Genomic DNA, 288,358 nt, shown 5'->3' on the forward strand with positions numbered 1-288,358 from the left:
GTCCTAGTTCATCTTGCGTCAAAGGATCAGATGCTCCCATCTTCCAATAAGGGTCTTAGAATACTCAAATGTTTTAGGAAAAGGGAAAATCTCCACCTTTCTTTATGACTGATTGATGATGATGAACTTTGGGGTGTATTCTTTTTACTGCTATTCTGATGTAACCTATAAAAGTAAGAACACACTGTCATCTTGTGTGGTTCCCCTGATGCTGTTTGCCCATTTGTTGGAGTGAATAAAATATAAATTTTATTTCTTTGTTGGCTTAAGCTTTTTGGCTTAAATATTTTGAACCCGTTACCCTGCTGTAACACTTCCTTGGTGCTACTAGGAGCTCTGTCAGTTTGAATAAAAATTATTAATTAATTTGAGCCTCTTGTCTCCTGGTATTTTCCTTTGCCTCCCACTGGGAGTTGGGTAGACCACACTGTTACTTTCTACAGTAACAAGACCAGCAAGGAGAACACGCCAAATAAAACACTACAATGTCACATTCTGTCACACCTTTACCTTGCCTTTTCTGCAAGCAATTCAGGCTGGATCCAGTGTAGGGTAGTAGTTAGAGTGTTAATGTAACCCATGCCAATTTGACATTTGTATTTTTTAAAAGACCTTTGGGTCTAGGAAACAGAAGCTCACTAAGCATTAGTAGTTGGTAAGTTTGTCATATATTACCATCTAAAAGAGCCCTGCTCCCCTCAATCAATCCAGCCTGCAACAGGAGAGGGAAGACCCAGAGCTTGAGGGAATTATTTCCTTATAGGCCCAAGCTGGAAAAAGACTGGCAGCAGCCGCAGCTGCCACAGAAGAGCAGATGGGGAAGAAGCAGCCCTGCACTCCTAATTAATATTTTGGATTCCTCCACTTTCCTTTATTATTGGGTACTGCTGGTATTTGTTTTTGTTCTGAGTACTTTTCCTGAAGGGCACTGAACATCCTGCATACCTCAGTTATGCTTGTGGAGGAGCCATTTCTCCACAGTGCTATATTCATAGCCACTAAGATTTAGTTTTAATTGTAGTTGTAAAGTTGTTGCATTCATATTAAATGCTTGCTACTGTAAACATTGTTATTTTGTTGAGGCAATTTCACATTTTTAGCAAGCTACAAGGGTGTTGTCATTTTATTGATTTTATCCATTTATCCATCCATCCATCCATCCATCCATCCATCCATCCATCCATCCATCCATCCATCCATCCATCCATCCATCCATCCATCCATCCATCCATCCATCCATCCACCCACCCATCCATCCAGAACATAAGAAAGAGCCTGCTGGATCAGACCAGAGTCCATCTAGCCCAGCACTCTGCTACTCGCAGTGGCCCACCAGGTGCCTTTGGGAGCTCACATGCCGGATGTGAAAGCAATGGCCTGCTGCTGCTGCTGTTCTCGAGTACCTGGTCTGCTAAGGCATTTGTAATCTCAGATCAAGGAGGATCAAGATTCGTATGCATTCTCATTCATTTTAATCTCCTGCTCATTGAGTCATTTTTTGTGTATTTTTGGATCAAGATTCGTAGCCATAGATCGACTGCTTCTCCATAAATCTGTCCAAGCCCCTTTTAAAGCTATCCAGGTTAGTGGTCATCACCACCTCCTGTGGCAGCATATTCCAAACACCAATCACACATTGCGTGAAGAAGTGTTTCCTTTTATTAGTCCTAATTCTTCCCGCCAGCATTTTCAATGAATGCCCCCTGGTTCTAGTATTGTGAGAAAGAGAGAAAAAATTCTCTCGACAGTTTCTACCCTGTGCATAATTTTATAGACTTCAATCATATCCCCTCTCAGCCATCTCCTCTCCAAACTAAAGAGTCCCAAACACTGCAGCCTCTCCTCATAAGGAAGGTGCTCTAGTCCCTCAATCGTCCTTGTTGCCCTTCTCTGCACTTTTTCTATCTCTTCGATATCCTTTTTGAGATGTGGCGGCCAGAACACAGTACTCCAAGTGCGGTCGCACTACTGCTTTATATAATGGCAAGACAATCTTTGCAGTTTTATTATCAATTCCTTTCCTAATTATTCCCAGCATAGAGCTTGCCTTTTTCACAGCTGCCATGCATTGAGTTGACATTCCCATGGAACTATCAACTAAGATGCCCAAATCCCTTTCCTGGTCTGTGACTGATAGCACTGACCCCTGTAGAGTGTATGTGAAGTTTGGATTTTTTGCCCCTATGTGCATCACTTTACATTTTGTTACATTGAACTGCATTTGCCATTGCTTAGTCCACTCACCTAATTTATAAAGGTCCACTTGGAGCTCTTTGCAATCTTTTGCGGTTCTCACCACCCTACATAATTTGGTATCATCCACAAACTTGGCCACCACGTTACCCACCCCTACTTCCCCTACTTCCAGGTCATTTATGAATAGGTTAAAGAGCACTTGTCCCAAAACGGATCCTTGGGGGACACCACTCCCTTTATCTCTCCATTGTGAGAATTTTCCATTTACGCCCACCCTTTGCTTCCTGTTTCTCAACCAGTTTTTAATCCATAGGAGGACTTCCCCTCTTATTACTTGATTGCTGAGTTTTCTCAATAGTCTCTGGTGAGGACCTTTGTCAAAAAGCCTTTTGGAAATCCAAGTAGACAATGTCCACTGGTTCCCCCTTATCCACATGCCTGTTTACACCCTCAAAGAACTCTAGCAAGTAAGGCAGGACTTGCCCCGCAAAAGCCATTCTGACTCTTCCTCAGCACATCTTGCTTTTCTACATGTTTTGTAATTTAATCTTTAATGATAGATTCTACTAATTTACCAGGAACAGATGTCAAACTGACTGGCCTGTAATTTCCTGGGTCTCCCCTAGATCCTTTCTTAAAGATTGGTGTGACATTGGCCATCTTCCAGTCTTCAGGGATGGAGCCTGATTTCAGGGATAAGTTGCATATTAAAGTGAGAAGATCAGCAATTTCATGCTTGAGCTCTTTAAGAACTCTTGGGTGAATGCAATCTGGGCTAGGGGATTTGGTAGCATTTAGTTTATCAATGGCTGCCAGAACTTCTTCCTTGTCTACCTCTGTCTTTGCTAGTTTCTTGGATTCGCTTCCTAAGAAACTTGGTTCAGGTGCAGGAATTTTCCTCACCTCCTCTTGGGTGAAGACAGATGCAAAGAATTCATTCAGCTTCTCTGCAATCTCTCTGTCCTCCTTTACCACACCTTTTGTTCCTTCATCAACTAACGGGCCTACTGCTTCCCTAGCTGGCTCCCTACTTTTGATGTACTTGAAGAACTGTTTGTTGCTGATCTTGATGTTAGCAGCCATGCATTCCTCATAATCCTTTTTTGCCTCCCTTACAACTAACTTGCTTCTCTTTTGCCACCATTTGTGTTCCTTCTCGTTCCTTCTCATCAGTTGAGCTGGAGTTCCATTTTCTAAAAGACATCTTTTTTCTAATAATTTCCTCAACCTCCCTTGTTAACCATGGTGGCTTTCCTTTGGACTGGGTGCTGCCTTTCCTAACCTGCGGAACACATTCCAGCTGAGCTTTTATGACTGTGTTTTTAAATAACCTCCCAGCATCTTGGACAGTTTTGACTCTCTTGATTTTCCCTTTCAGCTTCCTGTGCACTATCCCCCTCATCTTTGAGAAATTTCCCCTTCTGAAGGCGAACGCAACTACATTAGTAGTTGTCACTTCCTTGCATGCAGAGATACTGAATCTGACAGCATTGTGGTCACTGTTCCCTATCGGCTCAACAGCACTGACTTCCTGTACCAGGTCCCGGATCGCACGTAGAATTGGATCTAGGATCACCTCTCCCCTGGTTGGTTCCACAACCATCTGCTCTCTCACTTAGCATATCCAGGGATGCTCTCTCCTTACTATGACCTGAACATGCATTTTTCCAGTTTATGTGGGATAGTTGAAATCACTCATTACCACTCCGTTTTTGCTTTTGTTGGCCTCTCTAATTTCTTTTTCCATCTCAGAATCCTCTTGTGCACTTTGATCAGGGGGACGATAATATATTCCTAATATTAGGCTATCCTTCACACCTGGTATTGATATCCATGGTATCGATAAAATGGAGGAGAGTACAATGTTTTAAGGCCCTTTGGGTCCCCTTTAAGGAGACAGGTGGTAAGTAAGTAAATAAATAAAAAGATCACATCTCTCATATTAATTTCTCAGCTCAGTAATATAGAGATGATAACAGGTCCCAGGTAACCAAGTATGCTTTATGGCTGAGCAGGAACTTGAACCTGGGATTCTTCAGTCCTAGTCTAACATTCTTTAACTTTTACACCACAGTGACAATATTCTCCCAATTGCTAGATAAACTGTTACTCGTTGCCTCATTGCTACAGGGTCACTCCAATTTTTCAAAAGCAGTAGCAGCAACAGAGTTTTCACATTTGCATTAATATTTCCAAACTGGCAGAATCTATGAAAACAAAGTCTGACCCTTCAGCCTCACACATATCACCAGTCACAATGTGTGTGTATGTTCATGGCCCAATTCCATTTTTCTAAATGAGAAGGAGGAGGAATGGAATAGTTTGCTGGGATTTGCTCGTCACTTGGTTGTCTGCAAAATCCGTGATGCATTTTCATATTAAGCAACCCATCTCTGATTTGGGGTGCATCATTGTGCAATTGCAGTACAATTAAACAACATTTGTTGTACCTCAGGAAGCAGGAATGGAATAAAACTCCTGATCTATACTCTATTGTTCACTCTCTCACCAAAGTTATTTATATCAGTGTGGTCTATAAATAAGCTCCCTTGGGGACTTCTGGATTCAATTTAATGCAGGATTAAATTATTGCTGAATCATTACTAATGCATTAAAATTAAATTATAAAACATTTCTGATAGTATCATCTATCTGAATGGGGAAAGCTTTGTTATCTCCATTTTGTAATTGCCTTGGCCTACAGTACTGAAGAACTGTATATCATAAAACCGATGGAGGAAAATAGAGAATAGTTGTTCTGGGTTTATCTTTTGCAGATTTTAAGCCTTAACTGATTACTTCACAGTGCCATCAAATCAAATGCTCTTGCATAGAAAGAAGTTAACAGCCGTACACACTCTTGCATCTCAAAACACTGAGTACCAGACCTGCCCTTGACGAAAAAAGCTTCGGGTTTTCAGGCAAGTGGCGCTGCAGCCAGGAGGAGACTGGGGCGGGAGCAGATGCTCTTTTGCTAGCCTCCTGTCTCCTCCCAGCCACAACACAGTTTGCCTGAAACCGAGTTAATCTTAATTTTAAAGCAACCAGAGGCTTTCTTTTTGTGGTGGTGGCGGGGAGGGGGGCGGTGTAGGTGACCTCCCTCTCTTCCTCTTCCCCCTTTCCAGCTTCTCTCTCTTCCCCCTTTCTCTCCCTCATTTCTCTCTTCTCCCTTTTCTCCCTTTTTCTTCTTTCACTTTCTTCCTTTTCTCTTTTACCCCTTTTTCTCCCTTTGCTCTTTCTCTCTTTTCTCTCTCCCTTTTTTCTCTCCCCCCTTTCCCTCAGTATGGAGGATACACTACTGAGTAGCTGTATGTGAGGACAAGATCTTGGGATACAGGTGGACAATAAGTTAAATATGAGCAGTTAGAGTGATGCAGTGACAAAAAAGACTAATGTGATCTTTGGGTGTATCAACAGGGCATAAGATCACAATAGGTTGGGGGTGCAGTTTGAACCCTTGCCCCAGGTGCCATTTTTTGTAGATATGACCCTGCCGGCCACAATTCCTGAAATTAATTCTGTAGACTGAATGTCCAAAGATGATTTTAAATGGAGTATATAGCTTAAATGGATGGTTCCCATAAAAACACATTCTACAGTTACTCCAGTCCCCACCCTAAAGAGCTGAGAGATGCTGATCAAACTTTCTAACTGGGGCAATGTGTAAAGCAACCCTTGCACCCGTGACAAACATACAATTTCCCATCAAAATGCAAAAGGCTCCTAACTGGATTGGAACTTAGTCTAACAACTTTTACTTTGACATTAGTTTCATTGACCTCAATGTATTTTCCAGGAAGTACACTTGAATTGCTGGCCTAGTTCTATATTGGAATACAAATTCATATGACCATATAATCATGACAAAGCTACAGCTACTTGAAATTTGCATGTTGGTAAATGAATACATAATCCTAAAAACACGTCAGAAAGAACATAAAGGACACCGTGTCAGTTCTGGGTTTTTATTTTAAAAATGCTTATATGCTGATAAATAAAGGCTGATTGACATCACCTTATGGTGGGTTTATTTTTAGTACATGTGACCTTATTGCTAATCCTGATTCAGTGTGGCTACAGATTGCTCCTGGATTCAGGTTTGCCAGGCAATGACAATTGGAGAAAGAAGGCGACAGGTTAAATGCAGCAACATCTACTTACCAGATATTCTTATTGGAAGTGACAAAGGGTAATTCTAGGAAATGCCAGAAACTCCATGGTAAAACCATGCAGTTTCTGATGATTCCTAGAGCTATCCGTTGTCATTTTTGGTAATAAGTTCCACTAAGTAAATTGTGTCGGACAGGTTAGATTCTGCCTCATCCTAAGAGTGACCAAAAGAAGCTGACAATTTAGAAGAACAGTTAGAAAACAACAGTTAGCAGAGCTGGAGAGAGCAGCTGGAAAGTTGTTTGGCAAAGAACAGCTTAAAGCTGACTGAAAACAATCAGTTTGTAACAAAGAATCCCAAAGACTGCAATAGAGAAACAGTTCAAAAGTTCAGCTGAAAAGAAACTTTGTACTTTCTACCTAACTTTCTTGAGCGTGTTCAGTTCTGGTCGCCAAATCTCAAAAAGGATATCGAAGAGATAGAAAAAAGGATATCGAAGATAGAAAAAAGGATATTGAAGAGATAGAAAAAGTGCAGAGAAGGGCAACGAGGATAATTGAGGGATTGGAGCACCTTCCTTATGAGGAGAGGCTGCAGTGTTTGGGACTCTTTAGTTTGGAGAGGAGACGTCTGAGGGAGGATATGATTGAAGTCTATAAAATTATGCATGGGGTAGAAAATGTTGACAGAGAGAATTTTTTCTCTCTTTCTCACAATACTAGAACCAGGGGGCATTCATTGAAAATGCTGGGGGAAAGAATTAGGACTAATAAAAGGAAACACTTCTTCATGCAACGTGTGATTGGTATTTGGAATATGCTGCCAGAGGAGGTGGTGATGGCAACTAACCTGGATAGCTTTAAAAAGGGCTTGGACAGATTTATGGAGGAGAAGTCGATCTATGGCTACGAATCTTGATCCTCCTTGATCTGAGATTGCAAATGCCTTAGCAGACCACGTGCTCAGGAGCAGCAGCAGCAGCAGCAGGCCATTGCTTTCACACATGCACATGAGCTCCCAAAGGTACCTGGTGGGCCACTGCAAGTAGCAGAGTGCTGGACTAGATGGACTCTGGTCTGATCCAGCAGGCTAGTTCTTATGTTCTTATGAGTGTTAAGCTCTAATAATAATAAGTAAATAAAAGTTAATTCCTTGTTTATTCAGCCCTGTGAGCTGGTTGCCTCATGGAAAGAAACCCTCACACACAAACGGAAGATCTCAGTCTACATATATTTTAGGATAATAAACAGTTGAACAATCTGTCAGAGTTTTGATTATGCCACTTTTTTGTTGAGGAGTTTTCTGGACCATCTTAACAGCATCCACGCAAACAGAAACTGAAAAAGAAGGTCTTTTTAGATGTCTTGGTCTTTTGCAGACCCAACCACCAATTGGGCCATACAGTATACAGAAAACCAACACACAGAGAGAATGGTATCTACATAAAAATTCCAACCACCATCCACAACAAAAAAGGGGCATAATCAAAACTCTGACAGATTGTGCAAAAAGAATTTGTGAACCTTACCATCTCCCTGATGAAATCAATCATTTAGACTGGGCTCTACAGGCCAATGGCTACTCCACAACAGAAATCAGAAGAGCTTTAAGACCAAGAGAAACCCAGAGGTCTGAGGAGAAACAGCCCACCACAGGAAAAATATTTCTACCATACATCAAGGGAATCACAGATCAAATAGGGAAACTGATGAAAAAACACAACCTACAAACCATCTTCAAGCCTACTAGGAAAATACAGCAGATGCTACGTTCAGCACAAGGACAAGAGAGACCCCCTCACTTCTCCAGGAGTCTATCGCATACCCTGCAGCTGTGGAAAGGTCTACATAGGAACTACAAAATGTAGCATTCAGTCTTGTATTGTCTCGAAAGACATTGTCGGCTTAACCATCCTGAAAAATCTGCAGTTACAGAACATGTGTTAAACAAAACTGGACATAACATTTTATTTGAGAACACTGAAATTCTGGACAATTCAGAAGGTTACTATGTCAGACTGCACAGGGAGGCCATTGAAATTTACAAACACTAAGACAATTTCAACAAGAAGGAAGAGACTCTGAAAATTAGCAAAGCTTGGCTACCAGTACTTAAAAAATGGACTGATAACCCCACCCGCAATACAGTGCACTCAACCACACCTTTGCATAACAAGTTCCACCCAGACACTTACTGATTGTTCCCCACCCTGGGACATGGACAATATATACCCCACTAAACTTTCCCTCCTCACTTGACACAGTGTAAAACAGACTTTTCTCTGAAGATGCCAGCCACAGAAATAGGCAAAATGTTAGAAACAAGATACTACCAGACCACGGCCACACAGCCCGGAAAACCCACTACAACCAATGGTAGGAATCCTTTGTGAGTAAGAAAAAGTTTGGCACAAAACTTGATTTTTTTAAAAAAAATTCTCCCACAGCTGTTCTAAGTAGTTCTGGGCAACAGGATCTGGTGTCAGGGGATGTAAGAGAAGCCTGATCTGGATTGCTGTACCACATGTCCTAATGCTTATTTATTGTACCAGTACACAGAGTATATGAGGCATATGCACTTATGCACTAAATCAAAACATGGGTGTTGATACCCAGGGAAGCCATAGTCAGACCAAGTAGTCATTTCTGTGTGACCTACCAGCCATAATCTTGATATCACAGACAGTCTGGACTCCTTGAGCAGAACAAGGGTAAGATAAATGCCAATTTGAATTCAAGGGCTTTGATATCAACAGGATTTACCTGACAGATGACATCAGTGTTTCCCCTCCTGCATTAAATATGCATAACTTCAGACAGTGCCTTTCCTGAGGGCACAGTCACTTGAATCTGGTTAACAGCCCAACCTTGAAATTGTGCACCTAGGGTCTGGCTTCACTTGCAAATGCCACACCCTGATTTCATCAACAAACCTGCTAGATTGCCCTGCACCTTTTTCTCTCAAATGTTAACTTAATCTTAAACCTCCTTTCCAGTTATTAAGGGTCATCAACCTTCCAGAGTTTCTTTGTTTTTAACAGTCCGAGCTCATCAGGACTTGCAATGCTCCTGTTTTAATTTCATCAATACTCTCCCAGGTTTTAATCTCATCAGATTCTTTCCCACAGCATTGTCTGTTCCTGGGAATGGAGCTTTGCTTTGTTCCAGGAAGATTGCTCCTCTAATCATTGCCAATGGGTCAACTTTTCTTATATCTAGACCTCCAAAATCAATGGCAAATCACACTTGGATATCCTTGTGTCTGTGAGAAGTGCAGGCCAGTTTTGATGCTCTCCTTGGACCTTTTCACTTCTGGAATGGTAGTTATCATTTTCCCGGTAGCCTACTCTCCCCTTGTTATTGCTTATCTCTGTATTTTCCTAGGATTCTTAAAATTATGTGTGTGTGACTGCCAGTTTGAGAGTGTATTTTTATTATTTTAATCCTTTAATAAAATTGTAATCCTTCTCCTTTTAATTCTGATTTTGAGTGAATTCCTTTGGGGCATGGACCTTTGTAGAAATTGGTGGAGATTCCCTATCCACTTCTACCATAGCAGGCCAGTTTTCAGCTAATTCCCCCAACCAAAAAAGAGAACAGACCAATCTAATTTGGGTATCATGTATGGTTTACTCCAATAAATTTGCTGCCATTTTTTCATTTCAATTTAAACTTTTTTTTTAAAAAAAGCACAACACCTCATTGCAAATAAATACAAAAAGGGCCATATAAGTAGACCCATAATCCTTTTCTAACTTCAGGGGTACATATTCTATTATCAGCCTATAAGGTAGATTTGTTCAGTGCAGCAATGTCTTTTGGTCATTCTAGCACCTGCAACAGTATTCAGTGCTGCCAGTTTGTGGGATTTTTCTATGGTTGCTTCAATGTTACACAACAGCCGTCCAGAGCTAATTAGAAGATGTATATTTTTCCTACAGTATTTGAGGTATTGTAAAGCAGAATTTAAGATGGGGTTATCAAAATGATTGTTCATACATGCCTTGAATGTTATTTTTTAATGGTTGTTTTAATTTTGTTCTTTTTAGAATTATGGTTTGAGTACTGTTTCTATTGTTGTTATCAGAATTGGGCCCCAGTTATTCAGGAAAAAGGCAGACTTATAAGTTCCCTAAATAATTAAATAAACAAATTTCTTAGTGTGTTTCTTCTATAGCAGAGGTCACCAATTTTTTTCAGCCCGCACCTCTGAAATTCAGATACAGGGTGCTGTGTATAAGCACAAAATGGCTGCCACAGGAGGCAAAATCAACCACAAAAAAGTCATGCATAACTCTAATAGTAACTTCAACAATTCAGGCAGAAGCTTTGCTTCACAGGATGTTTTGAAAATGAGTTTATTATTTTAAAATATTTTCTTGCATACACACAGCTTATCTTTAGTCATGCAGTGGTGATCCTTGCACTAAGGTGGCAGCTGCTGCCAAAGAACCTTTTTTAAAAATCTGCACAATCAATTTTATATCCAAGAAGCAGTCAGAAGCCCTGCTGAGCAAAAAACAAAACAAAAAACAATTGGCAGGCACCATGGAAAGTGTTGGTGGGAAGTATGACACCCACAGGTGCTACACTGAGGATGCCTGTTCTTAAGTAAACAAACAAGATTTTACCATGGTTCCAAGTTCAGAAAGAGTAAATTCAGCAGAATTCTGTAAAAATTCAAGTTTCATTCTTCATTCCTTATTTGATATGCACTGATTCATTTCTTCCTAAATTAGCACTGTGGTAAGGGAGAAGTGTGGGTAAGTAAAGAAAAGTGATTTGTCATGATATGGAAAAAGCACCCTGACCTAAACAACAATGACTTTTGCAAACAGTTTTTGTTTTTCAGACACACTGTCCAACACCAAAGGATCGAAAATCATTCCTTTAACAAAATGAAAGCTGGGGTGATTGGACTACTGTGCCAAGTATCAGTCAGACAAATTTTCATGTGACAAACTATCAGTCCATGTATCCTGCCATTTATGTGAAGAGGCTCTGGTTGTGCCTGCAGCAATTTACTTCATGCTAATCAAGTTATCCTTTGCTGGGTCTTGTGCTGGGAACTACATGACCTTCCTTTGGAACCATAGGTAAGTTTACTCATTCATTCATTTCCAAGAAAGGTAAAAACCTGTGTGTTAGATTTTAAGTTGGACAATTATTTTCAAGGAAATTCAACATATTCAGGTACATGAAAATTGTTTTAAACATGAAATATTTGTTCTTGGCAAATGCTGTAATAGGCTTAATAGACAAACATAGGGCAGCTTCGCAAGTGAACATTTTATTTTCTTGAATCCATATGTAGATTTCCCTTGCTGGCTGAGAATGTTTGGGATTTTTAAGTGAATATCTGATCAGGAAGATAAACACTGCCATTTTTAAAAACTTTTGGATCATCATTAATGAGTGCTTTTGCAGTCAGTGACTTTAACACCAACTCTATACAATAAATTATATTTATAAGTCAGTAATTTTAGGTGAAACATTAGTTGAAATTAGACTACATTGTTTTTCAATTTGTTGTATGTTAATAGGTTTCCAGATTATTAGTAGATAAATTAAGTGGGTGAAAATCCAAAGGGATCCCGTGAACCAGCACCCTGTCATATAGCTAGGCTTGTATTGTATGGAAAATATACAGTACCAATCAAGATAATATCATGAACCTGCGCATGCAGAGAGAGAACACCAATACTTTGTGCATATTTTAACACACCAGCAGGGAACACTATGAGATAAGAGCCAACAATAGTTCTGTGAGTCAAACAGTTCAATTGACAAGTAAATATAAGTAATGCAGAATTAGTGGAATATTTTCTCAGTCTGATCCAAGGATGTTTTTAATTATTTTAAGTTTCCATTGTTGTTTAGGTTCATTTTCTAGTTCAGTTGCTATTTTGCCAAGTTTATCTCCAGCATCCTATCTCTCAATATACAGAGAACAGTCAGAATCATGACGTTTTTGATTTAGTACGCTGTAGTCTTATTGAAAGTGATTTGTAGTAATAGCACAGATCCTTACACAGAACATTTAAGATTGGAAGCAGATTTATTGTCTTTTAACATTTCAATTTACTGTGATAATGATTTTACAATTATTAGGACTCAGTCAAAACTTTTTTTGCTAATATCTAAAAGCATCACTACTTGCAAGAATGTGCTTGTTTCTTTACATTGTCCTTTATCTCTCCATTTTAACACAGTGATGACATCATATGATTGGTTACTTATACTAAAGAGGTCATCCTGTTTACTAGAAGATCCTGGTTTGCTAGGTAAATAAAATATTTGTTATTCTTGATTTAATTTGCTTTCAATAATGTTAGTTATGTCCTATTGTACAGGTTGTTGTGTAGTGGTTGTAGTTCTGGTCAAGGACTTGAGAATACAGATTTGAATCCCCATTGTGCCATGGAAACTTATTAGGTGGGTCAGTCCTTCTGTTATCCTAATTTACTTCAAAGAGTTGCTGCAGTGAAGATTGAATCAAGCAGGGAAAAATTATTGCTATAAACTTTTGACAACAAAAAATGTAAAAGTAGTCCCCTGTGCAAGCACTGGATCCTTATTGACCCAGTGATGAAGTCACATGATGACATTTACCAGGCAGATTTTGTTTGTGGGGTGATTTGCCATTGCATTTCCCACTTGTTTACACTTTACCCAAGCAAGCTGGGCACTCATTTTACCAACCTCAAAAGGGTAGATGGCTGAGTCAACCTTGAACCAGTTACTTGAAACTGACCTCCATTGGGATAAAACTCAGGTCCCGAACAGAGCTTTTGACTGCAGTACTGCAGGTCACCACTCTGTGCAACAGGGCTCTTATCTACAAAAGCTGGAGCAGCAGTGGTGTAGGAGGTTAAGAGCTCATGTATCTAATCTGGAGGAACCGGGTTTGATTCCCAGCTCTGCCGCCTGAGCTGTGGAGACTTATCTGGGGAATTCAGATTAGCCTGTACACTCCCACACACGCCTGCTGGGTGACCTTGGGCTAGTCACAACTTCTCGGAGCTCTCTCAGCCCCACCTACCTCACAGGGTGTTTGTTGTGAGGGGGGAAGGGCAAGGAGATTGTAAGCCCCTTTGAGTCTCCTGCAGGAGAGAAAGGGGGGATATAAATCCAAGCTCTTCTATAAATGAATAAACAAGCTATGGAATCACTGATTGGCTCAGAGATCGTTCACATTATCAATTCAGAAAGGAGAAAGATGCAGGAAGAAAATGGCACTGAAGTAATAGCAATCATGGGATATAACAGCATGAAACAGGATTAAAAGGTACATATTCAAACAATCAAAGCATTTTCTGAAAACAGTAGCCTTCCTGAAACACCTGTTTTCTGTCCAAGAATCAAAACAGCAGAATACTCAGCACAGCCTTATGGAAATTATGTTTGGTTTCTGTCACTGTCTTCTTAGGCTACTTGCTATTTCTATTGCGAGGGTGCAATTCAAAATTTTATTTTTTATTGTTATCCTTCACTTTTCTCCCCTCCTCTATTTTATCCTTACAATAGCAACCCTGTGAGATGGGCCAGTCAGGCGTATTCCGCACGGGCCACTACAGGAGCTTCCCACTGGCATATATGATGTTGATGGAGCCCCAAGGCAATTCGTATACTGCGGTGCGAATGGCCCCAGAGTGGCTGCAGCCTGCAGAGGTGCCTCCACACAGAGGTGCCTCCGTTTTGTTTCCCCCACTTACCTTCTCTCCATGTGGAGCTCCACAGGAAAAGGGAGGCATGCCTACACTGCCCTCCTACCCCCAGGGGTCGAAGGGCAGTGTAGGCGTGCCTCCCTGTGCCTGTGGAGCTCTGCATGGAGAGAAGGTAAGTGTGGGGGGAAATGGAGGCCCTGAAAAGTGGCGCCTCCAACCCAGTGCCATTTGCACGGCGCCAGCAGGGAAATGTTGTTTCCCAAAAGGCAGAAAAGATGTTTCCTGGGTGGGGAAAGCACAGAGCTGCCGCATTGGTGAATGTAACTACATTAGTCTGCATATTGTCATCTGCATATTGATGACACCACAGTCCAAAGCTCCAGACCAACTTGGCCAGAGGGTGCATATAGATGTTAAACAGCATTGGAAATGACGGACCCCTGCAGCACCCCACATTCAATGGCATATCACCTGGAACTCTCCTCCCCAACATCACCCGCTGTCCCCAATCTTGGAGAAACAAGTTCATCCAGCGCAAGGCTGTCCCCTGTATCCCAATGTCGGTGAGGCGATGGACGAGAAGGTCATGATCTACCATGTCAAATGCTGCGGTGAGATCTAGTGACACCAGCAGCACCAAACCGCCTCTGTCTAATTGGCATCGGAGCTCGTCCACAACAGCAATCAGAACTTTCTCAGTCCCATGACCAGGGCAGAAGCCAGACTGGAGAGGGACCAACACCAAAGTTCTGAAGCTGATTCGTCACCGCCCTCTCAATTACCTTACCCAAGAACGTAAGGTTTGATACTGGGTTGTAACTGGCCAGATCCTGAGGATCGAAAATATTTTTTATTTATTTATTTATTTATTTATTTATTCATTCATTCATTCATTCATTCATTCATTCATTCATTCATTCATTCATTTAATTTAGGAACCGCCCACTCCCAAAGGGCTCTGGGCGGTGTACATCAACTGATAAATCAACAGCGATACACAATAAATAATTTAAAATATACTAAATACTCTATAAAAGCATAAAAACGTAGCAGCATTATACATACAATGCATTATGGTGGTGCCCGGTCCCAAGGTCTTTTAAGAAGGGAGCGAACCACTGCCTGTTTCAGGTGACCTGAAAAGGCTCCTTGCTCAAGAGAGCCTTTGATGACATCCAACAGGTGGCTCGGTAGCTCCTCCCTACAAGCTTTCACTTGCCAGGAGGGGCATGGGTCAAAAGGACACATAGTAGATCTTACAGCTGACAGAAGTCTGTCCACATCAGAGGGATGTAGCAGGTTGAAATGGTCAAAACTGGGACCAAAAGATGGGCAAGGGACCTCCAGTTCCCTTATTGTATCAATAGTGGCTGGAAGAGCCTGGTGGAGAGACAAGATCTTGTCTGCAGAAAAGCTCGCAAATGCCTCACAGAGGAATTCCAATTCATGATTTTTAGGATTGATAGATGCGGTTGTCAGTGTCCGAATTACATTAAACAATTGTGCTGGGCGTGAGCCACTGGATTGAGTACGCACATCACTCCAAACCCACACCACATCCATAACTCCATTTATACACACCCTCCCAGATTGGGATGTAAAGCTAACAAGTCTTGTAATGAAAGACTTGTTGTGATAGAGCATGATAGACTTGGCTAGCTTTCTTGATTTTATATTCCTCCAACCAGTGTTTCTTTTCCTGAACAAATGCTCTCCTTTGTGTTGTTTCTGAATTCTGTTGTTATCAGGCATCATGCTTGCCAGCTAAATATAGTTAAATGATGCTGACATAGCTAAGCTACCCTTCTAGAGAACATCTCTGTTCAGCCTGTTATATTGGCCTCTTATATTGACCTGTACAACCTAACTCACTTTCTCCCCCACAAGCTTTAAAACTATTTTTGAAAATGGCTTGAAGCCACTGATGCCTGTCAACAGTCAGCTAAATAAGAGATGACATGTTAGACATCCACAAAAGAAAGGGGGGTATTCTTGATCCTTTTGGCTACTGCTTCCTAAAAAGCAAAAAGGAATTTCTGTCACCCAGATTTAAATTATTGTTGCTACAGATGACTTGCTGCATGGTATTTCATATACATTATAAAAACTGATAACATTAACACACTTAGTTTCAATCTTTCTGGCCACAATTTCAGTTCCTAAATTTCTGGACCATGGATACTTCCTAACCAACCTGTCTCCCACAAAAGTCCATGTCACCAAAAACATATAAAAATTGCTAGTCCAAGATATGCCATTGATTTTTCTGTTTTGCTTGAACAGTTTGATTAATTTAATCCCTGCGAAGTCCAGGCTACAATATGGCAAGAACAACACAATCTTATGCATGCTAACACAAGAGTGCAGTAGAATGGGACTTACCACTTGGATAAAAATTTATAGAATTAAAACCCAATCCTATGTACTCTAATTTGAAAGAGTACCCACCAAATTCAATTTAACTTACTCCTAGATAAGCATAGGCTTCAACTTTGTCTCTTAAAATGTAATCCCATTCCTTACCATAAACTTATCAACGTTTTTTAAAATATATATATTTATTTTTATTAAAATATTTATCTCACATTTTTTCTCAGTTCAAGGAGGCTAACAATAATAGTCAAAACATCTCCAGCTAAAACCAAAGATAAAACAACAAGCCTCAAATCCCTCCCCTTTAAAATATGTCTGCTGTTCTAATTCCCTCAAAAGTCCAGGCAAACAGGCAGGCCTTGCAGCGCCTCCTGAAGATCTCCAGGGAGTGAACCCCTCTCATCTGTTCAGGTAGCTCATTCCACAGAGTCAGAGGTTTATGCCAGGTGAGCTTCCTTAAGTGGTGGAATAGGCAATAGATGGCTGCCTGATAACTGTAGTTAACATACAGGACCTGAGGGAAGGGGATGTTCCTTCAAATATGTGGGTCTCAGGTTATGAAGGACTTTAAAGGTCATAACTAGTGCCTTGAATTGAACATGGAAACAGACTGGCAGTCAGTGAAGCTGTTTCAGAATGGGCAACATATGTTTCTGGTGGTTAGTTGGCTGCTGCATTCTTGACCAGATGTAAATTCCAGGTTGCCTCCAAAGGCAGCCCCACATAGTGCACATTGCAGTAATCTAACCATGAGGTTACAGAAGCAGAAGTGGCTAGATCAGCTGGTAATGAGAAAGTTGGCGAATCAGATGCAGCCAAGGACGTAGGTATAGGTTTTTCATGGGGGGGAGTTTCGGGGTTCGGGACCACGCCCCCATCCGCCCCTGGGGTGTGTGGCCATGTCTCCCCAAGCCCCACCCCAGCTACTGTACTTTTTTAAATTTATATTTTACATTTCTACCCCGCCAATTTCCCAAGGGACTCAAGGCGGCTTACATACTTATAAAAATACAATAATATAAAACGTTACAAAGTGGAAACATTAAAACATTACAAAAATGTAAACATTTGGAGGATATAAACATATATTAACAGAAATATAAACATTTGGAGAAGCTTAGTAGAGAAGAAAAAGAAGGGAGCGCTCTAACACATTTGGGAATTCCATTCTTCTTCCCAGAGCTCTCCACTGTCATCCTTACAACAGCCCTCCAAGGTAGCAGAGTCTAAGAACACATGACTGGGCCGAGGACATCCAGCTAGCTTCTGCAGCAGACTGGGGATTCGAACTTGAGGCTCCCGAATCTCAGCATGACACGCTACCCACCACACCCCGCTGCTCAGTCAGAGACGGGCCGAGAGGCTCCTGGGAGGCCCAGCGGAGCAGCTCTCCGAGGCCAGAGACGGCAGACTTCCCGGCCCCCCCACTGGCTGGGCTCCCAGCTGGCCGTCCATTCTGCCCTGTCCTCAGGGCAGAGGTGTAGCTAGGAAAAATGGAACCCAGTGCAAAATCTGAGTTTTGCATGCATGCCCCCCCCCCCCCCGGGCAGTCGCTGTGATGCTGGAATTCACCCCCAAACAGCATCACGTTCAATGGTGTTTAAACTAGGGAACCCAGATTCTCCTTTTAAATCCACCTTAAAGGGAGAATCTGGGGTCCCCAGTTAAAACAACATTGAAAGTGATGCTGTTTGGGGTGGATTATCCCCCACCCTTAAACATCATCATTTTCAATGTTTAAACTGGGGACCTCAGATTCTCCCTTTAAATCCATGCTGAAGGGGGTGGATTTAAAAGGAGAATCTGGGGAAATTTGGGGGGGGGTGCCTCCTGTCAGGGGTGCAGTTGTTAAGCTAGCTGCACCAAACTTTTAGAGTACATTTAGGAGACCATCCTGATGATACCACCCAGGTTTGGTGAAGTTTGGTTCAGGGGAGCCAAAGTTATGGACCCTCAAATGTGTAGCCCCCCTCTCCTATTAGCGCCCATTGGAAACAATGGGGGATGGGGCGCCCCCTTTGGGAGTCCATAGATTTGGACCCCCTAGAACAAACTTCACAAAACCTGGGTGGTATCAGTAGGAGACTCTCCTGATGATATCACCCAGGTTTGGAGAAATTTGGTTCATGGGGGCCAAAGTTATGGACCCTCAAATGTGTAGCCCCCATCTCCTATAAGATTCCATTGGAAACAATGAGGGATAGGCCACCCCCTTTGGAAGTCCATAACTTTGGACCCCATGAACCAAACTTCACCAAATCCGGGTGGTATCATCAGGAGGGGCTCCTAAAGATACCCTGAAAGTTTGGTGCTGCTAGCTTAAAAACTGCGCCCCCTGCAAATCCATAATAAAAACACTTTAAAATAGAAAAAACCCACAAATGGGGGGTGGAGCTTCAGACATGTAATGCGGGGGTTGAACCTGAGAACCCCCCCTTACCTACATCCTTTGATGCAGTCATCGACCAAGCTGCTTTTCAAACAGCAAGGCAGAATTTATTAAGCACACTGAAGCATTTACCTGCCCTGAAAATGTCAGCGCTACTCCATCTAGGACAAGTGGATTCATTTCCTCTAGAATAGTAGTCTTCCTCACCAGCATTATCTTTGTCTTGTCTGGATTCAGCTTTTTGATGAGGATGTATGGATTGCATCCAAAAGGTCACTTGAGGAGCTCTGCTTGCAGAACTAATTCTTCCTGCTTCCATTCCTTCTTCAGGCCGCTGCATTCCATGAAATGCAGAACCTTGGGGGGTGGGAAATCCTCAGAAACAATGTCAAATGGGACAAAAATGAGTGACAGCAGCAAAAATCACTTGCAGTCTTACAAGCACTTAAGTGCCCTTCCACTTATGAAACAAGATTTTGGATCCAATCTATTGTCAAAAGTATACTGACAATCAATAACAGAAAGTTGACTCCCAAATTCAAAACTGTCAAATGTACATCAATGTAGGCAGGCATTATTGCAAGCATCAATATTTTCATCAGGTTTTCAGTTTGTATACAAAATAGTTCAATGGACAAATGCTGGGCAGGATAGCTTGCAGCCAGTGATCCTTCTTTAGACACCATTTTCAACACAGGTAGCTTAACTGCATATACAGATTTACTCTTAAGAAATCTTCCTAATTATGTGAATTATTGTTAGCAATTCCACCTATATGTTAATTAATTTGCAAGCATCCTCTAGTAAGTGTCAAGGCACAAGTAAATATGTTAAATGCGGAAACACATTTTTTAACCTCCTGTTTGTTTGTGATAGGCAGGGCAGTCAATTGCTACTGTAAGTCCATTTATCTGAATAATAATAATAGCTGTCAACAAGTTACATCATCTTACAGTTACAACTAAAGGGGTTTTCAAGGCAACAGATCAGCAGAGGTGGTTTGCTATTGCCTTGCTTTGCATAGCAATACTAGTTTTTCTTGGTGGTGTCCCATCCAAGTTCTAATCACATCTGATCTTGCTTAGCCATCAAGCTCTAATGAGTTTGGCCTTTCTGGGCTATTCAGGCCACTATTTGTCTGAACACAGCTTGTTAAATAGAAAGGAAATAGCTTGAACTACCAATTGCTGCTATTTTTCTTTGGACAACAGGAGATGGCTTTGCTGGCAGAATCGAAAATGATTTCAGTTGAATCAGGACTGATAAGAAAATATTCAAGGCTGAGAATTCTGCTCTTGGTCCAAACAGCTTGTGGAGAAAACAGCAGATTCCCACAAAGCATAAAGACAACATAATAGACAAGTGTGTACCTTTGAAAACCAATGTGAGGTGCACTATTTTTTATATAACAAAATCTCAGTTGATGAAAATACCTTGTTTGAAGTGGCCTCTCCCTTTTCTTCCCTTGTCTCTATTATCTCCTTCACTGGGGAATGGTTGATTATAGGCTACTGAGGCAAGAGCCTGCCTTTTTGTCTCTGCCAAGAGCCCTGTATATTGATGGCCAACTAAGCAAGCAAATAAAATGGCAGACAAATTAGTACTTATAAATTTCTAGCCTCCAGACTTTTCTGTCATATTTAAAATAGAGCTTTCTTCTTACCCTTCTTGAGATGAGATCCACAAGCTGTTCCTGTATATTGCTGTGGTGAACTTGTGTGTACCTCCATGTGGTTGGGAAACCGTGTAGATGTTCAGGCAATAAAAAGAATTGTGGGGAACAGGAAAGAAAAAAGCCCAAGTTCTTCTTGTTTTTGCCCTGGGTTTATTTACTTCAGATTGGCTCTCCATGCATTGTTGCCCAACACCCAGCTATAATTTGCAGAAACAATACATGGTGAAGACCTTCTTGGTTGCCTGGAATGGGGTCCAGTCAAGATTGAACCACTTTGCACTACTTATGAGGGAATCTTAGGTTCTAACCTTGCTTTCTGAAAGAAAACAAAAACAAATAACCTTTCACGTAGTAAGGAAATCTACCATATCAGAGAGGTAGCCATTTCCCAGGCCCCCTCTGCACATGCAGAATAATACACTTTCAATCCACTTTCAATGCATTCAAGCTGGAATTTACTGTGCGGAATAGCAAAATCCACTTGCAAACAATTGTGAAAGTGGATTGAAAGTGCATTATTCTTCATGTGTGGAAGGGTCCCCAGACTTTCTAGTCTATCAAGGATGGGGAAACTTTTACTTGGGGAAGAATTCTCCAAACTCAATAGTATGGGAAAGGGCTACATTGCAAGCCTATGCAGCAGGTCTGAATCAGGATGAGTCACTGTGCAGACCCAGATGGAAGATTTGTAACCCCTAGAATATTTTTGAATTACTGTCATAGGCAGAATTAATTTACATTCATTGAACTGGTTCAAGCAAAGATGCCATGAGTCATATCAGTTCATGCACCTTGAAGAAGTGGTTCATGACAGCTCAAATTAATACTTTTCAAAGGGTTGTGATATTTAATAACCCATTTGACATTTTAATGCTGTATTAAGAGTGAAAATGTTAACTTGCTTACATGAGAGAATGATAGCAATAACCAAAAGGTCCATTGAGATAAAACGATTGTATTACCAATTTTCTTTAACTCTGAAAAGTTTAGTGTGTTATGTCACTCATTTTTTCTCTTGTATTTCAATGAAGTACAGTGTTCACAGAAACACTCGGGGTTCCCATTTAAATAATAGAGATGCAAATATAATTATGGGTCCTTTCCTCACAAAAGACTGAAAAGTTTCTAAAATGTTTTCAATCCCTGCCTTTACCATGAAGTCTGTCCACACCCACCCCCTCAAAATGATCCATGGCTGCTATTAATCCCCCCCCCAATCTTTTGAGTTTTGTTTTATTTATTTATTTATTTATTTATTTATTTATTTAAATTTATAGACCGCCCAATCCCCAAGGGGCTCTGGGTGGTGCACAACATAATCTATGTACAGTATATTATAAGGGTCGCAATAGTGACTGTATATACTAAAAGTCGTTAAAACCATTAAAACCATGTAAACAGCGGTCAAAACAGTAACAATAAAAATGGCGTCCCGCAATCCAATTCCTTTAAAAACCACCCCAAAAAGAAGGGAGCAACCAAACTCCTCCCTAAAAATAGCAATAAATATGCAAAAACAGATTATAAAATAAGGAGCAAGAGAACCAGAGTTCATCGTCGAATTGTTTCATTGCTTCACAGCCTTGTGCTACAATTCTCTGTGCCATGTATACTTGATGCATAGAAAATTACCTCCCCACCATCAAAAAAATTCACAGAAATTATCTAATAAACAGGTGAGGGGAAACGGAGATTGAGCTCAGAAAATAGTGCTGGGGAGGAAGTTCAGGGACAGCAGATAGGTATGGTTAACATCTTAAAGAGATCACACAGCAAGTGAAGCCATTTTGAAAACGTTTCAGCCTAAAATAATAGTTTTTAAAGGGGATTCACTGAAAATATTTGAGGCTACAAATAAAACATTTTGGAAACCCAAGGGGGTAAAAACAGTGCAAAACTACTTGGAGAAAATATTTTATTTCCTGCCTCAAAACATTTTTAAAAGTTGTGCAGAAAGGGCCATGGTCTTGTTGTTAATTAACAGGTAATTTGGGTTTTTAGAATGTAAAATTAGGCACATAAATAACTGCATTGATACCGGTGGTGTATTTACAGAAAATGGAGCTTGGTGCAAGAACTGATTTTGCCCTCCACCCTAGCAGGAATCCAGCTGGCAGGGGGGTGGGGTCTATGCCCTTTTCCCTACCTCCACACGGAGGAGAATCAAAGTCTCCCCACTTCCCCAGCACTCACTCTCCAGTGTTGCTCTTGCCCAGGAGAGACAGAAAGAGAGAGAGAAGGGGGGGGGGGGAGAAAGAGAGACAGAAAAAGAGGGGGAGAGAGGGAGAAAGAGAGAGAAAAAGAAGGGACAGAGGGTAGCGTGCCTCTTGAGTTTGGTGTGGATGAAGGAAGAGCCCGCAGTGTTGTGTCTCCCTCGGGCGCCCTGTCCCCTTTTCGCCCTGCATGCACATGGGAGCTGTTCCATCTGGCCAAGCACAGGTGAGAAGCACCTCCAAGAGTGGCAATGGAAGACCTGCCGTTGCCCAGAGCAGAAGAAAGAGGAAAGGGCAAGTGGGCTCTGGAGCAGCCATTGTGCAATGCTCACTCACCCGCCAACTGAACAGGCAGGCAAGTAGGCAGTGGGGTCTACTCCCAAGCTCACATTCTCCAGTGGCAGCAGGGCCTACACAGCCTAGCCCCCACTAACCCTTCTGGTCTGCCAGGGGGAGTAGGCAACCAAATGTGTCCCCATGTGACCTAGATGTGTGGAGCCTGGGTTGTGAGACACCCCCCTGCCCCTCAAGATATGCTCTTGACTGATACAGATGACTAGTGTGCTCATTTTGGTATAAAACTGAATGTCTGGTATATATTTCTGCATTCTCACGGGGGGGGGGGGGTAAGTTGCCTCTCATTATTATAAACTTTAATTGAATATCTGGCATATGTTTCTGTCTTCTCATGGGGTGTGCTAATCTGCCTCTCACTGCTATAAACATCTTGGGGAAATACATAACTTGGAATGAAGTGTAAAGGGCCAGGAAGTCCCAGCTGCTGGAAGTGCTGCAACTTTCCTTGACCAGTCAGCTCGACTGGCTGGGATACATTGGAATGGGGATTGCTTAGTATTGGTCCCTCTCCAATACATAAACTGGAGAGGGATGAAACCCCAAGACTATTCATAATCTTTTTGTTATAGAGAGCTTGATGCAAAAAATTACTCCGGAAACTACCCCAACTACCCAATTTGTTTTCTTTACGTTTTTCTCTGTGCTATTCCAGCTCGCCCTCTTTACTACATAGCTCTTTAAATTGTTTCTTCTTTCATGTTGAGTTGACTACTTTGGTAACCTCATCCAACTGCTCTACATAGCCCTTTGGATCTTACCCTCTCTTGATTACTGGCAGTGCTCTTCCCTGCTAGTCTCTCTCTCTTGTCCACCACAACCAACCCATCTTTCTTCTGGCTCCATCCCTATTGCATTCAACTGCTTCATGATTTTTTTAAAAAACATTTCATGAGCCTGCCCCCCCTGCCCCAGCAACTTTCAGTTTCTCTTCTACTCATTTCCTCAACTCTCCTAAAACATGTGGCTTGATCAATTTTCTTTTCTCTCTTGATATCCTATAACCCTACAATACTTTAAACTGAAACTTCCCTCACCAAAATCATTCACAATATCCTTAGCTCAAATCAAAAGTTCATCCTTATACTCCTTGATCTCTCTGCAGCCTTTGATACAGTTGATCTCTCCTGCTTGAGTCTCTTATAGCTTAGGCTTCCATGATTTTGCTTTCAATTGGTTCGATGTATGTTTATTTGCTCATTCAATGTTTCAGTGTTGTTGCTTTGCTTTCAGCATCTCTGTTGTAAACTATCCTTGGCCCTCTTCAGTTCTCTCTGTACAATGTCCTTGTGTAACCACATAAAATCTCATGGCTCTCAGCACATATACACTGACAACATCCATCTCTACTAATCTTTCAATGCCCATCTCTACTAATCTTTAACTGCTTGATATTTATGCTTTCATATTACCATCTCTTTGTATACTCTATATATCCATTGATGCCACAATCCATCTTGTACAGGCTTTGCTTTATTGTATATTTTTCTCACTTACACTAGCTTCCCAGATTCATTTGGTAGCAAGCTGGTGTCGTTTCTCCTTTGATAGCATTGCAAAAATACTCCTATACTGTGCTTCATATTCTGGCCATCTACCACCTCAGCTATTACTCTTTGGTCTTTTGTTATTACTAGGGCTAGGCACAAGTCCTCCCCCATCATATTTTTAGGAACTGGCTTTAAAAATCCAGAAATTTTCAGAAAAATATATAAAAAGCTGAATCTCCATGCCAGCTTTTCAGCTTCTTTGAAAATTTTCAGCTTTTTTGAAAAATTCCAAGCCACAGACTGTGTGCCGGGACCTGCTGATATGACACCTCCATGCAGCTGTGCTGGCTGCCCTGTGGAAGAGAGCTGGGTGCAGGGATCAGCTGAACTGACACCTGTACTCCACTCTGCTGGCTGCCCCGCCACCTTGGAAGACCACTTGGGTTTCTGAGATGGCAGAGGAGAGCTAGGTGCACGGATCAGCAGAGCTGATGCTTGCACTCATCTCTGCTGGCTTCCATGCTGCCAAAAGTCAAACTGCTTCTTGCTTCTAGTCACACCTGCTTAACTTTCCATGTGACAGGTGGATTGTGCCAGTTTCATGAAAAGCCTGGGTTTTAAAGAATTTGAAGGAAATAAGACAGATCATATTACATAATGTTCGGGAAGGTAGTTCTATTAATAAGGAACAGCAAAAGAGAAAAGGTAGAGCTGTTCAAGAGAGCAAGGATCTTCGAAAGGCTGAAAATCTTTTGTTGCTTTTGCCACACCTAACTCTGAGCCTCTAATGTCCTCCAGCTCTTGAGTCCATGGCTTCCCAACTGAGGTACTAACAGTGTTTGAATTAAGAACCTTCTCAGAACGTAGGTCTAATTCATAATCATTCAACGGGTCAGATCAGTATGCATGGATAGATAGTGTATGGTAGTTGTCGTTAGGTTTGGAGGGATTAGATGGGAAAAGAATTAGGTCTTGATTCTGGTGAACATCTTCAGAGTCAGCCTGGGTTCTTTTTGGAGATGCAACAGAAAACTGACAGATAGTCTGTAGAACCTTTGACACATAGTGGGATTATGAATTTGGAATTAGTGTCACCTCCTGGAGAGTCTTCCTGGAGTGAGGAATTCAAATCCATGCTAGCCAATAAAGTGTCCTTGAGTAAATTTAATCTTCCAATGATCTGCCTTTGTTCCTATCTTGCAAGATGGGAAAAAAGAGGTTTTCAGGTTATCTTCAAGGATTTCACCTCCATACCAAATGTCAGAACTGCCAGATGTACCCAACCTTGTGTTCATCATTTCAGTAACAGTGCCTTCAACATTCAGTGCTTAACAATAGGCACCTCAGATGGCAAACAATGGTGATATTGACAGCTTTTTCAAAAAACAGGTAGGGTGAACACCCTTCTGGATCCATCTTTCAGCTCTACTCAAAAGGCACTTTGGGATGGCTAGGAAGTCAAAAGAAAGTATTAGTCTCTGAGGATTGCATGCAGGATTTGTGCTGGACAAATATTCTATAGAAATGAAAGCAATCTGGTTTGCCCATTTCTTCAGCAATACACTCAAACGGCGTTTGACCAAGCTCATAGTATTCCATGTAGGACGGATGTCACGAAAGTTAAAAATCATTAAATAGATTTTATTACACTCTAATATCAACTGTTGGGAGCTTGGCATGGGAGTTTCTGATGAAATTGCTGGCTGAGCAGCCTGAAAGGGTGAAATTCTAATCCCGTTACAGAACTGCTAGCATGATGCATCTCTTATTGGAGTTTTCCTGCAAATCCCTGATTGAACCCAGTACAAGTCTGGAATTAGTGTCATTAAGTTCGTTGTAAATATTATCAACAGTTGTAAATATTATCAACAGTCACGGCAATAAGACTGCAAATTATTGAGGTGTCCTGATTAATTTCTCTCCTCTCTTGAGTCTTCCCACAGCTGTTTCCAATCAGAGACTCTGATATATGGCATAGTTTGAAAGGGTTCTCTGTTCTTAAAGGTGCAGCAGTGCTAGTTGGTTGAGGTTCTGCAGGAATATTTTTATTATCATCAGCACTAGATACTGAAGGCACAGTTAGAAAAGTTCTCTTGCATTAGAGGAACAAAACAATTAGAGGTGGGTATCTGTAAATTGACTGTTTGGGGTCCTGTAGCGCTGGCTACAGGACCAGTGCTACAGGACAAGTAATCTCCAATTTTTGACTGTTTACTTGCAGGGGGTGGGCTGTGTTCTTTTCTATCTCTTTGCCGTTTCCCCAAAGCAATAAATAAAGTCAAAATAAGCAAGTGGCAGCAAGTAAACAGCTAAGGACAAAATTAGAAAAAAAAAGTCAGAAGATGAGGGGTTTGAATTAGGTGTAACCTTGAGCCATCTGCGTTCTGCGTTTGTTTAAATAACAGTCACTAAGTCCTAAAAAAAAAGATAACCTCCGTTAGCAAGTGCCTTGCTGTTGAAAACCAATTGTGCCAGTTTGTTGCATGAAAAAGCTCAGTAATAAAAGGAATAGAGGAAAAAGAAAGAGAACCCCCCACCCCCCAAAAAATATTTACAAAGTTGCTCAGCTGGTCTCCTTTGTCACCATTATCTCTTCCCCACCGGGAGTGAAGTAGCAACTAAATATCTAACATGTGAAACTTCAGCACCAGATTTGAGCATGAAGTTCAACACAATAAAAGGGAATTCTGGTTTAATGTAAAATCTCCAGTGATAGAAACAACACCTTGTAGAGAACAGAGGTTTATTCATACATCCAGAGAGCAGCTTGGAAAAGCCAGAATGGACTTTTCCGGTTGCAAACATTAGTAATAAGAAGTGAGGAGACACCCTGCCCCCATGTGAACAGACAGACAGACAGACAGACAGACAGACAGAGAGTGAAATATGCAGTCAGTTTGATAAGAGCAAAAGTCCGTTGGAGCTGACCTTGGCCAGCACCTGGTGGTAACAGCTGCAAGAAACACAGATCATCATTCCCATCCCCCCATAAGCCCAAAGTGCTAAGCAGCCCCAGCACCCCTAAAGCATCCTGACACCAGGCTATTTGGTAAGAACGTGGATTCTTCCCATTAGCTGTACTTCTCCACCTCTCTTTGTTCTCTCTTCTACCAAACTTTACATTGTAAGCTTTAAGGTGAAGGGACCTTTCTCCCTGCATTTTGTAAAAGCATTATAAACACTGATGGTGAAAAATAGGTACTTTACACTGCTACACAGAATATGGGGCATGTTTTCCAAAATGTTAACTTAACTAGCCCTTCCATTGTAAATCTTTGGGGCTATTCCAGGTTTACTTCCTTTTATCTAAAAACAGCCTTACTTGTTTCCTGTTTTCTGTGAAACTGTGTGCATCAATACATCTAATTTTGAACTGCACCACAGAGGATATGATTAATAGAACTGCAAAATGGAGCTAGGGTGGACTATGGGGATTTCTCTGCAAACCTGACAAAAGTACTAGTTTTGAAAACCAGTCTGAGATCCTAAAAACAGCCACCAGGGGATTAAAACCTCCAAAATAATAAAACAAAACCTTCAGTTTTAAGAAAAGAAAGCCTACTGAACTTTCAGCAGCCATTGGGGGTTGTTAGGCAACCAAAACTATATAGCCAAGGCTTCCAACCTTGGAAGAAGGAGGTCAAAACATTCCTGGGAAAACACTCCCCCCACACTGTCATACCTCCTGTTGGAGAAAGAATTTTTGTGGACATCCAGTGGCAACCATCAGAAACTCATTACCCACACAGCTTGGACTGGAAACAGCCATTTCACAACGATGTGGCCTGGTACTAGTTGTTGCAAAGCTTTTCCAGACTTTTCCCTGGGAAAGGTTGTCAGAGGTAGAAAGCTGGAAAAGCTGAATACACTGGGTCTGGTGGCAGCCACGACACCACTAGGTCAGACTTTTTCCAGGGAGAGGTTGCTGTGGGAAGAAAGGTCAGTTCTGGTTTGATCCTGCCATGTCTCCCAGCTGGGACATGGAATCCTTTTCCCTTCTCCCTCCCTCGTGTCTGCTGTTTTAGTTTCCTTTCCCAACCAAAGCCTGATCTGCTCGTTAGATACCCACAGGCTGTTGCCCTCCACAGCCCTGGAGAGCGTGGGTTGTTTTGACCTAATTGAAGGCTGCACGGTCTCTGGACCGTGGTACTGGAGGAGGTCCAAACCCCATTGGGAACTGGTGTTCACAGGTGGTGCTGTGTGACGTGGTGGGGCATGATGTGTGTGGGGGTATAATGGAAGGTGTTTTGGCATTTAACTTTTAGTTCTGGCAACAGAAGTATAAATGCTTTTCCCTGATGCTGTTTCACAATAAAGAAATTCTCTGAATACAGAGTCTCATTATTGAACAGTCCATGGGCACGACAGATGGGGGCTGATTACGATGGCTGATGGGTGGGAAAGAGAAAAGGGAGAGACTATGGGGGCTGCCAATGAAGAGACTGGGAAAACAGTTGGGATATGAGGGAGTCTTTGAGGGGTCACCCAGTTTTCCACTCTAAGTTGAGAAGAGAGGCAGCACCTCATATGCTGCAAATGATGGTTACCAAGGACTCCTTCCTTCCTTCCTTCCTTCCTTCCTTCCTTCCTTCCTTCCTTCCCTCCCTCCCTCCCTCCCTCCCTCCCTCCCCCCCTCCCCTCCCCTCCTAAAATATGAGCTATTTTTCTTTGGTGGATTAATCTAGCACAATAGGCAACTGAAACCCTACTGATTAAATTAGAAACTGATGGTATGTTTTGGAACAGACCACTCATCACTTATAGGCACAGCAGTACCACTATACAAAATAACTTCTAAATAAATTTTGTTGAAATAATCTATAGCATTCTCTATCCTCACATACTGTATACCATTATTCCTCATTTTAATTGTTCAAGCCATTAATTTGCTTTTCAACACTGAATTGGAAATGTGCTTCAATGTGCAGCATTATCCAAAAATAGTATACTTAATATTTAATATTTCTAGGAAAATATTTAACACAGTTTGCTGTTTTCTAGATGATCCTTCTTTTAAATAAAATTATTTGAGGCAAGATACTTCAATTTATTATTTCATGATATATATAATGAAAACTAGGGAAAGCAGATTTTTAAAAAGTGAAAAACATTTTCATTATTATTCTTCATATATCTTAAGTTGAAGCAAATACATTTAATTTGAAGCAAAGTTGAAGCAAATACATTTAATTTGAAAAATATAGTATGGGACAATGATTTATCCATTACTTATGTAAGTATTTGTGAATATAGTGAAAAGATGACCAATTGTACACAGCTGAGATAACCATAATTTTACTCATAATTTAGTCTGCCCAGTTAAATATTTTCTTACCATGATGCAAGATGTATCTAACTGAAACCTCAAGTTCTTAAAATGGTTTATTCTATCATGAGATGTTCTGTGTTTAGCATTCAGTTTAATTAGATATAAAAAGTACCACTAAAATAAGAGTAGCTTTTTTACTGTTTTTTTTTAAATTCTACCATCTCTGTGTCATTATCATCTTGAACAGTAAATGTTATAAAGACATGGCAAAATAGAAAAATCAAAATTCACAATTTGATAGCTCCTCTTAGCTTTGCTGAGCGCCCTCTTGGATTTTCACAATTATCTTTAGCCTGGGGAGTAAGGACTTTCTTTCGTATAGCAGTCCATCTTGAGTTAACATTGTAAGTGGCCAAGTCATTATTCACCTCTTCAGAAGAATTCTTTCCCACTTGCCTTATCTTCTGTCTTACACTGAGGTTAAATTTTTCTGAAATGTCTATTCCATAAAGAAATCGCTTGATGATACGATCCTCTAACGAATGGAAAGAAAGTGTTACAAGTCGACCTCCAGGTTTTAGCAACTTCTCAGCTACCTTTAATCCTGCAAGGAGTTCATGCAGTTCATTATTCACAAATATGCGCAATGCTTGGAAAGTTTTGGTAGCAATGTGTGTTGGTCTTTGAAGTAAGTCTTTTCGAGCATATAAAGCTGCTTCAGGGAAAGCACCTGTTTTGAAAAAGGTAAAGAAGAAAATATGTACTTTGTTGTCCATACTATTCACGAAGCATGCCAAGAATCGTAATGACTGCTATCTCATTTTTAACATTTTAGAATGCTAACAGTCAGAAAGTGGTGATTTGTCTCTGAAACTTAAATCCAACCAATTGTCTATAACCACTGACAAAATTTCTTGCACATTTCCATCATTCCTCACATATGTTAAATTTGAAACTTAGCTACAACTGTGAAGAAATGAACTGCTTTTGCACTTTTCTCTGCAGGCTTGGTATGTATCTATGTTAATTAACACAATTACAAACAGATTTACACCCTTCTCAATCACTGGACTTATAAGGATGCAACTCTGTTTAGGATTGCACTAACATTTAGTGTAACATATGCTGATTTTGCACTTTCAAAATTCCCTGTGGTGTATCTGCTGTGGGGCTTCTCAACCTGCTTGTAGATCCCCACAACTCCCCAGCTCTTTCTTCACTCCAGCCAGACACACTGCGGGAAACCCCAAGAGATTCCCCATAAGCCTGGGGCTTTCCCTTAAGCACAGCTTAAGCACTACAAGCTCTTCCGGGATCTCTTCCACGCATGTGTGGGCAGCCTCTGTTTCTGTCTTTCTGATTGACCAAATCTTGCTCCGTTTCCTGCCTTATGATTGGCTGAATCTCACTCCATTTCCTGCCTTCTGATTGGCTGAATCTCATTCCATTCCCCCCACTCTATGGCAGTATTTTTTTTGTTAATTTTTTTTTTAACCTGGAGTTTGCTGGCAGGAAAGCCAGTGATTCTCTTGCACGCGTGAGAAAATCACCGCCCCCCCCTCACTGCAAACTGCTTGTGTGTGCAGGAGAACTGCCAGCCGGCTTCCCCCCACAAACTGCTCGCATGGAGAACTGCCAATAGAAGAAAAACAAAACTTTTGAAGCAAAGTTAGGGAGACAGAGAGTTGCTTGCCAACAAATTATTCAGCTTTTCCCCTTTAAACTTCTTGCGCATGCAAGAGAATGGCCGTTCACACCCCTGCAAACTCCTTGTGCTTGGCGAGGGGAGGGCAAAGGGGGGGACGCTGATTGATGGCGCAAGCCAGAGTGCCAAGGTGGGAAAAGTGGGCCCGATTCTGCTGCTGAGAAGTTCTGCACTCCAGCGGAAGCCATCAGCGTAACAAAGGGGCTTTTCAAAAGGACCTCCATCTTTGCGGTTCAGGAAATTTGGGGAGCAGGGCATTGTTGGGGCAAAAACATGACAAATACGCTGCAGGGCCGGGGGCTGTGCAAAATTCACGACTATATCGGGGCAATTTTGGCATGCAAAAACAGCCATACATTCAAAAAGTCCAGGCTTTGTTTTTCAACTTCTTAGTTTTATAATGTGTTTAATATTTTCAGTCTTAAGTACCATGTATTATTTATGAATTTGCGAACAAAAATTGCTTGCCTTTTGCTAGAGATCTTTGGGGACAGCCTCTCTCAATTCATTTATCAAAATTCAAACATAGATATTAAAAAGCATAAAGTGTTATGGCACAGGTAGCACATGAAGAACAATTTGATGATACACCTTTATCCCACAAATGTGAGATATGGAATAAACTCCATTAGTGACTTTGCTGCAACCTACTAATATCTGCATTTTTTCTACCGCCCCGTGCAAATCAAGGAGCAACTTTGGTTATTTTCCCCAAGGAATTTGTCAACCAATGACCCAGATTTCCAACCCAATAATTGTTTTTTTTATCTAAATGACCAATTCCAGCCTTACTTCAATTATGGCAATCACTTAGCCCTTAGGTGCAAACATATCTGACTTCCAGATCTCCACACAGAAAGACTTTTAATATTCTAAATGCAAAAGGGAAACACCCTTCTACTATAGGGGCAAAGTTTTCTCACAGTTGCATGCCCAAAAAGATTGTGCTTTTGTTCTTATGTTCCAGTGCCACAACATCACTTCCCCCCAATTTTCCTGGCAAAGAGCATAAAGTGTTGCTGCTCAGCCCTAACTTCTTGTAGCCATTTTGGAAATACCAGTTACCCCATCCTTCTTCCTGGATTCTGAACCTCTGCTCCATTGACCTGGCACCAAACCTTTTGCCTTCTCTTGGGCAGTTTCAACTCCCAACGCTGCTTCTTTGCCACTGTGGACAATCTTTTCCCTTCCTCCAGGTCAGTCTTGTTTTCTCTTGAAGATTAATTTTCTTAGGCAGTTTCCGTGTGGCACAGTTATACTGGGTTACAATCAGTATCTTACAATCTGGGTCTATTTTCCCCCGGTATCTCCCTTTGCATGGGTGTCCATTTCTGTGAAGGAGTTGAGTTAAGACCGGGAGGAAATACTCCAATTTCTTTTGCATGAGCCTGGCTTTTTTTGTTTTTACAACATAGATACAGCAAGCATGCTCAAGCATCCCCAGTGTGCTGCATTCTGATTGGCTCTTCCCCGCTCCCAAAGGTAATGCTTCTGATTGAAAGATCCACAGCAACCGCAGGAAAACCAAGCAGGACACACACACACACACACACACACACACACCTTTTCTCTAGCCTTGGAAAGGAGCTGGTGCAGAGAGCAACATGGCAAGCACGATGTGCTATACAAAGTAAAAACTTTTGACCAATACTGGGCAAAGCACTATGTCCCATCTACATTTAAAGATGGGCAGGAAACCACAGCACGAGACACTCCCCCCTCCCCCCCTGGATATACCAAATAACATTTGACTGGTCTTGGAGGGTCCCCCCTCCCCCCCTGGATATACCAAATAACATTTGACTGGTCTTTTGAGGGAGCCGGCCGCTGAGTCCGCCCCTCGTACTGTCCTGCACACTGGCTATCTGTTGGACCATCTGCCAATCCCCTCCCATCCCAGGGTTTGACCACTGGGGTTGGGTGCCAGACGTCTTCTATTATTAATTCAATTATTTATTGCAAGTATTACTGCTGCTGTAGTTTATAGTTTTATAGTTTTATGGCTTTGTATTTTGACTGGGGTTATTCGATTTGTTTTATTGTATTGTTGTTGTTGTGCACCGCCCTGAGCCCTTTGGGGGTAGGGCGGTTTACCAAATCGAATAAATAAATAAATAAATAAATTGGGGGCTGTCAAGGAATGAGAGCATCCTGCCAGGCAGGTGGTTCTCCCCTCCTCCCCTCCCAGGCTGCCGTTGGGAACGTGAGCCAGGAGCTGCAGGACTGGGCTGGCTGCAGCTCAGCTATCGACCAGTGCTTGGCGAGAGTGAGTTGGAACAGGGTAAGCATGATGTAAGGAAAATCAGGTGGTGGGGTGGGAAAAATAAATTGGTTTTGCTCCTGTGGCCTTCGCACAGAAGCGATTCAACGCAGGATTTTGGAAAAAGATCAGAGTTGGCTATTATGCAAACATGGACAGACTATCGCACCATCTCTGCCATCTGATATTTATGCTGAAAAGTGGCAACCCTGGTTTCAATACTTGTCTAGAATGAATGAAACTGAAATACAACCAGTAGAATATTGATAAAAAGAAGAGAACCAGAGACCAAATTGTGTCCAGGGTCTCTATATTTTAATTAGTATTTTTAGATGCTCTTTTTTTGTTATTATCTTCTTTCCATGTTAATAAAGCTTTGTGTATCATTATGTAGATTAAGACAATGTGAGAGATTCTGTAGGGGAAGTCCACAGAGGGGGTGGAAGGATTGGTGGGGGGAGGGGAGGGAGATGGATAACAATATTAATTTTAACTTTATAGGGTTAGCTCTTCTCTCTTGTTTTACTATTAGTCGGTTTGATAGATCAGTAGGAGAATTTACTGCTATCATCATTAAACATAACTGCTTCATTTATTTTTTCTCTCTTGTTTGAAGATAATAATGAATTATATAAAGAAATAATGATAGAGTTATAGAAGGTTATTAGATAAAAAGTATGGTCTTTCTAGAATTAATTTCTGTATTTTCTGAGCTATCAAATCATATTGGGAGGGAAATATTGTGGGACAAACCTGCTTTAGGATTGGGAACCATGAAAACTTCTTGGCCAAACCAGGATATTTCTCTTGCTCAACCCGGGATATTTGGACCGTGCAGAAATGGCCTTAGGTATGCAGCCATTCCATGGAAATATTTTGTATTGTTATTGCTGGTCTATCAAACTGTATTCCTGTTGTCATTCATTAATGATTTCCATAATAATGTGTGAATTTTTCTATTGTCTTGTTAGTAAAATAAAAACCCTTTTTGTTGAAGATCCCCCCGCCCCCCACTTTCTCTGAGTGTTGATCTGAAGCTGTACTTCCATATACATAGGTAATAAGGTGCCAAGTGTTTAAGTGAACAAAATACACGTTTGGCAGGGGAACGCCTCTGCATATCATTGACCTATATCCGTGGTGGCGAACCTTTGGCACTCCAGATGTTATGGACTACAATTCCCATCAGTCCCTGCCAGCCTGGCCAATTGGCCATGCTGGCAGGGGCTGATGGGAATTGCAGTCCATAACATCTGGAGTGCCAAAGGTTCGCCACCACTGCCCTATATATACCAATTTGGTAACAGGCTGCTAAAAATCACTTCCACATGGCTGAAGTTCCACACAGTTGAAGTAAACTTTGAATATGTTTCCAATGTAGGTTGCTAACATCACATGTTAAGCATTTACATGTTAAGTACTATTAATCTTTAGGATTACCTATTCCATGCAGTAGTACTTCAAAGAGATGTAGCTGGCCCATTTGGGATGTACATTCAAATCTTACTGCACCTGTGATGAGCCCCAAATACACACATGCATCACGACAGTGATGTAATGTTTGAATGGGTGAAGTGAGGTATCAAATCTTGTTCCAAAACACCGTTAATATGTATCTATCAAAAGTTATGGCTGCTGATCAGCAGAGAACACAGGTCACATCTGCAAAGGCAGTGGGATTTTTTTTTTTTGGTAAAGCAAGCCACCGTATAAACACATTACTAAACACTTGGAAACTGTAATCATCAGTCATCTTCCTTTTCATCTCCCTTCTTTCTCACCACCCAAAGAACAAACACTAGGCATTTATGTTAATGTATGCATAGTTTTCCACTTGCATACAAATTAAAACCAAATGAAAGAATCAGCTAGGAACTTTTTATTAATGTACTGTCTGTGTTGGATATATTTGTGGTGTTCAGTCACTTATATACTTAGGTGGAATAAAGACATGGACAAAAGAAAATTTTAGCACACTGAGAGTAGAAGGCTATAGTTTAAATGAAGAAAGGGAATAAAATGTCACATAGCAAGATGAGCTTCTCTTTACATTTAATGAAACTAAAAATATTTTTTCATTTAAAAACTAAGTCCCTGAGCTGACTGAACTTTTTACTTGGGGGAAAAAATATCCCACATATATAATGTAAAAACCACTATGGGAACAAAAATGAACAGGTTTCACTTAAATGAGCAAGTAAAACTACAAAGAGTATTACTGTGGTCATTGTTCTTTGTGCATTATCAGATGAAACCAGCATGCTTAAACCCTGAACATGGAAAAAGACCTTCAATTTTAAATAGAATTTTGAGTGTGTCTCCTTTCCTCACCTCTTCTTTTTTTAAACAAAAGAATTGCCACAGTTCTTAGTTTGTCCTTATGGAGAAGTTACATGAATTGCTCAGTCACTTAAGCTGGTCTTCTAACTTTATTATGGTCTTTTTGAGATGGGGGGGGGGGGGATGACAACTGTACACTGAACTCTATACATGGCCAAATACATCTGATATATAAAAATGTACACATCCAATAATTCTTGTGAGATTAGTAATAGAACTGGCCTTTCCCTGCTGTCAAAACATTTGGTTTACAGACAGGTAAAAAATCTTAGCCAAGCAATTTCAATGCATTTGTTTCCTACACCATTTTCAGGGGTGCTATGTTTGCAATAACACAGTTATTTATACTAATACTAAAAAAAAATTATAAGCTCACCAGTGGGAAATATTTGTCTCAGATCTTTGCCTATGACAGTGCACATCCAGGAATGTAAGAAACCATTAAGAATGGTTGCATCCTCAAGTGGCACTAGAGCATGACTTAACTACAAGAAGCGCACAACCTAACAATTGGTAGATGTTTTAAAGATAACTGATGAGAATCCACTACGAACCTGGCCAGGTGCATTTGCTATGTGATCATAGCATATCGGTAATATCATTAATGTCCCTCAATTTATTTTAAATAGTGGAATGAGTCACAGAGGTGGATGCAACTTGCAAGATATATTGAATTTGAGCTTTGGGGCTTCACAGGACAAAATGCCTATGAGATAATAGGAAGCCTGTGACAGACCGGAAGCTGACCTATCCCTGAAGGGAAAAACAACCACTCAGCTAAGCCTATGGGAGTACTGTTCCAGAATCCTTTCACCTTTCAGAAGGGGGATGGAATAGTGAAGGGAAGCACAGGAGGAGGGAGATTAGGTCAGTCTCAGGGAGAGTGCAGGGGGAGTTAAGTTCCACTTCAAGGAGAGAGCAGTGATAGCTCAGGTGTAGCTCAGAAAAAAACAGACCAAATGAAGGGTAGCCCCTTCCTGGTAGTGTGACAGAGTGGTTTAGCTCCACCTCTGGTTCCCTAGAATACTAGGATGCTATGTGAGTCCCCTCAGTTTGTAGAAAAGACGTGTCACAGAACCAATGCATGCAGCAGTTCTATCCAATAATTTCACATTACAGATCTGCTGATGATTCCATTTTCTCAACAACAGCAGTTTCACATACAATACAATGCTCTTCTTGCACATAAAAGCTATGAAAGAATGACTGATGCTAACTAGAACTCTATCTGATAGAAAATGGAGCAGCCTTTTCAACAAGAGGATCTGCAATTACGTTAGTTGCCTAACTTACTAAATCTGGCAATTCTGCTGTCAGGTAGTTGAATGGATTCTGGTGCAATGACATCTATACTATATTTCAATATTTCTAGGGAATGTTCATTTGGATGAGTCTAGGAGGCAGAGATGAGTATTATTTCATTCTTAAACTTAAACAAGGAATCTTTGTGTTGATCCAGGGAGAAAAATCTTGTTTTGACCTTCCATAAAAAGAAACCCATAGTGGCAGAATAAAAACCTTGTTTAGTAACAGGCTCCACTAGAGATACTAATAGAACATAATTTACATGGGAAGCATGCAGAATAGATTTCATTCATAAAAATACCATGCTTCTGGCAAGATGAATGATTTAAAATCCAAGGAGAGAAATTATCCTTTATAATTTTGGGATGCCCTGATGTTGCTTACGCTATTTAAAACCTAATAGATTCACATATTATAGTGCACTAAAATTTTTAAGCTTAGGAGTGAAATTAGAAACGTGCTGTGCTTGACAATGGGCAGCATTCAAGTCCCCTGAGTATGAGAGAATGATGGACTTTAAAAATTAATTCTGATCGGGCACCTGTTTACAAGAATTTTCTGTTGAATTTGCATCACAATTTAATAACTTTTAGTGACGCAATGTATGTCCTTTTGTCTAGGATCATGATAATTTATATCCATCTGAAACTCAATATATATTAAAAATCTCATATTGTTAATTAAAAGTCTGTGAATTTGGATAGATCTGGATAAAACTAGCTTTATCCACAAAGATGCTTTAAAATTCTTTTTGCCCTTAAACTTCAGTTCACATCAACATGTTCAAATAATCTCTTAAATCAGAACTCTGTAAGAAAGCTGAAAAAAATTAGTAATCTATCAGGGAACAAGAAATATCAGGCACATGCTTAAGAGAGATGATGGAAATATAGTGAAGTATACTACAGGAATTTTGAGGTTCAAGAGCTTGGGTCCATTAAACAAAAGTCCACTGATATATGACTGCTGAAATACTTACAGAGGTTTCAGAGTTCAGGTCTGAAGACCACTAAATATGTTATAAGGACCGTCTGTCCCCATATGACCTTTTTCGCTGGTGGTCCCTGGCCCCTCCATGATATGGCTGGCCTCCACCTGGGCCAGGGCCTTTAGTGCCCTGGTCCCAACCTGGTGGAACACTCTCCCTCCAGTCATCCGGGCCCTGTGGGACCTAGAACAGTTCCTCAGGGCCTGCAAGACAGAGTTGTTCTGCTGGGGCTTTGGGGAGGTTGGCCGTTGAAAGTGCCATCCCCTGCGCCCCATATTCTATCTTGGGGGCTTGTCCATATTATGCCGACTGTCTGATGAGTTTGTCATTGTTTATGTCATCATCTCATTTTAATATGGAAGTTGAAGCTGATTGTTAATTGCATTTAACTGAAAATGTTGTTTTAGTGATCATGATTTAATGTGATGGTTTTATTGGTTGTACACCGGTTGGAGCCCTTTGGGGATGGAGCAGTATATTAAATCTGACAGACAGACAGACAGACAGACAGACAGACAGACAGACAGACAGACAGACAGACAGACAGACAGACAGCTCCCCCCTCCCAACCCACACACAAACAGAATTTAATTGACTGACAGTAGAATTAAAAGATGCTGGCATCTTTTAGAGGCCAGGCATTATTTGGGGTTTCATTTTCTATGTTTTAAGCTGCAATGCTTCAGTAAGTTATGATTTGTAATCTTCCTTTAGCCGTGAGGTAAGATAGGTAATGTGCCCATATGCACATATGTCATTTATACACATGTGGTCTGCTTTGAGCATACCTTCCTTTTGGGTTTGATTCTCAGTTATGCACACATTTTTTCCTTTTCGACACTCATCCTGCTCTCAGATGAGAGAATCCCAGTGGTTTCTAAAACCACTTTAAGTGTGACCTTTTTTCTCCCCTTTGCAGGGAAAGCAAAGGAAGCCCCAATGCATTACCAGAAATCAGAAACCTTTAATGGCATTTCTTAATATAAAAAGGGATCACTTCTCATCACGTTCCATTTAAAAGATATGTTCAATTTATAATTACAATTTTATAACAATCTCACAATTCAGAGAGCAGTTGACCGGACAGTTAGTCTGCATATTATTGGTCATTTGTTATTTCCAAAGTATTCTTGGTGGGATCGTTCCATCAGGATAGTAGCCAGAAAGGGTGCCACCATTACAGTGACCTCCTCATTCTTACCAGCTAGGAGAAACTGTATAAATTATTTGTCCGTATTCTACTTCGTTTTGGCAATTAGGGGGCCAAGAATGTGCGCATGGCCTTCTTTATGTAAAGAACAATGTAAAATGATATGTGGTATTGTGTCAGGTAGCGTTGAGCCACAAGGGCAAATCTGATCAGAGAATGGAATATGGCAGAATCGTCCAGTCATTGCTGCTGAAGGAAAGGAGTTCAGTCTGGCTAAGGAGAATGATTTGCAATGCAATGGGGATGGTTAATGTGGAAAGATATTTTGCACACTTGCCACATTGCACTGATATGTCAAGAGCTCCTGGTAAATTAACCCTTGGTGTGTGAGGCATAATCACGTGTCTATCATGATCTTTAAAAATTGTTTAATCACCCAGAGGATGTACTTTTCATGAAAGGTTAGCAAGTCGTCCAAAGATATTCCAAGTCTTCCAATTTTATTACAAATTGATTCTGACCAACTCATAAATTTTGGGTCTTCTAACATAAATAAGATTGCCCCCATTCAATCTGAAGTAAATTGTTAGCCAGTATTGAACAGATGTAATCCACACTTTAGTTTCCAGAGGTTGTTGCCCAGTTTCTGCACAAAGAGTCCTATAACTGACACATTTTGGGGTGCCCATAACTGATCTTATAAAACTGGTTTGGATACATTCTGTACATTTGTGAGTTAAGTTTACCAGAACAGGAATGCCATAGAACAGGGGTAGGGAACCTGCGGCTCTCCAGATGTTCAGGAACTACAATTCCCATCAGCCTCTGTCAGCATGGCCAATTGGCCATGCTGGTGGTAAACTGATAGAATATGAACATCTGGAGAGAAACATGGGATTCACCATAGAAATAGTGAGGGACAACAGCATTGAACGCACCAGACTTCTGGAACAAGTTGGTTCCCTTTGTAAAGAAAGAAATGAGTAATTGCAACTGCAGTACATTTAACCCGTGGATCTGCAACGTGCGGCTCTCCAGATGTTCATGGACTACAATTCCCATCAGCCCCTGCCACCATGGCCAATTGGTGAAACAGCTTTTCTCCATTGGATAGTCCATTTAAGGCTGGCTTGAAAGTTTAGCCCAATATATTTAAAGGACATAACTTGTTCTAATAGAGCATTGCCCAATTTCCAGGTGAACGTTTCATTATGTTTAGAAAACCTCATGACTTTGGACTTTTTAAATTGAAAAGGTGGTTGTTTGGCAATATTGATGGAAAGGTTGTTTGGCAATATTGATGAAAAAGTTGAAGCCTTTGGATTAGATCAGGGGTCTGCAACCTGCGGCTCTCCAGATGTTCATGGACTACAAATCCCATCAGCCCCTTCCAGCATGGCCAATTGGCCATGCAGACCCCTGGATTAGATAGAGTGAACGTGGGTCCAACTCCATTTCTTTTAATTTCTCCCAGAGAAGATGTCTTGATCAAAGGTTCCTTTCAGGTTTAGGAAAGCAACATAAAGTTCCTTCCTGCCTGTATTTGTATATTTCTTGGCTAAGAAGTCTAACGTTATGCAGTGGTCAATTGTAGACTGACCCTGTCTGAAGCCAATTTATTCTCCTCAGGTTTTCTGACTCCTCCCTGTCTTCCCCTGTCCAACCCACAATAGTTCCTCTCACTCTACCAGTCATTATTTCAATATGATCAAAAGGTTTGAGGAGGTCCCCCAGTTGGCTTCTTCTTTTTACAATTTTTTCATGTTTAAAGTCTATTGCTGGACTGATAGCCAGGAGCAGTGAACCCAGTGAAATGGACAAGGCTGTTTCACTGATTTATCTCTAGGCCTAAGACGCCCCCTTCCACCAAAAAAGTGGCAGGGAGCCTCCCCTATTAAGATTGCATGGCAATAATGAAGAGGCTGGGGGCAGGGGCAAAACGGTGGATTGGCTAGGCAAAAAACTGTGGGGAATAAAGGAATGGTATAAACAGGAAAAGCAACTGTGAAGCAAAGCTAGAAAATTCACTGTTTCTCAGCTGCTGAGTAAATAGTGCATGCATAATTGGTTTAAGAGTCTAGATTATAGTGAAAAAAACAAAAAACACACACTAAGGAATGCTCAGCTTCCCAGAGTCTACTATAAAGAAGTATGAAGTTTATTTTACTACTATCCATATACTTCAAAAAAATAAACTGCCCCAGGTGGGTCAAGGTGAAAGCTATTCACACAGGTGAAGTCTTCAGTCATTTGTTTAAAAAAACTGGGATTCCCTAGAAATGGGACTTTATTATGACAATCATTCATTCACTATGAATCATTCATTCATTTATTATGACAATCATTCATTCACTTTATTATGACAATCATTCATTCAGACCTTAGGGCTCAGGGTCAGTCGTACATATGCGTTGAAGGCAGAAGATCCTAGGTGTAATCTCTTTGGTGTGGCACTTGGATAGCGGTCAGTTAGTCAAGGTGGGACAATTCATGGGCTGGGAACATGATTTTGCTGGGCTGTAGTGAAGCTGAGGTCAGGCTATGCTTCTCCAGCTGACACAGTAGACTCATGCTGATTTGGGTGGGAATAGATCAGTTGGTGGTTACTAGACTTTGAACATTTCTGTAGAAGCCGTGTTTGCTGCATCTGGTGGTCATGGGCTACAGGGTGGTCAGCTTAACTGCAGACTTCATGTGACTATTAAGCTAATGGGACAGAATCAAGTTGACACAAATGTAATATGGCCCATGGGTTGCCATGAGATAAATGGGTTGCCATTTCAGTGTTGGTGGCATCAAACAAATGCATATGAGACAGACTCATGTGCATTCAGTGAGCTATGTGATGTTTGTGTCTTATCTTGTTTTAAAATGGTGCCAAATGGGATTCATCATGTAATCAGCATTCGATAAAGAATGGCCATCAGGCAGGATGGTGGGATTGGATCACCATGGTTTCATTTCAAATGAGTCCCTCTGGGACTTTGTGGTTAATGTTTCTCTCACTGGGAGTGCCAAGATGTGCAACAATGCACAGGTTGGTGGTAGAACATTTTCAGACTGTCATGTTCTTTGTCTACATATATTTAGGATGGGGCATGGCTGTGATCATCATGGTGGGCATGGTCTCCATTAGAACAAATTGGTTCTGTCAAAACTTAGTGACAGGGTGACTGCATTGAACATAAGTCATGCCTTCCACTGCATACAAGTGCTGGGGCAGAATCATGCCATTTCTACAATCTGGCTGTGGTGTGCTGGGGCTCCTCCCTTACTACAACTCCACATGCATGTTCCATACAGAATGGGTTGATGTGTTTGTAATCATGGTTTCACATTGAAGAAATGATTTAAAACAAGTGTCAAGACCAAATGCACTGGTGCTGTGCAGGACATAGGACTTCATTTGGGCAGGGTGACTTGGTCACGACAGCATCAACACAGGTCAAGAAGAGACCTCAGGTTCCAGTGCTTTCAAAATAGAACAGTTGTTGAAGATCTTTGAGAGAAAATCTGGGAACAGTGGTGGTCATAGGTCTCATAGACTGAAATGGTTTTGAAAAGGAATCATTGGTCTCGTCCTGGTCTTGTTCCCAGGTGCCAGCAGAGATAATTATTTCTTTCATCTTTGGTTGGGTGGTTTGGGGTTTGAGTGCCACAGCTGGATCAAACCTCTGTGCTCATGCAGAATAAAGAGTGGTCCATTTAAAGCCTTAGAATACTGACTTGATTCAGCCAGTCACAATTTTGTAGGTTCTGTGGGACAGGGGTTTCTTTCCATCATCCCACTGGTATAGCTAGATTACACTGGGGCTGAAACTCAGATGCTGTTGTCTTTCTCAACAAGTTCCTCTCCCAGCAGATGGACAGAGATCTCCATGTGTGAGCTTATTCAAATCGCTATGGGATCTATCTCATTTGGTATCTTCAGCCTCTGGGACTGAGTCAGGTCAAGACAACCTTGTTGGCATATGGCATAGAATGAATGGGAAAAAGTCCTAGAATGCTGGGGTTTAGGGTAACACAGTGCCTGGAACTTCTCTATAGGCATCAATGAGACATAGAATGTTGCTATTGTGGATTATTAGCAACTCATTCTTCAGCAGGTATGATTTTTTACTGGACTAGTGCTGGGAGCCTATTTTGGAGTTAATCTGGTTGTCCTAACAGGAGACATTCAAAAGCACGTGATGACAATTCTATTTGTTCTGAGTCATGAAACTCTATGGGAATTTTAGCTATCCCTTGAAATGGTGGGGTATTGAATGAGCAGCTGGGACAGGGATCCTATTAGTTGCATTAATCTTTTCCTTTGACTTCTGGTTAGAGTGGGAACAGATCTGTGAGCTTCCTCAGTTCGTTCTAATTTTTCCATTAATCCAAACCTCATAGGGATTCCATTGGCTAGCATTGCCAGGCATGGTGACAAACCCCTAAATGCGTGACACAGCTACTTGCAGAAGCCCTTCAGATCTTTGGAGGCAGACAAAACTGGCATTAGGCTAGGATGGGATGACACCGCACAGGCAGATTCCTGACAGCACTCTGGTTTCAAGAAGATATTGACCAGCAGCATATGGCACACAATCGGAGATAGACTAGGGGTATCTTGCTGTAACAAGATTGAATAAATCAAGCAGAGTGGTTCCAAGCTCTAAGCCAAGTGGAAAATTTTTATAAAGCAGATGTTGGTACACCTTGGCATTGAAAACTTTGATAAACTTGGGACTGGGACAAATTCAAGCCCTTGGTGCAAAAGAAATGTATAATAGCCATGATGCTGTTTTTACTCCCAGCAATCACTAGATTTCTCATGTATTTGGAAGCATCCAGAGTTCCAGAAAAGCATCAGGACCTTGTTGGATATTTCTCCTCCAAGATTGGCATTCAGGGATTTAGACTCACTCAAGACCTTTTATTCTTACTAGTTTACTGTTTTTATTAACATAGTTATACCTAGCTGTTTTTCAACACACTTGGTTTATTCCTATGAGACTTCCATTTAGAAAGCCTGTGGCAGGTTTGTACAGGGTCCGGGTTTAGAAAGAAAAGATGGATCTCTTTGGTTGCTGCACAGACTACTGGAGCACTTAACGCCATTTGCTTCCGAACAAATAATTCCCTCTGACAACTCATCAAAGACTTTTATTGTCCAATCTTGGGCAGGGGTAGAATTTTCACCAAGTTAAGTTTACATGGACACCCATTTGTGCAGTTAGATTAGCGAGGGATTTGAACATTTAACCTGACTGGCTCTAATAGTAAATATGGCCAATTTGAATTACAAGTTATGCCCTTCAGGTTCAGTGGAGCCCAGTGTTTTCATGAGCAGTGTTAATGATGTTTGACAAGATCTGCTGTTTTAGGAGTGGTGGTGTATTTGGGACAGCCTGATCTACCCTCCCAGGATGAGAGAATCACTATGGTTTGATTAGGAGGGCTGGTTAGCAACTTATCTTTTGAACAACCTCCCTGCCATCTTGAGAATTATCTAAATGTGCCTTCCATCAATCTAAGTTGGACTTTCTGGGCTATTGGGTCTCAGCTGAGGGGGTGGAAATGGATCCAGCCAAAGTCCAGGATGTGCTACATTGACCTCCTCTTTCCAATTGTGAACAGCTTCAGTCTTTTCTGGGTTTTGCAAACTTCTACCGGGATTTTACTCCTAATTTTGCTGAGCTGGCCTTACCACTCACATACTTGTTGTGAACAAAAGGGAGGGAGCCCTTTGCCTCACGCCTCAGTGCCCCTTTGGGATGGTCTGACTCCTGCGTTCAATGCCCTTAAACAAGCCTTCACTTTGGAGCTCATTTCAAAACATGCGGATCCTGCTTTGCCCTTTGTAATTCATGTAGATGCCTTGGACATAGGTGCCTGAGCACCTATGGATGTCTTTCTGCCAAACAGCTTGGCTGGGCAGATTTCTTTTCCCGCTTTAATTTCACCATTCATTTCTTCCCGGGCAAATCTAACTGTTTGGCTGATGCTCTCTCCTGCCTCCCAGAGGCCCGATTGAGGGGTGAGTTAATGTCGCCTCAGACTATTTCTTGTCTTCCCACCTTGGTCTAAACCCATGCTTTAGTGTTGATGACTTGGTCCCAAACACGCTTCCAGAGTGTTCCTGTTGCGGCCCGAGCGTTTCTCCACCTAGCAAGCTGCTCTCCTCCTTCTTGGAGGCAGGTAAGCTGCCAGTCTCCCAGGAGACTGCTATTACAGCTGCTTCCGAGTAGCAGGACATCCTGTACTGTTGAGGGGTCCATTTCCAGTTCCTCTCTAGAGATTTTATAGTCTAAAAAATTCATTTTTTCTGGTGAAAGGCACATTTAGACAGTTTGAAAAATAGAGAGTTATCCAACAACTGTTTCAGCACTTTTCAAACTAGTTGTACATGGGATTCCTCATCCTGCAAGTACATCAGGACATCATCCTTGGACATCATCCAAGTACTCTACCACACCTTTAAACAACAGATCTTGGAGTACATCATTTATGAGGCTCATGAAGACTCCAGGGGCTCCACTTAACCCAAAGGGCATTACTTGATATTCAAATTGACCATAACTAGTATTAAATGTTCAAATCCTTTGCCTATTCGTACTCAATAGTAAGCTTCTCTTAAATCCAGTTTGGTAAAAATTCGTCCCTTACCCAGGCTTGCTAGCAGGTTGAAATGGCATTTAATCCACGATAATCTGTATACAACTGGAGGGAACCATCCTTTTTTTTGACAAACAAAACTGGTGCTGCATAGTTACTAGTGGTAGATCGGATGCATTTCCAAGCTAGATTCTTGTCCAAGAACTCTCAGAAAGTGGGAGCTTGGCACTGGGAACTAGCTCAATCTTACAATCAGTTTTTCGATGTGGGGCTAAGGCATCACATTCTTTTTCTTCAAATACTCGGCTTAGGTCCAAGTAGGGGTAGGAATTCCATCCGTTTCCTCAGGGCAAAATCCAAGAGAAGAGCCGCAGAATTCCAGTCAATTTATATTTGCCACCAGATCAAGTTAGAACTGAACATGATTCCCAATGGGAGCAGTTTGTGGAATACTTTGAGATGTTGAAACAGAAATTCCTAGTCACTGACATAATAGTGGGTGATTTCAACACAAGTGTGGGCAGGGATAAGCCAAATATGCAGGATGTGGTAGAGATAGATTTGACCAATTATGCAGGCACAAATTTCATCAAATTTTGTATCAGCTGGAGTATGATCTACCTTAATGGCCTAACTCAATTCAACAACTCTGGTGAGTACATGTTTGTCTCTGCAAGAGGGAATAGTGTCCTAGGCTATGTATCGGTATTTCATGCATGCTTAGAGCAAGTGACAGACTTTTGAATTGAACATCACCACTTGAGCAGCCATTTGCTGCTATCACTATCATTTATATGTAAAACCTCTAACTTGCTTCCAGTTAGATTAAGTGATATATCTCTGATGGCTAGGCCAAAAATTGTATGGTCTGATAAAATGGAAGTAAGGGTGCGGGATCTACTGCACTCGCCTGCTGGCATAAAAATTCGACAAGAAATAATTCAGACTACATCCCCCTCAGAACTCCATAAGGAACTGGAAGACTTAATATCGATGATCAATGAAGTCACCACCACCCTTGATGGTGAGCACTCCCAGGGGCAGGCTAGACAATTTAGTACTGGATTTGATGGGGAATGTGTAGCACTGAAGCACCAGATATGGGAGATCTACTTTTCCTTTAGAAAGATGAAAGGGGTCAAGCTGCCTGGTGAATATTTTGTACTTAGGAAACAGCTGTGGGGTTTGAAAAGCATTGGGAGGTGATATATCAACCAGATCCTGCATGAGAGGCTGAGCTAGCTGAGTCCCACATTCAGGATTTACTCTCTTTCAGTGCTTTTTAAGCCCTGCAGGCAGATAGACCAGATGCTCCATGCTCAGCCAAGCATGCAGAAACTATCCCCTGAGGATGCTTTCTAAACACTCTGGGGCTTGGAAAGTGCCAGAGGGAGCAGTTCTTTCCGGCAACATCGTTTCCCAAGCCTCCGAGGTCTTGGGAAATGGGCGGGGGGGAAAGAACTGTAAAATTTCAGGACCCCCCCCCCATTTCAGTTATAGACGAATAAAGACAATGGGTATTGGCTTTATTTGGCTTTACCAATAATTTCTGGGTTAAAAAACCCAAGCCCAAAATTTACTGATATATTATTGGTGCTAAAACCTACTTGTAACCATTACTTAGTTCAGGGCAACTGTACATACATATGCTAACATTAGAAACAGACAATAACCTCTTTCCCAATTTCTTAGATGCTATTCTTCTGTAAAAATACAAACAATTCTGTAATATATTTGTTTCCCACTATACTCCAGAAGGCAATAGGAGAATGTTTTAAAAACACTAACAGCCATTTCAGAGTAGAAGGCAGAGGTGTCAAAAGATACCCATTGACATTGCTTTTTAGTGTAGGGCTGTTTCCGCTTACTTGTTGAGAAGTTATCGGCTGGGTCGGCTTCTCGCCGACCCGAATTGACGCTAAGGACCCGTCCGCTGGCACAGCGGTCCGGAAGGCCGGGCAGCCCGAGCTTTCGCGGGCGCCAGCGCCCGCGCGTAACCAACTTGTCCCTGGGCCTCCGGCGTGTCGCCGAGGCCTGGGGACAGCTCCCTAACCCTGCTTGGCAGCTTCTGCTCGGCGGCGCGGGGCAGAGATGTCCCCAGGCCTCAGCGGCCGCGCCCGAAGGCCAAGGGGTACAAGAGTAGTCTGGTCGTTTGGAGGCGCCCGATGAAGCTGCTGCCGTTTGCACCGGCAGCAGCTTCTGATGGCATGTTCTCAAAGGAACGCTGGCGTTCACCGAAATCGCCCGATACTTGGCAGACCCAGCGGAAGCGGCGAGAGGCGGCTCGGCTGCGCTGCAGCTGCGCGCCGCCCGTCTGTAATCTCAGCAGCCTAGAGACGGTGGTATTTTACGCCGCAGGCGAGCGCTAAGCTGCAGCGCCAACAGCGCCGCCCAGCGCCGCCAGGCTTCAGCCCGGCGCTGGTCTGGCAGTAAGCTATTCGAAGATGCGCTAGAAAGCGTTCTTTTTGGAATACAGCCGCCGATGAGCTCCAGCTGTCGAGCAAGCGGCAAGCGGCTTCACAGGCGCTCTCCCCGACCTCGGGCACTTACCTTGTCCCTACCCCATCCCTGAGGCCTCGGTACACGCCTCGCTGAGGAGCCCTGGCGGACCGCCACCCCTCGAGCAGGCGCAGCAGGAGCCAGGGGCGGTTCCCCAGAAACCTATGGCGACATTACCGAAGGCAAGGGACAAGCCGAATTCGATGCGGGCGCCGGTGCTCCGCGGCGCCGGCTGCCCGCCTCTTCCCGGGACCGTCTGTGCGGACGGTCCCAGCGCCGACCCAGCCGTTTCCGCCGCCGTGCAGAAACTGCCTAAGTAAAATCCCATTGCAAAGTACATTATTCAGCGTATGAGCAATTGTCTCAAGTCTTAAATATCTTTTTGTTTGGGGGAAAGTTCACTTAATTCATTGGCAGTTTGGTTTAATAATTAATTATCTTTAGTGTGAACTCTGTATATGTAGTCTTTAAATTCCATTCATGGAGCCCTTGGTTTAGGGTGTAACATTCTTGGTTGTATTAACTAAAAAGTATAATACCATACATTCTCTGTCCAAGGTAATATTTAGAAAATTCTACACAATATGTTGCATCCAATTATCACTGGGATTTTGTTTTCATTCATTCACTTTTTTCATGGCATTCATATATTGTTTAAATCTAGATCAACTATTGTTTAAATGTAGATCAACAGCACTAGATCAGCGTTAATCCTGCCAGCCTTAGATATTATGTATACTCGTTTGCTACCATTATCAACAGTAGTAGCTGCAATTGGTGTATTTGCTATGATATTGACTATTTTTAAAACAGTGTTTACAACTTGCTATTTATTGTTACACATACTTGTTACACATATTGTTACATATGCCAAACTGAGAAAGATATTCAACAAAAGGCAGTGTTAATATTAGCACATAATATAACATTCTGATTTTCTTCACAGAAAACACAGTGTTTGCCAGAGACGTTAACTGCTGTCTGTGTAGGCATCTGTAAATACCTTGAAAACAATTTTTAAATGTGAATTGCTCAGAGGTTTATTATAGTTTCTTAAAACAGCACAAAAAGCCATCATCCATATAATTTCAGCAATAAGCAATATGTTCCTATAGGCAGTGGCATACCACTGCAAAAAGGGACCCGGGACTTTCCCTGGCACCACGTCCCCCCCCCCCAATGCTGATATCCCACTGCTGGTGAGTGGGGGGAGTTTGGAAGCAGGGGGCAGGGGAGTTCAGCTGGGGACTGGGCACTGGGTGAAGAGAGAGGGAGGGGGCAGACTGTGCGAGACGATTGGCTGGGGAGCTGGTGCTGGGCAAGCGCAGCAGTGGGGAGGGAGGTGGAGGATCAGGCAAGCCAGGGCTGGGCAAGGTAGCAGCCGGGGGAGACGGCAAGCTGGGGCCATTCAAGTGTGGTGGGGGTGGGAAAAGATGGAAGTGGCAGGCCAGGGCAAGCTGGGGTGGGCAAGGCAATGGGTGGGCAAACTGGGGCCTTGTGAGTGTGGTGATAGGGAGAGAGTAGTGGCAGGCTGGGTAAGCTGGGGCTTTGTGACTATGGCTGGGGGAGAGATGGAGATGGCGGACCATGCAAGCTGGGGCCCTGCAAGGTGGCTGGCAAGCAGAGGTTGATAGATGGGGGCATGGGGGAAGGGGCAGTCATCTGTTTCCCCCCATGTCCAAAGTGAGTGGTGTCTGGGTCATGAGACACAACCCCCTCTCTGCTCGCAAGATATGCCACTGCCTATAGGAACAATCTCATTGGTTATACTTTTGCATATCTTTTGTGAACATTCAATTTCTCTGACTCTCATTTACAAATTGTTCACAATCCTCTGCTGTTTTAAGTATAAATGCTACCAGCAGAATCCATGCCACTAATAACATCTGTAACAGCACAGTAGGTCTCAGTCCACAGCATAAAGAAAAGTATTTTGCCAAAGGTAATAAAAGCTGATTTATTATGTATATACAGAGGTAGACGTGGGGGTGTGATCAGAGTTTTGCAGCTTCAAAAGGAAATTAAATTCAGTGTGTTATTGAGAAATAGATTTCCTGTTGGAAAGAAGAAATGTTTCATCAATATATACCTGCCACCATCCATCCTCATGTCCAATGGGCCATCTTTTCTCAAGGAAAAACCTCTTTCTGGAGTATCCAGTTGCATAGAAGAGCAACCAGCATCCAAAAGAACTCGATCAAGACTCCCTGGCTGTACACCAACAGAGGTTAACAAGGCTTCTGCTTGACTAAACTGTCCTAAAAGAGCTTGGATTTGTTGCCTGTAAGAAGAATCAGAGAGAAAAAAAAAACAATCTCTCAGAATCAAAATGATAATGTTTTTTATTTCTGTTAGGATCCTATTGATATAATAAACAGTACATTAATCAGATGCCAGCAATCAGAAAACACTATACAAAAGTATCCTTATCTCCTAACTATTCTTATTCCTAGTGCTGTTGCAATATACACCAGCTAACTTTGGAAAAACCCTCTGAAAATGGAAGTTTAGTCTCCTTTGCTTTACATGTACATTCTGTTCAGGTTTGTTTATTGTTTTCACATGTTTTCTCCTCTTCAGTATCACTCTGCTTTCAGACCAGAGAATCCCTGCAGTGCCTGAAAGCATTTTAAGTGTGTCTTCTTTTCTTCCTTCACAGGAAAACCAAAGGAGATCCATATGTGTTAGCATTTCCTCAGGTTTCCCACCTTCCCTTACCTATACCACACTACCTCCCACTCTACTGGCTACCTTTTCAGGATGATCAGTTTCCTCCACTGGCGGCTTCTTCTGCTTCTTCTTTTCATGTTTAAAGTCTATTGCAGGAGCAGGGGAATTCTTAGCATTTGCCTGCGGTGTTTTGCAAGGTTTCTTATCCTCCACACTACTTAACATCTATGTAAAAATGCTGGGCCTGATCATAAGTAGGTTTGGGCTACAGGCTCTATCTTGCTTCCACCCTAATTCTGAGGATGCTGGTGATGTACTGAACCAGAGTTTGGAATCAGTAATGGGTTGGATGCAGGTAATGAAGTCATACTCAGTTTTTTAAAAAATATATTAAAAGAACTAATGAAAACCTCTATAAGAAATAACAGAGTACATTAAAGTGGAATAATGTACATTAGTACATTAAAGGCCAATTAATTTACTGTGACATAAGCTGTGAATCTAAAACCATTTCATTGGACATTTTCATCACAAAGTTTACCAAACTTGATCAGACAAAAGAACTGCTCAAAATTGGAGACATGCAAAATGCAAGCTCAAAGGTGAAATTTAAATCACTTTAGCCAAAATGAAAATACACCTCAAACTTTACAAAAGCAGGAAGCTGTTTCCCCTCTGCCCCTTAAAGTTTAAAAATTTAACACCAACCCTTGGAATATTTCTCATTAATTGAGAATAAAGTTGCTGAGTAAACCTAGTAGAGTTTAACTGACTAGAATAAAGTCAGGAGATCAAATTTATTTTTTAAAATAATAATTTTTTTCATAAAACATAAAAATGAAAGAAAAAAGATACAGGAGAAAAGATAATAAGGATACAAACACACAAAATCTGCACTGATACTAAAGGAACATAAAATACAAACTAAAATAAAATATTAATATATAAATTTACCAAATCTTTTCTGCAATCATGTAATTACTGAATTTGAAATTATCAGTATCTGTATATATTAAAGATATGCTTAAATTTAGGCTCTTGTACTTTAAAGTCATAATAACAACTTTTAAACATGGACAGAACTTTACATTTTATAATACTCAGAATATGTTCACAAAATTAGTTAGTTTTGCCATGCAGTAATACTCTCTTGTTTTATCCTCTCAATTATCTTCAGTGGGAGCCATCTCTTCTGCACTGTTGGGGTCTGCATGGGTGTGGTGGGGTGGTGTTCTTGAGGGCAGTGTAATTTCAGTCCAAGAATGCCCCCTTTTCTCCAAAATGGGCTTCCTCAGGAGTGAAAATTATTTTCTCCATCTCCAGTGTCCATGCTGCCAATTGCCTCCTTGGAGGTGACACAGCTGTACCATCTCTGGCCACTGCTCTAAACTGTCCCCACACCCCAGATTAGGCTGCCTATGAGCACATAAAGAAATAAAGCCTTGTCAGAAAGAATCAGGATGGCTTCTTCAAAAGGAAGCCCTGTATCACCAAACTTTTGGAATTCTTTGAGAAGTTTATCAAGCATATAGATAAAGGGTGATCTGGTAGACATTACTCACTTGAATTTCTGTCAAGATTTTGAAGATGCACCTCTTCTAAGGCTCTTGAGTAAACCTAGCAGTCATGGAATAAGAGGACTGGTCTTTTAACAGATTAAAAACGAGGTAAACCACAGGAAACAGAAAGGAGGAAAATAGGGACAGTTTTTCCAATGGACAGAAATGAAAAAATTGTTGCAGGAACATGTACAATTTAATTTGAAAGAACTTCAGTAGAAACCATACTTGGTGAAAAGAAAACAACGTGGTAAGTGAAGTTCAAGTGCAAGATGATGGGCATAGGAATGACAAATCCATATGCTAATGGAGTCTGAACTGGGTAAGACTGAGACAATAAGAGATCTTGAGGTTGCAGTGGAGAATAAATGGCTAATATTCTAATGTTCTTCTACAAAGCTATAGTACTACCTTATCTTTATAGTTCTGGTCATCCTCTCTCAAAAAGGATACTGAAAAGCTGGGAAAAGTACAGAAGAGAGGAAGAAAGGTTAGAACACATCTGCTATGAGGAAAGGCTCAATAGTCTGTTAAATTTTCATTCTAGAAGAAACAGGGGTAAGACAGGATACGGTAGAATTTTATAGTTAACCATGGGATGGAGAAAGTACAGATAACTTTTTCTCCCTCTCCCCTTAATACTAGAACTAAAGGCACACAATGAAGTTGGCAGATTACAAGTTCAGGACAGACAAAACAAGTAAGTAATTCACTATTAAAAATGGTATAATATAGTTATTTTAAAAAAAACAGTGGTTTTAGTGATAGCCATGAACACAGGTAGGTTTATAAGGGGGTTTCCTCCAACAAGACAAACAGATTTCCCCAGTGGTGGGATCCAAAAAATTTAGTAACAGGTTCCGATGGTGGTGGGATTCAAACACTGGTGCCACAGCACGCACACACCTCTAGTCCCTATTGGGCAGGGAGGTTGCTTTAGTAACCCCTTCTCGGCACTCAGAAAAAATTAGTAACCACTTCTCTAGAAGTGGTTGGATCCCACCTCTGGATTTCCCCCAACAAGACAAATAGTGTCCTTTGGCAATTTCAGGCTGGGAAAATGGTGTGTGTGAAGGAGGCCAAGGTCCAAATCAAAACTGGTCTATGTGTACTTGTCAATTAATTTCCTAGCATGTAACTCTCAACACATCTGATTGTGATGATGTGAATGAAACAAAATTAAGTAAAGTTATTTATTTAAAACATTTTTATTTTGCCTTTCCACCCAGTTAGGTCCATATGGTGGCAACATTTAAAAAAAATGGAAAACATAACGTCCCACAAGTAGCAGGCCCACAGAAGGCTGCATGTTGCATATCTGTATGAAATCGCATTGAAGGAAGTGGTACACAAAGATAATAGTTTCATTTAGTTTATGAAACACCTTCACATAGCACTGCAATGGTTTTAGCATGCTTTGTAAAAGGAATATTTCCTTTTCTGTATTTGCTTGAGAGGATGCTGCTAATACAGTATCTTCTTCCATAATTTTGCTCACAAAATAAGAGTGTGTTGGCAGTTCTTTCGGAAGCAAATGGAAAAACACTTCCAAATTATATTCCCCTAATGAGGAGCTAAATGCACCAAATGCATTCTGTGAGACTGTTATTGTGCTCAATAACTGTCTGTGCCCACTAGAATCAATGTTTGTATCTCTGTATGAGTCACTTTTTCAATCAGGAGGCGTGGATAGATGAACAGTGACTCACACAGAAACACAAGGAGGTCCTCTGAGGGCAATTTTCTTTCATATTTTAAAAGTAATACTATTTTCTGAGTGTATGAATGAAGTGTGCACCCAGTTTTAATTCAGATAAAATGTATGCCTCAGTAATTGGAAGTTAAGTGAGGATACACGTATCTATACGTATACCATGTAACTTAGGGCTGCCCTAACACAGTTGGGATGGACTAGGAAAATATTGGAAGAATGTTTTTGTAGTAGGCCTTGTGAGGCAAAGAATGCATTGCTGTTTGCATCTTATTGATCTTAAAAACAGCAAAACCCTTCAGTGATGAGGCTTTCATTCCTGACAACTGCAATCTACTTTACTAAGGTACTATAGTCTCTAATATAATTAATTTTAAATGACATGAAACCTACAACCTTTTGCTTTTCTATCCTGTAACAATAGCAAAAGAATAAAATAAAATAAATTCATGAAATGTCTTATTTTTCTACATACTCTGAAATAGTGACACTCTGTGGATTACAATTACTATCAATTGAAAGAGCCATATGATTACCCAAACCTGCGCCCAACCTCACCGAACACATGTACAATAAGATACATCTATTTATATTAAAATATGCACACATATATAATCATTTAACTTCCCAGGTCACTTTTCAGAATATAGGTTTGTGTGCTTCCACTACTGTTGTATTTTAGCTAACCCTTGTGCATCCAGAATGAAGAGAAGGTCTTCATTCTCTCCTTTCTCACTTTCTCCTTACCATGAGGATCAGTAGGTCAAATTGGGGACTTAGACTGCCCAAGCTGCCTGATAAAAGCAAGTTGGTTCTGGATAAAAAGGAATAAAACTACTTGCTGCAGTGAGCTAACTCTTCTTCGGAAGCCACAGTTCTGGTGGTGGTTGCACTCTCTCTTCTCTGCAATCACTTTTCTCTTCTCCAAGGAACTGCTATGGAGAAGGATGGGTCTTTTACTCCTATACTGGTCCATAACACAGGAAACCTCGCAGTTTACCGGTTCTCTAGTTTCTGTGGCGGTCAGAGGCCTAACGAGGCAAACTGTCGCCCTGGGCAAAACCTGAGTTGGATGCCCCCCCCATGGGTGGCCACTCCACCACGACCAATTTTTTTTTTGCACCAGGACATTGGTGCCTGCAGGGGTGCATTTTTAGACATATCAGCACCACAATTTCAGTGTATTATTAGGAGACTGTCCTTATGCTACACCAAATTTGGTGAGGTTTGGTTCAAGGAGTCCAAAGTTATGGACTCCAAAAGGGGGTGCCCCATCCCCCATTGTTTCCAATGGGAGCTAATAGGAGATGTGGGCTACAGTTTTGAGGGTTCATAACTTTGGTCCCCCTGAACCAAACTGCACCAAACCTGGGGGTATCATCAGAGCAGTCTCCTGATGAGACCCTGAAAGTTTTGAGACTGTACCTTCAGAAATGTGCCCCCCCCCCAGCCTGCAACCCCCATTGACGTAGTCTGGAAGGAAGCTGCAAGGACTACAAGTTCCAGCATGCACTTGAAAGCTGGGCTGGGAGGATGACGGGAATTGTAGTTCGCCCTGTGACAAACGTCTACACATCCTTTTAAACTTTATTTTTGTAAATGTTAGTTTTTAAGTCAGTCGTCCAAGCAGTTTACAAGATATGGATTAAAAACTGGTTGAGGAACAGGAAACAAAGGGTGGGTATAAATGGGAAGTTCTCACAATGGAGAGATGTAAGGAGTGGTGTCCCCCAAGGATCCGTATTGGGACCAGTGCTCTTTTATTCATAAATGACCTGGAAGTAGGGGTGAGTAGCGTGGTGGCCAAGTTTGCAGATGATACCAAATTATGTAGGGTGGGGAGAACCACAAAGGATTGCGAAGAGCTCCAAGCGGTACTTGATAAATTAGGTGAGTGGGCTAAGAAATGGCAAATGCAGTTCAATGTAGCAAAATGCAAAGTGATGCACATAGGGGCAAAAAATCCAAACTTCATATACACGCTACAAGGGTCAGTTCTATCAGTCACAGACCAGGAAAGGGATTTGGGCGTCTTAGTTGATAGTTCCATGGGTATGTCAACTCAGTACATGGCAGCTGTGAAAAAGGAACTGTTTATATGCCTTTACTGCTTATACGCCTTTATTGAATTGTATATATACTTTTTACAGTTCTGTTTTCAAATGTAAATGTTTTATATTTTGATATTTGCCATTTTAGGGACCTATTTGGTGGGAAAGTGGCATGTAAATGTTCAAAATTAATTAATGAATTAAATTACAAATATAGAAAATCCCACATCGAAGTGTATATAGTAATTTATACAGGGAGTGATAATACTATAATTGTATATAGACAATAGATTTATTAATCCCTAATTAGTGTAGGAAGAAATCATGAAAAATTGGTCAGTTTACTTGGATAAGTATCTTAAATTAGATAGACATGAGTGTGCATTTTAACATTCCACCAAAATAAGAAACACTTAAATTCAGAGTATTGTTGGATTGTTAAAGCCTACTAATTTGGATTTCTGCTGGAATAAGTGCATGTTTGCCAGCAGGAACATGTGCATGGTCTACATACCGCAACTAGGAAAGCCAGCAGCCTGCAGGTAACCCTAACCACAACTTTAATAGCAAGCTATATTCACAACCCTGCTCCTCCTGTGAGATAAACACCTCAATGAGGCGGTCTGAAGGCATTCTTCATTTAATTGACTGAGATGGTTAACAGAGTGAGAAAGATACAGAAAATGAATGATGTGGAGTTCATGAAGCTGAGAAGAAGTGCAAGTAAGCCGTCCTGAGTCCTCTAGGAGATTTGGTGGGGTAAAAATGTAACAAATAAAATAAATAAATACACAAATTCATAAATAAGTATCAGCTTCCCAAGGAGGAGTAACTCTGGATTAGCATGCAAGGAATTGCAATGCAAGGTTTGCTAACTCAAAACTTGATTATCATTGCTAGCATGCCTCTTTTTTCTTGTTTAGTGATCACTACCATTTCTATTTATAAATGTTTCTAAATGTTTATCCTATCCCTCCTCCAAGGACCTCAGGCTGGCATATATTGCACTCCCTTTTAGCATTTTATCTCCATAAAACTCCAGTGAGTTAGGTCACGCTAGGAGAGAGTGACTGGCTCAAAGTCATCCACTTAGGTTCATGAGTGAATAGAGATTTGTGCAGATAGCTCACAGATCTTCTACCACACAAATGCCCTTTTTTCATTTTGAAAAGCAGCTCGTATTTGAATGTCATGATGTGGTCTGTCTTTATTTTTCTTTAGGACTTCAGTACAATTCATTTAAATCTGTTCTAAAACTTTTGAAACAAATACTATGGCTTGCATCTGTGGACAGAAGAGGGAGAAGGAGCTATCTTGCTTGATTCTCCTCTTCACTGCAGTCCCCTACGCCATGTAGTTTTTTGTCTTCAGTGGGGCTTTACTGAGGGAAGGAGAAGGCAGAAGAACATCAGATTCTACCAGTGGAATATCCTCAGGGTACATCCTTTTCTAAAATATTTACACTGAATTTCAAATTCAGTCTTCTGTTGGTATACAAAATTCACAATGAAAGCAATGGATAAAAAAATGTAACTGTAAAAATAAATCTTTTTTTAAAAAACTATATTCTCCCTGACACGTGGCATTTCATAACAACAGATAATTGCCAAACACCAACATGCTCTTAATGCCATTTTTTAAACAAATGTCCAAGGTAATTAAACTAGAGATTTTTTTTGCTGTCAAGTCACATCTAATTTATGGCAAGTGCTGGTGTAGTTTTTCAAGGCAAGAGATGTTCAGAGTTGGTTTGCCAAAGCCTACTGTTGGATGAGCAGGTAGCAGCTGTGGGTAGGAGTGTCTTTTACCAGCTTCAACTAGTTAGTCAGCTGTGGCCTTTCCTGGGCAGAAAACATCTGACCACTGTGGTGCATGCCCTGATTACATCTAGTTTAGATTATTGAAATATGCTCTGCATGAAGCTGCCCTTGAGAAGTGTTCAGAAACTTCAGCTGGTGCAGAATGCTTAGGTCAGTATGTTGACTGGAGTGGGTCATAGGAACCATATCATTCCAGTCTTGACCCAATCCTCCCTTCTATCCATCTGTTAGATATATGGCCATTCTCTACCAGTCTCCTACAACTATACTACATCCAATGTTCATTGATCTGTATCTATAAATGATACATGAAAAACATAAAGCCTAGAACATATACTTTTGCATATGTAAGCTGTCTTATACTCAGCCACTGTGAAATAAATTCATTCGCACAAGAAAATATTCACATATTTCAGAGTACACAAAATAGGAGATTAATCCACAAATTATATGAACTAAAAATGTCAGGTGTTGTGCCTCTGGACTGTTTAATAATGAGATTTTGTGTGCAAATTATTTCCATATATTGAAAACAGCACCAGATTAAAGCATTTACATGTCCATTGCCAGAATTAAGGATTAAATGCCAAAACAACTTCCATTATATCCCCTCTCCATGCCCCCTTCCACATCACATATCACCACCCCTTGGTTCCAGTTCCCAAGGGGGAAACAGTCTTATGGGAAGGACACAGTGCAGCCTTCACTAGACCAATACTCCCTAACACAGTGGTTCTCAACCTTCCTAATGCCGCGACCCTTTAATATAGTTTCTCATGTTGTGGTGACTTCCAACTCTAACATTTATCCATTTTACAGATGGAGGATAACTGATGCAGAGAGTCTTAGGCGACCCTTGTGAAAGGGTCGTTCAATCCCCAAAGGGGTCACAACCCCCAGGTTAAGAACCACTGCCTTAACACTTTGAAGTGCAAAAAGTCAGAAGGTGTCTAATGAGCAGATTAGCCTGTGCCTGAAAGCTAAATTAATAAGCAAACCAGAGGAAGCCGTCTCAGAGAGAGGTTCGCACATTCTGGCTGGGAGACATGCCAGGATCAGGCCAGAACCTGACACTCAGGATACTTTGCAATTCAGGCAAAAATAGCATGCTTCATGAGTGGCCAGGTTATGTTTTGTGTGTGTGTGGCGGGGGGGGGGGGTCAGTTTCTGACAATGCTCACAAATAAAAAATAGTAGTATGGGGGGGAAACAATCTTTTTAAATACATGGTGCAAAGGAAGCTCATATTTTGAAATTTAACAATTGCCATTCACGAGTTCATACCACAAATGAAAAACCAAAGGAAACTTAACTTTGAGTTCCTATAGACTATACTGTGCAATTTAATCATACTGTTACTTTCAAGACAAGTCACATTCAAGAGTCCAGATATTTGAAATTTATGACCAGCCCTATTACAGAAAAAAGCCTCCATTCTTATATGCTCACACTTAAGACAGGAAAGATTAGGGACAACGATTGATATTATTGCTTTCCATGTGACCAATTTATTTCCAACAGATGTATATTTTTGTACTACTTCAACCACAACCAGCTGAATTCCCATACTCAGAAATCCTAGCCTCCTGGTTGTCCATGTCCATTCTGTAACACTTTAAATTCTTTCATTCCAAACAACAGACCACAGGGATATCATTAGCCAGACGTGTGGATAATAAATGACATTTTGAATTACAAATGATTAAAAATAGGTCAGAATTTCAAGTACAATAACAGCAGCTAGTACCAATAGCACCAGCTAGTTCCTCAACTCGAGACCATTATGGTGGCTCAAGCAAGCAGCTCTTAATCAATTTACTAAAAAAGAAGTCACCAGGAACTTTGACTGTTTAATGGGATCAAGGTTTCACGCAAAATCTCGGAACTAAGGGGTACTTTGGAATCATAGAACTAGAAAAGTGGTTAGAATTGCTAGATTCTTGTGGAGAATATAGCACTTTTATAAAGTGTTGCGTGGAACAACAATTTTAATTGTACTTAAAGCTGATTACTGAAAAGGAATGATTAAGCACTGCAAAAAAGTTACAGTATGGAAGGCAGTCCAACTCCTCTTTGAATGATATGCACTGCAGTCCTGTAACCCTGCCCTGTATACCCTGCCTTATGAAATATTGGATTTCATATTGTTTCTCATACTGTGTGCTGCAAAATGCCAGTTTCCATGTTTGTACGGGTGGATAGCAGAATGTCCAAGCTGAAAGCAAGCCTAAGGCAAAACAATCTGTGTGCAAATCTATGAGTTACTCCAGGCAACTATCTGGACGTCTCATAGCAAGGACATGCATCTTTGATTATCTCACCCTGCCAGTGTACTCCGTTAGCATAATGGAGTCTGTAGAACTCCTGAGCACCACACCTCGCTAAGCTGTTTCTTTGGAAGTCCCTGACACTGTGCCTTTGAGAAAACATTTCTCAAGCAATTGCTGCTTCCTTTCATTTCCCCCACCTTTCAGATTCGATCTCCCTAACAACAAGATCCCGTCCTAAATCACTCAAGCCTCAGCTAAATTTAAATACTTAAGGCAGAGAAGTAACTCTGCATAAAGCCTTTCAGAGCTACTGATGTAATCTAGGATCAATTGGCCCCATTGTCCTGGGAAGTAGATCAATAGATAGAGCTGCTAATTAGCTCAGCCCTGCAACCAGCATAGAGGCAAGAAACAAAACCCAATGCAAAAGGTCTCTTTTCTTGGCAAACCAGTGATCCACCCTATAAAAGTCCTGCACACCTTAAGCTCATTGCTCATTGCTAACCTGAACCTCCCTTGGTCTTGTTGGTGTGAGACACGAATTCGTCCTTCGCCTGGATTCAGATGCTGGTCATTTGAATCCTTGCCTTCTTCTAGACTTCCTTCAGCTGATTTAGGTAACGTATAAGTCCCCTGCCTCCCCAAAACTCCTACTCTATCATCCCACCTATCTTTTCCTCCCTATCTATATATTTAGGAACTGTATGCATGTGCCTTTACCTCTTACTGTATGATTGCTTGCAAACAAAATTTACATAAAAATATTTAAAACTGCAATTTGGTCTTTTGTGAATTCTCTGCAGATACGTTTCAAACCGTTTCTAGTATACATAGTCTAAAAAGATCCCTACCCAACCTGCCACTAGCATTGCCAAGCCGAGTTATTTTCCCCATTGCTACTTTAAGATATTTGTGTGCTGTTACACTCTTAGCAGCTGGTGGAGATTCCTTAGAAATAAGTTCACAACCTGTGAAAGCTGGGTAATGGTCCTGACATACTTTCACTCTTCTAAGCCCACTGACTTCAATGGATTTAGAAGGGTTCAAGTGAGAACCTGAAAAGACTTGTAGGAGGCATCTCATTTTCCCCTCCCTCACTATTTCCCTTCCCTGAAAGCCCCCATAGCCTCTCTCCTTTTCCTGTTTCCTTCTAGAATTGCCAACCTTTAGATGGGGCCCGGAGAGCTCCTGGAATTATAATAGATCTCCCAGCTACAGAGATCAGTTTGCCCATAAGGTTGCCAGCTCCAGGTTGGGAAATTCCTGGAGATTTGGGTGTGAAACTTGGGAGTGTGAGGTTTCAGGAGAGAAGTGACCACAGCATGGTATAATGCTATTGAGTCCACCTCCACAGCAGCCACTTTCTCCTTGGGAACTAATGGATGTTATTTGGACTGAAGCTAGCAACCATAGTTGCCTTGGAGAAAATAACTGCTGTGGAGAGTGCAGTCTATGGCATTATATCCCTTGGAGGTAACACACCTTCTTTAACCCCACCTTTCCCAGGCTCCAGCCCCAAACTCTCAAAAAATTCCCTATGTGGAGTTGGCAACCTTATCTCCTTCCCATTCAACAGCTAACCTACCTTTATCTGCTCCTCTGTCTTAAGCTTTTCCTCTCTCCTTCCCCCAGCACCCTCTACCTGAGAAAATTGAGACCTAGCTGTGTGGTATTGGCCACTGAGCCAGGCCCACTTGCATGGAAAGGAAGGACTTGTGAGGGACACTTCACTATCCCCTCTATCTCCTTCCTTACACTATTTCATCTTTGTCTCCTCCTAGAAACCCCCATATCCTCTCCACTTTTCTGCCTAATTCTTTCCTACTTAGCCATTCAGTTATATGCATTATTTATTTTGTATATACCCCACTTTTCTCCACAATGGGGATCAGAGCAGCTTACATTATTCTCCTTTCATCCTTTTTATCCACAAAACTACTCTGTGAGGTAGCTTACGCTGAAAATATGTGACTGGTCCAAAATCACCAAGTGAGCTTCCACAGAAATATGGGGATTCAAACCTGGGACTCCCAGGCTGTACTCTGAAGCACTCGCTTTCATAGCAAGTAGCCAGGCCTAGTTGAGTCATGCAAGTCAGGTAGTATCAAATTGCTGAGAAATTGCTGCCAGGGCTAGGTTTGCTAACCTCCAGGTGGGACCTAGAGACATCTCAGAATTACAGCTGAATTCCAGATGACAAAGATCTGTCCCACTGGAGAAAATGGCTGCTTTGAGGATGGAGTCTATGGCATTACAGTGGAACGTCGGTTTTCGTTGACAGCAGTTATTGTCGGTTTTGGTTTTCATCGATTTTTTCCGTGAACATTTTGTCTCGGTTTTCGTTGGTTGCCTCAGATTTTGTCGGATTTCGCCACTTTCGTCATTGTAGATTGCTACTAATTTCCTATGGAAATCATTGCCTAGGTTTTTGTCAGTTTCGGATTTCACCAATTGTTTTCGGATAGATTATCAACAAAAACCGAGGTTCCACTGTATAACTTGTTGAGACTTGTTCCCTCCTAAGGCTGCTAATCTTCAGGTCAGGGCTGAAGAACCCCCAGAATTACAACTGATCTCTGGACTACATAAATTACTTATTAATTAATTTAGAACATATATTCTTCTCCAGAAGAAAATGGCTACTTTGGAAGTGGTTCCTCCCTTCTCTAAACCCCACTCTCCCAGGTTCCCTCCTCAAATCTCCAGGTATTTCAGAATGCAGTATTGACAAACACATTTCCTCTCTAAATTCTGTTCTCCTCAGACTCTGTGACACAACCTCTAGAAATTTCCCAACCTGGAGGTGGCAACTCTAGACCTGGCTCCAATGAGCCCTACAAGGATAAGGCGGGGTATAAATTTGAATGAAGAAATGAATGAATGAATAAATACAGGACAAAATAAGCCTGGAAAGGACCCTATCACCTCTCCATGCCTTTCGCTCATTAAAAACTAAACTTTGGAATCTGTGATTGCCTAGTAACAACCACTGAGGGAATCTGTTGCTTAAAACTACAGGTTTTCCTTTTATCGGTTTCAGATGTATTAAATCCCCTAATGTTTTTTTTTAAAGATTTTACATTTTTCTGGAAGTCTGGGACCCTTTCCAGGTTTGTAGAAAGATCTGTCTTGCCTATTCACAGCTCCAATCACCAGATTTTAAAATACACACATTTGGATGACTTTGCTATTCGAATGTAAGATAACTTTGTTTAGGATTGCACTAGCAGTTATATAGTGTTCTTTTCACATAGGTAAACTAACTTTGGTTTAAAAAGAATTCACTTATTTTATAGCTCTCAGACACCCACTGTTTTGCAGGCAAGGGTTTGCACAACAGTGACAGAATTTAAATCTACACGCTGTTCCAGAAACACTTTGACCATGAATTGGAAGCCTCACGAAGAGTTAAGTTCCATCTGTATTTAACCACAAAATTCAATTGAAGATTACTAAATTATTGCTATCACCTAAAATTTATTTCCTCTTTCACCTCATTCTTAAAAATATTAGAATTTAGGAAGTACCGTATATACGCGTGTATAAGCCGAGTTTTTCAGCCCTGTTTTCAGGCTGAAACATGCCCCCTTGGCTTATACACGAGTCACTGCTTACCAACCGGCTCTTCAGGCCTCTGCCGAGGCTGGGGGCGTGGCCGGGGCGACCTACCTGCGGCTGCACAAGCTGCAGGCGCTTGCTGCTGCCCTCCTTGGAGGGTGAAGGGGAACCCTGGCTGGCTGGGCTTCCTCAAACCCCGGGAGGCAGATGGAGCTCCTTATTTGGGCAGTGACTCCCCCTGATGTCATTGCCCAAATAAGGAGCTCCCTCCACCTCCGGGCTGGGTTTGAGGAAGCCCAGCCTGCCGGGAGGTGGAGGGAGCTCCTTATTTGGGCAATGACATCAGGGGGAGTCACTGCCCAAATAAGGAGCTCCCTCTGCCTCCCGGCTTCCCACCTTCGGCTTATAAGCGAGTAATATGTTTTCCCAGGTTTTGGTAGTAAAATTAGGTGCTTCAGCTTATACACAAGTCGGCTTGTACACGAGTTTATACGGTAGCTGAAAAGAAACTATCAAAACATATTACTCCTTCCTATAACTACACATTCAGTTTTGTATATTTTGTAACCCTTAAAAACATGGGCTTGGATCCAGCATTAAATTACTGCTTGTACTACAGCACTAGGCCAAGTAGAAACTCAAGAAAAAAACATCAGTAGCCACTTGAACAGACAAATATACTATATTTCTGCTTGTATTTCTTCTTGCATAAGATCTTCTGCAACCAATTTCGAGGTTGTATATATTATACAGGAGGAGGTACTTGTGGTTTTTATATATTATACAAGGTTGTATATATTATACAGGGGGAGGTACATTTGTTTACGTTTTGGCTTGAGCTTTGCTGGGCCCAACCCACACAGAATAGTATATATGGCTCTCTACTATTACCTCTCCCAAGCAGCTAACAAATATTACCACTGTAAACAGGGGAAGGGAGGCCTGGATGCAGCACTGCAGCTGCACTGGCCAGCCACTCCCAAGAGGGTTTATTAGTAGTATGGGGAGACCAAAAATGCAAACAAGCCTCCCCAATGTCGGGAAGCCCCCACTGAGCTTAATGGAAGTCTGAAGCCCTGGATGCAAGAGAAACAGGGGCAATGACTGGGAGGAAGTCAACTAGTGTCAGCTCCTCTCCTGGCTTTGCCCCTGGCTTGCCACTGCTATGCTGACGACAGGAATACAGGGGTGCTGGCATGGTGTTCAGTGCTGCATCCCATCACTGCCACGGCAGCTGCACTCAGGTGGATTCACCCCTCTGCTGGGGCAAGTGACCCAGGGAGGGTAAATCTGCTGGCATGTCCCCACGCTGCTACTAAGGGTGATTTGGCCCCTCCTTTGGATGGAAACGAATGTCTGCAATTTTTTTCAGGCAACGTACATTTGGATTTGCCAAATAAATCTGTTCACATTGAAAGATTCTATAAAATTGTGCCTAATTATTGTTTTGACAGTTTATTGCTATCCTTATTCAAAGTTTAACCTTTCCATTGTTAATCAAATGCATGAAATCACAACTGTAAGTGGTAGTTCTGCATAAATCAATTAATATAAAAGAAATCTGTCTCTCATGCTAGTTCCTTATTAATTGCTAGTGGTGCTGAAACTGCTGTGGAAAATCCAGGAGACTTTTTAGTACTCATAACAGTTATATCTAGTCTTTATAAGTATCAACGACAAAAAACAAAAAAACCCACCCATACAATAAGCTACTGCATATATATACATATATGTTTGATTGTGTGTGTGTGTGTGTGTGTGTGTGTGTATAAAAGAGGGAAAATATATATCCAAAACAAGGGCACAATGGAAAGCAAAAGCAATGTAATAACAGCATCCAGACCACAAAATGGCATGAACTGAAATGCACAGGAAGCTGCAGGAGAACAGGTAAGTCCAGTAAGTCCAAATGAGCAACACTGCAAGGTGAATGTGCAGAGATTAAAGATTCTCCACTGAAAGGATTCTTCAATGGTGGAATCTTTTGTGGTAGACTTCAAGCCATTGAGTGTTTCAAAGGAAACAGAATAAATGTAGGATCGGACCATCTGGTTTTTCTCCTTGTTTTGCAGTTCCCCCTCTGCAACCGAGAATCTCTCCCCAATCAAGAATCTCCCCCATCTGAACATGGTGGTCACCATTTGAGTGGATTTTCTGGAGAATTCACTCAGATGGTAGACAGAAGGGGGGAAATTGGATGTTTCCTGCTGCCGTAGGAAACAGAATAAATGTAGGATCGGACCATCTGGTTTTTCTCCTTGTTTTGCAGTTCCCCCTCTGCAACCGAGAATCTCTCCCCAATCAAGAATCTCCCCCATCTGAACATGGTGGTCACCATTTGAGTGGATTTTCTGGAGAATTCACTCAGATGGTAGACAGAAGGGGGGAAATTGGATGTTTCCTGCTGCCGTAGGTTGTCCAGGCAAGTGGGAAGAGTTTGATACCCAGATTACAGGAAAAAGATTGCTTGTTTAGCAATCTTCATTTAACCCAGGTTGGGCTCTCTAAAACGGATCTGACTCATTTTGGGGGAGTATTCGTTGTTGGTTTGTTTGCCTCCTTATCCTGTTTTAGATTGGCTGTGTGGAATCTCCCATTGTTTTGCAAATAGAGACTTTTAAGTCAGCTAGCTTTAACCTGAACTTTACCTCAGCTTCATTCAGTCAGACCTCTTTTTTTCATCTCAACAGCCTAGATGCCTATTCCCAACTGTTCATTTAACCTCTGTTTGCCTACTCTGTCTCCCCAACATTCTTTCAGCTCTTACTGGTCATTCTTAGGAAAAAGCAGAACCTGTCAGTCACACAACCCCTTATGTGCATAAATATTATAAGGGTAGCTTTTTTGAAGGTTTTTTTTTGTGGTACAAAGTGATTCAATCTCATTCTGTAGGAAGCACTGGATTATGTAAGCTACTGGCCACATGCTGATTGCACCACAGTGATGTGAAATGGTAATGGTATTACACCTTTGTATCTGGCCAGACAATGTTTTGTATGCATAAAGCAATACCATGGAGTTGTTATGCCATCATTATACATGGATATACTACATCAGCATACCATACTGACTGGTGCGCATCAGAGATGTTGCCATAGACACTGGGGATGTTCCTGGTAATATTACTAAATTATCTCTCATTTAAAGGGGAGTTTTGCTGCCTTCTGGGAATATGCAACTACACCAACATTAGCAGCCAATGGCACTGTAGGATCAAAGGACTGCCCTGTTAATCACTTACACATTAGCCCCCCCAATGAATGCAATAACAATATAAATTGGAACAAACATATCCCAAATATGAATTGTGACCTTCAAATCGTTGTTTTAAAAATAACCAGCCAGTCAGAATAATTTTAAACGATATCAGTAAAACTTTAAATAAAGGCCAGACAGAGGATTTAAGCACCATGCATGGATGTAGCGTGCATATTTCAAAACTCCCACAAGAGACTTACTGAAAACCAGGCAGCAAAAAATCTGTCTATTGCAGATGATGTTACTTTTGGATGCAATGGTATTACCCTTCATTTACAAAACACAAACAGACTGCCAGTGGTAAACAAACACAGGAGCAATATCTGTTCGCTTAACACCCTTGTAAGCAGATGGCATTCTCACTTTACTCTGGATGGGATTCATATACCATTTAAAGCACCCAATTATCCCTTTTCTGGTGTATATTTAAATAAAATATGTATAAACATGAAAGTTTATTTTTAACACAACTTGCAATTTGCTGTATGGCAGACAATAGGAAAAGCTAGTTTCTTTCTTCTATTTTACAAAATCCTAAAATCCTATAGCAGGAATTGGAGGTTTTCTGCAATCCATGGGTACATCCATGATCAGTTTCAGGGGTCAGCACGATTTGGTGCCCATGGCCTGATCTGCCAGATAACCTATCATCAACCAGAGACTCCTGGTTCATCTGTTCTCACCAAGAAATGGAAGATTGTCCCACGGATCTTTGGAATGATCTTCCATTTCTTGGTGAGTGAGACACCCTGGGAGAGGCAGTGGAAAATTACTTTGTTATGGAAGAAATCATCCCAGAGGTTCCTTCAACATTGCAGAAGCCTCCAGGGTACCATGTCCCAATTTTCAGATCTGTACCTGATACTAGCAACAAGGGATAGAATAGAGATTCCATTGGTGTATCTCCTACTCCACTGACCAAGTATCCCTACCTGAGCTGACCAAGGTTCTGAGGAACCAGAGATTTGTTGTCTTTGGGGACTCAAAGTTCATGTTAAGGGAAATTTTACAGGAGTAGCTCAAGAGTTCATGGCTGCCATGACAACTATGGGGCTGTCCCAGAACATTCTGGTCCCTATGTACACAGAAGCACATACACTTGGTTTCCACTATACTCTTGTCATGGTCCATCCATTACCTGATGTGGTTAAGAGTCACAGACACTCAGAACTTCTGAAAGAGGGGAATAGTTAAGATGGTCTGCCTCCAGAGGGTTTTTGTGATGTCTCTTGGGAATTTTCTAGTCAGTAAAGTTTGTGCTCCTGACAGTCCTGGTCTACCTGTGGAATGCAGAGATGACTGGGACTGTGGACATAGTTCCCAAATGCAGAATGTATCTTGGTTTATTTGGGATGATGAAATGGATGGGCAGGCAAGTGGGAGCACATTATCATGCTTACTTCATGATGATGATGATGATGATGATGATGATGATGATGATGATGATGAAGTGAGCTCATTTCTCCATCATCAGTTTAAAGAAAAAGACAAGTCCCTGGACAGCCAGCAGACAGATTTTCTAAATAAAATAAACAAAATTCTTTATGGGAAGAAACTGGAGAGACAGCACAGACAACTCTTCCAAGCTACTAAGAGGGGTGGAAAAGTCTCATGGTGGCACTCCTTATACTGATCCTATTAACAGAGGAGGAGACATCATCCCAGAGCCCCTAAAATGTCACAAGTCACAGTGGTGATCTCTCATTTCCTTGTCAGAAACCACTGACAAATCTCTCTCTCTCTCTCTCTCTCTCTCTCTCTCTCTCTCTCTCTGTGTGTGTGTGTGTGTGTGTGTGTGTGTGTGTGTGTGTGTGTGGTGAAGAGAAGATTGGAAAATAATGAAATAGTGGTGGCATATTTAGTGGTGTTCATTGCATAGCATCTAGTAAGGCATCCCACAACCAGGAACCAATCCTGAGTGAACACCATTGTACTGCCAAACAATATTTAGGAAGATATAAGGTTCTATTACACTTTTGTATAATATTTTAAGATCCTCTGAAGATGCTAGCCACAGATCCTCTGAAGATGCCAGCCACAGATGCAGGCGAAATGTCAGGAGAAAATGCTGCTAGAACACGGCCATACAGCCTGGAAACCACACAGAACCCCAGTGATTCCGGCCATGAAAGCCTTCAACGATACAATATTTTAAGAATTTGTTCAGACTCAATATTTAGAAACATACATGTGATGAGTATATATATATAGAAAAGCAGTGTAATAAATGAACCAATGTGAAGTATAATAAACCCTGAATTAATTCTACAATGACACAATTTACAGTGAGTCTATTGCAGAACAGACACATCTTTAAAACTCTACAGAAAACCCTTCTCTTCTTTTCTATATTGAGAAAAAAATTCTAATTGGCCAAAACCAGTCATAAAAATTTAACAGTGTTTCTGAAAACACGAGTGCCAAGGGGTAATGCATCACTAATGGCTTCCAGTGGAATAAATAGCAGTTCTGACGTCAAAACTTTGTTACACTCCAATAACTGTCTCACTTGGGGTTTCAGGTACAGCAAGTTACATGTCAGTTTTAAATAAAGATATAAAAATAGAATGCATGGCAAACCACACTATCATTATACCAACCAACACAATACAATTTGTGCCCAATAAATGGTTAGGAAAAGTTAGAGATAATATAAAAAACAGTGCTATCAGGCTCTGTCTTTCTGTCACTCATCCCTGGTTGGTTTGGGATTTTTTAGGTTTATAAACCTCCCAAAGCAAATAACATTATATTTTATGTCTTTAGAATAATAGGAAAAACCAAGTAAGCTGATGAGAGTCCTATTCATGAAACATTTATGTTGATATAAGTTGTAAGATAACTTTGTTCACTCCATTCCCCAAGTTGAAAATTATACTGTGGTGGATCCAGAGATCTGAAGGTGGATTTTTGTTTGAGGGGTAGGATTTTATTGCTTCTTCTGGCCTGTTGTAAACCTCATGCACACCTAAATGCTGCTTCTGTGAGTTAGAGAACATGGAAATGGTGTGGGATATCATATACTACATAGGGAGCTGTAACTGAATAGAGGAATTAAAAAATATTATTGCCATCCCCCCATGCAACAGCCTTGCAATTGTACAAACAACTGCTGGAATCAAACATTCATCTAATTTCTTCACTAATATAAGTGAAGAATTAAGTGAGTATCCATAATTACTTGATGTGCATCAAGGAAGAAGGGCAGAAAGGAGAAGATTGTTCATTATTTTCTTTCTCCTCACTTGGAACTGGAAAAATTCTTAATCAAGTTTAGTAACGAGTTGGTTTCCAAATTTCTCATGGTTTCAGGTCTTAATTTTTAAAGGGAAACTGAAAATTACTGATAAGTTAATTCTAATGTGCACAATCTATTAATAATGATGCCTTCTTATAGCATTTCATATAACAATTATAGCAAAACCAAGTGTATGAGCCCAGGCCCTCTATTCTAGCATTCTTGCCGACTGATAATGCTGCTTTGAGCTACAATGCAACCCTTGCATACACCAAGGCTGACTCAGAAATGGGTCCAGAATGCAGCCTCTAGACACCTCACTGGTAAATCAGTGAAGCAGCATATAACACCAGTGCTTTAACAGTGGCACTGGTTGCCAGTGGAATTCCAAATCAGGTTCAATATCTTGGGGTTAACCTTGAAGGCCCTGAGCGGTCTGGGTCGATTGCATTAGCAGACCCACCTTACCCCATACTGCCCACAGAGGGTGCTCTGGTCCTCGGATAAAAACCTTCTAGTAGTCCTCAGTCCCAGGGACATTAATTGTCCTTGATCAGAGCCAGGGCTTTCTCTGCCTTGGCTCTGGCTTGATGTAACTCTCTGTCAGCTGACACAAGGGCCCTGCGGGACTTTAAACAGTTCTGCAAGGATTGCAAGATGGAGATGTTCCTCCAGGCTTTTGGTTGAGACCACTCAGGCATCCCACTATTATCTGCTGGCCTCCGTACAACAACAAACCAGCAAACCATAAAAACTATAAAGAGATTGCTTGGTTATTTTGCATTGTCCTCCTTCTATGCTTGGATAGACGATGCTTGGATAGACGATGTACTTGAGTTGGACCAAGGGATTTCATAGGTTCAGATTGGTTTTCACCATCTTGGGCTTTAGAGTTTGTTTGCTTTAAAAATGGGTAATTAGAAATTTTATGTATTAGTGAATGTTTTAAAAATGTTTTGCATGCCACCCTGAGCCCAATGTTGTCAAGGAAGGTTAGATATAAATCTAATAAATAAATAAATGTTCTATGCAAGTCTGCAATCTTAGGAATAAAGTTCCCCAATGTCAATAATGGCTCGGGGGGGTGGGGGGTGGGGAAGATAACTGACTATCAGTACCTTCCACTGACAGATCATGACATACATTCCATAGTCTCAATCCATTTTACATCCAATTAACTTTAATCCTTATGAATGAATGTCTTATTTTTATTTTACAAAAAGAGCTCTAAATCAGTTGACATGATAAACTGTGATCACCACAATGCCAATGGTTTTAACTGACCAAGGCATTTATCATAAGTTTACAAAATATTGCAGAAGCACACTGACATATAGCAAAGTCCCACAGAACATTAATTAAAAAGAATTTGCACAGTAGAAGGTGATTCATACGACCAGATCAAGATGAACGATCCTGTCAGCTGATGGTAAATATTCAAATAAGTGATGTTATTCTTGTTCAATTTTTGGTACAATCTGATTTCAGCATCTAAATATGTTGTCCTAAAATCTGATCATATGCTGTATCATTCACAAGGCAGAAACATGTTCTCATGGTGGGAAACATTTTGATCCTTTACTGCAACCCACTGAATATTCCGGTGTAGTCCCATAGATATTAATGGAAGTTTAGTAAAATATAACTGTTGAGGCAACCTAATTCTTCAGGTGTTTTTTTAATGGAAAGGAATTGTCCTTTCTATTGTGATGTACTAAGGAAATATACACTGGATACAAGCCTCTAAAAGTTTGCTGTAATCTTTTATGTCTATATAAGACACTTGCACTCCTAAATTTCTGCATGGGAAAACTACAAAAACTGTTCAGAAGAATGAGCAGTGCCCTAATGATTTTTAAGAGGATACTGCTTTGCAAACACATAAACCTCAACTTTTGAAACTGTATTCTCTTATAAATATTTGCATTTCAGTCCAAGGAGTGACCCTACATATTCAATTATATTGTGCAAGTAGTAACTGTTCATTCATAGCATAAATGGATATCCTAGTAAACATATTTTAAAGTTTACTTTGCTTTATAATTTTTTTTTAATTTAAAGATGAAATACGCTCACATGCATACTGGTTAGTCTTCCTGCTCACTTACTAACTCTCCTTACTGCTAATCAGATTAATTTATTTTACAAAATGTTAACATCTATTCTTTTAGATTTTTTAACTGGCTGTATTCCCAAGAGGTTGAAGGTAACTATTAGAACTAGGTAATCAAAATGCTGAAATATCTTTTCTTTTAAATTATGTAGTGCTTTTTATATATGATTCAGTAATAAAATGCAAGTTAGTCTTATGTACAACATATTATGTGCAACTGATTATAAGTAGGCCTACTCAAAAGTAGGATCCAATAAGTTGGGTGTATCAACAATCAAGTAGAATTCTGAAAAGACATCTCATAGGATTTATCCAAATAAGGTGAAATATGATTACCTTGACTTAAATGGGTTTTGCAATGGGCTTCAGCATGATCATCATTAATCAAACTTGACACAAGGTGGTGCTAATTCTTCCCTGAACTAAACATCATCCATCTGGTAAAAAAAGCCACCACCAGAGTCAGTAGAGGTTGTATCTAATAGAGGCCTTTCATCAAAATATAAAAGCTGTGCATCCACTGAGGGGGCATTGCTTGAACCAGAGCACCTAAAGTATCAATTTAGCTGTGGTATATACAGCTGTAACCTTCTTAGATATGCTTTCACTCCTGAAAAACCTAAACATTTCCTACTATACTATGTGGAACATTATACAGGATACTTCTTTTAGACAGAGAATTTAAACTTTAATGCAACTGAATGAGAATCTACAAAGCCTCTATTATTTATGGGCATGCAGACTTTATCACAAAATATATAACATCTAGACATGTATCCACAACAGATAATATCCCGTTTTTGAAATGGTAGGATTTTCTGAATTAATAATTTGTATGTTAGCTCACATCCCAGAATAGTTTGCTTCACCACCCATTCCAATTGCTGACTAGCTTGCTATTGCATATGTTGTGGAGCTTACCAAAGTGCTTCTTCTTGATGGTATAAAATGTGATTGGCATAGTAAACTTAGGAAACGGTTCATTGGATACTCACCATGAAGGGGTCTTCTGATAGGCTAGGAGGACATCTTGCAGTTGGTGTTTCCTCACCCTTCCTCTAGGGAGGCAGGAAAAAGTTTTTAGTCACTTCCCGTTCGGTGACTGGACTCCATTTCTCCAATATACGACTGACAAAGCACCAAACATTGGTAATACAATAACAAGAAATTACATATAACAAGACAATAACATGTAACCTAAGCACATCCGAGACCAACGATGAACCAAGGAGGGCCAAGATACCCTCCTAGCCTATCAGGAGAAGGCCCCTTCACAGTGAGTATCCAATGGACCATTCTCTTGGAGGTGGAGGATATTTTGCAGTGGGACCTCATAGAGCAGTGTCTTGAATGATGGGTGAGCCATCATTAGTTATCCAGGATGTGCTCTAGAACTCTTCTGCCAAACACTGATTCCACAACTACCCAGTAGTGTAGCTTGTAATGTTTGACTAATGACGAGGGGGTCGACCAGATGGCCGACCAACAGATGTTTTCTACCCAAACCTGTTTTCTGAGGGCCGTGTTTGTAGTGGCACTGCAGATAGAGTGAGCTGCGATTCCTGAAGGAATTGGTAGGTTGGTGATTTTATGAAAGCCTTCGATGATGAAAGCCTTCAGGTTAGAGCTGATCGCTGCCATGGACATTTGGCAACCAAGGTTTGGCTGTGTCACACTGATGAACAGTCTTTCTGTTTTGTGGATGTGCTCCGTCAGTATGATGAATGCCTTGAGGGTACATTGGGCATCCAGATTATGCCAACACCTCTCTCTAGGATGTGATGGATGGGGACACAAGTTGGGTATCACAATTTCTTGTCTTTGGTGAAAAGATGAGTTCACCTTTGGTCTAAATATAGGGTCGGTCCTCAGAATTACCCTGTCTTTATGAAAAATGCAAAGGTTCAAATTCACTGATAGAGCCCTGAGTTCTGACACCCTTCTGGTTGAAGTAATCGCTATCAGGAATAGCAGCTCTATCCTTAACCAGTAAAGATGTATAGATTTAACTGGTTCGAATAGTGGCCGTGTTAAGGCTGAGAGTACTGAATGTAGTCTCCACGAAGGGAAACAATGTATCTGTGGAGGTTGGGTTTGGCGAACTCCTCTGAGGAATTGCATAATGTCTTGGTGTCGTGACGCCAGGGTGCCTTGAAAGGTTGGCCAAGCCATGGTAAGCGCTGCTATTTGCCTTTAAAGAGTGGAATATCTAAGGCCCGCCTCAACCCCACCTTGTAGGAATTCGAGGACCTCATATAGGGATGGTGCTCAGGATCGACCTGTTTTCTCCTGCTCCAGCGAACAAATGTCTTCCAGGAGGAATTATATGATGGTAGCTGGGCGATGGGATGCCAGTAGGCTAGAGGTGACTCTGTCCGAAAAACCTATTTCTTTTAGTTATTTCAGCTCAAGAGCTACGTGGTCAAATGAAACCACTCTGGATTGGGATGTCGGAGTGGGCCTTGAGACAATAGATCTGGGGACTGCGGTAGGATGAGTGGATGCTCCGTGGAGAGTTCCTGAATGGCCGAAAACCATGGGCGTTTGTGCCAGCAAGGTGCCACCAGGATGACCCATGCTTTGTCTACTGTGATCTTCTGCAGCAATCTCGGGACTAGTGGGATATGAGGGAAGGCATAAAGCAGGGGTTGCGGCCATGTTACACAGAGGGTATCCACTGCATACGCTTTCAGTTGGAAGTACCTCAACAAGAACTGTGGTAGTTGGGCATTCTCAGCTGTCGTGAAGAGGTCCACCTGTGGATTTTTGAATTGGTTGCATATTGTTAGGAAAACCAATCTGTTGAGGGACCATTCTGCCTCCTTCTGCGCAGCCAATTTGTTTGGACATTCAGGTTTCCCTGAATTTGTTCCGCCTGGATGAAAAGATATTCCTCAGCCCAGGTAAGAATCTTGGCTGCTTCCTGGTGTAGTTGCGAAGGCCTTGACCCCCACTGGATGTTCAGGAACATCTTAGAGGCAACACTGTTTATACGCACTAGGACATGCCAATTGCTGAACTGTGATTAGAAGTACTGGAGAGCCGGTAGGATGGCTCTAGTCTCCAGCACGTTGATTGGTGGTTGTGGCTGGTCTGTGGACCATTTGTCTTACACAAAGTTGTTTTCCAGGGTTGCTCATCACCCCTGCAGACTGGCATCCATGAAGATTTGGACCTGGTTTTGAAGAAAATAGACTTTGCTTTGGCTCAGATTCCTGTGGGACATCCACCACCTGGTTAGCAAAGTTTTGGTCAACTGCAGGGATCGATGCCTCTTTGCTATAATCTATTGCTGATAAGGTCTCAGGAAGTGATGTATGGGCCATGAAATCTGGACCATTGAACTATATCGATGCCATCGATGAAGAGCCCTAGTAGGCTGGCGAGTTGCAAGAGGTACATGTATCTGGAGAGCACGATCACTGCTACATCCCTTTGGATCCTTAGGATTTTCTCCTGGGAAGGAAGAGAGAGCTCTTGGATGAGGCAATGATAGCTCCTAGGTGTTCCATCTGCTATGATGGTAGTAAGGAGCTTTTTTCCTTGTTCACAAGGAAGCCGTGCCTTTATGACCTGATTGACGTAACAAAGAGCTTGTTCCCTGGACTGGGACCTAATAAAGATGTCATCTAAATATGAGTAGACATGAATCCCTTGTTGATGGAGGAGGGTGATGGGCGCCGAGAGAACCTTGGATAATACCCTTGGTGCTGTGGCCAGTCCAATGGGCAGTGCTCGGAATTGTAGGTGGTTGCTGTCGCTGTGGCTCTATTGACTCTCTTACCCATGTTCTCTTAAAATGCCAAATAAATGCAGATGTGCGTTTCAGATTAATCCATCCTTTACTGGAGGTGAGAAATTTTTTTAACCCTACTGTCACCATACGTTTTCTTCTTGGAGACTATAATGCTGACACAACACACACGGTAGCTCTATTCCTGACAACCATTTTAAAGTGTTAAATTATTCTTGTTTTATTATTGTCAATTGCGCTATTTATACTATATTAGTACATTAGAAGCATATCTACATGAGTGTGTAAACGTTTCTCTGCACAAATTAATTTGTCTTTTATATATATATGAGTTTGTATTATCCTTATTTTATGCCAATAAAGGCGTGATTGATTGATTAATTGATTGATTGACTGATTGAAGGGGTTGCTGCCCACCGCAAATTGCAGGTAGCGCCTGTGGGATGGGTGAATAAGGATGTGCAAGTACTCATGGTCGGAGGGCTTCCATGATGGTGTTCAGTGTTTCCATCCTGAACCTGTGCAGTCTGATGTGTTTGTTGACAAACTGGAGGTTCAGGATGGCCCTCCAGTCCCTGTTCCCCTTGTGCACCGTGAAAAAGTGAGTAGACCCCTAAGGATCTCTCTGTCATGGGCACCATCTCTATGGCACATATGTCCAAGAGGTGTTGAACTGCCACCTTCGTCTGAAGGGCTTTCTCGGGTCTGAGGCTTAAGGGGATGGTTTGGGATGTCGGAGGAATTCCAGGGTGTAGCCCATTAGAATGACCTCCCTGGTTCAGGAGTCTATGTGGTCGCCTACCCACTGGGCTTTGAAGTAGGTGAGGCAACCCCCGACTGGCCATGCGAGGGGGTCATGCTCGGGGGGGGGTCAACAGAAACTAAACTGACATGATATAAGGTGGAAGAATGGGCAGTAAGGCAGGAAAAATAAAGCGGTTGGGTGCTGGTGCCATTCCCTCGGTAGCAGTTTCAACTCTGGGTTTTTAAAAAAGATTGCGATGGTGTTTTTTTAAAAAAAAGACAGGGGTGGAGGAAAATACAAGTCAGTCCGCTTTGGAGAAGGGATCCATGTGAAGTTCTTACCCAAACAGGATATTTCCCTTTGTCAATCTGTTTTATTTCTACCGTGTGGAATCCACCACTGTTTCCCCATCCTGCCCATACCACAGATCGATAATTTGGGGGGAAGCATAAGTTGTTTTAAGAAAATTTTAACAAGATACTTCATATCTGCAGAATCACCTCTTCCCATAAATCTCCCAAAGAGCTCTTTGTTCAGGAAGTAATAACTTACTACTGGTTCCTGGCCCGAAAAATGTCCAGCTGTCCTCATCCATCCTTTGTGTTTGTTTATTGGTTCTATTATTAGTTGTTCATTTCTCCTCTGATTGTTTTACTATTAGTAATCTAAGGCTAAATTGCAATTATTGATTTTTAATATAGTGGTTTGACTGTTAGCTGCCCTGAGCCCACCCAGTGAGGAAGGGCAGCCTATAAGCCCAATAAATAAATACAATTTTAAAAAATAATTCCATACAAAACTAATATATATGAGATTGTATAATCATTATCAAAAAGAATGATATGGCTTGAAGAGTCTCGTCTCAGGAAGGAATATCAAACATACTATTTAAATGACATATCAATATTTCATTTAAAGGGCTACACAAAATGCTGGCAAGCCCTGCAGTAGGCAGTGGGGCACCTCCTCACATTTAAACAAACTAACGGGAAGTGACCACACTGCAAAGGCACTGTGGAGTGAGAAGAGTGGTGGGAAGCACTCCATGCTAATTTCTTTAGCATATTTACTTATTGTGCTCCTTATTAACTGTTTATGAAAATCATCTTTAATCAATATGTACATTTTTTTTAAAAAAAATTAAGAGTTGCAAACACAAACATGTTTTGAACTCTAATGGCCCAGCACAGCACTTCTACCAATAACAATAATAATTTTCTTTAGCAAATTCAGCCAAATCTTTAGATACTTAAATCCGTTTACTGGAGCTGTGAATGGGCAAGGCAGATCTTTCTACAAACTTGAAAAGGGTCCCACTTCACCCTCCAAAGCAGCTATTTTCTCCAGGAGGACAGATCTCTTGTCATCTGAAGTTCAGTTGTAATTTTGGGAGATCACCTGGTGGTGCAGATCTAGGTCTAGAAACAACTTCGAGGTCACTTGATACCATTCATATGACTCAACTAGGCCTGGCTGCTTGCTAGTATTCAACATCAGCCTCCCTTAAGAAAGAGGGGCTGATAAAGGTAAGATGGCTGTTGAGTGGGAAGGAGATGAAGTTGCCAACTCCAGTTTAGAAAATATCTGGATATTTGAGGGTTAGAGCCTGGCGTTAAAGAAGTGGAGGGACATCACAAGTATATAATGCTGTAGACTGCACCCTTCAAATCATTTCCTCTAATGGAATTAGGGTTGCTACCCTCCAGCTGGTAGGCTTGAGATTCCCCATAATTACAACTGCTCTCTAGTTGACAGAGATTAGTTTTCCTGGGAAAAATGGCTGCCCTGGACAGTGGACTCTATGGAAGGGCTGGCGAACCTTTTTGAGACCGAGTGCCCAAATTACAACCCAAACCCCACTTATTTATCGCAAAGTGCCAACCCGGCAATTTAACCTGAATGCTGAGGTTTTCATTTAGAAAAAACGGTTGGCTCCCTCTTCTTCTGCCCCACCCTGCCAGCCTGCTCTAGCCTCCAGCAAGTCCCACGCGCACTGCTCTGTGCCTCTCTAGCATCTCTGCCTCCTCTGCGCCCCCCCCCTCGGGCAGCAGCCACATGGAGCACAGGCACCAGGCCCGCCAGCTAAGTCCTCCCTGCTCACCGTGGTGCACGCATGTCATGCTCAGTGGCCCAGGCCAGCCTAGGTGTGTGTGGGAGGTGATTTTCCGCCTCCCACAGAGAGGGCTCCGAGTGCCACCTCTGGCACCCGTGCCATAGGTTCGCCATCACTGCTCTATGGTATTATACCCTGCTGAGTTAGTTCCCTCCACAAACCTCGCCTTTTGAAGGTTCCACCTCCAAATCTCCTGGAATTTCCTGACTTGGAGCTGGCAATGATAAGGAGCAACTGATCTGCAGCTGGGAGATCTGTTGTAATTCCAGGAGATCTACAAGTCCCATATGGACATGGGAACCCTAGAATAACAGAAGGAAGTAGGACAAAGGGCAAAATACTGGGGGCTTTCAAGAAAGGGGGAAAAGAATATAGTCGGGGAGGGGGGAATGTGATGCCTTCTGCAAGTTCTTGTGGGCTCCCACTAAATTTTTTTATTTAATAGTTTACTCAGATTTCTACTCCAGCCTATGAGATATCAAGGCAAGTTACAATGATTAGTATATGAACAAATTTGAGAACATTAAAGGGAAAAAGCTCATTTCATATCATTAGAGAATGCATTCTTCTAAAAATTATATTATGACTAGTGATATAAATACAGCATGTGCAGGATATATACCTCAAATGTTTCCAGTTATATATACTCCTTATAATAAAAAAGCAACACTACAGCTAAGAAAATAACAAACCAAATTCTCAGTTTTCCTTCCTCTGTATCAACAGCTCTACAGGATCCTGTTGGTTATTTTCCTGATCGATTTTAAGCCCTTAGGTGACTTGTTAGCAAATGATTTAGAAATAAAAAGTGACGTAAAAGATGCACACAGCCTTATTAATCATTAACTTACTTCTACCTCCAAGCCACCTGCTTAGTTCCTAAGTTGATTATGGGGCAAAAAGACGTCAGAAAGCTCAGGAACCGAGATTGTTTGTTTTAATATGGGATGCATCATGCATATCACAGGTTACTATTTCAATTGTCATCCACGTTTAAAACGTTCATAGGATCTGACCTTAGAACTTAAGATGTGCGTCAGGTCTGCAAAAAGGCTGGCAATTAATTGGTCATTTATAGCATAAAAATACTCTAAAATAACTTGTGTCTTTTATTTTTAAATGCCAACTGTTCAGTTAAGTGCCAGGAAAAAGCAACTATGTTTTGCAAGAATTTAAATTTAAAAAGGGCAAAGAAAAGACAAAAATCATGGTTAATGTTTAAAACTTCCAAATGGTTATTCTCCTGTAGAAAACAACAACATACAGAAATATGTAGCGCTACAGCATCAGGAAAAACAATTATTCATCTTGGTATTAAGCTTTGTGTTGCCCATTTTATACCCATATAAAATGTGGGTTTTTAAAAGTCTTGTGGGATTGTGGTTTGTACTAAAATCAGAATCAGGTGCATATTTTTTCCTACACTTTTACTAATGTAAAAAAGAATGCTTACACCCACCAGGAAGCATAACAATCTACATGAAATCCCACTGAAAGACTTAACAGTGTATTATGTATTGAAGCATGCTATGAAACATCACAAAAACACTTTTTAATATTAGGGAAGAATGAGCTGAATGTAGCTACATCTATAGTGCCATCTTAAGCTCAGTTATACTCCTCTAGGTCCAAAGATGTCTCAGAAGACTAGCGCTTGGTTAGGATTGCACAGTCATTTATTCTTCAATAACCCATTTCCCCCAAAATGATTTTCAACAGTAGATTGGATCAAATTCAATGAAAAGAAAGAATTGAAGCTTACAATTTCTAATTATTTTTAAAGAGTTCATTTTTATATTCATAATGTATAGAAATCAGACTAAAATTTAAGAGAAAAATTGGGAGGAAGGATACACAATGCTTGTACCTGATGGACTGTAAGGCTCGGTACTTAAACAGCTAGCTTAAATAATTTCAGAATTCTACACTCTTCAGTAAGAACACAATACTTTTTCCATCGGTGAAGAAAAGAGAACAGCTATGGGGAAAGCAATGGTAGAATGTGAATATACAAAGTACTTGTGATCAGACCTAAATGGTACAAATATCAAGTTGGACAGACAAAACCAGGAAGGCTAGAATAGGCAAGCTTCATAGCTTTCCCCACTCACCCTTCCCCCTCCCACAACTAAAGCAGAAATGAAACACTTCTATTATTTTTTCCCTAGGTATAAGGTGACAAATGAGGAATGGGAAAGAGGAAGAGAAAACCATGTGTAAAAAAGTTTTTTAAAACCCCATTGTTCATGAATATGGGTTGCAGGTTAAAAATAAATTGTGATTAGAACAGGGGAATGCTAGAACATCTCTGGTTTTTATTTTATTTAGTGAATTTCTGTTCTGTCTTTCCATCAAAAGTGCTTACATGTCTTACAACAATTTAAAATACAGAAGATGGTAAAAATAATCATATGTAGCAACTATTAAAAACCAAATGAAACAACAGAAGACGTGAACTGAAAAGCCGTTCTGGAATAAACAAAGGTTTTAATTGAGAAGACATTTGTTGAGTATCGTTTTGCAGTTCATGAGCCAATTATACTTTCTAATGGTTTGGGAAAGTACTAAATACTTGCAGAACTTTTTAGAAAGGTCACACAGATACAGAGCAACAACCTAGAAATCTTTCGATATACATTATAGATATGAGAGTCTCTTCAGGCACTATTTATCTGTCAATTGTATCTTGCTGTTTTCCCAAGGAACTTAGAGCAGCACGCATGGTTAAGGTTATGACTAAGACTTTATGAAATAGGCTAACTGATGAATCTTCAACCTTTGCAACTCCACTGGTTGTACAGTATTATAATATATTGTCGAAGGCTTTCTCGGCCGGAATCACTAGGGTGTTGTGGGTTTTCCAGGTTGTATGGCGTGTTCCAGTAGAATTTTCTCCTGACGTTTCGCCTGCATCTGTGGCTAGCACCTTCAGAGGACCTGTTTCTGCCTTTCTGTGTGGTAAGCCATGTCTTTCTACATTTTCCTGTAGATGAAGTCGTCAATTTTATCCCAGTCTTGGGTGCTCATTTTTTAGCTAGTGCTGATATGGAGAAATAACAGCTCCTTGTCTATGTTTGCAAGTTATTTGCGGGTAGTGTGGATTCCCTCATGTAAGAGTGCATGTTCTAGGCGGTCATAGATAAGGTGAGTCTGTGGTGATTTGAAAATGCTTTAAAGATGCCAGCCATAGATGCAGGCGAAACATCAGGAGAAAATGCTACTGGAACACAGTCATACAAACCAGAAAACCCACAACACCCTAGTATTATAATATTTAGGACTTCAACACTTCCATCTCTTAACATGGTCCAGAAACAAACAAAAAATGTTTTGTTTGACTAGAACATCGTTAAGGTAAAAAGGTAGGAGAATATCAGAAATTAATGCAACATGACCCAGTATCTTGGTTCTCCTAAGGTGACAACTGAAGATTCATAATCTCTTGCATCTGATTACCAAATGTGCTCTGACACCAGGAAAACTCTCTGGCTATTCTACCTCTGATGAACTAGCTCTCTGGCTATTCTACCTCTGATGAACTAGCTTCTGGTTTTGTAAAATATTTACTGGTTAAATATTTGTCTCCCTTCTATCTTTCATTTTCACTGAAGATTTATTGAGCTAAATTGGGAGTGTATGCATAGCCAGCAAAATGATCTCTTTTTTTACCCAGCACATGATTTAACTTATCACATGTAGAGTACTCTATGCGTAACAGGTTTGATACGGATACTGACATGGATACTGAGTTGGGTAGTAAGCCATTAAGGGGAAAGTTAAACAAACATGTTAGGAGTCAGAATTTAATTTAATTTATCTCTACCATTTTGAGGACCATTTGTTCAAAGACAAATGTTTTACATCTGTATCATTTTATTGCCAGTTCTACATAGATTATTTTGACAAAAAAATGACTTACCGTATATACTCGAGTATAAGCCGACCTCAATATAAGCAGAAGCACCTAATTTTACCACAAAAAACTGGGAAAGCTTATTGACTCGAACATAAGCCTAAGGTGGGAAATACAGCAGCTACTGGTAAATTTCAAAAATAAAAATAGATACCAATAGAATTACATCAATTGAGGCATCAGTAGGTTAAATGTTTTTGAATATTTATTTCAAAGAAAAACAGTAAACTAGCTCTGTAAGTGGAAAAGAGGGTCAACAAAAACAATATGGTATCAACAATAACTTTATAAGTACAAAAACCTTAGCTCAATCAGCAGCCAAGCTAAAACACAAGAGTTAAAATGCTTCAAAACTGGATTCCTTCTCATCATCTGTATGTCCAAACAGAGCTTCAGCTATAGCTGGTGTGAGGTTATCAGCATAGGCATTGTCATCATCACTGAGTTCGCAATCATCACGATCACTGGTGTCGTTCTCATACAAAGCGCTGTCTTCACTGACATCTATAGCATTACTAATGCCACATTTCTTGAAGGCGCGTTGCACCATGTCCTCTGGAATCTCTTCCCATGCATCACGAACCCACTTTGCTATCAATTCTATGTCAGGCTTCATCAGATTTCCAACTTTTGTCAGTCGGGCTTGACCAGATGACATCCATTCATGCCACATCTTTCGCACATGGTCTTTGAAAGGTTTATTTAAACACACATCTAGGGACTGAAATAAAGATGTAAGCCCATCTGGAATAATGGCCAAAGTATCTTGAGAAAACTTTTCCAATTTTTTTTTATGTCAACAGATGTGTGGGCTCTGAACATATCCCAAACTAGCAATGATGGTTTTTTTCTTTAAGGCTGCTCCTGGTCGTCCGTTCCAAATTTCTTCCAACCATTTTTTTGTTCTGTCTTCATCCATTCAGCCTTTAATATGTGCACACACTGTAATTTGTGGTGGGAATTTGACCTTTTTAGGCAAGGTCTTTCTTTTAAAAATAATGACAGGCCACAGCTTAGTTTCATTAGCCGAACATGACAAAACAACTGTGAAATGTTTTTTTTTTCATTTCCTGTGGTTCTGAGTAAAATAGTTTTGTCTCCCACACTTGCCACAGTTCTGTTGCTTGGAAGATCAAAAGTGATAGGTGTTTCATCCATATTCCCAATATCTCCCAGGTCATAGTTATGGATCCTTCTTTGTTTTATGATGAATGAATGTAATGACATCACTTTTTCATCAAGGTCTTTTGGAAACTTCTGTGAAATCTTTGTTCTTTGCCGCAAATATAAGGCAAACCTATTCATAAAACGGGTACACCATCCTGCTGACGCAACAAAATTTAAAATGCCTGGTGCTTTAAATTTGTCATCTTTAGGCATTTGAAGAGCACGTAACCGAATTCCCATGCGTGTTATGCAGTAACCATTTTGACGACACTCCATAACCCATTTATGCAATTCAGTCTCTAGAGCTTCACATGCAATCGTTAAACTACGTCGAGCTTTTCTCGCCTTTCGAATCTTTTTGAAGTCAGCTTTCATTTTCTGCCACTCCCTCACTTGTTTTTCGTCAACACAAAATTCCCTACTTGCAATACTGTTATTGCTTTCTTCTGCTCTTGCCACAGCCTTAAGTTTGAAACCAGCTTCGTATGACCTGCATTTTTGTTTTGGTCCAGGATTAGAAGTATTGGGATCCATTTCTAACAGGATAAAAAAAAGACTTTGAAAAAGAATGCCACACCATAGCGATTGAATTCTCAAAATATACCATAAGCCCTACTCATAAGAACATAAGAACATAAGAACTATCCTGCTGGATCAGACCAGAGTCCATCTAGTCCAGCACTCTGCTACTCGCTGTGGCCCACCAGGTGCCTTTGGGAGCTCACATGCAGGATGTGAAAGCAGTGGCCTTCTGCTGCTGCTGCTCCCGAGCACCTGGTCTGCTAAGGCATTTGCAATCTCAGATCAAGGAGGATCAAGATTGGTAGCCATAGATTGACTTCTCCTCCATAAATCTGTCCAAGCCCTTTTTAAAGCTATCCAGGATAGTGGCCATCACCACCTCCTGTGGCAGCATATTCCAAACACCAATCACACATTGTGTGAAGAAGTGTTACCTTTTATTAGTCCCAATTCTTCCCGCCAGCATTTTCAATGAATGCCCCCTGGTTCTAGTATTGTGAGAAAGAGAGAAAAATTTCTCTCTGTCAACATTTTCTACCCCATGCATAAATTTATAGACTTCAATCATATCCCCCCTCAGACGTCTCCTCTCCAAACTAAAGAGTCCCAAACGCTGCAGCCTCTCCTCATAGGGAAGGTGCTCCAGTCCCTCAATCATCCTTGTTGCCCTTCTCTGCACTTTTTCTATCTCCTCAATATCCTTTTTGAGATGTGGCGACCAGAACTGAACACAGTACTCCAAGTGCGGCCGCACCACTGCTTTATATAAGGGCATGACAATCTTTGCAGTTTTATTATCAACTCCTTTCCTAATTATCCCCAGCATAGAGTTTACCTTTTTCACAGCTGGTGAAATAGGTTAAAGAGCACTGGTCCCAAAACGGATCCTTGGGAGACACCACTCCCTACATCTCTCCATTGTGAGAACTTCCCCCCATTGTCTACTTGGAAATCCAAGTAGACAATATCCACTGGTTCCCCCTTATCCACATGCCTGTTTTCACCCTCAAAGAACTCTAGTAAGTTTGTAAGACAGGACTTGCCTCTGCAAAATCCATGCTGACTCTTCCTCAGCAGGTCTTGCTTTTCTACATGTTTAATAATTTCTACATGTTTAATAATTTTATCTTTAATGATAGATTCTACTAATTTACCAGGAACAGATGTCAAACTGACTGGCCTGTAATTTCCTGGGTCCCCCCTAGACCCTTTCTTAAAGATTGGTGCAACATTGGCCATCTTCCAGTCTTCAGGGATGGAGGCAGATTTCAGGGATAATACTCCAAAATACTCCAAAAATAAGCCCTGGTTTCAACCATAGAATCACCTCTGTGACAGGAAAATATTATTCCTAGATGTAAAGATCACACTAATTTTGCTGGATGCTTAACTGTTGGGTCAGCAAGTTATCATTTGTCAATGCTGTGTATTTACTGCATTTCTATACTGCGTTGGCCAGCAAAATTGTTTACGATCTTAAAAAAAATAATAGAAACCTGACATATTTGAACACTGACACGATTATAACCAAGTCCAAAAAAAGGCTCCCTGAATGATACTGCATTACCTGTCTGCCTAGACAGAGAAGGTGCAGACACAGCTCTTACTTCAACCAGCAGCCTTTTCTGATAATAATGGGGCAGCCAGAGTTCTTCATCATCATCATCATCATCATCATCATCATCATCATCATCATCATCATCATCATCATCATCATCATCATCATCATCATCATCATCATCATCATCATCATTATAGATTTCACAGCTGCCAGATCTTCAGCTGGTTGTTGGCCTTCATTACAATTCGAGCCTCACCCAGAGGCCTAGGAAGTTGTAATGTATCGGCGTAGTATTCGTGCAGATCCCAGCAAGGCTGCCTTCTGAATTTGACAGATGTTAATTTTGTCAATTCGAAGATGTTTTAATGCTGCCCTAGTGTTTTTGGGATGGCGCCCAGCGTACCGATTACCACTGGGACGACCTCAGCTGGTTTGTGCCATAGACGCTGAAGCTCGATTTTCAAATCGCGGTATCTAGTGACCTTCTCGTGTTCTTTTTCAATGACCCTGCTGTCACCGGGGACTGATATATCGATGATGTTCACTTTCTTGTCCTCGATCATGGTGATGTCTGGTGCATTGTTTCAACACTTTTGTCCGTTTGGATTCGAAAGTCCCACAGGATCTTGACCTTTTCATTTTCCATTACTTTCTCTGGACAATGTTACCACCAGTTCTTAGCTGTTCTTATGTTGTAATTCTTGCATAAATTCCAGTGGATCATCTTGGCCACTGAGTTGTGTCTCTGTTTGTACTCAGTCTGGGCAATCTTTTTGCAGCAGCTGAGGACATGATCTACAGTTTCATCAGCTTCCTTGCACAATCTGCATTTTGCATCAGCTGAGGATTTTTTGATTTTGGCCTTGATCGAATTTGTTCTGATGGCTTGCTCTTGGGCGGCTAAAATCAGGGATTTAGTTTCCTTTTTCAGAGTTCCAGTTGTTAACCACAGCCAGGTCTTTTTGTTATCCACCTTGTCTTTGATTTTCTCCAGAAATAGGCCGTGCAGTGCTTTGTTGTGCCAGCTTCCAGTCCTCATTTTAATCACATTTTTTCTGTATTCTTGTTTGGTTTTCTGGGTTTGCAGCAAATGTCTGTTCTTCACTTCAATCAATGCCTGTTCTTGACTTTCCTTCACATAATCGGCCAGTGCATGCTTCTCTTCTTCCACTGTTTGCTTCACTTGCAGTAAGCCTCTGTCTTCAGATCTCTGGGGAAGGTATTATTATTATTATTATTATTATTATTATTATTATTATTATTATTATTATTATTATTATTATTATTATTATTGTTGTTGTTGTTGTTGTTGTTGTTGTTGTTGTTGTTGTTGTTGTTGTTGTTGTTGATATGATTTAATAAACTGCCCACCCCCAAAGGGCTCTGGCAGCATAAGATATTTCCCTCCCTTAGGGAGGCAAAAGACTAAATTTTGCGGAAAGTCTTCATGTTTGCCTGAGTTCGTATAATGTCTATAATAGAAATTGGGGAGGGGGTGTCAGCCTCTGTATATTTGTTTACACACACATGTAAAAAACCCATGTGTATGAAGGGACTTGTGCAGGTGTGGTATAGCACTGTGAATAAGAGAGAGAAAGGCTTCTGTGCCTCAAACTATGGATAGAAAGCAGCTGCAGCGCAAAACATGTGTGTGTATATGACATGTGTGGGAATAATCCTGTGCACAAATGCCACAGCATGGTTAAAAAGCCCCTTCCGTTCCGCCACTGAATGTTGTGGAGTGCGCCGCCACTAGCGTTACATGAGGTAACAAGCCTGTATTATGCACTCTGCCTCCTGGGTTCAGACTAAGCAATATGAATTAAGCTAGCAAGAGGGCTATTCCTAGCTTGCAATTTACCAGAGTCTTGCTAGGGCCTGGAGTGTGCATATCTATAGCCATCTTTTCTATATATATCAGTGGTGGCGAACCTATGGCACTCCAGATGTTCATGGACTACAATTCCCATCAGCTCCTGCCAGCATGGGAATTGTAGTCCATGAACATCTGGAGTGCCATAGGTTCGCCACCACTGATATACATATATATAGTACTCCCTCAACGCAGCAGTAGGGCTACTCCTTCCTCCCCTCCCTTCCCACTCCTTCTACTTTTGCGATTAAAGCGAGTCACTCTCTCCACCCCCTCAGCAACAGCGGTGCCGCCTTCCCCCCTTCAGAGGGCACTCGAGCGGCGGTTTCTCTTCCCACCCTAACAAGTTCGCCACATCCCGCAGAGCTCAGGGGGAGGAGGGGAGATCAAAGAAAGAAACAAAAAAACAGAGGGTTGCCCTCACTTCACCAGATGTGACATGTCAGGTTAGGAAGTGGGTGGTTGTATGCTGGTGTTTGTGATATATATATATATATACACACACACACACACGCGCGCGCGCTCGTGTGTGCTCTTGCTAGTGGTGGCTGCTGTTGGGCGCGCGACTCCATTGGTGGTGTGCACCGCTAGAGGGCACTGTCTTAGGGCAAGGGTGGCGTGCACCGGTAGAGGGCACCGTCTGGCTGGCTGGCTCACAACGAAGGAGGGGAGCAGGCAGCAGCAGTTGGTGGCGTGAGACTTTCCATTAATGATACAGCATTATGAAGGGGAGGGAAGTTTGGGGGAGGACCAGAGGGGAGGAGGAGTGCTGAGGCATGGAAGACAGGCGCAGTGTTTGCTGAGGAGCGAGCGTGCTGCTGCTGCTGCTGTGGCAGAGGCTGCATGAGGGGATGCAATGTGAAGCTGCTTCCACACGGCCCGCCGGGGCAGACGACGGTGACACCCGGGATGTGACGAAAGGTGAGAGCGGCTTCCCGTAACTTGGAGCGAACAGCCCTTCCCGTGTGAGCCACACAATAACGGAGACCAGAGAACACCCGCACTGCACCGGAGAACAGGTAAATAGGACCCTCACTCGAGTATAAGCCGAGGGGGGCTTTTTCAGCATAAAAATGTCCTGAAAAAGTCGGCTTAATCTAGAGTATATATGGTAAGTTGTGATAAAGGCATTCATTCACAACTCATCTATCATTCCAAACATGTTTCTTAGCCACAAGATCTCAAAATTAAAACACCAAAATCATAAAAAATCTGCTCGGGCACTGAAGAATTTCTTAAGGTTCTCCCTTTGATTATCACCTTTTAACCCCCTCTTCATTTTCCTGCAAGTAGTTTAAGATGACATACATAGCTACCATATACTGGAGTAGCAGAGGAGAGGAGTAGCAGAGAGAGGAGAAGTGAGACAGACAGCACTAGGTGAGAGCTAGTTTTTCTTTTTGGAGGGCTTTTCTCAAAGTCAAATCTTTTAATCTTTTAACAGTGTGTTTTTAACAGGGGCTTTTTTCTTGTTTTCTTTGTTCTAGGCCGTGTGCTTGCTCAAGGCTTCTGAGAGGTGGGGCTTGCTATTAGCTCTATTGCTCACCCTCTGGAAGAAGCAGCGCCTAATGGCACGTGCAGGTGTTTTACTGAGTAAGGACATATCTTGAGGGATAGTAGAAGGTACGGAAAGCTCCAGGGGGAGGCACTCATTAAAAGTTTAACGTTTGAATATCTAAACAGAGTTAGGTATGAAGGGAGGAAGCCAGCAGGGGTATGGGGGCTTTCCAGTGTTTTGCGCTAGGTGTCACATGTACAACTATCTACCACTAGAGCAGAAGGTGTGGGTGTAGTTGTCATTTGCTCACATGCAGAGATACAGAGATCACTGCAATGAGCTCCTGGGCTGTCTTGCAAATGCATTCAGCTCCCCTTTTGCAGAAATGGTGTGAATTCCTCTCATGCACTACAGGTGTGACAGGGAGCAGATGTGAGGGGATGAATGGCTTTTTGAAATTTTACTTCAACTTCAAGCATCTGTACTATATTAGATCTACCAAAATAATGATAGATCTAATACTGAATGCCCAAGAGGCGCTGGCTGTAGTGAAAAAGATTACGTGGCAAAGAGAGGCTCAGAACCCAGGCCTGGAAGGCCCCTTCTAACCCATTCATTCATGGCAAGACAATGCTCAGAAGAAGAGAAGCTGCATGAACCTACCAACAATCCTGCTCACTGGAAGTGCAGTGCTTCCCTACTTTACACTTGTGCAAGGCTGGTGCAGCCTAAGATGCAGGCCCTTTCCCAACTTCTAAGAGAAAGGAGGAAAAAGAGGACAGATGGCCTGAGGAGAAAAGTGGTGATCCTGATGATCTTGCAAGGCATCTCAGTCATCTTGTTTTATAGGGATTCAGGATCCGCTGGGTTTTTGTTCCACTTGGGCTTACTCAGAGGGATGGAATCCCCATTCATGTGGTGCCCAGGACATGTGTCCTGGCTGCCCCACCCTAGATGTGCCTTTGTTTAGCCTAACCTATATCACCTATAACTACAGCATGAAATAGTACAGAAGAACCATGAAGAAAACATACTACTAAGAATATAATTGTTAAAATAGGTATTGTGAATTAAGTGGAAAGAAAACAAATTAGAATAGATTCAGAAAGCACTCTGTGGACGGTTTGACACTGTAGACTTCACCCTGCTGAAGAATTACTTTCCCAGTTTGCCAACACAACAAACAGAAGGGTCATACAGCACTCAATACAGGCTATACAGAGAAGAGTCATTTGGACTACTCTTCAGTGCTTGGATCTACATTCTAAATTTGATCCAAATACTTAAAAAAATACATAACCAAGAGTTCACCTTGTTTCAATAATCTTATAATTATGCATGGAAAGAAAAAATACATGTAACAGTTAAGAGAATCATATCTATATAAACAGATTTAATTTATTTTATTCAGTATGTGTATAATTTCTTTACAACTTAGTATATTAAAGCAGACTGATTACTGGTTAAGTGTTAGATTTCAGGCGCGCGCACACACACACACACACACACACACACACACACACACACACACACACACACACACAGAGCAATTTCCAATTTACAGGCTTCCCCAGAATGTACGTCAAAGGATTTCTACCCACACACTGAATACCTATTAGGGTCTGACCCATTTCTATTTCTTATTAAAACAGCACTGCATCGTCAATAAATAGAAATCAAATTTACAACTAGAAACTGGAGTGGAACTAAATATATTCAAAAACTGCAGTGGCTCTTCAACCTGTTGAAAACATATATATCACTAAAGTATACCATGTTGAATCTAGAAACAAAATTAATATTCAGTGTGGCTGTAAGTAGCATGCTGAGTTTATGTTTTACAAATCCATTTTTCCCTGAAGAATAGGGATTATATTAGTGCTGACTACAAAAACACTACAATTTCTGCCCCCCTCTTGCTAGGCTTCTTGGCAAAGCATTGCAACTCAAGAATTAAAGATCTTTTGTATTAGTATTACTTGTTTATTTTAATCCTCTGAGAATCTTAGGTTAGCATATATGGTTCTTTTGTCTTGCAGTTTATCACAATTGTATGTGCATATTTTATTTATTTTTTATTTATATTTTAGATTTATAGGCCGCCTCTTCCCCGAAGGGCTCGAGGCGGCTCAACAACATGGCTGTTATTAACAGCAACTCAACAACATAACGTAAACATTAAAACTCCGGCAGCAATTACATATAATTAAAACAATCCAAGCCATTCAACCCGTATCAAACAGTTCAAACAGGCGCCCGTTCCTAAGGCTAAAAACAAGGGAAAAGAAGAAAGAAGAAAGGGAGGGAACAGGTGGGCCCAGATGGAGTCACAGCAGGCCCGACCGAGATGACAAAGATGGAAATTGGCAGAGTTTCAGTGGGGGGCAGTAGAACCGCGGCCAGCCTCTCCAAAGGCCTGGTGGAATAATTCTGTCTTACAGGCCCTGCGGAACTCACCAAGATCCCGCAGGGCCCGGACTGATGGGGGTAAGGTATTCCACCAGGCTGGGGCCAGAGCCGTAAAGGCCCTGGCCCAGGTCGAGGCCAGCCGCATTGTCGCGGGGCTAGGGGTCACCAGCAATTCTGCCACTGCCGAGCGCAGTGGCCTATGTGGGACATAAGGGGTGATGCGGTCCCGTAGATATGAGGGCCCCATGCCGCGTAAGGCCTTAAAGGTTATTACCAGCACCTTGAAGACGATCCGGAACTCCACTGGGAGCCAGTGCAGACGGCGTAGCACAGGGGTGATATGGTCTGAGTAATCACCACCTGTCAGTAGCCGTGCCGCTGCATTCTGGACCAGCTTCAACTTCCGGATCAATCGCAAGGGAAGGCCTCAGATATGCATCTGAGAAAAGACTGCCTCACCCATGATGACTCAATGAGCTTCACAATGGGCACTTTCACATATGCAGAATAATGCACTTTCAATCCCCTTTCAGTGCACTTTGAGATGGATTTTACTGTGTGGAATAGCAAAATTTTGAAAGTGGATTGAAAGTGCATTATTTGGCATGTGCAAAAGTGCCCAGTGAATGGAGAAACATTTAGGCGGCTGGTGGCAGGGAGAAAGCCTTGGAAAAGTGGGGGAAGCAAAATCCAGCTGGCAGCACCCCCATGCCACAGTTTTACACCATTTCCCACACTGCGAGGAGGTCTGTGACCCTAATCCTCGCAATGTGGGAGGGGGAAGTGTATAGTTCGAACGTTGTACTTCAACTGCCTTTCAGGTAAAAAACCCACCTCTTGTAATATTATTTTCAATCTATCAGCTAAAAGTGTAGTAAATAATTTATAAGTAATATTCAGTACAGATATTTATCTATAATTCCCAGTCAAACTTAAGCCCTTAGAATATCTAGCAATGAGGTAGTGGGCCCTTCCGGGATTTGGTTCCATGGAGGTGTACCGCATTTGCCTGCCAGCATGGTTGCCCTCTCCACAGCTTATGCTCTCCACCCCTTACGCTGGCAGAGTGGGCACCAAATTTAGTAAAGGCCTGGGCCACTTTCTGGACTCCATTCATGCCCCTCCTCAGATTGGGCCATATATGATTAAATGGGCCAGTAATGTTGGGTATAATATACAAATGAATCAATGGGAGAATGTGTGGATAAAAGGTCATAAATTTACATTAAGTATCAGACTCAAATACAATTTCTACAAAATAATGTCTCATTCGTATTTGTCACAAGAGAAATTAGCAAAAATGTATTATTATTATCGTTCTGAATGTATGTTGGAAATGTGAACATCATCATGAAGTATCATTTTACTATTTATGGTTGTCTTGCAATAAAACTAAAAAGTTTTTAGATACAAATATATTCAATAATCCATAAGATTTTAAAGAGTAATATATAAATTAAACCTCTCCTTTTGGGTCTCATGGATAGACAATTCAAAATACATATGTAATTTTGTTTTGTATATGAAATTGGCTGTAAGAACACTATATGCATAAAAATGGAAACTTCAATACTCACAAAAGAAAAAGGATTTCTGAAGATATTGGAAGTGGCTGAGATGTAAAGTTTACTTTGATTAGAGAAAATAACTTATCTAAATTTATCAATAACGGGAAACCTCTGATGGAGATTTTTCTCAAAACAGACAAAAATGAACTGATGGTTTGTAGATTTAAGGACTAGGACAATAAGAAATTGGATATAATAGAGAAAAGTGTGAATCCTATTTGACTAGTAATAATTAATTATTAATTAATTAATTAATTAATTAAATTATATTTTCATAACTCTAACTAGGGAGCAAATGGTAATTTTTAGACTGTATTTTCTATTTGGCACAGAGTAAATCAGGAGCCCTCTCTTTCCCTTTTACAGTGTAGTTTTGGTATTTATTAGTCATTTTTTTTGTTGGTGGGTGGGTGGGTGGGTTGGATGGATGGATGGATGGATGGATGGATAGAGTGGCAAACCTGCGTTTAATGAAATATATATTTCTTTGAATGAAATATACACACACACACACACACACACACACACACACACTAGCGGGGCTCGGCCACGCATTGCTGTGACTTATTGTGGTGAAATGGAAAGGGAACAGTAGCAGCAAATCAATTGCAGAGGCCAGCAGTACGTGCTCATGCAAACACGCAGCCTGATACTGTGCGATGTCATTGATGTGTGTGCCCGCATTCCTTGGGGTGGGGGAATGGAAAGGCACCCCTCCCACACATCTAGGCTGGCTGGTCATGATCCTTTACCTGGGAGTAAGTTTGGTTGGTGGCAATGGGTGTCGCTTCTAAGGAAACCCTCTGAGGGGCCCGATGCAGCCATTCAAAGTATGTCACGGTTGCTGTACCGAGCTTACTCCTGAGTAATGCATGCCTGGTTTTCTTAACTGTAACCGCAGTATTCAGGGAATCTAAGGTGCCTGACCCCTCCCTCCCGTCCCTTGCATGTCGCCCCTCACTCTCTTCCCTCCTTCACTTCTCTTCCCTTGCATGCCACCCCTCCCCCTCCTTCCCTTTTCCTCCACTAGGGTGGGTGGGTCATATCAAGATGCTGGGTCCCCTGCCTCCCCTCCCTTGCATGCCACCCCTCACTCTCTCCCCTCTCTCATTTCTCTTCCCTTGCATGCCTCCCTCTCTGTCCCTTTCCTCTCCCTCCCTCTCTTCCCTTGCATGCTACCCCTCCCTCCCTCTCCCTCCCTCTCCCTCCCTTCCCTCTCCCTCCCTTCCCTCTCCCTCGTGTGTATGTGTGTGTATGTGTTTCACTTCCACTCGAGTTACTGCCTATGTACTGTTTTCACTGTTCATATCTGGCCATCTGAGTGAACATTCTAAGCAGCTCGAACATTCTAAGGGTGACAGTTACACACAGGCTGCTGCATGTCCTTCACCATGGAGCGCCAGGAAAAAGGCATTTTACCTGGGCCAGGTGTGAAATTTCAGGTATGTGAACATCTAAAAACACTCTCACCTGGCTGACTACAGTGGCTGGGAATTTTCAGAGGAATTGGCCCAGCAGTTACTGAGTTATACTACCACTAACAAAAACACTGTTAGCTTTTTAGATAGATAGATAGATAGATAGATAGATAGATAGATAGATAGATAGATAGATAGATAGATAGATAGATAGATAGATAGATAGATAGATAGATAGATAGATAGATAGATAGATAGATAGATAGATAGATAGATAGATAGATAGATAGATAGAATCAAAGATAATGGGTCAGCCATCAGCTCAATGGTCTGACACTAAAGACCATTACCTCACTTAGGAACAGAAGGAAAAATCCTTTGTTCAAGGATTTCCTTGGCCCCAAGATATACTTTTCTCTATAAAAAGCATGTCTCAGACTCCAGTCAGTTGTTCGATATTATCATGCCACCATGGTGGTCTGTAATATTGTTCCATTGTGCAGATCATCCAGAGCCTAGCCATTAGGTCTCTGTTTCCTGGACATCACCTACAAGACTGGTAATATAATCTTTGATATCCCATCCCTTTTCTCTATATATCCAAAACCTGTCTTTCACCTCTAAATTATATCCTAGGAACCCTTCAATGCATGTGTTTTTACCCCAGTAACTGAGTGAGTGAGTGAGAATTTATTTTATTCCATTTGTTATTTTCCCAATAAAATTCTTGAAAAAGAAATATTTTCTCTGCTGCTTTCTTACAAAGAGCTGAAATCCATATACATAGGCAATCTATCTATATATAGTGATCAAGTTACCCAACGCTCCTCAGCAACACTGACTTTGTGCTCTGCAGCTAATTTCCCCAACCAAAAAGGGTCCTTATGTTCCACCATTTTGGGTAACAATAGACACACAGACACACACACGAAAGGATATGATGTTCTCTTGAAGTGCTGATTGCAATTATATAAAGTTACAATTACACATTGTGTCAGGTATATTTGTGAAATTTATATTAATCTCAGACATAACTGATGTATAAATGATTAAAAACTGTACTCACGGGTGAAATTCAGAAAGCTGCTGAGCTAGTTCAAAGGCTGTGGGGTCTCTGTCAAGTGCATATATTTTAATATCCATTGTTTCTTGCAAAAGAGCCTTGGTATGGCCTCCTGCTCCAAATGTCATATCGAGAACATGCTGACAGACAAAAAGATTAGCCTTGTTACTTTATTGAATAATGTGGGGGGGAGGGGGATTGAAACTTTAAACACAAGTTTTCAAGCATTTTTCAAATGAAAATTGCTACATTCAATTAACACTGATTAATAAGCTAACTAATAAGACAGGGCATTTCAAAAACAATGAGTTCAGTTGCCTTTTAGTTGCAGTCCTTAAATTCGCATATGGAACATTTTTAATGTTCAACAAACATCTAAAAAAAACCAGAAGAAATTAACCGTCTTCTAAATGATGGAAGGTTTTGCAATACCATGCTAAAATAAATTGAAGGCTCACCTGTTCACTTCTAGAAATTTTTGAAGGTCTCAAAAAATTCAGTTCTAAAATATATCAGTCTTGCAAAAATAAAACAGTCATTTCCCTGGGTTTGCCAATAACACTCACAATTTATTTTGATTTCAGTAAGGCTTTTGGAGTTAATCTCACTAAAATGGTGTTATTTTCTCCCAGTTTGTATAGATTTGGTGTGAAAAAATTATCCAAGAAGGTAGAAAGGAATAAACACTTGCTGAGATTACCAACTCTGTCATCTGTGACAAAGGAACAGAGGGAAGGGGTGCAGCAGCACCAGAGTATACAACCATTCAGGTGGGAACATTTCATAATAGCTCTGATGTGCAGCACCCCCTAGTGTTTTTTTTAGCTGATTCAACCACACTAGTAGCAGGACTGCACATGCACAATCTCAGTGTGGGACTGCACAGAAGACCAAAAATGAACAATTAGCAGTCACACTTAGCAGGGGGAAGAGATTCAAGAAACATATATTTGTCTATAAGTTGTATTTTAAAAGAAATACTGAGGCCCACTTTATGGCGGCCTTTGATGCTAGTCTTGGTAGCTGGTAATGAGTACTATAACTGTTTAAATCGATTTTGATTGCTGAGCAGGTCTCTTGAAGAAGTACACAGTCAAATGAGGAAAGAAAAGTGAGCAAGTCATGGTCACCTATTTTGCTGTTCCAGCCAGCTATGTTCCAGGTGATAATTGTAAACAGTTGGCCATTGCATGAAGAATCTAGTCAATCTATTTCTACTAATTTGTCCAATACCCTTTGTGATCAAAGAACACACTGCCATTTCCACTAACTGAAGTCTGAAGCTGTTGTGATCCTAAGTAATGGGGCTGAGGCAAAGACAATTGCTCATCAACAGAAGGAATTGGGACATTTACATAAGAAGATACAACCATTAGTTGGTCTTCTGTTAGTTCCATAGGAAATAAACTTTGGTTTAATTCTGCCAGTTCCTGGCTCCATAATTTTTTTTCACTCTTAAGCCAGGGTCAAAATGCAAGACCCTGCTGGATCGTAAGTCCACTTCAAACAGATTTATGGAGAAGAAGTCGATCTATGATTACCAATCTTGATACTCCTTGATCTGAGATTGCAAATGCTTTAGTAGACAAGGTGCTTGGGAGCAGCAGCAGCAGCAGGCCTTTGCTTTCACATCCTGCATGTGAGCTCCCAAAGGCACCTGGGGGCCACTGTGAGTAGCAGAGTGCTGGACTAGATGGACTCTGGTTTGATCTAGCAGGCTCTTTCTTATGTTCTTAAACTCAAGTTGAAATACCTCAGGTTGCATCTATTTCGATGGAGGGGAGGACCCTTTCATGACGTTTGACTCTCTAAGAGAGGTATTTAAAGATTTAGATGTATTATGAATCTTAGGGGCAGTTCTGAACTCTTGATTGTCTTTAGGTAACAGTGGAAAAAATTGAGTTGAGTTGTTGGTATTTGTGGGGCAGCGGTTGAACCGCTTAGAGCTCAAACAATTTGAACAATAATTTTGTGATATATAATCACATGGTATCTCTCCACTGTTCAGTACAGTTACAGGGGGCTCAATTTGAGTCCTAGACTGCAATCCACTCACTGGTAAACTCTCCTTCAATAAATAAAATCTTTCCAGGTTATGTTTTAGCTTGCTTGAATGGGCAAGAATTGGGAAAAATGGTAATTTTAAAAATTCACATTGGGAAAATTCCCCTTGATGATAAAAATGCTCTTGAGTGAAACAGAGTTAATGGTATGCATGTTGATTTTAACATCAAAATAACCTGAGTCTGATTTATATTATTTAGGTCAATTTGCTTTGCCTCTTTCTTTAGCAATATTCTTAGGTGGTTTTTTGGCAAGCTGCTTGGAATTACAGGCAAGCCAACATCCTCTATAATTACATATAGTCAGAAAGACTGTTTAAAGAGATCACAAACTGGTTGGATCTTGCAGCCTCTTTGTAACAAGCGAGAGGAACACTTAGGAAGTTTAGTGCTAGTAGCTAAGGTTGGAATTTCATGCTTAGTAACTGAAGGTTTTTTTGGATTAAGTGTTTCAAACAGGGATTCAGCGGCACCTCTCTCCTTATCAGTAAGTAAAACTTCCTTCTTATTCTTAGGGGCTTTTTTATCCATTACAGAATTAACAATGTTTCTTGTTCAGAGGACTCACCATTGTCATCTGCGAGAACTGTAAAAAATCTTGCAATAGGAACTTGTATTGCATAAAAATCTCCAATCTTTGATCGCTTAGCAATTGGAGGAGTGTCATCCTCAGGCCCACTCCGCACAGGCCAATAAACACAGGTTTATAATGGGAAAAACCAGTTTTGGGGAGGAGGGCACTTCACACAGATCCTGCCCTTAAAGCAAGTATGCCCTGTGATTTTCCCCAAACTGGATTTTTTTAGAATCGCGCTATTAGAGAGTCTTTTGAAAAATCCTAGGTTGCAGCTGTTTGCAAGCGAACAACCGGGAAAGAGGCACTTTATTTGGCCATGCTTTCCTTTTTAAAAATTTCACAGCTTACATCTGCGTAGCCATGAGCTGTCAACATGTTTGTAGGGGTTCATTTGTGCATGCCTGTGTAGCTACGCGTTGGTAGGAGGTAAATAAAAAAAGATGTACCTCTGTGCGAAGGTGCGACAGCAACCCACATTGTTTCCATGGGCTCCAATCACTGTCTGCATGGATGCATGCAAACACAAAAAGAGGAAAGTGGGTTACTTTATTCCGACTGGAACCCGCTATACATTTGCTGTGCAGAGTGGGCCTCAGAGTCTCTCAAATGCTTCTGAAAAGCCATAACGAATCTCAGAGCAGAATAGTAAATATCTTCTCAAGATTTTTTCTAACTCAGAGTCAAATTAATCACAAATATTCCACTAGACTGAAATATCTTGTAGAACAACAACTTGTAAGGTAAACAAGAGCAAAGAACCTGATAGTAAAAGTCTGTTTTATCTACTTGGCTCTTTTCAAAGCTACTTATATAGTAGTACAGTAGTACAAAACCATCTTATGCCAGAGTCTTTCTGCTGAATCAGATAATTTAGTTATGTACATTATTATTTATTTAAAACATTTATCAGTCAACTTTCTTCCTTACAGAACTTAAGGCATCTCCCATCATAAATCAAACACATAAACTACTTGAAAAACATAACCAAGATTCAAAACCATAATTCAGAACTGCTAATAAAGGCAGTCCTAAATCAAAGCAGTCCTAAATAAAACTGTTTAACTGCCTCCTAAAGATCAAGGGGTCAGATGTATCTCCCTGGAGAGGTTTTTGCATAATTGCAGGGCTGCAACTGAAAACGTCTTCTCACCTGTACCCAATGAAAGAGTTTCTTTGGTTGATGAGATATTCAACATCTCCCTGTGATCTTTATTCTTGGTAAGAAACATACAGGTGATGATGATCCTTCAGAATCCCCAGACTCAAGCCATGTAGGAAAGTAAGGGTCAAAACGAAATCTGAATTGGGGTCAGAAGTCCAGTCTAGATTTGTGTGTGTGTACACACACACACACACATATATATGGACTGACAGAAAGATAGATATAAGATATATAGAGTGAGAGCAACTTCAAAACTTTCTTAGTATATATCATTGTATAATTTGTAATAGTTGTGGAATTTGAAAGTATCAATGCCTAAGTTTTTTACAAGACAAACTGCAAATACACCTGTGTTATAGAAAGAATGGCATGACTGTATCCTATGCTCAATTTGGCAAAGCCTGTAAAAGATGCAGATTTTCCACCAGGCCTACGGTTGAGGCAACGACAATTATATAAATGTTGGCCTCCTTATCCCTATTTATTTACTTTTTTTCTCTGATTTTTAGATGCTTGGTGTGTTTTTTTGTCTTTGATTTCCTTTATATCCCTCCCTCCTCAGTTGATTATTTGGGGAGTTGCTGAAGGACTGAGATACTGGAATGATGACAGGTTTAAAATTGTATTATGTATTTTAATAGACTGTTACATTTTTATGTTGCCACCCCCACCCTACACTGGGTCTGATTTTGGTTTGGAAAGGATGGGATATAAATCTAATATAATAAACAAATAAATATGTATCTTAATTTTTAATACCGGGATGGAAGGGAAAATTAGAAAACTTAAGAAGCCTAGTCTTTTCTATCCTGGCTACAGCTTTGTGAAATAAGCTCCTTAAAGAGGTGAAGGGAGCTCCGCTCCTTGGAGATCTTCAGGATGTGTTGCAAGGTTTGGCAGGGCTTTTGAGGGGGTTTAAACATCAGTTGTCTTTTAAAGGACAAGGGGCAAGGGACAGATTTGGGGTTTGTTATTCTGATATTGAAAAGGTATCTTTAACTATTATTGAAAACTGCCTGGAACTACTAAATGCAATAATAAATAAGTGGAGCAAAAGGTTCTTTGGGAAAAGAGGAAGATCCTTTCCTATGAATTTTCACTTGAAGAATCCCCCCTGCGTATTTGTCTATTGATGAATTAAATTTATTTTTGGTAACTTATATTAAATTTAAATTTTAAGTTATTTTGTGTTTCTTCTGTTAAGACAAAAGTAAAATACATTAAATGACCCTCCTTCATCTGGACACTGAAGTAGGGCCTATAACCCAAAGAAATATAGAAGTTATATTAGACAATTATCTTACACATGTTCAGCTAGAAGTAACTAACCTAATTCAATCTCTAGTGAGGGGTCTCCAACATTTTGGAACAGCTTTGGAATTTTAAGAACCTACCCCAAATAGCTACTGAAAGAACCTGAGCCAAACAGAATATTTGCCCTTCTTGCAGTCCCTGGGTAGAAAGAAAGCCTGAAGAGAGAGTTAAACCACACTGCCAAAGAAGAGCTGTGTACTAGTACTTCTGATTCTCCGGTGGCTGCTTATTATTGTAGACACAGCAAAGCCTTTCATTGGAAGGTCGGTCAATAACGTCCTAACTTACAATGGTCCTACCTACTGTCTGAAAAGCTCAGTAGGCACTATAAGAATGACTGGTGTGCATCACAGTGTCTATATTGAGGAACCCTGATTGAATGTTTTTGGTACTGTAAAATTACAAAAATTAACCGTAATAGGTATTAAGTAGTTATCGTCACAGCTGATACATAGTTCTCTGGACAATACTTAATGAGGCTTACATCTGCAGAAATATACAGAAGAATAGGATTGTGTGCGTTTGTTACATCATTATATTTAAATCTGAACCAGGCCACAGAGTATGGATTTTTAAAAAAAATCCTCACAATGGGGCCAGGGATAGATGTCTGTGTTGGGGGGGTCCAAAGACCTGAGGGAAGCCTCAGGGTTCCAGAAAAAAAATATGAAATATGATAAAATATACTTAAGGTTAAGACATAAAGTAAGAGAAGCAATGACTTCTTTTTTAAACAAAAGTGTGCTGCTGAGATCTCGTGAGACTCTGTTATGAGACGTCAGTAGCCTTTGGAGATGTTGCTAGGCAACTTGCAACCCACATTCCAAGCCTCAGTTAGTGTCAGTTCAGTGCAGGGGAGGGGGAAGAAAGATAAAAGTAATGTAATGCTGGTTGGTGAAGATGATAACAGGTGAAAGGGGAAAGGTGAAGAGGGGGAAGAATATGGGAAGGTAGAGGCAGAGGTTGTTAGTAGGGAACAGAAAAGGGTAGGCTGACAGGACAGAAGGAAAGTAGAAAGGCTGTAGGCACTGACAGGAGGAAGCAAAGAGGGAAAGAAACAGAGAGTAGGGGACAAGTCCTCATAGATTGCCAACTTCCCGCCCAAAAATATAAAATTCAAGTTTTACTCTATAGTTATAGTGGCATCATAGCTTTTTCATAGCATTCACTGATTTTACTATACATACAAAAAAAAACACACCCCAATGCTTTCCAGGACAAGTAGGAAAAACAAGTAAAAGGGAGGGGTTACTTGCTGCGTGTTTGCTCCAATTTAAACTCTAGCTTCAGTTCTTAGAAGAAATCTCTCTGGACACAACTAAATTGAATTATGTAAAACTGATCAGCGTATTTTTTTTTGTTTTCATTCATAGTCCACTTTTCCCACTGGGACCTTAAATGGATTACAAGTACGATAGAACTAATCAGTCAGCCAGTCAGCTGATTCCAAAATGTGACAGCCTTTGAATGTTAACAGCATTCAAATCCAACAACTAAGATTCCATATCTGATTAAGGGAGTTTTGACTCTTGACACCTTATATCCCGAACTTTTTATTGGTCTCTAAGGTGCTAGAGGACTTGAATCTAGATGTCCTACTGCAGATCAATATGGCTACCCTCCAAAACTATTGAGTCCACAAGCAAATGACAAAATATGAGAACTGAATTTGAATCTAACAGCCACTGTGAACACCTGGAGCAGTTACAGGTCTAGCTGTGGCAGTGTCAGATGCCTACAATGGCTCTAGGCTCAACTGCCATTGCAGATGCTAAGAGAGACTCTGTGCTTGCTCACTGCCGTTGTGGTCTTAAAGTAGGTGGTGGGGGCCTGGAGGCACAATGGGGGTGTATATTTTGATATGGGATTCTCCCCTGCGAGTCTTGTGGACTTCTCACTTATATTGTTTATTGAGTTCTACTCAGTCAGGTGACTTCCAGTCTAAAAGTTAAATTCAAGGCCTGAGTATTTAAATTCATGAACTGTATAACAAATGGATTAATTTTGTTTCATTCATGCTTATATAATTTTGCTCATTTTTCATGATATCTAATTCAATTTTGCAGTTGGGATCCCCCCCTTTTTGTGCAGGCAAAGGCAGTAGAGACAGTGAGAGGTGACATAGCTGGATGAGCCTAAAAGAAGGAAGCAGAATTAGGAAAGATGAAAAAGAATGGAGAGGGCCAATAATATGTAGAGTGAGTTACAGAAAATAAGACATCAGTAACAGTGGAGAGGAGAAGTGGGACAGAAAGCACTAGGTGAGCTCTGGTTTTCTTTTTGGAGGGCTTTTCTCAAAGGCAAATCCTTAATAGTGTGTATTTCTGATGGCTTGTGTTTTTTTTTCTTTGAAGGTTTGGGAAGGCTTTTGTTTGTGTGGGGTTTTTTCCCTTGTTCAAGTTGTGTGCATGCCCCAGGCTTCTGAGAGGTGGAGCTTGCTATTTAAGTGCTAATCACCCCTATTGCTCACGCTCTAAAAGCAGCGGTGTGCACCTAACGGCACATGCAGTTCTTTTACTCTTTTACTTTTGAGGGTGAGTAGAAGAAATTCATACATGACATTTTGAAGGGAGTCCCTGAGATGTGTTTCTACACTGCTAAATATGGCTGGTGAGGGAGTTGCTCCAGTTACTTGCAGCAGCTGCGGGATGTTTGTTTTCTTGCTGGAGGATGTGTGTAGCTACACCTGCAGCAAGTGTAAGTTGGTTGTTCTCTTAGAAGAGAAGGTCAAGCAGCTTGAAGTACAAGTATCTACCCTAAAGACATTAGGAAAAAGGAAGATTTCCTTGACTAGGTGGAACAGACAGTACTGGATGAGGAACACATCAGGGATCTCTCTGAGGAAGATAACAGCTCTCAAACACTGGAGGTGGGCAATTGGAACAATGTAACACAAAGTAGAAGGACTAGGGAGCATTCTTTGAGCTTAAAGCTACAAAACTGATTTGAAGTTCTCTCCCTTCTCAGTGAGGATAAGGAACAGGCACAAGAGCAACAGAGTCAGACCTCAGATAATGTGCAAGCGATAGAAGGTTCAGTTCATAGATAGGCCCCTGCAAAACCTCAGAGGAGACGTGTAGTCATTGATGGGGGCTCTCTGCTGAGGTAAACAGCAGTAGCGATTTCAAGCCCTCACAAGATGTCATGAGAGGTATGGTGCATCCCTGGGGCAAAAATCCGTGATGTCACTGAGAGGCTGACTATTGTTAAACCCACTAACCATTACCCCTTCCTTTTGATCCACATGGGAACTAAAGACACAGCAAGATGTAGCTTTCAGAACATCAGGAGGGATTTTGAGGCTCTGGGAAGGAAGCTGAATGATCTGGATGTACAAGCTGTCATTTCATCTCTATTCATGGTTGAAGGACATGGCTCTTGGAAAGAAAGAAGAACAGTGGAGGAGAACAACTGGCTTTACAAGTGGTGCTGCCAGAGATTATTTGGGTTACTTGGACCATAGTCTGTGATTTAATGAAGAGGGACTTTTGGAAAAGGATGGGTTACACCTCATGCCTGTAAGTAGAAACATCTTTGCCAGGAGGCTCACAAACCTGATTAGAAGGGCTTTAAATTGAGTTATGTGGGGGAGGGAGACAGTGTTCAAACAGTCAGAAGTTCATCAAGTGATAGTGATGATAGTCCAAAGGTTATAGAGAGAACTGAGCTAATAGGTCAAGAAGACAACAGCGGGAAAGAGTGCACAATTTCAAACAGTAACAGTCAAGAGGAAAAATGGGAGGTGTCTAAGGATGGCGGTCTAAATAACTGTCAACTGAGCAAAATGCTAACAGGGGATGGAGGAAAGGCAGAACTACTCAACATCTTCTTTGCCTCAGTCTTTTCCCAAAAAAAAGAAATGGTTCACATCCAGGAGAAAATAAAACAGAAGATACAGTAGGAGAAATTCAGCACAAAATAAATAAAGAGGTGGTGCAGGAACACCTGGCTACTTTAAACGAATTCAAATCTCCAGGGCTTGATGAAATATATCCCAGGGTATTAAAAGAACTGGCAGAAGTAATCTCAGAACCACTTGCTATAATCTTTGAGAACTCCTGGAAAACAGAAGTCCCAGTGGAGTGGAGTAGGGCTAATGCAGGGGTAGGGAACCTTTAATACTCAAAGAGCCATTTGGACCCGTTTTCCTCGGGAAAAGAAACACTTGGAGCCGCAAATAATTTTTGACATTTAGAATAAAGATAACACTGTATATATTGGGTTTTTTTACCTTTTACTCTGCTCATTCTGAGAAGCGCATGGATGTGTCCGCCCTGCTGCCTGCAGGGCGGGCAAGGATGGGGCCAGCAGCTCGGCCTTGCCGGCCACCGGGAAAGCGCCCGCCCTGGTTCAACAGGGCGGGCGAGAGGGGAAGCCTGTGGTGTGGCCCAGCTGGCTGTGGGCAATTGGTGCACCCGCCCTGCTGCCTGCAGGGTGGGCAAGGATGAAGCCGGCGGCTTGGCCTTGCCGGCCGCCAGGAAACCATCCGTCCTGCTCCAGTGGGGCGGGCGAGAGGGGAAGCCCGCGGCATCCCAGCCGGCCGTGGGCAGTTGGTGCACCTGCCCTGCTGCCTGCAGGGCGGGCAAGGATGGGGCCGGCAGCTCGGCTCGTGGAGCCGCAGTGCAAGGGCAGAAGAGCCGCATGTGGCTCTCGAGCCACAGGCTCCCTACCCCTGGGCTAATGTTATCCCCATCTTCAAAAAGGGGGAAAAGGAGGATAATAATAATTACCATCCAGTCAGTCTGACATCAATACCAGGGAAGATTCTTGAGCAGATTAGACAGACAGTCTGCCAGGACTTAGAAGAGAATACTATGATCACAAAAAGTCAGCTGGGGTTTCTGAAAACAAGTCATGCCAGACTAATCTTATCTCTTTTTTTGATAGAGTGACAAGCTTGGTTGATGCAGGGAATGCTGTGGATGTAGCATTAGAGAGATTAGAGAGCCGGACCAAAACGAACAAAATGAATTTCAACAGAGATAATATGTAAGATGCTACACTTCGGCAGAAAAAATGAAATGCACAAATATAGGATGGCTGACACCTAGCTTGACAACAATACATGTGAAAAAGATCTGGGAGTCTTGGTAGACCACAAATTGAATATGAGTCAGCAGTGTGATTCAGCAGCCTACAAAGCCAATGCAATTCTGGGTATTATCAATAGGTGTATAGTGTCTAGTTAGACCTCAACTGGAATATTGTGTACAGTTCTGGGCACCGCAATTCAAGAAGGATATTGACAAGCTGGAATGTGTCCAGGGGGCAACCAAAATGGTAAAAGGTGGGGAATCCATGCCCTACAAGGAGAGACTTATGGGGCTGGGTGTGTTTTTTTAAAAAAATATTTATTTATTTTTTAAAATTAAGTTATGAACAGTTAAACAGCAAACAACATCAAAACAGTTAATCGCATTTATATCACTAATATATTAATACATTTTTGTGATATATTGTTCCTGCAAACTTAAAAATGTTGATAGAAACAGAAAATAGTAAGAGATAACCAAAATAGACAAGAAAAAAAGAAAAAGGAAGAGAGAAAGAGTTTTAATTATCACAATTATAATTTTATACTAAGTTTCTGATAAAAAGAACTTCTTCAAACTCAATTTTATAACAAACTTACAGCATTTGGGTTACAGTTGTTTCTCTAACTGATTATGATCTATCAAATGTATTAATTCCATTCCATTCCATTTCTATTCTATTCTATATTATCCTATCTAAGGCCGTTCCGCATGGAGGCGGAAGGGGTCGGGTCGGCGTACTCCACGCCGACCCGACCCCTCTGGGACCGTTCACATGAACGGTCCTAGAATCGGCCGAGACAGCGGCGCAGAGCTGCGTCGTCATCAGATTGACTTACCGGTCCTGCGGCCCTCCGACACGTCGCCGAGGCCAGGGGACACGCCCCCCTGCCCTGTGCAATCGCTCCAGAGTCACAGGGCAAAGGGGGCGTGTCTCCAGGCCTCGGCGACGCGCCGGAGGGCCGCAGGACAGGTAAGTTGCCCAGTCGTTGGGGGAGGGAAGGCACCTGGAAGCTGCCATTTCCCATAAACCTCGCTTGCCAAGTGAGGTTGGGAAACGGCGGCTTCGCGCCGGTCGGGCGGCACGAGGGCGGCGCGGCTGCGAAGCAGTTGCGCCCCCTGTGTGAATGGCTCCCTGAGGACGACATTTTTGCCATCCCCAGGGCGCCATAATCCGCCCGTGCGGAAAGGGCCTATGTTTCTGTTCTATTAATTACAGCAATAACGTAGTACAGTATATATTATTACAAACCAAGTAAAGGTAACAGAAAATAAGTTTACATTAATAATCAATTGGAAGAAAAATAGATGCTGGTTCATACTCTTTATGTGTAATCCATTGCCGCAAGTGTTCTGTATATATTTCTGCCGGGAGTAATTTAACTTGATGCATTTTTTTGTCCATAATAAACAGTTGCTGAACTTTGTTTTTTCAGTCATCTTTCATTGGAAGTAGATCTGTTTTCCAAAATAAGGCGGACTGCTATAATTAAATGGAATAACAAATATAATTGTGATTTCACAAATGTTTAGCTCACCATGCTTTGACCTAGAAGGTAAGTTAATGGTTCTTTTTTAAATTGTTTTTTGATGATTTTTTTTCTATTTCAGCATGTATTATTGACCAATAATTCTTAATTCTTGAGCAGGTCCACAATAAATGAAAAAAATGTTCTGATTTTCTCACCCCATTTCCAACAGTTTGGTATTTTTTATGTTCCCAAATTATGTTCCCAATGGTTGGTATTAGGCGAACATTTATAAATATTAACCCAATATTTTCCCCATTGATTTAGTGGTATTGGTTTATTAATGTTTTCTGCCCATTTTATCATACTTGATTTGACTACTTCTTGTTCGGTCTTTTGTTGAAGCAAACATTGATAAAATTTACCTATTAATTTGTTATCATCTCCAATAAATATTTTGTCCAATTCTGTATAATTATGATTTATGCTCCAGTTTTTATATCATAATCCCAGCAATTTTGCAATTGCAGATATGTGAACCATTGGCAAGTATGTCCCCGAATCTTAATTAAATTTCTAGGTTTTATTAACAAATTGTTTTGTGTTTTATAAGTTAAGTCTTTGTATGTTAGCCAATCTCTGCTGTTGTTCCTGTTTTTAATCTGAAGGCCTTCCATTCCGGATAAGCAGTTTGGGATTTTTACATAGAAAATATTTTTATATTTGTTCCAAATTTTGAGAAGTGCATTTTTCACTGTATGTTCTTTAAAAAGTCTGTCCCCTAGCTTTTCCCCTGTATGAATTGGCCAGAGATAATTATGCCAACCTGTTCGGTTGTTGGAACCGTCTACATTTAATATTTTGTAATCTTTTAAATTAATCCAACTCTTAGCCCATGTTAAGGCAGTCACATCATGATAGAGTTTTAGGTCGAGTAGCCCATAGCCACCCCTATTTTTATTATCTTTAAGGTATTTAAATTTCACTCTTGGTTTCTCCCCCCATAGGAATTTACTAATTTCAGATTCCAATTTTAAAAGATTTTCATATTAGTGATTAAGGGGAGATTTTAGAATAAAAACATCATTTTAGGGAGGACTGTCATTTTAATAATTGATATTTTCCCATAGAATGAAATATTCATTTTTCCCCATTTGTTACTTTTTTATTTCTTGCCATGTTGTGTCATAATTGTTTTTTATTATGTGTTTATTATTAATTTCCAATATGATTCCTAAGTATTTTAATTTTTAACTATTGTAAATTTTGTCAATTTTTCAAGTTTTTCTATTTCCATATTATCTAAATTATTTATAAGCATTTTTGCCTTTGAATTATTTATTTTGAAACCTGCTACTTTCCCATATTGGGCTGTCATTTCCAATTGACAGGCTGCCTTTTGTAATGGGTTTTCTGTAAAACAAGCTATATCATCAGCATAAGCTTTTAATTTAAAGTTAGTTCCTTTACATTTAATTCCTTCAGTTGAGCTATCTTTTATAATTTTCTTTAGTAAAGGTTCCAATGAAATAATAAATAGTAAGGGGGAGAGGGGGCATCCTTGTCTTGTCCCTCTCTTTATTTTGAATGTTTCTGTTAAATCATTATTTATTTTCAATTGTGCTTCTTGGGTAGAGTATATACTTGTGATTCCTTTAAGGAAGTTTCCCATTATGCCTGAATATTTTAAAGATGTCAATAAAAAGTCCCAATTCACTCTATCAAATGTTTTTTCAGCATCAAGACAGATTATAGCTGTGGGAGGGGGTGAGATTTTGCATTTAGAGTTGCTATGATATTTATTATAGTTCTAACATTCTGTGAAATTGCTCTTCCTGGGAGAAAACCAGTCTGATCTTCTATATTTAAAAATATTTTTAACCTATTAGCTAATATGGAGGGTAAATCTTGTAATCTATGTTGAGGAGTGAAATTGGTCGATAATCTTTTGGTTCAGGTATTCCTTCAGTTAATTTTGGTATTGAAATTCTGCTTGTGACTACGAATCTGGAATCTAATTACCCTCGAATACTTCATTAATTAATTGAGTAAATGGTTCTTCCAGGATTTCTGCATAATTTTTTAACACAATGCTGTGATCCCAACAGCGGCAGGTGTTTTATTTTTCAATTTGTTTATTGCTTCTCTTTCTTCCTCTTTAGATATTTTCCTGATTAAGTTCTTTTGATCTTTTTGTGAAATATTAAAGGGGAGTTCATCTGTTAAGTAGTTTTCTATTTCTTGCATTTCAGTAGTTTCTTTTCATATTATGTTTTGTAATAGGTTCTTATGAATTCTTTAATTTGGGTTGTTTCTGTTAATATCTGAGAATTGTGGGAAATTAGGGAACTTACATTTTCCTTGCTTTTTACATTTTTTTTGCCACCAACCATTTCCCAGGTTTATTCCTCAGGGTATGATATTTTTGCCTCATGTATATTTCCATTTTAGTCACTTCATCAATAATTAATACATTTATTTGATCTTTACATATTCTTATTTTCTTTTGCAGTTTTTGCAGTTCCCTTTTCCAATTATTTTTCTAACCTGAATAATTATTTTTCTAAAGTGAACTTCCTCTCCCTCCTTTGTTTTTTCATTTTAATTTATTCATTTAATAAACACCCCCGCATAACCACCTTATGAGCATCCCAAATATCCCATTGTTTTTAATTGATTCTTTATTGATCTCCCAAAATTGTTGTAATTCTTTTTTGGCATTCTCCTTACTGGTTGTATTCCTGAGTACTCAATCGTTTATGTTCCAATTTGGTTTCACTTTATGCCTTCCCATTTCCCAACACAATGGCCTATGGTCCAACATAAGAACATAAGAAAGAGCCTGCTGGAACAGACCAGAGTCCATCTAGTTCAACACTCTGCTATTCGCAGTGGCTCACCAGATGCCTTTGGGAGCTCACATGCATGATGTGAAAGCAATGGCCTTCTGCTGCTGCTGCTCCCGAGCACCTGGTCTGCTAAGGCATTTGCAATCTCAGATCAAGGAGGATCAAGATTGGTAGCTATAGATCAGGGGTCTGCAACCTGCGGCTCTCCAGATGTTCATGAACTACAATTCCCATCAGCCCCTAACAGCATGGCCAATTGGCCATGCTGTCAGGGGCTGATAAGAATTGTAGTTCATGAACATCTGGAGAGCCACAGGTTGCAGACCCCTGCTATAGATCGACTTCTCCATAATAATTCTATTTTGAATTTTTATACTATTTGTGAGGGAGCTTAAAGATTTGGGCACCCATATCATATCAATTATTGTGTGGGTTGAATGCCTACCTGAGAAGAAGGTAAATTCTAAAGAGGTTCCCGATTTCTCCCTCCACACATAAATAATCAACTATTTGAAAAAAGGATTTAGGTAATTATTGTCTCCAGTCAGCTTTTGTTTTTTAGTTTTGTTTTTGGTTAATTTTTTGTCTCTGTTGGGGTAGACTATCCCATTCATGTCCCCAAGAATTATCCATTTTTGGAATTGTAGTTGAATTAAGTTCTGAATTTTATAAAATTGTCCTTTTTTACTGCTTGGAGCATAAATTGCTAGTATTAAGATTTTTTCATTGTTCCAAGTGATAGCTACAATAATATAACTTGCATCTTCATCTATATAAATTTCTTTAGGTTTTAATATTTCTCGAATGTATAAAGCTACTATCCCCTTTTTTTACTTGTAGCCCTGAATGGAAGGGCGACCCCAGGTTTGGATTTTGGAAATATTTTTCATGTTCTTTTTTAATGTGTGTCTTTTGTAAGCCAATAACATCCAATCTTTCTTTTTTGATCTGGCAGAATACTTTTTTCTTCTAATTGGCTTGTTTAATCCCTTCACATTCCAATTTAAGATTTACAGTTTGCCATTTTTATCCCGGTCTTACTACCTAGTTGTCGACTGATTTCAAATTCTTCTTGTTTCTGGTCAGGAAGTCTTGGGTTTTAGATACAGAGGTGATGTTATAGTTCTTGGAATTGAATTGGAAGGCAAACCCTTCTGGTATATTCCATCTCAATCTTATGTCATTTAGTCTTAGTAAATCTGCTAATGTTGTGTAGTCCTTTCTTTTCTTTCTGATTGAAGATGGTATCTCTTTCAAAAGTATCAAAGTTGTTCCTTCCAATTGTAATTTGGAGGCTGAATGATATAGTAGAATCTCATCTCTGAGGCTCTTCCGGATGCAGTTGATGATTATGTCTCTGGGTAATTTCTTGTCCCATGCAATTTTTGAATGTATAGAGTCTGTATTTCTTTTACAGCATCCTCCTCTTCAAGATCCCAGACTTGGTTTAGCATTGATAAGATTCTTTTTAGTAGGTTTTCATTGTCCACCTCTGGCAAGCCTCTAATTCTTTAAAAAAAGTCTCTTTTTGTTTAAATTCCAACAGTGCCATGTAGTCTGCTTGTTTCTCATATTGGTCTTTTATGGTTTCCATTTTATCTTCCACCACTTCTATATGTTCAGCATTTTCACTTAGTGCAGATGTTATTTGTTTCAAGACCTCATCAATTTTCTTGAATTGGCCAGAATTTTCCCTTACATCTTTCTTGATATTCAGCATTTCTTGTTCGATTTTTCTAAATTGTGTTTTTGTTTCATTTTGGAATCTGGCCAATTGTTCTTTAGTTTCTGTTTGTAGAGTGAGTACTGTGCTTAACATTTGTTCAATTTTAGATTCATTATCTGAATGTTTTTCTGGGGTTATCCCTGTTAAGTTCATCAAAACTTTAGTACTCTTGCTTTCAGAAGTATTCTTTTTAGTTGTCATTGTGTTCATTTTGTTAGTTATTAATTTCAGATAGTTAGTTTTAATTCAATTAATATATCAAGTTTAAAGTCCTTTTTATCTGAGTGAGAGGGTGGAGTCATTAGAGGAAAAGGAAAATGAAAAAGTCCAAGCAGTTAACAAGCGATTGTCATCTTCGTTAACTGGCAGAAGCCACTATGATTCTGTTCCTTCTAGCTTCTTGTTTTCTATGGCTTCTCTTCTATTTTTTAGGTGTCTTGGAATTATGTGAATCAGGTAACTTCCTGGTCCAATGATCAAGCATGCTCATTACGTCTGTTTTATTTTCCTTCCGGTTTTCGTAGATGGGGGAGCCGTTTTAAAGGGATATGTTCCTGGCTTTCTTCTAACCTCTTCTTCATCCCTTTACCTCCCAGCAACCCCCCACCAGAATTCGTTGTCTTACCCTTGCAGATGATATCTGTTATCTCGTCTACTGGGTTTCGGCTGTTTTATGCGTTTCAAGACTATTGGTGGCAGTGGCAAACCGGCAGCAAGCAGGCACAGCCCCTCGGAGTAAATCCCATGGTCGCGCACACCGCTCCATGTTTCCAGCAATCTGTCCAATTGAGGTATTTTCTATGAATTTCTTTAACTCAGTCTTCTTTCTCGTTTTGAAGGATCCAGTATAAACTTTGCTTTATTTATTTGTAAGTTTAAGGCAGTCAAAATGGTGCTGGCTAGTCCCGTTTTGCGGCAGACCCTCTCTTGTTGGTTCTGGAATGGAGAGTAAAATCGACTTCTCAGCCAATCTGCTCCCCATCCATTGTTAAGGATTTCTCTGCCAGAAGAGAGAAGATTTGCTAACCCCCCCACCACCAGGGATTGCTAAGATTGGGTGCCGATTTCTGGAGCTTTTTCTAGAGACGTCCACCAGCTGCCATATCCAACCAGAAGTCCAGGAGCTGGGTAAGTTTAGTTTCGTAAAGAGAAAGTTAAGAGGTGACATGATAACCATGTTTGGATATTTGAAAGGATGTCATGCTGGTGAGGGAGCATGCTTGTTTTCTGCTGCTTCAGAGACTAGGACCAGGAGTAATGGGTTCAAGGTGAAGGAAAAGAGATTCCACCTAAACATCAGGAAAAAAACTTCCTGACAGTAAGGGCTATTTGACAGTGGAATACACTGCCTCAGAGGGTGGTGGGATCTTCTTCTTTGGAGGTTTTTAAAGAGAGGCTGGATGGTCATCTCTCAGGAGTGCTTTGATTGTGTGTTCCTGCATTGTAGGAGGTTGGACTTCATGGCCCAAAGGGTCTCTTCCAACTCTATGATTCTAAGGGGAAAGGGAAAGTGCCCATGGGTGACAAAAGAAGTGAGAAAAGGTGGGAGTGAAAAAAAGGAAGGAGGGGGCAACCGGGAGGGGAGAATCAAGATAAAAGGTTAGAATTCCCTCATCCCATGAGTCTCACAAATCACCAGTTAGTACTTGCAAAATAAAATGACGCAGAACCAGTTTGCACATCTGCTCTTTCTGCATATCCAGAAGAAAAGATGATGACCCATTTTCCCTGGACAACAGAACTGCTAAACGCTCAGCCACCTTTGGCTTAAGTAGGCCAAAGTAGCATTTATGGGTTTTGTTGTTGTTACTAAGTACAATACAAATCCATTAAGATATACATGTAATCTATAATAAAAGAAAATGTCTGTTATCTCTCATTGACAGGTACAACTAATCACAAAATAAAACTAGGAGCCCTGAAATTAGACACCTGTTTCAGGATGATCATGGGAGTTGAAGAGATAAAAATGAATGGAGCTGGAACATTCTGGCCCACATTATCTTCAGAAACCCCACCCACAGTGCTATTTGCAGCATAAGTTGATGTACTCTGTGGAAGGCATAGCTCATTATAAAAACAGTGCTAGATATTTCAAAATTGGTCATCAACTTCAGAATGATCATGGGAGTTGCTGGCCTTGGTTAACTTCATTTGCAATGAAAGTAAGGTTCTCTGTATCTGGCAGAAATAACTTATCAGAAATGAAAACTAAGAATTTTTAAATTGGCTGCCAGGTTCTGAATGATTAATGGGCCCACGTTTGATTCCCTGCTCTCGCTGAGTGACTTGGGATATTCGTTCTCCATGAACCTACACTCTTAACAGGATTGTTGTGAAGATAATATGGAGAAGTGGGGGATATTCTAAACTATAGTCTTGTGAGGATAATATGGAGAACGTGGGATATATGTTGAAAATGATTATTACAGAAGAAAAATATGGCCAAAAACCACTTCAGAGGTTAGATCTCAGAATGTTCAGGGGCAGAGCCCTTATAAAACAATATTGCAAGTGCAGCCAGCTTCAAGGCTGACAGATGGAGCAAGTGGTGCAATACAGTAAACACTATAAGATTGGGTAGGTTTCTTGGCTAGCTAAGGTATAAAACCTGTCTGTATTTGTGGGTTATATCTGATGTTTCAACATAAAGAACATCTAGCATTCTTCAAAATACCTAACTTGCTTTCTTTTTCTTCCCTAAAGCAAAAAAATCCCCCCAAAATAAGTGTTCCATTGCCTTATTTTTTACTCCACAAAGTGCACTCCTGCATGACAAGTCAGTGAGGGCATAATGGATTATTTTTCTCCCTTAATAGATACTAGAATGGTTGGGTGGGTTCTATTTAGTGGAGTGAGATTTGCTCTGAGAAGAACAGTGCCACATAGGATAGTCCTGGTGCTGCAAAGCAATTAATGGCTCTACGTTCTGGAACACGAGTTTGTTGACAGACAAAACAATAAAGCAGTGATTGCTGTACACATGTATGGAGCTGAGTGGGAAAGAAATGTTTAGAACAGCCACCTCACAGCAATCTCTGAAGTGTTCTTAAGGTGGTTGGAAGAAATCAAGAAGGACAATTGGGACATGATGAGTTTTATCTATTTCACAATTGTGTGCTCTAGTAGTTCACTCTGTACTTCTGAAAAAGTGCCCCTCTAGTCATTAGGCTTTTGTCATGACCCTTGCTAAATTAACTCAGTTCCTGCCATTTTGTTAGTGTTGCCCTTCTCACACTTTTGGCCTGAAAAGGAGAGTTATCATGTCAAGAAAATTATCTGCCTGTTGGAATGCATGTCTGGGTGAAACAGCCTCTGCTTTCCTCTTCCTTCTCTTCCATCTCCTAGCTGTTTCTTCTCTGACAATTGGGTATTTTGCTTGAGGAGGGGAGGGGGACCTGACATTTCATTTCATTTCATTTCATTTCATTTATTCATTCATTCATTCATTTATTTGATTTTATAGACTGCTTCATTCCCAAAGGGCTCTAGGTGGTTCACAATACAATGTGATGTCAAATAAATTACTTAAAATACATCTAAAAACATTTAAAATTCAGTGTGCAGCATAACAAATCAACTGACAATAGTCTAAAAACCATGTTGGTAGCACCCAGTCTTAAGGCCGAGAGGGGCTGGCAGCGCCTAAGGATGAAACCAATATAGGCCACTGCCAGGGATGACAAAATATGGCAGGGGCCTCATGAGGGGGAAGCCAGTCCATGGCCAGCCTCACCAAAAGCCTGGTGGAACATCTCAGTCTTACAGGCCCTGCGGAACTCGTCAAGGTCCCGCAGGGCCCGGACAGCTGGAGGAAGAGCGTTCCACCAGGCAGGGGCCAAGTCCATAAAGGCCCTGGCCCGGGTAGAGGCCAGCCGGATAGAGGCCAGCTGCATCATTGAAGGGCCGGGGACTTCCAGTAACTCTGCCGTTGCCGAACGCAGTGGCCTAGTCGGGACATATGGGGTAAGGGTATTACTGCTGGGAACATATACTTTATGACTTGTAAAGATCTGACTTAGAGAATTTTTATTTATTTTACACATCTGAATAACACATACATAAAAAGATAAAAAAATTCAATCTAGTCCCCTTCCCCCCTATAATAGCAATACTAAATGAAAAGATGGAAAAAAGGAAAAAAACATATGCACATACATAACACCTACATAACACTGACTTCCAGCTACCTCACTAAGGATCCAAGCATAATTCTTACTCCATGCTTGTAGTTAATATCTACATTTTTTTCACTTTTGGTCCTTCTTATAAAGGTCTTAATCCAATACACAGTTTTCATTTAAGCCTCGAATCCTGCCATTATTTCCCTGTTTCAATATATTCTTAATAAGTAGTCCGCAAAGGATTTCCAGTCTTCCAGAAAAATGTCCATATTCTTGTAAAGATCTGACCAGTTCAGATAAAGTTATTAGCTTTCCTGTACTTGCCATCAATAAAACAAGAATTCTACTTCTAAAGTACTGATTCCTGTCTTTGAGCAAAGCTGGGGCTTTGACAGCATTTAGTGATGACAGATGGAGGGGCACCCCTCAGTGATCCTCAGTCCAACATGAGCTGGCTGGTACTTGGTTCTTTTAAAAAAAATATTACACAACTAAGTGACATTTTTCCCCATAGTCCTGTAAATACTAGAAAGATTATTATACAAACACATACTGCAATGAGTCACACATATACAGTTAAGTTATATACCATAGGAACTTTATAACCAGATTGACTATATATTTTACGAAGTAGTAAAGTAGTAAAATCATGATGTCCACAGAAAAATAAATAAAGCTTTGGAACATCTTATTTCCCTAATTTAGTGAAATAGCTACAAAACTCCGTTTCTTAATTATGCATTTAAAGAAGAGGCAGAATCTTTGCTCAATGAATTTTGTGACTATATTACTGATTTATATCATGCTTCTCTACATTTTCCTTTGTATATTCCTGTGCAATGCTTCTCTACATTTTCCTTTGTATATTTATTTTTAATAAGTATTTTTATTCCTTCTTTAAAAACGGAATATAAAAGTCTGGGAAAAATCCATTTATTGGGTTTATGTTGGCTCTGAACAAATTTTCCTCACCTGGATGGTCCAGTCTAGCCTGTCATATCTTACAAAAGCAGAGTTGGTCCTGGTTAGTATTTGCATGGGAAACCAAGGAGATCCATGGTCACTATGCAGATCCAGGCAATGGCAAACTACCTCTGAATGCCTCCTGCTTTGCAAACCCAACAGGGTCATTATACGTCAGCTGCAACTTGATGGCACTTTCCACAACCACTGAATAAATTAACAGGAGACTGGAAATAATATTAACATTTATCTTGAACAAAACACAGTTTTAAAGTTATATCCCAACATGTAGGATTTCTGCTTGCACATGTCTTATTGAAATTATGATTTACAGTACAGCCCTAACTAGAGCAATACCCTTCTGAATCCATTGAAATAAATGGACATAGAAGACTGTTACTCTGATTAGAAGTGCAATGATAGCTACTTTTCGTTATTCACAGTAAGCTGCTGTTTGGAAAGCTAATAGTTCTCTGTTATATCTGTTTGATACTGTCTCATTCATTCAGCATGCAAAATAAAAGGTTGGGTACCTGGGAATGGTGGATTCGGGTATGATCCACTACCCATGTCTAGATGATTACAAATTAGAATGTACAAGCTAACTAGAGAAGCTAGGCTAATTCTTGATGCGTTAAATCTTTGCTACTAATATTGATAGACCAGTTGGAATTAAAAGTGGGAAGACCTCAGGTAGGAAAATGGAAACATTTGTGCACAAAAAACAAATTCCATTTTTTTCCCAAGATCTTTTTAAATTCAATTTTCTAACTGACAAATTAGCATATAATGGAGAGCACTGAAGGAAAAAAAATACTGCTATGAAATGAGTAATCATTTTTTTTGGTTAGGATAATGTTTTACTCCTGCAGAGTAGTATTAAATATTTCTACACAAGACCATATATAGTAGTGGTTCCTACATTGCCGACAGTCTCCATTGATGTGTGCTCTGGCGACCACTTGCTTCTTTACCAAAGCAAAAAATAATTCCTGTTTTTACTGCATCTCATGGGAGTAGGGGGTGCTTCAGAAGATCCCAGCAGTTTTTGTGTCTACAGGGACCTATCATTTGGAAACTGATGCTTTCATTATAGGAGAATGCCTGGCTTGCAATCTTTTAACATTTCATAAAATATTTCACTGTTTCTGACAGAAGCCAACTTCCACAGCAGCAACTTTATTATGGTGCCCACAGATGTCCCCAAAAATCTAAAAGCACCCACAAGTGCAATAAGGTCTACATATACAGTATTTCCAAGGATATATTTATTGCTTAAAGGTGACTAATTTTGTTCATTGTTCATATGCTACAATTCAGGAGTCCCCAATATAGTGCTCATGGGTGCCATGGTGTTCTGCAACATCTTTCTTAATGCCTGATGAATGTTCTTAGAAAATAGGTGGGGCCAGGTACCCAAAGGACATGATTGGCCGCTAGAAGTCTCGTTGACTGAGCACATTAAAAATTAGATTGTTTGGGTAGCAGCTTCTACCAAAAGGATCTTCATTGTGTGACTGAGGGTAAGCTGTGTGTGTGCAAGGAAATATCTTTTAACAGTAGGTTCATTTTGAAAAACATTCTGTTAAGTATAGCTTCTGCCTGGAATGTTGACGTGTTACATCCTAAACTTTTGCGTTTGAGTCTGCCTCCTGTGGTAGCCATTTTGTGGTTGCACCAGGACCGGTTCTGGGGGTGAGGGGGAACAACTGCTCCAGGTGGCGGGTAGAGACTAGGTGACGGCAACCAGGTCAGACAGTCTTTCTCCATCTCCAAACTTGGCTGTCTGGCCCCAAAGTCCCAGCTGAACTGACGTTCAGTGACATTGTTAGTTCACAGCTGAACTGACAATGACACCACCAAGGTTCTTGCAGCACCTCTTTGTGGCTCTCCAAGTACTCATCGTACTTGCATGTCATCTCCTCCTTTCTCTTTTCAAGCTCCCGTTACACTTGTGTCCCATTGCACGTGCATGTCACTGGTTGTAGACACCCCTTTCTTCTTCCCTTATCTTAGATGGATTCCACATGGGCCAAAAACAACGGTGTGAAAACAATGTAAACCCTTTTACAACGTTTTCACACTGCTATTTTGGGACCATGCTGAATCTGCCTCACTCTAGCTCGCCTTCTTTTTCTCTCTCAAAGCCTCCATTGCTCTTGTGTGCCACCCCCCCTTAAAACTTGCCTCTCCGCCTCCCCTTCTCTCACTCTAGTCAACCTTCTCTTTCTCTTGCTCTGAGGAGCTCCTTTCCCCAAGCCTTCCCTTTTAATTTTACACAGGAACCGATTGAAATGAATAGGTTGTTAGTGGAAAAGAGCCCAGGGCTGGAAATGGGCCACGGAGGAGGAAAAATGATTGAGTATGAGGAGAGACACAGGCTGGCTGCTACTGCAACTGGTGCAGTGCAACTGGTGCAGGCTTTGCCACTGACCCTCTGGCTGTTTCTGCATGGCCAGCTGAGCAGGAGTGCATCGGCATAGTTTATGCCAATGCATCCCCGGGACCGTTCAAATGAGAAGCAAAAGTAAATGTTAACAAAAATAGAATCAGAAATCTGAATTTAGCATTCCAGCCACTGGCAATATAGAGAGAAAGAGAACTATTACAATAATTACTATAAAGAAATGGAAGAGAACAACAAAAAAGGAAGATCTGTTTCACAAGATCTAAGAAATCAAGGGCAAATTTAAACCACAGTTACGCATGCTGAAAGATCAACATGGAAATAAACTGAGCAGGACAACATAAAGAAAATATGAGAACTGAAGAACTATAAAGAAGAAATGAAAGGATGACAATTACTACAAATAACAATCTTTGGTTGACGAATCTGTGATTTTAGAAAGAAAAGTGAAAGATGGACTCACAACAATTTGGGATAAACAAATCACTAGGAGTAGATGGGATATTAATAGAACTATTTCAAGCCACAGAAATAGAACCCATCAAAATTTTAACAAGAATATTGCAACGAAGTTGGAAAAAGAACAATAGCCTGTAGTCTGGAAATATTCAATCGACATTCCATTTCTGAAAAAGGAGATATCAAAGATTACAGCAACTACTGGATCACCACTCCAGTCTCACATATGAAACCCTTTGAACCCCAAATCATATCAATTCTTGAAAGAGTTATGTCTTTCAGAATAATTATATTCTCTTGCATTTCCATTTTTATGTCTCCATTTGTCAACACAAACAACTTTGTCCACATATCAAAAATGTTTTTGAAAATTTACCTTGTGCATTTTTTTCTGAAGCTATTTCCATTTGTGGCAATATCACACCATTCCAGTCTGCCATCACACACCAACTTTCACATTAGAGTTCAATTAACTTTGTTAAAAAATGTTAATAAAAATCTCCTTCATCTTCATTTGGGGCATAAACCCCCACACCATAGTTTTAATCTCTACAAATTAATTTCCAACCACAACTATCTACCTTGGTCATACTCCTTTCTCTTATGTAGTATTCTAATAAATATGTCTTTCAAAAGTATTATGTCATCAATTTTCAATTTTATGTTGAAATGTTGGCATGCCCCCACAGAAACCTTTATTATTTCCTTATTAAATATCAGTTAGCCCCATAGCTAGCATGGGTTTAATCCTCTGTATAGTCTCCAAAGGGAGGAAATTTTAGTTAGCCCCTGTCCCTTTAAGAAGTTTCCCAAGAGGCAGTCCTTTTTTATTACCCAGTAATCCTCCTGTTCAGTCAGTTCAGGTCAGTACATGGTGCCTAAGGAGTCAGAAGGCAGCAGTATTTTGTCACGTCAAAGGTGTAAAGAGAGCACAAAGTTGAGGTTTACAGAGAACAATACCCGATAAAGACTCAAGGAACTTAAAGATGTGGACTTTTCTGGAAGCAGTCAAAGAAAGAACAAAAGTCTACAGCTTCTACTGTCCAGTCAAGCAAGTACTTTATTTTAGGCAGACCCTAGGAGGAGTTAGAGTCTCCATTCTTCTAAATATTAAACCTTTTGTTTGAACAGTTGAACCTTGCTTGTGACTCTCTCACTCTGTTCGGGCTGGACACAGGGCACCAGAAATAGTTTTGCTTGGGGGAACAGAATAGTTATAGTAAAAAGAATCTCTCATCCTTCTTTGCCCAAACTACACTAATATGTCTCTTGGGGTTTTTCTTCTATCAGAGTATCTTGAGTATAAACTTTATCAGCCTCCATCTTCATATGACTTTCTGCAATCCTTTCATTGATATTTTCTCCAGGATTCTAAATCTCAAAAAAGATTGTTTGTTGATCATAGAGTGTTTTTCATAAGATCCTTTGATACAGATTAAGATGATTTTTTCCCCTCATGGACACTTCAAAAGCACTGTTAAAGGGTTAGCAAATCAAAGAAAATTCTTACGCTGTCAACACTTCTTTCAGTAGAGGTCTCACTTTCTCCTCTGTATTAACCAAAGTGTTTATATTTAAGAGGTTTCCATAGCAATCATAGTAATTCATAATAATCCAGTTTTTGTGTGACGATTAGGCAGCTGCAAGATCATATTACAAAATAGCAAGCATTAAGAGTTTATTAATGTACAGTGTAAACTTTTCCAATAGTGTTCTTCTTCAAATACACTTTCATACAAGAGTCCACAAAAGGCCATTTTAAAAAGTCCAGAGTTAAAATGGGAATAAAAACAGTGCAGGGAATACCATTTTAAATTCTGTCTTTTCTTTTCTCCAAAAAAGTGATTCATGCTCTTGCCTCGTATCTCCCTTTTTTACATGCCACTGTAATTTATTAAGCACAAAGAAATGTTATAGCTCACTACAGGGTTTCTCTTCTTTCTTCAGTGCAGATGAAATTCCTCTTTGAGACTGATCATCTTGTCTTAGTTGGGGGGGGGGGTAGATGTGCTTAAAAATCCAATCATATTCTGTGTGGTCATGAGTCAAGCATGATCGCTGAGCTGTTGGTTCTCAACTCCCAAATGAACCATAAAAACTTTTGTTTCCATGGATTAATGAAGAGGAGAGCTCCTTTGGACATTCTGGGTTATCTGCCAGCTTCCCTTTCACTAGAGAGGATGCTTGACTGGTGATTTACAGCCACCAGTCATAATTAAGACTGCTCAGTTCCTTGGAAGTCATCAGAGACATCCACACTTCATCTCCCTCATTGGAAGTCCAAGAGATTACCATTTGGGCAGAATATGGAGAAGCAGAATAGTTTCCAATTGACAAAGGTGTCAGAAAAGGATTTATTTTATCACTCTATCTCTTCAATCTATTTGCAGAACACATCATATTGGAAAGGTAAATTAAATTTAGATGAAGATAAAGCAAAAGTTGGTGGAAGGAACATTAACAATTTAAATATACATATGGCACCACATTACTGGCAGAAAATAGTGAAGATGTGAAATTAATACTGATGAAAGTTAAACCAGAAAGTGCCAAAGCAGGATTACAGCTGAACATCATGAAGATAAATGTAATGATTACTGAGGAACGACACAACATCAAGGCCAACAAAGAAGAAATTGAAATTGTTAAAGATCTTCTGTTTCTTGGCTTCATCATCAACCAAAATGGAAACTGCTGCTGGGAAAAGTTGAAGGTAACAGGAAAAGAAGAATACTCAACATGAGATAGCTGGACTTAATCAAGGAAACCACAGCTCTCCATTTGCAACACTATTAACAATAGGGTATTTTTGAGGTCATCAATTCATAGTGTCACTGTAAATTGGAAGCAACTTGATGGCACTTAACCTGCACACACAATCCTTGCAGGACATCACAAGAATGATCCAATGAGGCAGAGCAGCGATCTACTTTCACAGTTTTCTGAATTCTCCTCTGCCAGGAAGAAACAGAATCACTACAGCACTATGCCTATTCACTGTTAATAGCATTAAAAAAATGTTGGGTAGCTGTCTAGAAAGAACTAATTCTTCTGAAGTATACCTATTGCATTGGCTTATGTAATAAGAAAATCCCCAGGAATAGAAACACTATAAATACAAACAAATAAATCAGTGCTATAAGTTGCATTTTCCCCAAAATTTTAGAAAGATAGTGTTACTAGAATGAGTCACGCTGCCTAAACTTTGCAAACATTTAGCCTTATCGTTTAAAATATCTCTTCACAGCAGATACTTTGTCTCAACAAACTTCTTTTCACTCAGCTTCACCCACCAACTCGGGCAGCCCAATCCTCAGCTTGAGGCGGTTGGGGATGGTGCCACTGTAGTGCAATCCCGCCTCCTCCAGAGGGCTTTCCAGAGGTGCAGTGAGGCAGGAAAACTCCAAAAACATCCCTGTTGCTGGAAAGCCTCTATAGGGCTTTATGGACTTTTGCTACTCGAAAGGGTGGCATAAGTCTAAATCCCGGGCCATGGCGCAAGTGCCGCAAACCCAAGGTGGTAGCCAACTAACTTGGTTTCATCCCCGGAAACGCCCTGGTCCTCCCCTCACCCAATGCCAGCATCTGACTGGGACTGCAGAATAGATCCACCATGGAGCTGGGGGAGGCAGCCACCAGAGCCTTGCCCCCTCTGCCAGAACTCTGCCCCTTGCATCAGCGGAGGGGGAAAACACATTAGGACAGACAGCACTGGCTCCACAAGAAAATTCAGCTCCCCAATAGTGTTGTGCTGTTAAATTAATAAGGACACATTAAAGGATTCCAGCAATCCACCTTGCCTGTGACTGATGATGTTCAGAGAGCCACAACATGCTATGGCTATTATATGTTATCCATTTTATATTTACTTGCTTATTGTTTTACATCATTTTGGCACAATAATAAATTTAGTAACCCCCCCCCCCCCCAAAAAAAAGGTAGAAGAATCCCAACCTGCCTGCCATGGGAATCTCCACATGCACGCAAAAATAGGTTTGATAATTATGGGTTTTGTTTAAATCTAGCTTAAGCTTCTTTTTTAATGGAGGTTGAACCTTCTCCCACACAAAGTCTGTTATATTAGATAGAAAAGGAATTTCTAAAATAACATATTCTTCCCAAATCTATATGATAGATGATAGATAGATAATCAATAGCTAAATCACAATCCTCCTTTTTTACATTCTGTAAATCTTCTCACCATGAAGGAGAGGCCATTCAAGCTAAGTCAGGAGCAGTTGCAATGAATTTTGAGATGCTAAGTAAGAACATGCAGGTTGAAGATTTTGTCCAACCATCCTTCAGACACATATCTGAATCTCTAATACACTAATCCCATAAGAAATCCTGGAAATAATGCAATAGATAGCTTTAAAAAAGGATGAAGGCTGGAATTGGGAAACACACACCAAGAGATTAAGATAGCCAGCCCTCCAGATTCTATTTCTGCAAGATGCTGAAACCAGGTTGGTCTTCCATTGTGTTAGAAACATTTATGAAAATGTCAATGCCTTTTCTATTTATAACAAATATTCTTCTGATACACTTTTTGACCAACATGAACAAGCCATTCAACTTCAAAGTTTTTGCTGGACACCATAAAAACTGAACTCCTATAATCTGGGATCATATGGATATATTTATTTATTTATTTATTATGAGATTTATAATTTATATACACTCATTAGTTCTAATAGCATAAGTGCCTGCTCTTTACCATCAAAGAAAACAGCTAAACATATTTTGGTGGTGATCCTAAGGAACATGGTATGACCCTAAGGATTGTTTCAGAATGTGTTCAACCACAAGTAGCAGAATGTCAATGGCAGATCGTATTCAGAAGCTGGTTCCAGTATCAGAAGATGCAGAAGATGCAACTAGTGTTGTTGTCCGGCTGGTGACTGATCAGAGCAACAGACAATTCCAAGGTAGAAAACACAAATGCAGGTTAAATGGTCCAAAGTCAAGTATGAAGAATCAACAGTCTGAACAGAGACAAAAAAGTAGTGCAAAAAGCAGTCCAAGAGTCAGAGTCCAAGGCAAGAGCAAGATAGCAGGTAGAGGAACAGGTCTGAGATGGAGCAAAAGCAAAACCAACAACACACCTTGCTTCTGCAGAGAAGCAGCTTCTAGCCCTTGTTACTTTATACACTGCTCGAGTAAGTGGCTATAATCAGCTAAGTAGCTAGCAACGATCCTGTAGCTAACTTACAGTTGCCGGACAGACAATCCAGCAGACCTCTTACACTTACAGCTGCTCCAGTAGAGGGGGGGAAAGCTGGTGTCAGTGGAACCCTCTGAACTGGTTGAGGATCCCCACTGGTCACGAAAGACAGTCTCGGGACATGGTCATCCGTGCTTTCTGACACTTCTGGGTCTGTTGATGATGCAAGCCCAGAGTGCCGGTTCTCTATTGGTAGAGCTGCAGGGCTTGCTTTGTCCTTACTGTCAGCCTCCTCCTCCTCCTCATTGCTCTCACTTGCATGTTCTTCATCATTGCTGAGTCTCTGGGGTGCAGAAGAAAAACTGTGACAACTAGCTAGGACCAGAAAAAAAGCAGCTGGCAGTACTAAAAGCAGAACAAACAATTATAGTCTAGTAGTCTTGTCTAGATGTTATATTTTATACCATTTGTTTCTTTGCATGATAGGTAGTGTGAGGAAGTAGCCAGCATGTCTACTTTCACATTATCTTACTATCTTACTATCTTATCCTTTTATCCTTTTAACTGGGCATGCTAGAAAATGAACTAAGAACTTCCTGCATGCTCTATCACTTAGCCATAGCAATATTACATTTTTGTCATTGGGGTTTTTTTAACCTTCTCTCTTGATGCTGACAGATTTTCTTTTTTCTTTCAATTCTCCAGCTGTCAAATCGCATGAGTCCTTAGTAGCATTCCAGTGATAAATTTAATGAAGCTGTTTCTGAAACTTTTCTTATCATCTACTACCTTGCAAATTAGAATGTTTAAACTTGATTTTGAAAGAGAAAAATGCCAAAAAAAGGTCTGTTTCCTTTGTAAAGTACAGACACCCACAAAGTGCAAAAACGAATTTTGGCCAGTACTGGCCAAGCAAAACCAAAGAAAATTAGAAAGTCTAACCACCTCAATTTGTTCAGTATTTTAGCATTGCCAGAAATTTCCCAGCAAACACAACATTGTCAAGGAAAATTGCCATTCCACATGAATAATACAAGTATTCATGATGCCATGGGAAAGATTAGTATGCTGAACTATTACAGACTTTGTACGTGGATTCCTGAGCTGGAAAGGAAGATTCCAAAGATTGAAGTAGTCTCAGAGAGAACGTTTTCTTGCTGGCCTCACACTTCAAAAGATCTTATAGGTTGGTAGGAGGGTTAGGAGGTTGTTGTTTCAAGATCTGGCCCTACATTGTTAAAGATGCAAAAGTAGCACTGTGAGAAAGAAAAGAGGGTGAGGATGAATCCTGCTTCCACTGATGTCCATAAAAGTACTGGAGATTGCAGATGCTGATGCACAGGTTTGGGCCAGACAAAATGATGAACATTAATACCCTGAGTCGCCAAGGTGACCAGTGCCCTCAGAATTTGTCCCCCTAGTTTTCCCATACTCAGCAGTGCTGGTAGTGTGCAGTTCAGTGTGCAGTTCTACTCTTGGATGACACAGGTTAGCATGTTATCATCAGATCTCAGAAGCTAAGCTGGGGGAGCCCTGTTTAATATTTGGCTAGGAGACCACCAAGGATGTGCAGGGTCATAACACAGACACAGACAGTATCAAACCACTTCCAAACATCTCTTGCTTTTAAAACCCTATGGGGTTGCCATAAGTCAGCTGCGCCTTGACACTTTCTGCTGCTAGTTCCCCTATTTGCAGCAGTGCTGGTAATACATAGTTCTGCTCTTAGACACTATCCTCACAATCACCTAAAGAGGGTTTACCATATGCTTTGCCACCAAACATTTTTCAAGAAGCCCAAATAGTTCTATTCTCTGAGATGCAGGAAAAATTACGATCAATTCCCTACTCTTATTTAAGTATCTATTGGTTATAAGAGAAGAACATGATGCCAGTATCTCATAGGAAGCTTATGGAAGTGAATAAAAATCTGGCTTAACATTTTGAAAAAAAGAAAAAAAGTCAGATGAAAAGGAGATGGTACTAACTGTGTTTTAATCAACAACATAGCTCACATGGTAACAAAATCTGCAGGATAAAATTTAAATTATTCAAAAAGTATTACAAAAGCATACAATTAGTCAGTCAATTCAAACTCTGCTCCCAATTCTGTTCCAGAGGCCTTGGGGGATGTATTATGCTCTGGAAATTCCCCTTCTTGCCCAACCTTACTTGCCTATAATCCTGCAATTCAAAGATACTGTTCTCCAGATAACTCTCCTAATGAAGCAAATTGTGTGCCCATAAGTAAAGGGGGGACTGCCAGTCAGGCTGAAGGCAACCCTTATTCAACCAGCCCTACTACAAAGGCCTTGAGGCTGCACCTCGCCAAGATCACAAACCACCCTATTACAATGCCAGAGCCTGTGTCAAAGCCACCCACAGCAGCTCACGGTGAAACACACTGTTCCCCAACAAATACTGATCTTACTCCAACACCTATCCAGGCGGCTACCTCTCTAGCACTTGAGAATGTATATCATCAAACCTCCCCCTTACATTGGGAGGTAGACCTCAGGTCCACAAATGTACTGGATAAAGATACTCTCCTAAAAACTCCAAAGAAATCTTGGTTCGAGGAACTGAAAGAGCTGAGGATGACCCCACTTCAATCAACAGAAGCCCACCCAAACATCAGCATCCCTCTGTCAAAGGAGGTTACTACGTCTCAGAAGACAGATCAGGTTATAGATAATAACAGATCATCTGGGATTTCCATTCAAGTACCGATTGAAATACATGCATTTAAGAGCTTCTTGGATAATACAACTCAGCCAAGCCCCACCAAAGAGATTATAATTGACTATTCTTCCACGGCTTCAGATACACATACCTCCATGCCAGACCCGATTAGGCTACAAGGTAATGGTTGTGTGGTCCAAAATGACCACCTAAATTACAACCATAGACCAATCTCAGTGACGCCAACCCTTATCAAAAATCTCTTAGCCAATCTGGGACCAACACAGCATGGGGGAACTATCTCCCAATCCAAGTCAGAGAAGAGATGTGATTTCCCTCATCTCGTGGAATATAGCCGGATGGATCAAGAAATGCCATAATCGTGGATTTCCTCACTTATCTACAAAATTTACGCTTATAGCCTTACAAGAAACTTGGTCCAATTCAGAGCTTGCCTTAAATGGCTACCAACAATACTCTCTTCCTGCTACAAGAGTATCCAAAGTTTGGTCGTTATTCTGGAGGACTTTCACTATTTGTAGCCAACAGCATCAAAGCAACTCCTCTCGACTCATGTCCCCCTCTTGCACAGGCTGTTTTGGTAGAGGGGGAAGCTCTTCACATGATTATAGTGAACTTGTATATACCTGCTGGATTGACACGAGACTCCTTAATCAACACATGGAGTAGGATATCATCATTTGTAGAAAATTTAGAAAATAAACAACCATCTACGGAGGTGATCCTGGTAGGCTGCATTTTAACGCCAGAGTGGGTAATGGATCTTTCTACCGTTCTTTGGCCCATTTTGAATCAGGAGGACGCATCTCAGACAGCTTCTTTCTAACCCCAGCTCTTTCGCTTCCTCAAAGGACTCTTCTCTCGTGAATGCTGCAGGAATTCAGTTAATCAAATTTTGCCATCAAATTTAACAAATTATGGTTAAACGGCTCCTCAAGTGCTATAGGAATGCAGATAGTTTTACCTTTGGTAGGAACTCGCTCGGTGCTAGCTTGATCGATTACATCTTAATATCCCCCCCTATCTACACCAGTGTGTCACATCTTTTTAGCGTTGGGGACTTATTGCTAAGTGATCATCTTCCACTAATGTAACTTTTCCTCATTTGAGGTAAAGACTAATACAGAGGACCCCACCAACTTTAGGCATCAGAAAATAACATGGTCACCTCCCCAGGTGGCAGCTGCTACAGAAAACACTCACATTTCTTAGCTTCTTTTTTACATTTAATAAATTAAAAGAGAATATATTACAGGCTGACACACCAGAACGCGGAATACATCACTTTGAACAACTAGTTTCAAATTTAGCAGGAACTTCAAGCCGCCTCACTCGACTTCAAATCTAATACAAACGGTCATAGAGAATGGTTTGATCGCTACTGTATTGAATTTAACAACTTAATACGATCACTATATAGAAGTTAATGCAGCACAGTGGTGAGGAAAAAGCTACTTCCAGCGTAATATAACCCAACTGAAAAAGGATTTTCAAATTATGGTAATAAATGGAAACGAAAAAATCAATCTCGAACAGCAGTGCGGAACAACTATATCAAGCTTTCACTTTAACAAATAACACATTAAGCAATTCTTGGCAGATCATAAATAGAAGGGCCCAAACGCAGTATCCAGTTGCCCCATATTTCACTAGACCGATGGTATTCAGTTATTTTTTCTAATCTGTTCAATGCTAGCTCTAACTGAATACCCTGATTCCACTTCAATACCAGAGGAGCTCCCAGATTGGCTCTGAGGTTAAATCCTCAAGAAGTGAGTAAACTAATCAGTGGTTTGAAAGCGTAAGGCCCCAGGTCCTGATGCAATAATACCAGAAATACTTAAATCCTCACCCGAAAGTGGTGGGCTACAACTCTGGCTTCCCTTTATTTACCCATGTAAATAACACGGGCCGCATCCCAAAGATGTGGGCTGGCGCCTCATAGTTGTCCCAATCTACAAAAGGGTGATTTTACTAATCCTTCAAACTATCGCCTCTATAAGCCTATATTATCTGTAATTGGCAAACTATATGCAAAACTACTCCTTAGGAGAGTGGAAGATTGGGTCAAGTGCAAGCAGAAGTAATAGGACCGGAGCAAATTGATTCACTAAAAATAAATCAACACTGGATCATGTAACAGTTTTTAGCATTAACTTAGCTAACAAAAGTATAACTCATAATAACCGTGAAACTGTTTGGTAGCCTTCCTGGATTTAAAAGGGGCATTTGACTCCATTATCTAGAGCCCTACTGTGGAGAAAATTGACGGCAAGTTACACATGGACCCCAGACTACTGTTTCTTATAAAACAGTTGGCTAATCACTTGCACTAGCTGCAGAATAAGAGCCAAGCAACAAAGGACCGCTTCACAGAAAATATCATCACAACCAGAGGGGTCAAACAAGGCTGTACATTGGCCCCCACTTTGTTCAATATATTCCTTAGTGATCTAGTGCCAACCCTCCAGAAGGCCAATGGGCATGTTCCCAAATCCAAGCACACTCAAACACGCGTCTCGCCAAGTTACTGTATGCTGACGACACTGTTCTTCTTCTCCCACACTAAAGTTGGTCTCACTCGCCTCCTTTAAATTGCTGTGCTGGAATATTGTAAGAGGAACTTAACTGGTAATTAACTATGAAAATCCAAAATATTGGTCTTCGCTAGAAGACTCTTAGTCATACATGGACCATCAATAACAGACCCATAGAACAAGCAACTACAGTCTTTCAAATATTTGGGCATAACTCTTTACTAGCAACCTTAATTGGGCAGTACATAGGAAATTAGCACTCGCTGCAGCTAACAACAGTGCCCTAGCAATTCAGCGTTTCTCTTTCACTGTGGGCCACCAGTATATCCCATCCGCATTGACGGTGCTAAAGGCTAAATGCCTCTCTCAGCTCCTCTATGCAGCACCTATTTGTCTCGGAGCTATAAATTAAAATATAAACACAGCCTAGTCCTCGCTTCTTCCACACAAAATTATGGGCTTACCAAATTAGAAAGCTTCATATGCAGCTTCCTCATGTTTAGAACTCGGCAAATATCATATGCCACGCATGGCCTGGCATGGAGAACTGTCAGATATTGGTTACGTATCCACTATTTGCAGGATCATTCCAGTTTGCTACACCTCATGCTTTCTGACCATGCAAATTCTAGGTGGCTGAAACTAGTTGAAGAAAAAAAATCAACGCTCTTGGTTTTTCATTAGAGTCGTTAGTCCCTCTTTCTTTATCAGAAGCATATAGCTGCTTGAAAACTAAGCAAATAGAACAAGAATATCGGGATATGATAACGGCTGCGAGGAAAACGTGTTCCCCCCTGACCTTGCTTTCTATTCCAATTGAACAAGGACACATGGCCAATTATTTACAGTGGATCACCAACCCTAAATTAAGAAGAGCTTTAACACTCTGGCCAGATTCAATCTAATGCCTTCTATGCTGCTCTATGGCAGATATCAACAAATTGATAAACAGAGGAGGCTATGTCCATGCAATATGGGTCAGGTGGAGACACCTCGATCATACCCTCTTTCATTGTGTAAGGTTTGCAAAAAACTTCTCAGAATGTCACAATCTGCACTTATCCCATTTCTCGTATAACAATTCTAACGGATGCTCTTAAGATACCTATGATTGTGAACAACAGGGATCCTAGAGTGTGTGAGAATGCAGCAAAATTTCTGCTAACAATAATAGACGAAAGTTTAGATGTATACCAACCCATGTCTATGTATGATGACCACATATAGCCAGCAGTAATTTTTCTAGCTTCTGTCAGTATCCGATGACGTTTAAGTGAGTTAACTTAGCTGAAGGAATGTCCTATAGTTACAGAAGGACCATGTATATATTTTAGTATTTAGTATTTTAGTACCAGTGTCTATAATTGTGAGCAATAATGGGCAAATTTTGTATGCTGATTTTGTATGTTTATTTTATGCCAATAAAGGCTTGTGACTGACTGACAGTCAATTCAAACCCTTCCTTAACAAATTTATTCAACAGGATTTTTCTTGTTTTTCTTTCTGCAAGCATTTAATTTCTTTTTAGAACTGATCTATTGCTTCTTCAAGGTACTACAGACAAAAGACAGAAAGAGTACATAACATAACGTAAAGATTTAAACAGACCGTTTCTACTGTTAGCTATTTCTTGAAGGAGATCTTAACTTAATGAGTTTGTTCTTCCTGCAAGATGTTTTGCTGTTCTGCAGCCAAATAGTAACACTCTTGTTACAACAATTTACTTTTAGAGAACAACCCAGAATGTCAGTGTTGACTGTAGTATGTCTTATGGCAACTATCAATCTATTTAAAGGAGACTAATGGAAGTGATATCACTCTTCTCTAAGACACATATGGAATTTTTTTCAACTCAAGTTTATACTTGGAATAAACTTATAGCTTAGCTGAATACGACACACATAACGTGCTAATGCAATAAATCTCATCAGCACATAGTAACATACTGCTCTGAAACACTCAGATCACAATTGCAAAAAATAGTCTCGGTGCTCAATGATAAAACACAATTACAGAAAAGAAGATTAGAGGAAAGACACGTTCTCCATTAATCTGCTTTGTAAAGCAATATTGTCTCAGTCAGCTAACAGTGCAGTAATAAAGATAATTTAATACACTATGTTCAAAACATAAATTATCTTGTAAAAATATTTACAAAACTCTTTTGGTCAAAATGGAAGAATGAACTCACTGGTTTGGAAGCAGGCTATTGATTCATCTACAGAATGATCCAAGTTAAAGTAGTTAAGAAGCAGATTAAATTGCTGTGTTAAGACCTCTGGTATTTAAAGCAAAATATAACAAAATTAAATACTTTTAGAGAAATTCATTTGAGATATTATACAGTAGTCCACTTGTATTACCAATGTTTTAGTACCACGAATTAAATACACCTATTTATTAGCTTGAAAAATTTGTAGGTACCAAGATTATTAGTATGCTTTGAAATCAAACTTCAAATCACACTGCAGACACACAGCTGAAATTATCCATGAGAAATCCAACCACCAGAATAGAATATTCCAGTGTTGTCACAGTCCCAGTACAAGCAAACTCAAAATAATTATTTAACCTCAGAAAGGATAAAATGGAGTACTAATGCTGCCTGAGGCAACCAAATCCCATCTCATCAATACATGCCCACCTATTTCAGTCTCCAATCACAACTCATTGTCAAAAGCAATTTTTTTTGGGGGGCGGGGTGATAAAAAGCGAAGCTGAGCACAGGCTGCTGCTACACAAATTCTATCATCTTACCTGATCTCATTATCCAACATGATGACATACAAATTCAGTATGTTTCAAAGAATAATAAAGGTAGAAATACATGCAGATAGATATACATATGAAAATTATTGATGGACTAATGGTGTTTGAAAAATATGCTCTGATTTAATTATTACAACATGGCTATGCCAGGACGGGCCGCCAGATCCAAACTAAACGGAAGGCCATGAAGAAGGCATGTTATGATGCCTTAAGTGTCCCCTCTCCTCTCCCCCTGCCCCCATCATTCCCCCATGTCTGTGTGAGCTTCCCCAAAGGCAGACCACAAGCAGCAGTGGACTGCAGAGAGCATCAGGGCGACCTCCTCCTCCTGTCAAAACACCCCTCTCCATGCGGCCATGTCCAAAGCAGATCCCCAGCCGTTGAAAGGGAGAGTGGGAGATTCATCCTGGCCTCTCACCAATTGGCCATTTAAACTAAATGGCTGGGCGTGGCCATGTAGCGATGCACCCCCCAGACATAGCCGGAGTGCCCTGGAGTGTTCCCTGGGCCACTGCAGGGCGCCGTCTGTGCTTTGGTGCCTTGTGTGTGTACCATAGGACGGTGGCTGTGCGGTTGTCCCCCACCCCCCACTTCCCTGCCCCTGACAGATGCATTGGAGGGACATGTGTGGCACATATCAACTGTTTTGGCAGGCCTGGCATGTTCAGGGCTGATCTCCAGTCGTTGGCCGGGAGACCGGGAGACCGGGAGTTCCTGCCAGGCCCCTGCCAGGCTGAAATGAACCATATGGCTTTGTGTTGCTATGTTGTGCCATCCCCCCCGCAGGCGCAGTCAGGGGCACTGGTGGGTGTCTGCCCCCACTGCAGGTTGCTGCCAGTTCTTAGGTGCTATATGTGTCTGCGCGGGTCCAGGCTCCCCTACTGCCCCCAAGGTAGTCAGCCTGGCTACAAGGCAGAATGATGGATGGGTGGCTGGCTGGCCAAGTGCCCCCTCCCCTCGATTCACTGCTCCTGACAAAGGCACGAGAGAGCCATGTGTTGCACAACTCAGCTTTATTGACAAGCCTAGCATTCCAGGCGGGCACATTGAAGCTTCTATGCTCCCAGTGGTGCCACCAGCCCGAGTGGGGTAGACAAGTGTCTACTGTGATGTTGCCTGGGCCCCTTAGCGGCAGCGCCTGTGACGGGGGCACCTTTCCACCTAGACTCGGTGCAGGAGCTGTGCCAGGGTATCCCTGATGTCCTGGACGTCCTCCCGGGTGTCCTGGTACCGGGCCACGTATCTACAGTGGGTGGATGTTGTCACAACCACAATCTCCTGTGGTTCCCACTCGTCCTCACTGAGCTGTGACAGCAGGGGCGCACACCCCGTCTCATCTGTAGGTGTGTTGTGGTCTGCGCTCTCGCAGATGTTGTGCAGGACCACACAGGCAATGATGAGTGATGGCACATTCTCTGGCATTACCAGCAGCTGTATCATGAGGCACCTCCATCTCGCATTCAGCCACCCAAATGCTCATTCCACCACGTTCCTGGAATGGCTCACACACTTGTTCAAGTTGACTTCCCTAGCATTATGGGGTGGGGGGGGGGTGCATAGGGCTTCACCAGTCACTTGCACATGGGGAAGGCACAGTCTGCCAGGACCAGGGGCAGAATGGCCATGCCCTTGATGGTGAGTGTGGAGTTGCCAGGAATGCAGGTGTCCCTGTCCATGGCTTGGCAGAAGTGTGAATCCAGGAAGACAAAGGCATTGTTGTTGCAGCCAGAGTAGCCCGTCACGGCATCAAATAAACTGCCAATGTGATAGCAGGTCACCAGGAGCAGCATGGAGGAGAAAACTTTGTGGTTGATGAACTGGTCTGGGGCTCCTCCAGGGTGGCAGAGAGGAATGTGGCAGCCGTCTATGGCCTCGATGTAGTGCGGGAATTCGAAGTGAGCAAATCCTGCCAACACCTGCAGCAGAAGGGGGAGGGGAAGAAGGGGGGAATTTTGGGTCAGTGGGAATGCTTGATGATTGCCACTGATGAGTCCCCCCCTCCTTGGTCTGCACACTGAGCTGGTGCTGGGGTAGGCAGGCGGCGAGGTTGCCCAGTCCCCCAGTCCCCTTACTGCCTCGGTGCAGGATCCAAAACACACCACCCTGTGGAAGAGGGCAACTTCCACAGCCAGACAGAACTCCTGGACACAGTCTGCCACTGTTGCCAGGCTGACCTCGAACTGCTGCTGCATTTCCATGTAGCTGTTGGCGCTTGCCAGGCACCATAGGGCTATGGCCACCCACTTCCCAACTGGAATGGCACATCGCATATTTGTGTCCTGTTGCTCCAGGTGCGGCCTCAGGAGCTGTGCGAGGCTCATGAACGTGGCCCCTTGGCATTCTGAAGTTGGCTATCCACTGCTCCTCATTCCATACTCCCAGGACAAACTTCTCCCACAACTCCTTGCTAGTGGGGTACGTACAGTATCGGGGCATCTAGGGGGTGCATGCCAGGGCAAACCAGCGCAGAATGGCTGTCTGTTGGGGACACATGTCTTTGAAGCTGCTTTGCCTAGGAGCCATCAGAAACAGCAGCTGCAGGAGTCCTGCCGTCCCTGGGGGGCTGCCAACAGCAGCACTGGTAACCCCTGCCAGTTGGCCACACTAGTATTTCCCGACGGGTATCAGGCCATCCATCAGCTTCCCTGCCTCGATGGATGCAGCTGTAGCTTGTCCAGGAACCGCCCAGCTTGCAGGCTGGCAGTGCCCCACATCAGGGGACGGCCATGGGAGCATACAGCTGCGCTGAGTGGATTGAGTGGATCATGTCAGTTGTGGCCGCGCTGGCAATGCTGACAGGAGCCAGCCAATCATCATGATGAGCATCCATGATGCCTGCATTCAATTATCCTATCGTGGCTACGTAGCTGTGCAGGCGCAAAAGCAAAAAAAAAATAACGCTGATGAATCGGCACCATACAAAGTCTCGCACCGACACTGGGATGCTTCCCATCAAGGCGGTTGCCGCCTGTATGAACACCCTGCAGCTAATGCGCATCCATGTACAGCGTTTCCACAACACGGTTTATTGCCTATGCAGAAGGGGCCTAAGTCTCGCCTTGTCATAGGGCAAGGATTAAAGACATTTTACCATTTTGATTGCCCTCTTCTGGACCCGTTCCAAATTAACAGTATCTTTCCTGAATTGGGCTGCCCAGAACTGCACACAATATTCCAGGTGAGGTCTAACCAATGCAGAATAGAGAGATACAATTACATCGCTCAATCTAGACACTATACTCCTATTGATAAAGCCCAAAATCGCATTGGCTTTCGTGGTCACTGCATCACACTGCTGACTTGTGTTCAGTTTGTGGTGTACTAAGACTCCCAGATCACTTTCGCATGTAGTGTTGTCAAGCCAGGTGTCACCCATCCTATATTTTTTCTGCCGAAGAGTAGCATCTTACAGATTATCTCTGTTGAATTTCATTTTGTTTCTTTTGGCCCAGCTCTCTAATCCGTTCCTGGTCACTTTGAATTCTGACTCTGTCCTCTGTAGTATTAGCTACACCGCCTATTTTGGTGTCATCTGCAAATTTGATTAGCATGCCCTCTTTTCCATCATCGTTGATTAAAATATTGAGTAGCACTGGGCCCAGGACAGCATCCTGTGGGACCCCACTAGTCACTTCTTTCCAGAATGAAGATGAGCCATTGATGAGCACCCTCTGAGTTAGGTCAGTCAACCAATTAGAAATCCATCTAATAGTAGCCTTGTCTAGTCCACATTTCACTAGCTTATTTGCAAGAATATTAAGAACATAAGAACATAAGAAAGAGCCTGCTGGATCAGACCAGAGTCCATCAGTCAGCACTCTGCTACTTGCAGTGGCCCACCAGATGCCTTTGGGAGCTCACATGCAGGATGTGAAAGCAATGGCCTTCTGCTGCTGTTCCTCCCGAGCACCTGGTTTGCTAAGGCATTTGCAATCTCAAATCGAGGAGGATCAAGATTGGTAGCCAAAGATCGACTTCTCCTCCATAAATCTGTCCAAGCCCCTTTTAAAGCCATCCAGGTTAGTGGCCATCACCACCTCCTGTGGCAGCATATTCAAATCACGTGTTGCATGAATAAATGTTTCCTTTTATTAGTCCTAATACTTCCCCCAGCATTTTCAATGGATGCCCCCGGTTTTAGTATTGTGAGAGCGCAAAAATTTCTTTCTGTCAACATTTTCTACCCCATGCATAATTTTATAGACTTCAGTCATATCCCTCCTCAGACATCTCCTCTCCAAACTAAAGAGTCCTTCACGCTGCAGCCTCTCATAAGGAAGCTGCTCCAGTCCCTCAATCATCCTCGTTGCCCTTCTCTGCACTTTTTCTATCTCTTCGATATCTTTTTTGAGATGTGGCAACCAGAACTGAACTCAGTACTCCAAGTGCGGTCGCACCACTGCTTTATATAAAGGCATGACAATTTTTGCAGTTTTATTAATTCCTTTCCTAATTATCCCCAGCGTAGAGTGTGCCTTTTTCACAGCTGCCATGCATTAAGTTGACATTCTCATGGAACAATCAACTAAGACGCCCAAATCCCTTTCCTAGTCTGTGACTGATAGCACTGTCCCTATGTAGCGTCTATGTGAGGTTTGGATTTTTTGCCCCTATGTGCATCACTTTACATTTTGCTACACTGAACTGCATTTGCCATTACTTATCCCACTCACCCAATTTATAAAGATCCGTTTGGAGCTCTTCGCAATCCTTTGTGGTTGTCACCACCAAACACAATTTGGCATCATCCAAAAATTTGGCCACCACGCTACGCCCCCCCCATTCCAGGTCATTTAAGAATAGGTTAAAGATCCTTGGGGGACACCACTCCCTACATCTCTGTATTGTGAAAACTTCCCATTCACACCCACCCTTTGCTTCCTGTTTCTCAACCAGTTTTTAATCCATAGGAGGACTTCTCTTATTCCTTGATAGCAGAGTTTTCTCAATAGTCTCTGGTGAGGACCTTTGTCAAAAAGCCTTTTGGAAATCCAAGTAGACAATGTCCACTGGTTCCCCCTTATCCACATGCCTATTTACACTCTCAAAGAACTCTAGTAAGTTTGTAAGGCAGGACTTGCATCTGCAAAAGCCATGCTGACTCTACCTCAGCAGTTCTTGCTTTTCTACATGTTTTATAATTTTATCTTTAACTAGCGGGACCCGGCCACGCGTTGCTGTGGCAATTGTCCTTCTCATCACAGTCCGCAACTCACACAGATGTCCATGCAGGACCAATGATCGCCAGCATAGCCTTTTGGGAGCAGCAGTGGCGTAGTGGCTAAGAGCAGGTGCATTCTGATCTGGAGGATCCGGGTTTGATTCCCAGCTCTGCAGCTTGAGTTGTGGAGGCTTATCTGGGGAATTCAGATTAGCCTGTGCACTCCCACACACACCAGCTGTGTGACCTTGGGCTAGTCACAGCTTTTCAGAGCTCTCTCAGGGTGTTTGTTGTGAGGGGTGAAGGGCAAGGAGGTTGTAAGCCCCTTTGAGAGAAAGGTTGTAAGCCCCTTACAGGAGAGAAAGGGGGGGTATAAATCCAAACTACTACTACTACTACTACCACTACTACCACCACCACCACCACCTCCTCCTCCTCCTCCTCCTCTTCTTCTTCTTTTGGGGTGGTCAAATGGAATCCCTCTTTCCCTTTTCAATTCACATTATTATATGGTGCTGGCTTGGTTTTTAGTATAAGGTAACCCTTTCCATTCCACAACGGAAATGTCCAGAGTGCTAATCCCGCTGTCCATGAGGCTGGTTGACACGCACAGTCCTGGCTTGGGTAAGGCAGAACTGGGGGAAGGAGGCTATCCCAGTCAGGCAGCAGAGGCAGGGTGGTGAGGCGCTCAGATCGAGGCCAGCTCCCTGGATTTTTAAAGGGCCATGTGCAAAAGAAGCGGAGCCAGTAGTGTTGGTTCGCCCCCACCCTGCGGATTTTCTTAGAAGAAAAAGGCAAACTCCAGCTTGCTTTTAGTAAAAGACAGCTGTGGCGAATATGGGTGAGGAAGTGGGTAAGTGGTGGTTGGATGGAAGGGAGGGAGGGCAGAGTGAGGTGTGTGAGGATGAAGTGGATGTGTATGAGAGTATGTGTGTTGTGTGGTAGTATTGGGTGAGGCACAGAGAGTGAAAGTTACCTGCATGTGTGTGTAGGGGGGAACTCCACCTGATGTCTCACACGGAAAAGTGTGTACGTGTTTCACTTCCACTCGTATTACCTACCAGTATTACCTATTTACTGTTTTCACTGCTCATCTCCGGCCATCTCTGCAAACATTCTAAGGACATACCAAGGCCTCAGGCCACAGACAGGCTGCACGAACATTCTAAGGGTGACAGTTAAACAGAGGCAGCTTCATGGCCTGGTGCGCCAGGAAAAAGAAGTTTTACCTGACTCAGGTATGGACTTTTGGCGATTTGAAGGTCCGATTACCTGCCTGCAACAGGGAGGGACGTCATGTGAAAATTTGGGGGTGATCCGTCCAGTTGTTTTGGCGTTAAGGAAAGACCAACAAACAAATGGCTAGCTTTTTATATATATAGATGACAGATTCTACTAACTTACCAGGAACAAATGTCACACTGACTGGCCTGTAATTTCCTGGGTCTCCGCTAGATCCTTTCTTAAAGATTATTGTGATATTGGCCATCTTCCAGTCTTCAGGGATGGAGGCTGATTTCAAGGATAAATTCCATAATAAACTGAAAAGATCAGCAATTTCATGCTTGAGCTCTGTAAGAACTCTTGGGTGAATGCAATTGGGGCCAGGGGATTTGGTATATTTGCCACCATTTGTGTTTTTTCTCGTATTCTTCATTAGTCGAGCTGGACTTCCATTTTCTAAAAGGCATCTTCTTTTTTCTGATAATTTCCTAAACCTCCCTTGTTAACCATGGTGACTTTCTTTTGGACTGGGTGCTGCCTTTCCTAACCTGCGGAACATATTCCAGCTGAACTTTTATAACTGTGTTTTTAAATAACCTCCAAGCATCTTGGACAGTTTTGACTCTCTTGATTTTCCCTTTCAGCTTCCTGTGCACTATCCCCCTCATCTTTGAGAAATTTTCCCTTCTGAAGGCGAATGTAGCTACATTAGTAGTTGTCACTTGTTCACATGCAGAGGTACTGAATCTGATAGCATTGTGGTCGCTGTTTCCTATCGGCTTCTTGTACCAGGTCCTCGGTCTCACATAGAATTAGATCTAGGATCACCTCTCTCCAGGTTGGTTCCATAACCATCTGCTCTAAGCCACAGTCATTTGGCATATCCAAGAATGCTCTCTCCTTACCATTACCTGAAAATGCATTTTTCCAGTTTATGTGGGGATAGTTGAAATCACACATTACCACTACGTTTTTGCTTTTATTGGCCTCTCTAATTTCTTTTTCCATCTCAGAATCCTCTTGTGCGCTTTGGTCAGAGGGACGATAATATATTCCTAATATTAGACTATCCTTCACACCTCGTATTGATATCCACAGTACTTCTGTAGGGGAATCAGCTCCCCTTGCATTGTATATTTTATGTGACATAATGCTCTCTTTGATGTAGAGGGCAACACTACCCCTGATACGCCGTGCCCTATCCTTCCTGTAGAGCCTATAACCTGGGATAACGGGGTGGGGGGGTTCTGACAGGCCTTCTGTGGCCTGGCTTGACTTGGGTGGAGTGGAAGGGGGCGAGGAGGTGCTGCTGGGCTTTCCACCACCTGGATTCAGTTAAGGGAAGGACCCAGCAGAACCCCTCCTGCCCCTTCCTCCCCTCCCGGCTCAGCTTCAGTTTGGGAGAAGGCCCTGCAGAACCCCACCCACCCCTTTCTCCTTGGCCTGGCCTTCTGCAGCCCAGCTTCATTTCAAGGACCTAGCAGAACCCCCCTCTCCCCCTACCAGGCTCTCCACAGCTCAACTTCAGTTCCGGAGGGATGGAAGGAGGCAGAGGATTTCTGCTGGACCCTCCCCGGAATTGAAGCTGGGCCCAGAGGGCCCGATAGGGGGTGGAAGGGGGTGGGGTGATTTCTGGCAGGGCCTCCACGGGGGCGGAAGGGGGCAGGGTGGGTTCCTGCTGGGCCCTCCGCTGCCTGGCTTGAGTTCAGGGGGAGTGGAAGGAGGCAAATGGAAGGAAGAAGGGCTTTGTTTGGGCTAGGGGGAGGTGGAAGGTCTTTGCCAGCAATGGTGCAGATGCTCTGTGGGCCCGGCAATGGCTAATGGGAGTGTAGGACCCACAGGGTTTGGGTACCTGTGCGTCCTGCACAGTAATTGGCTAAAGGCTCGTCATCAGTACATTCAAACCCTTAGCTAATTATGTACTGTAACATGTATACATTTATAAGAAATAACACTAACTTTAAAAAAAATTAGTACTGTTTAGATGATATGTATAGCAAGTGTTTAATTATTACTTTCGAGCATCCCAGAGATTTCAGTGCTACCTCTATTGCTTTGGTGCTTCTTGGCCCCATTGCCTCCAAATGATTTGAAAATATGAGATTCTGCTCCATTGAACAGTAAGTATGATCCAGGTGAGCAGGCTCTATAGTGATATGAAAACAACCAGTCACTGGTTCTGCTTCACAATGACCCCACCAATATTCCAGAAGCACAGGGGAGCCTGTGGAGGGCTCTACTGGCACTATGGCACACATGAGCACCATGATGGGGAACCCTGCTCCATGACTAGGAAAATCAAGAATAGGAACATGCCTAAACTAAAGACTGGGATCATACCTCACCTATCAAGATATGTGACATGGTTCTTCATCTATGTGTCCATACTTGTGATACTATAAGTACACAGGAGGAAAGATCACACAGTTCTAAATAAAACAAGAGTGCTTGCAAAATCCATTAGCGGTGTAGTGGTTACAGTATCCAACTAAGATCTGGAAGACTCAGGTTCAAATCCCCACTCTCCATAGAAGCTTGCTGAGAGAGACCATGGAATATGGAATATGGAGACCAAATATTCCATATATATGGAATATGGAGACCAGAGACCATGGAATATGGAATATGCTGCCACAGGAGTTGGTGATGGCCACTAACCTGGATAGCTTTAAAAAGGACTTGGACAGATTTATGGAGGAGAAGTCAATCTATGGTTACCAATCTTGATCCTCCTTGATCTGAGATTGCAAATGCCTTAGCAGACCAGGTGTTCAGGAAAAGGAGCAGCAGAAGGCCATTGCTCTCACATCCTGCATGTGAGCTCCCAAAGACACCTGGTGGGCCACTGCGAGCAGCAGAATGCTGGACTAGATGGACTCTGGTCTAATCTAGAAGGCTTGTTCTTATGTTCTTGTGACCAGTCACACACTAAAAGCTGAAATTATCACACAGGATTGTTATGAGGATAAAAATGTGAAGGACAGGATGTTGTAAGCAACTTTAGGTCCCTCTGGGGAGAAAAGGAGGTTATAAATGAGGTAAAATAAATTTTTTAAAAGTCTCGCATCCAAGCACTACAAATCATCACAGTAAATTTAGTGTAACTGGACCACAAGACTAGACTGTGTAAAGATTCCTTAATCTTTTTTTCTTCTGGCACTGTTCAAAAGTATTTATTTGTGTTTTTCACGGGGGTCACATGATCCCTACAGTGCTAAAAATACCTGTGCAGATCTAAACTAAATTTATTGTATCACTGGAGCCAAACCATGCTGCTAAGACGCAGACAATATAAATATCGTACATTTTTCAATAATTAGAAATGCAATGCTTCTAAGCATCACTGAGAAGAGAAGATTTAATGACCTCTGATATACTGTAATTTGAGATGCTCATATTCTCATGTGGGATGCAGGTACAATACACCAATACATAATTAAAGAGCATGTGATTATTGTGATTTATATTTATGTGAGGTCAGTTTTACAAGAGTGTTTCAGGCTCAAAGGAAAATTGAAATAAAATTTGTTAACAGATGTAGGAACCCAAATCCAGCAACAGTGCTCAACATCTTATGCTGATCCCTGTATTCTACAATTATTACCAAAGCCTCTGTAAAAGAAATAAAATCCTATGAGTTGTCTATGACACAAACAATGATTGTGTGTGAAACCTTACAATATTGTATGCATATTACATATACAAAAAAGAAATACCAAAAATGAAACTTTAACTAAGTTGTACTTTTGATGACAGACAGTATCCTAAGGTTTATCATATATTATTCTCAAATAGTGTACAAAACAATATCCTGAAACTACAGTGGTGCAACAGGCATCCATATTTGCATTACCATAATGATTTCCAAACCAAGACTATAATATGTATGTTAGATAATTCACATTTTAACACAACGTAACAGACACTATCATACCATTTGCTTTTGCAAGAGCCATACAGAACGGAAGACAGACTTGCTTAGTCTTTCATTTTTGATAGGAGTCAGTTTATGAGGTAAGTTCTATCTGTGATATCATATTACACACTGATGCGATCACTTTGCTGGCTTTTGTTAGAGCTTGCTGGATGAGACAAAAAACAAGTGTACAATATCCATGCCTACCTTAATTAACCAAATTAGATACTTACTATGGTTGCATTTTAACCATTATTCAGAATCCATTTTATAGTACCATCTATTTTTATAATACTACCAGGATCGCAAACACTTATGATGGGAAATGATTATTATACAAATGTTGTGAGAGTCATAATGACAGCATTTATAACAAACATCAAAGAAATTCTGGAGAATATAGAGGCTTATTTATTAAAACAATTAGACAGTGCTACTTTATTCTATACCTAATTTTTAAAAGTTACAAAGTATTACAACGCATGTTTTGAGTGCTAATTTTAAAATGAGGAATTTCAGAATAGAAATTATATAACTAGGCAGAGTTAGATATAAATTTACTATTACTATTTTTACATACCTCTAGTTGTCTTACCCAAACCCACCCAATCTTTCCTCAAGTGTAAAGTGCAATGGGCTGCCCTTCTCTGCAATAATTCACTCATACTCTTTTATTATGCATATTAACAATTGCCACATTGCTTAGAGTGGGAAAAGTCTGAGAAGAAGAAAAATGCCTCAATAAAGCAGAACATTATAAAACCACATGATAAAATTACTTAAAACCACAAATAAAATATCCACAAAAGCAACAATTAAAACATAGCAAAGGAAATAAAGGTTATTAACTACCCAATATGAGGGAAGGGGGAATGGACATGTGGAGGCAATATGAGCCCACGCCAAAAGATTTGCCCTCTCTTGGCCACTTACACTGCCATCAGATGAACATTGTAACCCTCCAGGATGCTCGGATGAGAGTTTCACTCCCGCATACCTGTGGCCCCACTGGTCCAGGAGGGATGTGCTGGAGGCATTTCCATGGGTGGAGACCACATTCATCAACTTCCACCCAGGTTTTGTGGCAGCTGCACCACAGCTGAGGACTAGGACTTACGTCACCTTTTTGGTGGTGTAAAGAAATAAGAATAGATTGGGAGCCAAAGAAATAAATTGGGAGCCAGCAAAGATGGACCAAGACTGGAGTGATACAGTCCCTACAGCCCACTCCGGTAAGCATGCAGTATTCAGCAGTACTCTGCACCAAATGGCTGCAGTACTCTGCATCAAGTGAACTTTCCAAACATTTTTCCAAGGGCAGCCAACATACACTGGGGTAATCTATTATCAGTCCATGCACCAAAGGACCTAGATCACTACAGCTGGCTAACCAGTCATGGAGAGTAAAAATCACTCCTAGCCATAGCCACATGAAGCCTGGATTTAACAATACCCCCAAACTGCAAACCTATTCCATCATGGAGAATACAATCCCACCCAGAAAGGGAGTCACCTTAAATCCCGCATCAGTTCTACTGCTCTTCAGTAGCACTTCAATCTTCAGTTAATTAGCCTGCATCCATCCCAAAATTGCTTTCAGTTTTCAGATTAGAAGCTAGTGTGGTGTAATGGTTAAGAGCAGGTACACTCTAATCTTGAGAACCGGGTTTGATTCCCCGCTCTGCCACTTGACCTGTGGAGGTTTATCTGGTGAATCAGATTAGCTTGTGCACTCCAACACATGCCAGCTGGGTGACCTTGGGCTAGTCACAGTTCTTCGGAGCTCTCTCAGCCCCGCCCACCTCACAGGGTGTTTGTTGCGGGGGGGGGGAGGGAAAGGGGGGATATAAATCCAAACTCTTTTTCTTCTAGTTTCTATCACAGATGGCAGGTTGACAGAATAAAAACTTATTATCTAATGAATTTGTGTTTGATGTTAACTGCATCTCAACTGAGAAATCTGTGGGAACTTCTGACTTCCATCTCACAAGGTCAGAAGTATCTAACACTTTTTGGATACAACCCTATGTAATCTAACAAGGGATCAAAACAGATCTAAGTATCAAGCTTGTGAGCACACAAGGTCAATTTAACATTCCAGTTGCATCTGCTTTCCCTAAATGAAATGCTGGTTTAGAGTGGTTATCAGGGGACACTAGGATCAGTTGTGAGAATAGCTGGAAATCCCCAATGTGCATAAGGAAAAAAAGAGCCCTTTGCTTTCCAGCAAAAATGTCAATAATATCTGTAACATCCATTCCCTCATATGATCAGTTCTTTTTCTCAGATACTATAATAAACAATCATGGGAAGCAAGGTATACTATGGCGGACATAACGTGAATCAAACATTAGACTTTACAGACTGATTTTGAGAATCATTTTTCTTATTTAAGAAGCAAGGTACCATATATACTCGAGTATAAGCCGACTTTTTCAGCACATTTTTATGCTGAAAAAGCCCCCCTCGGTTTATACTCTAGTATATACGGTAGTATATTTGACCGAGAGCCTGCAGCCAGGGAAGGAGGCTGGTAAGCTGGCAGGCAGCTAGCCAGCCAGCCAGCCAGGCGGGGGGAGGCTTCTCCACCTGGGACGCTCTCTGTGACAGAGAGCCCGAAGTCTGCACAGCAGCTAAGGAAGGAGGAGGCTGGTAAGCAGGCAGCCAGCCAGCTGGGCCGGGGGGCAGCTTCTCTACCTGGGACTGCTCTCTATGATTGTGAGATGGACACCTTGCAGGATCTACTGCCAGCCCAAACAGAGCCAGAACAGTCCCAGAGGCGAGGGCAGCTGCTGGGACCCGGAGGGGCAATTGGGAGAGGAGGCAGGGAGGGAGCGGCCTGCTGGGTGGGGTGGATTTCACAAAATGCAATTTTGCATTGGGGTCTGGGGTGTGTGCAAAACGCGGCTTGCAGTGTGTGTGTGTGTGTGTGTGTGTGAGAGAGAGAGAGAGAGAGAGTGTGTGTGTGTGTGTGAGTGAGTGAGTGAGTGAGTGAGTGAGTGAGTGAGTGAGTGAGTGAGTGAGTGTGTGTGTGTGTGTGTGTGTGTGTGTGTGTGTGTGTGTGTGTGTGTGTGTGTGACATGCAAAAGCCCCTGGGGTTTGCATTGTGTTGCTTGGTGATCTTAAAGGCTCCCATCTTCCCTGTCTTGGCTCGACATTGCTTTTTTGCATTGCGTGTGTGCAACTTGCAAAACGCCCATTTGTGTGTGTGCAACTTTCAGAAAGTCAAGTTGCATTGGGTATACGTGAATGCTAAAAATTGGAAGCTGCTGCTTTTTTGTCTTTAACCTGCATGGCAATGTTTTCCTGTTCTTCCTTTATACCAATTTACATGTTACAAAAAGATCATATAAGAACATGAGTGCAGCTTTTGCAGTATGGCAGTGATGGTGAACCTACGGCACGGGTGCCAGAGGTGGCACTCGAAGCCCTCTCTGTGGCCACGCACACACAGAGTTCATCAGGTGGGGGGCGGAAAATCACTCCCCGCCCCCCACACACATCTAGGCTGGCCTGGGCCACTGAGCACGACATGCACGCACTGGGGTGAGAAGGGAGGACTTGGCTGGTGGGCCTGATGCCTGAGCTCCGAGTAGCTGCTGCCCGAGGAGGGGGGGTGCAGAGGAGGCAGAGATGCTAGAGAGGCACAGAGCAGTGTGCACAGAACTTGCTGGAGGCTAGGGCAGGCTGGCCCCTGCTTGAGCGGATGGGGCGGAGGAAGAGGGAGCCAACCGTTTTTTTCTAAACTAAAACCTCAGCATTCAGATTAAATTGCCAGGTTGGCACTTTGCGATAAATAAGTGGGGTTTGGGTTGCAATTTGGGCACGCAGTCTCAAAAAGGTTCGCCATCACTTCAGTATGGGGTCAGTTCTTTGCAAAATTTCCATTTCCATGCCATTCAAGTTTAACTGTTTTCAGATTAAGAGATTAAAGTGTACACTTGAGCAAGATGTAAGCTAGTGTGGTATCGTAGCCATTTATTTTGCTTCATTTGTACCCCAGCTTTGTGCCCTGTGGAACCCAAAGTGGATTACATTGTTCTCCAGCCTGCCATTTTATCCTCACAACAGCTCTGTGAGATAGATTTGAAATTTACCAGTTAGTTGCTGCATTTCCTACCCTAGGCTTATACGTGAGTCAATACGTTTTCCCAGTTTTTTGTGGTAAAATTAGGTGCCTCGGCTTATATTCGGGTTGGCTTATACTCAAGTATATACGGTATTACTAATATATAGTGATTTAGCTGTGTCAAACATAGTTGTGTCAAATATAGCTGATTTGTTGTTGACTATAACACAGGTCTAGAGAAGAGCATTTCTGTTTTTCTTTAATTCTGCCCTTAGTTGGCATATGTGGTTGCTCCCCCAGGCCCTCTGAAGAAGTTTAAACTGATACTGAAATGGGCAAACTCAAGTCTTCCAAGATAAATCCTAGGGGTTTTTTTGGACTAGCCTGCTGGATCAGACCAGAGTCCATCTAATCCAGCCCCCCGCCGCCCCACTACTCATGCAGTGGCCACAGCGTCCGCAGTGCCTCTGCCAGTGGCTGTGGCTCCCATCATCCCAGATGCCAAGCCCAGTAATGGCACCAGCGGAGGAGGAGGTGGTGGTGGCAACAGCACCAACAGCGGCCTGGGCTCAGCAGCACCCCCTGCCAGTGGGGACAAAAAGGTCATCGATGAGGGGGAGAGGAAAAAATGAAGAGGGGGGAAGAGCAGGGGGCGAAGCGCCCTCCTGGCCGGGGGCTGAGTGGCTGGCGGGTTGCACAGGCACCTCCCCTGTCTTGAGCACCTGGTGGTCACTGCATGCACACACTTTTCCTTCCTTCCCTCCTTCCCTCCCCTCACTCCCTTACTGCCCGCTGATAGGCTGGCTGAAGTGTGCGTGGCTCTTTTCCCTCTCCATGGTCGCCTTTTAATCTCCCCCCACTCTCCCCCCACTCATGGCAGGCCTGAGCGCGTGCTCTGGTGGTTGAGGCGGCTCACTCTGCTCTCTGCGCCTGCGTGGCTCCGCAATCACAAAAAAGGGAGGGGGAAAAGCTGTGTGGGAGGGGGTGTGGCCGATGTGACGGTTTAAGATGTCGGCCCCAGGATGGGGGCCTTTGAGGCAAAGGTGTCTATCTCGTTGCCTCCAGTTCAGTAGTGTGAATTAAGGGTGACGGTTCACCCATGTCCCCTTTAAATTGCTGGGGATTAAAAATGCATTGGTGGCTAGCCCTTCCCTTCTTTTTTGCGGGGGGAGTTTTAGTAGTGGCAGAGTGCTGTACAGGTCACATGTGCTTTTCAGGAATGAGAGGGAAGCCTGCCCCCTCCTTTTCCTCCTTTCTTGGAGGTCCCATTAAAAGCTTCTCCCTGTTCATTAAGCTCCTCTACAAGATTTTGGGAGGCTATTGCTTTTAAAATGGGCACAACAATAAAAAAGCAATATTGACATTAAAGGGAGAGATTCTGGAGCTGTACCAGAGAAGGCCCTGTCTCTGGTTGCAGAATGAGTGAAAGATGTGGGCAGTTTTAAGGGTCTCCTTTAATGGTGAGTTATGAGAATGAGCCATGCCTGGTTTTAACTTTTTAAAATTTACCTGGCTGATTGGTAATCCTACAACACATAATTTGTCTTCTCCACCTTTGTTTGCTTAGTTATTCAGGATTTATGAAGCCCAGTGGAATCAGTGATGCCTGTAGCCTTGTATGTTACATCTTTCAGTCCCAAATTTAAAGTCCCAAATTTATGAATGTGCATTTGGAATTAAGTCCAGCTGAATTCAGTAGAACTTACTCCTGAGTATGCATATGTCATCTCAAGAAAAGTGTATTTTCATGTAGAAAAGCATAATATGTATACTAGTGTATTTTCTCTCTGCATTCTTTTACCTTTGGTACTGTGCCCTCTGATGCATTGTGAGCCTGTAAAAATGTAGCATATTTTAATGTTACATATTTATGGCCCTGAGATTGTAGCATTTGCCTGTACATGGAATATTTCAAGACTTGGTCATCTCTCCAACCATGGTAATGGAAATAGTATTACCGGCCTACCTGACATGCTTGTTGCAGGATTACAGCTTTCCCAATAAGCTTGTTAGGTAAGCCAATAATATTGTTTCCATGTTTCAGGGGTAGGGGACATGATCCTGAAAGAATAGTAACTTGGCTAGGAACTCACAGTGAGCATTTGGAGTATCTGCTTACTCTTAGCCACTGCACTCTCAATCTTCGCACTGACATTGGCTTTTTACGCATACTGTCGCAAAATGTAGCAATGTAGTTTACTGTTGTTATATTACACCATGCTTCAAGACAAAATTTCATTTGTAATTAGAAATAAATATTTCACAATATATAATTACATATTGTTTTTGTAATTAATCACTATGCTTTATGTTCAATTTGTAACAATGAAAATACATCCTGCATATTAAATATTTACATTACAATTCATAACGGTAGCAAAATTACAGTTATGAAGTAACAACGAAAATGTTATGGTTGGGGGTCACCACAACTTGAGAAACTGTATTAAAGGGTTGTGGCATTAGGAGGGTTGAGAACCACTGACATAGATGGTATTTAACAACGTACCAACTGGCTAAAATATACCCTGACCTAACCAATCTGAATATTGTTGGAAGTGCAAGAAAGAAAAAGGTACACTACTACATATGCTTTGGAATTGACAGAAAATAAAAAAATTCTGGAAGTACATGATATAGTCAAAATTATAACTAAATCTTCCCTTGAAATGACGCCAGAAATCTATCTTTTAGGCTTGGGGATAAAAAGAATTCCAAATCTAAATATTCATTTATTCCTATATTTATCAACTGCAGCCAGAATATGAATTGCGAGAGGTTGGAAATTGGACCACTAACCTACGACTGAACAATGGTTGCTACAAGTTACAGACTATCTCCACCTGGATAAGCTCTCTACAACAATAAAGGATCTTCCAAAAGAAACATTTCAAAAAACTTGGACTGAATATATCTACTATATTGAAAAGAATTGTAAAAAGAAAATAATCAAAGCGCGTGTATTTGAAAACTGAAACGATTATGTTCATATAATCAAATGTGTACATAACAAAAAAAGTTAGAATATAAAATTAATTTAGTTACCTTGATGAATTTGGAATCAATTTAGGAACAATTATAGGATAGAGGAAGTATAATAGCCAATAACAAATGTGGTTAGTTAAGTTATACTTAATTTTGGATACAAAAATCAAAAGATATAGTAGATTACCTGAAACCAATAACTAACTGTTTAGATAGTTTAGCACAGATAGAAATTAAAGTTAACTTTAATGTCGTTAAGGTTCGTTTATGAATGTAAGTATGTGTGATTAGGTAGATATGTTTGTTATAGAGAGATACAAATAGTGTAAAATTGTTTAGAGATAATAGAATTGATGTTATAAGAAATGAGTAGGTTGGCATAGATAAGTGTAGTTTCAATGGATAGGATATAGGTAGGAATATAAATAGTTGTATATTTGTATAGCTAGACCCACTTAGGTAATGGAATGTCTGTTGTGTTGTCTGGTTTATGTTTATTATAATTTCCTATGTATTTTAGTTGTGTATTTGTGTATAGATTTGTGTACACATAGTCGTGTATTTGTATGGTTAGATCCACTTAGGTGAGGGAACATCTCTTGTGTTTGGTTGATATGTGTTTATTATATCTTCTATGCCTTTATATGTCTTTTTAAAAATGATAAACTTCAATAAAAATATTTTTTAAATGAAGAGTATAAATGGCTAATTCCAGAAAAAATTGTACTAAAACAAGTGCAAATGAAGTGAATACACCGGAAAAAATGATTAATGAACCAAACCAGAAACCAGAACAGTTAATAGATTTGATGGTTAACTTCCAACAGGACACAAAGGAGAAGTTTAATAAGCTGGATAGTTAGCTTCAGGAAAAAAGAACTGTGCCAAATTAAAAGATTAGAGACAGCCATAAAAGGGATACCTGATGCTTTAAAGGAAGTTACAGAAAAAGTTGGACAACCAGAAGAAAGATATGAAACCAACCAGAAGCAAATATTCAACTTTTAAGACTCAGGGGACTTAAAGAACAAGACTCAGAAGATTTAAGGAAAAGAATTGTACCAGCACTGGCAGAACTACTGGGGCAAAAAATGGAGATACAGAACAAGAAATATAACATTTAGTCAATTCAAGGTATTCTAAAGAAACAAAGATGCCCAGAGACATATTAATTCACTTCACCGGGAAAATGATGAGAAATGAAGTGCTTAGAAAACACTCAACCAAAAAATTGGAAGTAGAGCAGGATACAACAGTGTTAAAAGAAATACCTGTTTACATTTTGAGGAAAAGAAAAGAAAAGAATTTCTTGGTAGAGGTATTGGAAAAACATGATATAATCTATAAATAGGTGCAATTAGAAGGACTACTGTTTACTTACAAGTCTAGGAGATATAATATAAACTCAGTTGGTAAAGCTCAAGATTTCTTGATGAGGAACAAAAAGGATTTAATAATAGTGTCTGCATAGTGATAGTAAAAATTAGTAAAAAATTAAGACATTTCATATTTTTGTTATTAATTTTTATATAGCTTTCTGTTTGGTGTAAAAATTAATTGTAAAACATTAATGGGTTAAATTCAGCCAACAAGAGAAGGAAGTTTTGATTTAAAGCAGAAGTATAATGATATCACATGTATTCAAGAAATTCATGTCAGAAAAAATGATGAAAAATGTCTTAAATGTGACAAATTGGAAAAATACATGCATGCTGCAATGTCAAAGAAAAAGAGAGGTGTAGCTATGTACATAAAACAAGAATTAAGATCTGAACTGATATTTTGGAATGGGCCTGCAAGATATTCAGGAGTAGAAATAGAACTAAAAGTAGCCAAGGTGTTGGCAGCAGGCATATATGCAGCGAACACTGAGAAATCAGATTTTTATGATAAGCTGACAAATTTACTATTGGGGGATTTCAATAGGGTAGTAAATTCTGTATTGGACTGGAAAGGGGAATTGAAAAAATAGGTTTATTATAGGAAGAGGCCAATAAAGTACTTATCCCTAACGAAAACTTGGAAATGTTAGAAGTTATAGATTATAGACGAATTTCCTTGTTGAATACAGACTACAAAATATTCGCTGAAATCTTAGCCAATTGATTAAAATTGTTTCTGAGTGACTACATTTATGAAGCAAAATGTTCACCTGGTGGCCATATGAGAAACAATATTAGAGCAGAGTGGAATATAATAGAGTTCCTGGAACAACATCCAAAAATGACAACAGTTATGATTTTCCTTGATGCTGAGGAGGCATTCGATAATAAGAACTGGAAATATATGGGACAAGTATTAAATAATTTGGGTATTTATGGGAAGCTTAATCAAGCAATAAAATCAATATATACTAACCAAAAAGGAAGATTAATTGTGAATGGGGATTTGTCAGAAAGATTTGAAATCCAGAAAGGAACATGACAAGGTTGATCTCTTTCCCCACTGCTGTTTTTAATGGTTCTAGTGGTATTAAACAGGAGAATAAGATAAAACAATAAGATAAAGGGGATCAAAGTGAAAGGTTGGAACTCACAGGTTTTTGTTGATGATTTAGTTTTATTTTAAGATGACCCAGTACAAAGCTTAAAATTGCAGATGGATGAAATATCCACTTTGGAGGAAATGGCTAGATTCAAGATAAATATATCAAAAACAAGCATGATTATCAAAATATGACTAAGAAAGATGAAGTGGAAATTCAGAAAAAATCAAGGATCAATATTACCAAGCAGATTAAATACTTAGGAATTGAATTAGAAAAAAAAAGAATGGTAATTTGTACCAATATAACTATGAAAGGATCTGGAAAGAAATTAAACATGAATTAGGCAATTGGAAGAAGCTTACCATTTTGTTGTTGGGCAGAATAGCTACAGTTAAAATGAATGTCTTCCCTAAAAGAAAGAGGGGGATTGGATCTACCTGATCTACAAACTTATTATGAAGCTTGTGTAATAGCATGGATAAAGGAGTGGAAATAAGCCTCTACTAAAAGTAGATCGCAATAATATCAAAGGTTGGCTTAATTATTTATGGCCTTAGGATAATAGGAGTAACAAAGAGTTCAAAAAACACTTTATAAGAAGAGAGCTAATACAGTATAGACAAAATATAAAGATAAATTTCATAGTAGCCCCTTGATGTAGATGTCCAGAATACAGACCTTAGTAATAAAAAAAGATGGTGAATGGGAAAACTGGCTAAGGTATCAAGAGGTATGTGGAAAAGTACGTAAAGAAGTTAAGTTAAAACCAAGAAGCCAAATTAAAATATGAGACAAGGAATGCCATTGGTTTACTTATCCTCAGTTGTCAGAAATATTTAAAATAGTTAAGAAAAGATAGGGATTTGTACAAGATAAAACTGAACTTGAATAAGAACTATGTAAAAATGAAAAATTTAACTGGAAAATGTATAAATTGATACTTTCTTTAAAAGCAGAGCAGGAAATATTGAAAGATGTGATGGTCAAATGAGTATAAAATGTAGGGCACACTATAAAACTTGTGGAGTAGTCTAAATTGTAGAAGAAGATAGATAAATTTACTTTGAGAATAGATTTAAAGGAAAATTTCCAAAAAATATTCCACAGATGGTACATGTCACCAGTTGCCCTTTCTAAGATTTCTAAAGACTATTCAGCCATATGTTGGAAATGTAAAGGTAAAGAAGGTACATTTTATCACATGTGGTGGCATGTAGGATAGTAAACCAATAGTGGAGAGCTGTGCATGAGAAGGTGCAAAAGATACTTAAGATGAGATTTGAAATGAGACCAGAAGCCTATTTATTAGGAATACAAAGGCACAGATGCCAAAGAGTAATAGTACGTTGTTTTTTTATTTGACCACAACAGCAGGAATTATTTTGGACAGAAACTGGAAAAAGCAGACAGTACTGAATATGGATGAGTGGACTGAGAAAATTTGGTCTATTACAAATTAAATTGATTTGTCTCCTAAGAGAAGACTCATTAGAAAAAATTCATGAAGTGTAGCTCCCATTTATTAAGTATATGAATACTCTTGTGAATAGACAATAGAATGAAGAGAAACTAGAATAGTTATTGGGAATAGGAGCGAACAATGTGAAAGTGTTGTATAGAAATAAGGAATGAATTAGGCCAACAACTTATTTTTAATTAATATTATGTATATTGGAAATATACAGTCAACTATTAGAATGTTTGGAAGTATTTTATTATGACATAGTGGAGACATTATCTCACAGTGAACAACATAAGAATATGCATTCTTGGGGAAAAGCAGAGGGAAGTCAACAACAATTTGATGATTTTTGTATTTCTTTCCTTTTTTCCTTTCTTTATCTTGTTTTTTCCTCCTCTTCCCTCGTTTTTTGTGTGTGTTAACATACATGTGTTGTAGTGTATTGACCCAAAGCAGTTGCCATAGTTGAGCTGTAACTGACAGTCAATGTTTTGTATTTAATGAGTGTAGCTGTGAGTATTGCCGTTCGGTTTTTATGGAATGATTCTTGGAATAAACTCACTCGTCTTGGATCTTTGAACACTGCATTGGCAATGGGGATGGGATTTATACTTGGAGAGTCTGGGAGACTGTGAAGTAAAGAACGGACATTAGAGTTGTGAGTGAATTATGTCTTTCAAGGGCAAATGGAAGAATTTAACTTGGCGTTTCCTTTGAAGTGGCAGAATTATGAAGACAGATTAGAATTTTATCTACTGGCAAATGGTGTACTTGAACCAGAGAGGAAACGTGCAAGTTTTTTGAGTGTTTGTGGAGAGGGAGTTTTTGATTTGGCTACAGCTCTGATAGCTCCGAGAAAATGATCAGCAACGCCATATGAAGAAATAGCAGCTGCTTTATGGGTCATTTTATTCCCAGCCATCAGAAATAGCTAGAAGGATTTTTTTTTTTAATAAACGTGATCAAGAGGTAACAGAAAGCATCGCGGAATATGAATCACAGCTGAGACACCTGGCTCAATATTGTAATTTAATTCAGAAGAAATGTTACGAGACCATTTGGTTTGTGGCCTGAGGGCTGCAAAAGTTCCTGTTTGCAAAGAAGGATTTGGCCTTTCAAATGGTATAAGAAGAAGCTTTGACATTTGAAGTGGCTGCGGTTTCCACCCAGGAAGTGAGACAAGCCAGAAGCCCACAGAGATCCCAAACAGCTGGTGGTAGAACTGTTTACCCAGGGAATATAGAAGTTCAGAGACTGCAATATGGCACAATGAGAAGTGTAGGGGTACCAAAGTAGAGAGGAATGTTGGTAATGGTACAATGTGAAAGTTGTGGTGGGCCATATGAGAGGCAGGCTTGTAAATTTAAAGAGGCACAGTGGTTTTTTCGTAAACATTGGGGACATATTGAAAGAATGTGAAAAGTGAAGAGAAATCAAGGAATGGGGAGAAGGGCCATGAGTCCCAGTCATCCCAGTCATCTGGCTACACATTCTGTACAGGTGTATTGTGGTTGCCCCCTAATTAATCAAGCAACAAAAGTATTATTTGGCCACACCTTCTGTACCAATGTCAAGTGACTGTGGCCAAGAAAGCCAATCCTTACCAGGATCTACAATGTCATCATAAGTCAGCTTTGACTTGACAGCAAGAAAAGCATTAATATTTATTATACTAGGCATTTTTTCTTGAAATGGCATTTTGACTAACTTATTCACTTTGAGATAAATTCTTTATCAATTACATGAAGATGTATTACTTCTTCAAAATCACAATTTAACTGTGGTTTGAACAATGGAACATGCTTTACTGAGCCTGAAAAATAACCAGATCACTGAGGATTAGAAGTTTGTATTTTTTTTTGTCTCATTACATCACCCAAGAATTTATGTCTCTCTGGCCCTTTCTGCACCGCAACGGTGCGGGGGTGCGTCGGCATATACAATGCTGACACACACCCCCGAGACAGTTTGCACGGGAGGGCGGCAGGGTGGCAGGTGGCGGCACAGCCTTCGCAAAGGCTGCGCTGTCGCTGAACGCTTACCTCATATCCTGGCTTCCAGCTCGTCGCAGAGATCAGGGGACACGCCTCGGAGTCTGGAGCGACGGCTCTGGAGTCACAGGCCAGGGGGGCATGCGACCAGCCGGAAGCCAGGAGACAAGGTAAGCATTCAGGGACGGTGTGGGGGAAATGGCGCCTTTCAGCTGCTGTCGTTCATATGGCAGCAGTTGGAAGACGCTGCTTCCGAAAAACCTCGCTAGGGAATCAAGGTTCAGAAGCAGCGTCTTCGCACCGCTTGGGGATTGCGAGGCCGGCACTGCTGCAATGCAGCGGCAGCAGCTATGCGAACCCCTCCCTAGGGACGCTTTTTAGTGTCCCTGGGGCCCTCTTTACCGCTCGTGCGGAAAGGGCCTCTGATACCAGCACCCACATCCACTATTTTATGTCTTAAAGTAATCACTTGGCCCAATATTTGTTAGCTATTCCCACACAAACAGTTTATCAGCTTGCTAAGACCTCTAAATGAGCCATTGTAAACTTAAATACAGATGTGTTAATAAAATTAGAACTAAATTATTTAAGTTAATAGAATTGTTTCTCAAAGGCTGATACAGTACAATCCTTGTTTTCTTTAAAATACAATGAAATACAAATTTAACTGCTACACTGACAAGCAAGGACAGATCTATGGATATTCTAACATACCACATTGTTTTAAATGAATCACACCAAAAATGTTATGTGAATAGCACCATGTTCAAAAAAAGAATCAAGCCTTAGAAAACAGAAGATATAAATGGGCTGCTGAGAAAAACATTTTTATCATGTACTATTTAAACATATTTTGAGCAGTCTATACAATTGAAGTCTCACTGAAATATTCATTTTAAAAGATAACAAGATACTTCATACCACTCTGCACAGCTAATGGTGATGCTTTCCTCTGCCACAAGCTTTCCTTCAATGTACAAGATTCGTCTACTAGTTCTGCTTTGCAGAAAAGGAATGTGTCATCATTACCGTGTTTCCCCGAATATAAGGCATACCCATGAAATAAGACATAGTAGAGGTTTTGCTGAAGTGATCAATATAAGGCACCCCCCGAAAATAAGGCGTAGCAAAGTTTTTGTTTGCCCGCCACGGAACAGAACACCAGAGCAGGAAGCTGTGGAGCGGCCCCTGGAGGAAGTGCACCAGCAACAGCAACGTTTGGCTTTTTACCCCGCCTTTCTTTCCCATAGAAAGAAACCTCGGGCCACCGAGGAAAGAGCAGCTTCTTTGTGCACGTTGGGAAAGGTCGTCGTGCCTCTTTTCTCCCTCTCGCCTTCTACTTGAAAGCCACCTTGAGTCTCCTTACAGGAGAGAAAGGTGGTTTATTAATCCAAACTCCTCCTCTTCTTCTAGTAAGTTAAAAAAAACCCTTCTAATATTTTGAGACGTTGCTGCCCGCCCCCCAGAGCTAGCTGGCCGAGCAGCAAGTGGGCATTTAAACCTGCGCCCGAGGGCCAGTCCAGCCTCTGTTTCTGGCTGGTGGGGCTCGCCGGCGGCAGCGATGGCAGCGCCCAGGCACAGGAGCAAGTGGGCTGCTGCTGCCTTCCTCTCCCCCTCCCCACGCCTGCAAGGCTCGGGCTCACCTTGGGGCCTCGGCCGCTGCCCCCCTCCGCCACCCTTGCTGCCTCTCCCGCAGCTGCTCCTGCCCCTATCTCCCCAGGAGGGATGATGACAGGGACGCCTGTTGTGCTGAGGGAGGTCGTCGAGGCGGTGGTCAGGAGCTTCACCAAGCACACGCAGGGCTCCTTCTTCCTCCTCTTGTTTACCAGCCCGCTTCTCCACCACCTCCTCCTCCTTCCCCCACACCCTGCAAGTTTGCAAGCTTCAGCTTGCAAAAGACCCCAAAGTTGCAGCCTTTCCCTGCACCCCCCACAACGGCCCGGGGGTTGCAACTTGCAAGCATCGCCCTGCGGTTTGCAAGCAGCGCTGGAAGGATCGTGGGTATTGCTCCCTCCCATTTTTTTTTGCAAGGGATGCCTGGAGATGCAAAACTGCGAACTTGCCCCCCGGGCCTGGGCACATTTGGGTTGGTTGGAAAGACTGGCCCAGGCCGGGGTTTGTTTTGGCAATGGGTCCCTCCCCACTCGATCGGGCATTGCTTGGCTTGCAAGGCGCACCGGGTCGGTTTCTGCATGCACGGCTGAAGTGGGGAGGGGGACCAAACAGCTCCCTAAGCGGTGCTGGATTCTGCAGCGCTTTTGCACGCTGCTTAGGCCAGTAGGGAGAATTAGCGTACTTTTAGGCCCCGTTGGAAGAAGCAAAGAGTGACTTTTGAGGTTTAGGGTGTGGTTGTTCATGCAGGAGATGGAAAGGGGCGGACGGGATTCCCCTCTCAGGACTTAGCAGCCCTAACCTGCAGCTCACTTCAGAGCCCAGCAACAGCTCAGCCCAAGCCCCTCGAGTCTTCCAAGAGGGGGGGGGAAGGGTCACTGGGCTGTCAAGAAAGCGGGCGGGATGAGACGAGGAGGCTGGCGGCGTGCAGCCAGTCCGGCCGGAGGGGACAGCTTGGGGGCAAGCAGGAGGCGCTGGGGTGGAGGAAGGAGAGTGAACGGAGCAGGGAGAAAGTCAGAAGGAAAGAGAAAGAGAACGGAGCAGAGAGGGAGCCAAAACAGAAGAGAGAGAAATGCAAGGGGGAGAGAGAGAAGACGAAGCAAGACAGGGAGAGAACAGAGAGAAACTGCAAGAAAGGGCTACCAGGAAGGGAAGGGGGGGTGGAAGCCCTGAGAGTCAGAAGGAGGGAAAAGAGAGGAGGGTATCTAGGGAAGAGGCAAACCCTGGGTGGTGCCTCTTCAACAACTCCCGGGACATCCTGCAGTCTGGAAGACGGGTGGGACAGCAATCACTCTGTGGCTAACAGCCTTATTGAATGACAGACTCCCTAAAACCGGGGTCTCAGACAGGGACAAGACCACCCCAGATAGGGAAGGAGGGAAGGCACAAATTCTTGATAGGATTCACATTTTGTCTAGTTATGCTGGTTTGTGATGACAACTACTGTACAGTATATAATAAATGTTCATTTTTTTGTTCAACAATAAATGTGAATTCTTCTTCATGGAAAAATAAGACATCCCCTGAAAATAAGACATAGCGCATCTTTGTGAGCAAAAATTAATATAAGACACTGTCTTATATTCGGGGAAACAGGGTAGGTGAGCTCAGTAGAAGATATAATCCAGTATTTCAGGGTTTGCTTGACTACTGCATTTGTCTTTTAAGGCTCACTATTTAGAAACCATGATTAACTTTTCAGAAAACAAAAATTCTCAACCTTAAATAAGTACCTACCTATATTTGATGTGGGCTTTGATAAAGTTATGCTGGACTGGATAAATCTCATATCCAAATTCCTTCCTTCCTTCCTTCCTTCCTTCCTTCCTTCCTTCCTTCCTTCCTTCCTTCCTTCCTTCCTTCCTTCCTTCCTTCCTTCCTTCCTTCCTTCCTTCCTTCCTTCCTTCCTTCCTTCCTAGTCACAGTTGATTTATAGCAACCCTGGAGGGTACCAAGGCAAGAGATATTTGGATGTAGTTTGCTGCTGCCCACCTCCACATCACGATCCTTGGTTTCCCATCCAGCCATTAATCAGGATTGCGGCTGAAATTGTGTGGCTGCACCAAGGACACCCAGGAAGCTTCTTTGGCACAACAGGGAATCTGACCATTACACCACACTAACTCTCTCTAACATTAACAAATACATGTAAATATCCTTCTTTTTGCCTACCTGTTTGAAGTCCCAAAGGGTACTTATATTGAGGGGGGAAATGAACCATACAGTGGCACATGCTCACTTGCTGGTGAGAACATGCAAGTTTCCAAGATTCCACATGCTACTGTTCACTTTTTTCTCCTATTTCAGAGATAAAAAGTGACAGTATCATAGAAGGAAGAGAACTGCTACAATAGAATTGTCATGTAAGAAAAGAACAAAACAGCAATGTTTTTGGGTATAAGAATCCAGCTGGCACTTGAACATTGTCAACTCCCACATCTGATCAGCAATAGTTCACATACTCTAAATATACATCAAAATTCTATTTTGTAAAACTACACTTTGTTTCTTTTATCACTGAAGTGTTTATCAACTTGTCATGTAACACAAACCTAAGCATATCTATTCAATAGTTATGATATATTGAAGTTATTTTTTTAAAAAAATGATTGGCACTTTAATTAAAGTCTATTGGCAAAAAGTATTACAAACTTTGCTTTTTGCACCTAATACATTTAAAAGCAAATAGCTTGCTTCGGTTTTTTTAAAGATGCGCTTTCCTCAACTTCAAATTAGAGGACAAAAGTCTGCAAAATGAATTTGGCATTATAAACTAATGAGCAAAAGAACCTTGAGTAACATGTTAGTCATCATGGACTTAGTCATCCTGATGACAAAAAGAAATACTGAATGTCTTTATATAATTCACCAATGTATTTATTTAACACATTTGAATTATGCAAAATTGATTCTGCATTAATATCATATGGACATTTAAGTTTATATCGACTTGTCCTCAATAGCCAAGAACTGTAACATTATTTACAATCATTCCAGTTACCCAGAATTCAAAAATTAGACAGGAAACTATAAACCAACCACTCCAGGCAAACTACTTAATTCAGTTATTCAAATTCAGTGTAATATGATACTACTGCAATTGGTGGTTGAATCTTAATAGGTAAAAAGATATTCATTAATTAGTCTATATGCAAAAGGGAATTAACTGAGGAAGGTCCTGCTAGTCATCAGCAGCTGAGTCAATGAGTTTGCCCTACTCTCTGCACATAGGTATTTAAAACCTAGGTATGTCCAGGGGGGTGAGTCTTTGGACATGTATTCTCCCCTCTTTTTTCTATTGCATTTTTTCCCTGTATTGTTAGTCACTCTGGATCCCAACACTAAAATAACTTCTGCATAAAAATTGAAAAGGAAATATTGAAGGTACAGTTATCAAATGATATATCTCTTCAAAAGGAAGATGATTCTGAATGTTAGATGACCCTCACAAAGCAAGAGGTGTTACACATAAGAAGAGGTGAGTCTGAAAAAGTGTCCTGGCCTAGATAGCCCAGCCTAGCCCAATCTCATCAGATCTCAGAAGGGTTGGCCTTGATTAATATTTGGGAGACCAAAGACCAAAGGGTACCAGGGTTGCTACAGAGGCAGACAATGATGAACCACCTCCAAATATCATTTGCCTTGAAAACCCCACAGGGTCATCATAAGTCAGTTGCAAATAGACTGCACTTTCTACCAGAAAAAAAGAAGTATAAACAAATATCTTAATCGTCCAGTAATCAATATACAATAAAAAATGCAGACAAGTAAAGAAAATGATTACTTCCACTATTTGTAATTCTTTGCATATTAACTCTTCACTAGTATTACTGAACCACGCTTTTCCAAATTTTAAAAGGCAAGAAATTGTGCAAGGCAAGAAATTGTGTATGCCAACAAAAGGGGACATTCCCAGGCTGAAAGGCTCAAGAAGCTGGCTAACATCAGCTCCACCCACAGGAATGCTCCCATTGGTGCCGTTGCAGGCTCTTGCACGGAAGGAGTGTTGGCACTACAGCTACCTTGGAACCTGGTGTTGGTGGGCCAGAGATTCAACTGAGTCACCATTACACGGGCACAATCTTTTAGACTTTTCTTGCTTGTTAAATCTGCCATGTAACAACGTGGAAGGCATAACATTAAACCTGGTAAGCATTATGGCTCTCCTTTGAATGGGGTTTATTAAGCAATACAGATAGTGTGTCAAGTGGCCCTGTTCAAATGGGATAAAAAAATACAGGAGAGAGCAAGGTTTTTTGGCTGCAGTGATTAGGATAGAGAACTCTCTATCCAATAATTGACCTTTTAATTTTGTATGAACTTCTGAATAGGACAAAGGGCAGAGTGAATCCACTGACAGTCCAACAGAAGCCTTTTTTCTTCATACATGGAAAACCAGGGGTTGGAATGAGTGTCAGAGAGCAGGCGGTGGACCAGGGAATTACAGACTGAGAAAAAATGAATTTGCAGCCAGAATCTAAAAGCCCTCAGCCAAGCACCTGATTCCAAGGAGTTTTGACCTAACTTTAGGCAAAGGGCTGTGTAGGGCACACAATTCGGGAGTCCAGTTATCTTATGAAAAAAATTGGATTGACGGGAATTCAAAGAGTGGTTAACAGCTTGAATCCAAATTGGGACTTGATCTGGCAACTTGTATTTGTGTGCAGTTGCCTAATCAAGAAAAGGAGTCTGGCATCAATGTCAGGGCAGCCAGTTTTGCCCAGAGTAGTGATCTCGGCACAGAGTCAAAGGCAGCCTTTAAATCAATAAAGGAAGCATAGAGTTTTTTATCCGCATTAATTATTTACTGGCTAGGTGTAATAGCACCAAGGCATGGTCCAGAGGAGATTTCCCTTTACAAAAGCCTATTTGTTCAGCCCCTGTGCACAGGAATTGGAGAGCCACAACTGAAGTTTCTCCAGTAACAATTTAGCATAAATCTTCTCTATCACTGAGAGAAGACTGATGGGGTGGAAATTGGCAGACTCTGAATAACTTCCCTTTTTATGAATGGGAACCACAGTCGAAGACAGCCAAGACTTGGGGAGCATATCTGAGTGTTTACTTGGGTAAACAGAGTGGCCAGGATAGGGGCCCCCCAATCAGTATGAAATTTCAGAATCTCTGGAATTATAAAATCAGGGCCAGGGGATTTCCTTCCTTTGAGGTCCTCTAACAGCTCAACTACTTCTTGAGTTGAGACAGGAGGCCAACTAGGCAAATCTGAATGGATAGGTGAAGGAGGTCCGTTACTTAAAATGTCATCATTAAAAATGTATTATCGATGGCTTTCACGGCCAGAATCACTGGAGTGCTGTGTAGTTTCCGGGCTGTATGGCCGTGTTCTAACAGCATTCTCTCCTGACGTTTCGCCTGCATCTGTGGCATCTGTGCATCTGCATTTCAAATCCTCTGAAGATGCCAGCCACAGATGCAGGCGAAACATCAGGAGAGAATGCTGCTAGAACACGGCCATACAGCCCGGAAACCACACAGCACTCCATCATCAAAAAGTTTGATAAAATAGTCATGCCAAATATCAGGGGTAATAAAGGTAGGGGTAGGAGGCTTGCTTCGAATAAAATTGTTTAGGACAGCCCAGAGTAGCTTGGAGTTGTTGGAAGTTACTGCAGAGTGATGTTCCCATTGAGTGTTGACATGTTCCATTTGGTTTTTCCTAATTAATTGGCTAAAGTTGTTCCTACAATTTATTAGTAGGACAAGGAGATCCTGGTCTCCAGAAGCCCTAAAGTTCCAATATAAGGAGCAAAATTGTGCTCCAGGTACTCCAGTCAAACAAAGATGTTCTCTTTCTGTTTTTGCTGGGTTTCCACACAGTGGACGTCAAAGGCCCATCCACAATTTGTGTAAGATGGTCTTCAAACCTATTAATTGTCTCATAGGGGGAATCTGCAGAGGATTTGAGGTTGGCTAAGCTAGGGGAACTGAGTAAGTTTTGACTGGCTAAGGCCAGCTTGGGTGTCCAAACTAATCTGGGAGGCGGTTCACTAGGTGATGAGGAAGCTGCATTTCTGCCCTCTTGATGTGATAAATCAAGGGGAAAATAATCACCCAGCAGAAGATCTCCAATCTGGAAGGATAGAACAGATGATCTCAACTTCAGGGAGGTGAGGAGATAGTCAATGACACTACAGCCATGAGGAGAAACAAAGGTGAAATCTTGAGCGTGGGCATAGCACTTTAAGCCATTAAGCCAAAGTTTATTGTGCTTGTTGGTCAAGTGAATTAGTTTCCTAATTCAGCATTGGACTGCAATGGACTGAGTTATCCTTGGAGTCACAAAAGGCTCCATTGGACTGCATTGGACTGAGTTATCCTTGGAGTCACAAAAGTAAGAGTGAGTGGTAGGGTTAATCATCAAAACCTTCCTGCTTGAGAAGGGAAGCTAAGTTAGCACTTACTCTTGCATTAAAATCCCCCATTAGAACAATCTCAGAGGAGGGATGACTTCATTCAAGCTCCTCAATATAACTCGATAGGTTATCCCAAATTTCACTCAAGGTTGCTTTCTGAAGACCAGGAGGGACATAAACATTATCAAGGATTAGAGCACTGGTTCTCAACCTTCCTAATGCCGCGACTCTTTAAGACAGCTCCTCATGTTGTGGTGACCCCCAACACTAACATTTATCTAGTTTACAGATGGAGAACACTGATGCAGAGAGTCTTATGAGACCCCAGTGAAAAGGTCATTCAACCCCCAAAGGGGTCGCGACCCACAGGTTGAGAACCACTGGATTAGAGAGAGATCCTCCCAGCGAATGTGTACAGCCTGAGCTGAAGGAGGGAAGGGCCTGTGCCTGAATTGTCTGTGAAACTAGAATACAAAAGCCACCAGAATAGCGACCAGACCTAGACAATTTGGTTGCTGGAAGGCAGAAGGACTTATAGCTCATAAAGCAAATATGGTAGTTGACCCATGTTTCCTGAAGGAGAATCACATGAGCTTCTCTAAGGTAGTTACAGAACAAAGGGTTTCTGAGCTTATTTCCCCATCCTGAAATGTTCCATGCTAGTTGGAAGTTGGCATCATTTGGTGTGCTCTATGATTCCAGGAATGTCAGGGAGGATGCAGCCATTACTCGAGGGTATGGCTGTTCTTGTGATAGGGGGCAGTGCCGAGGATCTTGCCTTCAGCACAGAGTTCTTGACCAAGGTGATCTCTGGAGGGCACGAATTAGAGGGAGTTACTGGTGAAACAAAATGCTCAGGCACAGAGCAGAATGCTGAGGCCTGATCCTCTAGAGTAGAGGACAAAGACTGCATTAGCTGAATGAGTTTGGAGGAGGTAGAGCCTAGTTTAACGATGACGGCTTTTTGTTCTGAACTCGGGAGATCCTGAAACCCTGTAAAGACCTCCTCTTCCAAGGATTTGGATATAAGTTGGGGAGAAACATCAAGATTCTCCTCACAGGACAAAGGAGCCTCAGGGGATCTATGGGAAACAGTATGCCAGGCGGGAGCTATAGATGAGGGCTGGGAAGATTCTAATTCTTCAAGCTCTGCCCAGGATTTGCTTGGAGGGTAAGGTGAGTTCTTCCTACTAAACACCCTCATTGAGTGGAAATCCATGTCCATCTCCAGGTGAGTCAGTGTCACATATGGGGGGGCACTCTTAGAGTGAGGAATGTTAGTGGAGCTGGTCGCACTGGATAAGTAAGTATGATTAGAAGACACTGGGACTAGTAGGTCTTCAGGTGAGGGGGAACTAGTGTCCATATAACACTGTGTGAAGGGTCCCCAGAGATAAGCTGGAGCAAATTCCTTTGGCCTTGCAGGTTCAGGGGTAGGATTGTTGAGGATAGAGAACTAGTTCCCGAACCGGCAGTCATTGGCAAATTAACGGAAGCAACATTCGAAGGGGATTTAGCCAGATGTTGGGATCCAACAGTCTTTTCTATTGAAAGTTCCAAGTTCTTCCACTAATCGATAAAGTTCTGAATTCTCATTGGTGTAGCAGTGTATTGGGTGACTAGCAGATGTTTTTTATCCAGCACTTCTTGTGCAGATGTAAACTAGTAGATGAAAAACATGCTTTAGATGCTGGCAGACCTTCTATCCAGTGTACAGCCAGTTACTTTGTCCTATGTTTGAATTCTAATCTTCAGCTACTGACAAAAGATGCCAAACCTGCTGATTAAGCACAAAGTGTCTGCCATGCAATGCGAGCAAATGTCCAAAGCAGCAAGATTTCTTGAATGGATGTATTTCCTCAAACCCTGCTTTCACTTTCCATTCTCTCTCCGGCAAACGAGACCACAACATGATTTTAATTTTCTTCACTGACAAAGTGAGACAGATTTGCCAGGGAGCACAGATTGCCCTGAACCTCTTCCCTCCGCCCACAGCCAGCCAGCCTGCCTAGCCTCACCTCTCCCATTTCTTCCTGCTGCTTTGCAGTCTTCCCCTTTGCCTCCTTCCTGTTGCTGACTCCTTCCCACTTTGTCCTTGGATCTTTACTGCCCATGACTTTCCCCCTCCTGTTTAGGTCTTTTAAAACGTTTAACTTTTCATACTGATATATCGATATCTCGATGCAAAAATAATAACACTAGTCAATCCCTCCAAACACCCAATTGGCCCATGAATTGTCCCCATTCCTTCTCATTGATCAACATACCTTCAGACTTCCTAGGTTTACACACAAACTATCAGTGATTTGAGACCACACCAAGAAAAGGTCATAAGTCTCAATGCTTGGCACTTACAGCATATTAGGAGAGGGGCAATTAGCAAAAGGTGGTTCAGGTTGTCTTTTTGCAGTTTGCGCACCACAATTACTCCCAGATCACTTTCCCCCCTTAGAGGACAATCAGTGATCAGGCAAAATGTGCAGATAAGAACAAGAACAAGCCAGCTGGATCAGACCAGAGTCCATCTAGTCCAGCTCTCTGCTACTCGCAGATGTCATATTTAATATTACTTTTCTGCAATAGTTTGCCTTTTTACATCAATATTTTGATACATCAATATGAGAATTTAAAAACTAGATTACATTAAAAATTAAAGCATGCACGATAGAGAACGTGCGAAAATAAGCACAGATTGCGGAGGTCACCTTCCCCCGGGAACAAGCAAAAAGCCAGTGAATGGGCAATGCCTGCCCTGCTGCAAACAGGGCAGTGGGTAATAATGCCAAACATGCCCTGAAATAAAGGCTGCCCAGTGAATTCTCTTTGGAGTTGCAGGAAGCTTACCACATATAATCGGGAATCATCTGCATGTTACACTAAGATAGTCATATCCCATGAATGCACACATTTCAATCGGGCCGTACATACATCCTTCCAAAGGCTTGATCTGCTTCCCCTAACAGTCTTATGATGCATAATTATTCACCACATCCAAGAAACAAATGAGTTCCAAAATTGTGAACACATCAGCATTTACTGAGCTGACCAGAACTACTTCATAGCCCTCTTAAACTGTACTACCTGAATGCAGCCAAAGCTGTCCATCTACTTCCTCCAGCATACACTGGAGATTAGGTACATATTCGGAAGCCTACAGCATTTTTCATTAACTGTAGTGAAGAACACCTTCTCCAGAACATTTCTCTGTACTTCGCTTTTTGCCACTTATTAACTAGGAACATGATCAGACTGGTTTTGTTGCCAGCTTTCAACAGAAAATTGCCTTCAATGTGCTGGTGAAACTCTTAAGTTATGCCAAACCTGTAAAGTCTTGATTGACATCAGAGACAACTGATTACTTGGCTTCATTTCCATATTACCAATCAATGTGGCCACCTACTAAAAATGACAGTTACCACTTTCTGCACTATGACCATTCCACAAACCTTAGTTACTAAACTTTCCGGAACCTCTTTACAGTTGTGACATCTCTCTTCAAAGAATTACCAAAAGTGACTTTGTCTTTCTAAGTAACCCCTTTGGTATCAAAAAGGCACACAGGCAAGATTATGAGATCTGCAGATTACATGCAATCACAAATGTTGTGACTGAACATTTCAAAATTATCTCCTTCCCTTCGGACAAATTGTATTATCTGCTTTGTAATACAAAAAATATAAACAAACAAAGCTGCCCAGGTGTCCATTTGAAATATACTAAATATCTACATACAATTTCTCAAGCGTGGCCCCCACCTGCAGATATCTAAATCCACATGTTGTGGCCACACTTACCCAAAGCAGATGCTTCTTCAAACCTTGGGGACCCACTAGGTTTGCAGAAAAATCTGATACCTTAAAAATACACTGGAGGGTTAAAATTCTCCCCTCCCCAAATGTGAACAGAATGCACCTATACTCCTGGCAGAACATGGGGAGTAAGTGGCATGCTAAGGACTGGGGTATGTGGGTAGAGCAGCAAAGGTAGAGTAGATTGATAAGAGAAAAAAGGTGATGGGCAAAAGAGATGATCAGGTTGACAGATAATTGGAAGGGGAAAGAAGGCAAATGGGGGGTAAGCTGATAGAGAAGGGGAGAGGTACATTGAAGGAGACAGGGTGTGGCAAAAAGGAGAGTGGGTAGGTTGACAGATATGGGAAGGGGGAGAAATATCAAGATAGGTGGACAGAGAAGCAGAGGGGTAAATTGACAAGAGAACGGGTGGGGTACAAAAAGGAGAGGGGTAGGTTGACCAACAAAGAAGGAGAGGGGGGAATAACAGCATAGGTTGACAGGGAAAGGAATGAGAAGGCTGATGGAGAAGAGGTGGGGGCAAAAGAGATGGGGTAAGTGGACAGATACGGAAAGAGAAAGCAGGGGAGATTGTCAGAGAAAGGGTGGGGGAGAGAGGTGCAGAAGGAATGGGGTAGATTGACAGATAACGGACAAGGAAGAAAGAGAGAGGGAAGACTGACAGATACAGGGGTGGGAGGAAGAGAGGTGGAGAAGAGGAGGGGACAAGAAAGAGGGGGAAGATTGTAAGAGAAGGCAAGAGGGAAGGAAGCAGGGAGGAGGGAAGCACTTTTGCCACAAGTTTCTTGTGGGTTCCTACTTGTCATATCTATAAAGGTGGATTCTGCAAATAGATGTACATGACAAAAGGATTTCCATCAGCAGAGCATAACTTCCTTTACTCCCCTCTGCTGCTAAAAATGTCTCCTGAAATGCTGCTCATAGGGAGCAATCTATCTCCCAGAAACTGCATAAGAGCAGAGTAGATGTTCTGAAGCAAAAGGGATGAATTGGCAAAATTACATGACCCCAATCTATCTTCTACAGAATCCAACCTATGCTTTCTATGTTGCAAATAAATACATCTTAGAGACCAATCCTAAACACATCCACTTAGAATCATTCTCAGATCTATTCAATGGGGCTTATTTCGAGGAAAGTGTCAGAACTGCACATCTGAAGCTATAAATTCTCTCACACAAAATCTCATCTCAAAAATATTGCTAGTCTTAGAGTTTTAAAGACATTTTACATATGGCAAGTGAGACCTTCATTTTCAGTAATGTTATTCATTTCCTTCAATATACATTAATTTCACTTAAGGAAGTGAAAGATAATTTCCACCAATTCTCACTTCCCACTGCATATCTTCAGATCCCTTTCAGTACAAATTATGTGGCTCAAGTATCATTTGTGTTTTCTTCTGGCTACCATAAAATATTCATATAGACAACCATACTGTATACAATTGAAATTTCATTGTCAAAGCTACAATTTTAGTAAAGCAACATTACACACCTAGTTAGAAGTGTAAACAGGAAAAAATAAAGTGGGGGTGGATAAGCAATTCTTGCTTTCTTGCCACATCAAAACTATTTCAAGTGATTTAACAACATAAAGTTTTATTAATAACTTACATAGAATATACAATTTAACTATTTGACATACCGTATATACTCATGTATAAGTCGAATTTTTCAGCACATTTTCAATACTGAAAAAGCTCCCCTCGACTTATATGCGGGTCATTAAAAAATTTTGTGTTTTTACTTTGCCGGCCAGCAGGGGGCGCAGTTTTTATGCTAGCGGCACCAAACTTTCAGGGTACCCTCAGAAGACACTCCTGATGATACCAGCCAAGTTTGGTAATGTTTGGTTCAGGGGGTCCAAAGTTATGGACCCCCAAATGCCCCCATTCCCCATTGTTTTCAATGGGAGCTATTAGTAGATGGGGCTAGCCTTTTGAGGGTCCATAACTTTGGACCCTCTGAACCAAACTTCACCAAACCTGGCTGGTCTCATCAGGAGAGTCTCTTTATGATACCAGCCAGGTTTGGTGAAGTTTGGGTCAGGGGATCCAAAGTTATTGACCCCCAAAGGGGATGCCCCATCCCCCATTGTTTACAATGGAAGCTAATAGTAGATTTTCCATTTCTGATAATATCCCTCTTAAAATCTAAGTTGGGTTACATTTGGGCATACAGATGATGATGAGGAATCCAGTTTTGGAGGATTTTAACTCTTGTGTTTTAGCTTGGTTGCTGGTTGAGCTAAGGTTTTTGTACTTTTAAAGTTATTGTTGATACCATATTGTTCTTGTTGACCCTCTTTTCCACTTACAGAGCCAGTTTACTGTTTTTCTTTGAAATAAATATTCAAAAACATTTAACCTACTGATGCCTCAATTGATGTAATTTTATTGGCATCTATTTTTATTTTTGAAATTTACCAGCAGCTGCTGCATTTCCCACCTTCGACTTATACGCGAGTCAATAAGTTTTCCCAGTTTTTTGTGGTAAAATTAGGTGTCTCGACTTATATGCGGGTCGACTTATACGCAAGTATATACGGTATTTATGGAATTTTAAAAGTATGCACGTTTTCGCCAAGAAAAATTGAAAGTATATTCAACAGTTGAGAAAGCTGTAAACTGCTCCACCCTGTGCTAACACAGCATATAGATCTTAATTGCTGCCATCTGAGAGGTGGGGGAGCAGGGAATATAAGGTCAAGGTAGAAAACAAATTCTGTAGTAAACAAAAGAACATCCACTTTTGCCCAAAAAACACTCTCGTAAGTCATAATAGGTAGAAATACCAGCAAATCGGAACACTGAATTTTATAACACTGTACTCTTTAATAATACGTTACTACGCACACTATAGTTTATTAAGAGATGCTCAGATATGCTATTTTACCTTCACAAGAACTCTTGTCATGTAGGTTAGCCTGAGTGTGTGCATGACTGTCCAAAGTCACCCAGTGAGCTTCCACTGCACAGTGGAGATTTGAACCCAGATTTCCAGACGATAATCTGAAACTCTAACCACTACACTACTCTGGTTTCCATGAAGTGCGTGCTGTTGAACAGCAGTAAGCAACCAGACCTGAGTGAGTCACGCAAGTTGGATGATAGCAAGTCACCTGGTGGCTGCTGGTTCTGTTGAGGCCAAAAAGATTCTGTCCCATTATCCCTGATTGTTACTGACAGAAACTAAATCTTGAACTCTGGCAACACAGTTGCCTAGCAATAACCATTGAGGGCATCTGTTTGTTGAAGGTATACGTACGTAAAGGTATATCATTTGGGAAGATGGAATTTAACTCCCGTATGAATGTACGTACGTATACATGTATACGTATATGCATTTGCTTTCCAATTATTCTGCAAACCTGGGGCATTTCCCAGATTTGTAGAAAGATCTATCTTGTTTGTCCACAGCAAGTCTCCAAATTTAAGTATATGGGACCATACTGAGAATGATGGTCAGCTAAATGTAAATATTAACAAATTATAAATGGCATGTATGAGCAATTGAGAATCACTTTGTATAATTCAAATTCACCGCCCTGAGCCTTTGGGGAGGGCGGTATATAAATATAATAAATAAATAAATAAATAAATAAATAAATAAATAAATAAATAAATAAATAAATATTAACTATAACTGTTATTCTTAGGGTTCCATATATTCTGAAGAAAATTATTTACTCTTCAGTAATGATAAAGTTAGACTTATCAAATTGCTTTGACTGTTAAGTGACAAGGCCACCAATGCAATCCTAAACACAGTTACACCCTTCTGAGTCCATTGTCTTCAACTGGTTCAGAAGGTTGTATCTCTATTCATGATTGCACAGCACAATGTTTTTCTGTGCACTGAAATTTAACAGTTAGGATTTGCAAAGAAGGTCGATGAACCTGCTTTCCTTTTGATCTTTCATCCTTGCGGCTGCTTGGATATTTCTTTAGTAAGAAAAGTTTTGCTGGATGAGTCAGAGCACTGACTCACAGGCAGCTTGAAGCCTGTAGTGCTACAGACTAATTGGTAACAGTCTCAAATTTAATTAAAGCACAGTGTCAGCTCAGTTTTACTGACTGACAATCCCACGGATGTATTTTGTTTTTTAGGCAACTTCCTTTAATTGTTCACTGATATTAAGGATGTTTTGCTTTGCTGTCAGATCCAAATCCCATTTAACAGGAGAAATAGCTGTCATTACATTTTACTATACCTTTTCATGACCTTTATTAACATGTCCCCGTGCCACAAGTAAAGCATATACATCTCTTAGGATACTGTTCCTGTAGCTCCACCTTCCTTCTCATCTATTTATTACTGTCCACACCCTATGTTAAACAATTTACATAGTTATGATTATGTTCTTTTCTTAACTTAATCCATGAATAAAAAGCATATCTCAGTTGAGAAACATAAGGAAGAATTTTCATCCATCAACCTCTAAAAAGAACAAGAAATGTATCAAATCGCCTAAACCAGGAGTTCCAGCATGCTGTCCTTGGGCACCATGGTGCCCTCCGACACCTTTTCTGGTGCCTGCCAAGTGTTTTTAGGAAGGGGGTAGGGCCAGGTAGGGCTTTTGCCCAGAAAGGTTCTGACTACTGGCAATTTAATTGATAGTGCAGAGTTTTTAAAATGTTGCTTGGACAGCAGCTGCCACCATAGCAGAAGGATATGCATTATGTCATCAAAGTTAGAGATCCTGTGGCTGGAAAAACGAGAGATGGAGAGGGCCACCTACCAACCCCTGATGGAGTAAATCTGTCAGTGGCACCATCCGTCAAGAGCCTTGGGGTGATTCTTGATGCTCCCTGAAGTTGGAGGTTCAAATCATGCAGGTGGCTTGCCTGGCTTTCACCATCTGCGCCAGCAGAGATTATTGGCACCCTACCTGTCCCAAGTCAACTTAACCACAGTGATCCACGTAACAATCACCTCTAGGCTGCATTACTACAATTCACTTTATGCAGGACTTCCCTTGGGTCTACTCCAGAAACTCCAACTGGTGAAAAGTGCAGTAATGCTGGTCCTTACCGGGACCCAGTGGCAGGCAAACATTCAACTGGGTGTTGAATGTTGCTCCAGGTGGAGTACCGAATTAGGTTCAAGGTGTTGGTGCTTACCTTTAAAGCCTTAAACAGTCTGGGGCCATCATACCTAAGGGACTATCTTTCCCATTACGTCCCAATCTGCAAATAGCAATTTACTGATGATCCTTCCCCAAAAGAGGTCCTGCTAGCCCAGGGGTCTGCAACCTGCGGCTCTCCAGATGTTCATGGACATGCTGGCAGGGGCTGATGGGATTTGTTGTCCATGAACATCTGGAGAGCCGCAGGTGGCAGACCCCTGCACTAGCCTCAACCTGGGTCAGCACATTTTCGGTCATGACCCCAGCCTAAAGGAAACAAGGACCTTGCAGGATCTGATGCAATTCTGCAGGGCTTGAAAGATGGACCTGTTCCACCAGGCCTATGGCTGAGGCAGAGGTAAGATCTACAAGGACCTCTGAAGTACTTTGCCTCCCCCCTTTCCTTTCCCTTCCCCTATCATAATTAATATCTCCATTGGGACAGTTTATTGTCATCTTTATGAAAAATTAATGATTGTTTTAAGGTTTCAAATTATGTAAATTATATTTTTGTATCATATAGCGAATTGTTATTGTATTTGGTGGATGGAAGCCACCCTGAGAACAAATGGGGAAGGGCAACATGGAAATCTAATTAAAAAAAAATAAAAATTAGTTGCAATTATTTTGTTGCTGGCTCCACCTCTTGTGACAGTCATTTTGTGGGAACCATTTTGTTGCTGTGCCCACCATGCTGTATTATTATTATTATTTATTATTTATTGGGTTTATAGACCGCCCTTCCCCGGAGGGTATCAAAATTCCAAATGTGTCGGGCTTCCGGTTGGGAAATGGCGACCTTCAGACGCTTCTGAAGAGAGCTCCAGAGGCATCCGTGGAATTCTGAACTCCCCTGAGAAAAAGGGGGAAAAAAACCCCCCCTCAAGAGGTAGGAGGGGATCTTGAAATAGAGAAATGGAATATCTTGCCAGATAAAACGCAAGCTTGTCTGGGGAATTCCATTATACCATAAAACCAGAGTATCACGGAAGGCATAAGTGCCTATAGGGGGAAGCTACTCCCAACAGCTATAATTACTTAAAAAATAAATGAAAACTGAAAAGCACTCCATGTAAACATTAAAATTGACTACATTAATACAAAAAGAGGAAATACAACTTACAAGACACGAGAGAGGAAAGAACCCCGGGCAGAAAAACAGCGAGAGGGGAACAAAGGCGACGCTGCATGTATACGTTAGATCCCAGCTTAAAAGCCCGCCGAGAGAGGTGGATCAAGAATAAAGCACGGTGGCAACTATAGTGCAGGGTGGCAGGTGGGAAACAGATGGATATACATTGATGAATAATTACCTCCACTCCCCTTCCCTTGTTGTGACCGCAAAGTGGAAAAAGTTTCAGAGTTTCAGAGAAAGGAGGGAATATCCCTTTAACTGAAGCAAAACGGGGGAACTAATATTAGTGACTCCACAGGGGAACGTCATATCAGTAAAAGGAAAAATCGCGAGGTTTGGGAGACAGCGTTTAATGTGGAAGTGAAAATACCCTGTTATTTTGACTGCCTAACGGAGACTGTAGTGTTGGTGAACTGTTATCAAAGTGCTGGTGACAGATTTATAGACCGAGCAACAACAAGCCAGACTGCTGGAGTCATTTAAACTTTGAATAATAGTGGCAAAACAGAGACCCAGCAAAGGAGACCAGAACTAATTTAATTACTGCAGTGCTTGGAATTAAAACAACAGACCTGAAGGCAGTAAAGGAATGACGGCTTCTGGAAAAACACGTCAAGCACAGTTAAGTGAGCTGAAGGATTTAAAAAACGGCTTGGTAGAACCTAAAACTCCTGAAAAAATGGCTGATTTAAATTCCAAACTGGAAAAGTTATTGGACATCACAACAAGTTCCCAAAAAGATCTGGTCACATTTCAACAAGAGACCAGGGAAAGGCTCACTAGAATGGAAGGAGAAATGCAAAACCTTAAAAAAGACTTAAGCCATATAAAAAAAATAGAAGAGACCTTGCTTCAAATTACAGAAGATTTAAAAGGGAAGGAAACAAGGCTAACAGATGTTGAAGATGCAGTGGAAAACCTAAGAGAACACAACCTACGCCAAGACGACATTCTGGCAGTACTGGAATATACCCTAAAAGAGAAAATGCTTAGAATCAGGGGAGTCCCAGAACTGGACAAAGAAGTCACCTTAAGTAGAATTATGCCCCTTTTACAAGAGGTTTGGGGTCTGACTAGAGAAGAAATTCTCAAAGAAGTAGATCAAATCTACAGAGTTAATACTAGATCATCCAGGAATAATAGTCAACCCAGGGACATTGTATTCAGCTGTGTAAGACGCGATCTTCGGGAGGAACTACTCCGCGCAAATTCACAGAAAAATTACCATCTAGATGGAAATAAAATAATTATCATGAAAGAACTACCAGCGTCTATCCAACAAAGACGTAAGGATTACCGAAGATTGACGAACCTCTTGATGGAAAGAAAAATAAAATACAGATGGATAATCCCAGAAGGACTGTCATTTTTGTGGAAGGGTAAGAGGATGAATGTTGTCACAGTTCCTCAAGCCCAAGAATTCCTGGCGAAAGAAGCAAGTCTACCCCCAACAAGAGTAAAGTAAGAACAGAGGGGGGAAGGGGGGGAGAAAAAAAAGGGAAAAGGAGAAAAAGGGCATAACAAAGAAGGAAGGGGTAAATATATATAACTATAATACAAATGGCAATGAAAGTTGTAACTTGTAATGTGAATGGCCTGAACCATCCAGGCAAAAGAAAAAAAATCTATGCTCATTTTATAAAAGAATCTCCCCATATCTTGTGTCTACAAGAAACACATATAAAGAAAGGGGAAGAAAGATTAATTATAAACAACAAACTGGGACATTTATTCCATTCAGGCTACCAGAAAAAAAAAAGGGGGGTGGCACTATATATTCCAGAAAAATGGAACCCAAAAGAAAAAATTAACGATAAAGCAGGGAGGTTTTTGGGAGTAGAGATAACATATGAAAATACTGTCCTTATGATAGTAGGAATCTATGCCCCCAATTCAAATAAAGCCTGTTTCTACCAAGAATTGAATCAGGAACTTTCAACACTTCAGACCCAAAATTGGGTACTAGTAGGAGACTTTAATGGTGTGGTAGACACCGATTTAGATAAGAAAAATCTGTCAAAAAAAAGAAATAAACAAACCACAAATAAAATGAGCAAAGATGGGAAATTACCAAAATCCTTCTTCGAACTAACAAAAGATTTGAAATTATATGATATATGGAGAATGAAGGAAGGGAACCATAAAGATTTTACGTTTTATTCGAGCAGGTTTCACTCCCACTCCAGGATTGATATGGTCTGGGCGTCAAAACAGTTGAGCGCAAACACACTGGGAATCCATATTAAACCAAGAGTGGTTTCGGACCATAACCCCATTGTATGGGTTGTTGCCATGGGCAAATATAAAAACCAATGGAAAATGAAGGACTGGGTCTTAAATAACTCCCAAAGTAAATCAGAACTGGAAAAGAAGTTAATAGAATACTGGGAATTAAATTATGGATCTATAGATAAAGAAAATATATTATGGGATGCCCATAAGGCTGTGATGAGGGGGTATATACAGAATCAGGAATATCGGGAAAAGAAAAAGAAAAAAGAAAAGATACAAAATCTAGAAAAGAAATTAAGAGAATTAGAAGTAACACTACAGAAAAGGAGAGATAGTAAAAAGCTTTTGAAACAAATAAAAATTATAAAAGACCAACTAGAAACTTTAACAACAGACCAAATAGCAAAAGACTGGATGTATTTGCAACACAAATACTATGCATTAGACAACAAAATAGGTAGATGGCTAGCTAATAAACTAAGGAAACAGAGAGCAAAACAGACCATAAACCAGGTTAAAGATGGACCTAGAATATTAACAGAAACGAATAAAATAAGAGAAGCTTTTGAGAAATACTATTCAAATCTGTATAAGAAAGAAAAGATAGACAAAAGAAAAATTGAGACATACTTGAATGATCAAAATATACAACAGTTAAAACAAGAACAATTAAAAGAACTGAACAAAGAAATAACTATGATTGAATTAGAAAATACAATCAATAAACTTAAAAACAAATCTCCAGGGATGGATGGAATATCGGCCAGTTATTACAAAACTTTTAGTTCAGAATTGAAAGACCATCAACTAAGACTATACAATAGCATTCTAAAAGGTGGAAACATCCCACCATCCTGGAAACAGGCTACTATAACCTTGATCCCAAAAAAAGAACAGGAACCACTAGATCTTAAAGAATTCCGCCCTATATCGTTGTTGAATATCGATTATAAGATCTTTACTAGTATACTGGCAAAAAGGCTAAAGCTAATTCTAAACAATTATATAAAGGAAGAACAATCTGGATTTCTTCCCGGACGCCAAGCTAACCATAATATTAGAAAAACTATAAATTTAATAGAATATATAAATGATAGACCCGATCTTCCAACTGCTATGGTGTTCCTCGACGCTGAAAAAGCCTTTGATATGGTTAGCTGGGATTTTATGTTCACAGTATTAGCTAAAATGGGCATAAAAGATGAATTCTATAGAGCAATACATGAAATTTACAAAGACCAGGAAGCGGTAATTAAAATAAATGGGGATTATTCAGGGAAATTCAAAATCGAGAAAGGAACCAGACAGGGATGCCCAATATCGCCTTTGTTATATATAAACACACTCGAAATACTAATAAGAGAGATTCTAAACCAGAAAACTTTTGAAGGCATAAAAATAAAAAAACATTCATTTAAAATCCTAGCTTTTGCCGATGACATCGTTCTATTTATAGATGATCCTATAGAAAATATCAAAAAAGTTTTAGAAGTGATAGAAGAGTATGGTGGCCTAGCAGGCTTAAAAATAAATTTTCAAAAGACTAAGATGCTGACATTTAATCTGTCCATAAGAGAAAAACTGAGAATTCAACAACTAACAAATATTAAGGTGGAAAAGAAAGTTAAATATCTAGGCATTTGGATAGAAGATAATAATAAAAATCTCCTAAAAAACAATTATGACCAGACGTGGATAACAGTTAAAAATAAACTGATAGCGTGGGCAGGAAAACAGACATCATTGTTAGGAAGAATAAGTATAGTTAAGATGAATATCCTCCCTAAATTTATGTTTTTGTTTCTGAACCTCCCCCTGGTCATAACTAAATCAAGTTTTGCACAATGGAGGAAAGAAATTAATAAATTCATCTGGGAAGGTAAGAAACCCAGAATACGTTATAAAGACCTTATCCAACAAAAGAAGCAGGGGGGACTGGCTGTTCCAGATCTCCAGTTATATCATGATGCAGCAGCATTAGGATGGGTCAGGGAATGGATCAGGCTGGAAAACCACAAATTGTTAGATCTTGAGGGATACAACTTAACAAAAGGCTGGCATGCATATCTTTGGCCGAATAAGGATAAAAAAAATACAATAGACAAAGTTATAAAAAACCATTTTATTCGTTCTGCCTTAATTAAAATCTGGAACAAATACAGAAATATATTCTATAGTAGCCTCCCACTATGGGTTTCCAGAATGGAATCCCATTTTGGTGGAGTTAGATCAACAACAACCTGTTGGCCAAAATACCAAGATATAATTCTCTGGAATAATGACCAACCCATCCTAAAACAAAGGAATCAGATAGTATGGGAAGACCAACCTTGTCACTGGTACACATTCTGCCAACTAGAAAGCTATTATAAATTAGATATAAAAAATTGGGGAATCCAAAAAAGGAAAACAGAATTAGATAACATATTTATAGGAACAGATAAGAAAATTGTGAGTTCTATATATAAAAGTATTATTATTAACTCAACAAACTGAGCAAGAAGTGGTGTAAAACCAAATATGATACACTGGTCAAGAAAACATAAAAGAGGTAATAGTAATTCCTTTAGAACAATGGAGAGAGTATAGGTTCTATGAGCAAAGAAATATATATAAGTATACTCCAAATTCAACAATGTGGGAAAATAGTATTAAAATGTATCATTTTAGGAACCTATTTTACTCCAACTATACTACATAAAATGAACCCCCAAATTCCCTCCTCACTGAGACCATTGGAAATGTGGAGTCAAACCTAGGAACATTCCTGCACCACAATGCATGGTGTGGACACCATGTATAAAAGGTGCTGCTAAAAGGTACTGGAAAGGAGGTACATGACCAAATAACCAAGATAATTAAAATAACCTTTAAAAAAAAAAACTGGAAGCAACCTTCCATTCCTTTTGGGCCCTGCATTAATGAAGGCTGAAAGATTGCTGAAAATTACAAGCAAACATCTGTTGTTCCATGTATGATTTCCTCAGCAGCCCGAATCGTTCTAGCTGAGACATTGGAAATCAGCTGTGATCCCAAAGAGATAGACGAGTGGGATCTGCAAGATGCAGCAACTAAATAAAATGGACACAGACTCCTCCTTTCAATTAAATAACAGGTCAGTCAGAATATTACCAGCAGATATGGCAGCCGTGGGTCCAGACTTTGTTTCATCTACTTATAATGTTGTAATTGATCCATTATATAAATAAGACATTAGCATTATAATACTATAATAGAATTAGAAAATGTACTTTTTAGGAGGAAAAAAAACCTTCTTTCTTTCCTTTTTTAAACATATAGAAGTTTCTTTTGTTTCCTAAGACAGCTTTGTTTTTTTTTGTTTTTACTTTGAACAAAGCAGATGTTTTTTTTAACTATGTAGTTATAGAGAATAATAAAGTAAGGCTCGCTGTACACGAGTCAGTTGGAGTGGAAGCCAGGGGAAGGGGGGGAGGGGGAGCAGTGGGAGGGGAAGAGGGGAAGCGATATGGTGGGTACTTAATTATGACAATTGTGATAAATACACATGAATTTTTTCTTCTTCTTCTGGAGAATACCCACAAATGGAGTTGATTTAATGTATAGTATAATTATTGTATCACTTTTTTCCTCCAATTATGCTATACTTGTGTGTTTCAAACTTCCTCCTCTTGTATTTCTTTTTGAAATTGAGCAATAAAAACAATTTAAAAAAAAATTCCAAATGTGTCCACAGGCTCAAAAATGTCAGAGACCACTACCCTAAACTATACTTAAAAGTGACGCCCCACCATCCAAATGTGCTCAGCTGGTATGGTTAAGAATGCACCCTAAAGTAAATTAAATTGTTATTTTGTAAACTGCAGTTCAAGGATATTAAAAATTAGGACAAAAATGTGTTGTTATTCTATGTTCAAGATACTTTTTTTATATAACCATATTTCATAAAATAATATCTCGGATGTACCTGCACACACAACTAGTATGTGTTTGGAAAATTTATGAGCTAATTTTGCTGAGACATGCTCAGGAGAGCATGCAAAGTAAAAACAATACAACAAAATAATTACTTTATAAAACATGCCATGAGATAGTGTAGGTATGAGGGTGGGCAACTTTTTTTGGAGGTTTTCGAGTTCGACTCTAAAGGACCTGAAAATTTTCCCCACACTGCTGAATGCAGGCATTGGCTGAGTTGACTTCTGCATTCAGCTGCGAAGTACCAGCTTTGCAGGGAAGGAGAATTGCCTGCAGAAATTGGGGTTTTCTGATCTCTACAGGCAGCCCTCCTGACCCCCTCCCCACGTTCAAAGTGGGGAAAGACTTCACAAGTGGGACGAGAGGGCTGCCTGCAGGAACTGGAATCTCCCAACCCCACAGGCAGCTAGAAAAGCCCCACCCCCAAACCTCACCCCCCACCCCCCAAAAAACCAAGCTATTTGGCTTTGCCAAATAGGCTGGTTTTCTTTTTCAGGGCAAAAGAAAAAAAGACCCTGACCATTTGGATTTACTGAATAATCAGCCCTAGTAGGGGGGGGTGTGCGTGCGTGCGTGCGTGCGTGCGTGCGTGCGTGCGTGCGTAAAATGTATACCATTTTACATACTAAAAACTGTCTCTCTATGCAGCTTTAAGCTCCAGTAGAGTGCATAAGACAGATATAATAAGGGAACCTGGCTTTTTCTCCCACTAATAAAAAAGCAGTTCTAAGTGGCTGCTTTTGATCAGGGAAATTGGTACCAAGGAAACAGTTAAACCAACTTTCCTGGTGGCTGTTCTCTAGGGTTAACAGACATGTCAGTGTTGCCTATCAAGCAACTAAGGCATTCCTCTGAACGCCATCAATAAAAGCAAATAACTGTTCTTTTCGTCTTCTTTTACTGTTGTAATAACAACCAACACCAATACTGATTATGGACATGGGACTAGAATTTGTCAACTAAAAAAACTTGCCTTATAAATTTTGTATTAGAATACATATCAAATGTTGGATAAAAAACCAGTACTCTACCAGAACAAGAAATCTTTAATTAATATATAACTCTTTCCTCTGTGTATATAATCATTTGGCCTTCCTCCTTGCTTATCAAAGCATTCAGTTTCTTAACAGCCACATAACAGAATTTTAATACAGTGTATGGTGTAGCAGCCTTTTTATCTTCAAACAAATATTTAATCTGATCAATCTCAGCATTCTCCAAAGAATATTTCAAGATTTTAAATTGTGATAACAAAGAGGTAAAGAATACACATGTTGATGGACTAGGAATTTTGCTTTTCTCAGGCCCAAATCTCCAGCAGTTCTTCCTGATCTAGACTTACTAATTGTAATTAGTTTATTATTCTGATTGATCATTTCACATTTGGGGATCTTTTATTGATATAGTTTTAATTACATCACAATAAAGTAATTCTCTGCTTCTAAATAACCCTGAGTGTGCAAAGATGACTATTATAAATACCTGAACGGCTTTTTTGTACTATTTGTATTCACTGTAGATATAAAAATGTTAAACATGTAAAATCAAGTAATTAACCCATTTTAAATGTTACAAATACATTACTATGAATATCATTCTGTCAGTCCAAAGTAAAACTTGATTAGCTGTAATATTTGCAATTTGAAAAATTAACATCTTATGACTGTCAAATTATATATTACTAATTAGATTTGCTAAGTTTGTCTCTCCTATAAAATGGCTTTCATATCATAACCACATAATAGTCATGATAAATTACAATATAACTACTGTTTGGTGATGCATACTGGGGCAAAAAAACCTCCACTTATGCACTGATGGGATCTGTGCTGGCAGCAACAGACCAAGAAAGGAATCACCATATTGGTTTTATTCTTTTCACTTTGAGTCTTCCAAGAAAGACAGGAATAAAAGTTTCAATAAAATATACAGTACTCTTCTATGAAGTATATACATTTTAAACAATGCAGAGTGATTGCCTGAACACATTTGTTTACATATTGACTAATTTCAGATGACATATGTTTTATGATCTGTTATTAAGCTACACTGATCACTTTCTTATCAGCCTGTCAGACAACATTTTAATTTATTCCTGTGCAAAGAACTACATGAAACATTCAAAGACCAAGATGTATTTAATGTTCTGTTTCCATATTTGGAAACAAAAGGTCTGTCTTGGAGGAACTGTATTGGCATCTGTGCTGATGGTGCTCCATCAGTGGTTGGTTCTATGAGAGGATTTGTTTCAATTGTAAGAAAAGAAAATCCTGATACTTAGCACAACACACTACTTTCTTAACAGAGAGGTGTTGGTGTTAAAACTTTTGGAAATGAAATGAAAAAAATTCTGAATGATGCTACAAAAATGATTAACTTTATTAAGCCAAGACCAGTTCAAGAGCACATAAGTCTCCTGTACACAGAAATACTGGAGCGCAGGAGAGAAAGAGTTCCCAACAAAATGTTCGAGTGGAAGTCAGAATTGCAAGATTATTTTTGAGAAAATGGTATTCCACATTTTGCTGAGTGCAGCATGGTGTAGTGATTAAGAGCAGGTGAACTCTAATCTAGAGAACTGGGTTTCATTCTCTACTCCTCCACATGAGCGGTGAACTCAGATTTGTTCTCTCACTTCTACATTCCTGCCAGGTGACCTTGGACTAGTCACAGTTCATTCAGACCTCTCTCAGCCCCACCTACCTCACAAGGTGTTTGTTGTGGGGAGAGGAAGGGAAAGGAGTTTGTAAGCCGCCTTGAGTCTCTTTACAGGAGAGAAAGGTGGGGTATAAATCCAAATTCTTCAACTCTTCTTCTTCAGAGATGTAGAATAGTTGCAGAAAACTAGCATACTTAGTGGACCAATTTCATCACATCAACCAGCTGAACAGGGCACTGGAGAAAATGTTTTGCCTTCCAAGTGACAAGGTTTGTGGATTTTTTAAAGAAAAACCTGAATGTCAGGAAAATCAGGCTGCAAAAGGAAATACTTAAATGTTTATACTGCTCCTTCAGCTTGAGCATGAGAAAGGATATCAGAAAGTCTCAAGTCTAATTGAAAACCATCTGGAAGTACTGCAGAACAAAACTGATCAGTACTTCCCCTCTCATTCAACACAGATATATGACTGGATGAGGATCCTGTCTCTGCATCTTCTGCTCAGACTGAGAACTTCACTTTGAAAGAAGATGAATAACTTTGTGATCTGCAAAGTTCATACATTCAAGATAAGTTTCACTGATCTGCACATGGACAAGTTCTGGATTTTTGTGAAAGAGCATCCTGCCATTCATAAGAAAGCACTGAACATTGTGCTGCAGTTTCAACTTATATGTGTGAGCAAGCAAAGACAGAAATCAAAAGCGAAGACAGAAATCATCTATTTCAGTTGAAATTGAGTATTTGTAAAGCAAATTGGAATATTTGTACAGCAAAAAAAACAAGCACAGGTTTCAGATTAAAGAGGCAAGTTTCATTCTCTATTTTAAATTTTAAAAACATTGTTAATACATATATTTTGTAACTTCTGGCCTATATTTAAGTCTGTGCAGGAGTTCCCCAAGCCCTGAAAATTTATTTCAAGGGTTCCTCAAGGGTAAAATGAGAAAGGTTGCCTATGACTTTATATCTTTATTTTAATATCTTAATATCTTTTATTTATTTGTATTTATTTCATTTGTACCCTGCCTTTTCCCCACCAGGCAACTGATAACAACTCTATTTTATCCTCACAACCACCCTGTCAGGCAGGTTAGGTTGACAGAGTGTGACTGGCCCAAGGTCACCAAATAACTTCCAGAGCATGAGTGGGAATTTGAACCCAAGTCTCCCTGATAGTAGTCCAACACTCAGAATCATTATAGCACACTGGTTCTCATACACTGACACAATGATCAAACACTTTTTTCCCCAAATTTCGATTGTCCTTACCATACATATATATGCATAAATACTTCAATATTATACTTCAGGATCAAGTTCTTCAATATTAACCCACCTATTAAGCTAACTGCCTATCCCAGCTCTTCTACAGCTATTAGCATTCTTTCGAATTGATTAAATAATATACATGTCAGTGGCGTACATGTCATGAGCTTAATACCCCCTAGTACATGTGAATTACTGTGCACAAGTCATATCAACCAGAACTCAAGTATTCTGGCCATATCACACCAGTCCTGTATCATCTCCACTGGGTGCCTATTGAGTTCTGGGTCATGTTCAAGGTTCTGGTGCTGCCTTTAAGGCTGTGAGCAGTCTTGGACCCACATACCTTAGGGACCACCTTTCCCCATATTGCCCAATTAGGTCCCTCCGCTTTTTGAAGGAGAACCTTCTGGAAATCCCTGGCCCAAAACATATCCGGCTGCCTTCAACTTGGGCCAGGGCGTACTCTGTCCTGGCCCCTACCTGGTGGAATATGCTCCCAAATGAGATCAGAGTCCTGCGGGACTTCAGTAGTTTTCACAGGGATTGCAAGACGGAGGTATTCTGCTGGGCTTTTCCAGGAGGCCACCCGGGCTGATAGCCATCTTTATTGGCCTCCCAGGGGATATCTGAGTTGTCACCATGATTTATACTGTAGCTGTGCTTTTATAATGTTTTAAGGATTTTATTGTAATTTTAATTGTGTTTTCTTGTTGTATAGCTGCCCTGAGCCCTTTGGGGATGGGCGGGGTAAAAATCCAATAAATAAATAAATAAACTGAGTATCTTGCCCAGTGTAAGGGAAACAATAAAACTATTTATATTGATCACTACTAATAAGATCAGTTCCCTGAGGTTACAATTTAAGTCTTACAGCTCCATTTGGGGGGGACAGCGAAAGAGCTTGGGGAACAGCACGGCCCCCCACCAACATATTTGCCCCCTTCACCGACAGGAAGGGCACCCCAGCTGGTGCAGGGAGCAAACGCACAAGCTGACTCTCAGCTGCCTCTCAGGTCTGCAGCAACAAAAGCTAGAATCCAGGCCACCACAGAGTTCTGATTAGATTCTGGTGTTCTGGTGTTCTGATTAGATTCCAGTACTGGGGGAAGGTTGTTCCCTGGGGGGGGGGGGAGCCGACCATAGTCATCTCTCACCTAGGTTTTTGAACTGCACTTACTACAGCCAGCATCCTGCAGTTACACCATCTGAAAAGGTGACATAAGTCTATTTAACCTCACAGAGGGTTTTCGGGCGTCAAGGAGGCAGGTTTTTTGCCTACCTGTGCCGCCTGAAAGCCCTCTGGAGGCGATGGGATGGTACAGCAGCAGCACCATCCCTGGCCATCTTGGGCTTTGGATGAGGTTGCTTGATAACTTTCTCATGACTAGTTTTGCCAAAGCGGTAGAAAGACTAATGTCGTAAGAAGAAAAGTGTACCCAGTGTCATTTACGAGCTGAGTCACCAAAAAGCACTGCATCTTTTTTATTATAATATAGTCCTTTAAATAGGCTCCTGAAATACTGCAATTTGTTATGTGATATATAGTGCTAGAAGCTAACTTCATTCACAAGGAAATGAGATCTAGTGCATATGAAGAACAGCTCTCAGCAGGCAGTCTTGATGTGTGTTCTGATGATAGAAGCTGCAAGTTCTCCTTCAGTGGTGGGGACTACCATGATGTTAGCAAAATTTGTCTGCTGAGAGCCAAATTACAGTACAAAGAACTTGGGCAAACTACTAAATGCTCTAACAACATAAATGTAACTCAGACTGCTTCATACATTTTCAAAGTTACTGGCTGAGTACTAAGTTGATTTTTGGCAGCTTTCTCTGTTTTGTGCATATGTGATCTTGCCATTAAGTCATAGCAGACTTATGGCAACCCCATAGAGTTTTCAAGGCAAAAGACATTTAAAGAAGGTTTGCCATTGCCTGCCTCTGTGCAGGCTGAGAGAGTTCTGAGAAAAATGTGACTGGCACAAGGTCTCCCAAAAGGCTTCAAGTGGAGGAGTGGGAAATCAAACCCAGTTCTTCAGAGTAGAACCTACCAATCTTCAACACTATACCATGCTGGCTCTCCTTTCCCACATCACTGTCACATAAATAAATACTGTCACTGATTCCCAATAGAATATTCTTTAAATGCTACTGATTCACTGTTGCAAATTTTAAATATTTGTACAACTTGAGATGATCACTTGCAACAGTGGACATATTGCAACACCGAGATGCTAATTTTGAAAACGGGATGAAACTAAATTTTGAAAGCCATCTGAATACCCCTATTTCACATCTGTTTCTCGTTTATTTCTCCATAATTTTTTCTTTCCCTATGTAAACTGTATCCCATTAAAATTAATATATTAAAATTATATTTTGTATCAATTATACATGAATGACATAGAACACATCACTGAAGCAAACATATTATAAAGGAAAAAAACAGAAACTACATAAAGAAGATTAACTGAAACCAATGATAACGACAGACACAACAAAAGTGCTTTTATTGAAAGTCAGTTACAGTATTCTTTGCCTGTTACTTTTTGAACTTAGGAGTCAACAGATACAGAAAACTTTAGACATGCACATTATAAGCAATTCAGAGCCACTACATATAATTGTTTTGTTATTACATAAACTAGTAATCATGATATCTAGACAGATAAAGGGCTAGAGAGCAAATTATACTATTTTAGCACATAAGCCGGCTATACTTGCTTACACCAGTGATGGCAGACCTTTTCAAGACTGAGTGCCCAAATTGCAACCCAAAACCCACTTATTTATCGCAAAGTGCCAACACGGCAATTTAACCTCAATACTGAAGATTTAGTTTAGAAAAAACAGTTGGCTCCAAGGCACATGTTACTAAGGAGTAAGCTTGGTGAAGCAATCGTGCAATGCTTTGAATGGGTTAATCACGACCCTAGGAGGGTTTACTCAGAAGCAAGCCCTATTGCCAGCAACCGAACTTAATCCTGAGTAAAGGATCGTGCCCAGGCCAGCCTAGGAGTGTGGGGGGGCTGATTTTCCGCCCCCACATGATGAATTCTGTACATGTGTGCCCACAGAAAGGGCTCAGAGTCCCACCTCTGGCACCCGTGTCATAGGTTCGCCACCGCTGGCTTACACCATGATAACTGACATTTATACATGTGTTGTACTTGAGGGTAGGATGGAATTACTAAAGATGTGAAGGTTCAGGGGTGAAGAGCAGAAAAACTGGAAGGGGAATTTCCCCCTTTTCCTTCCCTCCCCCAGACTTTTTTTTTTATTTTACCAACAAAAAAAATTGGGAGAGTACAGGAAAAACATCTAGGAAGTATTTTCTCTTGTGGGATAATGAACATGCTTCTAAGGCAGTTTTTCACTCTCAAAATGTATACCATAAAGATGTCTGAGGGTTTTTAATTATTTCTAACAGAAAAAGATCAGAATATTTGCGTAACACTGAAAACCTCCATGAAGTATTACTTCACTTTTTTCAGTGAGAAAAATTTATCTTCATTAATTTCAATGTACAACATGAAAGTCTGAGGATGTTCTCAATTTTTCCAGTGGAAATACTGGAAAATTTTGGAATGTACAAAAAATGTTAACAGTACACACATATACAACATTTTCCAAAAAACGTTTTTGCTTAAATGGAAATTGTTTAGTAACAATTAATATGGTACAGTGTGTTTGATGATAATACAGCATTTAAGAAAACAGTATTTTTAATTTTATTTATTTTATTTTATATTCACATTTATTATATCCCGCATTTCCCAACTGGGCTCAGGGCGGCAAACAGTAAAATTACAATTTAAAGCAACTATAAAACATCAATCCGACTTTAAAATATTAAATATTAAAACATCAGATTGCACTAAAAAAAAACTTCCAGAACTGCATCTATGGGAGGTCAAGATGACAATGGTCAGGCTGGCTGGCAAGATGGAAATGCCTGGTGGAAAAGCTCTGTCTTACAGGCCCTGCGGAACTCATTCAGATCCCACAGGGCACTAATGTCATAGGGGAGCTTATTCCACCAGGCCGAAAAAGCCCTAGCCCTCGTGGAAGCCAGCCACACCTCCTTTGGGCCAGGGATCTCCAGTAGATTCCCCTCCGACAACCAGAGGGACCTAGTGGGGCAATACAGGTAGAGGCGGTCCCATAGGTATTCAGGTCCAAGACCACTCACAGCCCCAAAAGTAAACACTAACACTTTAAACACAATCTGGAACTCGATTGGCAGCCAATGGAGTTGGTACAGAACCGGAGTAATCTGGTCTGTGCTCCTGAGAGCGCAAATTTTCAATATGAAAGTTTAGTGTAACATCCAAATTGGCAGTCCTACCTACTGGGACTCTGTGAGCCAGTCTATGTCCAAATAATATACTTTCCTTTATTTACTATAGATTTTGTTTCAACTTTCAACTTTTTCTTCCCTTCCCCTAAAATCGCACTAATTAGGGATACAGGTACTACGGGGTCATAGTGTACAGTTTTTTTCTTATGGATTTTTATCATAAAAAGTTAACATACTTATACTTTCAAATGCCATAAATATGCCAAATATAATTACATATTATTTCATTAGAAAAAAGCAATTAAGGTTTGACAGGAAAATGGTGCGTATATTTCAATTTTTCAGGTGGTTTTACAGGAAAAAGTCTTTCCCATGGGATTAAAATTTCTGTAACTTTCACATATCTAGACGTTTACAAGTGAAAATGTATGCTTATCTATGAATATTAAGAGACTATGTTTAAAGACAAGAAAAATGATGGTCAATGTGAAAAATAATTCTACAGTTTAGCTCTGCACTACTGCTGCACTTTTTCTGATCCCTCAGAGATTCTCACCTACAGTATCTACAACAGACATTCTTAGAATTACAACATCCACTGGATGTAGTAAAGAAACAGATCCACAAAGCCAGAATGATACCAAGGGATAACCTGCAACAAGATAGGCTCGAAAGAAACAGCAACAAAGCACTGGTGGTCACATAGTACTCTTAGGTTGTATGTGACCAGTTCAGCACATCATTAATGACTTACAAACTATGTTGGAGAATGATACTCCCTTCCCATAGGCATTGGGAGGCAAAGCTTTTTTTGCCCACAGCCTTCCAACCTTAAAAAAACCTCTTCACTCACAATACCTTTTCAAACATGGACACAGACTCTGGGACCAGGACTTGCAACAAACCAAGATGCCAGGACTTGCAACAAACCAAGATGCCAGCTGTATCCACTGTGACAACACAATAACTGGCCCTAACAATACCAACATTTCAGATTCATTCATTTGTTCATCTTCCAATATTACACATGCTTAAAATGTCAGCAATGCCCTTCTGCTCACCCTACACAAAAGAATAAATGGATATAAACTCAACAAAAACCACAAGAGTCAAAAGTCAGTGGCACAAAAACATTTTACTCTTCCATGGCTGATCTTGCAGTCTACATCCTCAAAGAAACTTCAAGGTGAAATTACAATAAGATTGCTGAACTGAGTTTTTTCAGAGGTTCAGGATAATGTACCCCCAAGGGCTGATTAGCAACATAGGATTGATATCATTACAGGTGCTACTTTTCTCACCTAAGCATTTTCCTTTTGCTCCAATTTTGTGGTATCAATATGCATTGTACTTCAGCATCTTTGTTAAGCATTCCTTACAACAGGCCTCCTACCTTCTGATTAGGATAAAAAAGACTCAGATCGCCATTCGAAGGACAATTATGCCATGAATATCTTGCTGGTCTCTATAATGCTACTGGACTCGAATCTAAAGGAAGCAGGGTTATGTGGCTTTACTGCAAAATAAATTATTGCAAAGAAAATGAGCTAAAAAAGGAGTGACTCATTCATATAAAGTGCTTCAGGGAATGATGTACGAAAGGAAATTGTGGAGGTAGGCTTCTAAAGCAACATACCAACACTTAAGAATTTGTGTGAAAAAATCCCTTTCATTCAATGACAGAACATTTCCCATAGATAAGCAGCAAGAAGAATGATCAGATATTTAGTATCTACACTGTAGACATATCTTCTCTCACGATCTACATTTTTTTAAAAAAAATCTTTTTATTTTCTTAAACAATTAATCATTTGTCCAAGTTAACAATAAAGATGTGAAGACTCAGGGTAGAAATTAAAAATTGGGAACTTTGGGGAACTCTGAGGGGGGAAATCTCCTATAAAATAGTATGCATGGAGTACTTTTCCTAATACAAATTGTATAGCATAAGAACATCTGAGGACTTGCTCTGTTTTTCCAACACAAAAAGTGCAAAACTATGGAGTGCACTGGGGGAAAAAACCCTCCTATGAAATATTTTATCTTTATGAGTGAGAAAAAAAAATCTAAAAAGCATTCATTCCAAAGATTACACTGTTTTTGGTGTTAATGACTAGCTCGTTGGAGGGAAACTTACTGGAGAACCCTGGCCCAAAGGAGGGCCGGCCGGCTTCCACGAGGCCCCTACCTGGTGGACTAGGCTTCCCTATGAGATCAGGGCCCTGCGGGACCTGAATTAGTTCCACAGGACCTATAAGACAGAGCTTTTTCACCATGCATTTCCATCTTGCCAGTCAGCCTGTTTTCATAATTGGCCTCCCATGAGTGTAGCACTCTGCTACATCCCATCTAGTCCAGCACTCTGCTACTCGCTGTGGCCCACCAGATGCCTTTGGAAGCTCACATGCAGGATGTGAAAGCAATGGCCTGCTGCTGCTGCTGCTGCTCCCGAGCACCTGGTCTGCTAAGGCATTTGCAATCTCAGATCAAGGAGGATCAAGATTGGTAGCCATAGATCGACTTCTGTCCATAAATCTGCCCAAGCCCCTTTTAAAGCTATCCAAGTTAGTGGCCGTCACCACCTCCTGTGGCAGCATATTCCAAACACCAATCACGCATTGCGTGAAGAAATGTTTCCTTTTATTACTGGTAATCCTAATTCTTCCCCCCAGCATTTTCAATGGATGCCCCCTAGTTTTAGTACTGTGAGAAAGAGAGAAAAATTTCTTTCTGTCAACATTTTCTACCCCATGCATAATTTTATAGACTTCAATCATATCTCCCCTCAGATGTCTCCTCTCCAAACTAAAGAATCCCAAACGCTGCAGCCTCTCCTCATAAGGAAGCTGCTTCAATCCCTCAATCTTCCTTGTTGCCCTTCTCTGCACTTTTTCTATCTCTTTGATATCCTTGTTGAGATGTGGCGACCAGAACTGAACACAGCACTCCCAAGTGCGATCGCACCACTGCTTTATATAAGGGCATGACAATCTTTGCAGTTTTATTATCAATTCCTTTCCTAATTATCCCCAGCATAGAGTTTTAGTAAACTCTTTAGTGAGGCCAGCATAGTTTTTTAACTTCAATAAGTGGCCCCAAAAGACAGAATTTTAAGAAAAGAACTTGTTTTTTAACTTCAATAAGTGGTCCCAACAGACAGAACTTTAAGAAAAGAACTTGCCAATACATTTGATCCAAAACCTATATCTGTCTAATGAGAGAACACGTATATGTTAACTCTAGTTGGAAATCACTGTTCTTCATGTCTTCCTAGAAAGCATGATATATAGCATAGCAACGCACAAAAGTAGTATCTTCTTTTCATAGGAGTATAATTGTATTGTAAACAGGTAGAAGAAACATTCATTACTGTGTAATCTATCTATAAATATAAAAACCTAACAGTGTTTTTGTTGATGATAGTATAACTCAGTAACTGCTGGGCCAATTCCTCTGAAAATTCCCAGCCACTATAGTCAGCCAGGCAAGAGTGTTTTTAGATGGTCACATACCTGAAATTTCACACCTGGCCCAGGTAAAATGCCTTTTTCCTGGCACTCCCTGCTGAAGGACATGCAGCTGCCTGTGTGTAACTGTCACCCTTAGGCCCCTTCCGCACACGCAAAATAATGCGTTTTCAAACCACTTTCGCAACTGTTTGCAAGTAGATTTTGCCATTCCGCACAGCTTCAAAGAGCACTGAAAGCGGTTTGAAAGTGCATTATTCTGCATGTGCGGAATGAGCCTTAGAATGTTCGTCATGCTTAGAATGTTTCCTCAGATGGCCAGATATGAGCAGTGAAAACAGTACATAGGCAGTAACTTGAGTGGAAGTGAAATACATTCACACACATACACACGAGGGAGAGGGAAGGGAGGGAGAGGGAGGGAGGGGTGGCATGCAAGGGAAGAGAGGGAGGGAGAGGAAAGGGACGGAGGGGGAGGCATGCAAGGGAAGAGAAGTGAGAGAGGGGAGAGAGTGAGGAATGGCATGCAAGGGAGGGGAGGCAGGGGGCCCAGCATCTTGATATGACCCACCCACCCTAGTGGAGGGAAAGGGAAGGAAGGGGGAGGGGTGGAATGCAAGGGAAGAGAAGTGAGGAAGATAATGAGGGGCGACATGCAAGGGACGGGAGGGAGGGGCCAGGCACCCTAGATTCCCTGAATACTGCAGTTACAGTTAAGAAAACCAGACACGCATTAGGAGTAAGCTTGGTACAGCAACCGTGACATACTTTGAATAGCTGCATCGTGCCCCTCAGAGGGTTTCCTCAGAAGCGACACCCATTGCCACCAACCAAACTTACTCCCAGGTAAAGGATCATGACCAGCCAGACTGACAAAGTACATCCCAACCATAAGCATATTTTTATCATACAAATACATTTTTACCGGGAATAAAAGCTGTATCTAAAAGTTTAGAAGTATCTAAAACATAAGGAACTCACTGGCTATTTTATTTTTTATGATTGAAATATCATTAAAGAACATTACATTTTATTAACATTTTGCTGCTTTTCTCCTGAAAGGAACTTGTTCTTTTCGTCATTACTCAATAAATTTGTTGCCCAATTATCCAGAAATTTAAAAGTCAAAACACAAAATTGTATTTGACCCTGGAAGTACACGTGCAAATCTTTCTCAATAGCAACAATTATGTGGAACATTTCTTTCAAAATGCGAGGGGGAGTGATAAGCAGGAAATTTGTAAGGAATTCCATAGAAGCAGAAATAAAAGGCTTTTTGGTGTAAAAGACCGTTTATTCAGACATCCTAGAAAGCTCACGTACACGACGTGGCAGGAATAAAGTCTCCCGCCAGAAGCACAGGTTATAACTCTGTCCATCCCATCCCCCCTCCCGGTTTCTCATGGGAACGGTGTTCTCATCTCTCTCGATGAGATAAGGCCTCCACCAGAGTCTCCGCCGCAGATGCTGGCCCATCGCCCGGATTTTGGAATTCCAGTCAAAGGCCAGGCTGCTGTTCTGAACATCAACACCATTGAAACCCTTACACTCTGCCTCCCTTAAGAAAAACTTCTCCCCCCCAGGTTTGTGCGGAAAGGTTCGCGGTGGAAAGCAGAAATAAGGGAAGGGGCGTCAATATTTTCTGAATAGACCCATTGATTATACCCAGAGGAATATCCCACCCACGAGACTACCAAATAATGTGCATAGCGTTTGCGATTAAAGCGAGAGTCCAGGATAGGCGTCAATTTACGGTGAATGCTTGTGGCCATCAATTATAGTCGTGAGGTATCTCCGGAGGAGTTCGTGCCAGGCATCGGAACGCGGAGCCTCCTTGGAGTAAAGCTGGAATGAAAGACAGGATGTGGATATTACTTAAGAGAATTAGGCAAGTCTAACCGGGCAGTGACATCATTAATCACTTTAGTAATCTTAAAAGGTCCCACCTAATCTTTTGCCCAGTTTTGAAAAATTTATGTACGTCTCTGAAGGATTCTTGGTAGACAAATATACCCAGGCGAAATTACCACACGTAAAGGGAAAAATCAGTCTGGTGCTTATCCGGCTATTGAAGCTTTTGGGGAATCTTTTAGCTTGTTGTAAGGCCCGGTCTGGACTGTTTTCCACACCCTCGGCCAGAGATAGAAATCCACTGTTGGAACTCTGGAGGATTCAAGCGGCTTCTGCGGGTAGTTGTGGCTTATAGCGGAGGGAAGGACCGGCCAGAACACAATTTCGAAGGGGTTTTTTTTTGTACCTGCTATGAACCTGCATTATTGTAGGTATTCTGCAAAGCGTGGAATTAAATCGCGACCAGTTGTCTTGGTAGTAGTTGGTGTAACAACGTAAAATACTGTTCCAGGGTTCTGTTAGTTCTCTCCGACTCACACGGGCCACTTTGAGCGTGGTAGAGGCGTACCATTGCCGAGAGGCTGACCCCAACAAGCCTAGAAAAGCTTTCCAGAACTTCCTTGGAAATGAATGGTGGGGCTCAGCGGTCGGACACCACCTTGACGGGGGAGGAGTGTAGGCGATATATATGCTGAATGGTGAACAGACGCGCTTAACTTAGGAGGCCCCGGAGGGATGGAAGTACATGGGATGAAATGGAGGCTTGCTTGGAAAATAAATCCACCTCACCACCCACAAGACTGTGTTGCCCTGACTCTCTGGCAAATCCAGAATAAAAATCCATGGAGATGACTTCCCAGGGACGAGGGAGGCCACCGGGAGAGGCTTTAACAGAGACCATGGGGCTTTCGGAACGGATTTGGCTTCCGCACAAACAAGAGCATCCTTTGATATATATGTCTCAGTAATCAGTCTTTTCGCGCATAAGCGGCGCCACTCAAAATTGACGTGGCGTGGGCCAAATGCAGAGTCTTAAAGGAAGCCAAAATGTCCCAGCCGAAGCCGGGCATCATGACAGGCCTCCGGAGAACTTGCTTCTGCGGAGGGGAGGAGAGGCGCGTACCAACAATCCCCGGCTTCCAAACACCTGCCATTCACCAAGCGTAATTGGGAGTCACCTTCACTCCGCTGGCGGCTTCAGCGCAGAGCCCCGCTCTCTCCCCGCCGAGAGTTCCCGTAGGAAAGGAGAGACCAGGCTGGGAAATGGGCGGTGAAGGAGGGGTGGGCGGCGGAGATCGAGTGACAGCCAGCCCCAAGGGGGAGGGGGAGAGAACAGTGTCGCCGGGATATCCCGTAAGGCAGCTCCACCCCCCTCCCCGGGCAGGCGCGAGAGTGCATCAGCCAGTTTATTGGTTTTTTCCAGGGAAAAAATGGATGGTGAAAGAGAAACGTGAAAAGAAATCGGCCCAACGGAGTTGTTTTGCGGACATCTTGAGGGGGGTGGAAAGGGCGGCCAAGTTCTTGTGATCCGACCAAACTTGAAAGGGGTGTTTAGCCCCCTCCAGCCAGTGGCGCCAAGTGGAGAGCGCTACTTTGATGGCCGCAGTCTCTTTATCCCCTACAGTCCAGTTGAGCAATGTAAGGAATTCCATAGAAGCAGAAATAAAAGGCTTTTTGGTGTAAAAGACCGTTTATTCAGACATCCTAGAAAGCTCACGTACACGACGTGGCAGGAATAAAGTCTCCCGCCAGAAGCACAGGTTATAACTCTGTCCATCCCATCCCCCCTCCCAGTTTCTCATGGGAACGGTGTTCTCATCTCTCTCGATGAGATAAGGCCTCCACCAGAGTCTCCGCCGCAGATGCTGGCCCATCGCCCGGATTTTGGAATTCAGTCAAGGCCAGGCGGCTGTTCTGAACATCAACACCATTGAAACCCTTACAGGTATTTTGTGATTTAACTGCAATAAACCAACACTGCAATTATGAAACACTAGCAGGGCACCTGTGCTTCGCTACGCATACTTCATCACAGGTTCTCTATGAATTTTGGGGTGACATTCAGCACACTTCTTTGCAGCCTGTTTGTGAACTTTGGGGTGACATGCAGCATATTTCCTCACAGCCTGTCTGTGGACTGATGGATTTGTTTTCACATATTTTGCAGCAGCTTCCTGTAGTTGTCTTTTTTTAATGCAATGTGTTATTGCTCTCTTTCACCTGGTGGGCTCCAAAAGACGTCATGTGGAAGCAGCTGTTGTATTATCGGGATGCAGAAAGGAAGTGTTCTGCCACTGGATGCTGATGAGTGAGAAGGCTGTGAAGAGGTTCAGGGTAAGGTTGAAGGTGTTCAACTGTCATCCTTAGAATGTTCGTGAAGCATGCCTGTGGACTGAGCGGTTGGTTTGCCCTTAGAATGTTCACGCAGATGGCTCGAGATGAGCAGTGAACAGTAAATGTGTAATAACTCGAGTAAAACTGAATATTTTGAAAAATCCTTTCTTAGTGAGCACCTAAAGGAGCACCTAAGGAGCAGCAGTGGCGTAGGAGGTTAAGAGCTCATGTATCTAATCTGGAGGAACCGGGTTTGATTCCCAGCTCTGCCGCCTGAGCTGTGGAGGCTTATCTGGGGAATTCAGATTAGCCTGTACACTCCCACACACGCCAGCTGGGTGACCTTGGGCTAGTCACAGCTTCTCGGAGCTCTCTCAGCCCCACCCACCTCACAGGGTGTTTGTTGTGAGGGGGGAAGGGCAAGAAGATTGTAAGCCCCTTTGAGTCTCCTGCAGGAGAGAAAGGGGGGATATAAATCCAAACTCTTCTTCTTCTTCTAAACCACATAATGAACAGGTGTGCCAAATTTCAACTTTGTAGGTTCGGTGGTTTTTGAGTTCTTTTGATGAGTCAGTCAGTCAGTCAGTCAGTCAGTCAGTCAGTCAGTCAGTCAGTCAGTCAGTGGTATTTCGCGTTTACAGATATAGATTACAGCTAACAGAAGTTGCAGAGTTAAAACAATAATCCTAACAAATGCCATGAAACTGAATGGTGGATAGCATTTCGGAGTTTTACAAAGGGAATGTATCAAGCAAAATGTTTTTTAATGTATATTTTAACATTTCTTCTCTGAAGATGCCAGCCACAGATGCAGGCGAAACTTCAGGAGAAAATGCTCCTGGAACATGGACATACACCAGAAAACCCAGAACACCCTATTTCTGTATATAGTTAAGAGATTAATATTTAAGTGTTGGGTGACTTCAACAACCACGTTGATTCGGCCTCCTCTTTGGCAGCTGTTGATCTAGTGTTAACCATGGTGACGCTAGGCCTCTCCTTGGTAAACACTGGGTGCCCTACACATCAACAAGGCCACACTCTGGACCTGATCTTCACGACAGGTGTGAATGTGGGCTTATACTCTATTGATAGAGAACCGTGGTCTGACCACTATGTCCTGAAGGCTCTGATTGATGCTGCTGCGCCCCCCTGTCTAGGCAACAGGCATATTTTAGCCCGCCTGCAGAGACTAATGGACCCAGAGCGGTTCCAGGATGCTCTGTGGGAGACCCCACATGCTGGCGCCACCCTGATGAGCTGGTAGAGGGTTGGGATACCAGGCTCTCTGAAGCCATTGAGGCGGTTGCCCCCAGGCGCCCCCTTCACGGCCCCTTGGTACACCGAGGAGCTGCAACGGATGAAGCAGGAGATGAAATGACTAGAGTGAGCGTGGCGGCGGATTTTTGACAAAGGAACAAGACACTCATATTGAGCATTTATAAGATCGTACGAGAGAGCTGCGAAGGAAGCAAAGAGGATATATTTTGCCTCCTTTATCGCAGTTGGTAGCTTGCACCCGGCACAATTGTTTAGAGTAATTCAGTCACTCATGACCTCTGCTATGGGTACTAAATTAAGGGCATTGGCATTAGGCTGTGAGGCGTTTGCAAGCTACTTTACAAAGTCTTGGCCCTCTGCCAAACCCTACCCACGACAATTGCTACAATAAGTGAACTGGAGGCCCCTTGGTTGTCTTCGGGTCCTTGTTTCGACCATTTCAGCCTGCTCGACCCGACGGATGTGGACAGGACACTGGCAGCTGTACGATTTATCACTTGTCCTTTTGACCCATGCCCTTCTTGATTGATGAAAGCCAGCAAGGAGGAGCTTCGGAGCCACCTGTTGGAAATTGTTAATAGCTCCCTTGAGCAAGGGGTTTTCTCAGGTCGGCTTAAAGAGGCAGTGGTCCGACCACAATTAGATCTGATGGATCCGGCCAATTACCACCTGGTTTCGAACCTTCCATTTTTGGGTAAAGTAATTGAGTGAGTGGAAGCGGATCAGCTCCAGAGGTTCCTGGATGATGCAAACATATTGAATTCCTTCCAGTCCAGTTTCCGCACTGGCCATGGAACCGAGACGGTGCTGGTCGCAGCCATGGACAAACTCCAGCTCCATCTGGACATAGGCAGTTTGGAGTTGCTAATGTTGTTAGATCTCACCACAGTATTCGATGTAGTAGATCACGACTTTTTGGTCCACTGCCTCGCCGATATTGGAATTCGGGGGTCAGCCTTGTGCTGGCTGGCCTCATTTCTCCGAGACTGGGGACTGCTGGTGACATTGGGAGGAGAGAACTCCAGGTGCTACCCCATAGTCTGTGGGGTGCCACAGGGTGCGATCCTCTCCCTGATGCTTTTTAACATCCACATGCACCCCCTGGCGAGAATGGTCCAGAGTTTTGGGCTGTGGTGTCACCAATATGCTGATGACACCCAGCTCGTGTTCACGATGGAGGGCAGGCCATGGCCAGTTGGTTGAGAGTGAGTAGGCTAAAGTTAAATCCTATGAAAACAGAGGTTCTATGACTGGGTTTGGGGGAGCGACTGGACTGAACTTTTGCTTGCCTACGCTGGATGGCGAGGTTTTACACCTAGCCTTGTCTGTCAAGAGAGTAACCTTGTTGGACCCAGTGTTATCGCTGGAGGCCCAGGTTGCTCAGACTGCCTGGGCAGCTTTTCGTCATATACGGAAGGCATGACAACTGGCCCCATACCTCTCCTGTTCTGACCTGATCACAGTGATCCATGCAATGGTCATCTTCAGACTTGATTATTGTAACTCACTTTACACTGGCCTGCCTTTAACTATGATCCGGAAACTTAAACCCATGCAAAATGAGATAGCCAGGCTCCTGAGGCATCTAGCTGGGACCAGATGACACCGGTCCTGTTCCATCTTCACTGGTTAGATAGACCAACTGGTCTGGAAGATATTAAACTGATGATCAAATATGTAAAGGTCGGCAGAGCCCCAGAACCTGATGGATTAATGAGTGAATTTATAACATCTTTACTGAGGAAACTGTACAATGTTTATTTGAAATTGTATCAAGATGTTTTTCTGCAAGGAAATGTTAGCAAATCTTGGTCAGATGTCTATCTCACTAATTCTTAAGGAAGGGAAGGACATTTCTAAACTGTTAGAATACTGTCCAATACATTTACTCAATGTTGAGTATAAAATATTAGTTTGATGTTATCTGTTAGATTAAAAAGGATGATCAACAGTTATAGTGGATCAGACCAGATAGGATTTCTGGCAGGTCAGTAGATGTTCTGCAGTATTCAAAGGTTAGTGAATCCAATTGAATATGCAGAACAGTGTAAATTATCAACAGTATTTATGTTTGTGGATTCTGAAAAAGCTTTTGATGGGGTCAGTTGGAACATTCTGAGAAAAAAAAGCTGAATCCTGTTGTGTTTGGGCCAGGGATCTGTAAATGTATTAATTTATTATATAAGGATCTGGGGGTTCACTTCTGCTTCTATGGTTTTCTTACTCTGTAATTCCAGTTATGTCACAGTGTGCAACAGGGTTTTCCTTTGTCACCTTTGTTGTTTGATTCATGCATAGAGATACTGGAGATTAAGGTGAGAAGAAGAACTGATCTCTGGGTTTAGGACAGATGAAGGAGAGATTAAAAATTACAGATACTGTGGCTTTTTCAGTTACAAATCAGATGTCCTCAGTTAAGCAACTATTAGAAATAATGCAAAAAAACAAAATGTATATTATATAATATCAAAGGCCACTACAATTAGGACACAAAGGGACACAACTATAGCATACAGTTTAAAGCTCTTAAAACATGTAAACATCATTACAACACACTATTAAAATAGTTCTGCCACACAGTTCTGGCCTGTATTTTCTTGGTTTTCAAGGAGAGTTGAGCCACTCTATAAGAGACACACTGATCCAGTTTGGAAAGAAGGAAAATTGGGTTTTATCCATAGGAAAATTTATATCTTTTAGAATGTCAGCAAGAAATTTATTTCCAGGCTTTCTGTATACAAAGGAAAAAACAAAATATAATATGACAGATCTTCTGGAACTAAGGCTACACAAATACATAGACAAGCAGTAGCTGGCGTATTTATACCTGCCAACCTGATAAATTGCAGAAAATATAGATTGAAATATATAAATGTTAAAGCCATTCTAAGATTGGGAAAATAATATTGGACAGATAAGCTCTGCCATGGTCTTTTCCAAACAATTTGAAGTCGGTGGAAAATCTAGAGTGAGAGACTGTTTCTCTCCAACATGCCATCTGTCTCAAAAATCTAGTCTTGTATATTGAAACCAGGTAAGGGGAAACCCTGAGAATATCCATAAAGTAATAATAGCAAAGAATATTGTTTCAAGCCAACTATTCAAGCAGCATCTAAGGACAGTAACTCACTATTTTGCCTTAAAAATGGACTGACAGAAAGATGTCTTTGCTTCCTCCAGAATATGAATAAGATGACATGCATATGGACACTAATTGAGGATAATCCAAATTCAGCCTGCACTAAAGTTGCTGGAATGCCACAAGGCTAAATCTCTTTAAATGAAAATTCTAAATAGGTTCCAGGGTCATGATCATGGAACCACCAGTCAGAAAAATGCCTATACACCTCTGGGAAGATCATATCTTCATTTGGAGACTTACCAAAGAGAAAGAGAGCAAGAGGGAGAGAGAAACAGAGGCAGTGAAAGCGTCTGCTTCAGAATCTGAGATGGGAGACCAATTAGGTAAAGGATGAATCTTCAAAACTGGAGTCTGGGCCAAGGGTTCTGGGCCTGAGATGGAAAGGATACCAAATACCTGGCTATAATATGCATGTCAGTTTGTTGCAGAAATATGTGCAGCCCAATCAGGAAAACATCTACCAAGCCAAATTATACAAGTTTTCAGAACTGAGACTCTTATCTTGAACAACTAAACCTAATTACTGTCAGCAATTTTGCATGGTTGAGTTTCTTCATTTTAAGAATTTTTCATGAGCTGATTTTAAATGCATGAAGCAGTCAGGAGATATTCCAGATTTCTGTCAGAAAAGCCACTGAGTGTAATATACTCACTCTTTCCTAGAAGCCCAGCATTCTCTGTCAAACCAACCCTAACCTTGAGATTAGGTGATTTCAAAAGGTTTATTGTTAATAAACAAGGGTTTAAGGAAGTAAATAATGGTCTCAACATCAGTGAAGATATCAGAGCCATCTCTCAAAATTTTCTGACCTAGAGACTCAAAAGTTACTTCCCTCACAACGTGGACAAGAAAAGTATATAACCTGGCATCCATGTGATCTTCCATACACCGGATTGACATTCTACTACTGGATAATGTGCTGAACTAAGAAAATATTGTCCTGAAAATCAAGTGTTAAGCGTAAGAGACAATGATGGTTTTCAATCCTCTTGACTACCTCAGAACAGTGTGTATAAAGCAGAAGCAAAGATGATACTGTAATATAATCCATTGTACTTGCACCTGGAGAAAAAGATGTAAATGTTCCCCCTGAAATATCAAACCTAAGATCATGCAGGATACACAGCTGCTGAAGGAACAACAATTCTAAAAATTTTAAACTCGGTTTACTGATAACCCAAACTGGTGACAACCAATCTAAGAGAATACCTTGTTCACCAATCTGACTATTGCCATGACCTATGGGATCAGATAGGCCCAAACCAGTTCTGGCATTTAGATCTCTACATGAAATGAGAATCATTTTGAAATCACACTGAAAAGACAAATCATCCAAAACAAATTCTATTTGTCTAAAAAATTCTCAGCACTCGCAGACTTAGAGAGTTTGAGTGGGATATAATTTTTAATCCAGAGAAGGAATCCTCTAAGCAGATCTCAGATCAGTAAAATACAACTACAATCCATGTATCCATATTTCAAGGGATAAACATCTGCCCTTAAGTCCACTGAGACAAAAATTATCAAATCCCCTCTACCTTTATCCTTAACACAAGTTTTAACAGATGAAACATCAAAGGAACAATAGTCCTGGAGTATAGGAAGTCTAGCCTCCAAAGCCTAAGTTTCCTGCAGACACAAAATATCCGTGTTTGCAGGTCCCTAAACATAAGAGGGACGTACCGTAACCCACAGCGATCCACACCCCGCTTAATTGTCAATTGGCTCTTTCTATACTATCCAGGTCCCCATCTGGATCAATGAAAATGCAACTATTATTTGAGAGCATCACTTAGATTAAATTACAGTAGCAGGTACATTTGCTGTAGGCTGTAGAACAGGCCCCATCATCTAAAACTGATGATCTTCAAGGAAGTGACTAACAATTTCTTCTTCAGAACTCTTTAAATTTTATTTTATAAATGTTTAAATTTAAAAACAAAAGAAAAGGTAAAGAAATACACAAATACACAAAATTCACAAAACATTAAAAAATGACAGTGCTTAAAAATTCCATCTAAACTCCAATCTATAATACATCCATTATCTACTGGCACTGAAACTGATATCAATATATAGCAAACTTAATAGTTAAAACAAAACAAAACAATAAAAACTTCCATTGGCAATAGTTTCCATATATATTCTATACAAATATAGCTATATTTTGCTGTCCAAATCTCTATATCCAAGACTGTATCTCAACTTATTAAACAGTATTCCATATTTTCGATTCAAAAAATTTCAATAAATATCTTGCAAAATTATTCCAAATTCTCCTAAAATAATCTTCCGTTTTTCTTCCTTGTATTATTCTGACATTATTAATTTTTCCAATTCCATGAAATTCTTTAATCTCTCCAATCAAATATTATTTGTATTTTTCCAGCTTATGGAAATAACCATCCTGGCTGACACTATAAGAAAATGTATAAATGTTTTCCATTTACAGTGCAAATTACATTAGAAAATAAGTTTAACAGAGGCCGTTTCCGCATGGGCCAAAAACGGCGGCCTAAGGCGATAAGCGCCAGTCCCCCAGGCCAGCCCGTTAAGCACAGGCATGGCGCTGCGTTGAAACAGCAGCTTAGCGCCGTACCAGTGCTGCCCTTCCCCTCCCTCAGGGCGGCGTCAGGCCGCCCTAAAAAACAACCCTTTAAAGGGTTGTTTTTGAGGGAACAGCGTCTTCCCGGCGGCGCGGTGCGAACACCACCGCTGGGAACACGCTGTTTCCCTTCCCTTTCCCACTCACCTTGTCCCCATCGTCGGCCTTCTGGCCTCCGAAGCCCCTCCCTCACTGTCCTCCTCGACCGTACCTGTCGATCCGCCAGGCCTCTCCTGCCCGACTGCCATCGCGCTTGCGATGCGAGCGGCCATCATGCGCCCGGCAGAATTCTTGCCGGCGTGGGGGCGCCTGGGGGGCCGTGCGGAAACGGCCAGAGCTAATTCAATCATTCAAACTGTTCTTTTATAATTTTACTAATCTCCACAAAACCAGATTCCCAAAACTTTACTATCATAGGACACAATCACCGCATGTGTATAAATGTACCCAATTCCCCACAACTCCAACAATTTTTTATTCCCAGTCTTAATATGATAAATCTTAACCAGGGTATAATAGCTTTTTAAAGTATCTTTAACCTATGTTCTTGTACACTCCTCAAAATTGATTTGAATGAAACTTGCTGAAATATTCTATTCCATTATCATTTATTGTCTAATTTAATTCTGTTTCCCAGTTCTTTTTCATCATCTGTGATGGCTTTTGTTCGTGATTCAATAATATCCTGTATATTTTGGTAAGTAGTTTTCCTTGTTCCTTTTCTATGTTATACATTAGTTCTTCAAATTTATTTGCTTTCTAAACTTTTTTTTGCAAAGAAGTTGAAATTTGAAATATTTTTGTATCCAGTTACATCCTATGGCAACCTCAAATATCTTAAAATTAATATAAAGAAAAAGTTTCCTTCCAGGGAAAGAAATATCACTATTGACTAGGGTCATCTCATGGAACCAGAAGGGGCAGGTGAGAACTTTAGGTTTATACAAGACAGTCTCAGCCACAGTCTCTCTAGAAGAACTAGAGGGAGAAAAACGGAGTAATGTATAGCTGCCCTGTATTTTACCCAAAAGTCTAAACCAGGGGTAGGGAACCTGCGGCTCGAGAGCCGCATGCGGCTCTTCTGCCCTTGCACTGCGGCTCCACGAGCCGAGCCGCCAGCCCCACCCTTGGCTGCCCTGCAGGCAACAGGGCGGGTGCACCAATTGCCCGTGGCCGGCTGGGGCACACCACGGGCTTCCCCTCTCGCCCACCCCGTTGGAGCGGGGCAGGTGCTTTCCCGGCGGCCAACAAGGCCGAGCCGCCAGCTTCATCCTTCCCCGCCCTGCAGGCAGCAGGGCGGGCGCACCAACTGCCCGCGGCCGGATGGGCCATGCTGTGGGCTTCCCCTCTCGCCCGCCCCATTGGAGCAGGGCGGGCGCTTTCCCGGCGGCCGGCGAGGCCGAGCTGCTGGCCCCATCCTTGTCCGCCCTGCAGGCAGCAGGGTGGACGCATCCATGCACTTCTCAGAATGAGCGGAGTAAAAGGTAAAAAAACCCAATATATACAGTGTTATCTTTATTTTAAATGTCAAAAATTATTTGCGGCTCCAAGTGTTTCTTTTCCTGTGGAAAATGGGTCCAAATGGCTCTTTGAGTGTTAAAGGTTCCCTACCCCTGGTCTAAACCTTGGCTGCTCCAGACCATCTGTTATAACCTGTTGGTCAGCAGCGAGTAAGGCTGAGAAGGACTTTATTAGAATCTCCTCTGAGTCATCACTATGAGGAACATGAATGGTATAAGACTCTAATGGAGCTAAAGGATTCTAATGGAGCTAGTGAGATTTACCGAAGTGAAAGAGGAGAGGGAACTTAAAACCTGAGATAAACTGAGGAGAAGAGCTCCAGGACAAATCCCAATACTTCAACATGTACTGGGATTGAAATCAATACTATGTCTCAAGTACACAAAAGCATGTATACAAAAGCTTATACCAAGAATAAGTCTCAAGTGTGGCATAGGATTTTTTTTAAGTATCACCAATAGGATTATCCATTAAATGGTACTGAAAATATTTTTTGCATGCAGGATCATCCCAAACGTTTACCGATAAAAAATTATGCAGATCTTCAGAAGGATAACAAGACAAAACTAGATGGGAAACTGACCTAAGTTTTTCTATTTCATTGAAGTGTTTGAAAATGCTTTATCATTGGTATTTGATTTCTACAAGATAGATTCCGGTGAGTACCCATGTTGGTCTGAAAGAGCAGAAAAAAGTTTGAGTCCAGTGGCACCTTTAAGACCAATGTAGTTTTATTCTTGGTATAAGATTTCATGTGCGTGCACACTTGTATATCTGAAAAAAATATGCATGTACACAAAAGCTTATACCAAGAATAAAACTTTGTTGGTCTAAAAGATGCCACTGGACTCAAACTTTGGAATCCTGCAAAGTTAGCCAAAGTTTCAGGGGGGTTGATATATGTTGGGAAACTATAAAGAGTCTTTCTTCCATTTACAATAGGCTTGCCCAAAAATTCAAAAATACCAGAATAGTGTACATAACAAAACTGAAATTATTATACAATTTACCTACTATTGCACAGCACAGGTCTATTTGCTGAATGAATCTGCCTCAAAGACCTTTGTTATTGAAGCTCATCATTGTGGCCAGAACGACTCAGGCGCAGAAATGGAAAGATCAGTTGGTGCCATTTTTAGGACTGCAGATAAATAAAGTGTGGTATACGTGGACAGTGAGCAAGATATCCGGGTATAGGTATGTGTGGTATTTGAAAAGGATAGACACCGACCAAATCTGTAGAGACTTGGAAGTGGTTTTTGGACTACTGGAATAATTGTAAAGGAAGCAACAGATTTCAGAGTCTGCATGAAAGACAAAAATAGTTTAGATTATTAAGAACTTAGGCTCCTTCCGCACACGCAAAATAATGCGTTTTCAAACCACTTTCACAACTGTTTGCAAGTGGATTTTGCTATTCCGCACAGCTTCAAAGAGCACTGAAAGCAGTTTGAAAGTGCATTATTCTGCATGTGCGGAATGAGCCTTAATGTGGTGGTGGTAAACTAGAGGTTATGACAGAAGCTAAGGGAATGTGAATTATGGTTATGTTTGGTCTAAAGTGTATTTAATCAGCCTACAGGTATATTGTTTCTTTTATAATGTTACAATTTGTTTAAAAAAGGATGCTGATGCTGTCACTCCAATGGATGTGCTCCCCACACACAAAGAAAGAACAGCTCATTTTCACATATATAGAAAGGTTACAACTAATCTTTGTTTCTGGCTCCAGCAGCCTACCACAGCTACACTGAGACATCAGTGGAGTTCTATGTTTTCACAGTTGGTTATGAACATCATATCTACCGGGCTGAGTTTGGATCTCCCAGTACACCTACACATAAATGTGAGCCCTACCTAAGATGTTCTGCTCTCAATCAATGACAGGTTTATTTTATTTATTTATTTATTTATTTATTATTTGATTTCGTATACCGCCCTATCCCCAAAGGGCTCAGGGCGGTGAACAATATAAAAGCATATATAAACATAAATATATAAAAGTTTAAAATTTTCATTCTAAAACAGTATCCCACGAACCCATATGCAACCCTCCCAAGAAGAGTGATGGGTCCCGATGATGTTAGGGACCCTATACAGCAGGGGGAGGATGAAAGCAGGGCACCCTCAGCGGCTGTGGTAGTCTCTCCGAGAGGCCCGGTGGAACAATTAGGTCTTGCAGGCCCCTCACCGGAACTCTCCAAAGTGTCCCATGAAGGGCCCCGGACCCAGCTGGTGGTAGAGTGTCTCCACCAGGCAGGGGCAGAGCCGTGAAAGGCCCTGGCCCGAGTGGAGAGCCAGCACATCATTGAGGGGGGCCAGGGATCTCCAGTAAAATTGGCCCTCTGCTGAGCATGCAGAGAGGTCTAGCCTCGGGACATATGGGAGTAATCACCCCGGTCCCGAAGGTACGAGGGTCCCAGGCCTGGCGTAAGGCCTTAAAGAGTCAACACCAACACCTTGCAAGATGATTCCCGGAACTCCACTGGGGAGCCAATGCAGCTGGTGCAGCACAGGCTGGATATGATCCCAGATGGCACTGCACCTGTGAGCAGGCGTGCAGCTGCATTTTTTGGACCAGTTTTAGCTTCCGAATCGAGACGCATAGGGAAGGCCAGCATTAGAGCGAGTTACAATAGTCTAGCCTGGAGGTGACGTTGCATGGATCACAGTGGCTAGGTCAGCGTTGGAGAGGAAGAGGAGCCAAAAGCAGCTCGGGCCTGTCGAGAAGAGATGGAAAACGCATAGCTCCGAGGGTTGTATGGAGCCACCTGGGTGCTCCCATTGAAAGAGGCGAATCCAGGTGGACCCCCCAGGCTGCGAACGGAGGAGGAGTGCGAGGCGCCAATGTGACCCCCTCTCCCACACCGCGGTGACAGAATTCCCCAATCTCTCCCCGGCCAAGCCAGGAGGTAATCTCGTCTTAGATGGATTAAGTTTTAACCTGCTCTGTTGTAACCAACCAGCTGACCGCTCTCCAAACAATGCTGTAGAGGCTGCAGGGAAGCGGTGACAGCTCCGCGCCTCCATCGACAGAATGAGCTGAGTGTCATCAGCATACTGATACGGCAGAACCAGCCCCAAAGCTCCATTACCAACTCGAGCAAGGTCGGTGCATATAGATGTTAGCAATAACAGTGGGGACAACAATGCCCCCTGGAGGGGCACACCACAATGAAGCGAGAGCACCTCTGGGAAGCTTTGTCCCCACACCACACTTGCGCTGACTCCGCCCGGAGGAGCAGAGACAATCCATTGAAGGACAGTGCCCGGACCCCGGAGGCGGCTGAAGCGGTGGGCCAAAAGGTTAAGTGGGTGCGACCGACATCAAAGCGCTGCCGGTGAGAATCTAACAACACCAGCAGCGCCGCATCACGCCACCTACTGGTCAAGTTGCATCACGGAGCTGTATCTGTGACAGCGGCCGAGAACCGATCTCCGTCCCATGCCCAGCACGGAAGCGGACTGGAAGGGGTCGAAAAGCTGATGTTTCATCCAGGGAAACCCTGAAGCTGCTCCAACACCACTCTCCTCAATTACCTTCCCGCAGAAGCGAAAGATTCGAGACGGGGCGGTAATTGGCCAGGGAATCTCAGTGATCTAACGATGGTCTTTTCAAGAGTGGAAGCGGACCACTGCCTCCTTCAACCCCATCTGGAAAGACTCCTTGCTCAAAGAGAGTCATTGATGATTTTCAACAGGTGGGGTCGTAAGCTCCTCCCGGCAAGTTTTAATTAGCCAGGAAGGGCACGGATCCAGAGGACAGGTAGTAGGTCTAACAGCAGCCAAAGATCCCTGTCAACAGCAGCTTCGGAGCAGACTGGGAAAACCGGGCCAAACAAAGGGCCAGAAGGCGGCAAGGGAGCCTCCAGTTCACTAATTGTAGTTAAAAGGTGGCAGGGAAGTTGGTCCTGGCGGAGCCGCATCGCGACTTTGTCTGCAAAAAAGCTCATAAATGCCTCACAGCTAATAGCTAATTCACGATTTGTAGAACCCTCTGATAAAGAGGTCAAAGATCGAATTATCCGAAACAATTGAGCCGGGCGAGAGCTAGCAGATGCGAGAGAGGAAGAGAAGAAAGCCCTCTTCGCCTCCTTCGTCGCCATCTCATAGGCTTTCATAAACGTCCTATAGGATGTTCGCGCAGCTTCGTCACGAGCTTTGTAACATGCATTCTACCTTAGTTTCCATTTATTGTTGTTTTAAATAACCTCCGAGCTTACTGAAAAGATATGACCTAACTCTTGGATTCCTAAACAGAAGTTAGAATTTCTTTCTAAGTCTGTTGACCTCAATTGACCCCCAGAGGGCTAAAATCTGATCTCTAGAATCTGACCTAGAAGGCTAGAACTCTGATTAGGATAGCACTATAATTTTCACTTGAAGTTCCTCTTGACAAAGTTTTCTATTTTGAAATCAGACTTTCCAGGCAACTTGCAATTTATAAACATGTTGAGTTTTATAGTGCCACAATAACTGTATAATGCAATACTGCCTTCCCACACCCCATTTCCCCTTCTAAAAGTCACATAGAAGCCTTTAAACAAAATACCTGAAATCAATTTAGTAGAATGGGCATTTCAAATTATAGTATACAATTTTCTCTGTAACTAATTTCTGAGCAGGAAAGAACAACTCTTTTTTAATGTAAACAAACTTCCATAAGAGATTCCAGCTTACCTGTCCTTGCTGTGGTTCTAAAAAGTTCACAACTTCTTTGACCATAACAGGAATATGAAGCTGATGACAATCTTTATTGTCTACACTGTACTGTAATGTTTCATCACTACACAAAATAACTGATTTTTCTTCAGCCCCACATTCATTTGTTAATGAGGAATGTATGTTTTTGACCATTATTTTTAAGCAATTTGGACTAGATCTAATCGAGCGACAATGAAGAAATCTATTGCAGAGTTTGTGTAAATACAGAAGATGATGCATGTTGTAGAGAAACCAACCTGGGAATAAATACCAGAAATCGAAATTAGTATCTTCAAAATGGCTTTAGGAAAGGAAAATCAAGAAGCAATAGTAGTTGTTTTACAACAGTCATAGAATGATGCCATGATACTTCAAATATCAATGACAGATAGTAATAAAAAGTAAGATTGTAAAGCAATGTAAATTACTCACAACATAAAAACAGTTATATGTATATGATTCAGCATCATAGAGCGGATCATAGACCCTCAGAAAACAAAAAGCTCTGTTCTGTCAAGATCATTGGATTGCCTTAGATCAGGGGTAGGGAACCTGCGGCTCGAGAGCCACATGCGGCTCTTCTGCCCTTGCACTGCGGCTCCATGAGCTGAGCTGCTGGCCCCATCCTTGCCTGCCCTGCAGGCAGCAGGGCGGGCGCACCAACTGCCCGCAGCCGGCTGGGCCGCGCTGCGGGCTTCCCCTCTCACCTGCCCCATTGGAGCAAGGCGGGCGCTTTCCCGGTGGCCGGCGAGGCCGAGCCGCTGGCCCCATCCTTGCCCACCCTGCAGGCAGCAGGGCGGACTTCTCAGAATGAGCGGAGTAAAAGGTAAAAAAACCCAATATATACAGTGTTATCTTTATTTTAAATGTCAAAAATTATTTGCGGCTCCAAGTGTTTTCTTTTCCCATAGAAAACGGGTCCAAATGGCTCTTTGAGTGTTAAAGGTTCCCTACCCCTGCCTTAGATCAACTCTTATCTCTTAGGCTTAGTTCAGGTGGAAGGCCAAACCGTGCAAGCCTTGCTCCTATCCTCTTGCCACATGCACTGGAGAAATGCAATTTTCTCCTAGCTACTATAGTCATTGCAATTGGACATTGCATAAAGCTCAGTCAAAAAGATGTCACCCCACTAACACTTGGATTATGTGAATGTTGCTCAGAAAAAACTGCAATGTTATTATCATCTGGAAAAGCCCTCTTAGAAAGAAAGGGGTTATGGTTAGTTCCAACCATTCCCTCTGAACAGAAAAGAAAAACAAGGAAATGAGGAGGGAAATAAACTATACTATACATTTAATATGCAGTACCTCAGGAAACTATAATAGGAAATGTTAGATGCAATAAGAAACGTAAACAAAATTAGCATGCAACAGGTAAATTCCTCATCTTAGAGGCTCAAGATAATAATGAAATACATATCTGCACATGAGCACATGGCAATGGAATAGATCCTAAAGTTTTAAAACAAAGCAACAAAGGAATGAGCAAAAGGAAACTGTGGAGTGGCTACTCATAAGAGATTAATACAGTGCCTCCTTGGAAACAAGCAGAAGCGAGTGATACTTTAGCTGGCTCTTAGAAAAATTGATTATTTCCCACAGCATCCCTTCAGCTGTGGTCAGGTACCAGATGTACCAGAATCATTTAACCCCATCTCACTTTATTATACATTGTCACTTTTCTCACTGCTTGGTTTTTTGTTTGGCCCTTCTTCAGCAACTGCAGAGTCTAGTCGTCTGCTACATTCCTTACACCTCACCTTATTTTTGCAGCTTGTGCGCATTTCCTCTTTTGTTCTACCTTAGTCCCTCTGCTGTTATGCACTACCAAGTGCTTATCTATCTTCTAATACTTAATAAGTGTCTGACAAACAATAACGTAACTACTGTTAATATGGAGGAGGGGTACATTTGATCCTTTTGACTTCACGGCCATTTTAACATATTGATTTGTCCTCATTCCCTCTTTCTTCCATGCATTTTTCAACTAGGCTTATTATTCTTAATTTGCATTCGCTCTGAATACCTTTCAAGTAAACCAAAGCCTTCACTTGGCTATGCAGAAAAGACAATACACGGTCCCACATTATTGAGGAGAGGTGGAGGGAAATACCTCACTATCACTTCCTTAGCAACCAGGACTCGTCGTGACCGGGGGAGGACCAAGCGCATTGGTTGACGGTATAAAAAAGCGTCCCACGCGCTTAAATCTACAGAATGCGCCGAGCCTTCTCGCCCGTTTACTCGGCCGCCCCCGCCTCCCCCCTGGCACTGGGGAACACTCACTTGGAGAAGATACGCAAGACGCTTCGTGACGCGCTACTCCCCCCCCCCACCCGGTTTCTGGTTGGAGTCTGCAGTATCCGGAGGGTTGCAAATGGACTTTCCCCCCGAGAACAAGAAGCCGCTGTGTTGAGTTCCGCTCTACGCTCGGACAATTTTCCAGGAAAGCAACAACCCAAAGTGCTTTGAGTTTTCCCCTCTCGAGCGTCGGCGAAAAGCGCCAGTCCCGAGCCGCATAGACTCCACCTCACATTTCTCTCGCACGCCCCGAGTGAGCCTGCATTGATTTCAAGGGGAATCGGCTGGGAAGGCTACGATGTCGTACAGGTTTACTTTAGAACAATCCTTGTTGAACTCCGAGGAACTTGCTTTTAAATAAACGTGCATAGAGGGCAGCTGAACAAATTCTCCAGAAAATGTGATGACGGGATGCCCCAACTTTTTCCTTCTTGTTGGTCTCTTACAGAGCTTCCCCCCTCCCGCTTTCTCACCCCCCCTTTTTTTCTTCCACCATCTTCTTTCTTCCTACTCGTCTCTCAAGCACTGTGATTGATAACCTCAGAACAAAATTACGCGTAAACAACAGCCATAGATTAAGGGCATCTATTGTTCCGAGGAGAGATGAAGTCTAGGAATTAACTGCGTAATGGGGTGAATTAATGAAAGTCTGTGTATATTCTATTATGCAGTAAGGGAGATAACTCATTATAATCAGGAAAACTCGTATACCCTTCTGCCACCCACACAATCCTGACAGTGATCTGTGTGCTTTCCTCATCTTTTGATTTCTGCAGGCTTCTGGGGTATTGGGAGTCGCGTTTCCTCGCTCTTCATCTGTCTGTATTCTTATTTCTCTACGCACACGAAAAATATCTGCAACTAGCAAACCCTATACACGGCACTGTTGGGTATTAAGAAGACCCAACTCTATAAAACGTAGATCCACAGAGAGAGACGGACTGCGATTCTCTGATAGCTGACAATAGGAAAAACGAGCCTTCCCAAAGCGGGAGCTGGTATCTCATTCCTTGTTTGTAAACATTACATCTTCTGCTCACAAAGTAGTAGTACAGCTAGATCTACATCCATCCCGCATATGAATTCCTCCCCCATCACATTCCTGCAGTGGTTCAATGCAATTTTGCTTTATAGAATCAATGTAATGACAAGAGCCATGGATTTCCACTTTCGTGGTCCCGATCGCTGTCTTCACGCGAGGACAGCTTTTCCTGAAAGTAGTTCCTTGCATGAACATAAGAAAGGCGAGGAAGGAGTGTTGAAAGACCAGAAAGAAATGGGTTAATCGCCACTAACATCCCATCGCTTACCGGGCACTCGGTTTTCGATTCTCCCTGTTTGCTTTTTTTTTTGTTTTAATGGCGGGGAGGCGCTAATACACGCACCCGGGAAACATAAAACCTTCTGCGCAATGATCTAAAATATCAAAGGTGTACTTTAAAACACCCGATTTTACAGCAGCCAGGCACTTTTTGAACTTCGGTAAGGATGAGTCCATATGGGAACTACTTGAAATAGTTTAAATTAAATCTTCCGCGTCTACAAATAGAAGCCCATCCCGGACGTCAATTGACGTCAGGGATTTAAAGAAGTAAAACTGGGGTGTTCAAAGGAGCTAGGGTACAATTCTGGGAACGCCTTCTTGAGCGTACTTATGCAACGGAGCTTAGTTTTGAGGACCGTGGCTTAAAAGTATGCCCTGAGTTGTGCGATTTGAACTACTAAATGAAACTGATCTTTGCTTCTAAATTGAAAGAAAATTTAAGGACCCCCAAGTCTACACCACGAACACTAAAGCTATACTTAGAAAAAATAATTAGCTCTACTACAGCAACGAAATCTTGCTTTTCCAAAACTGCTAACTTTCTCAAGAATATGATGATCCTTCCGAACGCTTTGGAAAAAATCCTTCATCTTCAGTATGAAAAGCCATATATTTATTAGATGAATGCACACAATTCCTTTCCTCTGAGCAATACGAAAGACTCTTCTCATTTCCTGGTAGCGGAGTTCCTTCGTTCTTCCCCACTAGCTACAGAGCCCCATAAACAAGAAACGGGGCACCACTTGGGTCAAAATATACCCGCAACCCATCCTCAATGTGGTCGCGCTTGTGACGTCCAAATATAGGAGCCAATCAGAGGCCGCAGAAGAGTCAGTGCTTGTGTTTGAATTTGGTGGCGAACTGAACCGAGGGAATCCAACCTTGGAAAGGGAGGGTGGTGGGTGAGGGCAAGTCGGTGGACAATAAGCAGGGTAAAGATCCTAATGCCAAGGGCGCTTCACAAGGGCGTAGGATCTTCATAGGTTGCGTGGTCCAAAGGGGGTCCTGATGTCGTTTCTGAGTGCCTGAGGGAGGGTGTATTCAGCCTACAAGGCTGCTGAATTAATTGGTAAGGTGGTTCTGTTTCCGTTTACTGGAAGAAGTTTATCTTTTTTTTCTCCTAGCTAGATCTTATGTTTTTGTTGCTTATTACATCCGCGAGCTCTTTCCATTTATGTCAGTGGACTTCCGAAGGGGAAGATCGGGAAGGCTTCCCTTAAAAGTTTGTTTTTAATGGTGTTATGTTATGTCTCGCCTTATTTTGGGTTAACTCCTGTTGAACTTAGTTGTATTTCAAATGTACGCTTAGACTGGAGCAAAGTCCTTTTGAACTCAGCTGGGCTTATTCCTGGCTGAGTGAAGTGCTTAAGAGAGAATTTTAATATCGATGCCGCCACTAAAAAGAAGCTGTGGCACGTGATCCCCCCTTTTTTTGTTTGGGATTGTTGGAAGTGGAGATGAGTTGATTTTAAAGGCCATGGTGTTGAGAAATATATGGTTTATTTGTCCTTATTTCTCTTACTGATGTGTAGATACTGACAGGCTGTGCTTCATGTAGCACAGAATTAGTAAAACTGTATTATCCTTGCACTGTGTGATTAAAATGTACTGGTTTTACTCATATGCATTAATGATTTTAAGTTTATTATAAACAACAAAGGAACTACCCAGTACTTATTATGTCCAGCTTAATACTGAAGATACCATAGGAGTGTGTGCTTGTTTTCATAGGATTCATAGAGATAAATGAAATCCTGTTTTTTTTAAGAATTCATGAGTTAAACTGGCATTTGTAATTCAGCATCTAAAGGTGCTTGAGGTTAGTAGAACTGTTGGGATATGGGGCCAGGTAGTTATTATAGTATTCATTATTTCATGTGATGTGATTGCAGATTGGGATATTGACTTAAAACTGAGTATTTTAAATATCACAGCCAGTGTGATGCAGTGAGCAGAGTATCACCCAGACTAGGAAGAGCTGGGTTTCAATCTTCTTTGAAGATGAAGTTCATAATTCTAGACTACTTGTCATGGTGACTAAAGGAAACCTCTGCATTCAGAGATGTAAATGTCTGAATAGCAGGGCCAGGAGGCAACATCAGGGAAAGCTTTGGCTCTGTGCTGTGTGACTGACACTCTAACTCAGGGGTCCCCAAACTACGGCCCGGGGGCCAAATGTGGCCCCCTGAAGGCATTTATCCGGCCCGCCAGGCATGGTGGCGATGGCTCCATTCCTGTGCAGTGCGGGCTCGAGGGAGAGGAGGAACCGGCCCCAACGGCTGTTGATTGCAGTTACATGATGGCACCCCCAAATCTCCATGAATTTTCTGACCCAGAGTTGGAAACCTTACATGTGGCAACGCCTGCTCCGCCCTTCCCTCTCAGTTACTCCATGTGTTGCTCTCAGGCTTTCTGTTCTGCCTCACTCCCATTGGCATCAGCCAGGCTGGCGAATCGCTCGGGAGGAAAAGAACCCAGGAAGAGGAAAGAACCCAGGAAGAACCTAGGGAGGAAAGAACCCAGGAAGATACCTGATCCTGGGTTAGATGGAATGCTTCATTGGGAAAGTTCTGCTTTTTTTTACAGGGGAAGGTATTCCACAGCCTCCCCAACAATATTTGGAGCTCACCCTGTACTTGACATACTTTGGTCACTGTTCTAAAAATAGACCATGACAGAAAGGCTGAAAGGTGAAATCAAACATTTTACAATCATTCGTGCATAGGAATTTGTTCATAGTTTTTTTTAGTCCGGCCCTCCAACAGTCTGAGGGACAGTGAACTGGCCCCCTGTTTAAAAAGTTTGGGGACCCCTGCTCTAACTGGTTGGCCACTGTGTGTGACAGAATGCTGGCTAAATGGACCACTGATCAGATCCATCACTATTCTAAGCATTTGTATCTATGGATTTAGCTGTTTAAGACTGTTCTGTAGGTATCTCTGAAATACTTTTCTTCATCTAAGCACCTTCACAGAGTTGTTCTGTGAATAAAATTAGATAACTTACATGTATGCAGCTGCAAATTTCTTCATAAAAGAGTAAAACACAAAGACAGTAATAAGTAATTATTCTCAGTGATGCTTAGAGACCAAAAGAAAGCACAATTTTAAAAGTCTTTTGGGAATTCAGTGGTAGAAAATATAATAGAGTTTTAAGGAATTAGTTCACTTTGTGACGAGAAAAAGCAACCAGCTCTAGTGTGTTTTAAAAAATTATTACAATGGTTTGTGTTAAATGCATATTTGTCTTTTTAAGACATCAGCATCAAAGTCCTGGGCATCTGGTATTTTTCTCACCTTAACTGGCCTGTTGAATTTGTTTTGGGTAGGGTATGACCTCAGTAGAAAACTACATCTAAGATCAAAGTCGTTTTGGAATACTATTCAGTTGACTTGATACTTGATCACAGTGAAATATTCCATGGAGCTAATAATGAATGTATTTAAGTGGATGCCAAGATTATACTGGTGCATGTTAATAACTATTGGTGGAAAGAGGGGGCTCCTTGCTTCGCAGCTTTTCAGGAATACAAATGCACCAATATTTGTGTGTTCACATACTCAGAACTTAGGAGCAGGAAGCTCCTGACCTGTCCTTTGAACAAGAGACAGATTTTAAAATGATAATTTGTTTTTATAATATAGCTTGATTTGAAATAAAGCCTTGAATTTCTTGAGCTATCAACTCAGACTTCAAATAAAACTTTTTGATTATCGATAGCAAACATTGGTTCTACATATCCATTGTTAGCACCAAACTCTTATATCATGTGTTAATATAATGTATTCTTGATTTTCTTACTTCAAAGTTAACTAACTTGTGTAAATTGAAAAAGTCTGTCTTTGGTACAATTGTAGTATGTTAATGGTTTAAATTGTTGACCATAATCAAACAGCCAATTGAACACTTAATGAATTAAGTAGATATTCTTGGTACATAAAATAACCATTCCTTGATCAAAAGTTGTTTGTTTTAGCTGCTGGAGTTATTTCAAAACTATAGAAAAAAGTCTTATATGTAGAAATATTCCACAGGTAACATAACTGTTTCCCATAATGGCTGCTACCATGCAAGAAGATGTCTGCAACCACGTCAAGGTAGTGATTCGTGTTCGTCCGGAGAATCAAAAAGAAAGGGATGGCAACTTTAAGAAAGTGCTCCAGGTGGTCGACAAGCACATGTTGGTCTTTGATCCAAAGGTGGAAGAAGTCAGTTTTTTTCATGGAAAGAAACTTCCACATCGGGATCTTAACAGAAAGCTAAACAAAGATCTCAAATTTGTGTTTGATGCTGTATTTGATGAAAATTCTTCACAGTTGGAGGTCTTTGAGCATACTACCAAAACTATGCTGGATGGATTTTTAAATGGATATAACTGCACAGGTAATTTATCTATATTTATATCTTCACTAGTGATAAAGTGATCCTTTGTCAGCAGCCACAAGACAATTCAGAGGTCCTGCTTCTATTTAGGAAAAAAGCCTTTATCTGTCACACTTCTCTTTTCTGTGTTGCAGTGAAGCATTTCCAGGTTTTAAAATTTCCAGGTTCTGTTACTGCTGTTCTCCAAGCTGCTAGGAAGCTTTAAAAGTTTTGTTGCCATTTTGCCAATTCTTGCCAATACCGTCTTCCATTTCTGAGTGACAGCTGTCAGCCAGGGAAACTAACAAGTGTACATATCAATATTTTGCATTCATATCACAGTTTTTCTACATCATGGGAGATTATTTGCAGTACTGTCCTATTCCTCCGTTTACCCCAACTCTTTTTTTTTTCATGAAATATCTTAACAATTTACAAGTAGCCAGGCTCTTTTGTTTCAGAGGCTGAGTTGCCAATTATTCCACTGCTTAACATTTTCATTTCTTTCCACTTCCAAAATTTAGTGCTTGCATATGGGGCAACTGGAGCAGGGAAAACTCATACAATGCTAGGGTCACCTCAAGATCCTGGAGTGATGTACCTGACTATGGTGGAGCTCTACAATTCCATGAACCGAATGAAAGAGGAGAAGCATTGTGCTATTGCTGTTTCATACCTTGAGGTAAATTGGCACATGGATTTTGAACAGGACTGTACAACAAAAGATCTGGTTGCTTGGAACCAATCATGTCAGTACTACAACTTAATTGGCTTCCTTTTCATTTCTGAGCCTAATTTAAAGTGTACTGTTCACTAGTTTTTGCTGTGGAACTTGTGCATTATTAAAATAGGCTTTGGTTCAGTTGTGTTCTAGATGATATAGCTTCCATGTTCTATACTAAAACCAAAACAGCAAATGCAAGCAGATAGTTTGATCCCATGCATACCTTTTGAACATATATCTCATCTGGTATATTTCTAAATTGTTATGCCTAGTGCAGGGCTACATGATAACTTGCTTCATTTACATTCTTTTCAAGTTACAGAATGTCTTCTACAAAACTAAAGATGTGGCATGGAGATTTTAACCATAAATTAAGAGACTAATTTGATACAAAATATGAACAATTTTTATGTGTGTAAGCTCTCCTGGGGTGGGAGTGGTATGTACATGATCTATCTTCTAAATAGGAACTACAATTTAGAAAACTCACATTATGGTGCAATGCAGAAATCTTGGTTTTCCAGAAAAGGCAATTGTTATCACCTCTTTTTTCTAGGGCATGTTTTGTAAAAAAAAACTGGGCTCAGACTTTTTCAGTGGCTACCCCAGATCTGTGCAACAGCCTTCCAGAACTCAAGAGGGTTTCAACCTTCCTGGCTTTCTAAGTTGTAAAATAGAGTTGTTCCAGAGAACTGGGCAAGAGGGAAATATCCTGCTGTGGGGACATAAGGCATACATTGATTGGGGTTTTAAACGTTTTATTGCTTTATCAGATTTTAAAATATATATTTTACCTGCTTTGGGTCCTGAGATGATTGGTGGGTCTAAAAATATTTTTAATGTCTGCTTCCAAGGAGATCCTGTGGCAGCTTACATAAATACCAAAATACAATTTTAATAAACTGATAAAATAGCATTTAAATAACAAACCCAAATGAAAATACAAGATTCTACAAGAAACTCCATTCTACATAAAGAACTAAGTTCAGTCTGTGGTGGTTCACAGGAAGAGGAAATGTCATAGTTCCACTTAAGAAAATAGTTCCAGAAGATCATTAGCTTTACAAGTTCAGTTTTAAGTGCTGCCCTTATCGAAAACATTCTGCGCACTATGAAACATGGCAATTTGAACAAAGAGCATTCCATTGTCCTGTACGAATATTGGCGAAATGTGCCTTTTTAACACAGAAACAGGAGAAGGTCCCTCTCCATGAGTCCTGTCGACGCAGGCCAAAGTGAAGCGACAGATCAGTTCACAATGGCCAGAAGAATCTGTCAGCTTGGGCAGCCCCATCTGTTCTCACACATCACACCATGCTAGGCAGCTGCAGAGCCAGGAGATGCAGAGGCGCAGCTGGGAGTGCACTTGTGACTGCCAGCATACCTCTTTCATGCTTCCTGCTGGCTTGACACGCCCTCAGGAACAGTGCTTTAGTGGATTAGCACCAGTGGTGGGATCCAAAAATTTTAATAACAGGTTCCGATGGTGGTGGGATTCAAACAGTGGCGCCGCCACACACACACCCCTCCAGTCCCTGTTGGGCAGGGAGGTTGCTTTAGTAACCCCTTCCCCGCACTCAGAAAAAATTAGTAACCATTTCTTGAGAAGTGGTGAGAACTGGTTGGATCCCACCTCTGATTAGCACCTCGGCGGGCTCGACCCTCAGGAGCCGGACCTTACCTTCATTGTGACGCAGGAGAGCAGCAGTGGCACCTGGCAGTCTTCACCTTTGCTGTCACATCACTTCAATTAGATCTGGGGCTTTACTCCCTCATGAGCTCACAACACTCTGCTTCTCTGGCCTAAAATTTTATACCTCCTCCCATTATGTCACTGGGAAAGGGAGGGGGGCAAAGTGGGTTCTCAGAGCCCAACTTTTGCATCCTGCATAGTTTTAATATGATCAACAGGCACCTCCTGTGCAAAGGCCAGGAGTGAGGGTAGGCAGGGGGAAAGCCGCCACACATGCACACATGATTGCCCCTTAATTTTCTCCCCTTTAGGCTGTCAATTCTTACTGAGCAGCGGCTGCCTGGTGAATCTGGATTGCTGCATGCAAAATCACATTGAAGGGTGGGGGGCGTGGGGCATTATGTCCCACAGTGACTTCCTACTTTGGTCTGCATCCTCTGGTTCATTTCTTTACAACATGTATGTTTTTCTGTAGACCATCACAATTTGTCACTAAGTGCCTGTACCAGAGCTGCCATTATGGGCCTCAAGTTTCCAGCTGGGTGAAAGCCAAGGGCTGAGCTGAGAAAGTTGACCAGGCAGACACTAGGATCCCACAGAGCATTCAACTAGAAAAAAGATTCAGGAAGAAGAGGCACATGGATTTTCAATTCTACCTAGTTCTTTATGTGGAATGGAGTATAGGCAGATCCAAATTCACAAGGCAAGCCAACAACTGCAAGCCAAGGACCAAGTTACCTTTGGCTCTTGTCCTTCCATGTGTGCCAAAGTTTTGTATCTCTGGCCATGACCAGTCTTATACACTTGCAAACAGAGAAGGAACAAATTCAGCCCAGTTTTTCTTCAGCTGCTGCTGGCACCTTCCTCCAACTATATGTGTTGTGTATTTCAGTGTGTTATTTGCCCTTCATAAGGATTCTTTAACACTTTTTTCAAGGTCTACAATGAACAAATACGTGACTTATTAGTAAATTCAGGACCACTGGCTGTTCGTGAAGATCCTCAAAAAGGAGTATTGGTTCATGGGTTAACTTTACATCAGGTATATATGATTTGTCATCCACATTATTCATTAAATGACCATCTCAAAGCATTTTGAGAGTTTACCCTACAGCAGTTTCCTAGGAGAGAAGAAGGAACGAGTTTGGATAAGCGGGGGGGAGGGGGGAAGCCAAGTACAGAAAAGTGAAAACACCAACAGGGAAAACGGCATGCAAATAGACAGCAGGAAGACTTCAAAAAAAAGGTAATATAGATACAAAAGTCAGCAAAATAGGTATTTTCTACTTATGCTGAAGCAAAAGTATCTTCTTGCTTTGTTTTTTGTGTTCTGTCCCTCTAAATAGTATGCTATTTTAACAGGGATTTTCTTGTATACCACCTGATAGTATTGTAAGTGAGATGTCTCATAATTAGTATCCATTCCATGGGTGTCCTTACCATGGAAATCAAACTATCTGCAGCATGGGACTACCCGGTGCTAAAATGGAGCTTTCCACACACACAAGAAGTACAAAAAGGCAAAATGGTTAACTTTAATGGAGTACAATGTGATGTTAAGCACTGAATTGAAGCAGAGGAGACATGATGGAACACAGGAAGGAAACAGATATGGAACTAGCTGTGAGGAGATGGAGAAATGAGGCAAGCAGCAAAGAGGAAGGGAAAGGAAAGAAAGAGACTAAGGCCGTTTCCACACGGCCACGCTCGGGGATGCATCGGTGTATACAACGCCGACACACATGGGGCAGGGAAGACGGCGCAGTGCTGCGCCGCCACCCGAACAATGTACCTCCCGGTGCGTTGCCCAGGCCAGGGGACACGCCCCCTGCGCAACAGCTCTGAAGTCGCAGGGCAGAGGGGCATATCCCCAGGCCTGGGCGACGCACCGGGAGGTCACAGGGAAGGTATGTTGTTCGGGAAAGGGGGGGATGGCGCTTTCCAGCCGCTGTTTCCAGAAAACCTCGCTCGGCGTTTTTGCCGTCCTTAGGGCACTGTTATTGGCCCGTGCGGAAAAGGCCTAAGTGAGATGGGAGTGGAGGAAAGGAAGGTGATAGAAACAGGAAGGGACTACAGAAAAAATTAAGAAGCAGCCAGAAAACAGGAGGGAAAGAAGAAACAGAAACAGCTCAAAAAGTTGTGCCAACACTGAGGTTGAATGGCATTTCCCTCCTCTATGAGTCTGTAATAGTATCTATTACAATTTTTCCATTCAGTAATATTGACTTGGAGTAATATTTAGGTATATGCTATGGTGGAAAAAACTGAATTCTCACCAAATTTTTAAAAAGCAAAATTTGTTATCACTGTTTGCAAAGATCAATTTAAATGTCTTATGGGAGGAATGTTCACGTTTTGGACTTTTGTCTGTTGCATTCAGTGTTCTGTAGAATTACTGATCTGGGGTAGCTACTTTTCTATTACAAGCTTAAAAATTTATCTCAGAGAAAAATATGAAAGAAGGGAGAGTGAATCTTTCCTCTATCACACTAAAGAGTATGTCTCTCAGTTTTGCCTCAAGTGTTCTTTGAGAGCATCTCCATATAACTGCATTTCTGAGGTTTCTGCATGACTTTCCAAATCAGTATAAACTGACCAATATTGGAAAGTACATTTTAAGGGATATCCCAATACCTTTGACTGTTGTGCAGTGAAATACAGAGAACAGATCAGATTTTTAATGTACTACAAGATGAAAGAATTAAGCTTTCTGTAGCTAGGAGCATTGAGAGTAAAGGAGTAAAGATTTACAAATGTTTCTTTTGCTTTCTTTGTGGAAGCTAGTCTAGTGCAAACAATTTCCAACTTTGTGACACACACAGGCTATTAACTGGTTTCTGAGTGCTCTAGTAGTAAAGAAGGTTTATACAGGATAACTATTTAAACCTGTAAACAAAACTGAAGCATTTGGCAGCAGTCCCTTAAACCATTTACTCTGAAGTTGTGCTATCAAAATTGAAATAATAATCCTGAGCAAAATGGCTTGGCGACTGCAGCACAAAACAATATCCTCTGGTTGGTTGTGTATGTAGCCTCCCATATTCTTAATTTAAAGCCCACTGTACTCTCATGAGGCCTGCCTTTGAATTTTTTTTCCTCTTCTTTTTTTGCAACCTTGAGCTTCAAACATTTTCATGCTGTTGATGCCCCATGATGCATCTTGGGTGCTGCAGTTACAACTGAGAGCGAAGCTGGCAGCTGGCTTGTTAGAGTTCCAGGAATGAGGAAAGTCTCCTTCCCAGCAATCCTCTGTACTACTTATGCTGTTGTTTCCATTTGTAAAAGCAATCACAGTCCCACAGATAGCAGCATCTGACAAGTCTACCACTGCTTAACCACTCAGGGCTGTTTTGTTCCTTGCCCAAATGGCTTCCAATCTATGTTGGGAGAGCAAGATAGTATAGATGGATGAAGAAAAAAATCAGATGACTTGAGGAACTGAAAAAGACTAGGAGGGGTTTAAAAACATACCATAATTTGAACACTGGCCTTGAAGGAAGAAACTTTTTCTTGCAGCAACGCAGTATGGGAAAAGAAATAACGACAACAGATATTTGTGGGGAGTAATAGGTGTGAGGAAGAATCATGTTTTGCAAGACATTGAGTTTTGGAATCAAATTGATGCAATGCCTTAAAAATTTAACTACTGAATTGATGCAGGCATAGTAATGGAGAAAAATGGTATTAATAATTTCTCTCACCTTGTAAGGTGGTTAGTCTCAATATGCACACTGTCTTTGCTTCCACTTTGCAAGTTGGTAACTCAGAGCGATTCCTTACTGAATAATGCTCCCTCCCCAAACCATTTTAGATCTCTGAAATGATGAAGACTTTCAGTGGAGACAGGATCTGTTAGCTGCTGCCATAAGCAGACTTCCCAAGAAGCTGGAAAAAACTATAACTCTTGGAAGAGAGTGTAAGGAGTTCAAATGTACAGCAAAATGTATATACATATATGTATATATGTATATGTATATATATGAAAGCTTCTCTTTAAATATTTAATGTTTCAATTAATTTTGAAGATGAATTTTAAAAATGTTGATAACTAATATAATCTGAATGGACCAATAGTTTTTGGTAGAAAAATTACGCCTTCCAGTGCTGCAACTTTAAGCAACGGTGTACTTGTTAATCTTGAACATAATCTTGAGGCAGGTGCTGAAGCTGGAATTTACCAATAGAAGCTCGTTTGATAGTAGCTATCATCTTACATGCTTTATCTCCCTGGAGTCTCTGGGATCAACCTGGCAACAAAAGTCTAAGATGTGTTAATGTGATCACAGAAATGGATGATAATGAATCTTCCTGATTAAAATCTACCAAAGGTTTTCTAACTGCATGTTGTCATTTTTGAAATCTTTTCAGCCAAAATCTGCCGAGGAGATCCTGCAAATGTTGGATTATGGAAACAAAAACAGAACACAGCACCCTACTGATGTGAATGCTTCCTCATCTCGGTCTCATGCTGTCTTTCAGGTAAGATGATATAGCAGATAAGGTGACCAGGATCTTAGATAACCTTTGAAGCTTTTTTTCCTTTGAAGTGGTTGGAGCATCCTTGGAATATTTCATCTCAGCCATAATAGCTTTGGTCTTAGAAGAGAGATCTGGCTCATAGGCCTACTTTTAAATCCTTTATCCTAAATATCATTCCGTTCTTGAGCTCTCTTGAACTTCAAATGAGTAATCTGTGGTGATGTCAAAGTAGCTTCTGTCAAATAAATGTACTTCATGTCCATTTCAGTGTAGTATTTTTGCAAGCACGATCCTTTTGTTGCAAGAGCTTTTGCAGTTTAAGCGGCAAGTTTTGTAACTAACATCCTGCTCTTATACATATTTACTCAGAAATACTTATGTGAGTAAGTGGGCACAAAATGTGTTGGCAAAAATACTCCGTATATTTGCATAGGGATTCATAGGCGATTGCTTTGCTTAGCATTATGCTGAAGATGTGATATTAAACTTCCTGACTATTATTGTATAACTCTTAACTGGTTATTTCATTACTAATTGTGTTATACATTGAGCTCTTTTTACATAGATAAACTGCATGTGAAGCAAAATTCAAAAATACGAATTAAATTCCATCCTAAAATTGATTTAGAAGAATCTAAGTAATACATTCTGATCTGATCACTCTTGATTTCTGTGTGACAGTGCAATAAAAGTTTGTGTTATTACAGTGCAGTGCATCAGCTTCAGTAGTCTCAGAAGGTTGTAACTCTGCTTAGAATTGTACTGTGTGTGAATTTCCCTCCATCAAAGCATGTGTACATATTTTGGTTAATTCGTTTGTTCTCTGCTCTTCTGTTTGAAGATTTATTTGAGGCAACAGGATAAGACAGCCAGTATCAATCAAAATGTCCGTATTGCCAAACTGTCTCTCATTGACCTGGCAGGATCTGAGCGTGCCCGTGCCACCAATGCCAAAGGTGCTCGCTTCAGAGAAGGGGCAAATATTAACCGGTCACTGCTAGCTCTTGGCAATGTCATAAATGCTCTGGCAGACCCAAAGGTAAGTACTGCTTTCTTCCTATTCCCCCAACACTTCTTCTCAAGTTTCACAGTAATCCATTCGAGATCAAGTCTGAAGAAGAAAATAATGGGATTGTTTGCTATCTGTTAAAAATTTGCTTGATATTAAGCAGCCTGCTTCAACTGCTTAATATCAAGCAAATATTTTAAAAAAGTATTTCCATGTCTAGTGACTAAGGGCCTGAGGCTACAGTCCTATGCAGATAACTGAGAGTAAGAGCCATTGAAGTACATGGTATGTATTTCTGCCTAAATGTGCATAGAACTGCGCTGCAAGTTTAGGATGACAAAGTCCTAACTGAGATCTCACATCTGTCTGACATTTCTGGATGACCTTAAATGAATAACACTTCCTAGATCTCACTGCCACTATCCATGTGCAACAGGAACAGTATTGCTGACCTACTGTTTCCTGGATGTTGGAAGAATTATGACAGCATAATTTATTGAGGCAACTTTAAAACTAAAGTGTTACATAAATACTTAGCATTAATAAAAATAGTATTATTGTTTTCTGGTAGATTTGATCAAAATAGACATGTTGGATTTTAATTCGTGTGTGGGCATGTGGTTGTGTATATTTATTTTTATTTGTTAAGCTGCTTTGGGCATATTTTTTTCTAAATAATGTATGTGAGGCTTTGATTGGTCAGAACTACCCAATGAGTTTTATTGCTCATCGGGGAAGGAACTTAGATCTCCCTGCCCTAGGACCATTTACTGCATGTTGTAGTGTTAACATCCAGTCCAAGATTATCCTTTGCATCTCTAATTTACTGTGTACTTATGTCTAAGGATATGTAGCTTTTTTGAGTTTATTTGGATTTGGGTTTATTAGACTTGAAAATTTTGAAAACAGTAAACAGGATTTTTCAACTTGTTTCCCCAGATATCTGAAAATTTTCAGCTCTGTTACGGTCTACGGGGAATATTTTGAGGGATTTCAAGGGGGCTGTTTTTCAAAGTAGAGACACCAAATTTGCAGCATAGGTGTAGGTACCTCTCATTGGAAGAATCCCAAATTTTGAGACCAGTTTTATGTGCTCCTGAAGTGGGTGCCTCCTATTGCATTTGAGTTTTCAATTGTTTCCACTGCAAGATGGGGACATCTCTTTTGGGATCCCATAAAATTGGATCCCCTGAGCCAAAATTCACAAAACTTGGGAATTCTTCTAAGGAGAAGAACCTGCATCTATGCTGCAAATTCAGTGCATATGCATCAGAAACAGCCTCCGCAGAGCTCCTCCTCTAAAAACAATTTTCCAGAGACTTTTATGGGCCACTATCACACCCAAGCATCCCTAGGAAAAAGTTCCCACCATTGACTTCACTGGGGGGAAGGAGAATGAATGACTGTTTTTCTCCAATTTCATTCAATGGGAAATTTTTGTGGGGCTCTGAAAAGACTGGTTTTCAAGATAGGGACACCAAATTTGCAACATTGTTACTACCAACTCTCCTCAAATGAACCCTGAAGTTTGGGTGAAGGAATCCAATTCTATGAGCACCCAAATGGAGGAAAACTATGCCCATAAATTTGAGCCTTTGACCAAAACTTCATAAGGTTGTTTCTTCTGAAGAGAGTCACCAAAGTTGGTGCCTCAACCTTGAAAAACAACCCCAGATCCTTGCAACGATCTCCTGTGGAATGCAATTGGAGCAAAACAGTTACCCAGCTGTCCCCTACCCATTCTCTCATTTTTTTCCAGTGCAGAAAAAAACCACCTTTTTTCCTCCAGGGAACAAGCCAAGAGGCATACCTGTGAGCAACCACAGGCCAATTCCTCCCACCTCAAGAACCAACACAAGCTCAATGGAACTCAACCCCCAAAAACCACAGACTAAGGCTGTTTCCGCACAGGCGGAATACAGCGCCCCAGGGACACTAAAAACGCCGTCCCTGAGGTGGTGTTTGCACAGCAGGCGCTGCTGCGTTGCAATGCCCAAGTGGCGCGAAGACGCCATTGTTGAACCTCAAGGAGCAAGGTTTTTCAACAGTGGCATCTTCCAACTGCTGCCGTGCGAACGGCAGCGGGTAGAAGGCACCATTTCCCCCCACCTTCCCCGAACACCGTACCTCCGTCTCCTGACTTCTGGCCTATCGCAGAGGCCAGGGGACACCCCCCCCCCTTGCCTGCAACTCCAGAGCCCCTGCTCTAGCCTGCAGGAGGGGTGTCCCCTGGTCTCTGCGACGCGCCGGAAGCCAGGAGCTGGAGGGACGGCATTCAGGGACGGCGTAGCCTGCGCGAAGGCTGAGCCACTGCCTATACTCCTACCGGGACCATCCAAATGAACGGTCCCGGGGAGTACATCGGCATTGTTTATGCCGATGCACCCCCACTCGCGCCCATGCGGAAAGGGCCTAATACATCACAAGGCTTAACAGAACAAATGTAAACAGAAAAACCGCAGAAACAATACAAGAAAATCAAAATAGTGGACATTTTTGCCTAGCAAAACTCAAGTACGTTCTGGCAGCACAAGTCCAATAAAACCCATATCCAACCTCACAATTGTGGGGGTACTTTTGTTAGTCCATACAAAGCTGCAGGCCAGTCCAATGTACAAGTGCCCAGTAAAACTCTGAAATATTCGGGCCGAACAAGCATAACAGAACAAGCATAACAGAACGCATGTACATTCACACTTCCAGGTAGCCGGAGGTGTGGGGGCACTTTTGTCAATCCAGATGAAGCCACAATGCAATCCAACATGCTGGTGCCCAGCAAAACTCAGGCAGCTGGAAACAAAAATACCTTTATTTTCCCAAGGAAGGAAGACCTCAGAAAATAAGTTGAGAGGGTTCTGTGTTCACCCTGATCCCAGAGGCATATATAGGGTGGGGCAAGGCAGGACACATGCCCCAGATCCCACTTCTCTATAGGCGCCAGCCTGTACCCCACAACTTCTGGGAACAACTGTATCCCACCATCCAGTTCAACCCAGTTGAACGCTGACTGGGTTCGGGACACAGTTGAATGCTGAAGCCAGCCAGCATTCGGCTGGATTCACTCAAACTTCACATGGAGCTAAGGAGCTGGATGGGCCTGTGTGATGCTGGACTCGGCTTTGAGCCTACAGTTTAAAGTTCAACCCAGCCAGGATGAGCCAAACATCGAACTGGGCACTCTGTCTGACCAACTTTAGCTATATACTGCTGGCTCCGCTTCCAGAGTTCTGCCTCTGATCAGGTGGAGCTTAGGGGAGGAGCCAGCAGTATAAAGCTGGAGCCAGTCAGACCCTGTTCAACATTGGGCTCAGCCAGACTAGGATGAATTTTAAGCTGCAGTCTCAAAACCTGTGGTTTAAAGATGGACCCTGTGACAGGAAGTGAATGCAGCTCTGCTTGCCTCCAGTCATATGGAGCTTGGACACAGACCCAGCAACATGAAGCTGGAGCTGTTCAGACCAAGTGCTCAGTTCGAAGCTCCGTGCTCAGTTTAAAGTTCAACACATCCAACCCCAGTGTCAAACAGGCGTCCCTGCCTGTGAACTCCATGTGGAATTCGGGGGCAGGGCAAACCATAGTGCTTGCCTTGGGCATCATTTTTAGCAGATATGCCTCTGCCTGATCCTCCCCTCATCCTCAGCCAAACCCAACATCTCCCACTGTTCTGAGGGCCATCGCTTTAACTGTGGTAATTTGACTGATGAAACAGGTGACTGTTCTCTGTCAGCTGCTTCCCACCTCTTTGAACCTTAGTGCCTCCCTCACCAAGCATCTCCATCAGGGATGGTTGCCAACACTTGCCTACCAGAGACCATGCATTGCATGCAGCAGAGAGAGCATGAAGTGAAGTCGCTGTTCAGCTCACCTCTTGGCTGGCTGTTGGCTGTTTGGCCATTTCACCAGCCTCTCTCCTCCTGAAGAAGCACCTCCTGGTGCTCTGATGTTTCTGGAGTCCAGAAGTCAAGAGATGACAGATGTCTTTCCCTCAACTGGTCCGAACCATACACATCTGGCGCTGTGCAAACTGTGGATCCACCATCACCTGGAAGTGTTTCCAGACCAAGGATGTAAGGGGGCTCTCATGCTGACCAGCAGCTACAGGCACCTCTGGAGCCACCTCCATTGAGGAGCTTCAGGGCAGATATACTGTGTCTAGGGGGCACAGGAAGAGATGGCTGAAGGTGAAGGAGTTCAGATGGCAGCACCTTGGGGTGCCCTCCATCTCTTCCTTCTGCGCCACAACCAGTCTTTTCTCATGTCTCCCCTTGGAAGGCCTGTTGGGCTCTGGAGAAACCCCTGAAGGAGAAGGGGCATGCAGCTCCTTCAGCATAATCTTGGCTCCTGGAGTGGGTACAAGAGCTGCAACAATTTCATCCCCAAAGTTCACCCCAAAAGACAGGCAGCTCTTTGTGCTGCTTGGAAAGCTCCACAACTGCTGGAGGAGAGGTATCCAGAGCAGAAGATCCCTGTCCAGTACCAGTACCTGCACTGCACTGCTCCAGCAGCTGCTTCAACAAAAAGTGCCTTGCAGGGCTTCTTCATTGCATTCCAGCCAGAGGTTGGAGTGGTGGAAGATGACTGAGGAGCAGGTCTCCGCACAGGTGGAGGGACAGTCACAGCCCTCCCCCCCTTCACATCTCCGTTCTTCAACTTTTCCAGCTGCACTGCTGCATTCCCTTCCTGTCACTCATTGTTCTCTTGGGCCAAACTCTGGCAACCTAACACAGGGAACTGGTTGTGGTGGGTTTTCCAGGCTGTGTGGTCGTGGTCTGGTGGATCTTGTTCCTAACGTTTCGCCTGCATCTGTGGCTGGCATCTTCAGAGGTGTATCACAGAGGGAAATCTGTTACACACTGTGTCCAGTGAGAAGGGAGTGTTTTAGTGGGGTATATATTGTCCATGTCCCCTGGTGGGGAACCAATCAGTAAGTGTTTGGGTGGAACTTGTTATGCAAAGATGTGGTTGATAGTATTGCATTGCTGGTGGGGCTTATCAGTCCAGGGAGTGATTCACATTTTCATGTAAACCCCACCCGCAATACAATACTATCAACCACATCTTTGAATAACAAGTTCCACCCAAACACTTACTGATTGGTTCCCCACCCTGGGACATGGACAATATATACCCCACTAAAACACTCCCTTCTCACTGGGCACAGTGTGTAACAGACTTCCCTCTGTGATACACCTCTGAAGATGCCAGCCACAGATGCAGGCGAAACGTTAGGAACAAGATCCACCAGACCATGGCCACACAGCCCAGAAAACCCACCACAGCCAGTTGAATCCAGGCGTGAAAGCCTTCGACAATACATTTAACACAGGGAAGTTAAATGCCTAGCTACCTGTCTTGCACTGCAACCTAAAAGACCCTGAAATCTTTTTAAAAATCTGCCCTCAAGAAAACTAACGTTTTGTTTTGTGAAAAAAATAATCTAACCTGACCTTGCTTGAAAGTGTAGCTTTCCTATTGTGTAGTTTGTTTAAACTATGTAGTGACTTCCTATTCGAGACTTCTCTCCTTCCACCTTGGACACTTTTTTTAAGAACATAAGAACTAGCCTGCTGGATCAGACCAGAGTCCATCTGGTCCAGCACTCTGTTACTCGCAGTGGCCCACCAGGTGCCTTTGGGAGCTCACATGCAGGATGTGAAAGCAATGGCCTTTTTGACAAACATCCCACACTTGGATGTTGTTTTGCTCAGCTGCTCACCAAATCTTCCTACAAGCACATCTGACATGGATCCAACTCCTCTCCTGAGGGAGTCTGCTGAGCTGCACTGCCTCATTGTAAAGATATTTAATATATGGTGTTTAAAAAATCCTAGGTACCTCTGTGGGGAAGAGGAAATCTCTGAAAGATAACTGTAATGTTTTGCTGTATAAATATTTTGTAAGTTTTTCATTTCTGTAATTTAATGTGGGGTTTTGTACATTTGTTTGCTGTGGTTTAAAATGCAGGCCTCTAACAGTGCAGTCTTGAGCACATCTCAGAATCCTGCTCAGATCCAATTAATGGGACTAACTCTCAGGAAAGTGTATTTATGATTGCACTGTAAGTTAAGAAAAAGGGTGGGGGCTCAGTGGGTGAGCAAAATGTGTTTTGATTGGAAGGCAGCTGTATCCTCAGGAACAGAGTTGACTGGGTTCGTTCAGAGGATTTGTGAAACAAAAGGGAGAAAAGGAATGCAGTGGGGGAAGAGATTTGAATGAGGTGCTGTGAGGAGTGGGAAAAGTGGGTGTCCTTTGTATGGAAATAATTAGCCTAAGTGGCAAGTGAGTAAAAGAAGCCTTTGTGACTAGGTCTGTTTAAGGAACTACAGGGACAGAAGGAGAGCTTCTTGCAAGCATCTTGCAAGCAAGACATTAGAAATATAAAGGAAAACCATTATGCCTTTAAACCACACTGAAACTGTTAAGATTTTCATAATTGTTAATATACTCAATTTCTGTTTAAGTAATGGCAGCTGTTTTATTTAGAATAAAGGATCCCTTTTTATCTCACAGCTACCACATTGGGTTGGCTGTTCTGTCATTCTACCAAATATATCTAAGCCATCCTGTTCTTTGGGTTAATGTCTAAGGCAAGAGCCTTTGGTGGCAGCAAAAGTAAGAAGAAAACACTAAGGAAAGCAAGAAGGCAGAATAACATATGTCAGAGCAATATAGAGAGGTACCATTACATGTGTTAACAATACAAGAGGTCCCAGAAAAGGACCCAATGTTACAGGTGTTAGCTTTTACAGTGGGATATTGACTTGAGGGATTATTGTGGTGTGGGCAGCAAACAGAGAATTCCAAAAGAGTTGAATATACCTCTGAGGAACAAGAAAGAAACAAAACCTACAAATAGTTAGGAAGAACACAGAAAAAAAGAGATAAATGTCAGAGTTTTTAGGAATGAAAAAGTACTCTCTAATTGAAAAGTAAATGGAGTTTGGAATCCCTCATGAAGGAAAGTTCGTGGAAATTTTGAGAGGGAGCAGCAGATGAAAAATAGAAGCAGAGAAAAACTTGAGGCCGAGAAATTAAATTTTGAGAGATATGAACTGAAATACCAGGATATGTGACAGGAACAACAGCTAGTACAAAATAGAGAATTTACCATGCCACTGAAATATACAATAGAGGGTGAGGGTAGTAATAGAGATGAATGCCATATACATATATATGATATATATTGCCCCCATTTAAAAAAATTGCAGCTCCGTTCCTTCTGGGTAGACATAGGAAGATTACCAGTAGAAATGTAAGCTTGTAAGGTGTTATCACCTGATGCTATATTAATCTGAGCAAACCATTAAACACTTCAGTTTCATTTTTTTGTTCTTCTAGAGTAAGAAACAACACATCCCTTATCGGAATAGCAAACTTACTCGGTTACTGAAGGATTCTCTTGGAGGAAATTGTCGCACCATAATTATAGCTACTGTTAGTCCTTCTTCTCTGTTCTATGATGACACATATAACACACTTAAGTATGCTAACAGAGCCAAGGACATTAAATCATCTGTAAGTATAATCACTTTTAAAAAAGAAAGTTAGGCACCAATATTTGCAAGTTATAGAAACATTTGTTTTTATGGCAGTAGTGGAAAACTGCAATTATCAAATTAAAATACTCAGTTAGTTGTTGTGGGTTTTCTGGGCTGTGTGGCCATGAGTACTAGATTCTGGGAGATCCAGCTTTGAATCACTACTGTTGCCATGGAAGCTTGCTGGTGCCCTTGGGCTTGTTACCCACTGTCAGTATAATCCTGTGGTCCCCAACATGATCACTGTGGGCGCAGTGGCACTTGCCACACCTTTCCTGGTGCCAGCCAAAAACATTTGGAAAGGGGTCAGGGCTAACTAGAGATTTTTTTTCCCAGCAGGGCTTTTGATTGGCTGTGCAGATTAAACAGTTTCTTTCTGAAATATTGAACAGTTACTGTTGCCTATAACCTTGATCCTTGACATTTTGTGTTTGGCTACACCTCCTTTAAGAGCCACTTTGTGATTGTACTCACTGCCCTTTGTCAGAATTCCAGAAGGTGCCCTTAAGCACCAGGTCGGGGTATCCCTGGAATAACCTTTCTCACAGGATTGCTGTGAGCATAAAATGGAGAAGAGGCTATGCAATGTAAGCAACTTTGGGTCCCCATTGAGGTATGGCGGTATAAATTAAATAAATAAATTAGGAGTAATGGTGAGAATTGTCTGTCTTAGTATCTCAACAAAAACAATGTTAGTTCAGGTTCCCCCCCCCCTCCTAATCCTATGACCACCAATCCTTTTTATAAGAGAGTACTTGGACAAAAGATAAGCTTTTAGAGGACCACAAGGGCACATTCCAGCCCAAGATAAGCATTTGATTCACATAGCCTTCACAAAAATATTTGATCAGTCCTTCCATTCCCCTTAATAGAGCTTGAAAGCAATTTTCTTTGGCTGGGTTGAGTGACAAGTAATACATGTTTAATTTAAAGTTCCCGTCTTCCTGCTGGAGATCCCCTTTGTGTCATTTCTCAGGGGTACCTGTCCCCCTAGAAATAGCACTTCCTGTAGATCAGTGGATCTACAATTCTTGGCTCAAAGGAGGATATATTCCCTTTGCTATGATACTTATGAAGCTTGATTTTTCTCTTTCTTCCACAGCTGAAAAGCAATATTGTGAGTCTGGATAGTCATATAAGCCAGTATGCCAAAATTTGTGAAGAACAAAAGAAAGAGGTAGGGCAGCCACTGTTGTCATTAACTAATGTTGCTGAGGTACATATAATATATAGCTAAATAATTGCAAGTCTAATTACTGTGTACCAGAACACCTGGTGTTTCTGTGCCATGTTAAGTCAAACCTCAATAACTGATATGTGGGATTTTTTTCTATTTTAAAAGCTGCTTTAAAGATACAACTGGGAAAGTTAAAAAGCAGTTTACATTACATTTCTGTTGGAATACACTGTTGTTTTATTTCAGATCATAATCCTGAAAGAGAAACTGAGAATCTATGAGTTAGGAAAAGCATCTATTCCTGAGACTCATGACAGGGGTCAGCAACAGGTGGAGATAAACAGGTACGTCATTTTTAGATCAATTGTGCAAGCAGCTTTTTCTGCCTTTGAGGGAATCTCCATATGCCATCATGTACATTGACTCCCTGTTGGCCCTATGTGCACTATGGTACTTCTGGCCATTCCTTAAAATGGAAGACCCATCATCCTTTGGGGGACTTTAATCATACAAATCTAAAAGCAGTACTCCCTAAATTCTACCAGCACATTAAGTTTCCTACTAGAGGAGCCAATACAGTGGATAAAGTGTATACCAACATTAAGAATGGCTATAAGGTCATACAATTACCACACTTGGGACAGTCAGATCCTATATCACTGTTCTGGCACCGGCATACATTCTGCTTGGGAAGCGGGTTTCGCCCGTAATAAAGACTGTGAAATCCTGGCCTGATGATGCCTCTCAACAACTTCAAGATTGTTTTGAGACAACAAATTGGAATGTTTTCTGTCACCCAGATCTGGAGGAACATACCACCGCTGTTCTGAGTTATATTACATACTATACAGATACTCTTACTGTGGACAAGCGCGTCCAGATTTATTCTAACCAGAAACCCTGGATGACGGGAGGTTCAGCGACTTTTGTGGGACAGGAATATTGCTTTCAGGTCTGGTAATGAGGCAAAGTATAGTGCGGCGAGAGCCAGTCTCAAGAGAGGTATTCGGCAAGTCAAGATGAGTTATAAGAGGAAGGTTGAGGATCATTTTCATGGTAACAACGTGAGGCAGGTGTGGCAGGGGATTTAACAAATTACTAACTATAAATTAAATAATGACATTCCTGCCAATGGGGATGCTTCTCTGGCAGAGGAGCTGAATCACTTTTTTGCCCGCTCTGAAGCAGGTCTGTCAGAAGGAGATGACATACAGCTACTAGGTGATTGTAGCTCACACCTTACTGTGGAGGAACATGAGGTGAGGTGAGTTTTGAGAGCTGTGAATCCAAGGAAGGCTGCTGGACTGGATGGTATTTCCGGTCGGGTGTTAAAGGACTGTACTAACCAACTGGCTGGTGTTTTTACTGGGATTTTAAATAGATCTTTATCTCAGTCCATTATTCCATCTTGTTTGAAGGCTTCCATCATTGTTCCGCTACCAAAGAAGCTCCCTGCTGACAATCTTCAGGATTGCAGACCAGTGGCACTCACCCCCATCATCATGAAGTGCTTTGAAACACTGGTCCGTAGGCATATTAGTTCTTGCCTTCCAAACACATTTGATAAATATCTGTTTGCATATAGGACTAATGGATTTATGGAGGCGCTATAGCCATTAATCTCCACACTGCTTTGACTCATCTGGAACGACAGGGGAACTATATAAGGATGGTCTTTGCGGCCTTTAGTTCCAAGTTTAATACAATCCTACCAAAGACTGGTGACCAAACATCTGGATCTTGAACTCTCACATTCAATCTGTTTGTGGATTAGGGACTTCTTGTCTGGACGTTGCCAGAGGATTAGATTGGGTAATCAGGTTTCCTCAGTTCTTACTCTCAACATGGGAACGCCACAGGGCTGTGTGTTGAGTCCTTTACTGTACACCTTTTATACATATGATTGTACCCCTGTCTATCATAGTAACACCATTATCAAATTTGCAGATGACACAATGGTGGTGGGGCTTATCTCTGGAGGGGATGAGTCTGCCTACCAGGGTGAGGTGGACCAGTTGCTCTCGTGGTACAGGGAAAATAATTTGGTTCTTAATACTAACAAGACAGAGGAGCTTATAGTAGGCTATAGAAGAAATAACTTAGAAATTCAGCCAGTGATAAATGGGGATCGAGTAGAGCAGGTGGCCAGCTTTAAGTTCCTGGGTGTTATGAATAAAGAGGACTTCACCTGGGGTGTTCAGACTGCCGTGGTGGTTAAGAAGGCCCAGCAGAGAATGTACTATCGGAGACTTTTAAGGAAACAACAATTGAATGAAAAACTGCTGGTGACCTTCTACCGCAGTGCTATAGAGAGTGTTCTAACATACTGCATCTGTGCATGGTTTACCAGTGGCACAACAGCAGATAGGAAGGCGCTCCAAAGGGTGATCACTACTGCCCAGAGAATTATTGGCTGCCCTCTCCCCTCTTTGGTAGAACTTTATAATTCCTGCTGCCTAAAGAAAGTTCAGAATATTCTGAAGGACCCATCTCATCTGGCATACTCTCTTTTTGAAACGTTACCATCTGGCAGACGATATAGGATTATAAAAACAAGGACAAATAGGCTTAGAGACCACTTCTATTCTAGAGCTGTGGCTATGCTGAATTCCATGGTTTCGTGTTGATGTGTTTGGGGCTGTGTACTGATGGTTGGAGGAAGAGGAATGTGAGGATAGGCCATGCTGGTAGGGGCTGGTGGGAATTGTAGTTCCTGAACATCTGGAGAGCCGCAGGTTCCCTACCCCTGGGATAGGGTGTCAGGTCTGAAATAGTGTGCATCGGGGATTGCTTGTAATTTTCGTTGTGCATGCACAATGACAATAAATGCTTTTTATTATTATTATCCTTCCCTAGATTTATCAAGTAGCTCCTGTTTCTCACTGAGGCTGTGTGTTCAAGCTACTGCCATTCTGCATTTGAAGGGACAAACAAGGGGATGCATAGGAACAGTGGTGGGGGAAGATCTCATCTCCCCTGACTGGCCCTCTTGCCTGTATTATCCCCACTTTTCATCCCTTTATAGTACGCACATCTCTCCCTTTCCTCCTTCCTTCCTTCCCTCCCAGCTATCCTTTTCCTTCTACCTATCTGCTGCTATCTCTCTGTTTCCCACCCCATGTCATTTCTCTCCTTTTCCTGCTCCCACTCTTGCATTTGTTCCATTCTTTCTTCCTCCATTCTGGCTTGCTCCACTTTTTCCTCTTTTGTTCCCCTACCTGCATCCCCTTTTTCTCTCCTCAACACTGACCTCAGGTTTTAAAACTGCAGCATTCACTTTGAATTACCTAGGTAACCACAGGTAACATTGGCGATATTGTTTGCAGTTGCCTAGGTAATCCAAAATGGCTGTCAGGATCTAATGAGGTAACCCCTGAAATCTCTGCATTTTAAAACTTCATTCAATCTCTTTTTTTTCAAGATTTTCCCTCAGATAGGCAGAAACATCTCTTTCTGTACCTGGCCCCCTTGTGTGCTTTATCTGCATTCTGAAGTCATGTTCAGAGATACTTATATAGGTGAATCATTAGCCCTAAAACAGCATGTGCTAGGAAAAGGGATGACATTAGAAAAATGTTCCTAATCTATTGATGATATTGCCTTAAATGATGGCTGTTTGCAACTTTTGATGTACCGAATATTTTATCGCAATAAGCCTAAGGAAGCAAGCACTGGCTAACTAAATTCATGATATGTCATTTGAAATTCTGAGGCTGTCTGTCATCTAGGATCACTGACAGATACAATCCTATACAGAGTTATACCCTTCTAATTCCACTGAAGTCAGTTTAGGATTGTTTACGATTGTACTGTAGATCTTCAACAAGGGTTAAAAAGGCAGGTGTGTATATATGTGGCGGAAGGTAAAGATCTTCTGCAGGTATGTTGAAGTCAGGATTCCAGATTTGATTAACTAACTAAACATTGCAGCCCAGAGTGCCATCGTGGTGGTGAGGGATCATTTTCCTATTTAAAATGGGAATAGTGACTAAGATAACAATATGTCTCCATCAGGAAACTAAGCTGAACATTATTTTCTGGTTTGTGGTTTCATGAAAGAGGGACTGCTGGCAAGGGATGGGTTGCACCACACACTTGTAGGTAGAAATATCTTTGCCAGGAGGCTCACAAACCTGATCAGAAGGGCTTTAAACTGAGTTATGTGTGGGAGGGAGACAGTATCCAAGCAGACAGGAGTTCATCAAATGATAGTGATGATAGTCCAAAGGTTATAGAGAGAACTGAGCGAATAGGTCAAGATGCCAACAGCGGGAAGGAAAAAAACTTTAAAGAAGCAGCCAGAAAAAATGCACCATGGCCTTCAGTGTCTCTATACCAATGCACAGAGCATGGGAAATAAACAAGATGAACTCGAACTCTTAACACAACAAAACAAATATGATATTATAGGCATTACTGAAATCTGATGGGATGAGTCTCATGATTGGAACATAAGAATTGAATGGTGTACCCTATTTCAGAGAAACAGATCAAATAGGAAAGGATGAGGAGTTATACGTAAAATATTATTACAGCTGTTAGCAGATCCATGACTTAAATCCTGCAAGCCATGTTGAGAACATTTGAGTAAAAATTAAGGGGGAGAGGAACAGCACTGATCTCAATGTGGGGATCTATTACAGCCCCCATGCCAGTTTGAAGAGATGGATGATGCATTCTTGGAACAGATGACCAAACTTTCAGAAAGGAAAGCAGTAGTAAGAATGGGAGATTTCAGTTATCCTGATTGGAGTCAAACTCTTCCATGACAATCAGGTCCAACAAATTTCTCACTTGCCTTGCAGACAATTTCATGATCCAGAAGGTGGTAGAAGCAGCAAGGAGAACTGCTATTGTAGATCTGCTCCTAATCAATAATGATGACCTGATTAGTGGAATGGAAGTGGTAGAATCCCTACCTGGGAGTGATCATGTTGTCCCGGAGTTTGTTATATAGTAGAAAGGGGATTCGAAGCTTAATCATACACACATTCTAGACCTTAAGGAAGCAGATTTCAGTAAGCTTAGGAATCTACTGGGTGTGATCCTGTGGTCAAAAATACTAAAAGAGAAGGGAATGTATGATGGCTAAGAATTTCTTAAAAGTGAGATCTTGAGGGTACAATTTCAAATAGTTCCAGTGAGGAGGAAAAATAGGAGGTGTCTAAGGAAACCAGGATGGCTGTCTAAAAAACTTTCAACTAAGCTAAGATTTTAAAAGGACATGTACAAAAAAGGGAAAAGGGGGGAAATCACCAAAGAGGAATTCAAACAAATAACCAGGATGTGTAGGGAGAAAGTCAGAAAAGCTAAAGCTCACAGGAGGTGGTGATGGCTAACCTGGATAAAGCTAACCTGGATAGCTTTAAAAGTGGCTTGGACAGATTTATGGAGAAGTCGATCTATGGCTACCAATCTTGATCCTCCTTGATCTGAGATTGCAAATGCCTTAGCAGACCAGGTGCTCGGGAGCAGCAGCAGCAGAAGGCCATTGCTTTCACATCCTGCATGTGAGCTTCCAAAGGTATCTGGAGGGCTAGAGTCACTGCATGGAGAAGATGGCAAAATGCTAACAGGGAATGGAGAAAAGGCAGAACTACTCAACATCTTCTTTGCCTCAGTTTTTTCCCCAAAGGGAAACGGTGCAAATCCAAGGGAAAATGAAACAGAAGATACAGTAGAAGAAATTCAGCACAGAATAAAGAGGTGGTGCAGGAATACCTGGCTACTTTAAATGAATTCAAATCTCTAGGCCCTGATGAGCTGCATCCCAGGGTATTAAAAGAACTGGTAGAAGTAATCTCAGAACCACTTGCTATAATCTTTGAAAACTCCTGGAGAACAGAAGTCCCAGTGGACTGGAGGAGGGCTAATGTTATCCCCATCTTCAAAAAGGGGAAAAAGGAGGACCCCAATAATTACCGTCCAATCAGCCTGACATCAATACCAGGGAAGATTCTGAAGCAGATGATTAATCAGATGGTCTGCCAGCACTTAGAAGGGAATACTGTAACCACAAAAAGTCAGCATGGGTTTCTAAAAAAACAAGTCATGCCAGACTACTCTTACCTCTTTTTTTGATAAGAGTGACAAGCTTGGTAGATGAAGGGAATGCAGTGGACGTAGTATACCTTGATTTTAGTAAAGCTTTTGACAAGATGCCCCATAATATTCTTGCAAATAAGCTAGTGAAATGTGGTGAATACTAATATTAGATGGATTTCTAATTGGTTGACTTACCTAACTCAAAGGGTGCTCATCAATGGCTCATCTTCATCCTGGAGAGAAGTGACTAGTGGGGTGCCACAGGCCCAGTGCTATTCAATATTTTAATCATCAACTTAGATGATGGAATAGAGGGCATGCTAATCAAATTTGCAGATTACACCCAATTAGGAGGGGTAGCTAATACCCCAGAGGACAGAGTCAGAATTCAAAATGGCATGGACAGATTAGAGAGCTGGGCCAAAACAAGCAAAATGAATTTCAACAGAGATAAATGTAAGCTACTACAGGTTGTTGTGAGTTTTCTGGGCTGTGTGGCCATGGTCTGGTAGATCTTGTTCCTAATGTTTCGCCTGTATCTTTGGCTGGCATTTTCAGAGGTGTATCACACAGAGAAGTCTGTTACACTGTGTAACAGACATCTCTCTGTGATACACCTCTGAAGAAGCCAGCCACAGATGCAGGCGAAATGTTAGGAACAAGATCTAACCAGACCACGACCACACAGCCCAAAAAACCCACAACAACAAGTTAAATCTGGCCGTGAAAGCCTTCGTCAATACATTAAGCTTCTACACTTCAACAGAAAAAAAAATGAAATGCACAGATATAGGATGGGTGACACTTGGCTTGACAGCAGTACAAGTGAAAGGGATCTGGGAGTCTTAGTAGACCACAAAATGAACATGAGTCAGCAGTGTGATATAGCGGCCAAGAAAGCCAATGTGATTCTGTGCTGTATCAATAGGAGTATAGTGTCTAGATTGAGAGATATAATTGTACCACTCTATTCTGCATTGGTTAGACCTCACCTGGAATATTGTGTACAGTTCTGGGCACCGCAATTCAAGAAGGATCTTGACAAACTGGAACGGGTCCAGAGGAGGACTACTAAAATGATAAAAGGTTTGGAATCCATGGCGAAAGAGGAGAGACTTAGGGAATGTACAAGAAATGAAACTGTTTAGTTTGGTGAAGAGAAGGTTAAGAGGTGACATAATGGCCATGTTTAAATATTTGAAAGGATGTCTTGTTGATGAGGGAGCAAGCTTGTTTTCTGCTGCTCCAGAGACTAGGACCAGGAGCAATGGGTTCAAGGTGAAGGAAAAGAGATTGCATCTAAACATCAGGAAAAAAAACTTTCTGACAGTAAGGGCTGTTTGACAGTGGAATCACTACCTCGGAGTGTGGTGGAGTTTCTTTTGGAGGTTTTTAAAGAGAGGCTGGATGGCCATCTGACAGGAGTTCTTTGATTGTGTGTTCCTGCATTGCAGGGGGTTGGACTTGATGGCCCTTGGGGTCTTTTCCGACTCTATGATTCTATTAAGCTTACCTGCATTATTTATTTAGGTATTTATCTTGTTTTTCTCCCCAATGGGTCCCACAGTGACTTACAATGTCATTTTCCCCTTCTCTATTTAATCCTCAAAACAACAACCCTATAACATAGGTTAGGTTGAAAGTTCAACTGGCCCAAGGTCAGCCAGTACACTTCCACACCAGAGTTTGGATTCAAAACTCCCAACTCTGAGTCCAGTACTTGAAACAATGTACCATGCTTGCTTTAATATTTAAGAACATAAGAACTAGCCTGCTGGATCAGACCAGAGTCCATCTAGTCCAGCACTCTGCTACTCGCAGTGGCCCACCAGGTGCCTTTGGGAGCTCACATGTGGGTTTCAACGTACCTCTGCTGATGCTTGTGTTTATGTAAGAGATCAAGCTTTAGACAGAGAGATCATACTGGTGTATGTTGATGACATCTGTGTGTGTACAAAAACAGAACAGCAAGCTGACAAAATATTCAAACAGCTTAGTGAAACCTTTGTGGTAAAAGACCTAGGTGAAATAACCCACTACTTAGGCATTGACATCAGAAAAGTGAATCAACAAAGCTTCTTCATGAGTCAGCAGAAAAAGATTGAAGCTATAGTCAAAAAGGCTGAATTGGAAAGTAGGAAAACAGCTGTAACTCCTATGACTGTAGAATTCTGTAAAGCATCTAGTACAGAACTGTGTGACAATCCAGAACTATACAGGTCACTGTTAGGAAGTTTGATCCACATCTCAAACTGGTCGCGCCCAGACTTGGCGTTTGCTGTAAGCATCTTGAGCCATCATGCTGCCAAACCAATACAACATGACTGGATAGGTTTGACTCGCGTCATACATTACCTCAATGGTACTGCTGATCATGGGTTGCTGATCAAAGCAGATCAACAAAGTAACAAGCTGTGTGCTGTAACTGACACCTCATTTGCTGATGGGGAGAATCATAAGTCATGCACTGGTTTTGTGATAACTTATGCCAACGTTCCAGTTGTCTGGAACTCCCATAGGCAGACCTCAGTCAGTCTGTCAACTGCTGAGGCTGAGTTCTGTGCCATATCTGAAACATGTAACGAACTGTTGTGGCTAAAGGCGTTGTTGACAGAACTAGGTGAGAATGTCCAACAACCAATACCACTGTTAGAAGACTCACAGACAGCCATCCATTTAGCTGAAACCGAGAACTTAAAAGCCAGAACAAATATGAACGTGTACGTCAGGGGTAGGGAACCTTTAACACTCAAAGAGCCATTTGGACCCGTTTTCCACGGGAAAAGAAAACACTTGGAGCCGCAAATAATGTTTGACATTTAAGATAAAGATAACACTATATATATAGGGGTTTTTTTTAACCTTTTACTCCGCTCATTCTGAGAAACGCATGGATGCGCCCGCCCTGCTGCCTGCAGGGTGGGCAAGGATGAAGCCGGTGGCTCGGCCTCGCCGGCCGCCGGGAAAGCACCCACCCCGCTCCAACGGGGCAGACAAGAGGGGAAGCCCGCAGCGCGGCCCAGCCGACCATGGGCAGTTGGTGCGCCCGCCCTTCTGCCTGCAGGGCGGGCAAGGATGGGGCCTGCGGCTTAGCTCGTGGAGCCACAGTGCAAGGGCAGAAGAGCCGCATGCGGCTCTCGAGCCGCAGGTTCCCTATCCCTGGTGTACGTGAACTGGTACAGAGTGGGTTCATCAAACTGCAATATGTGGATTCTAAACAGAATGTGGCTGATGCCTTAACAAAACCTACTGCAAAAGAAAAATATGATTTACTGTGTGAACAGCTAAATGTGGTGTCTGTCAATGTTGTAAATATGTAAATACTGTCATACCGATTTTGGAAGGAGTGTCAGAACATGTGTTTAGATGAGCAAAATCTAAATGACAGCTGGACCCTCCCTCTGGCAGGTGCCGTGTGCAATTTAAGACTGAGTGCACAACATGTACCGTGTGCAAAACCTGATAAGGTAAGGGCACCTGATTGGTACCACATACGTATATAGATAGCACAGACAACAGAGTGATGTGTGCCTGAAAACACCTGTGGACTGGCGAAGCACTTTGTCAGTAGAGAGCAATAAATAGAACTGCACTGGTGTCTGTCAGTTCTTGTCTACATTGCGTCCTGCAAGGTGGTCTACTCCGAGTAAATCTGCTGCTTCAACAAGTTGTACATGTTTATTGTCTTTTGTTTGTAGTAGGACACATGACAGAAGTTTCCATATTTTTACATTGCTGGAATAGTTAAATCAGTGCTGAAATTCCTCCATTTATAGAAATGATCCAAAGGGTAGGATCATAGGTATTAATCACACTGTGTAACACATTTTTTTTTTAAAAAAAAGATGTTTCCCATGGTAACCAGTATTTTAATAGTATACCTGAAGTGTCTTTAACCTTTCTACTTAAAGCAGTATGAGAAGGCAAAACAGTTGAAGCACGTGAAATCTACCTTATAATAATTTAGCATTTATGTTGACAACAGTCTTTAACCGTCTGGCTGCATGTTTTTAGAAACACCCACTCTAGATCCTGTATAACAACAGATACCAATATTTTCAAATTAGACCCATATTTAGCCCAACTTGAAACTTGGTGGTTGTCTTTTTCTTCTTCTCTCTCTCCCCACCCCCCACCCCGCCCCCCAACCTTTCTTCCATTTTTTCCCTCTTGTTCTCCTTGTCAATGCGTGGGTGGAGAGGTGCTGGTGCAAGCCACCATGAATGCCTATGTTTTAAAAACCATCTCTCCTGTTAGTCCATTTTTTCTTGATCTGTGCAGCATTTTCCCCACTTATCCTTATTCTTTTCATATCATTGACATTCACATTAGAAAGAAAACAGTATGAACAAGAAGCACAGTGGAACTAATATAGTGTCAACATTTGCCTTGGAATTGGTTCTTTGTTCTAGAAGAGGCTGAGGGTGAGCCATCAGCCACACAACTTACAGTGCAGTGCCTTTGGCAGCCTGGGGTTAAAACGCTCCTTGGTTATATCATACACTGGGGTGCTAGATGGCTAGAACTCAAATACTAAAAACACTGCATGCTAAGAATGTACACTGATACCATATTAGCTCCTTGTCAGAATCCCTATCTTTGAGATTAAGTTCTGGATGAACAGACATGAGTAGCATTCTGTTAGCTGATGGCTCTCCTTTATTATTCACTGCCTAGTATGTGAATGACTACCATCTTAATTCAGTTTCTTCACATGAAAAGCCTAGGCCTCTACAGAGGAACCTATCCTAGAGCTCACAGGAGGAGGACAATGAAACTTCATTTTTCTTGAAAGCTATAGCTACAGTCAAAGGAAATAGCAGCTTTGTCAAGAGCATTCCAACTATTGCATAATACATTTTCATAGGCTGTTATCATAGATGTGGGGGTTTATTCTAAATGGGCTGTATTGTCAAAAGAAACTCTTAACATTTTAACAGGTTTTCATGTTTTTTAACTTGGCTTTTCATTTTCTTGTAATGCATTTTACAGAAAAGTAATAAAAAGTAAATAGTATTTATATGTGTGTGTCTTTTTGCTGTAAATTTTGTTAATAGGTTTAGGCAAATTTTGAAATGTTTGTTCGCAAATCGAGAAGAAATCAGGAAGGAGTGCCTGAAGCTGGAGCTGCAATTAAAAGAAAATGCCTTAAAAACTCATTATCAAAAGCAGTGCCATGAACAAATTGAAATGATGTGTTCTTCAGAGAGAGTGGATAAGGTAAGCAGTTTGTATATGCATCTTATTGTTCCATCTGCTATTCATATATGACACTTAGGCCCTTTCCGCACGGGCCTAATACAGCGCCCTGGGGATGGCAAAAACGCTGTCCCCAGGGAGCTGTTCGCATGGGGGGGTGCAGCTGCTTCGCAGCCGCGCCACCCTTGCACCTCCCGAGCGGCACGAAGCCGCTGTTTCCCAACCTCACTCCCCAAGCGAGGTTTTGGGGAAACAGCGGCTTCCAACCGTTGCCGTGCGAACGGCAGCGGCTGGAAGGTCCCATTCCTCCCCCCTGTCCCAATCGACTTACCTTCCCTACAACCGTCCGCCGCGTTGCCGAGGCCTGGGGACACGCCCCCACTGCCCTGCAACTCTGGAGCGGCAGGGCAGGGGGGGCATGTCCCCTGGCCTCGGCGACGCGCCAGACGGTTGTAGGGAAGGTAAGTTGATCAGGCGATGGCACAGCGCAGCGCCGTCATCCTGGTAGTTTCTGGGACCGTTCGTGCGAAAGGTCCCAGGGGGGTTGGGTCAGCGTCATGTACGTCGACCCAACCCCCACCATGGCCGTGCGGAAACGGCCTTTCATTCAAAATCTGATGCTTCTGATCTAATATCTGCTTTTGCAGCCACCTAGAGAATTTGCAATGAAATGTTGATAGACCAGGCAACTGGCTATATCAGGGGTCTGCAACCTGCGGCTCTCCAGATGTTCATGGACTACAATTCCCATCAGCCCCTGCCAGCATGGCCAATTGCAGACCCCAGTATTCAGCAGTTTATCGTAACTCCAGCTGGTCCCTATATTCCTGTTTTTGTTCTATGGAACAGGGCTGTTGAACTCTTTTGTTTAGGGGGCCAGATATGACATATATATCACTTAGTAGTGCCAGGCCACATGTATCATAAAATGTAGCTTCATCAGATAGATACCAATAAACTGTCTACATGATTTGTAACCTAAGGTAGTGATTGTCCTACTTATGCATTGTAAACTGGGCAGAATCTCTACTGAACACAATAGAACTTGCTTTGGGGGAATACAGTGAATGAAGCTGGTAAAGGAAAAGATTGGTAAGTGAAGATAAAAGGCTTAACTATGGTGAACTTTGGGTGGAATGGGGAGATATATTTATGCCCCAGCATTTGGGTGCTTGGGATGGCAAACGCTACTACCTCGGAAGGACCCAGAAGAAAAAGAAGGGTTTTGATTTATACCACCCACCTCCCTTCTCTCCTGTAGAAGACTCAAAGGGGCTTACAATCTCCTTTTCCTCCCCCACCCCCCACAGCAAACACCCTGTGAGGTGGGTGGGGCTGAGAGAGCACTGTAGAGCTGTGACTAGCCCAAGGTCACCCAACTGGCATGTGTTGTTGTGCACAGGCTAATCTAGTTCCCCAGATGAGCTTCCACAGCTCAAGTGGCAGAGCTGGGAATCAAACTTGGTTCTCCAGATTAGAGTGCACCTGCCACTGCTGCTATGCCATGGCCCTCAGTTTGCAAGCCCTGAGCAGCAAGGCTGTTAATAGGATGTTTCGGAAGACTTTGATGATTCATAGGGCCAGCATGCCGGCACAACACATGTACACATTGCATTTTGCTATGTGCAGCAGTCAGCTGAGAAAAGGAAAGCCTCTCCCTCAGATTTTTGCCAGGGGCCCCCTGGCCCAAGCCAGCACCAGCTCAGGAGTCTCCAGGTCCGCTCACTAGGAGCATGCAGCAGCTCCAGCATCAGGAAGAAGCAAGGCAGAGCTCCAGGCTTCAGATGACCAGTGGACCTTCAAACACTGCATTTTGTGCCCCAGCACAGCTCCCCAGCGCTTGAAATGCCAAGGCATTTTCTCAGCTCCATCCAGCAATACAATAGCCGGCTGGAGATACTTGGAGGCTCAGGAAAGTGCTGACCCCTTAGGAGTGGGGCTTCTCTGCTACCTGCCAGGTCTGGCTGTCTTTGCCACCCACTGCTGCTGCCAGGGCCTTCCAATTTTTCTAGGCAGCCCTGCTTACAGCTTATGCATCAGGGTTCAGGGGGTTTTTTGGTGTGGGGGGGGGGAGCTGACTCTCAGGCTGGATAAGGGCTGTTAAGGGGCTGGATCCAGCATGCAGGCCTTATGTTTGGCATCTTTGCTATAGAAGCAGCTGTCCTGATAAGCCCTGTCTGTGAATCTGTCCCTCATTCTTTCTTTCTGGGCTCACTGTTGGCTTTTCCTTCCTGGTACTCTGCCAGTAGTATCCACTGTGCCTTTAGTTTACTTTCTGGAACTTCCTTTTGAACTCGTGCTCTTCTTGACCATCCCAAAATTGCTATGCCATCTCCTATGACCAGTATAAAGTGTCTACCTATCAAATTTACCTTTTAGTTCCCTTTCAGAACTTGTGCTATTTTTCTACATTCTGCCATTCATCTTTCTACCTCAACAGTTAAAACATTAATGACCTCTTAACTACGTTTTCAATAAAAATGGGAAGGGGACATATCGACATTGTCACTAGTCTTTAGTATGTGATAGAGATTTTGTTTGCTGGCTTTTTACACTTTATTTGTGGTCCTTTTGCCTGTTTTTTACTGACATAATTTGGCTCAAGTGACTGATACACATTTAACCCTCAATGGCATTCTTTGAAGGACTGCTGTAAAATAAATGTTGTATTTATTTTCTTAAACATCTGTTTTCAATGGAGTACAGCTCTAACCTTAAATTAATGGGAAGGATTGCTGTGGGATTTTTTACCCTACAGAACTAAGCAAATAAGTTTTTTTTTTTTTTCAAAAAAACTGAAAGTGAAGGGAAATAGTATAAATGCGCTGAAAATTTATTTTTCCCCTCCTTGGAAAGATTTTGTGCTTAATTGCCAAACTTCTTGAACTTTTAAGTTAAAAGAGCAGCATGTGGGCCATTTTCCCCCTAAAGGAATGCTGAAAAAAGTTATGAATATAGAACCTGAATCCTTTTTTAATTCTGTTCCATAGCCTGAATAAATTGTTTTAAACAAGCTTATTAAAAAACAGATTGGAGGGCTAGAAGGAGGACAACTGATTCAGTGATACAGGTTTGCACAGCTGCCACCAAAACCCACCTTCTCTAGTAACAAGTAAAATATGTGATGTAATAACATCACACAGAGTTTCCCTGACTCTGCAAGCAACAGCCAATAAAGAGGAGCACTGGAACTGGTCACATACTGGTCACATATTCAGTTAATGCTTTGATTGTGTGTTTCTGCAAAGCAGGGGGTTGGACTTGATGGCCCTTGTGGTCTTCCAACTCTATGATTCTATGACATACTTTGTTTTTTGTTAGTGAAAAGGACATGTCAAGCTCTTTGCTTTCAGCAGCAGCAACATTTTCTCCACAACATCTAGTTTTGTGCTTAGCTTTATACTGATCTATTAAAAAGGAAATTGGTTGTATTTCAGGCAACTGACAAACGGGATCACCGGCTTGCTTTACTTAAAGTGAGACGTTCACAAATGGAGGAAAAAAAAGAGGAGGAGCTGAAAAACTTCGAAGAGAACACTAATTGGTTGCATCGGGTGGAAAATGAAATGTGCCTCCTAGGACAAGATGGCAATATTCCTCAAGTAAACTGTTTCCTTCTTCCTGTTTGTTGTGCTAAATATGACTGGCCAGTCAGCAGTACCCAGTGTTGCTGCAGGAGACAAAAGGGACTGGTTGGGTTCTCATGTTCCTTACAGAAATCCATGGGTTGGTTTGAGAAGTTGAAATGAAGGGATGCAGCTGGGGTAGGAGGCAGATATGAGGTACTCCTTCATCTCAAACTACTGCTAACCACTTATGACCTTTTCCCTACTTATCTTAAGTAATTGCTGTAGGTAATTGAATGGTATTTTCTTCCTTCCTCCTAGCCCACTGCAATGGTGGAAAAGAAAGATGGAGATAAAAGGCCTATTTTAGATTTGAGGGGGTTAAACGTATGTGTTACAAAGTTCAGAATGGTTCCTTGCTTTCACTTATACAGTTATTGAACAGTTCATTGTGGTTTGCTGTATTGGCTTTGAACGATGCTTATTTCCATGTTGCTATTCATCAGGAAGACAGAAAATGGTTACATTTTACATTTGAAGGAAAAGTTTACCAATATACCGTGTTGCCTTTTGGACTGGCTACAGCACCACAGGTTTTTACAAAGTCCATTGCACCAGTGGTGGCACACTTGAGAATGATGGGATTCATCATATAGTAGATGATTGGCTTATCATAGTGGCATCCAAAGAGCAATTGGAAAGAAATGTGGTGTAGTGGCCCTTATCACTGGTGTTAATATACTTGATGAGTAAGCCATTTGAGTTGTTGGCAGTGACTTTTTGTCTATGTACGTGTTTTTTTAATGGCTATAACTTTGGCCAGAAGGATTGTGGAGTTGGCTACATTGAGCATTGAATCTCCATTCTTGAAAGACTTTTGTTGGAGTCTCTTCCAAAAGTAGTGTTTAGATTTCATGTGACCCAGAAGTTGATTTTATCATTTTTTCCCCAAATTCTATGTCTTAGACAGAATGGAGATTGCATAGCCCAGATGTTAAAAGGGGTTTGCTGTTTTATTTCAAGAGAACAGCCATTTAGGAAGGACAAAACTTTATATTATGTTGGACATTCCTAATGGTCACCTAACACACACACCTTCCACTGGAACTATGTTGGGTATCTTGGTGGGCTGGAGAGGACAGGGAGAATTAGAGGAAATTGCTACCCCCTCTTAAGAATATTAAGTGCCCATCAGAAATGAATGGTTGAATATACCTCAACATTGTTAACTTTTATACAAGCTTACCTATATTTGAATTTACTTATTTTTTCCTTTCCCAAGGAGCTCTCGAAAGATCTTCAGTGCTGTCACTTGAAAATGGAAGTTAAAGATTTGAAGACTCAGATGGAATACATGAGAATTCTAGCCTCCCTCCAAGAGCAGCAGCATAAGCAGACAGAAAAGTAAGTCTGCATTCCAGTGCCATATTTGATAGTCCTTCATATCTAAGGCTTACTCTTCATATGTACATACACAGAAATGTTACCTGGCCTGTTAAGCTGTGGAGAAGGCAAAGCAGAAGTATAAGCAAGAAAATAGTTTTATACTGATGCTATGCCTAAGTCTGTACGTTCTTGTGCTCCAGTTTAGAGGTTCTGCAGCCTCTGTTTGTCTGTGCCATTTGCCAGGCTACAGTTTTGGAGTTAATTGTAAGCAAATGCTGTAAAGCAGAAAAAGAGGCATTAGCGTACATGGATCTTGATTTAAATGTAATTTTACAAATGAATATCGAACTGTAAAATTCTGTACTCTTTCTGTAGAGGCACCAACAGTGTCAGGTAGGGTCAAACAACAAACAATGCAAAAGAACAGCCTTTCCATATGCATACATACCATAGGTTTTCCCAGTGGTCAAACTTTGCGTCGTGGATACATTTTCTGTGAAATCATTCTGCATACCTCCATTCCCTCCTGTTCCTTTTCCCTTTATCTTTTCAGTTGCATTTATTCCACATGCTACTGCTGAAAACATATTCTTAAAGATAGTGGGATGTCACCCATGATGCAGAAGAACAACCCTCCTTTTCTTTCTTTTCATAGGCATGGAGCTTCCATTTTTTCCATTGAGAACTACCCACACAAAATGGAACCCCCCCCCCAAAAAAAAACTTGGAGGAGACACCATTACTTGAAGCAACAGAATACATAGCCCACCACCCCCAGAAAAACATACTTTTTTTGCCAAATTAGAGCAATAATAGCACACAGTCATTACTGTGGTGCTCCCTTGTAAATTTCACTCTTTCTTCATTGTGGGCACAGCACTAGTTCAATATGAAATTGAGAAAGCTGATCTAATACCACTTGCTTCTTATTGCTCCCTCAACATTACATTGCTAGTTTGATATGACAAAGACAAAAAAAATTCTTTTGAAAATGGAGGAGGAAGAAGAAAATGGCTGAAAGGAAAGCTGGGCGACTACACAGGGGTGTGGATGAGGACCAGTTGTTTGGTGGGGTGGAAAAATAAAGACTCTTTTAACATGACGGCATGCTTGAGGAAAGCTGGCGTAGAAACCAATAGGAAAAAACATCACAGTCGAAGTGCTTGGGAAAACAATGGAGGAAAGCTGAAGGGAAACTGTTTCCAGAACCAAACAGAAAGAAAAAGTGTGGAATTCAATGAAAAAAGTAGCATTTTGGTGGCAAGATTCACTGTCAACAACTCATGCAGAAAAGGCCAACATGTGGGAAGGGTAGATACGATTTTAAAATGCTCAATTAGAAGCTCAAGATGAATGTTCATCCTGAAACAGATCCAAAATAATAACAGCACGATTTAGAGTGCGATCCAGAGAGAGTGGGTGGAGCTTTGGAAGTGGCACATGGTTGTCCTGATGCAGATGCCCACTCTGCCGCATAAAGGCCAGATATGCTGAAGGAGGGACTATTATGCTGGCAACAGGATGTGCAGCACGCGAACTTGAAGGCTGCCATGCATGGCGGTGCCCCTCCACTACAGAAGCCCATGCCAGTGGCAGAGCTGACTTCAGTGTGCTCCCAGAGGCAGAGTTGACTTTAGTCCCAATGCAATTTGAGCCCAATGCAATTTGAGCCCAGGAACGCACTCTTTTAGTGGCACTAACTTACATCACCAAAAAGGGTGGCATAAATCATTCCCAGCGAAGAGCTTCTCTGGAAGGGAAGAGGCTTTTCACTTTCTCCCCCAGCACCCATTCAGCTGATTGAGGAAGCTGCTGACTGTTTTCCTTCCAGCACCAGACCCTCATGGAGTTCTATTCTAGAGAATAGCTTACCCTACCTCCACCTTCAGGGAAGACTTCGAGAGGTCTGTGTTAGAAAGGAAGACAGATCTGCAAAAGACCTTGTGCGGGGCTGTAATTTACAGTCCATCTAGAATCTACATGTTCATTATAATATTCCCTATTTTGTTATGTTTTCAGCTCCTGTGGCTTTACTAGGTGGCCTTTTTAATCTTGCTTGCATATAATTGACCTGTCGTTCTCTTCTTGGTTAGTTCAGGATTTTGGACTGGCTCCTCGCTCTTTTTTGGAGGGAAAAGGGTAACCAATCCTAAGTCAAGGGACAGGAATCTGTGAGGCATTTAGTATGGTAACTGTTGCGCTCATGTTGAGGAAGCATGGCCATGCCAGCCTGTTCTAAAGAAGTACTAGGGAGCATGATAGCTGTGTTAAGGAGTAAGTTCAGTTCCAATGCATTAGAGAATCTTTCTTTCATCAGAGAATGCTTTCTCTTCGTTGTAACTTTCATTCAATTAGAGTGTTTATCTTTTGTATCTATTGACTTCTTCTAGTTTGATTATATTTTAATAAAACCTTTAAAACTGGGGTTTGTTATACATCTCAGACTCTGATTTAGGCAGCCTTCCCCCCCCCTTCCAATTTGCGACAAAATGGATGCTACCAGGGGATTTCAAGGGGGAGAGGAGTAACCTGGGATCTTGTTATGTAAAGGCAAACCCTCAAAAGCTAGGTTAGCGACAGCAGTTTAATTTTTATTTTATTGTATGTAGTAATGTGTTGGAAGCTGCTTTGACGCCCTGCGGGGAAGGGTGACACCCACCTAGTGATTAAGCAGAGTGTTTGATAAGTATTTTGTAAGGGAGGGTGAGTAGGAGGTCAAAGCATGTTACAGCCCAGCAAAGGTAGCTGGTCATCTCACTACAGGGCACTGGCAGCAAACTTTCAATAAACAATGAAATAGAATTTGGATTGTAGAACTAACCAGAAGTCTAAAAAACAGAACTAAAACTAAGTAGAAGTGTTAACATAATGCATAAAATCTTGCAAAATTAAATAATAGGATCCAACTTTCAATAAACTATACATATTAGAATAGACCACAATCCCTACTAATTTATCCAGGTAACTTTGTGAGTCTTTTGTACAGTGCTACTTTGTTGCCTACATTAAAAAGTCCTCTTCAGTCATTCAGTTCTGCATAGTTTGTGGGAATCCAGGAGAGTGGAAACCTTCCTCACCTCAGGCAGAACATTGGTAGTAACCACAATAGAGAGAGCATGGGCAGTTGCTGATTTTGCTCATTTGCAGGTTGGTACCTGCAGAAGGCCCTGCTTAGATAAGTGAACCTGTCATGGCAGAGCATGAGGGGAAGACTGGTATCACAGATAACAGGGTCCAAGGCCATGAAGGGATTTGTATTATTTATTTATTGCTGTGTCACCCTTCCCCGCAGGAGGTCAAAGCAGCTTCCAACACATTACTACATACAATAAAATCAAAATTAAAATAAATTCCAAATTTGGCAACTAAAATGTTACAAAGATGCTATAAAATTCCTGATTTCCAAATATACAAAATACGACAGACGTAAAGCAAACTACAAGACTGGAAATCAGAAAAACTGAACAGAGGGGAAGAAAGAAGGGGGGAGGGATGCCATGTTAGATGGCAAAAAACATTGCTGCCTCAAATGTATGTTTGGTGAAACAGCTCTGTTTTACAGGCCCAGTGCTAATGCATCAGATCTACAGGGCCTGGGCCTCACTAGACGGAGTGTTCCCCCAGGGTGGAGAAAGTCCTGGCCCTGGTTGAGGCTAGATGGAATCTTTTGGACCAGGGATCACCAGCAGGTTATTTTTTGCAGAACACAATACCCTTTAGCAGAGGTGTAGCAGGGGAAAATGGAGATCGGGGCAAAATGGCACACCTGCACCCCGTGGTAGCTACTCCCCCCCGCCCCACTTATCTGAGCTGGTGGCAGTCCCGGATAGCCTGGTGGGGCTGAGGGGCACTCGACTGCAGCCTCCGCTGGGCGGGGCCAGGCCAAGGGGTGCCCTGTGGCAGCCCTACTAGGCCACTCCTTCAGCCTCTGCTGGCTGAAGGAGTGGCCTGGTGGGACTGGGGCTGTCTGAGGGGTGGGGGGTGGTTTTGCACCCCTCCCCCACGGGTACCATCCCCTTCTCCCCCGCGCCAATTCAGAAGCGTGGAGGAGGCGCAAAATTGCCCTCCCATGGCACACCCCTCCTCCCCCATGCCACCCAGAAGCCGAGTCAGCGCAGGGGAGGAGGGGTGTGGGGCGATTCCCCCCCACTGTGACAGAATGGCATGCACTCGGGGACATGTGACCCCTTTAGGTAATGAATAGGGAGATATGATAGCCAATATTTTGAATTGAGCTCAGTAACTGATGAGTAACCAGTAGTTTGGATATAGAATGACAGTAATATGCATGCTTTATCTAGTCTAGCTCCCAATCATAGCTGAGCTGTGGCACTCCACAGAAATTGGAGTTTTCACATTGATTTTGAGGAGAGACTAACGTATAGTGTATTAGTCTAGTCTCAATGCCACAGATTGCATGAATCCAGGTGGCTAAATCAACCTTCTCAAGGTAAGTCATTTTTTTTTGAGCTAGGTTGAGTTGGACAGAAACCTTTTTCACAACTGCATTAATTTGCTACTCCAACAATATAACCAGTATAATCCAAAGCTCTTAATTGAACTGGCAAGTCAGATGAACTCCATCAAAAGTGGAGCACATAAAGTCCTTCAAGATCTCTACCTTTCCAACTGACATTACTTTTGTCTTTCTAGGGTTTAATTTAAATTTGGAAATTGTTAGAACTTATTCTAGAAAAACTTGAAAATATATAGAAGATTGAAAGGAACATGCCCTCATCCATTCCATGACTAATCTCTTCCATTCCATGACTAATATCTGCTCTGCATATTATGGTGGAGGTGAATCAATGTGAGATTACATGTCTCAATGGAGCAATTATAGATAAATTAGTTTGTTGCCTTGTGCATACTATTTATACAGTGTCTTCAAGTATACATTTTAAACTTATGTGACACTAACAGTAGTCCATAGAAAAATTCAGCATCACAAACCATGTCACAACTTCTATAAATTACCAACTAAAAACACTATGTGGTGTATAAGCTATTTTGTTTTGCCTTTTTTGGCTCTATTTTTTTTTAATCTGGTTGGATGCTTGGAGGGAGGGGGTTAAGGTTGTCATTTTGATCTTTAAGCCCCTTTATCTTGAGTGGAATTGCTCTGTTGACTTCAGAAGTTGCAAACTGTGATTAGTATCTTAGTATCAGGTTTTCTCTGGCATTTTGAAAAGGCAAAAATGGGAGTAATCCCATTGCAAGCCCAAAAGCTGATAGTTAAATGTATATTTGAGATAGTATCCTTCTAGAAATATTTCTAACCTTATTTCTTTGATTTTAAAAAAATTACAGAATACTGAATGCTTCGCTTCCAGTTCTAAGAAAGCAGTACATAGCTCTTCAAAATGGTGGATTAACAAATGGTGTAATAGAAGATGACTTCAAGGAGCTTGAACAGTTGATTCAGAGAGAGAAAGCTGTAGTTTGGGCTGACCAGATGGTTAAAGATGAACCAATACAAAGTGTTCAACCTCTGATGTCTGCTATCTTGGTATTTCCACAGCTGGAGATCAATCGGAGTACTCCCTGCCGTAAGTACAATATGTTTTGTCTTCTAAATATGCTAATCTATTTAACTTCCATACAAAACTGTCAGTTTGGGGGTAGGTTTACTTTGGAATCAAACAAAAAGAATTAATTTGGTATTCAAACCACAGTTCTGCCAGAAAGTATTATTTCCTGGAATTAGTGTCTTTCTTCATCCTGGGAGTATTACATTGACTGAACTTGTTGTTAAGCAAAGTAACCAGTGGTAGCACCTTGCAATAATATGTATATACGGTACTTACTCAAATGCAAAACTAAGGTTTTTTTTCAGATGTGCCATTCAAAACAAAAAGAGGGGATTGTCTAACTTTTGTGTGCTAATTAGTTATGCCAACAATAAAATATGTATAACACTTTAAGAGTGTTGTCTTACATTTAAGAGTATTCTCTTTCAAGTAAATATAGTAAGTCTGTATTCAAGAAACTTGTGGACCCATCTATGTACAATAAAGTGGTTGAATTTTTTTTCTTATACTTAAACATGAACTTAAAAAGCTTTCTGCAGTGAGATATTTGGTAGGCCGGAATAGTTTGGGATGATGTCAGAAATCCGCCCCCTCCCCCTTTCAGATGTCTGAATGAAATCCATAAGGGGTTGTGTAGATTGAGGCCATTTGTTTGCCATTTGCTACATCGGTTAGCACAGTCAGCATTGATCTTATGCAGACCAATAGTCTGGTCAATTTGCTACTGAATTAAGGAATGCTTCAGTTCGTATTAGCAAATACTTTTCCCTTTCTATTACTGAGAAATCCTGTTTCATGCAAATATTGCTTGATTCCTCTCATAGTGGCAATTTGCTACATACAGTGTAATCCTGCAGTTGTGCTTCCTGGATGCTCCTCTCTCTCAATGTTTCTGCCCTTTCACTGGAAGAAACACTGAATAGGAAGGACACTTTGGAGAGGTAGTCACAGGAAGATGCAAGCTCAGTGGTGACAGCTAAATTTCCACCACTCTGCACCCTTTTAGAGTGGTAGAGTTTCAAAACCAGTGGCTTTCACTTTTTAAACTATGTTCCAAGGCACCTTGTTGAAATTGTATAATGTACAAATCAGTGATGGTGAATAAATGTATCTGAAACTCTTCCATTACTATTTTTTTTTCATCTGCAGGGTGAGAGTTGCAGTGGGATTTGGGTGTGGGTTATAGAATTTAATCCAACTTCTCTGGAGCATTGCTGAGATCCAGTAGTTCTGGCAAGTGTATCAGATAAGCAGACTATGCATCCTAGAATAGGAATCCTAATCTTTCGCAATAATATAAGCTTTCCATGGTAAACATGCAGAAGTTTCTCAACAATAAGGTGATACAGGAAAGACCCCTTGAAGGAAAAGAGCTTGAAAACCAGTCTCTTAATTAAAATTAATGGGGTTTAAGAAACCAACAGCAAGTTAGACAGTTATACTTAAGAGTAAATCTCATGGAACTGTACAAATCACAGTAATATGGAAAATACTCCCAGTTTGGTTTTAAAGATCCAGCACAAAATACTCTCGTAGTTTATAGAAATTGGTTCCTTAGCAAATTTATCTTTATGAAAAATATGATCTTTGGTAAGCAATTTTCAAATAAAAGTTTACACAGATCCCATCACACCTTCTGAATGCATCGATTTTTGGTGTGTAATCTGTTCAAGATGTTGGACAGGAAATGGGGTTTTGCAAAGAGGGTGAAAAGACAAGCCACCTGTTATACAGGGGTCATTATTCCTTATTTAAAAATCCATATTTCATTTGCAACATAATTGCATGGGCTTTACTTGTCAGCAGAAGCAATGCAATTCCCTTTCTTGGCTCTAGATTTTTTGGTTTTCAGCCTATTTGTAAACTGAAGGACACTAGCTTTTTAAAAGCTACATATTATAAAATATTGTGTATATCTTCGCATGGGAATGTTTCAGAGGTTTTCCAAAATATGCTATGTTTAGATAAATTAATTGGTAATCATAATGTTTTATATATGCTAAAGTATGTATGCAGTATAGTTTAATTTAAAAAATCCACTATGAATTAGTTTTGAACAATGACTTCCTTTAGGCGTGGTTATACTATTTAATGGTGCTTTCATCTCATCAACTCACTTGTAATTAATGAATGGCATGATTATAGAGTTAAGCATTTTGTTTAGCGCCCCCCCCCCCCAAAAAAAAAAGACCAAATGCCTTGCCTGGCTTTGCCAGTTTTCCATTTTTTAATGTGCCCATGTAATTGGGAATTGGGTGTTACACAACTCTACTTGCAAATGCCCCTTGATCTCTAATGTAGGATATCATTGAAGGAGGAGGAGGAGGAGAAGTTTGGATTTATACTCCCCCCTTTCTCTCCTGTAGGAAACTCAAAGGGGCTTACAATCTCCTTTCCCTTTCGCCTCACAACAAACAGCCTGTGAGGTGGGTGGGGTTGAGAGAGCTCCATAAAGCTGTGACTAGCCCAAGTTCACCCAGCTGACGTGTGTTGGAGTGCAGAGGCTCATCTAGTTCCCCAGATAACCCTCCACAGCTCAAGTGGCAGAGCGGGGAATCAAACCTGGTTCTCCAGATTACAGTGCACCTGGTCTTATCCACTACACCATTGCTGCTCCTGAAGCACACAAACTCTCTTCCCCTGAAGTGTCCTGTGTTTACTAAAAACTTGGGAGTGATCTTTATTGTCATGCTAAGCTTTGGAGAGAACAGAAGTGTCAACTGATCACCTTTTTAACAAAAAAAAGCATCTTCTATACTTGCTAATGATTTGAGTTATGCTGAATGCTATACAAATTATGCTGAATGCTATACAAAAAATTACATGGAAAGAGAAGGGAAAGGGCCTAATTAAGGACACATGGGTAGAGAAGAATTGGCTGGTGATCAGAAGATACATAAAATTGTATACATGGATGTCAGAAGATACATAAAAATTGAACCTGCGGTGATCTAGTCAAGGTTGGCAGGCAGGTAGAAGGAAAACATATTTGGAAAGCAATGTATTTACAAACTGAGGAGTTTCACTTTTATCATCGGTCAGCAATTGCTGACAACAGTTTAAAAAAGTCTTTCTAGCCAAATGGCATTTTTTGGAGTCACCATGTTTTTGCACAGACTGATTCTAAAGCAGTGTATGCATGTCCACATTTTAGGGCTCTTCTGTATGCTTCTAATGCAGCAAACAGCACAACCAGTCTACCACAACCAGTCAGGAGTTCTGGACAATGTGAATTACAGCTATTAGTTTGATGGTATAATTCCTTCAAACATCCTTCACTGGTCTTCCTGCCAGCCCTCCCGCAAAACTTCATAGTGTTGCTTCTGTGGGATGAGAATGACAGTTGAAACTTGGCTAAATAATAATGTCTTCCTTTGAAACTACTTTAATTCATAAAAAGATCATAGTTCAGAAAAAGAGAGAGAAGGGAAGAGGAGACCTACCTTTTGGCTCCAGCCAGTTCATATTTATAGCAGATTTCAATGTTAGGTGCAGCTGTGATATTTAACTCCTGCCTCTGAGTATAACATAAATTATTGTGAGTCAACTAAAATACAAATTCCAAATTAAGAGTGGCATGTAGGATGTTGATTGATGTTGTGATAGGAGCTTTTCTATGTATGTAAGGAGCATATAAGCAACAACTCCACTCACAGCCCAGCACTTGCTGGTCTTTATGAGAAAAAGTTTCTTGGCATAGTTTCAGGCATCCCATTTCTGTAAGCTTTGCTATACATTAGTAGGGAAGGAGGGAGATCCATTTTTACAGGTAGGGGGAGTGTCCATTACTTCCTCTACTGACCAAAAGCAATACCAATTTATTTCTAAATTGATGAGCTAATTGCTGTAAATTTCTGGGGTAGTTAAAAGATTGACTTTAATCACAAGTCTGTCAGTATCTTGCTCTCTTATTTGTAAGATTCATCATGTGCAGAAAGCACCCTCCCTTCACACTGCCCTTCTACGACTTCCTTCCTTCATCTTGAATAATGGCATAATGCTAATGACCATGTTGCCTTTCTTTGAATTCAAGCTGTTGTGTAGCCTCTTCACGTTGTAGTTATTGTTTTAAGAATGTCATTAAATTGCCCAGCATAATAACACCTTTGGGTCACATGAATATTAAATAGCAGGAATTCATTCACTAGGCAACATTTGCAGCTCGGAATTCCATGAGTCAGAAAGCTGTTAAAAGAATCAAAATTTATGATTAGGAGAGTAATTGGATCAATCACTGGAAGCTCAGAAATGTTTATTGAAACAAATACATTAATATTTGATTTCACTTTAGCCAAACAACTTTGCAGACTTAAGTTTCCAGAAACATCCTCTCCTACATGGATTAACATGAATTCTGGAAGAAGAAAAATCCTAGCCCGTTATTTTGCCCCAAACCTAATTAGAATTAATCCCACTTGTCAATGTCTTTTTGACATTAGCCTAACTTTGCTGGCTCTGACATATGTTTGTTAAATACAACTTCTTGCTTCTCACATGATCTAATTCTATGCAATCACAAATGATCTACTTTGCATGGACACATACCTGCCACAGAGAGATTCTGAAACTCAAAAACTCTAGAGAGTACTCCTTCCTTTGCTCCTCTATGTTGCTTTCCTGCTTTTTCCATCATGAAAGGAGGCAGTGACCCTCCCCTTTGTTTTATGCTATCATGGACAGAGGTTCTTTCCTTCAAAACTCCATGTAAAAAACTCATTTGGGCCTTCTTCCTATTTTCAAAGCCAAAATAATTACAAGGAAGACTTTATAGCAAACAGCCTCAAAAACATTCTCAAAAAACTTTTTAAGACATGCATGACTTGCAGGGCAAAAATCTCCTGCCTGGATAATTATATACTTTGCCTACTATATCTCGGTGAAGAATTCAAGGTGTCCAGTATGTAGACAATTTAGTTCCAAAGCAAGATATGACACAGACTGAGAGATAGCAACATTCAGTGCTGCTTCTGATAATTATCTGGGCATGATGATGCAACAATCCAGAGTAATAGATCTGATCGTCATTGATTCTAATGGAACCAAGACCGGTTTTAGCCCCCCTGGTTCTGGCTACAACATTCGAAAAGAACAGAAACTACTACTGTATATACTCGAGTATAAGCCAACTTTTTCAGCACATTTTTAATGCTGAAAAGGCCCTCCTTGGCTTATACTTGAGTATATACGGTAATTCCAAGATGGTGGCCAGAGCTGGGGTTGCTGTGGGGATCTGGTAAGCATATTGCTGCTTTTTTTCTAACTTACTAGAGAGCTGTGAAAACAAGCTGTAAGGACAGCCTGCATAGCATTACAACTAGTGTGTGTGTGTGTGTGTGTGTGTGTGTGTGTGTGTGTGTGTGTGTGTGTGTGTGTGTGTGTTAAAAGAAACAGAGGCATTTCTCTCCTAAGGGTTATTGGTGCGTTGCATTCTAGATGAATACAATTCTTCATACAGTAGCTTACTGCCAAATACTGATGTTGCTGAAGACAAAGACTTTATTTGGTCAAAGTTTAGGCTGGCATGGCTATGAATCCCAGAATTATTCTACATTTGGAGGAAAACAGTGGTTCATTTGTGTTCCTAGAGTGCTAGAAAGCTGCTCATCCCTAATGCAAACTCTGTTAAGCAACTTTATCTCATCTTGCTCCCAAATCTTCTGTTTTTAGTTGCTACTGAGTCACGTTCAAAGGCTTATACTTGAGTCGATAAGTTTCCCAGTTTTTTCGTGGTAAAATTAGGTGCCTCTGCTCATATTCAAGTCAGCTTATACTCGAGTATATACTGTATATCATTATCACCTGGAAGAAGCACTTCAGAGCCTTGTCCCTTAAAATCTGTAATAAGCACAAGCCTCCTGAAAAACTTTGTCAAGGTCATCCCAGGTATCTTCCACCTTGTCATAAAGTCATGATTTCAAACCTCTCAAACCCGTCACCAAACCCATGCTAATTCTGAGAATTCCTTTGCCACAGGCCACTCCCTGATATAACTCTGTCAGTATCTGTAACAAACTTAGACCAGACAATCAGAATCTCTATAGAAGAATAAGATCTTTATTGAAAGACTGAGGCTCCATTCAATGGCTTGTGAGCAATGAGATAAAAACTGTAGTAAAGTGTCCAGGAGAACTCTGGTCTGTCCCCCACAGTAACCTTCACACGCTGGACTGGGCCAGTCTGGGAAGAGCGCCGATTAATACACAGACAGGAAGACTTCACAGCAGGTGTTAAGCAGTAACTGACCAACGTTCCAATCCCCTCTTCACAGTATCAGAGGGTGAATTTGTTGACTCCGTACCACTGATTCCCTGACATATCAGTTGGATACAATGGTACATGCCCCCCTCCCTCTCTTCTGTAAGATCTATACTATAACTACAGCAATGTCTTGGTAACCTGTATGCTTCCCTCAGTTCTGATCCAACCAATGTTATGCAAGTTTCTTTGGCAATATCAGAAGGACACTCTGGTTCTCCATTGGATCTGATGATCAACATTCAGTCTTATGACTTGATCAGTTACTATAATGAACAGGATTTTGATTTTGCCTTGAAACTGTCCCCAGAGAATCTATTACTAGAGCCATCCATATACCATTCAAGTGAAGACTTCAGGCTTATAACAAGCAGCAGAATTGTATGGCAACATCACTTGAAATCTCTGTCTCTTCCCCCTCCCCAAAAGGGCAACAGATCCCAGCTTTACTGGTCCAGTCATCTTGCCTGTCATGGATGGAATGTTAGAAGTGACCATATGTCCCTGGCTTAAATTAGCCTCTGTGCCACCATCAACCCACAGAATTGAAAAACAGTATAGGGCCAAGCAACATCCCATGACCAGCTCCCAAGTTGTTGATGCAATCCAAGGGAGAAATAAAAGCAGTTAATGTTTTGTCCCTGTGACCGGGGGGGCTACAAACTCAAAGTGATAAGTCATAACAGCTTCATCTCCTCTTTGACCTTACAACTGCCAATTTCCTGTGTACAATGGCCAGATATCAACTTTTCCTGGGTTCTAGAGGCATCAAAGTTCTCCAAATACCAGATCTGCTTAACCAAACATATGGCAGATAGTGCGATCCATAACCTGGCCACACCAATATTGCTCTGGGGTAATCCCTCCCATTTGATGGGATCTAACTATTAAGTAACAAAACCAACAAAGTCATCACTTAGGAGAGGAAAGATAAATTTGCAGCAAAAATCATAGGTTTCATACCTGTTGCTCCAGTCCTGCAAAGGCCCAGACCATAATTTCAGCCATATACTAATTCTTTCAAATGGTAGAACATACCACAAATAAATCCCATATATAGGCCTCTTTAACATCCATATATTCCTATTGCTCGCTGTACACAATCCTTCCTTCAAAAGAGAAAATCCAGATCCCAATCCCCAAAAACCATTTTTTGTAATTTCATAACTACAAATCACACCCAGTACTAACTTTTTTTTACTGCACCAAAGTGCATGTGTCAAGACCATTGGATTTTGACCATGTCAAATGATTATTTCGTAGAGTTCCTTGAAACTTCAGATCAGTCCCCATCTACTCCCAACCTACCCAACCAATCCCTTCAATTCTTAGTAGAAGTAGAGGCTTTGTTGAGAAGTAGAGGCTTTGTTGAGAAAAGAGACAATTACAAAAGTACCTCCAAAAGAACAATACCCAGGTGATTCTGGTGGAAAAGAAAAGATGGGTGAGAGCGATACTTGAAAAGAAAAATTGAGAATTGTATCCATGTCAGATGTCCTTCCTCTGATAACTCCAGGTATATGATGTGTAACCCTATTAGATCCCTGCTTTCATGTAAGAATCAGACCAGATTTTCAGAAGTACTTTTGCTTCTAATGCGGCAGTCTTTCTCTTCAATACTCAATCCTACCATTTGGTCTAGCCACAGAACCAGAGTGTTCTCCAAGGTAATAGGCAAGATCATGAAATCTACCCTTATCTAGATGATTGGTTGGTTGTAGCAGACTCCAAGGCAAAGCTGCAGTCAGATGTCCAATTAATTCACTGGTAGTCTGCAAGCAAAGGCTGGACAAACACTTGTCAGAGATGCTTTAGGCTGATCCCGCATTGAGCAGGGAGTTGTACTTGATGACCTGTATGGCTCCTTCCAATTCTACAATTCTAATCCTGAAAATTTTAGAGGGGCTCAAATTATGAGTCAACTTTTGAAAATCCAAGGTCAAATCTACACAGAAAGTGTCTTTCATAGGAGCAATACTGAACTTCTCCCTGACAAATCCCTTTCCATCCATCGACAGAATCCCCGCCATTCATCTAGAAATATTCCATTGCAGTCACCTGCAGCTCCAACCTGCCATATTCTTGCAAAGTTTCCTCGGATTAATGACCTCTACCACAGCCACAGTCCCATATGCTACATGTGCACCTTACACACATGTGCACCTTACAACTGTGGTTTCTAAGGGTCTTCAACATTCTTCACCATCCCCACTCTAGAAAATTATTAAATGCTAAGAAGCCATCCATGTGTTGCTTGTACTCCTCAAAATGGAAGTGCTTTTTGTCCAAAACAAATCATCCCAGTGGTATGTCCCCTAGTTCTAATCCTAATCTACTGCCTTCAATTAGTCCAAAGAGAAATGTGTTCATCCATTGCCAAGTTGCATATGGGCACAGTAACCTGTTTGTGTGCAAACAGTAGAGGAATCAGTTTTTGCCCAGAGAGAATCCAAAGTGCTTTTGAAAGGCCTGTTCAGCCAGTTTCAACCACTCCAACCACCAGTCTCTCAATGGAATCTTTCATTGGTGGTAGATACACTGATGGGCCTACCATTCAAACCTGTGGCCACTTGCTCATTCAGACTACTCTGTGTGAAAACCATATTCTTAGTAGCTATAATGCTAGTCAGGGGAGTCAGTAAACTCCAGGCTCTCCTTTCTCAAAATTTTCAACTTCAAGGTAATATAATAACTATCCCTTGAGTTATAGCCTAAGGTGTTTTCAGAATTTCACCTAAATCGAGACATCACTCTGCCAGTATTTCTTCTGTAGCCAGAAAATGAAATTGAACATGCACTTCTCACTCTAGATGTTCTCAGGGCATTGCTATTCTATCTGAACTGAACAAAATGTGTTAGAAAAGACAACAATCTATTAGGGTCTTTTCAGGCCCAAAATCAGGCCCTGTTAATCTTTCTCAGGCCCTAAATCAGACCACAAACTTTCTCAGCAATCCATTTCCAGAGCCCCTAGAGGATGGGGCGGTATAAAAGTTTAATAAATAAATAAATAAATTCTGTACCTGGTTATGCTACCAGTTTGCACAGGTTGACTGACCATTGCACCTCAACACCCATTCCATCAGATCATCTCAGACTGACTTCTGAGGCAATTGATCAATGTTTCCATGTTGACGAAGTATGCAAGATAGAACCTGGTCCTTCTCATGTATCATTGCCAAGCACTGCTCCACTGGCATCAATGCTGTTAAAGATAATGGCAATCAGAAAGGTGATAACTCAAGTCAGTATTCAACTAGACGCTCATTCCCACCTCCCAAGACTTGGTAAGTCAGCTCTCTACTGTTCTATGTGGGACTGCACGGATACAATGCCAATGAACACAGGCTTGCACTTGCCTTTAATTGTTCACTGAGTTGTCACTTGGGCAACCACACATCCTGGCCTGCTGTGAGCTCTGGCAGATGTAATAAGTAAGCTAACTCTCTCCAGTGGCAGCAGTGAGGAATTGAGAGAAGAGTGCCCTGCTCCTTCCTTTTACACGGGAAAACGTAGAAAAGCAGCATGGAGGAGGGGGAAGGAGTGCCCTGTAGAGTTTTTGAGTTTCAGAATCTTTCCAGAGCAGGCCTGTGCATCCACAGTAATCCATGTGCAACTGCCCAGGTGACCACTCGATGATGAACAGTTACAGGTTAAGATGACCCTGTTATCTCTCTTGCATTTGTACTCTCCTGCCTTAAGTTAGTTCCTTTAGGGAAAAGATTGCTGGAGTTATGATATAGCATTGCTAGAATTGAAAGAAAGTACCAATAAAAATGTGCATTACCTAGGAAATCTCTGGTTCAAATGTTGGCTCAGTTGTAGACTTATTTTGCATTTAGCATTAGACAACATTCTTTTGCATCTATTGAATCTCGCTGTCTGGTTGAAAACCACATGATGCAGAAACATTGCTTGAAGATAAGCAGCTCTTGCTGTTGACCAGTACCTGGATGGGACACCTTGTGTTGGGGGGGAGGGGGCCACACATATCAGGAGTGCCTTAACTGACAGATGAATAGTAACATTTAAGTATATAATAATGAACTATCAAGTTGAATACAGAAAATTACCATCAGTCTGCCAGTCCTAAGAATACAATAAGTTTAATTAAAGTAGAATAAAAGGATTTCTTTCAATCTGAAATGTCATGGGTAGTTACTACAACATAGCAATAATTTATCTTTGGATAGTTGATTCTGCAATCTCCCTTAGTATATCTTGGTTTTAGAATCTAAGTAAGAAAAGTGGAGTCAAGTGGAGGACATACAAAGGCGGTTAAACCATCTATTTCTTGCCATCAAATCTTGAGGAAATATGAATAATTCCAATTAGCTTTATGAGAGTAGCCTTTTTTTATATAAAAGGGCGGGGAGAATCCCATACTTCCATTTTTGTTGAATTAATGGTAGAGGTAACTAAAAAAACTTTTTAATTCCTGTTGTTATTTGCTGTGGAATATAATCTGTTGACATTAAATAGCTATTTTAAGTCCAGAGGTTTTCATTTTGGCTTTCTATTTGTGCTATGTAAAACCCCATTTTATTAATGTACATGTAGTACAGGATGAAAAATGGTTCACTGTGATATTCAACAAATTATTAATGTTGGCAAGACTACTTGTGTTCTCTACCTATTTTATAGTTTAAATGCTTATATTTACGGTTATTTTCAAAGTGTTTTCAGTGCTTGGTCTGGGAGAAGCTTGGCACTCTCATGAAAAATGTTTCTCACAGACTTCCTTCTCAGTTGCTCTTAGGACGTTTTGCAGAGCCCTGGTGGCTTACAGTAAACAAACTTCCTCCCACCCGAAAATGGAACCTTATTGCTGTAATGTATCAGCACAGACCAATCACTGCTTTTTCCCTGAAATGCACACTTTCAGAAGCATAAGTGAGAACAATGCCACATAAATTAATATTTTAAATAGCGGCCTGAAATGTTTAATGGATAGCTATTTGAAAGATTATAATTGGATTTCCTTGGTAAAGTGTAATGTTGACATTCAGAAAAGTAGCTGTTCAAAATGTTATGATTTGCAGATGATTATTCTTAAAATCTGGTTTTCTTTGCCATAGGATTTTGGAGTATAAATATTTTGATTGTCTAATTGTCTTTATTTTTGTTGATTAGAAATACAATGTTAGATTGTTGAAAGACTGAAACATATAAAGCTGTATTAACGGGATTATTTCCAACTGTAAAAAGATCTGTCTTGTGTTGCATTCTGAGTAAATATGTAAACAACACTTCAGTAGAATATATGCTTTCAAAAATATGGTCTTTCATTGTTGTAATTACTATTTTTCATATGATTACTATGTGACAAATGTATGTATGTTTTATTGATTTGTTAACCAAGGGCATTGTGGGGGGAGTGGGAATAAAACCACAAACACATCTAAAAACCCAAATAAAAATTGTTATGAATACCCACAATTGGCCATACTAGTCAAATCAAAACCAAAATTCCCATTTATGTTTTTTTTACATATAGTAAAAGGGATTATAAACACTAATCTGATGTAGATTTAGCAATTGATAATATGGTGTCATCTATTGACATGGATGAGTGAACAACCACATATGTGATTCTTTAGTTATATTAAAACTAGCAGCAAAGCCCATTGCAGGAGAGATGCAAAGGATGGAAGAGGAAGCTTCTCCCATTGCAATCGACTTTACTGGGGCTGTAGCACTCCCCCCCCCCCACTCCCAGCATGATGATTGACACCTACCTGGTTCTGGGTCTGTCACTTCGTGGTGGGAGAGGTTGGACAGGTGTGGCTTGGGGTAGGTAGGACGGTGAGGATAGGGGGAGGTTGGAAATGTAGAATGGGAAAGCTTGGGGTCGGGGGAGGGTTGGAGGAGGAAAGGTGAGACTTGGGGTGGTGGCAAGGTGATGTTTGGGGTGGGGAGGGTGGAATGGGGAGGGGTGGGGTGGGGAAGGGTTGAACAGTGGGTTGGGTAGAGTTGGAAGGTGAGTATTGGGGTGCGGGAGGGGGAAAGGTGAGGCTTTGGGTGCGGTGAGGGTGGAATGGGGATGCTTGGGGTGGGGGGAAGTGAGAGGGCTGCTGGGGGCCTGCGGAACAGTTGTTCCACAGGCTGGGCTGACTGGTGGGGGTGGGAGGCGGGATGAACCAGCTGATTCCTGGCTGGTGGGAGTGGGAGGGCTTCTGCAGGCCCACAAAGTAATGGCACCAAGGCACCACTGCTCCAGGGAGATGATGAAATATCACCCACCGGTGGGGGAGCAGGACTCACAGTTGTTGCAACATTCCATTCCCTTCGCCATTTATTGTTTAGGATGGGCATTTCAACAGGTTCCAGTGCTGTTTTTTTCCATTTAAATGCTGTGATGTGCATGTGCTATTGTTACAATTTTACAGGTATTCCAATAAAATTGCCTCCACATAAAGATTTAAATTTGTTTGACTGTAACATTTAAACTATACAACTATTTTTTTCCTGATCAGATATTTGTTTACTGATTCCCCACAATGGTTTGTTTAAGGTTGTAAAGAGTACATTTGATTCAGTGCAAAATTTTTCATTTGCACTAGTGTTCTTGCACAAGAAAAGCGAACAAAAGTCCACAGTAGCTACTTACAGTGTCAAACTGGCTTGTAATTCTGCTTTCACAAAATGTTGTACAGCCAGTCTTGGGGTTTCAGGAAGTAAAACACTTCTTAATTCTCAAAATTGCTGCCCAAGATCCAATGTGGGAGTCGGAGATAGTAGCATAAAATCGTGCCTCTGTATGTTATGTATATGAGCAAACTAGGATCAAAGTGGGAGATATTGTTCAAGATCTTGCACAATCCCTTCTGCAAACGGACCTGCACTAAGTAGATTTATTTTTCTGTTTGTGCATCTCTGGATCCAACATATTAGTTGTAAGGTTTATCATTAAGATATAAATTAGGTAAATGTTTTGGCCAGGAACATTGGAGTACCTCAAATAATTTTGTAATTAAGGGAAAGATGCTAATTTACTGGTGAAATCCATATCCCAGGTCTTGCTCTTATGGGAGGGATCATTTTTACAAAATTTTGTATATAATTCTATTAGCGTAATCTTTTTTGTGACAGGTAAACAGCTTGTGTATAAAATCTGATTGAAAAGATGTTTCCCCCATCAGAAATCCTTCTTCAGCTTGGCAAATTTCAGTTATAAATTATCAAAATGTAACAGTTATTTAAACAATAATGCTTGTCTTGATCTAGGTGTCTTGACTTCAGGAGAAGCTAAAGCCAATGTTCAAAATGAAGTACAGTGCAAAATACCTCAGAAAAAAACAAGGCGGAAGCTAATGGATTCTCCCCTGATGGCACTAAGTCCTGAACAGCACAGTCAGTCAAGCCCTAATAATCTGGTGGATTCCCTCAGCAAGGCACTTCGCCCTATTGTGTACACACCTGAGATCTTCAGAATGCCAAAAGAGGACCTATGTTCTGAGACTGTGATAAAACAAGCCTTGCATACCGCAAGCCTCCAAGAAAGAAATAGATGTACAGTACAAATACAGGGACCATTAAAACAGGATAGCCATAAGGATATTGCATGTAATGAGAGTCCAGAGAGCCCCATGAACTCCACAGTCACTCTTTATGAATGTAATGTTGGAAATTCAGATGAACATTCTTCAAAAGAACTGGAACACAAGTCACAGTCAACCAGTGGCAACAGCAATGTTTTACAAAGGTACTTTTAATTTTGTTTCTTTTCTGAATTTATCATGGGTCTCAATTGATGCACATTTTGAGGTATATTGGCAAACTCATAGAATTTATGGCCTCTGAAACTTATGCCTAAATTGATAAAGTGTAGTCAGGGTGAACAATAGTCTTGACTATTTCTGTTGTTTGTTCAGTCCCTTCATGAGCACAAACAAATGTAAATATGACATTCGATTCAAAATTACCAAGTCTCCGCAACCAAGCGGCCCATTTGGTGCAAGGATTGCAGATGTTTCCCCTGCTCCCCTAGCAGTCTTTTCTGACCCCAGGAAAGTTGATTTCAGGGGTTGTTGCTGGGCGGGGTAGGTCTAGCTCTCAAGTTCAGGAGTGGTTTCAAACTTGTTAATTTTTTAGCATTTGTTGTATCTCACAACTTATCTTTATTTGCATATTTTAAAATTATATTAATACAAAGTTATATCGCTGGGCACATTTTGTTCTTCAAGGAATAGAGGCAGCTGATAAATGTTTTAAGTAAAATAAATTATGGCTAGGGTCCTCATAAGTTTTCTAGGGTCAGACAGGACCCTGGAGGGTAAGGGGGACAAAGGAAGATCTGTGTTCTGCTGACAGGACACTGAATCAAACCATACCAGTGCTAGAACTCTGAGTCATCCAATGAAATGCACTGGCTATAGAGTCCGGACAGACAGAAGTGTGGAGTAGTGGTTACAATGCTGGAATAAGACTGGGGAGATTCACACTGAAGTCACCACTAAGTCATGAAGCTCAAGCTTCCCCCAACCAACTTCTTGTACTCTCTGGACTGACAATATTAATTCAAATGAAGCCTGTCCATTAAATTAGATGCTTTGATGAAAATAAGCATGTATGCTGGCTTTTTTTAAAAAGGGATTCTGAAATCTGAAAAATTGCTACTGTTGTTATTCATATTGCTTCACTTCTTTCACTTCATTACCAGTTCTCTTTTGGGACATAAAAAATTTAAATTATAATGTTATCATTTAAATAAATATCAAGCGTGTTTTTCACAATCTTTTTTATTGTTATTTCAGACTTGGCCTTCCTTCCTTATTAAATAGACACCCAGGACCTATACATGAGAAACCATCTTATATGGCAATGACATCTGCTGCTGAAAGAAAAAGGAAGTTATTAAAGTAGGTACTGCATTATGTCAGAATGCTAAATTTGTCAGTGCAATATTCTTATTTAGCTTCCCACCAGTGACATTTATATTAAGAGAATGTCCACTCCATGATTTTGAAGTCTGATGTACGTATATTCATTTTGTGCTCTCCAATCTTATCAGTTCTCACAATTTTATCCTCCCCTCTATTTCACTGCCTGTCATTAACTGGTAGGTAGTGACAACTTGATAGCCATGCCGCCATCACCACAGGTTGCTGACTGAATTCTGCTTGGTCAAGTCACTCATCCCAAGTGCCAGGTTGACTTTTCTATGGTGATTTCTATGATTTCCTACTCAGATAAAATTGAGGTGAAAATTGCAGTTGCTGTTCCACTTCACTACTCCAGTATATTTGTTAATATTTGAGAATCCCATTGTTGGTTTCAAAGTGAGCAGGCTTCAGCTTTTATGGTAATTAAACTTTAAAAGATGAAAAATTCATCCTCACAATAGCTTGAGACTACAGGGAATGTGGAAGGGACCTATGCAGGTCACTCTTCCACAGTTTCTTGTCCCTTCTGATTAAGCTCAAAGACTGCCTTTTCCCAAAGACATTCACAGGTCCCAGTATGTCAATGAAAGCATTCGCTTAAAATTACTTTTAGCTGGTAATGATCACAGATTGGACAACACTATTAATTTGGACCTACATGACCAAATGACTAAAATGTGAAATTTGAATTCCATTTTCAGAATTTGCCTTTTTGTCACATTTTTGTCTTGCCCTCCACTTTAACAAAACCTATCATCAAGATCCTTTAAGAAGCTTCTATAACAATAAATGAAGAAGAAATTGCTTTATTTAGGTAGTTCTATAAGCTCTTTAATTTTAAATGTCTGGAATTCTTAGATTGACTTAATTTTGAGAAAGTGGGCCAGTAGCTGGTAATAGACTGTGTTGTCTCAGTCCACAGCAAGAAGATCTGCACAAGAATTTCCCCCACAGTGGCTGATAGAATGTGACCCTGGTCTGACCTGTTTCCGGATGTTGTATTTTGGGGAGGGGGGTATAAATTCAACATTACTTTGTGCTGCTTTAAAAAAATAGTTTTTTAAATTTTCAGCTCAGTACCAAACAGTGGATTAACAAATCAGCAAGATCACGTAGCTGCAAAGCGTGTTAAACAAGACAACTTCATAACCACTAAACCTTTGAGGGTATCTAAAACAGGCAAGTGTTCAAATTAAAATTTTTATTGTTAAGATATTCAAAGCTGGTGAAAGGTCCAAGATTAAAGTCTCTTACTGCTTATCATTTTTTTGTAGTCTGTAGGTTTGGTAATTAGTGGATATCTTATGTCCACTCAGACTTGCTTTTAGAAAATGAATAGCTCGTCAGAGAGACTCTCATTCAGTTCCAAACTACAGGAAATGCTTGAGTTCAATGAATGAAATGTCCATGAAGCAATTTGAGTAAAGGGTTTTATATATCAGGGCCACAGTAGTGAGGGGGGAGGGATGTTAACTGATCAAAAATCCCCACCCATCCCTGAACTGTTTAAGCTGGGCGGGGGGAGGGCACTGTGTTATATCAGTTTCTCTTTATTTGTCTTAAAGGAGTTGGGGGGGGGGTTACACTTTCAGTTGGGGGAATGGCAGTATAAAGACCCAACCACCCTGGCAAGGCATATCCTGAGACAGTTTGGAAATGCAGGAGAACCATGTTGGGAGTAGCCATGACATAACTGTTGCCATGTTGGGAGTAGCCATGACATAACTGTTGTTGATTGTCTGTGTTTTCATCACAGTTGCGTTTGCAAGTTGACCTAACACTAAGAGCTTGAATTAGCCTTGAAATACTGAGTGCCAGTAATATGGAGCTGCAAATGTTCCATGTCTAAATTTTTCTACAGAAAAATGTCTATCCCACATATGTAAATATAGTCTGTCTATAGTTTTCAGGGGTGTTGTGCTGCAAATCAATCATGTTAATTCGGCTAAATGTAGGATAGGAATTGTGGACATAACTTCAGTTCTTATACAGGGTGCAGGCTTGTACGTAGTGTATTTGCTTTCTTTTGCCAACATTATTTAAAATATTTATTAAAATTTGTATCAGATGATTTTCTGATTGAAATATTCCCACAAACGAACATCACTGGTCAATGCTTTCATAGCCTAGCTTACCTTAAACAATTGCCTCTTGTTACCTCTTGTACTATTAAACCAAAAAAAAATGTTCAAATGAGTAATTTGTGAAGTGTTATCTGAAGTGCCTCCCAAGCAAACAGAAGATGAATGAAGTATTATCAGTACTCCACACAATACTTTCTACATGTTAATTATTTGTACTAAATGTTGGGGAATAAAGAATACCAGCATCAATTACCGTAATTGTCTTGTTAAAGAATCATGCAGCTGAATGTCTAATTTAGACACTGCAGTACATTAGACATGCTTAGAATCTCAAAAAGCATAAATATTCCAAGACTGCATTTCTGAAAATGAAAAACTTACATGTGGCCCAATTCCAATAAAGATCCAGTGTGAGCAATTGAAAACCATGTAGCTTTGGAAAATATGGTTCATGTTGTACAAGCTGAGCTGGCAGTTTCTTGCTTCTGTTCTGAGGACCCTTCACTGGCTGCCTCTTCATTTCTAGGTCCAGTTCCAGGTGCTGATGCTTGCCATTTATTTGTTTAGTGTAATATTTATACCTATACTCAAGGTGACCTAAAGGTATTAAAATATTACAAATTAAAACCAGATGCAATGTTTAAAATTGCAAATATTCCCTGCTCCCCAGAGGACTACTGTTCTTATCCCATCAAAAGTCCAGGCAAACAAACAAGACTTGTTGCATTTCCTCAAGATAAATCTCTTCTCTTCAGAAAGTCCCTTCAACAGAGTGGAGGCTTCAGTGGAGAAAGGTCTGACTTGGGTCATTGCAAAGCAAACCACCCTAAGTGAGAGAATAGCCAACAGGAGGCAGCCTGAGAATTGTAGTTGGTCCATGGGAATATTTTAGGAGAGATATGTTGGACTCAGGCCATGAAATGTGTTCGTGACCTGGAACCCCCACACTTGAAAGAGTGCCCTTCCCTGTTTGTGGCAGTTTTGTTCTTTCCAGCAAGGTCAGTGTCCCCTCTGACTAAGGCACTTTCCGTAGCTGTGCAGGCTTAGACTTTTCAGTGGCTGTTCATGCCTCTGGCGCAAACTTCCAGGAGAGGTCAGGGAGACCTCCTGGTTTTCCAACAGGGCGATAAAACAGAAGTATACTGATGATGTTTTGGAGCAGGCTGAGTGAAGTCAGCAGGAATACCTTCATAGTAGGGTATAAAGTGTTTTTTTCCCCTTTAGGTTAGTATGTCAGTATGGTTTTAAGGTTTAATTGTTTCTATCTCTGTAACTGCACAAAGTTTTATTGTATTTTTGATCTTTTTGACATCAAGATAGAATAGGGAAGTGGGAATGGTTTCTTAAATTTTTCATGGCAAGAATGGGGAAAACTGAAATACATGAACATACAGCTTTCTAGGCCAATAACTTGTTTATACACATAGTCACAAAACTGTTCTGCTACCTTTTAGGAACAGGTTTTTCTCCAACTTATTCAAAGGCTGGGTATTGTCCTGGACATGCCAAGTACAATATTTCTGATTCAGCAAAGAATAGACAAACTGCTCACCCTGGTGCAGAACATGCTTTCTACCAAACCTGTACTTCTCATGTACTGTGTTGATAATGTCTATAGACATGATATTCTGGGAACTCTCCATTTCCAGCCATTGCAGTGATTTACTCTGCTTTACCAAAACCAAATTGCTCACCAGTCACTGCTTTACATCACCCTACAATGGTGGCTAAACTTGGGCCATCTGCACAGGATGGTGCTATTGAAGAAAGTATCTAGTTATCGACAAGTACCAAGTTTTTGGTTTGCCTTGGTGTTTTAGTGTTTAGTTTTTGCCTAATTTGTCCCACCATAAGGGGCACAAGTTGATGTATGATGTGCCTGCAGATCTCTCATGATGTCAGGAGGACCGGCAAAATAATATGTTAATGTCCAGATTTACCATTAGTCACATGAAAGCCAAAGAGAAGACATCATGCCTTAGGTATTGTTGTGCTCATATTATAGATGGTGTGGCTGTTTGAAGTCCTTTTCACTAATGCTTCTGTCGAGTGTGCATGTTCAGAGAGGCAACCTGGGATTCATTCTTCACAGGCATCATATAATTGACATTTGCTTCTGCGGACACTTCCTTTGGCCCTCCTTTGCCAAGTTATGTGAGGCAACGAGTCCAATCCTTGCCTTCCTTGGTGAATGGGAACATATTGTAGAAAGAAGAAAGTGTTTTTGAATATTCCTTTCCATCCTACTGTTATGTCTTGCTGATTGAGAATGGGAGATTGGATTACTTGCATAGTACTTTCTGCTTGAGTGTACTATCTTGAATCCCTTGAGATGTTCTCTTACTCATTTGTATTGATGTTAATTGGATTTTTTGTGCATACCCTGAGAAGGTTCTGCCTTCTGAAGGAACAGTTTGTCTGATGACCAGAAAGGAACTTCTTGGTAAATTAATCTTTCCATTCTGTAACAAGGCAGTAGAAAGGGATTCTCAATACATTGCAATTTATTGAAATTCTCCTAAAGAAGAGTTTGGAATTATACCCACTTTTCTCTACCTGTAAGGAGTCTCAATGAGGCTTGCAAATTCCTTTCCCTTCCTCTCCCCACAACAGACACCTTGTGAGGTAGGTGGGACTGAGAGAATTCTGAACGAACTATGACTAGCCCAAGGTCACCCAGCAGGAATGTAGGAGTGGGCAAACAAATCCAATTCACCAGATAAGAGTCCACCACTCATGTGGAAGAGTGGGGAATCAAACTCGGTTCTCCAGATTAGAGTCCACTTATTCTTAACCACTACACCACATTCTTGTTTTAATGTGGCTAACTGTTTTGTTTCATAGGAATTAGAACAAGAAGTTGGAAGCAACATGATATGCTGAGAAAACACCTAAAAAATAGTTCCAAGGAAAATACAGTAGTAGGCATGAAACTGAGAATGTCTAAAAGTATTCTGAATGACTCCTCTACAATGAAATAAGACGTTCTTCTGTACAGATATTATTTATTAAAGAGAAATAAACTCTGTCTTCTCTGCTGTGTTTTTTCTGTTGTCTGTGGTAATACCTTACCTGATAATATATGCAGCTGAAATGTTACATCAGTAAGTGTTTCAAGAAAAACTATCAGTTTTAAATTATAAATAAAAATAGTTGTGGTGCTCTCATGCGAACAATAGTTTGTTTCTGCCTCTAAATATGTAATTGGAAACTTCACTCAGCTTTAACATACATAGCTGTGTCATCTCTGCTTTAACTGTACCAATATCTTGTAAAAAAACCATTGTCAAAAACAAGTTTTTGTTTGGGGAATTTTTAGTTGATAACAGGTATGGATTGTTTGACAGGAGTGTTTTTTTTCCAGAGAAGATGATGATCCACCTTGTCTTGCATGTTTATCTCTTTGTGGGAGTAAATTGTCTTAGAGATTGGTTTGAACTCTACTCCCCTTCCCCATTGATCATAGATACACAAGATACTTGGGTCATGAAAGCAGAAGGGACATCAGATACTTTTGTGAGAGTTGGGAAATGGTCTTCAATCAGTAGACCATGAACGACCTTTCTGCTTTAATAGCCAGTGTACTTGACCTAATGCCAAGCTGATTGCAGGAAAGATAGAAAGAATTGATAATGATAAATGAGAAGTATGCTCCTGTGCTTATCGGCCTTTCAATTTTCATCTAAAATATTTTAAATTTGTCTGTCTTTGTATTTTTTATACACCACTAAAATATGAAAGATACTTTACTGGAAGCATTTTTAAATGAATGTACCTGTTTAGTTTTAAAATTTTGTACCTAGCTTCCTGAACAACTTGAATGTAAAAATGTCCTTGTACCTAGTGTATAGTCTTTCTACAGTCGCATGTGTGTTAGTATTAAGTAGACTTTGTATACCATTTATGAATAAAGTTTTACTAGTTGTAAATCAGGGTCATGCTTATGCGTTTGTATTTTGCACTCTTGGGGCTGTCAGAATTACCTTGTTTTAATCTTTGATGTAGTTATATCATCCTTGGGTCTACAAGCTGTTGCTCTCAATTGTAAACATACCAATTGCTAGCTGAATTGTCACGATGAAGAAGGTTTCCATTTAGTTGTTGAGGCTGATCAGAGGAGCTATGCTCTTCAAAACTAGTATACTAAGGCCTAAAGACACTTTTCCGGGAGAAGTCCGTTTTACTTAACAGCACTTAATGAGTAGAGGTGCTTAGAATTACTCCCTCCCCAGGTACTGAAGATAAAATTTATTTTATTTATTCATATTTTTATGTCGCCCTTTCCCTGCCCTTGATCAAGGGTTTCATTGGTCAGCTTCATCTTCTTCACTGGGAAAGTTCTTTTTATGGATTGGTTTGGAGTAAGGCCCATGAGCTTGAAATGAAATTGACCAGGGCTAGTGGTCCTGACTGAAGTGCTGGGAAGAAGAGGAGATGGATGAACACCATCACTTGTACAGGCAAAAAAGCAGTGTATACAAGGTTTTTGTTTCGGGGAGTTTTGTTGTCAAGTCATAACTAACTTATGGCAACCCCACAGGGTTTTCAAGGCAACAGTTATTCAGAGGTGATTTGCCACTGCCTGCCTCTTGTCACAACCCTGGTATTCCTTGGAGCTTTCCCATCCAAATAGTTGCCAGGGTCAAGGCTGAAAGTGTATGAATGGCCCAAGGTCACCCAGCAAGTTTCCATGACAACCATTTCAACCCATTTGAACCTGGGTTTCCCAGATCATGGTCCAACACTTTAACCACTACACTGGTTCTCTTATTTATAACTTAGCTGGCCTTAAATGACATCCATAATTACCTGAGTTGTAGTAATCAAGAATATGCGATTGGCAGTTATGTGGTTACCACGAATGCTGCAAAGCTACTCACAATACTTCGACATAATCACAAGATAGGCTCGTGCTTTTGAGTGGGTAAGGAAGCACTTTGAGACAAGATACATTCAAATGTTGATCAAAACTTTGGTGGTGTTCTCTTCATCCCTAATTAGAATATGATTAACTCCAAAAATGTGTATATGACTTTAAGAACATAGATGTATAATAGATGTTTAGTATAGGGATTCCTGAGCATCAGCTGGTGCAGGTCATGTCCTGATTGCTAGTCATGATCAGGCAAATGATTTTTCATTGTTCAGTTTAACTGCTAAAGACCTGTATAGCAACCCTTCAAACAATATGAACATCTTACCAACACAACTGGTTTTCACACAGCCCAATGAAGCACTCTCCTCCCCTTAATCATTGCTGCATACAGGTTTGCTCTGTACCCAAAATACACAAGTTAAATTAATGTTCAAGCACATACATTACTGGCAAATTAGCAATTTAAAGAAAACCCTTGACTATTCCTGTCTGACTACCTTAGCAATCTTTACTATTTACTCTTAATTAGCATGAGGATTGGATATATATTTTTAGTAAACTGCAGATAATAGGGAAGATATAGATATAAGTTGATTTTGGATTTTAAACATAGTTGTATCATAGCTGTTTTATAAATATATCTTATAATTGAATGGTTAAAGCCTATTAATCCATTTTATATTTTTTATAAATGAACTATTACGTTGGAATGTAAAATCCATAGATGGCATATATGATCTCTAAATTTAACAACAATGTACAACCACATTTTTATACTCTATGCCAATAAAGGTTATTGTGATTGTGTATTACTTACCAATGTTTACTATTCCTGTCTGACTACCTTAGCAATAGTAATAGCTGCCTATCTATTCGGACTGGGAGTGTTGAAATACTGCACATGTCAATATTGCAATGCACAATGGGAGTTGTATTTTCTCATGTCTACTTTTCAAATCTAATTTTAAAAAACAAAAAAGGTAAAGATAACACTGCCACAGTGAGAAGCACCTCCAGAAAGAACATCTTGAAAACAGGTATGTATCCATCATTTTAGTCAAAACAATCTGTTGTGTGATCCCTATAATGGAGGGGCAGACTGTTCCTGAAAAGTTCTTCCTTGAACTTTCTACTAGGCAGATTGTGTCATGAGCAAAGACTTCCCTGATTGGCTGCCTTCCATGTTAAGCAACCAAAAGCTGCAAGGGTATCTGGTACACAGCCACAAAACTGTTCACAAATTGTTCAAACTATTGAACCAACCAAATCTGGAGATCACCTCACCTCATTTGTTGATGTTGAACCGGGTGAATCTATTGAATATGTTTGCCACAATTTTTTTTATCATCTTAGATTGGTATAAATCTAAAGTGGTATAAATCTTAACTGTCTACAACCTCAGGGCACAGTGTACCATACAACCTGGAAACATTGTCAGGATGAGTACTGTTTGACTAATGCATTACGAATTAAGTAGCTTTCTATACTGAGCACAAGCATTGTTGCTACAAGATCATTTGGAGGAATTTGGCATTACCTTCCTGATTGTCTGGCATGTGTTTGACTATGATTAAACCACATAAGCTTCAAAGAAATACTGTAGAGTGTTCTTAAGGGAAGCAAAATTAAATGGTGACAGGAGGATAACAATTCAAAGAAGCTTTACATGAATGCCATTGACAGAGCTAATGTGAGGTTAAAAGACCTAACAGGTGGTTTCAGATGACAGTCTACTGAAAGACAGCCTTGATAACAATGCATGTGCAAATAAAGTATTTTAAGAGTGATTACCTCATTTTATTGCTTATATTAAAATGGCTAGGTGATGACTAGTCAGTTCAGAAGCCGCCAGGGATGGCTCCGCCGCCACACTGCCTCCAGAGGGTTTTCAAGCTGCGCAGGGGTGTAGTAAAAAAGAAAAAAAAATCACCCACATGAAAGTCCTCCATAGGTCTTAACAGAATTATGCCACCCTTTTGGGTAGAGTAAGTCCAAAGTCCTAGTACAGTGTTCTCAGCTCAAAAGCCTGGATGGAGGCTACCTAAAACTGACTCCACCCCCAAGAATGCCCCAGTCTGCCCTCCCCCCCCTCGTGCCGATGAGGCCTGGTGCCGCATTCATGCATCGCGTAGCATTGTAGCATCCACCCACTGGCATTTTTGCCCCTCTGCTGGGATAAGTGCCTTGTAGAAGCTAAATCCACAAGGGCATGGCTGTGCCGCATCCAGGAGTTGATTCTCCCCCCACACACACACACAAAAATCGGACCAATAATGAATATTTTTAATCCCAAAGCTTCAAATGGTGTGCTAAACTGCCCCAAATCAGAATACAGAGATACTAAATTATGCAATCTCGAAACATTAAGCAAACTAAATGGAGGTGTACATTGATTCGTACAGAAACATGCTTTTAAAGAAAAAAGATCAATGTGGATGTCCTATATTCTGTGCTTTGTGGTATGCCCACTTATAACTGACTTACTTATAACTGACAGCATATTTTATTGATATAGTCAAATATAGTTTACAAGTCAGTGGTGGAAAGTTGAGGGCCCATGGCAAATCAAGCATTATTTGAGGAGAAAGAGTAAGGTTTGATGATTTTGAGAAAAATGCCTTCCTTCATAGTATGTTAGCTACAAGTTACTTGGGAGAGTGTGAACTAATAAGTCTGTTCCCAGTAATTAGTACAATAATGAAATGCAAGCTATTTCGTCTTTAAAATTCATATTTAAGTTGCCTGCTTTCCATAGCAAGTTTGCAAAGCATTTACACACATTTGTGCATTGTGCATTTTACAGACATATGTAAATTGGTTTACTTTATAATACATTCCAGATACAAACTGGTACACAAATATTAAAACAGCAACACATTCTTTATTTGAATACCAATATTATTTTTCCATCTTGGAATGAGTGAAAATCACAGCTGGATGCGGGGAAACATATATTTATATGGGCTTATACAGAATGGTCACTTCTTAGCTTATTATCCATAATTCTAAACAGTACGATTTTAAATTTTCATACCCACAAATGGAGTGTAACAAAGACTCCAATTTGAGCTGCATGTATTCTTCTGGTATAGAAGCAAGAATTTGTCGCACAGGATATGGGATAGAATGGCAATGAATTATGAAGAAACTTGATCTACAAAATAGTAGTTCCAAGACTTCATAATGACGTAAAAAGGCTTAGAACACTGCAAGCAATTATTTTGGAATGACTGAATACCAAGGGGTCTTGGACTGTAAGTCTTCTGGTCTGGGTGAAATCATTATATTGTGTAGTACTTCAACCTACTTCATGATATATGTAAACAGATCTGTGGTAAAAGTTTTTAGCAGTAAGTTAAAAATTTGAAATATTAATTTACGTCTGTGCTCTGAATCTAGCAGCTCTATCATCAGCTTTTTCCCCCCAAAGCTAGTTTCTTCATGGGTGGAGGGGCTCAAGGGTTTTATTATTATTATTATACACATAACAACACAGCACAAGTGTCTGGAATTCATCTCTGAATATCGAGTCCTTCCCAAGGACCTAGGATATTAGAGGTATTTGCGTAGAATGTGTGCAGTTCCTAGAAGTGCTGCTTTCTGCAGCATGTGGACTGATGTTCTGTCCAAGTTTAGGCTTTCCAGATGTTTTTCAAGATTTCTTGGGATTCCTCCTAGAGCACCGACTACTAGTGGGATTACTGTTGTTCTTTTCTGCCACAATCGTTCAACTTCAATTTGTAGGTCCTTGTATTTTGTGATCTTTTCCAGCTCTTTGTCCTCTACCCTGCTGTCAACTGGCACAGCAACATATATGATCCAAACATGTTTTTTCTCTATCACTGTTATGTCTGGGGTGTTGTGTGCCAGGTGTCTGTCCTCGTTTGTATTCCTAAAGTCCCAGAGTATTTTTTTGCTTCTTCATTTTCTGTGGTCTTCTCTGAAAGCTTGTGCAAGTACCAGGTCTTTGCTACAGGGCCAGGCCGTTACTTTTCTGCAAAGGTTCCAGTGCACCATTGCTGCTAGCCTATTGTGACGTTCAAGATAGTCATTTTGGGCTATTTTCTTACAACAGCGAAGATGATGTGCTCCACGGTTTCATCACACCCTCTCTTTGCAGAGACGGCACTTTGGGTCATTGTAGGACTTTTCGATTAGATGTCCTTTATTGCATTTGTCCTGTAATGCTTGCTCCTGGAGCAGCAAAAAATCCAAGGCCTTCAGTTTTCTTCTTTAGAGTTCCCCTTCTGAGCCACTCCCATGTTTTCTTGCTGTCAACCTTCCCTTCAATGTTCTTAAAGTACTGCCCATGGAGTGGCTTGTTTAGCCACTGCTCGCTTTCGATGGTTTTAAACTGTTGGACTCTATACTCTTTTGATTCTTTGGCTTTCAGCATCTCCAGCCTTGTGGGACTTCTTTCAATGCTGGCTCTTGACTTTTTCTTGGATGTATTCTTTTCAGGCCTCTTTTCTCTTCCTCTACTGATTGCTTGATGTGGAGCAGTCCTCTTTCCTCCTTCTGACCTTTGCTAGAGTAGAGTCTGGGTCTTACATCCCACTTCTTGGATGCAGTGCTTTCGCATTGATGGTCATAATTTTCCTTGTTTTTCTGTCCAGGATGTCCTAATTCGGCTTGTGTCCAGTTAATTATGCCAGCAGTGTAGCTGTACTACAGGCAACTTCCAGAGTATTAATTGCCTTTATTGTATTTCTCTCCATTTAACTTTGATTTCAAATTTTTCTTTTTACCCTTCTAAGATATTCCTTCCCTAATTGCGCCTTTGACTTCTGCATGCTTGATGATTTCTCTCTGCTTGCAGTATCCCCAGAAGTATTTGTAGCTTTCTATTCACTGGTAAGCTTCTTTATTTCTATGTCATTTGGCATATCTCACACCTTCGCATGTTGCAAGTTTACCTTTACTGAGTTCCAAAGTTGCACACTTGTCAAGTCCAAAATCCATTACTGCAATGTCAGTGCTAAAGATTCTCACTACTGTGTTCAGTAGTGACTCAATCTCTGCTTTTGATTTTCCTTTCCATAGAGCTTTAGGTCATCTATAGTAATAGAAGGTGTGAAATTTTTGGTGTGAGTTTCTTTGCTGTCTGATATCCCTTGACCTGTTTTCTTCAGAGAATTATAGAGAGCGGAATCATAGCAATGATGAAGAGTGAGTAGAGGACAGGGAGGTCTCCTTGGAGATATTCCTCTTCGGATGTTGATTTCCCCTATTCCTGCTCCATTGACTATTAATTCTGTTTTCCAAGTGTGCATTGCATTCTTGACCAATTTCTTGATGTTTTCACTCGACTCCAATTATCTCCAGGTGCGTAAATGAATTATCCAACTGTGTGGCAGTGGAATCGAATGCTTTCCTGTAATCTCCTCAATCCAAGCTACATGCAAGTTGGTTTTCCTTCTTTTGCAATTCCTCAAGGATCATTTTATCTATGAGCAGTTGATCTTTTGTTTCCTCTTACTGTTTACGCTTTGTTTCCTTTTTTGTTCTTAGGGGGGCAGCAAGTTCTTTCCCTTCCAGGTGGTCTTGTATTGCATCAGCTACATATGCCAGTAAAAAAAGCTTAAAGGTGCTGTTGGTAGGCAGAAGTGATTGGCCTGTAATTGCTAGGGATTGCTCCCTTTTCTTGGTCTTTCATTATCAGGAAACGTTTTCCCTGTTGTCATCCATTCTTCAATTCTGGCCTGTTTACGCAGCACCTGGATTCAACTGTTGGGCAATTCTTTTCTATGCCAAGTTGAGGTCAGTTTCTTCAGCCAGAATCCATGTAGTTCATCACTGCCTGGGGCAGTCCAGTTCTTCACCTTTTTTTGCTTTCGTTTTCCAACCATTTTAGTTGTTATTACCAGTGGTTGTCCATGTTGTTGCTGCTCAGTTCAGCCTCCACATCTTTTGGCCCAACTTGCATTTTGGTTAGTAGTTCTTTGGGCTGTCCCAAATGTTTCCTCTCCAGAACTCAATCGCTTGTTCGCTGTCTGGCTCTCCTGGTGTTCGTTTCATATCTCCACTTACATTCTGGTAGAATCGCTTTCTGGTTGGAGTAGAAAAGTTGATTCTGCTTTGAATTGAGCAACCCTTGCTTCGAATCTTGCAATCTTCTTTGAAACTGCCACCATCTGTTGTTTGACCACCTCTATTGCCTCATTGAGTTTCCTCTTGTCCAGGTGGTACCTCTTAACTAGGTCTGCTTTGATTTTGTCATTTTTCAGCTTCTTCTCCTTCATTCTTTTCAGTTTGCTGGCATCCGATCATAGTTTGCTGATTTTTCTTCCCAGTCTGATTTTCCACTTTGGAGTATCTATTTTCGGCCTTCTTTCTGGGTGATACATCTTTACCCCTAGCTCTTTAGTAATCACTACTGCAGTGCTGTACATAAGCTGGTTTGTTTCATGCAGTGACATTGTTTGGATTCCAGCAATGACCTTGTTTGCATCCTTCAGTGAATTGAGCAGATCCTTCCTTGGAACAATCTTCAATGGTGGCAATCTTGTACGTTTGTTTGTATTGCTCATGTGTTCTAGGATCTTCTGCATCAGTTCTTCTTGCTTTTTTGTCAATTGGGAACTTTGGGTTGGCTCCTTTGGAGGTGTGATGATTGTTGTTTCTTCCTCCTCTTCCTCCTCTGTCTCTTGCAGTCCTTGAATTGTTGCCAATTTTGTTGAATTTCTTTGAGTGTTCCTTGGTATGTTTTCAATACCATTGTCTTGTGCTTTCTGCTGGATTTCTGCTAGTTCTAGTGCACTAAAAACTTTGTTCCTTTCAATATATCTTCTTTGATCAGCAAGTCTTTGCTCAGTAATTTCTGTGTCTGGGTGAAGTTCTTTCCAGACTTGGCACATTCGTTTGAGGTATCCTCTTTTTGATGGGTTTGATTTGTAGTAGCAAACCATAATTTCTCTATTCTCTGCACACGAATATTTTCGACGTTTGTTCGGTACTTCCAGTAGTCCTGCAGTCTTCAGCCCTGGTTGCTCAGCTGAAGATCCTGAGTCCTGTAGCCCATTTTCCGCCAAGTGCCCAGGTACTCCAGCACTAGACGCGGTCCTTGTTGACCCGGGCGACGACCGATCCGGTATAAAGTTTCTTTTTCTTGTCTTCACCATGGTTTTGGGTTTTGGGCACATTTCGTCTGGCTCCTCATCAGAGGCCTCTCTGGTTTGGGTGGCCCTCCAGCACAGCCCTCTGACTCATTGGAGCACACAAGCCCCACCACCACACCAAGGTAGTGCCCTTTGGGGGGTTGTTGTTGTTGTTGTTGTTGTTGTTGTTGTTGTTGTTATTATTATTATTATTATTATTATTATTATTATTATTATTATTATTATTATTATTATTATTATTATTATTATTATTATTTTGGTTTTATATACCACTCTCCCCCCGAAGGGCTCTGGGCTGTGTACAAAATAAAATACAACAATATAACAAATAGAGCACATAAACAAAATACAATTATATATATAATTGCACTAAATACTAAAAACCCATTAAGATACAGCGTTTCAATATACAGTAGTTATTGGCATCCAACATCAAAACCCTCACAAGAGGGGGTGGGAATGGTGGGATGTTAAAGGCACCACAAGATTTAAGGAGGAGAATGAAAGGAGGGGGCGCACCAATCAGCAGCCAGCCTCCCCAAAGGCCCAGTGGAACAACTCGGTCTTACAGGCCCTGCAGAACTCGCCAAGATCCCACAGGGCCCGGACAGCTGGAGGGAGAGTGTTCCACCAGGCAGGGGCCAGGGCCATAAAGGCCCTGGCCTGAGTGGAGGCCAGCCGCATCATTGTGGGGCCAGGGACCACGAACAGATTGGCCTTTGCTGAACACAGAGGTCAAGCAGGGACATATGGGGTAAGACGGTCCTGAAGGTACGAGGGTCCCAGGCCGCGTAAGGCCTTGAAGGTTAGCACCGAAACCTAGAAGATGATTCGGAACTCGATTGGGAGCCAATGCAAGTGGTGCAACACAGGCTGAATCTGATCTCTAAAGGCACCCCCTGTGAGTTGCTGCATGTTGGACCAACTTTAACCTCCAGATCAGACTCAAGGGCAGGCCCTCATAGATCAAGTTACAATAGCCTAACCTGGAGGTGACCGTTACATGGATCACAGTGGCTAGGTCCGCTTGGGAGAGGAAGGGGGCCAGCCGCCAGGCCTGACGAAGATGGAAAAATGCAGCTCGGGTTGTATGGGCCACCTGGGCCTCCATTGAAAGAGATGAATCCAGGTGGACCCCCAGGCTGCGAGCGGAGGAGGTCGGTGTCAATGAGACCCCCTCCCACACTGGCGGCTGGAAATCCCCCCCCTCACAGCCTAGCCAAAGGATCTCCATCTTTGATGGATTCCGTTTTAACCTGCTTTGCTGCAACCAACCAGCAACTGCATCCAAACAATGCCGTAGAGCTGCAGGGGCAGCAATCGTTCCCCCCTCCATCAACAGAATGAGCTGAGTGTCATCACCATACTGATGGCAGATCAGCCCAAAGCTCCACACCAACTGAGCAAGGGTTCGCATGTAGATGTTAAATAACAGCGGGGATAATAGCGCCCCCTGAGATACACCGCAATGAAGCGGGCACTTCCAGGAGGTTTGATCACCACACCACACTTGCTGTTGCCAGTCCTGGAGAAACAAGACAATACACTGAAGGACAATGCCCCGCACCCCAGAAGCGGCCAGGTGGTGGGTCAGAAGATTGTGGTCGTAAGATCTAATAATACCAGCAGTGCCGATCTGCCTCGATCAAGCTGCATACAGAGCGTGTCTGTGACGGTGACAAGAAAAGTCTCCATCCCATGCCCAGCACGGAAGCCGGACTGAAAGGGGTTGAAAGCCAATGTGTCCTCCAGGAAACCCTGCTCCACCACCACTCTCTCAATCACCTTCCCCAGGAACAAAATATTCAAAATGGGGCGGTAATTGGTCAGATCTCCAGAATCTAATGATGGTCTTTTCAAGAGTGGGCGGACCACTGCCTCCTTCAACCCACCCGGAAAGACTCCTTGCTCAAGGGAGCCATTGATGATGTTCAACAGGTGGGGTTGCAACTCCTCTCGGCAAGCTTTAATAAGCCTGGAGGAGCACGGATCCAGAAGACAGGTAGTAGGTCTATCAGCAGCCAGGCCCCTGTCAACAGCGGCTTCAGAGAGCAATGAAAACTGGGCCAAACAAGGGTCCGAAGATGGCAAGGGAGCCTCCAGTTCACTAATTGTGGCCAAAGTAGCGGGAAAGTCCTGGCTGAGCGATGCGACTTTATCTGCAAAAAAGCTCATAAATGCCTCACAACTAATAGACAATTGATTATTTGTAGAACCCTCTGGTAATGAGGTCAAGAACCGAATCACATGAAATAATTGTGCCAGGCGACAGCTAGCAGTTGCGAGGGAGGAGGAAAAGAAAACTCTCTTCGCCTCCGTCGTTATCTCATAGTTCTTCAAAAACGTCCTGTAAGATGCTCGCGCAGCTCCATCAC

The 288,358-nt window shown here is 41.3% G+C and overlaps 3 protein-coding genes across 3 annotated transcripts; 2 read left to right on the forward strand and 1 right to left on the reverse strand.

Annotated features, from left to right (window-relative positions):
• Positions 1–29,113: 29,113 nt before the first annotated feature.
• Positions 29,114–212,700, reverse strand: METTL15 (methyltransferase like 15). Its single transcript, XM_048484586.1, has 6 exons — positions 212,458–212,700; positions 210,409–210,689; positions 96,436–96,572; positions 50,670–50,861; positions 49,584–49,632; positions 29,114–30,548 (listed from the first exon to the last, which is right to left on the reverse strand). Exons 1-6 carry the CDS (start codon positions 212,516–212,518, stop codon positions 30,024–30,026), a joined length of 1,245 nt encoding a protein of 414 aa, XP_048340543.1. The 5' UTR covers positions 212,519–212,700; the 3' UTR covers positions 29,114–30,023.
• On the forward strand, positions 175,260–180,380 carry LOC125426034 (golgin subfamily A member 3-like). Its single transcript, XM_048484089.1, has 2 exons — positions 175,260–176,570; positions 180,329–180,380. The coding sequence occupies exons 1-2, from the start codon at positions 175,699–175,701 to the stop codon at positions 180,348–180,350; spliced, it is 894 nt and encodes a 297-aa protein (XP_048340046.1). The 5' UTR covers positions 175,260–175,698; the 3' UTR covers positions 180,351–180,380.
• Positions 212,701–214,918: 2,218 nt separating the features above from the next.
• KIF18A (kinesin family member 18A) lies at positions 214,919–277,918 on the forward strand. Its single transcript, XM_048486356.1, has 17 exons — positions 214,919–215,125; positions 218,091–218,439; positions 218,943–219,100; positions 221,773–221,877; positions 225,204–225,314; positions 226,156–226,353; positions 233,662–233,838; positions 234,964–235,038; positions 235,285–235,382; positions 246,141–246,303; positions 249,720–249,884; positions 251,131–251,252; positions 256,545–256,783; positions 270,248–270,725; positions 271,777–271,881; positions 272,978–273,084; positions 276,834–277,918. Exons 2-17 carry the CDS (start codon positions 218,112–218,114, stop codon positions 276,968–276,970), a joined length of 2,766 nt encoding a protein of 921 aa, XP_048342313.1. The 5' UTR covers positions 214,919–215,125; positions 218,091–218,111; the 3' UTR covers positions 276,971–277,918.
• The last annotated feature ends 10,440 nt before the right edge of the window (positions 277,919–288,358 follow it).

Source organism: Sphaerodactylus townsendi, linkage group LG02 (genome assembly GCF_021028975.2).
Source record: "Sphaerodactylus townsendi isolate TG3544 linkage group LG02, MPM_Stown_v2.3, whole genome shotgun sequence".
Lineage (NCBI taxonomy): Eukaryota > Metazoa > Chordata > Lepidosauria > Squamata > Sphaerodactylidae > Sphaerodactylus > Sphaerodactylus townsendi.

Bases quoted from the DNA above. Each gene is read 5' to 3' on its own strand.
- LOC125426034 (XM_048484089.1), top strand. From the start codon at position 175,699: ATGACGGCTTCTGGAAAAACACGTCAAGCACAGTTAAGTGAGCTGAAG. The intron at 176,571-180,328 runs GTAAGAACAGAG...TGATTTCCTCAG, and splicing joins CTACCCCCAACAAGAGTAAA to CAGCCCGAATCGTTCTAGCT.
- METTL15 (XM_048484586.1), bottom strand. From the start codon at position 212,518: ATGTGGGACCGTGTATTGTCTTTTCTGCATAGCCAAGTGAAGGCTTTG. The intron at 210,690-212,457 runs GTATTCAGAGCG...ATTTATTCCCAG, and splicing joins GGCTTTGGTTTACTTGAAAG to GTTGGTTTCTCTACAACATG. The intron at 30,549-49,583 runs GTATTTACAGAT...AAAATGAGATAG, and splicing joins ATTTAAAAATTGTTTTCAAG to CAGTCATTACGATTCTTGGC.
- KIF18A (XM_048486356.1), top strand. From the start codon at position 218,112: ATGGCTGCTACCATGCAAGAAGATGTCTGCAACCACGTCAAGGTAGTG. The intron at 233,839-234,963 runs GTAAGTATAATC...TTTCTTCCACAG, and splicing joins CCAAGGACATTAAATCATCT to CTGAAAAGCAATATTGTGAG. The intron at 235,383-246,140 runs GTACGTCATTTT...TTTTGTTAATAG, and splicing joins CAACAGGTGGAGATAAACAG to GTTTAGGCAAATTTTGAAAT.